The 288,358-nt window shown below is 39.9% G+C and overlaps 1 long non-coding RNA gene across 7 annotated transcripts; it reads left to right on the top strand.

The window, feature by feature from the left end:
* The first annotated feature begins 66,630 nt into the window (after positions 1–66,630).
* Positions 66,631–261,119, top strand: LOC309608144. 7 transcript variants are annotated; one of them, XR_014232688.1, is made up of 10 exons: positions 66,631–75,984; positions 203,952–204,060; positions 211,458–211,623; positions 232,678–232,759; positions 243,620–243,794; positions 244,971–245,148; positions 250,163–250,286; positions 252,733–252,800; positions 254,184–254,312; positions 260,232–261,119. It is a non-coding gene; the product is annotated as an uncharacterized lncRNA (long non-coding RNA). The 7 variants fall into 7 exon arrangements; XR_014232689.1 differs by having other exon boundaries at positions 252,733–252,804; XR_014232686.1 differs by lacking the exon at positions 252,733–252,800.
* The last annotated feature ends 27,239 nt before the right edge of the window (positions 261,120–288,358 follow it).

Raw genomic sequence — 288,358 nt, 5'->3', positions numbered from 1 at the left:
AAGGTCATGTTTACTCATCTAGCACCATAATTCCATTCTCAGGGCCTCCCAAGTGGCTGGAAGGAGGAAGGGAAGAAGTGAGGTTGTTGGAAAAGTAAGGGTTGTTCTTAATTTGTGGCCCCATTTGTGCTGTAAGGCAATGCAGGGTCTAGCAAAGAAGCAGACTGCTGAGGCCGGAGATGAAAACAAAAGCTTTTGGTTCAGATGGTAAAGGAGGCCCTCAAGAACAGCAGAATCAGTTTATCCAGGAGGCAGTGCTGGAGTCGGCCTCCTGAACTAGGGGGTTTCTTCTTGGCTTCCATGTCCTGTTTAATTTCTTCAAGTTGCTTAGCCAGGTTTGGTCATGTCATAGCTCTGAGCCAGATACGTTCCCACCACGTTGCCAAGAGTAAATCCAGGCAGGAACTGGAGCCCAGTGTCGGCAAGGAGGGCTCGAAGGGCGGCTCTCGCTCTGTGGGCCGTCAGAGCCCGCCTCCCCCGGCGCGAGGGGGTGAGCCCGCGTGGACAGCTGGTTTATATTTTGGTGGTGCTGGTGGTTACATGACTATATATGTTTGTCAAAACCATCAACTTGTACATTTGAAAAGGATGAATTTTACTTTATGAAAATTTCTCAATAAACACAACTTAAAAAAAAAATCCTGGCTGGCAAGACACCTCTTACGACATACTCAGTTGCAGCCATAATACTCCAGTATGGTCCTCCAGTATAGCATTCAGCACATCAGACTTGAATACACACGTACATCGCTTGGGGATTGTGTGAAAATGTAGATCCCGATTCCCTAGATCTGGAGCTGGGCTGCAAGTTCTGCCCTTGTAACAAGCTCTGAGATGATGCATGTGCTGCTAAGGGACAGACCAGCCTCTGAGTGGGTAGCTTTATACACCACGCACTTTCCTGTCTTCCAGTCTTAAATTCTTTTTTTTTTTAATAAACTTATTTATTTATTTGTTTATATTTTTGGCTGTGTTGGGTCTTTGTTGCTGCACATGGGCTTTCTCTAGTTGAGGCAAGTGGGGGCTAGTCTTCGTTGCAGCGCACGGGCTTCTCATTGTCGTGTCTTCACTTGTTGCACAGGATGGGCTCTAGAATGCAGGCTCAGTAGTTGCGGCACACAGGCTTAGTTGCTCCGCGGCATGTGGGATCTTCCCGGACCCGGGCTCGAACCCATGTTCCCTGAATTGGCAGGCGGATTCTTAACCACTGAGCCACCAGGGAAGCCCAATCTGCGTCGTTTTAGACCACCAAGTTTTTGGTACTTTGCTACAGCAGCCCTAGGAAACTAAGACACCCTTCTTCCTGAGGTAGCATCTACAGCCCCCTCCCCAGCCATGTTGGGGACGTCCTCTTACTGTTTTATTGTCTTCATAGCAGTTTATGAAATGCCTCATGTTCAATCATAGGTTTCTATGTTTATTCATTTCATGTTTGGTCATTGGCCTCTTCGTTTCAATTTTGTGTATTTTCCCCACTGGAATGTAAGCTCCTGGAGAGCAGGGGCCTTGTCTGTCATTCTGTATTGTGCCTGCAAAACACATTTGTCATAACAGATGGTGAGTGAGAAGTAGCAAACAGGGTGATTTATATTCATTTGGCCCTGCCATGCACCCTGGCCCTCTGATCAGATGGCTGGACACCTGCCTTCAAACTCAGAGCAATGTTATTTTGTAAGTGGTGACTGTGGATACCTGAAAAGTGGATTCTGCAAACTTTTATTCAGCACAGGGCACTGTAGAGCCTGGTGCCTTAGATCAAGGAGCTTAAGGTGTCAAGAATAGGGATTAAATTACATCCAAGGAAAGTGGTGGAAGAATCCTTTCTTATCTCTATCAACTGGATCTTCTGTGTTACAAAAATGCCAGTGATTGAGACCAACAGAGGCCCTTCTTCCCTTATTGCTGTCCTTGATTTGGATTTTACTATGGTAGGATAAATACTAAGGGAGTTTCTTTGATAACCCCATTCTCACTCGATTCCTTAATTTCGAACCAGAGAACCTCCTTGCAATCTGTGCTCGCACAAGCAGAAATGAATTACCCTCTGTAGAAACAGGAGCAGATGTGTACATGAGATATGACCATCAGACTTCTGACAAGGTGCTGGCATAAGAATGAGACAGAAACATTTTGGTGAGTTCTTTGGGCAAAGTTTTCTCTTCCTGAGCGTGATGTGATATATGGGAAGGGGAAGTAACAAGGGGGTGGGACCAAGGGTTGTGATGTTCCACAGTTAATACCCGGAAGCTGCATGGAAGTGTGGGTACATAGAACGGTCCTTCTTGAGAATCCCTGATCACCAGTGATGAGGCTGCATTTATCTAATAGGAAGTGACCCTCTTTTCTGCCCAGACTTTTCCCAGTTTCCCATCTGACTCATCCTAGAATAATCCCCTCACTGAAGCTTACCAAACTGATGGTGGCATGAAGAGAAAACTGTGTTGCTGACTTGGTGAGAGTATACACAGTTTCTTTGATAGCACCCATTGAGCTAGAAAATCAGTAGAAACCACCATTGCCATTATATTGGCTTTAACATACGCTATTTCTTTAATAAGATCTATAAAATATATCAACATGCACAAGTTAGTGTTACTTATCATCTGAGTAATAATACCTGTTTCATAGCAGGTGCTTTATAATTACTTTTTGGATGCATGAGTGGTGAAGTCCGTGATCATTCCATTCTTCGGGTTTGTTACATTCTTGGCTGCTCTAAAAAGGGCATTGATTTTGTGCTGATGTCATCCCACTTTGGAACTCATTCCCTTTGGTAATGAATGGGGCATATTTAAAGGACAGCTACCCCAGGGCAAAGAGAGGGACAAAGCCCCCTGGGCCGCCAGGAGTCAACCTGTGTTCTTTTAGTTCTATGGTCTATCAGGTGAGCCAAAGGTGAGAAACAAGGCACCTTCTTACAAACCATTCTCTACGGAGAAGTTAAAGTCAGACGTTAAGGATATGTCCGGTCATGTCCCTCACTGGATTAAACCACCCAGTTGTTTTCCAACTCACTTGAAATAAAACTAGTGTCCTTACCTTCTTCTGTAACCTATATGATCTGGCTGGTGCCTAGTTCTCCATTCTCATTTCTGACCCTTTCCTTTTCTCTGCATCAGGAACACTAGTCTTCCTCTGTTTCATGAACCATGCTCTTACTGTGCTACAGTTCTTGTACCTGCTCTTTGGTAAGCATGTTACTGGGGTGTCATTGGAAGGTTGTAAGCAAGAGAGGGCCATGATTTGTATGATGAACGGATGAATGAATTTGCAGTGACTAGAGGTGGCTGGGAGTAGTGGAGGCATAGCCCTTCCAGCCCTTGTGTTGTGATAACTTTTCACTTAAAACACCCAAAAGTCACTATTTGTTAAATCAATCCCTTCAAAGGTGACTGAGCCTTTTTTTTTTAAATTTATTTTTGGCTGCATTTGGGTCTTCGTTGCTGAGCGTGGGCTTTCTCTAGTTGCTGCGAGCAGGGGCTACTCTTCGTTGTGGTGTGCAGGTTTCTCATTGCGGTGGCTTCTCTTGTTGTAGAGCATGGGTTCTAGGCACGTGGGCTTCAGTAGTTGTGGCACATGGGCTCAGTAGTTGTGGCTCGTGGGCTCTAGAGAGCAAGCTTAGTAGTTGCGGCACACAGGCTTAGTTGCTCTATGGCATGTGGGATCTTCTCGAACCCGTGTCCCCTGCATTGGCAGGTGGATTCTTAACCACTGTGCCACCAGGAAAGTCCGATGCTTGAGTCTTATGCTCAGAGAAATCTTCCCGGGAACATTGTGCTTTAAAAAGGTACTGATCAAGGGCTTTCTGGTGGCTATTTGTCTAGGCTTGGCTCCTTGTCATTTTGAATGCAACTTCAAAAACCATGACTCAGAAAACATGCCACTGGTGAGGCAGTCCTTGTCAGGGTCTGTTCTCCTCTCAACACCTGCGTTGTATCGAGATGCCCCTCCAGGTAGATGCAGCAACATTGAAAAGTTTGACAGAGAGGAGGATTTGGCGGAGATTTGAGGATTCTCAAGGAGTACGTGTTGAGGCGTCACGCTACTGATGTGCGCTGAGGGCCGTTCCCATCCAACAGCCCATCCAGTCTTACGAAGCACAGGATTTGACAGGAATAGTCCAAACAAGCTGTGCCTAAGGAGACAATGGAAGATTTCACCATTTGACTGGGGTTTTCAAGTTGCTATGTCAGTGACTGTGGATCAGAAATGGCTGTCCATGATGACTGCATAAGGCTTTGTATTGAACTGGTAACTCCTCAGCTGTCAGAGGTAGCTTGTTGTGGAGGCAGACCTGTTAACTAACTGTAAACCGTGATTCCAGGTATTGGGAAGGGCTTTCTCTTCCTGACCCAGCAAAATACCTTGCCTGCCTGCTCAGAGGTTTAGAAAATTATTTTAAGAGAAGGCAGATTTACGATAGACTCATACAATGATACTCTGTATATTGAGAATGATCTGGATTTATATTTAATGGCATAAAAATATACCTAAGATAAGTGAAAACCAAAACATAAAGGAGATATATATATATGGTTTTATAAAAATTTTTATAAAAATTATAGATGTGTCTATTTTTTCATTTTATTAAGATAGAATTGACAGAAAACATTGTACATGTTTAAGGTGTAAAATGTGATTTTGATATGTGTATATATTAAGGTCAGTTAACACATCCTTCACCTCACATGATTACCATTTTGTTGTTGTCATGGTGAGAACATGAAAGCTCTACTCTCCTAGCAACTTTCAAGTATTCAGTATTGTATTGTTAACTATAGTCACCGTGCTGTACATTAGATGCCAGGAACGTATTCATTTTATAACTGAAAGTTTGTACCTTTTGACCAGCATCTCCCAATTTCCCCCACCCCCTAGTCCCTGGCATCCACCAGTCTACTCTCTGCTTCTATGAGTTTGTTGTTAGAAGATTCTACGCATAAGTGAGATCATACGGTGATTTTCTTTCTCTGTGTGGCGTATTTCACTTAATGTAATGCCCTCAAGGTCTATTTATATATTTTAGAAAGGATACAAAGGAAATAATCTTGACTATTATACACCCAAATGTTAGCAGAGGTCATTACTAGCTTGTAGGATTACCTCTATTTCTCTCCAAGGGGCAAGTTCTGGTGGACAGTAGTGCATACGGATAGACATTTTTTAAGGTAATGATTTTCAAATTCCAAATTTTATCAGTGGCGCCCTTTTTTCAAATCATGTGAAATGTGAAATGCCAATGTGTCAGACAGATAAGAGTGCTGCTGTCACTGAAACGGAGGAGGGACAGAGTAGATCTTTTTATTATTCCCCCCAACCCACTCCAGTTCCACTGCACTTGTTTCCAGGCACCTGCTGGAAACAGTGGATTCTAGCGAACACGGTTTAGATACCACCGCCCTGGTGTGGACGGGAGCAAGCCCTGGAGTTGGGTCTTAGAACAAGTAACTTAAACCCAGCCATCTGTGTAATGCAAATTCAACCAGCCTGGGCTGCCTTCCCTCATGTGTGCTCTGGTCACAACAGTCAAGGTGTTAAATCAAAATATTAAACCAACGCCAAAGAATGATGTATGGAATTAGCGTATCTTTATGTTCCCTCGGTGCCATGAAACTTTAATGTCAGAGTGGACAGGTTTGAAGAGGCTTACGATCACAGACCCAGCAGGATACTGTGTAGCTCTTATGTACAAGCACAAACCCTGTCGCTCAGAAAGAGCTGACGCATAATTCACTGGGGGTGGGAGAGGACCCTAGTTTGAGCTTTGGAGAAGCTATGTGGAAAGATTTTTATTTTCAGAGCTTCCATTATGGTGGCTGCTGAGTCATCTTCCGAGAGCTCAGAGGTCCCCAAGGATGTACTCGTAGGGACAGGGAATTCTGGTGGTCTCTACACTTGGGGAGCCACCCCCAGCTTTGAATAGATCCGTTATGTTTCCCTTTTATATACTGCTGTTCCATTAAATGATTAATTTGAAAGGAAATCTGCTGCAGAAAAGTACAACTTTGGAAACCACTGCTTATCATATCCATTGGTGTGCTAAAATTGGAAGTGTTTAGCCATTGGGTCAAGTGTTTATTTCTGTGAGCTCAAAATTAATAAACTTGAAACAGGAATATTTTTGTCGGGGAGAAGTAAAGGGAAAATTTTATGAATTAGCCTTTTGTCTTAGTTGTGATCATTTATTTGCTGCCTGTGAACTAAGATAAAATTGTCTACTTTTTTCTTTTTTTTTTAATTAATATTTTAAAATTAATTGTAGAAAGCTTGAAAAATGTCAATATGCATGAAGACAAAAATTACCAATCTCACAGCCAGAGAAAACTACCATGAACTTTATGGTATATTTCCTTCTGGTCTCTTTTCTCTAGACTTAGGTATGTGATTGCATATCTGGCATTGTAGTGTATGTGAAGTTTTATTTTCTGTTCCTTTTGATTTATGTTATATTGTGAACATTTTCCCTGTCATTAAAAGCTCCATTGTGTGCATGTACCATAATTTATTTTATTCCTATGTTCTTTTTGGACATTTAGGTCGTTTTAAGATTTTTACCCTTGTAAGAAATGCAGGGTACCTCTTTGTAAATGAATATTTAATAGCATCTCATATTTTCTGTCAGGTAGAGTCATACAAGTATGTTGTTGAGTAAAGGGTAGGAAGGAATATCTGTAAAGCGCCTCACACCCAGTGTCCAACTTCATGCCAACATACCCACACACCTGCAGTGTGAGTGGTTAGTATTACTGCTCCTTCCTCAGCAGTGCATGTTAGTGTTACTTTTTTTTTTTGCAGTTTGATCCACTCATTTAAGAAATATTTATTAAGCACCTACTATGTTCCAGGTTCTGTTATTAAAAAAAAAACGTGGGTATGGGAGGAATAAGACAGAGTTCTTGATCTCATCGAGTTTATATTCTAGGAGGGAGACTGACAATAAACAGATAAATAAATGTATAATTTATATTCATAATTTAATAGGTTAAGAGGAGTGTTGCAATAAGCTGCTATTGGAGTGAACATTAGCAGATGGTATGGCAGGGACCTCTGGTTGAAATCTACCACCATTTATCCCTGCGGCCCCTTTCAGACTCCTGGGCAGGAGGTACTGTTCATTTGGGCCACTTTATTCTATTTTGTAGCTAAGTTTATTTGTTCACCAGTCTATTGTTTTCTTCTACATAATCCCTTTAGGATTTGCAGTCCTTTTTCATAGGCACCCACAGGAGGGAGGCATTTTAGTTCTTCTGTCATTTCAATGATTGTAATAATTTATGTGCCACAAATGCTTTTTGTTTTCAAGAAAACAAAAAGATGCTGTAGCGGAGGGGCATGATTACTTGAGATTTTTGCATGCTTTTTTTTTTTTTTTTTTTCTATTTTTGTTGTTTCTTTCCAGTAGAGCTAAGGAACAGGAAAGGAGCAGTAGTACCTTCATGCCATCTTTAGTGTTTGTCATCGTGGGGTTAGAAAAGAAAAACGAGATTTCTGAGAACGCAGGGGCTTCATGTATTCAAAGTTTGTATTTAACGTGACAGATAGAATTAAAGAACTTCCCTCGAACTTGATGGTCAGTAATGAGAGATACTGCTGCTGATGTTAGGGGTGTGTGGGTAGGTTCTGCAGGTGCTCCAGGGCAAGGAAGAGAGGCTGGTGCGCTCCGGAGCACACAGTGTGGGGCCCGGCTGCTGGGTGCAAATCACGGCTCCAACTTGAAGAGGTCTGTGACCTTGGGCAAGTTACTTCGTCTCCCTGGGCCTCAGACTGTCCCTTCTATAGACTGTGAAGATTCAGTCAGTTAATGTATGTAAAGTGTTTAGAACTGTGCCTGGCCCATAAAAAGGCTCAATACGTTTTAGATATTATTATTATTATCATCATCATTATATTGTTTTGTCACTGTATCTCTGACAAGTGCTTTCAGACCCTTGGGCCAGATGAACTGTGTATTAAGGTCACTTTCTTTAGCTGCAAAAGTGTTTGCAGCTAAAGACCTTCATCTGATTAATCGAATAGTTTTGCTCTCAAACTTCCCAGGAGATCTGATTTTTGTCTTCTCTTTGCTTTCTTAGAATCTTCTTCACTTAATGTCCCTTGACTTCAGGCTACAGCAGTCTTTCCGTTCCCTTTCCTAAGACAGGTAAGTGTTACTCAGACACTCATAACCTTTACTCTGCTCAGCTCTCCTGGCTCAATACCCATGTGGTGACCTCTATAAGGTGACAACTATGGCCTCACTCAGTAGGCAGTGAGATCTGCTGAGATGATCTCCTCTTCTGACTGGTGTATCTCACAGGGTAAGATAATGTTTCGCGCACCCCACCAGCGTTAGTCTCCTTCCCCAGTTCTCCAGTTTCCAGTGGTTAGAAATGTTTTGAAACATGCATTGTTATTTAAGTTAATGAACTTTGGACATTTTGGGGAAACTCTCCTTCATCACATGCTTATGAATCCTTTTCCTAGGTGTTTCTGTTTATTTCTCCTTCCTCTCCCCTCTCACACACATTCCATGCTGGAGAATTGTCCTTGGACACATGGGCAGGTTGAGTTGGCCTGTGGACTGGTGCTTTTTACCCTGGGTACACGTTGGAATTCTCTTCAGAAATTTAGAAAATACTGTTGTTGGGTTTCCAGCTCCAAATATTGTGATTTAACTGGTCTGGGGGCAGTGGCTTTCAAGGTATAGTTTTCTGTGTTTTAACAAGACTTCCAGTGGATTCTGATGCATGCTAAAATTTAAGAACTACTAGCCTTGGGTGTGTGACCTGATCCTGGGGCCTTTTAACACTTCTCAAGATGGTTCTAATGTGTAGCCTGTGTTGAGAACCACTGCAGTGGTTTCCTCTGGATGGCATAATCGTAAGAGTTATGCCAGCTTTTAAAGATCAGTCAGGCTTTTGATGACAAGGGTTCTGTATAAATAGAAGTAACATTTTCATCCATTTGTGAGCTCCTACATGTGGACACACGGTAGGTTGAGTTACCAAATTGTCTCTAAATATAGCTCAGCTTTCGGTTTTCTAAGGCAGGACAGCTTTTGCTATTGATTCCTTGTGTCGTCGTCTGGAAAATTGTATATTATTGATAAAGCTTTGGCATGGGATATTGAGTTAGGCCTCTTCTCGCATTTCACTGAGTTCCTAATGAAGCCATTTTATATGAAAGACTTGACAGACGAGACTTGGAGTTAAATGTATTGATTTGCATATTGATTTTCTTTGACTCTTGAGGTTGCCACTGTATATCACCCCCGACCAGAATCTGCTCTGTTTTGATAAGAAAGATAACTCAGGCAGTTGGGTTTATTGCTGAGGCTGTTAAATTGCAAAAGAAAATAAAATTTGTCAACCATTTTCGTTTATGGCTCTTGGAAGAAAGGTTCAGATTAAAGTTAAAGTGAAAAGGCTGAATGTTGACAGGATGTATTTCTTTACCCTGGATTCAACAGTTCTGTTCATCCCTGAAACATCCTCAGTTAATTCTGTAGCGGTGGTTCTCTATTGAACGTATTTAGACTCCCCTCGTAGGTTTGTTAAAACGAAGATCACTGGGCCCCAGCCCAGAGTTTCTGCTTGAGTAGGTGGAAGGTCGGACCTGGAAGTTTGCATCTAACAAGGTCCCAGATGACACAGCTACTCCTGGTGGTGGGGGGAGGGAGGGGGGACACTTTTGAGAAACACTGTTCTAAAGCATTTTGTACTATATTTCATAGTACATTATTCTATAGAGTATATTGAGGGAAAAATGGAAACATTATCTTTATAAAGATTACCCAGGAATGCGTTTCATCATAGGGAATAGAAATATGCTAGAATAACTTCAAAATGTTTGCTCTAAATACAAATTTCATATTATCCTAATTCCATGTGTAGCTATGGGGCCCCATAGTGATACACAGAAAGCAGAGAATCTATCTGTCTCAGAGATTTGTGAAGCTTTTATGACCTCACCATGTCCACTCACATAATGGGAATATTCTCTCAAATGCCCAATTCAAAGGATAAATATTTCTGGAAAATGATGTCAGTGCCGCAATGGGTCCCCACGAAGAGTACCTTTTTCAGTCTCCTCCTATCATATCCCACATGGATTTATATTCCTTGGTGAATAGCTAAGTCTGTTTTCTGGTCCTTGGCATCTACAGCTAGAGCACCAGAAATTAAGTTGTAAACATTTCTGTTTTAACTGAATGCTTTCAACTGCTGGACGTCCAAGTATACCAGTACAAGCAAATACGTCACCTAACATGCAGCATTTGCCCATACAAAATCTAAGTTACACAACTCCTTTAAGACAGAAAAAAAGGGGATCCTTATACTCTACATCCTAAGTCCCAAGAGCCTACAAAACAATGCACTACCGAAAGGAAATACACAGTACCTCCAGAACCCCCAAGATCCTATTTTAGAGAAGGCAAATATCCTTCATAAATGTGCCTCTGATAAGCCTTAGTTAGGGAAATACAGAGCTTAGAGTGACGGTGTCTAACAAAGGCAGATTTATATGTCCTGCTTGCTGGAGGACAATTCTTTATGGCTCTCTCTTGTGTCCGCATGTTTCTACAGGTCTATGCCTTGCACTTAAGTGTTCCAGATGAACATTTCAAGGATATTTGTACAGTGAACAGCTTTGGAAGAGAGAGATTCCCCCTCTTATTTTTAATTTCTTTTTATAGTATTTTAAAATTTTTATTTATTTATTTTTGGCTGCATTGGGTCTTCATTGCTGCACATGGGCTTTCTCTAGTTGCGTCAAGCAGGGGCTACTCTTCATTGTGGTGCGTGGGCTACTCATTGCTGTGGCTTCTCTTGTCACGGAGCACGGGCTCTAGGTACGCAGGCTCAGTAGTTGTGGTGCACGGGCTTAGTTGCTCCGCGGCATGTGGGATCTTCCCGGACCAGGGATCGAACCCGTGTCCTCTGCATTGACAGGTGGATTCTTAACCACTGTGCCGCCAGGGAAGTCCCTAGATTCCCCCTCTTGAACAAAGGGCAGGTATGTGTATTGCCCACTATAAGAGATCTGGGTTCCCTAAGCTCAGCACTCTTGTCCTGAAGTGCAACCCACCGCTTAGGCAGCTGTCACCTGACCCTCTTCACATCACCCTGTTGGCAGTGGGGCTTCAGGAAACGGTGCAAATATGCTGACCCTTTGGCTCTTGCTCTTGCCGCAAATAATAAATTGTCCTTTGTCCATGACCTTGGACCAGCATCCACGAAACTATGGCAGGCTAACTTCTTAACTTAGACGTGGGGAAAAATATCAGACCCTTCATGATTCTTGGCACTGCTTTCCCTCACCTGAGTACCCAGCACAGTTTGCTCCTTGATGACCTGCTCTCTTGGAGAGTATTCTTTTCCTTCTGAGCAGTTATTTTTGTAATTGTACATTCTGTACATTCATCAGCATAAGTATTTGATGTATATTTATCTTTTCCACTAAACTTGCGGAAACCAGGGTTGTGTACTTAGTTGTAATTTATTTTGTTCACTTGTGAAACTTTGGTGTCCTGCAGAGAGCCTGGCACATGGTCAGAACTTAAAAAATTTCATTAATGAGGGAAGGAATTGAGACTTCATTGGTTAGTTTTTGTTGCAAGTTGGATTTCCCGGGAAAAAGACTCTGAGAAAGAGAGAAACACGCAGGATATTTATTGGGATCAACTCCTGTGGAAGAGAGGAGAAGAAAGCAGGACTGGGTAGAAGGATTCATTCTCAAGAAATTCCTACCCACTCCTACAGGGGTCTCCCTTTAAAGTTGTCCTGAGTTGAGACAAGGGGCCAGGAACTTTACAGCCCCTTATTGACCATCTATTGGCTGTGAGCTTCCCTGGGTAGGGGGTGTGACCATGGATGAGGCCATTTTCTTCAGTGGAGGCCATTTTCAAAGAGGGTTGACCGTCAAGGGCCATTGTCTTCTATTTTTTTGTTTGTTTCCTTTTCCTTTTTTTTTTTTTTAAATTTTTATTGGGGAATAGTTGATTTAAAATATTGTGGTAGTTTCAGGTATACAGCAAAGTGAATCTGTTATACATATATCCACTCTTTTTTAGATTCTTTTCCCATATAGGCCATTACAGAGTATTGAGTAGAGTTCCCTGTGCTATACAGTAGCTCAGTTGCTCCGTGGCCCATGGGATCCTCCCAGACCAGGGATCAAACCCATGCCCCCCTGCGTTGGCAGGTGGACTGTTAACCACTGCACCACCAGGGAAGCCCCTCATTTGTGCAATCTTTTATTTTAAGAAGCTCACCCTGTCTCCCATGGAATGTTAAATGACACATAATACTAAAATGCTTGGTGGACGTTGGTATAATAATCTGCTATTAAAAACAATGTGATTTGAGTTCCTAAAGACCACTCTCATGTGGAGGAGAGTTTTTGACGTAAAGGGAGAAGAACTTGAGCATTCATTTCTTACTGCTCCTTTGCACAAGCTCTGTGTTCTGAATGCCTTGAAAGCCACAGAGAATACCAGGCTTTTTTCATGTGTTTAAACTCTTGCATGTGCCGCCTCCTGGGACCAGAATGCCAGTGTCTCTATCTTGCTGCCTGCATTCTTTTCTCTCCACTTCTAAGAATGCTTTGGGACTCAGCTAAATGCTGCATCTTTTGCAAAACATTTTCTGAATTTCCCCCCTGACTCTCCCTTCAGGCTTGTTTGGGCTCTGGGTGTTTTGTAGAGACTACCTCTTAGCAATTTTCACTGTGCTGTGATTGCTTTATGTCTCTGCCTATTATGGGACTGAGTGTTTTCTCGTGGACAGAGACTATATTTTATTCATGTATTCCCAGACCTAATCACAAGGCCTGGCACCAGTGCCACTCAGGAGCTGGCTTCTACTGATGCGTGAGTGCCAAAGGTTAAATTTTAAGGAAGATTTTGAGTGGGTTGTAAAATACAGCCATTACTAAACATTAAATTACATAAAACTGTAATTAAATACATTACACCAAAAGACAAAGAAAATAAATACTGCAAACTCGCCACTTCCTAGTCATTTTTCTGCCTTGTGCTGTCACCCATGCTCTTCAAGTTACTGACATCTCTGTTGTCTGTAGCAGGGACCTAGTATATAGTGACGGGTACTGAGCATCTCTGAACTCCATGTTTAGTGACGTCACACTGATTGCTTGAAATTGGTCATGGTGGAGGAATTTACTATGGAAACTAGCAAATGCTACAAACCAGGGCTCCACCTCAACCAGAACTAGTTGTTGAACATTTCATAAGCACATCATTTTGTGCCTGGCACAATAGTGGTGCTTGATAAATGTCAGCTGAACTTAGGGCAAAGAGATTTTGGAAAACTTCATTTCGGGTGGGCATGAAATGGGCAGCTGTGGAAGCCCAGATAGCGATTGGATCGGGGACAGTTAAGGAGTGCTCCTAGAGCGACAAGGTCATGGTCAACCTCTTTGATAACTGTTCCTACCCTACCTGCAATATATTCTTGCAATGAGAGTGATGCACGGGACCTGGCGTGTTTTCACACACACTCTTCAGGGTTTGGCACTTGATATTTAGTCTCTTAGTTACTTGCCGAAGCTGGTGATACCTGCAATGGAATGTTCACTGAGGGAAAGAGAGATTGACTTTTATTCTATTTATTCTTGGCTGAAACCTCAAGACACACAGTCCCTGAGCGACCGCATGAAATTTTAATAGCAAATATAATTCATTTTGATTGCCATATGGCTGTATCTTGTATATTTACTCTTTCTAAACGACTGAGTGTGAAAGTCCTAGGATGGCAGATATGGTTAGTGGTGCTGTTGCTGAGGTCACTGGAGTTGGGGGCGTGCTGTCTTCTTCAAGGAGAGATCAAGGGTTGCATCTGCAGGACCAAGTGAGCTGAGAAATAGGAGGAAATATTTGTGATTCTGCCCCAAATGTCAGGGTCTGAGGAGGAAGGGTTGGTGCATGAGGCTGAAGTGACAGCTGTCTCTCTGCCTTATTTGAAGATATGGGGCTTCTCCATTCTCTCCTATACTGGACCAAAGGAGACATTTTAATGTATTTTTAACATGAAGGGAACTTTTAATTTCATTATTATAGTGTAAGTTTATAGTTCTTCTAAAATAAAATAAAAAAGGCAATACAGCAAGAAATAAAGAAGACAGTAAAATAAATACATCACCTGATGCCCTATCACTTTGAGATAAGTCTTTAAACATTTTGGTATTTATCTTTCCAGACTTTGAATATATTCTTGGCCCTACCAGTCAAAAAGATTGGATTGAATTTTATTTTCCACAGTTGACATTTAAAAACATTAAATTTCCTGCAGGTCCTACATACAGTAAATAGCGTTTTAATATTATGTTTTTTGACATGTAGCCCCATGGAAGAGGGTCTGCTGTGGTCTTTAACTCCACCGAATGTATGGTTCATGATTTGAGAGACTTGCATAGTAGCGTGGAGCTATCACTACCTTTGTTTTCACTGGAAATTAGGGGAGGAGATTGAAGAGGTAGGGAAATGTGGAGGCCTTTGGGTCTTGCATGTTGCAGTTATTCTAGAGGGAAAGGAGACTGGAAATACATGATGGGGTTTTAGTTTTTGGCTCATTCATTCAACACACATCCACACTGACTCTGTGACAGGCTCTGGTGTCCCAGAAATGAATAAGATGCAGCCGCTGCTCACATCTTAGCAGTTGTCACAGAGTGTAAAAAAAAAAAAAAAAAATTATAATAGGACATGATAATTCCAATTACGGGAGTTTTAAACAGAGATCTATGGGCCCACAGAGGATGTAGTCATTAACTCTTTCTGGGAGGAACTAGGGGAATATTATTACTTAAATCCTTTTCTCTAACAAATGAAAATTCAACATAACCTTAAGCAAAAAACAAAACCAAACTGAAAAAACAAATCCAGGATCTCAAATATTGTCACAAAGAAGATACCTCTTATTCTCCTTGTCCTGACTACTTCTTCCCTGGTGAAAGTTTTATTCTTCTGGAAGCTCTCCCCATAAGATGGCAAAAATGGTCATCTACAGCTGAAGGATGACTTTTTATCAGATTCTTTATTCATGCCTCTATTCTAGTAGCGTGGAGGAGTCCTGGGGAGATGGTACTCTGGCCCAGCTGCTGTCACATGTCCATATTTGAATCAGTCCCTGTGTCTAGGGTGATGCCATTCTCATTGGCCAGGCTTAAGTCATGTGACTTCTCCCATAGCCTGCCTTGAACTGTATATGCTGTGAGTGGGGAAAGGGTGCATACTGAACCAGAAGGAATTGCTGGTGGCAAATGTCTCGTACAGGAAGGGCTCACCTGGGAGGTGACACTTGGCTTGCACTTGGCAGGATGAGTAGTCCTTTACCAGATAAAAACTTTGAGTGTCAGGGGAGTGATGTAGGTAGCTTGAATTAGGGTATGGAAAACAGAAGGGAATTTGGGTGAGGCCAGAAACAGAGGGGATATGAGTCCAAATTGTGAAAGGCCATTTAGACTACACCAAGAAATTGGGATTTATCCTTCTAGGTTAGTCCTTCTAAGTTAGCTTTGACTTTTAGGAAGACAGCTCTGGTGAGAGAATAGAAGATGGATGTGAATGGGAAGAACCTGGTTTTGTCAGAAAGGTAGGTTGTCTGAGGTTGCCAGCTGCAGAGTGGTAGCCTGGGGCACCTGGGCTGAGGATTGTGGAAGAAAAAATGCCAATGAATTAGCAACATCTGTCATCTGAGTGGGATGGAAGTGGTGACGTACATGCTATGTATTCAATGACACTGATCAAGCTATAGCCAATAAGGAATTTTCAAATACCCCCGCTGCTACACTTTACTTTTCTTTGCAAGAAAGAGAAATTCTCAATGACTTGCATCTTCCTTATTATGTATTTATTTACTATCACCACAATTATCTAATTATTTATTGACAATAGACTAGAATAAATCATATTTTATTATGGCTTCCTTTATATATCAATGAAACAATTTAACGCTATTTGATCCAATAATAATGTAATGTAATTTTTTTAGAAGTAGGAAATTTCTGGTGGGAAGTGTCTTCCTGAGAGGGTTCTAGAAAACAAATACTCCATGGTATTCCCTGTGGTCACAGCCATCTCAGGCCCCCTGCTCTTTGGTCTCGGCTTATAAACTTTCATCTCATTTCTCTGAGCTTACGTTTTAAGGCTTAATAATAAACGGTGTTAGATTGAACTGCCTCTTTGTAGGTTTCCTATTCTTTGTATATGGGTGAATAGATTAATTTATAGTGCTATTAATCTGTCACCCTTCAGCAGCCATAAATTCAATTTCCAACATTAACGTGTGACTCCTGAGGGAACAGGGTAGATCTCAGGCCACAAGTAATGTTATTAAAGTTGGAGATGAATGTGTGAATGACTGTGAGGAACAAAATTAACTCATGGAATTTTAAAAATGACTGTTTTTAAATGGACAGCCCATGAGTACTCTCTTCACATTGATACATTTAAGAAAAGCAGTGCAACCAGATTCAAGATCGGACCCTTACCTAACTTTGGAACTTGGTCTCTTGACTTGAGCCCGCTTTTACTTTACAGTCCTGAGATCCTCAGTTCTGTTGACAGTTGCTTTGAAGGTGGCATGCTGTTTCAAAATTATGTTTCCATTCATGCTGTTGCCTCTCTCTGGCATGGTTTTCTCACCCACTTTGCACACTTAGCGTTTTGCAAAGCCCAGTTCATTTGCCATTTCTGGGAAGTGTTCCTCGATGACCCTCTTTCTTCTTTCCTTCCTCTACCTTAAACGTTCTTCCATTATTTCTCTGATCCTGCTTGATTGTCATGTTTTATTTATTTAACTGTCTTCCCTACTTGACTGTCAGCTTACTGGGATATGCGTTATATTCTATTGTGGTATTCTGCTATGTAGTGGGAGATCAATAAATGCCTGCTGCATTGATTTGAAAGCCAATGTCCCAGGTGCCTCAGAAGACTCTTATAAATCTGAGTAAACAGTGAAAACAAATTGAGATTAGCACCACCTTCCCAGCCTTCTGATGCCAGAGGCATGAAAGACCTCAATATGAAGAGGTTTTTAATTTGAGATGTTCCAGGGGAGTCCCTTTTCCTCTTAATTTATTTTTGGCTGATTGTCAAAAAGCACAGTTGCTTCTGAAGTGGGATAGTAGATCAGGGGTGTGTTACTCACTTATGGAAACGTCTTTCTCTTCCTAAGTGCCTGGGAATATGGGCGCTCTTTGCTTCTCATTGCGGTGGCAGCCCAGGGTCAGAGGCTATGATTTCTGATGCTCTTTGTGTAGCCTCCAGCGGATCACATTCTGCTTGCTCTTCCTGGCAATGTTTTATTCATTGGAGTGTTGCCAAATGGAAATTATCTTTTGACTGTTAACAAGCTGTACTAACGTGAACCTCTGTACAAAAAAATAAGAGCCCAAACTAAGGTGCAAGGATTGAGTTATTTATTTCTCCTTTCCTGACTTCAAAATGGGACTGGGGCAAAACTTATGTTTAGGGACGCTTCCCTGTAATCAGAGAGTGCTTCCCTGGTCACCCTGTATAAAGTAGCATCCCATCCCTCTCCATCCCTTTACTCTGCTTGATTTTTCTTCATAACTCTTATTACCACCTGGCATGTTTATTTGTTTATTGTCAGTCATCTTTTACCAGAATGTAAAAAAAAACAAACAACCATGAGAGCAAGGAATTTATTCACCGCTGTGTCTGAGCTCCTGGAACCATGCATGGCACAGAGTAGGTGCTTAATAAATACATGCCAATTAAATGGAGGATCGTACTTATCACCAGTATTCATAGAGCCCTTACCACGTGTGGGGCAATGTGGTGAATATTTGTGATACATTATTTCATGTCTTTCTCACACCATCCAACCAGTAGGGTATTGTGCCATTTCCACTTACCCTGGAGGAAGTGAAGCTTAGAGAGATCTAGTGAGTTACCTGAGGTTTCACTTCTTCCAGCTCTGTTGCTCCCCCTAGTTTTTGGCACAGACGTTTGCCATTTGTACCATTGCAAGAGTCTCCAGACTGGCCTTCCTTGCAGCCCCTTTTGCTCCTACAGTCTGTTCCTCATGCAGCAGCCACGGGGATCTTGTGACAGGAAATCAGTCGTGCTCCCCACCCCCCCACCCCCGTCCTGCTTAGCATCTTCCAACTGGCTTCCTGTTGCACTTCATAACTCTTATTACCAGGAACAGAATCAGAATTCCTTACCATGGCCTGCGGACCCTAGAGGATCTGCCCCTGTTGTTTTCTCTGTCACCTCCCTTCACACTCCCACTTGCTCATAGGAAGCCAGACTGGCATTCTTCTATTTCTCACAAATACCTACCTAGTTCTGGCCACCGGACCTTTGCATATGTTCTTCCACCAGGTATTTAATGGATGGCTTCTCCTTCTCACTCACATCTCTGCCTAACTGTCCCTTCCATTAGAGAGGCTATTTCTCTCTGATGCCCCTGTTCTCTCTCTCATGCTATTTTATTATCCTCAAGGCATGAACCCACTTTCTGAAATTATCCTGAGGTTATTTGTTTCTTTAAGTAAATCCCTTTCCGCTGGGGACTTTTTACTTGTGTCCTGCTATATCCTCACTCTCAAAATGATGTCTGAGTTTTGGTAGGTGCACATCAAATACTTGGGGAATGAATGAATGAATCCCTTGTAAATTATGGTTAACTTTGCCACAAGGAGTTTGTATTTATAATACGAACACAGAGGGCCATATCAGGAGAAGGAATTCCAGACCTCATACGCCCACTGCAAGGTGTACACATCAGAAACAAAACAAGTTGGTAGCTGGATTTGGTCCTTGGCCAGCCAGCTGGAGTCTCCATTTTAAAAACACTTCTCCTTCTGATTTTATAATTAAGTATTTTTTTTTAGCCAGTCAGTACTTTTTGAGCGTGTGGGTTTCCTTTATATACACAGTTGTTCAGTGTCTATTAAATTAGGATTTTTGTGCTTCACAAATCAAATCAACACATGTGTAAAGAAGTTGACTGGGATTTTTTTTAAGTGAAGAGATTCCTAATTCCTGTTTTGTTTCCTTCCTTTGCCTAAGGACTTCTATGTAATACAGTGTGGTTAATTAATCAGAGTGAAAGATAAATTGTTTGCTATTTTGTTACTTTCTCATTAGAATGTGAACGACAGCTGCAAAGTCCCAAAGTCCCTGTTTTCTTAGTATTATTTTTGGATCCCCTACACAGGTATTCTTGTAGAAGTATATTCCAATAGAATACTTGGAAGTACTACCTAGCGCTGCTTAAAAGAGGCTGTGTTGTACCTAATTATTTCTAACAATAAAATTATTTTAGGAGCATGTCTATTGAAAAGAAGACTACATTACCCATTATCCAGTGATAAATTAGAAGAGAGAACGTATATCGTAGAAATGATAATGGTAAATTTGTTCTCTGGGGGGAATTTTGGAATATATTTATTTCCCTGCTTCATGGGTACCCAGTGTAGAAATTTTTAAAAGATTGGCTACAACCGAAGTTTGTAATGACAAATCCACATCTGGCAAGATTTATAGTAGATTAACCTATCTCTGAATCCAGATGATTTGAAAGTGAAATACGGTAGTTCTTGTTGGCACAAATTAATCTCAGTTGGGGGTCACAGTGGCAGTGCAAGAGTCTTTGGTGCTGCAAATCAACACAGGTCTTAGGCCTAGGCATCGGTTCTCTAGTAAACAACTCCCAACCCCTGTGCAAATAACTGATTCTAGCAAGAGACTTCTGAGGTCCAGTGTGACTTACTGACCTTGTATAGACTTGTCTCCCAGGTACTATTTTAAATTTAGTTCAGTCTGAGAATAACTGGGTTCGAATATCTAAGGGCTGTTGAGTAGCCTATATGAAATGGCATGGGATGTCAGACCTTTAGCCCAGCGACAGGCTGTATATCAGCCAACCCTCTCTTACTGCCCCTTTTCTGCCTCAAGGTTTAGAGACTGGGACTGAAGAGATGAAATTAGACGGGCCTTTCACTCCCTGAGTTCTCTTGGCTGTAAAGTTACGGCACAGTGACAGGTGAGATAAACCTTTTGGAGTGTATATCTCTCCTCCTGGCAAGTCTTCAGTTTTACGATATGTTCCTTTTAGCATCTTTCAATATGTTAGTAAACCATTTGGTACATTCTGGCCATCCAGACTTAGCGCCAAGGAACAGAAGGGTTGAGATCTATATATATGTATCTGTTTCTATATCTGTATCTGTGTCTATCTATGTCTGTGTATCCATAGCTGTATTCTTATCTGTATCTATAAAACTGTATCTGTATCTCTGTATCTGTAGCTATATATTTTTGAATATCTAGTTCCTCATCCAAGAGTGCTGTCTGATGAGCCACTCCTCCGTTGAGCCTTGGCTTGATTGTCAGTCCTTTGCCACCTGCATTAGCATCACCTTAGGAGCATGTGAACTGGGCAGATTCTGGAGCCCTGTCTCAGACTCGCTGAGCTGGAATCTCCACGGGAGAAGGCTTGGGAGTCTGCGCGCTGGGAGCAAGTGTACATGCTGGAGTTTATCTTCCTTCCACTGAGTTCTCTTCATCTCCTTCATTGGAGACTAGCCCACATCGGGATGAGGCTCTCTTCCTCTTTACATTTTCAGTGAGTCATACAGGGCTAATGATGTTGTCGACTGAATGAATGCATGAGTGCGTTTCTAGTTCATTTGCTTCTGTCACTGACCCTGGGATATGATATATTGAGATGACGCTTCTTTGGTTTTAAGCAGCCATATAGGCTAGGGGAGGAGAGTAAAAGCAAGACTCTTTAGGAAAGACAGTTGAGATCTGAAAACATGACACATGAAATGGGCTGGCCATTTTTCCCTCTCAGCGCAGTTAGGTGAAATGACAGTGTCTGGCACATAGTAGATCTTTAATAAATATTTGCTGAATAAATAAATAACTGAATTGATAGAGGACTCCTGATATTGAGAGGTAGTTCACTGGAGTTAATGACGGGATGTTAAAGTTCTAGCACTTTCTTAGGGGACATGGCGCTAGGGCTGAATGTTTGTATCTTCCCCAAATTCTTATGTTGAAGACTTAAACTCCAATATAATGGTATTTGGAGATGGGGGTATTTGAGAGGTAATTAGGTTTAGATGAGGTCAGTGGGGAGGGGTCCCATTATGGGATTAGTGCCTTTATAGAAGGAGATAGGAGAGAGAGATTCTCTCTCTCTGCTATTTGAGGATATGGCAAGAAGACATCTACTTGCAAACCAGAAAGAGAGCCCTCATAAGCAACCAAATCTGCCAGCACCTTGATCTTGGACATGAAGCCTCCAGAGCCATGAGAAATACATATCTGTTGCTTAAGCCACACAGTCTGTGATATTTTATTATAGTACCCTGAGGTGACACATGGTCATGTGTAAGGAAGGGCTTCTGGTCAGGGTGTGGGTCTATCTGCCTCCTCACTGAATCTTCTGAGTCTAGGATAATCCCTGTGTTATACCAGGGGCTACATAAATGTTTATTGAGTGATGGAATGCCCAAAGGACAACTGCAATTGGGAGGATTTCTAGATCAGAAGAAAAACAGGGACAATCTCTAGGTCCATCCATGTCACTGCAAATGGCGTTATTTCATTCTTTTTTATGGCTGAGTAATATTCCATTGTATATATGTACCACATCTTCTTTATCCATTCATCCATCCATGGACATTTAGGTTGCTTCCATGTCCTGACTATTGTAAACAGTGCTGCAATGGACAGTGGGGTACATGTATCTTTTCTTTTTTTAAAAAACATCTTTATTGGAGTATAATCGCTTTACAATGGTGTGTTAGTTTCTGCTGTATAACAAAGTGAATCAGCTATATGTATACGTATATCCCCATATCCCCTCCCTCTTGCATCTCCCTCCCACCCTCCCTATCCCACCCCTCTAGGTGGACACAAAGCACCGAGCTGATCTCCCTGTGCTATGTGGCTGCTTCCCACTAGCTATCTGTTTTACATTTGGTAGTGTATATATGTCCATGCCACTCTCTCACTTCGTCCCAGCTTACCCTTCCCTTTCCCCGTGTCCTCAAGTCCACTCTCTATGTCTGCGTTTTTATTCCTGTCCTGCCCCAAGGTTCTTCAGAACTGGTTTTTTTTTTTAGATTCCATATATATTTGTTAGCATATGGTATTTGTTTTTCTCTTTCTGACTTACTTCACTCCGTATGACAGACTCTAGGTCCACCCACCTCACTACAAATAACTCAATTTCATTTCTTTTTATGGCTGAGTAATATTCCATTGTATATATGTGCCACATCTTCTTTATCCATTCATCTGTCGATGGACACTTAGGTTGCTTCCATGTCCTGGCTATTGTAAATAGAGCTGCAGTGAACATTGTGGTACATGACTTTTTTTGAATTATGGTTTTCTCAGGGTATATGCCCAGTAGTGGGATTGCTGGGTTGTATGGTAGTTCTATTTTTAGTTTTTTAAGGAACCTCCATACTGTTCTCCATAGTGGTTGTATCAATTTACACCTCACCAGTAGTGCAAGAGGGTTCCCTTTTCTCCATATGGGGTACCTGTATCTTTTCGAATTATGGTTTTCTCTGGATATATGCCCAGGAGTGGGATTGTTGTATCACATGGTAGCTCTATTTTTAGTTTTCTAAGGAACTTCCATACTGTCACACTGACTGAAGTAAGTCAGACAGAAAAAGGCAAATATCATATGATATCGCTTATATGTGGAATCTAAAAAAATGGTATAAATGAATGTATTTACAAAACAGAAATAGAGGGCTTCCCTGGTGGCGCAGTGGTTGAGAATCTGCCTGCCATTGCAGGGGATGCGGGTTCGAGCCCTGGTCTGGGAGGATCCCACATGCTGCGGAGCAACTAGGCCCGTGAGCCACAATTACTGAGCCTGCGCATCTGGAGCCTGTGCTCCGCAACAAGAGAGGCCGCGATAATGAGAGGCCCACGCACCGTGATGAAGAGTGGCCCCCGCTTGCCGTAACTAGAGAAAGCCCTTGCACAGAAACGAAGACCCAACACAGCCATAAATAGATAAATAAATAAATAAAACCCAAAAGTTAAAAAAAAAAAAAAAGCAACCATCTCAATAGATGCTGAACTAGCATTTAAAAAAAAAAACAAACTAAAAAACCCCAAAAACAGAAATAGAGTCACAGATGTAGAAAACAAATTTACGGTTACCAAGGGGGAAAGGGAGGGGAGGGATAAACTGGGAGATTGGGATTATTGCCATGTACACACTACTATATATAAAATAGGTAACTAATAAGAACCTACTGAATAGCTCAGGGAACTCTACTCAATACCTTGTAATGACCTATATGGGAAAAGAATCTAAAAACGAGTGGATATATGTATATGTATAACTGATTCACTTTGCTGTACAGCAGAAACTAACACAACATTGTAAATCAACTATACTCCAATAAAAATTAATTTAAAAAAATTTTTTTAAAGCAGTGAGAATAAAAATTCATAGTATTTAAAATTAAAAAAAAAGAAAAAAGATAGGGACAACTGTGAGCAGCCAGGCCACCTCTGTCCCTCAGAGCCACTCTGCCTGCTCAGAGCTCTTTAACCGGCCCTAGTCCCAGCAGGATGTCCTCTGGGTTCCCCCAGGACATATGAAAGGAAACTTGTAAGTGAGAGGGGCTGTGACGTGAACAAGAGAGAGGCCAGGTCAGGTGGGCTTTATAGCCACTCTAATAGGTGTGAGCTTTAGGGACCTGTGGCTTTTTGGTCACCTTGGCCCCACTTGGTAACCTTCCTCCTGGGGACTCGTTAGGGAGGGGCAGCGGCTGTCTCTGCCAGCACAGGGCCAGCCTTTCCAAGAAGCAGGTTAATTAAGGTGGGCTGCCCAGCCAGGGAGTGTGAACAAGGAAATCTTTCAAAGTAAAATGTTAGCAGATCTATTTGGGAGAGACACCATTGGGAAATTCTCAGGTCAGCGCAGTAAGCCAACCTTGGTCTCTTCAACTACAAAACAGGGAGGACCGTGTTGGTGACATTAGTCTTGTGGGATTGTGATAATGAATGTTGAAGCACTTTATTAACGTCCTGTACAAATGCTGGCTTATCCTGTTTACTTTCTGGCTGCGTTTGGTTCAGTTCAAGCAGGGACCTATGGTAGGAACTGTGCATGGCAAAAAGTTGGATGTCCTGGTATCTAATGACTCTCTACAGTATAAAGTAGAGAAATGAGTGTTTTAAGAAAAGAACCAGCAGAAGGTGTTGGTGGTTCAAAGGAAGGGAAAGTCGTCTTTGGGAAGAGTTAAAATGCTTCATCAAGGAAGCAGCAGTGGAGCTGGGCTTTTGAGACTCGGTGGGATTTTTATGGTCTGAAATGTGGAGGAAGAAGACGTTGCAGGAGGAGGGACCACCAGTAAACAAGGCCAGGGAGTCAAGAGACGATGGAGCATGACCTGAGAATGGGGAGAAACCCACATAGGATGTTGATATGGGTGCAGTAGGAGATGAGACTGGAAAGGCGAGCCCGAGCCAGATTGCAGAAGCCCTTGAGAGAGGTGGAGACTTGATCTGCTGGTAAAGGCAGCCCTTAAAGGCAGCTGAGGCAGGATGTCACCTGACTCATGCGGTACTCTGGGGAAACGAAACTGATTACAGTAGGGGAAGACAGGATGCTAAAATGCACATTATGGTCTTCATCAAATACAGAGGTTATTTTAAGCCACAGAAAAATGAACGGGCAAGAATGCTTAGGGATTTCAGACCTACATCTGCAAAGGGATGAGGAGCAAACTGCTTTCTGATAATGATCCAGGAACAGCTCCTATGGTAGAACAAGTTCTCTCAAGGGCCGGGCCAATTCAAATATAGTAGAATCCCAGGACAGAGCACTTCATTGTATTGCTAGTTCAGTTAATTCCCCGCCATCCCCCCCGCCGAAGATTGCATTGTTTTTGATAACTCCTTGGAAACCTGAGAAAGTAGGTAGCACACAGTGAACGTGAAACTGGCTCTTCACCAGCTGTGTTAAAATGAGGAGTTCTGTGGCTTCAATAAGACCTCAAATTGCTGATGTAAGAATAGACGATTTCACAGATCGGAAGACTTCATGTTACCTGCATATATTATATATTAAAAATGAGTATTTTCTGGTTTTGTTCCTAATTATAAGGCAACATCTCTTCAATGCAGAAAGTTTATAAAACAAAAGGCACTATTGCAAGAAAATTATTGTTAATTTTCCTATACTCTTCTAGTCTTTAAAAGGGTAGGTTTAAAATCAGTGGCAATGGGAATGAAGAGGAGATTAAAAAAAAAAAAGGGTAGGTTTAGCAGGTATATATTTATGTATTTAGCAGGTATATATTTATGTATATTTATGTATATTATGTTTAGCAGGTATATAATATGTATTTATATTTAACTATACTGCAACTGTTAAATACACATATGTTTGTGTGCATATACATCTGGATATGTGTATATTTAAATAAGATACAACTTCTATAAAATTCCATAATATAATTTTTGTGTGTATATATACTACTGTGTACAAATTTGCATGCTTCAAGATATACACAATTTTTTGTGTGCTCAGTTATTTTTGAAGTAGATTATGCACATTTTCTCTTGTCACAAAAATATTCCTTGTAGTATGTGCTTTGATGTTCAGAAAAGTGAGCCTCCCTGGCCCGAATTTTGTCCAGTCTTTACACTAATTGTGCTATGACACAATACTTAATAATTTCTTATATTTGTCTAGAATTTTTATGTGTATTATCTCTGAATATAAGGATTATCATTATTCCCATTTAAAGATTAAGAGACTGATATTTCAAAAATTTGAGGCTGTCTCCAGGTTAAATAGCCAGTAACCTTGCTGTTGACAAGATCCACTATGTCTGAGAGTGGGACTCAAATCGTAAAGCAATTTATGACACTGGTTAAGCCCATGGACTTTGGAACACACTTCCTCGGTTCAAATCCCTGTTCTGCCACTTGGTTGACCAAGGTCTTCAACCTGTCTGAGCCTCTGTTTCCTTACTTGTGAAACGAGGATACTAATAGGACCCTTCTATCACCTGGGTTGAAGTGATGATTAAATGCATTAATTTATGCTCTGCTCTTAGAATATGCCGGTTCATGGCAAACACTGTCTCTACGAAGGGTAGGTATCGTTAAAACAGAGCTTTTCTTTCCACTGTGCCAGCTGTCTCTTTTTATGTGAGTGAGCCTTAATCTCTTGAGTCAAGTTATTTCTTTTTCTCCAGCAAAGGTGATTTTATTTAAGACTCTATCTAAATGTAACAAAAGAAAGTTCTTTCAAGGAAGGAATATGTACAGCTGTTACTTCCCTTCTGAAAGCGCTCATTTTTTACCCAGAGGTAAAGGAGCATGGGACTCGAGAATACTGCAGTACTTTCTTTAGGATATTTGCTGAAGCTGGAAGCAATATTTCTTATAGTTTTGTGTGGTGAGGGATCAAACTATTTTTTGGGGGGTTGCGATGTTGGGCTTGTTTGACTTCAGGTGTTGCCGGGACTCCTGGCTGAGCTGCTGCCACTTTTAGCTGTGATTCCAAAGCGGAGGCAGCTTCTCTTCCTTGTTAATCAGGGTGTTGAATGCAGGGGCTAATGATGTGATATGTAACCATACTGCAACTGTTAAACCATATGGCACTTGCTTGCTGTTATTTATGGCGAAAACATTTATGCTTTTAGTTCTCTGAAGCACTGAGCTACATCTGAAACAATGCTCCAAAGCCCTTTCAGAGGCAGTGGGTGCTAGCTTTGTGTCCTAATCCAATATTCTTAGGTCCAGTCTGTGAACAGTGTGGGGAAAATCAGCACCAGGGACAGAGTTTGAATGAAGATGCAGAATGTATTTGTGACCACACAGAGCAGGAAAGAAACTCAGTACTCACCTAGAAACAAAACATTGTCACCAGTTTTTCAAGAGACTGCAAGGGTATCAGACAGAACTCTCATGTTAAAAAGAGAGTGAAAATCATATTTTCTTGGCTTCTCTTTATGTGGATGGATTTAGCTTAAAAAAAAAATAAAACCTTGAGAATTGAAAGTACCAGGTTAAAAAATATACAGCTGTGGGGCAAATGTTTATATTAGTAGTAAAATGAGAACTGCCATGTACACTTGCTCTGTGCTGGGCACAGCAGCTTTATGGGCATGTTATGCCCAGGTGTCAGTCCACGAGGGGCTTGGGAACATCCCTCTAAGTGAGATGATAGGAGAGTCTGTATTTACCAGACATCCTTCCACAGTGAGTGTTGTATATGCTGCATCATTTGGATCATAGACATATATTTATTCTGCCACATGCATCACTTACCCATGATGGGAGGTGATACCCCAAGGGTTTTGTTCAACTTCATAAGGCTGATACTAGAAATACTGAACAGATGGTGTGGCATGGACACAGACCCAACAGTTTAGCTGTCAGTGAATATCAGGATGATCCCTTTCATGCTTATTAGATAAATACCTTCCTTGGTTCTCTAGAGCAGTGATTCTCAAACAGAGGGGTGATTATTGCAATGCCCCACCTGCCCAGGGGACTTGTGGCGATGTCTGTCAACATTTTTGGTTGTTCCAACTGGTGGGGGAAATGCTACTGGCCTCAAGTGGGTATGGGAACATCACTGTATATTCTACAATGGACAGGACAGCCACTGCCCTCCCCTGCAACAGAGATCCTGCACCACATGTCAAGAGTGCTGAGGCGGATAAACTCAGCTCTAGAGTGAGTCTGAGGCTGAAGTTGAATTCCTCGCAAGAGGGGCGATTGGCCAGCAGGGTCCTCCTCTCTATCCTTCTCTCAATGTAGCATCTCTTTTAAATAAATGTTAAAAGAATATTTAAAGAAATTATTTGAAGGAACACTAAGTGACTAACCTATACAGGATGCCACTGTATCTTGGTCCAGATTGGCTAGGCACTATACTAAGTGCTTTAAATCTGTCATTTTATTAAATTTGTTAAATAACTCTACCAGACTGAAGGCACTATCACTATATTTCAGAAAGCAGGAGAGAAAAATCTAAACCTCTGCTTGCAAGTGAATTCCTCTCAGTGTTATTTAGAATCAAATAACATGCGCAGTTAATCCCTTACCACATGGTTGGTTTTCCAGAAGATGGAAATAGATCATATACTGTACCTGGGAAGGGACTAGAAAACTGATATTTTCTTAGTGACATTACAAAGCCATAGATTTAAAAGGCTTGGCAAACAGCATTGTTTCTAGTCTGGTTATTGTGGAGAGAATGAGTTTGTTAACCCGTGCACGGAGTGCTTCCTGCCATGCAGCTGCCCGTGGGATCATACATTGCTCTGTGCAAAGAACTATACGTTTTCCATCGTGGTGTGTAGGGATACAATACCCAGGGAACATAAATCTCCTGCACTTCAGGGCCTGATTTGTTAGCTGGGCTGCTATTTCCTTACCTATTCAGTTGATTTACTCAGGTCTGACTGTAGAGTCTGGTCTTGATCCTATGGGCCATTAGTTTTGAAATTAACTTGGAGTATGCTCTGAGTACATTACACATATTAACTCATTCATGCATTATGAATATTTCCACTTTATGGACAAGGAAACTCAGGTGGAGGGAGATAATTGCCCAGTGTCAAGTCAGGGCTGAGTGCGGATTTGAACCTAGAATCTGTTCATTATGATGTGCGCTCTCTCTGTGCCAGGATGAGGTGGGCTCGGATGGTTGAGCAAGGGTTTTGAAGTTGGCTAGAATCTAGAGTCTGCTACTTCCTTGTCATATATTCTAACCTCTTTAATCTATAATCTCCTTATTTGTAAAATAGAAATATAAAAAAATACCTCTGCTGTGGATATCATTACAGTCAGTCCTCACTATTCATGGTACTTACAGTCTACAAAGTTGCTGCAAACACTGAATTAGCGAATACTGAACCTACAGCTCCCAGGGGAAATACTGGGTTAGGTTCCTATGAGCTTCTGGTCACAACATTGTCAACCAGTAGTATGTAATCTCGTTTTATGTATGTTTCTGTTTAAAGCCACCTTATTAAATGTATATCGTTGACTCATTCACATTGAATTCATGGCCAACAGGGCCATAACTCATGCCTGAACAAAGCTTATATAACACACCTGTGTTTTCTGTAAGGTGCATCCCAGCCTTCTTGCACTTGGGAACACTAGACAGCACGTCAGCACTATACTTGGGCCATTTTAAGCAGTGAAATCAGCAAGAAAATGTGAGAAATGTGGTACTAAATAGACTGTGAACAGGGAACTTGTTGACATATGAGAGCTGAAAGAAAGAGTTTCACCTTGTTTAACCTCAGCTGGGAAAGTGTGCATCAGGTAACTCAAATTTTTCACCACTCTGTGCATGGGTGAATGACTACAAAAGTGCCATGAGTATTGATTCTAGAGTTGCAGATAAATTTTAGTGAGTAGGTGAATTCATGTATGTGAAATCTGTGAAGAATAAGGCTGGATTCTATATACCTCCAGGGTTGAGTAGGTATATATGAACTAAGGTATATATAGTACTTAGCATGTCACCACGGAGAATATTCAACAAGTGGTACCATTAGTGTTATTTTGAATAAAGGTTTGCCAAGAATCAGGTGCATTTTGGGTGTTCTGTGCTGCTCCCCTGTGCACTGGGAAAGTTCTGCTCAAAAGGAGACGATGTGGGCTTCCCTGGTGGCGCAGTGGTTGAGAGTCTGCCTGCCAATGCAGGGGACACGGGTTCGAGCCCTGGTCTGGGAGGATCCCACATGCCGCGGAGCGACTAGGCCCGTGAGCCACAACTACTGAGCCTGCGCGTCTGGAGCCTGTGCTCCGCAACAAGAGAGGCCGCGATGGTGAGAGGCCCGCGCACCGCAATGAGGAGTGGTCCCCACTTGCCACAATTAGAGAAAGCCCTCGCACAGAAACGAAGACCCAACACAGTCATAAATAAATAAATAAATAAATAAATAAATAAAAGAACGTGAATTTCTAAAAAAAAAAAGGAGACGATGTGGCTACAGAAAGCAGCCTTTAAGGAGGTTACACTGGATCTCCCTGCTCTCTTCACTTCAGGGTGTGAACTAGGCAGCCGGGGGGTGGAACATATTGGACTTGGGGGGTATATGGTAGACTGAGAGAAGAGGGGAAGGGTGCGTTCAGCTTCCTGCCTCTCCCTGCCTCATAGGGTTCCTGATTTTTATTCTGAAGTTCTAGTTAACGTTTCTCAAAATGTGATCCCCAAACCAGCACGCATTATCAAAATTGCCTAGGAAGTTTTTAGAAATAAAAATTCTCACTCAAACCTCCTGAGTCAGAAACTGTGTGTTTCAGCCCAGAATCTGGGTAGAACTGACCACCAGGTGGTTCTGAAGCCAGCTAAGGCTGAGAACCACTGTTCTGGTCTAAACCCACATTCCAGTTATCGAGTTCTTTTGATCACTACTTTGCAGACTACAAACCCCTGTGAGACAAACATTATGTACTTCTTTCATGTTGGTTAAAACTTGCCTGGATATTTCTGGGATTGTGTGGAACCTAATCCTTTTGTTAAAAAACAACTCCCTGTTTGGCTTATGATAATTTCTGAAACTTCCATATTACATTTTAGCTTCTTATTTAATGGCTGCCGGTAGAGCTTCTTTGTTATTCTGAATTCATTTTAATGCAAATACCTACAGCCTCCAGAAAGATAAAGCCTGTGAATGGATTTGTCTTCCAAGTTCTAAGGCAGATGGATTGTCAAGGTTTTCCTTTCATTTGTAAAAAGTTGAGGCCATTTCATGTTTCTTTTCTCCCTACCTGTTCTCTAATCAGAATTTCTTTATGGTTGTTATTGGATAACTCCGACTTTTCAGGCCGATGTGACTGTTTTGCAGATTTCCATTTTTGTCAAGCTGCTGATTTATTCATTTATTTCAGTAATATTTATGAGACTGTGAGCTATGCGGGGCACTCAGCTAGGTGGTAGAGATCATTGCTGAGCATAACAGAGATGGTCCTTGTCCTCATGGTGTGGAAGACTCATCATAAAAGTAATTAGAGCTTTGGGAACTGCTGTGAAGGATGTACACAGCTCTGAGGGAGTTCATGATATAAATAGAGCCTGGTCAGGAAATACATCCATATGTGCTTGACATTTGAATAGACTTTTTAAGAGATGAGTGAAAATTAACTAGGGAAAGGTAGGTATAGGTGGGGAGGGGAAGGTATGAATATGTGCGCAAGTCTTCAGGAAGGAATAAAATTGGGCAGGGATTCAGGAACTGAAGTAGAGAGTGGTGCAAGGTGAAGCTGGCCAGCAAGCAGATGAAGTTTGCATGGTTAATATACTGCAAACAAAAATGCCAGCTGATGGATCACACAAAGTACGTTAAGATGCTAATCTTATGTTCACAGAGATCATTGTGTTAGGAGGGAGGGCGGGGTGCTACTCCCCTGTGACCCTGTACAATTGATGACACAGAAATAATAGAGATGACATTGATCTTCATGATGTTGTTTGATCTTTTAAAAATATTTAGCCATGATTGAAGGTTTGTGATCACCACACATAATCTGGGTGGAGCAATTACTAGTGTGAAGTCAGAAGTTAACGATATGGCGATATATGTATATGTATAGCTGACTCACTTTGTTATAAAGCAGAAACTAACACACCATTGCAAAGCAATTATACTCCAATAAAGATGTTAAAAAAAAAGTTAATGATAATTTTACTATATATATTTTTTAGTTTATCCGATCAGATCCAGGATAGGGAAGTTTTGAGAAGCTGAGGGTTGGGGAAATCTGGACCATATGATGCTATGGGGATGGTGACTCAGGACAGGACTCCAAGAGTGTAGTGATGAGGACAGGAAGGGATAAGGGATGCTGAAGATGTGCATTTTGCATCTTGTCTGTGGCTTGATTCTAGACGGTGTGGGTTTCCTCACTTTTTCCTCATGTCCTCAAAGTAATTATCAGATTCTAAAAATTCTGGACCAGCGATTGTTTTAAATCCCAGACGACAAAAGGTCAAGCTTTAGGTGTAAGGAAAGGATGAGACTCGATCAGGTTCATAAGTATGGACACAGGCATTAGACTACACACTCTCCAGTCCTCCCTACTCCCAAGACATGAGCTCATCTAAATCTTTGATATTAGATCAGCATCTCTCTTTAGCATACTTTGGACTGGTTTGTACATAGGAGGAAGCAGACCTTGAAGGAATGGGATGTTAGCCTGCTAAATTTTGATGAGCAACCCTGACCGCTGTGAGGTTGGAGAAGGAGGGGCCTGAAGTTCTGTCATAGAGGGCTCCCCGGGGTGAGGGTGGGGAGACTCAGGGTCAGGGAGCACAGACAGCAAAGTTGGTTGACTTCTCAATGTTCCCTCCCCTCTGGTTCCTTTCCCTACGTTCTGTTTTTAAGGCAGCTTGTACCCTCTTGAGGCTTGGAAGTAATGATGGGCATAGATATATTGTGTTTTGAGATAATTTTGAGTTATGACATTGCTACTATTTTAAGATTCATTTTCATCTCTTTGAGGGAAAAATCATTATACTTTATAATTGGGAAGAATTTTTGGAGCACATCCAGTGTAAGCTTTCATCTGCCTTGAGACTACCTGTTACCAACGTCTTTGAGAAAGGCTTCCATTTGAAGTTATTTTGGAGAAGCTCTGCCTGGTAATAACGTCTTTTCTTAAGTTGAGCTGATACATGATGATATGAGGAATGTTTGATCTTCGAAGAGTTAGCAGGCAGGTCTACCTCATATACACATTAGAATTTCAGTTATTTAAAGTCTGTAATCATGAATGGTTGATGTTCAACGTCGTTCCCTCCATAGGGTACCTTTTCTCTCAGTATCTGGTCCATCTCTCAAGGTCGAAACACAGTCTATCTATATTACACTTGAAGTGAGTGAGTTCACTACTGAGAGCCTGCAGTGTTGATGAAGTAGCATTTCCAAATAACTGATTTTCATTTTTTCCTCCAGTACAAAATTTAAACAGTCATTGAATAAATGTTTAAATGGAACATAATTGTTAAAGCCTAGCAATTTTTTCTTTTTGCATTGTGCCAGTAGGAAAATTATCACAGCCATAACCTAGATTTGTATTCATTTAGTCAAGTTTTAAAGGAAAATATTTTCAGTCAGTTTGGGTCATAAAAAAATATTTGAAACATCGTATTTAATTCTATGTTTTGTTTTACTCTCTAGGGTGAATTATTTAAAGAAATGTCTTGAGTTCCATTTATTCATCTTCCGTTGTTTACTAAATAGAGGAAATGACATGAATAAATTAAGCACGTTCTTAGGAGGTCAGTTCCACTGGACTCCTTGGATGATTTTGGGTGCGTGGTATTGCTCCTTTCTGAGTTAAGTAACAAAGCAAGGGGAGAAGATATGAGTAGGAAGCAGGATGGGGAGGAAGATGGAGAGAGTAATTGTAATATTTTGGTTTTGAGGTGCTTATGGAATATTCAAGAATTTATACTCCATTGATGTTTGGATTTCTATCTGGTGTTCAGGAGAGAGATCTAGTTTGGTGATACTGATTGGGAAGATTTCATCATATGGATAATACTGAAAGAGAGGGGATGAGAACTTTGAGAAAGACTGAGTCAATGGAGGAAGATGAAGGATAGGATCGAAGGCATGTATAACACTGGCTTTTGAAGGAAAGAACAAGGAAAAGGCGACTTAGAAAGGCGACTGAGAAACAGCATCTAGAGAAGTAGAAGCAAAACAGGAGAGTGTGTGAGTTTCTTACTTCATGCTCTGCTGGTTTCCCCCTTCCTCTCTGACTAGTCCTTCTCTGTCATGTATTTTCAATTGTTTGAGGAGACAGCTGTCAAGGAAAAGAGGACAGAGCAGTGTTCATTACGTTTAGCAACAAGGAACTCATTGGTAACCTTGGCAAGAGTATTTCCAGTGGAATCTTTCTGTTTTTCTCAAATGCTTTTTATCATGGAAATTTTCACATATACACAAAAGTGATAGGATAGTATAATAAATGTCCCCACAAACCTACAATCTAGCTACAAAAATGACCATCATTTTTGCATTCTTGTGACTGCTATTATTTTATTTTTTTTTAACATGAGTGTCTAGCATGGGGCCTGGCTCATTGGAAACAGTGAGTAAATGTGGAATAAGTAAATGAATATAAATGAATTAAGTGTGTAGTGTACTCTTTAGGGATGCATAGATAAAACACGAGGTGCATTGCCACACTGAAGGAGTTTATTGTCTGGTTCATTGGAGCAGACATAAAGCCATAAGAGTTAGGTCCAAATTTACAAGGGGTGTGGTTTCCTGTGCCATTATAACTGATCCAGGGAACCTCTGCATATTCCATTCACTCCTTGTACTAATAATGAGTGTGGGGCAATGGAACCAGCACAGTCTGAGCTGGATTTCACTTCTGACTCCACCCTTTCCCTGCTGTGAGATTTTGGGTTAATCATTTAACTTTTGTGAGCTTCAGTATGAAATGCAAAAAAAAAAAAAAAAAAAAAAATTCTTTTAATTCTGAGAATTAAATAAGTGGGTATAAAGCACGGGGCACAGAGTCTCAAATATGGGAAGTCCTCATGAAACAGTGGCTATTGTCATCATCGTCGTCATCGTCATCATCGTCATCATCATCATCGTTATTATCATTGTCATTGTCAGCATCAGCACCATCTTTCACTCTACTCTCCGTTCTTCCGGTCCAGGCTGGCAGTTCCTTCCTCCCAAACATACTTTCTTTCATGTACATCCACATTACACACCTTGTACTCATGTTTCCTTGACACCTTTCCATTTTTATTCTTCCTGTCCTGGGATGCTGTTGGAATGAACACGTAAACTTAGGTCTAGTCTGCTTCAAGACTTTCCCAGCTGGATCTACCAAATGAGATATGGCTTTCAGTCCTGGCAGTCGAGGCTCTCATTAGCACCCCCCCCACCGCCATGTTGCTAGTCTGATTTCTCACTCCTTTGGAACATTTCTCCAGGCTGTATTGGTCATAGTTCTGTGAATACACACTTTAGTGGGGCTTATGTAATCATCATCCTTCCACTTGAAATCATCTTTCTGCTCATTTATAGACTTTACCATAGAAACCCGACCCATCCTTCCAGACCTGTGAGAATATTACTACTTCCATGAATATTTGCCAACATTCCTCAACTGAATATAGAAGCTCCCACCTCTGATCTGTCTGTGGCACCCTTTGCTGCTCTACTGCTTCTTGTCATATTTTCCTTTAGCATATGAAAGGCATATGTCCTTATCATCTTACATGAATGTTCTCAGGTTTAAATATTGCAAATGGTATGATGTATGTGAAAGTACTTAGAAAAACGTAAAGACTCACGCAAATGGAAGCTGTAACAACACCACAGAACATTTGTTCAGTACTAATCATGTGCCCCATCAATAAATGCTAGGCATATACCATCTCAATGAATATTTATAACAACATTATGAGATAGGTACAAGTACCACTTATTTTTTTTTATAGGCAAGAAAATACAAATCTGGAAGTGTTAAGTGATTTGTCCAACCTCAAACAACTATTAAAGAACAAAAGTAGTGCTCAAACCTGGGCCTGTCAGGCTCTAGGTTCTAAGCGTTTAGGCAATCCAAATGATACTGGCTTTAAAAATCATAGTAAATACGAGTTTGCCTCAAATTACCTAAACGACCTTTCTGTTGAAAGAAATATGTATACTCCTATAATTCCAGTAAAATTAGGCTCCTTTTTTTGTCTAAAATATCTCTTCACACACTGTAATTATCTACTTTCCACTGTTAGTGAAGGCCCAGCTAAAGGAAGACACTTGTTGCTACTGAAATTGAAATGAACCTGTGTTAAAATTATGGCAAAGCTCCTACCCCAGGGCTGGAGATGAAACCATCTTATGGTACTTCATTTCAGAGGATTTTCAACTTGAATTTCCCAGTTGGAGTACAGAAGACAGCTGATCATTGCCCCAGGCCTTAAAAGCAAACCATTGTATTATATTTGCATTTGAGCTTGCATGCTTTTTAATGTACAGCTCATTTATAACTTGTTTTTTAAGAGGGTGAAGGGTACTAATTGGGGGCATTTAGCTGCCTCAGGAAGGGACAAGGAATAGTTCTCTCAATCTTGGTTAGTGCTAAGTACAGGGGTGAAAATTTCTACCCATTTATTTATTGACACTCAGAGATACTTCCTTAGACTAGGTTCTCAGAAGTATAATGACCAGATCAAAATCTGTGGACTTAAAATCGCCTTTCTTTTTATATCATATTCTAAAATTCTCCAAAACTGTCACAGTAGTCATGATTGTAGCTCACCAGTGTGTGTTCCTACTCTCTTTATAGCCCTCTCTGTGCTTTGTGTGGGGCATTATGATAAGTTCTAGCCAATGGGTTGTGAGCAGAAATGACACATATCATTTCTGGGATGAATGATTTAATGGCCAGTGGAAGACCCTCCAGGGTACTTTATCCTCTGTATGGGGACTAGCAATGTTTCTCTATCAAACTGGGCGCTGTATGAAAAACTACGTAGAACAGAGCCTGCAGCCAATTGACCTATGATGGACGTGGAGTGTGGAGGGAAGAATAAAAGTGTTATGAGAAGCCCTGAAATTTAGGGCTAGGGACTGCAGCATAACCTAGTTTCTCGTGACCACTGTAATTGTTGTATAATTTATAATGCCACTAGCACCATTTTAAAAATGCAATTTTGTAACTAGGTATTATGTTGGTGTGATTGAAGTGTAATCTGCAGAGTTACTTTGCCTAGATTCTTCTCCAACCTTGCTTCCATCCGCTGGGTTCCCCCAAATGTCCAACACTGACATTTACTTCTTAGGTGTTCAAGAAGAAGTTTTTAAGACATTAAAAAAAAAAAGTTTATATGTATATATTTTTCTTTTTACACAGGAGATAGAATAGTCTACAAACCTCTCTGTACCTTGCTTTTTAACCTAGTTTATGTTTTGGAGATCTTATCAGTATGTCGAAAGCTTTGTCAGACCTGTACAGCTGCATGGACTGCCTTGTATAAATTACCCTAAATTAATCAGTTTATTGTTAGGCAGATTGTTCTTTTTTTTTTTTTTAAATAAATTTATTTATTTATTTATTTTTGGCTGTGTTGGGTCTTCGTTTCTGTGCGAGGGCTTTCTCTAGTTGTGGCAAGCAGGGGCCATTCTTCATCGCGGTGTGGGGGCCGCTCTTCATCGCGGTGCGTGGGCCTCTCACTATCGCGGCCTCTCTTGTTGCGAAGCACAGGCTCCAGACGCGCAGGCTCAGTAGTTGTGGCTCACGGGCCCAGCTGCTCCGCGGCATGTGGGATCTTCCCAGACCAGGGCTCGAACCCGTGTCCCCTGCATTGGCAGGCAGATTCTCAACCACTGCGCCACCAGGGAAGCCCAGGCAGATTGTTCTTGATCTTCAGCCATTGCCAACAGTGATGCAACAAATGCATTTTTCATGGGTGATTTCATACACGTGCAAGTATATCTGTAGGATAAATTTCCAGAGGTGGAATTGTTGGCTCAAAAGAGGTACGCATTTGCAATTTCGACTGGTGTCATCTAATTGCCCTCCTTATGCATGGTGTCACTTGATGCTTCTGCCAGCAGTGTATGAGAGTGCCTGCTTCCGTAGCCTCATCAACTTTTTAAAGCATTTAAAAGTTTTCTTCAAATCAGTTTGATATATTTCTTGTTGGGGTTAGTTGTGGGCATTTTATCGTTCATGTTGCTGTTGTAAATGGAGTGCTTTCTTTCATTATATTTTCTAACAAATTGTTGTGTTTATACATAAAGGCAATTGGTTTCTAAATTTTACGTGCTCTTAGCTTACAGAATTCTCTTACTGCTTGTAGTAGTTTGGATTTTCCAGGTGTGTAACTGTATTGTTTGAAAATAGCAATAGTTTACGTTATTCTAATTTTTTTCTCTTGTTGGATTTCACTGGCTAGTACAGTATCAAATCAAGGAGGGGATGGAGGCACCCTTGTTCTGTTCTGCAATTATATCAGAATGCCACTAGTATTTCACTGTTCAGCATGATATCAGCTCTGGGGCTGAGGTACATTTTATCATATTCAGAATATATACATCTTTCCCTAGATTTTCTTTTATGAATTGTTGATTTTTATCAAGTATTCTTTTAGTGTGTTGCTGGATTGTCTTTCTTAGTAGTTTATGTAGGATTTTTTAAAAAATAAACTTCTGGGTTTTCTTTTTAGAGAAGTTTTAGGTATAAAGCATAGTTAATTGGAAGATACAGAGATTTCCCATATATTCCCTGACAACATATACTAATGACCTCCCCCATTATCCACATCCTCCATTAGAGTGGTACATTTATTACAATTGATGAACCTACCTTGACACATCATTATCACCCAAAGCCTATAGTTTACATTATAGTTCACTCTTGGTGTTGTATAGCCTATGGGTTTGGACAAATGTATAATGACATATATCCATCATTATAATATCATATAGAGTAGTTTCACTCTCCTAAAAATCCTCTGTGCTCTGCCTATTCATCCATCCCTTTCCCCTAACCCTTGGAAACCAGTGATCTTTTTTACTGTCTCCATGGTTTTGCCTTTTCTAGAATGTCATATCATTGGAATCATACATTATGTAGCCTTTTCGTGTTGGTTTCTTTCACTAAGTAATATGCATTTAAGTTTCCTCTGTCTTTTCAAGGCCTGATGGCTTATTTCTTTTTAGAGCTGAATAATAGTCCTTTGTCTGGGTGTACCACAGTTTATCTATTCATGTACTGAAAGACATCTTGGTTGCTTCCAAGTTTGGGAGACTATGAATAAAGCTGCTATAAACATTTATGTGGTTTTGCGTGGACATGTTTTGAACTCCTCTGGGTAAATACCAAGGAGTGTGATTGCTTGATTGTGTGGTAAGAGTATGTTTAGTTTGTAAGAACTAAGAAACTGTCTTCCGAAGTAGCAAAATGTACCATTTTGCATTCCCACCAGCAGTGAATGAGAGTTTGTATTGCTCTGTCTCCTTGTCAGCATTTGGTGTTGTCAGTGTTCTGGAGTTTGGCCATTCTAATAGGTGTATGATAGTATCTCATTGTTGTTCTAATTTGTATTTTCCTGATTATATCTGAGGTGGAAAATGTTCTCATATACTTATTTGCCATCTTTAAAAAAAAACTTTTTTTTAAATCAATTTTTTATTGGAGTATAGTTGATTTACAATGTTGTGTTAGTTTCTACTGTACAGCAAAGTTAATCACTTATACATATATCCACTCTTTTTTAGATCCTTTTTCCATATAGGTCAATGCAGAGTATTGAGTTGAGTTCCCTGTGCTATACAGGAGGTCCTTATTAGTTAACTATTTTATATATAGTAGTGTGTATATGTCAATCCCAATCTCCCAATTTATCCTTCCCCCCTTCCCCCTTGCTTTCTACATCTGTGACTCTATTTCTGTTTTGTAAATAAGTTCATTTGTACCATTAAAAAGAAGAACTTTTGAAAAGTAGACTATTTTTAAGAACATTATTAGGTTCACAGCAAAATTGAGTGGAAGGTACAAATACTTCCCACGTACCCCCTGCCTTCAAACATGCAAAGCTTCCACCATTACCACCATCCCCCACCAGAGTGGAATATTTGTTACAGTTGATGAACCTACATTGATACATCATTATCACCCAGAGCCCATAGTTTACATTAGGGTTCAACTTTGGTATTCTGCATTGTAGGGATTTTGAAAACGTATCCACTATTGACCTGCATCCACCATTATGGTATACTGAGTATGATAAAATGAAAGTATGATTAGAGTATGATTAAATTTTATCTATCAATAATGAGCATTTTCCTATAATGTATAATATTCTATGCTATTTTTAATAACATCGTTCTTATGTATGTGCCAGTTATTTTAACTGTCCCATACTGTTCCAAATTTTCCTTATTACAGGCAACACTGTAGCAAATGCCTTGATCCAAAAATCTTTTTTGTATTTGTGATCCCTTAAGGCACTTTCTAACAGTGGTATTTATGAATCATAAACAATTTTAATGACTTTGATAATTTTAATTTCTCTCCAGAGTGTGTACTCATTCCTTCACCAGAAGAGTGTAAGAGATGTGCATTTCTGGGACCCTTCCGTAACACTGGATGTTAGCATTTTAAAAAATTGAAGTATAATTGACTTACAAAATTGTATTAATTTCAATTGTATAACATAGCAGTTTGATATTTTTATACACTAAAAAATGATTGCCACGGTAGGTCTAGTTACCATCTGTCACCATACAAAGTTATCAAAATATTATTGAGTATCTTCTCTATCCTGTATATTACATCCCTACGACTTACTTTAAAACTGGAAGTTTGTACCTAATAATCTCCCTTACCTGTTTCACTCTTCCCCCCATTCCCCTCCTCTCTACCAACCAACAGTTTGTTCTTTGTATTATGAGTATGTTTCTGTTTTGTTATTCTTGTTTGTTTTTAGATTTTACATATAAGTGAAATCATACAATATTTCTTTCTCTGATATATCTCACTTAGCATAAAACCCTTTAGGTCCATCCATGTTGTCACAAATGGCAAGATTTTACTCTTTTTTATGGCTGAATAATATTCCATTGTTTATATATGTATATATGTGTGTGTGTGTATACATATACATATATACACAAACCACATCTTCTTTATTCACTCATCCATTGATAGGTCCAGGCAAGGCTGGCCACGTGACCTGGAGGGGAGTGTCACAGGATTGGCGCTTGCCCACTGCTGGGTGAGGCCAGGTCCTAATGTGTTTGGCTGCAGGGCACAGGGAACTTGGGGCTAGTGCCAGCCCACTGGTGGGTGGGAGTGTGTCCTAGGCTGGCTGGGTGTGAGGACCAGGGGTCCTTGGACTGGTGCTGGCCCCCTGTTGGGTAGGTAAGCCCCCAGTGCTAATATGTTAGAGGGAGAAATCCAAAAAGGTGCTGGCCAGCCCCAGTGTCCTCGTGGTAGCACAAGCTACCAAAAATGGCTGCCGACTGTGACTTTGTCCCCAGGGAGTTCCAGTTGCCTTCTCTGGGACGGTGTCCAAGATCAGCAAGTGGGCTGACCCAGGATCCTTTCAAATTACTGTCTGTGTGCTAGGACTCAGAGCATGTGAGATTTTGCGCATGCCCTTCAAGAATGTAATCTCTTTCCTACAGCCATCAGGCTCTCTTGTACTTAAGTCCCGCTGGCCTTCAAAGCCAGTGGCTCTGAGGGCTCCTCTTCCTGGTGCAGGACCCCTGGGTTGGTGAGCCTGATGTGAGGCTCTGACCCCTTGCTCCTTGGGGAGAACTTCTGACGGTAATTATTCTCTGGTTTGTAGGGTTGACTATACCAAGTCTCTGCCCCTTCTACCTGTCTATATTTTTAGTTGTGGAAAATCTTTTCTGCTAGCTTTCAGGTCATTCTCATAGATAGTTTCTATGTAAGTAGTTGAAATTCTGGTGTGCCCATGGGGGGAGGCATACTCAGGGTATTTCTCTCTTGATTGACTTACTTGCCATCTTATGTAGGCTTTCTGTATTAAAAATAAAAAGATTAGTGTGTAGTTTGTGTCTGTACATTCATAACTGTTTTTGTAAAGAATTTGGAAGTTTCCCTTTAAAAAAAAATACAGTTAAAATTGACTTGGAAATGCTCATATTTTAAGGGTCTCTTAAAATTTTCCCACAAACTAATCTGGCCCTGGTGGGTTCTATTTTGGGAGGGAGGGGTGGAGTGGGGAAAGGAAGCAAGGGTTTCGATTTGACACCTTTACCTATTTCTTTAAAAAGAATATTTTTTATTGTTTTGGGGAAAATTGATCTGCTTACATTTTTCAATCTCTTTTAGTTTTGGTAACTTACTTGCCTAGAAAATTTTCGGTTTCATCTAAGTTGTCAAGCTTACTTGGATGAAATTGAGCAAAGTCGACCTTTATAATTAAAAAATTCTCCCTGTGAGGTAATATTCTCTTTATTATTACTTATTTTGTTTTACAGCATCTGCATTTTTCCTATTAGGTTAGTGAGTGGTTTGTTTTATTTTTAAAGTCTGATCTTTTGGGATGTTTTGGAATGCATTGATTAGTTCCACTAGTTTCTGTATACCTCATTCATGTGGCTTTTTATGTTTGTTGTGTCCTTCTCTTTGTCTTCACATATTAAGAGTTTTAGTCATTTGTCTAATATCTCATTTTACATTCTTTATTTCTTAAAAATAAATGTATTTAAACCTTTGAATTTTCGTCTGTGTACTGCATTAGCTGTTGTCTATTATTTTTTTAAAGAAATAGTGCAACTTTAGTTTACATCTCCTCTTTGACAAAGAGTTGTTTAAGAGCAACTTACTTAATTTTTAAGTGAAAGGGATGTTATTAATTTTAAATATTCCTATATAGTGCAGAAAAATGATTGCTTTTTAAATTTCTACCTTTTAGAATTTAATGAGATGTCCTCTCTAACTTATATGGTCAATATTAATGTTTATTTTACTAGTATTTAAAAAGAAGGTATATTTTTTATTTTCAGGATTTAGCAGTAGATATTTATCAAATATACCTACTTAATTGTTTGATTAAATTGTTCTTCATTCTATCTTATAATTTTGACCACTTGATATGTCATTGACTGATGAAGGTTAATTGCATTCTCCTATTTCTAGTATATGTTTTGTCTATAGTTTTTTGTGTCACATAATTTCTACCTTATGAACGTTGCTGCAGTGTTTTGTGGTTCACAGATATTATGATTGTTCTAATTTTATTACCAGTTATTCCTTTACATTATAAACTGCCCATGTTTATTGTATTTATACTTTTGGGTTATATTCTATTCTACCTTTTATTTCTAGGTATTTTATCCAGAAGCTTTGCTTTCTCTTTGTTGGCATTCATCTGGTATATTTTGCCCATCTTTTAATTTTTAACCTGGATCACTCTTTTCTGGGGGGGTGGGCTGGTGATTGTTTCTTGTATTAAGATTATTTTCTTTAGTTCCTGTCTAATTCCTGTCACCCAGCCCTATACTTCATTGGCAAAAATATATTTAAGGAAAGTCCCTATGGACTATTACTACTACTCCTACTACTGTTGCAACCACTATTGTTATTTTATTAATAGTATTATTTGAGATCCCTGCTCTATAAAAGCATCTTTAGTTTTTTCCTCTTAATTTCCTATTTATTTTTCTGAAATCTCCTGTATTTGTTTCGTGAGGGGATGTATAATTGGGTTCTTCTCAAAAGGCTATTGACTAATAACAAAAAAGAAAAATGTCGGAGGTATTCTAGAGCAGTTGAAACAAGTAGAAAAACCAAAATGAAAGCCTTATGTCCGTGTTGGACTTGTTAAAGTGCTTCTCTTGGGGCAAATAATGTCAGAAATTTGATTTGTAAACAAAAGAAGATACTAAGACAGATGTTTTTCTTCCTGGTTCGTTCCACTTCTGCTTGAATATCATGTCACTTTGTGATTAACGTTTAGTCTGTGTTATTAGGCTTCTACAAACTTAACTCATTAGCACTCCTCAGCAGTAGCCAGCTTGGTGATGGTTGGTAAAATTGTCCTCTGTGGACATTAATTCATCTTTTGTAAGAAACTGAGATTCTACTGGGCTAAAAACATAGCTTAGAACATTGAATCTGTTATTCAAGAGGCTGTAATCTCAAAAATTCAAAGATAGAGCTTTTATGGAAAAAAATTGCACCAAGAATATCTTCCTTGGGTCAGATTATAGACACGCTCTTCTTAGATTTGTCTTGTAAAATGCTTCACAGAAACTCTGGGGAATCCACAGCTTTTCTACTCCTGTAACTTAAAAAGATTTTCTGATTCTGCTGTGGAAAGAATGCTCTCAATGGCAAATGTTTATTCTTTGTGAGAATTCTATCAATTTAAATATTTGGGACTTCCCTGGTGGCACAGTGGTTAAGAATCCGCCTGCCAATGCAGGGGACACGGGTTTGAGCCTTGGTCCAGGAAGATCCCACATGCCGTGGAGCAGCTAAGCCCATGAGCCACAACTGCTGACCCTGCGCTCTAGAGCCCGCGTGCCACAACTACTGAAGCCCGCGCGCCTAGAGCCTGTGCTCCACAACAAGAGAAGCCCCTGCAATGAGAAACCCGTGCACCGCAACGAAGAGCAGCCCCTGCTCGCCGCAACTAGAGAAAGCCCGTGTGCAGCAATGAAGACCTAATGCAGCCAAAAATAAAAATAAATTAATTAAAAAAAATAATTAGCAACTGAAATCAGTTTAAGGTTTAATAAATAAATAAATAAATAAATATTTGTATCCGTAATCACATTCTCACTTTGACATATTAATGTTAACAGTATGTTAATTTTTGATGTTTTCATCCTTTTTGTCATTAATTTTTCCTCCCTAACTTAATTAAGTATGTATTGTCATAAGACTAATTATATCATATCTCTGAGTGATTTGATCTGTGGAATGACTTTAAAATTCGTTGCACTTGCTTCATTTTGCCTGGGGGAAAATCATGATAGGAAAAGATACATTACTATCTCAGCAAATATAAATTATACTAAGAGTTCTTGTAGTATCAGCTTAATTGTTTTGGTGGTGATTAGTTTGTGAAAGGAGGTTTCTTTTTAAAGACTTATTGAAGGAGTGGAACTTATAGACTATAAACCCTGAGTTAATAACTTGATAACTAAGCTATTTTGGATGTCTGGCACTTTGACCCTCCCCCAGGGAATGCTGGGAGAGCTGTGCTTTGTACCATTATTTCCCAGTTTTCAGTTGGCTATCAATGAAAAATGGATTCATTATTTTTTTTCCTTTGACTCTGACATTTTCACTCATATTTTAAAACACATACACAAATGCATAGAGACAGACACACACATACACATATATATATATACATACACATGGGCACATACACAGTATTAGAGCAGATTAGAAATGCAGTGACCAGCTATGGAATCATCCAGACTTCAAGTCTACTTATGGCTGTGTGTCTTGGAAGTTGCACCATTCTGGGAAATTTGCTTGACTTGTCAAACTCTTAAATTCTCAGCTATAAATGGCAATTATAATATCAATCTTATAGAATTGCTCTGAGGATTAAATTAACTAATTTATGTAAGACACAATATGGTACTTGGTACAGTGGCTAAACTATGTAGTAGTTACAGTGGAATTGTTATCATTCATAACTTTTAATAGATCACATTTTGAAGCAAAATGGAAAAATTACCCTTAATTCTATTATTTTAATAAAAACAGTATCTATTTTTTCTTATTACTTACAGGTGTGTTTTCATGAACTTACATTTTAAAACTTATAAAGCATTTTATTTTCAAAAGTATTTGAGTTGGCTTATATGGTTGGTTATTGTTAATTGAAAGCAAAAGCAAGACACAGAATTAAGCTTTTTATCAAAAGCCTTATCTTTTTTTTTAATTTATTTAACTTTTTATTTTTGGCTGCACTGGGTCTTCATTGCTGCACATGGACTTTAGCTGCGGCGAGCAGGGGCCACTCTTCGTTGCAGTGCGTGGGCCTCTCACTGCAGTGGCCTCTCTCGTTGTGGAGCACGGGCTCTAGGCACATGGGCTCAGGAGTTGTGGCATGTGGGCTCAGCAGTTGTGGCTCGCGGGCCTAGCTGCTCCACGGCATGTGGGACCCTCCCGGACCGGGGCTCGAACCCATGTCCCCTGCACTGGCAGGCAGATTCTCAACCACTGTGCCACCAGGGAAGTCCCATTATCCTTATCTTGATGATGGTCATTTTTAATGACTGCATAATATTCCTTTGAAATTGATATTTCATAATTAATGATCCTCTTTGGTTGGATATTTATCAAATCTTATTTTTATCAGAAAGGAAATATTGGAGAAGCATCTGCTTATTTTTCTTCTAATGAATCCTTTTCCTAGAGTAAGTATTCTTGCACCAGCTGCCTCGGGAAACTGCCTGCACTTCGCTGCCCGTCAGGGTTGGGTCTGATCCTCCACCTTGTGTGAGGACCGGGTCTCCACCAGTCTTGCCTGTCAGTCCTTGAAGGTCCATCTTGAATGGGCTTCATACAACCTCCCTAGATCTTAACTCAGAACGACCCCTTCCTCCTCTTGATCATGGATGTCTTTGCACCTACTTAACGGCAGCTGTTAGAGTTAAAATGGGAACTGTCCCTTTTCTTTGAGCAGAGTGGGAAGGCAGGAAGGTCACCTGTATCAACCAGGCTGTGGGAGGAAACAGAGGGCACACTTAGATTAGGATAGTTTGATGTGGGTTTATTTACAGATAAACCTAATTACAAAGGTTTAGGAAAAGCGTAAGGAAACCACAAGTGATACTGAGGGAACATTGGTCTAACAGTGGAGCTGTCTCCATCCCTGGCCTGGAGGAATGAAGGGACAGAGAGAGAGAGAGCCAGAACAGGAAAAGCAGAGTTGTATTAGCAGCAGCCTTGAGAGGTCCAGTAACCTGGGGGTGGGGGTGCATGCAGCCAACCTAGGGCAACCTCACAGGGAATGAACCAGGAGACTACATCCCTTTCCTTCTGGTCTCCTGCTGGGGCTCCCACTGGCCAAACCCAGCCAGAAACCAAAAGGCACTGAGTCCGCTGATGCAGTACAAATATGTCAGCCTCTCTCAGACAAAGCTCTGGGTTCAAGAGGGCAAGAGCTTCTGGAGGCACAAAGAGAAGACATCTGGCACAATGCTATGCTCATCTTTGTTCTTAATTTTAATTTTAATTTTTTTAAATTAATTTTCTATTGGAGTACAGTTGATTTACAATGTTGTGTTAGTTTCTGCTGTACAGCAAAGTGGATCAGCCATATATATACATATATCCACTTTCTTCTAGACTCCATTCCCATATAGGTCATTACAGAGCACCAAATAGAGTTCCCTGTGCTATACAGTACGTTCTTATTAGTTATCTTTTATATAGTAGTGTGTATATCTTTTTAAACTTTTCTACACCCCACTGAAGCCTGGCATATTTTCAACACCAGTAAATACATGGTTAAGGTACTGTATATTTGTGCTTCTTATGCTTTTTGTTTCAGGATAAGTTAAACAATTATGGGAGTTTTCTTTTTTCTCCTTCGTTTTAAAAATAATGATTTATAGTAACATCTTTCTCCCTAAAGTGGTTAATGGAAAGACATGAGTAATGTATCAATGACCAACCAAACTGTTTCTTTCAATTTTGGATGTATGAAATATGTATGTCTATACATCTCTGTCTCTCTTTATATATGTGTACATGCATCCATCTATCTGTCTATACACAGTGATTTGATCCATGGAGAAGTGGTTGATATCAAACAAGAGGAGAAGGATAATTAGTAGTCATATATATCAAGAAAACATTTAATACATGTTAAATTTAAAGAATGGTGCTAGTAGATGGCTCATTTGAAGGATTTTTACATTTATATTAAAATACATTACATACACTGTGGATTTAGAAGATTAGAAGAATTGTAATGGTCTCCTCCGAAGGAGAGGGGCAAGCTCATTTGGATTCATGAATAATTTTTAGTGTCTTTGGTACCAGAGTTCATCAAATTCTGCCAGTTACCTTAAATGTGTAAGCAGCTTCACCACCATAGCTTGTAGTTTAAATGTTGGGAGACAGAGGAATAGCAGAAATGCTTTTTGTGGAAGCCTCATGGGAATTGACTCCGAACACATTCAGGGTATCAATAGTGTGAGGCTGTGGGGATCATACAGCTTTGCAGAGATACGGCAGCTCCGGCCTCAGTTCCTCAGCTCCACCCAGCAATGAGTGTTGGGAAATGTTTGACGTCACCTCATTCAGACCCTGAGCTGAGAACCGAATCCTTCACGCCATAGTGCAAGCAGATGAGAAGCCTTAAAAAAAAATTCCTAGGGCTTGGATTTCAAATCCTAATTAGTTAAACTTAGAAAATTTGTTCCAAGTACAGATTTTGGCACTTGTAATTGTGAGCTGACATTGAACTTGCTTTATTTTAGACTTTTAAAACAGATTAGACTCATGTTAAATTAGGTTTTTCTTGTTTCCTATTGCTGTTTGAACATAAGTCTTGCAACAATTTAGCAAGACTGCCTCTCTGGCTTCTGGGAAGAGGGTCCGTTCACTTACCCCGGTGACCAACAAAAGCTTGGTTTTCTTGAGCCTCCCCGTTTCCACTGAAGAAAATTTAAGCAGCTTAAGTCTTTCCTACAAATTACCAGGTCATTTAAAAATAAAATGGGCTCATTTTAATCTAATTCCTAATGCACAACTGCCTGGGGAGTTATTTTCAGCTCCGTTTGTTGCAGTTTGCAATTACCTGCTCCTTTTAAAGAAAAGAAAAGTAACAGAACTATATTTTATGAGCATTACCACTGATCTTTCAGAGCAACTCATATTTAAGCTAAATAATGGGAGGAATGAAAGGCAGAATGGGTAATGATGCAGACTTGGGAAGGCCCAGCAAAAAATAGAAATGGGGAGGAGATGTCGTCCAGGTGCTAATATTTTACCTTTCTTGGGTCAAGAAGCTCCCAGGTCTGCAAAAAACGACAATAAGTGTTAATATTTGAAAGGACTTGATGATTTTATGAGCCTGCTGATTCGCTGAATCCATGACTCTAAAGCTGCCAGCAAAATTTTACTTTGACTGTTCCTGCTTTTGAGAGGATAGGATTTGTGTGCTTATTTTCTGAAATGAACAGTGTGATATAGCCACTGATTAAACCAGAGGGAATTGCTTTGACTCACAAGCCCCAGATTACGAATTCGGAATTGATTTCTTACTCTTCCAAGTTCTGTATATTAGAACAGTGTGGGAATTGCAGCAATCATTTTCCCAGCTCCCTTGGAAACCTCTGTTTCCAATACCCTGTGCGGCTTCGTTGGGGTCACTGGTTTCAAGGCACCTGCAAGGTGTAAGTCAAAGATGATGGGAATTCAAAGGAAGAAAAGATGCTGTTACATGTGGGAAAGAGGAGGTAGGTTCTTCTGAGAAGCTTTCATGGCATACGGTGCATTTGACGGAAAGGCTGATCAAATTTAAGAAGGTAGAGATATGGGTGCATTGGACATTTGGGTCAGCAGTGGTAGCAGAGGGAGGGTGAATGGTACGTTTGGAGATTGTCAGGAAACTGTTTCAGACAAGGGGGCTGGTGAGTGACACATTGTGCCCCAGGTCACTTGGGCCAGATGGCAGAATGCTTGACGAAGGCGTTTGGATTTTCTGCTCTTGCCAGCAAGGAGCCATTAAAACCATTGGAAAAATAAAATACTGAATCAGTTAAGACAAGATTGGGAATGACTTTTATTCCTTCAAATCTTTCTGAACACATACCATCCTGTTGTTTCGCCACTTAGGCATTTTAATGGCAACTTTTCATTTCCCTCTCCCCCTACTTTAGTGTGAACAGAAGGAGTTGTACTTCTAAAATAATATTGACATATGAGCTAGCTTTCTATAAACATCAAAGAGGATAATTAGCAAACATATGTTTGACTCCAATTTAGGTTTAAAACACTCACATGTATTTAAATGTACCAGTTAGGTGGCAAATAGCTAATAAAACATCTTACTCTATTTTGTACAGGGTCTCCTTAATCTCATATAATTCTCCCTGTATACCCGAGTTAATGACGATGACCATAATAATAATGATAGCCAACATTCCAAGCATAATCTACATGCTTTACGTGTAGTATTTCCTTAATCCTCATGACTCCACGACGCAGTTGCTACTGTTAGTCCTGTTTTACAGATGAAGAGACAAGGTTCAGAGGAGCTTAATAATGTGATGGGGGCTGCACAGCTAGTGAGTGTAGAGCTGGGGTTTGACCCAGCATGGGGGTTCCAGGGTCCATGCTCCTAACTGCTTTTCCAGGCTGCGTCTCAGAGTGTGGTAGGGATTATGATCCAGACTTCGCAGACAAAGAAACTGAGACGTGAGAAGTACAATGACTTGCATAAGGTCGCCCAACACAGTAAAATACACGGTTGCCACTTGTAGTTCTGTCTTAACCCAATAGGATCTGGATGTGAGCGACCCTTGTGAATTGCAGCAAGGGGGAGTTTCTCACGTTTAATGATCAGCGCTCACATGGAAACTTGGCTAAAGCTAGACTAAGTAGGTGTTTGGCAGGATGAGTGGGTGGGTAGAGAGTTGAATGTACGAAAATTTTGGCACATACCAAGCTGGACAGTCTCCTTTTATGATAACAGTAACAAGAGAAAGACTTCTCAGATCCCACCCAGGCCTGGAGTAGATATCCTCTTTGGGGCTCTTATCATTCCCCAGGTGAAGTTCTATCATGGATTTAAAAAAAAAAACAAAAACAAATTGCATTCATCTATTTCTCTGTCTCTTCCATTCCTTTTCCGTAGTTTCTTAAGCTTAGTGGTGTTGGCATTTGGGGCCAGATACTTCTTTGTCGGGTGCAGGGCTCTCCTCTGTAATCCAGGAAGCTTAGCTGCATCCCTGGCCTTTCCTACTTGCTGCCGATTGCATCACCCCCGTCTTAACAATCACAGATGTCTCCATACATTGCCAGATTGACCCTGGAAAGCAAATCATCCCCAGTTGAGACCTAACTTTTCTCCTTGAGGCAGTGCTGTAGACTACATATCAGAGAATTTTATCTTGATTAGACTGTGCGTACGCCCTCCCTCTGCTCTGTGTCTGTTTCTCTGTCACACACACACACACACACACACACACACACACACACACACACACACACACACACACACACACACACACACACACACACTGGAATACTACTCAGCCATAAAAAAGAATGAAATAATGCCATTTGCAGCAACATGGATGGGCCTAGAGATTGTCATACTAAGTGAAGTAAGTCAGACCAAGAAAGACAAGTACCGTGATATCGCTTATATGTGGAATCTAAAAAAAATGAAGCGAATGAACTTATTTACAAAACAGAAGTAGACTCACAGACATAGAAAACAAACTTATGGTTACCAAAGGGGAAAGGCGAAAGGAGGGATAAACTAGAAGTTTGGGATTAACAGACGCACACTTGTGTATATAAAATAGATAAGCAACAAGGACCTACTGTATAGCACAAGGAACTATATTCAGTATCTTGTAATAACCTATAATGGAGAGAAACTGAAAAAGAAATATATATATGTATAATATGTATAACTGAATCACTTTGATGTACACCTGAAACTAACACAACACTGTAAATCAACTATACGTCAATCAAAAAAAAGTTCACATTTAAGTGATCACATGTAAATATTCACATAGTCTCATATGAACTCCAGAGAAATGTGTGAGACTATAGTAGATATCCTGATTTTATAGATGAGACAAACGAGAATAAATGAGGGATAAATGTCTTAAATCCACAAGCCTAGGTAGTGCCAGAGCTGGGGCTTAAACTGAGATGTCTTGGAATTATTTTTATTTTTAACTACTACACAGCACTCCCAAATTAAATAAGAGGAGCTGACATATGTGATGGAAAATGACTGAAACAGATTTCCATCATCCAGAGAAGACAAGTGAAAAAATCTACCTGAATGATACAAGTGAGACTGGGAGTTTGAAAAGTCAGATTTATCTACTGGTGTCTCCAATTTATTTGAAACCCTCTGTGAAAAGAGCACAAAGAAGAAGCTTATTCCATATTACATTTATTCTTAAAATTAAATGAGGAGAAAGGACAGGGGAACTTGCTGTCATTTTTACCACTTTAGAAGGATTGCTTTTAATTCCATTTGGTTGAGTGGATGAGTTAAAACTCCAGGTAGGCGGCAAGCTGGGCGACTTCCAGATCAGAGTCAATTTGGGTCATAAGAAGTCCTCAGCCATGGCTGTTGATGTTTCTTCTTCCTTCCTGCTCTATAGAGGTAAGCCCCTCTATAGGAAAAATACCTGACAGGGTATTGTGTATGGATTGTAAATTTCCCGTCTTTTCTACAGAACTTTGCAACCGTAAAATTTTTGAGGACAATTTGCCAGCTTTGTTTTGTAATGGAAAAAAAAAGGCATGCACGCTGAATTGTCTGCTCTATCTGAAATAGACATACCAGGATGGTAGGTAGGCAGTTTCCTTGGCAACAGTATCCACCTGAAAGTCTGGTCCTACAGTCATTTTAATAGTCATGCACAAAGCTGTTAGGAGACCTAGAGATGCAGAGTATTTAAGCCCAGAATCAAATTGGAAACATGATTGCCTTTCCTCCAAAATAGAGGTTGAAAATCCAAAAGAATTCATAGCATTCTACTCATTAATATTTCTAACACCTTCTCATCTATTTCCCATTCTATTTCACAAAACCATGGTGTCACACTAGACTGTGAATTCATAAATAGCAAAGATTTCTATGGCAGACACATACTTTCCAATATTTTAAAACCTGTGGGTTTTATTCACAAACATTGAGCACTCTCATTTTTTTCTAGCAAAATGCATGCAGCTTGGTGTGGGGGAGTTAAAGCATCACTGAATGCGGCAGCAAAATATCATCTCCCTTTAATATTCAAGTCAGTATAAGCTGAGTCTCATCGTTCTGAACTGTTCATACCAAGGATTAAAGATCGAAACCATAATGAGCCCCCATCATCTTTTTTCTTCCAAATCTGGTGACTTTCATGGTAATCTGGGCTGCCATTTTGATATATCTAGTCCTTAAAAATGTTGGGGCTGAATCTGTATTGGAGGAATGCCTTACAAATTTGCAGGCAACTTTATTGGCCATGCCATGGCCAGGTCATGGTAGTAAGTTTCAATTCATCTGACTTACCATATTAATATCCTTGTGTACCGTGGCTAAAGATGGTATCCAAGGCCATATGCAGAACTATTTTATTCACCTTCCTTGTCAAGTCTGAGAAGAATATTCTGTATCCATGAAGGCTACCTTTGGGAGAGGGGAAGTTGGCTTTCAAGTATTTTGTGGAAAGGCTGTATTAAATGTCATTTGGGAAGACCCAGGCCACGTGCTCTAGACATTGAGGATCTAACCACAATCCTTCCTCTGTTGCTTCCTTGGTAACTGAAAAACCTAGGGCTAGAGGGAACCAGAATTCGAACAGGCAGTGTTCCTCCTCTGCCTTGTGTCTTTGATTCTGGAAAGTGATGTGGACACCAGTCTCAGGCCCTGTCTGCACATGTCTGTACCAAATGCCATTTGATTGAGTAGATGAGTGAGTAAACACCCCACATAGGAGGCAGGCTTGGCCCTTATCAGGTCACAGTCTATTGGGATCTCTTAGAAAACACCAGCTCTTGTGGTTCAGTGTTTTCTTTCTCCTTTCTTCCCACTTTACAGATACAAGCTACTCTCCAGAATTCCAAGAAAATGCCTGTCAGGGGAGGTAAAATGTCCTGTTTGGGTTGTAAAGACTCCATGTTCTCTATAGGACTTTCCCAGGATGTGATTTGGGGGGGCAACTTTTGTCTGGGTAATGACACAGTCCTTAGATTTGATCCAAAACTCTCAGGGAGGGAATGGATGAAAATCTAACTGTTCAAGGCATGGTTTTTGACATTACGAAGTAATAAAAAAAACACAATCCTTATTCTCAGTGTGCTGGTTATCAGGAGGTGGTCATAGGGCCATTCTGAGAACTGGGGAACAGTGCCAGCCAATGGTGAGCTTGATGAATATCAGTTGTAAGGAGCCAGGAGCACGTACAGGGCCTAGTGGGAAATAGGACCGGTAGGGTAGGTTGGGGCTGAGTTTCCAAAGGCCTTGAATGAAAGATAAGCAGCCAGGCATTCATTGATTTCTCTGGGAAGTGGGAAACTCAGGTGGGTTTGATATGAGGAAGTTACAATTTCCAGGTGGCATATTAGGAAGATATGTGAGTCAGAGGGACTGCCTCATTTTGTGCCCGCCTTGCATAGAGCCTGGCACTTGGTAGGAATGTGAAGATTAGGTGAATATTTGAATAAATGAATGAAAATGTACTGTAGATAAAACGGAGTGGGGAGATTGATTGAGTAGCTCTTCTAATAGTCCAGGAATGAGATGGGGGACCTGGGTTGGTGTGGAAGAAACCTGAATGGAATTGTCTGGGACACACATAAGAAACAGGGATTGGTGATTGGACATGAAGTGAAGGAGAGAACAAAGAAATGAAGGAAGGAAGGGAAAAAAAATCTAAGGTTGAAAACCAGATTAGCAGACCATATTGTTCTATTTGACAGGAATGGGGACTTTTGGAAGAAGATTGTATTTGGGCTCAGATTTGTGGTGTTTTAGTCATTGACTCTGTTGACAGGTTGACATAAAAGGATTGGTGGTCAGCAGCGAGGTTGTCTGAAAACTGGGTGCCATGAAGCGCGGCGTTGGTTGAAGTCAGGAGGTTGTAGTCTATCCTGTGGACTTAAACTGATGCTTCTTGTGGCAGCACTCAGTCCTGGTAGCAACAAGATGAAGGTGGAAAAGTAATAAGTCTCGTGGTGGTCCAAATGTGTATTGACTGGAGAGAACATGCATCAAAGCCCCTTTCCTTCCATGGGCTGCATAGGTATTATTTTTTCAGGGCAGATTTGGGGTGGCAGGAATTTGGAATCCTATACATCTGAATTTAAATCCCAATGCTGCCATTTTCTGTGTTTTCTGGGAAGCAGTATAGCTTAGTGGTTAAATGCATGGACTCCAGAACTGGAACATCTGTGTACGAATCCTGGCTCTATCACTTTCTGGCTGTGTGACTTTGGACAAGTTACTTAAACTCTCTGTTTCTCCCTTTTATAATCCATTAAATTGGGAAAACAGTAGAACCCACCACATGGGGTAGTTTGAAGGATCCGTTGAGTTAATGTAAGTAAAACACTAGAGTTTTGTAAGTTCTACTCAGTAATAGTATTCATCTCTATTTTGGAGAATCAGTAGTTTAAAGGGTGTTTAATATCTAGGGGGCTGAGTATCCTGATCTGTAAAGTTGGAGTTGATGAACCTAAAACAAATCCATTTCCTTCCTTTTCAAGAGTGATAGACGTTGCATTCTAAGTAGGCTCTGGCCTTTGCTTTATACGATTCCTTGGGGTTCTTCATGGCTTATCATACTTCACCATTTAATAATCCATTTCTTTTCCCCAGACTCACGCTGATAAAGCAGTACCCAGATGAAATAGATCTTCTGAGACCTCTGATATGAACCCTCGCCCCTAGCATGTTTGTCAGGTTTGTTCAGTTGCAACTGACAGGAAAACAATTAAGCAAACATTAAAAAGAGAATTTGGGGCTCATGCAGCTGAGAAATCTGGGGGTCATTTTAGTTCCTGGCATGGCTGGATCTAGAAGCTCAAATGCTGTCATTGGGGCTCCATCTCTTTCTCTGTTTCTTGCCTCTCTCCCCTGTGTGTAGGCTTCAAGATAAAATATACCTCCTATAAAGCGTGTTGACCGGTTCAAGGAAGGAATCCGTACTGTCTCTGCTTTGGTCCTTGATCAGTCATTTTATCCAGAGTAATGGTGTGCTGTGATTGGCCAGACAGGGGTCAAATGCCACTTTGGTGGCCAGGGGCCAGGTCTTAAGCAAAAGAAGTCAAGTGAGGGCTTCTGGACAGCCGAAAGGATGCCTGCTACGATGCGTCACACCCACTCAGCCATCTACAAATGCAGGCTGGGAATGTTTCAGAAACCATAGCAACATTGTTCTTTGTATTCTTCCAGGTTTGGTTTCTCGTCAGTTAAGAAAAAAAAATGATGCAATATCTTCTAAAATTCATTACACCTAGAGTAGTGAAAGGAGCACCAGATTGTATTTTGAGCTGAGCCCTGGGGCTTGGATGAAAGCGCTCGCAATGCTCCAAATGCAGGAAGATTTGGAGAACTGGGGCTGGTTGTTCGTGCTCGGAGGCCACTTTGACTTTCCTCTGTTCTTCCCCCATATGCTGGCTGTGCATTGCCTTCTCAAACCGTTCCAGGCCCCATGATGATCAACAAATTAATGTTCACAGCTCCTTTAATATCTTTACATCTAAGGGATTAAATACTCCCCGACAGTGCTTTCCTTTGCATTATTTCACACATAATTCCAAAACAGAGGGTGTTCCTATTCTAATTGTAAGAAACGAAAGCTGTTCCCTCCACTACCCCCTTTTCCTTTTTCTTCTATTTCTTCTTTATTTTTATAAATAAACTATGTACTTAGGCAATGTTAATGTCAGTAATATTGCATTGCTTTGAGCGCGTGGCTTTGGTCACCTGAAATTCTCCCCAGTCTCATTCTTTGTTTTGGATTTCAGATCCTCTGTGTCTGATGTATTATTCACTGTATGATTCTCACAGAACAAAATGCATTATTTACAAGGTTGTAGGATTTCTGAAATTCCACAAGCTTTTTGTAAATTTGTGAATAGCATCCGGGGTTAGACTGGATTGCGGAGTATGGCTTGCACTAACGTCATGATACATGGACTTCTTTATTCTCCGAATGATACTTTGTTTCCAGTCCTTGCATATTCTGGAAAGAGAAATATTGATGCTTCGTATATTAATATGGCCTATCAATTCTATTCCTCTATAATTTCCAAAATTTGTAGAATCAATGATATTCAGCTGTAGGCATCATAAACTAAACCTAAGACAATGTGCTGTGCCTGGTATTGGTTGGGTTGAATCCTATGTCCAAAAAAGTAGCAAGAGTTTATTTACCACTGGAGGGCAGTAGGGCAATGCATCCCAGAGCTAGTGTCTGTGGGCACTTTTATTTTTACCTTGTGAAAAGATTGGTTCTCGAACTTTTTTTTTTTTTTTTGAAGACTTGCATTCTTTGTCACTGGGTTATGGTGGGGCTAAGACAGGCTGAGCTGCTATAAATGTGCTTATGTTAATTCCAGTAATACTTGAGGTTTCTGTAGCTGGTGGTGCGCTGGTAAATGATTAACAACCAGCTTTCTGGGTAAAAGCCCTGATATGTAGCATGTGCCGATTTCTGTGGTATAAATATTCCCACCATGGTTAATTTCAAGCTACGGATTGGATGTCACTGAATGTGGGCTTGGGAAGAGATGTGTATGGTTGGCTTATATAAGCCAGCTCCAGTACACCACTATGAGCTCTGGTTTATACTGTTAACTTTGTTTCCACATGTACATGTCTAAACTCTTCCCTAACCATCTCAAAACCAGAGAACGCATGCCTGATTATTTTTGTCTCCCCACGCTGCACCATTACCATGTTTGGACATTTTAACATTTTAAATGAAAACTTCTCATTGAAGAATAATGTACGTACCAAGAAATGGACACATTTTCAGTGAATTATCAGTTGAATTATAATGAATTCTCCAAATATAGTGTAGCCAGCCCCTAGATCAAGAAACCATATATTACCAGCATCTCCGAAGCCTCCCATGTACTTACTTTCTCTAGTAATTAACTTCCTGCTGTCCTGAGTTCTAACTCCATGAATTAGTCTTACCTGTTTTTGAAATGTCATATAGATGAACCATATAATATGGCTTTTTTGTCTGGCTTCTTTCACTCTGCCTCATGTTTGTGTGATTCATTCATTTTGTTGCAGGTAGTTGTACTTTAGTCTCATTGCTGTGTATAGTATTCCATTGTAGGAATATGCTACAATTTATGACTCTGCTCTTGAGGGACATTTGAATTGTGTCCAGTTTTAGGCTATTAAGAATAGGGCTACTATGTTCACTCTAGTGTGTGTCTTTGGTGAATAAAAATATGTGGTTCTGTTGGGAATATGCATAGGAGGTGAACTCGTAGGTAATTTGGTACGCATCTATCATAGAGTTTTAGATCTTAAAGACATCCTGACTTGGGGACAGGCAGGGATAAATTACTGCAGATCAAAGTCAGACTGAGGTGATGGAAGATGCATTTGTGTGACAGTAGAAATACTTATCCAACTGTAAACTTTGGGGGAAAAATAAATCACTAGGTAGGCTGAACATGGCTGGGGATGGCAACGATTAATTCTGATCGTCCAAGGCAGCAGCTCATAATAAGAGAACCCTAGATAGTGAATGGAAGATGGTGAAGCATGGCTTTGGCAGATCTAGGAAGTGTCAATATCCAGACATTTAGGCATACAACTCAACAGAACCAGGGAAGACATTCATGAATTCAAGTAAACATTTATTGAATACCTACTTGTCATGAGCCCTTGTACTAGCTGCTGTTGATACTGTAGTGATTAAAACATAACTGTGCCTTCAAGAAGTTTATACTCTAGTTACAGAGAGAGACAAGCAGTCAGAAGATTACTGGTTATACAGGTGGTCAGTACTTTGGTAAGGGCATCACAGATGCCCTGGGAGACCAGAGGAAGGACATGTCATCACCCAGCCTAGGCTGGAAGGTAGGAAATGGGCACAGGAAGTGTTGGGATGGAAGGAAGAGGTATGAAGGCAACTTCCTGGAGGAGATTGTACCCAAGCTCAGATCTAGAGAATGGGTGGGACAGAAAGGGTTTTCCCCGCTGAGGGAATAGCACGTACAGTGGACCAGAGGTGGACATGGCACAGTGAAGTACGGGATGGGAGATAATTTACAGTATGGTTGGAGCCCGGTGTAGACAGGGTAGGCAGCAGAGGGTGATTAGAGATGACACTGGAGTGGAAGTTAAGCGTCAGACCATGGAGGGATTTTGTGCTCTACTCTAAAAACCTTGGTAAGCTAATGATATTTTTAAGCAACTAGGCTGTGTATTCTCCAATTTCTGGTGAATGGAGCAGGTGGGGGCAACTGGCATAATCAAGGCAGGATCGATTCCTCCTAAGGTAGAACCTTGACCTCAGGAATATGGCTGCAGCCCACTTAATGAGAGCTGAGATCAGCGATCAGAGTTTTCTTGTAGCTGTGTGCTAGTAAACTAGCGCTTTGGCAGGGGGAGAGAGGAGAGGTGGGGAGCTCTGAATTATATAGCGTGTGCAGATGTCCATGGTGTAAATATTCCCAACTGTCTTGTAAAAATCCTGAAAATTTAACAGTTGGTTTTTGCAGTCCCATATCAGCCTGCTTCAGCATTATTAGCTGTGCCACCAAGTTTACTCAGTGATAGAGCTCTTGATCATGGCATTCGGGATCCTTAGCCAGTAGCTCTCAAACTTGGCCCTATATCAGTATCACTCGGGTGGTTTGTTCAAGCACAGATTGCTGGCTCCCAGTTGTAGATTTTCTGATTTAGTAGGTCTAGGGTGAGCCCTGAGAGTTTGCATTTCTAATGAGTTCCCAGGTGATGAAATGCTTCTGGTCTGGGGACCACACTCTGAGGACCACTGCCTTTAAATCACTCCTGGATGAGATGAGTCTCAGATTGACGGAGAGGGATAGAACCTGTAGGAAATTGTTCCCCTTGTGTGAGAAGATGGAAATGAGGCAGAGATCCCCATCAGTCATGAAAGGGAAGACATTAAAGGCAGCATCTTTATGTCAAGAATCAGAATTTGGACTCAGAAGATCTGAGGTTGAATATTGTTTTCGCTGGATAAATGTAGGCATGTTGTCTAACCTGTATTGAGAATGATTCTTCCATCTATAAAATAAGAACTCGTATCATTTAACTTACAGGGTTGTTGTGACGATCATGTGAAGCAAATTGCCAGCTATTTATATTACTTCAAACTAGCGTCTATAACCGCAAACGATGGTAACAAATGTTAGCTGCTGTTTTTAGAGAAGATCAAGTGAAAAGCTGCAGCTCAGAGAGGGTAAATGATTACAGAGCTGGAAGCAGGTCCTGCTGATTTTCACTTTAGTGCCCTTTCTCTTATATTAGTGCTTTTCAAATATTTCTTTTAGCCTAGAGACCCTTTCTTCAAATGAAACATTTAGGAGGGAGAACAATATAGGAAATGATGAAAGAGGAGCTGATCTTATTAAAGTGGGAAAATGTAGCAAGCGCCGGAGCCCTGAGGCAGTGCCCCTGAAATCCTGAGGTATCAGAGTCCAGTGTGAAGCCTGTGTGCTCGCCCACTGTTTCCCGGGAGCACTTTCTGTATGAGGCAGCGCTGAGCAGGTTCATAGGACAGATACACGGACAGCATTAGAGTCAGTCAGCGCCAGGGGGGTCTCCTATGGGCAGCACATGAACATCACCTGAGGCGGCTTTGAAAAATCCCAAAGTCTAGGCTACACCTCACACCAATGACATCAAAATATAGGGGTGTAAACAGTCATCTGTTCTTTTAAAGTCCCTTGATGATTCCAGTGTGCGGCCCAGGTTGGTAATCAGGCATAAAGTCATGGCTCTCAAAGTGTGGTCCCCAGCCCAGCAGCATCAGGACCACTGGAACCTGTTAGAGATGCAAATTCCAGACCCCACCCCAGACTCTCTGCATCGAATCTCTGGGGTTTGGGCTCAGAAATCTGGGTCTTGAGAAGCTTTGCTGGCAGTCCTGATGCACGAGAACTTGAGAACCACGGTGCAAGGGCAGAGATTCTAAGGGTATATAGACATCTCCATAAATGCTGAATATGATTCAGTCACTAGAGGAGCTGTTCCAGACTACCCTCCCGCCCTGAGATTCTGAAGTGCTCATCCTTAGAATGTCCTCTCTCCCTAGGGACAGTTATTGGCCTGGGGATCCATGGGACTCATTGGGTAGTGCCTTGTCTGTCATTTTCTTGAGGAAAGAAAAAAGGTAGGGGTGATCCTTTGAGAGCATCACGAGGACTTGTGCTTCTGCCTTTCCATTTTGTTTAAGAGGGTTCTTCACTATAAGACTGAGACGTTAGCAGCTGCATGCCTGGCAGAATCGCCTGCCACGTGTCTTTGCAGCCAGAGGTCAGTTCTGTTATCTGACTTAAATGAGAGATACAGGGGGCTGGTTCTTAGTGTTCTCAATACGGTCTAGTGTAATATGTAGTTGTCGTTCTGTGTTTTTTACTTTTCCAGGTGGGGAGATTGAAGTGACACATACATTCTACATGTATTGATTGTTTTTTATTTTGTTTCTCAGTTTAACTATAATTGCCATGAGGAAATTAGAAAATGAGGGAGATTGTGCCTGTTAGCTAGAGGAAAGATGGGAATAGGTCTAGAGTAGGGAGAGACAAAGGAAACAGGTAGAAGAAGTAGAATGCTGGAAGCAGGAGGAAAAAGAGGATTCTGAGGATTACCCTGCTCCTTGCCACTGGAAATGTAGCAAAGGAAAATTCCAGGTGGAAACACGGTTTGTGTATAAGAACTAAACTTGACCAGCGCCAAGGGTTCCTAGTCAAATGCTCTTAACTCACCTTGTGACTGATATGTGTCGTTCCCCATCTCTACTGCCAAATTCAATCAGATCCTTTCCTGAGATGACCTAATGGTTCTGTGGGTTTCCTTTCCAGTACCGACTACAGGTTATAATTATTCCTTTGGTGTGTATGATTGTTATTATTTGTAGAAACGGTAAGCTCGGTGTCATAGCCAATCTCCAGGATGGCTCCCAGAGATCCTTCCCTTCTTGGAATCATATCCGTATATATTCCCCTCCCACAGGGACTAAGGCTAACCTCTGTGACCAGTAGGATACTGTGGAAATGACAGATTGTGACTTCTGAGGCTACATTATGGCTTTGACGTTGCTCTTTTGTGGATCCCTCGCTCTGGGGGAAGCCAGCTGCCATGTCATGAGGATGCTCAAGCAGTGCCAGAGAGAAGCCCATGTTGTAAGACCACTTGACAACATCCAGAGTAAACTTATCTGCTATGTTAATGAGCCATCCTGGAATCAGGTCTTCTAGCTCCAAACTAGCCTTCTGATGACTGCAGCCATAGCTGACATCTTGACTGGAAACTCATGAGAAACCGAAACCAGAACTTCCTAGCTAAATCAATCTGGAATAATTGACCCCCAAAAGGAGTGTAAGAATGAACAAAAATTCAGTGTTGTTTTAAGCTGCTGAGTCTTGGGATAATTTGTTACACAACAGTAGGTAACTAATACACCCGAGGAAGATATAGACAGTGTGTTTTGCTCATCACTGCTTCCCCAGTACCTAGCACAGTGTTTGGCTTATAGTATGAGCTCACTAAATACTGTTTGGATATTTTTCTCCTTTCTCTTGCCTCACATGCACATACACATACACCCACCATTCTCCTTGAAATCAGCTTGGCCCACCATACCCTCAGTAGGCTGTGTGCTTCTCCATCATTGTACCTTGTCTTGATTTTGAATTCTTGTCCATGCCTAATGTAATCACTAACCCTTGGACAAGCCCTATAACCAGAATAATGTTGAACTTCTACTCATATGTCAAGACCCTGCTCCAATCTGTAAATCTTTCCCTGATAACTACAACACACCGAGCAGATCCTTCTTTCTCCATGGGATCAGTCAGGGTTCCAGCGAATGGCAAACTCAAATTGAGTGATTTGAAGATCATTTAATGAATGGACTATTTACAAAGGTGGGACCAGGCTTAAGGAAAATCAAGAAGGGATGGCAAATCTCCCTGAGGCTAGTGATAGCTGAAAACCATTACCATTCGTAGGCTGAAGGGGAAAGCAGAGCAGTAGTGACCAGACCTTTGAGAGGGGCTCTAGAGAGATGGACACCCAATGGGAGTCTGCAGTGAATGCACAAGGCAGGGACCAGAGGAATAAACACCCTCACCTCACTCTTACCCCACCCTCTTGATCTGCTGGGCTTCCCACTGACTGAATCTACTCAGAATTTGGAAACAAGAGCAACTCTTGATGTACCCATATGGCTCAGCCTCATGTCCATATGATGGACTTGATAGATAGAGACAGGAGAGAGCTGGGGTCTGGCGGGGACATATGGAAGATACCCAGTAAACTCCCCTCCTCCCCACAGTCTTTACTGCCCATACATCGAATTTGGAAATTAGACATACTCTTATTCATGGTCTATTTCATATTATTACTGTGTATTACTACTGAAGTGTATGTTATTTAACTTTTCACGTATTAATGACTCCTCTTCCCAGCAATATTGTAAACTTCCAAAGGGTGATGAACATGTCTTATATTTTTCTGTCTCCCTAACTGAGCTTAGCCCCATAGTTACCATAAAGTTGGCATTCCGATACAAATTTGTTGCTTGCCCAAAATTTTTTATTTGTTGAGGGTTTTTCTGTGAGTCATCAATCCAAAAAGTGTAGGAACTCTATTTATTTAATGTTAGGTATGGCCAGGTGTACTTTAATGAAAAACAGACTTTAAGTTAGGTTTAGGGTCTCTCAGAGGTGGAATTGGACTATTTAGAGGGCATCTATCCAAACTCTAAAGCACGAATTCCTCATGTAACATCTCTGATATATTATTACCTACCTGGGGTTTTTAATAATTCTAATGACAGGGATCTTATTATCACATGAAGCAGTGGAGTACATCCAGTAGCTCTGATGAGTAGACACATCTTTCTCATAAGAGCCTCTGAGTAAGTCATTTACCTCCAGCCTCTGGCAATCACTGACGTGTTCTCTGTCATTATATTTTTGTCTTTTCCAGAATGCTGTATAAATGGAATCCAATATAACATGCAAACCTTTTGAGATGGGCTTCTTTCACTCATCATGCATTTGAGATTCATCCAAGTTGTTGAGTCTGTCAATAGTTTGTTCTTTTTTATTGCTGTATACTTTTCTATCATTGGATATGACACAATTTGTGTTATCTATTCACCATCCAAGGACACTTGGCTTGTTTCTAGTTTTGGCAATTATGATGCATGTCTGGGGCCAAGCAGTGGAAGGACAGAGAGAAAAACAAGAGTAACGGGTTCACCCTATTCCCTGGGATCACAGATTCTCTGATTGGAGAGGAAGGTTCTCCTTTTTCAGAGTTTTGGGCCTCTGAGGGAGCCTTTGGGTGCTGTTATTGTAGCTGCCTCCATGGCTGTGAATTATTTTTTTTTTTTTGGCTGAGGTGCAAGAAAAGAGGAAAAAAACAGGGGATTCACCGTACTGTCTCCCCTTCTCCTGGAGGGCTCTCTGTCAGTGCCGATGCCTGACTCTGGGTTTTGGGTTGCATTGATTCCAGGCCAGAAGATACCAGTGAGAAAAATGGTTAAACTCCTGCTGATTTGGTAGAGTTTCAAATTCTGGCCCTCTTCCCCAATTTGCATGCTACTGTTTACTTTTCAGAGTCCTCAGGTAGCTGTTCCATGAATTCTGTCCAGGTTTTAAAGCTTCATGCAGTGGGAGAGATAAGGTAGAGTGTGCTTACTTATTCCTCCTTACCTGAAAGCATGTCATTCTTTGAGTTTTTCATATCAAGTATTAGATTTTTAAAATTTCTAGTTCATTTCTTTAAAAAACCAGCTTGGAGATTTTTAAAAAATGGTTTCTTCCTCTTTATATTTGCAATTCCTTCTTTCTTTATATGGATATGAATGCATATTTTATTTTAGTGTCTGATAACGTCAGTATCTGAAATCATTGTGAGTCTGTTTCTGCTTATTTCTTTGTATGTTTTTTAAATGAATCCCTAATATGAGAATATATTTCTTGGAATATTACCATTGGGAATTCTTCAAAGCCTGGGATGAGGGTGGATTATCCCAAACAAACTTTATTTGCTTCTGCTAAGTGCTTGGGGTGCTATCAGACTGGGGTTGATTTAAACTAAATTCTTAGTTTGAGGTTTTGTGAGCTACCCATGTAGCGTGAGTTTAGGCAGTGAGCTTACTTGAAGGCTAGCCTGTGGGTTACAAATTCTGGGAATTTGTCTCACTGTCAAGATTCCAGCAAGGCAAACTTCTTTGCAGTCCTGTGATAGAATGCACATTTTTTCCTAATTCATCCATTTTCCAAAAGCATAACTCTTTGGGTTCCAGCTTTATGGGGTGGGTCCAGCATTAGACCTTGGGTGCCTCTTAATTTGGTCTTTTTGTCTTTTGAGCCTGGTAAGAACATGAAAAGCAATGGTTAATTTCAACAAATTTCATTATTGCCCTAAAGATGAAAGCTGACTTCAGTGTTCTCCCTCTATTCACTTAGTTTTGGGCTCAGTGTTCCTTATTTTCTTGCTGAATCATTGTTGCATTTATGAAGATTTAAAAGTACTTACCACATTTTGGTTGTTTTTGGTGGGAGAGTCTTTATTTGTCCACCATGTTTGTAGAAATGGAATATTCTCTCCATTAGATCGTGTACTGAAATTCAATTAGATCTCAGTTGAAATAAGGTATATTGAATACATATGGTATAATAGGAAGGGTTGTGATCTAGTATTTTTACTACATTGCCAGTTGGGCATGAAGAAACCACATCTCTTTCTGGACCTATATCCTTATTTGTTATGTGACAGAATTGGCTTCAATCACCGCTGAGACTTTGAAACTCTGGTGATTGCTTTTTAAGCCGTGTTTTGGAGGTGATTATCAAAGTTTCTTCCAATCTCATTTCTGTTATCATGACCACCTTCTAAAAAGTCCATGTTTAGGGTATTTTGACATCTTAGCTAGTGTAATCAGAGACATGCTGAACAGCATCTTGTTAAATTTTTGTCTCTCTGGAGTTCTGATTGTTAAGAATGAAATGATTCAGTATAACTTGATAGCATTATTCACACAGTAGAGAGTACAGTCATCACAAGGGTTTGTTACTAGCATATCTAAGTGGTATCCCCAGCACTGCAAGTGTAATTCACTGCACACAGATTCAGGAGGCTAACAGCAGTCATGGTGTGTTCGTTGACTGTGGAGTGTGTGTGTTTACAAGTGTCTTGGCATCCGTGGGTGATACAGGATGGTGCCATTGTTTTGCAAAATAAAAAAAAAAATTCTACTTCTCTGGGCAAGCAATCTGCGTGTTTAAAAAGCAGCAATTGCCTACTCAAGTAGTAAACAACATCCCTGTTGAAATTATACAGGATGTTGTGTGACTTTCTTTGAATCATAAGTGTTTGGAATTCTCTGAGGCATATACAGACACCTTTAGATCCAGAATCAGAAGATGCTTTGAGATAATCCAATCAAGTTCAAGTTGTAGTTTAACTTTTACACTGCAGAAACTTTTTTTTTTTTGGAAAAAATACTTGGAATTTGGAGTCCCAATATATAAAATATACTAAATTAACATTTTTAATAGCATAAATTTACAAACTCAAGTTTTATCATGTTTATTATAATATTAATAATGGGGTCATTTTGATGATTTGGTGAAACAAATTTCAAACTTAAAAATTTCAGTGTAGGACTTCATTTAATCAACAAATATTTACTGACTTTCTATTTGGTGTGAGCCATTGTGGTAAGGTACTATTTTCCATAGAGATTCTAAGGGTTATTGATGATAATAGTAGTCTTATTTCACTTAGAACATCTACACAATTAAAATAAAATGTGCAGAACCCCCATGGGACATCCCAAAGAACACAGTTTGAATTGTACTGGTCTAATTCCACTTTTTCCAGTGGAGATAATGTTGGCCCTGAAAGAGATAATATTTTTCCCAAAGAGGAAGGTAAAATAACATTTCTTGTGTATCTACTAAGTGCAGGTCGTGAGACGTATTCCAAATACAGAGCCGATATATTTTTTTGAAATTTACCTTATCTTTGAGATGTTACTGATATTGATATTATTAGACCCATATTATAGAGGAGGAAATTGGGCTGAAGAGGTAGACAGCAGCCAAATACAGACCTTTTTAGATGCATTGATTACTTTGGCTATCAGTTTAAATAGGAGTGGTTTGACCAGATGTGTGTTGTTTTTTTGTTTTTATTGATCTTTGCTATTGTTTTCTTTGTTTCTATTTCATTTATTTCTGCTCTGATCTTTATGATTTCTTTCCTTCTGCTAACTTTGGGTTTTGTTTGTTCTTCTTTCTCTAGTTTCTTTAAGTGTAAGGTTAGATTGTTTACTTGAGCTTTTTCTTGTTTCTTTAGGTAGGCTTGTATAGCTATAAACTTCCCTCTTAGAACCGCTTTTGCTGCATCCCATAGGTTTTGGGTCGTCGTGTGTTCATTGTCATTTGTCTCTAGGTATTTTTTTATTTCCTGTTTGACTTCTTCAGTGATCTCTTGGTTATTTAGTAACGTATTGTTTAGCCTCCATGTGTTTGTCTTTTTTACGTTTTTTTCCCTGTAATTCATTTCTAATCTCATAGCGTTGTGGTCAGAAAAGATGCTTGATATGATTTCAATTTTCTTAAATTTACTGAGGCTTAATTTGTGACCCAAGATGTGATCTATCCTGGAGAATGTTCCGTGCGCACTTGAGAAGAACGTGTAATCTGCTGTTTTTGGATGGAATGTCCTATATATATCAATTAAATCTATCTGGTCTATTGTGTCATTTAAAGCTTCTGTTTCCTTATTTATTTTCATTTTGGATGATCTGTCCATTGGTGTAAGTGAAGTGTTAAAGTCCCCCACTAGTATTGTGTTACTGTCGATTTCCTCTTTTATAGCTGTTAGCAGTTGCCTTATGTATTGAGGTGCTCCTATGTTGGGTGCATATATATTTATAATTGTTATATCTTCTTCTTGGATTGATCCCTGGATCATTATGTAGTGTCCTTCCTTGTCTCTTGTAACATTCTTTATTTTAAAGTCTATTTTATCTGATATGAGTATAGCTACTCCAGCTTTCTTTTGATTTCCATTTGCATGGAATATCTTTTTCCATCCCCTCACTTTCAGTCTGTATGTGTCCCTAGGTCTAAAGTGGGTCTCTTGTAGACAGCATATATATGGGTCTTGTTTTTGTATCCATTCAGCCAGTCTATGTCTTTTGGTTGGGGCATTTAATCCATTCACGTTTAAGGTAATTATCGATATGTGTGTTCCTATGACCATTTTCTTAATTGTTTTGGGTTTGTTTTTGTAGGTCCTTTTCTTCTCTTGTGTTTCCCACTTAGAGAAGTTCCTTTAGCATTTGTTGTAGAGCTGGTTTGGTGGTGCTGAATTCTCTTAGCTTTTGCTTGTCTGTAAAGCTTTTGATTTCTCCATCAAATCTAAATGAGATCCTTGCCGGGTAGAGTAATCTTGGTTGTAGGTTCTTCCCTTTCATCACTTTAAGTATATCATGCCACTCCCTTCTGGCTTGCAGAGTTTCTGCTGAGAAATCAGCTGTTAACCTTATGGGAGTTCCCTTGTATGTTATTTGTCGTTTTTCCCTTGCTGCTTTCAATAATTTTTCTTTGTCTTTAATTTTTGCCACTTTGATTACTATGTGTCTCGGCGTGTTTCTCCTTGGGTTTATTCTGTATGGGACTCTCTGCGCTTCCTGGACTTGGGTGGCTATTTCCTTTCCCAGGTTAGGGAAGTTTTCGACTATAATCTCTTCAAATATTTTCTCTGGTCCTTTCTCTCTCTCTTCACCTTCTGGGACCCCTATAATGCGAATGTTGTTGCGTTTAATGTTGTCCCAGAGGTCTCTTAGGCTGTCTTCATTTCTTTTCATTCTTTTTTCTTTAGTCTGTTTCGCAGCAGTGAATTCCACCATTCTGTCTTCCAGGTCACTTATCCGTTCTTCTGCCTCAGTTATTCTGCTATTGATTCCTTCTAGTGTAGTTTTCATTTCAGTTATTGTATTGGTCATCTCTGTTTGTTTGTTCTTTAATTCTTCTAGGTCTTTGTTAATCATTTCTTGCATCTTCTCAATCTTTGCCTCCATTCTTATTCCGAGGTCCTGGATCATCTTCACTATCATTATTCTGAATTCTTTTTCTGGAAGGTTGCCTATCTCCACTTCATTTAGTTGTTTTTCTGGGGTTTTTTCTTGTTCCTTCATCTGGTACATAGCCCTCTGCCTTTTCATCTTCTCTATCTTTCTGTAACTGTGGTTTTTGGTCCACAGGCTGCAGGATTGTAGTTTTTCTTGCTTCTGCTGTCTGCCCTCTGGTTGTTGAGGCTATCTAAGAGGCTTGATGGGAGGCTCTGGTGGTGGGTAGACCAGATGTGTGTTTTTAATAATGTGTTCTATGGACTTTACGTGTATTACCTATAATTCTCAGAAAAATTGAAGGAAGTAGCATGATTACATTTTCCCTATGTTACAAACTAGCATATTGAGACACAGCAAAGTTGGGTCACTTGGCCTGGGTAGTGTGTAAGGGGGAGTGAGTGGCAGAGCTGGAATTGGAACCCAGGTGGTCTGGCTGAAGAGCTCTATGCTTTTTGAGCTACGCAGTGGTCAGTGCTCTGCAGCCAGAGGCCACCAGAACTCACCTGTGGTTCCAAAAGCTGGTTTAGTGGTCACAGCCACAGGGGCAAATACTCATGGAAAACCAGAGATGCCTTTGTAAGAGGGAGTTAGAAAGGACTTATAGAATTGGGGCTGCATTAGGTGATTTGAAGAGGCTTCAAGGATGTGACACTTTGTTCTGGATTGCATGCTGTCATAGAATGGCGTAATTCTATGATTGGGACTCTTAAGAAATCTAATCGTATAAGAGGGGAAAAGAGTGAGGCTAGAGCTGTAATTAGTAAAGAAGCAGCAGTATCGTTATCCCGAGTGGGGATGGGGATAGGGGAGATTTGGCCATTTCTGTGCTTCGGGCAGTGTTCATGTTTTGTCTGTTTTGGCAGGATGACAGAGAGGGCTAACATCCATCAGATGTTGTCTGATGCTGATGATCTGTGAAATTATTTATAGTCAACCGGAAACTACTCAGGCTTAATTGTTAGAGGTTAAGGGCAGCTTCTAGCAACTCTAATATGTAGTGATAGTGCCAGGACAGCTCCTCGCTATTTGAGGATGCTTTCCTCTCCTTCACAGTATACAGCCTTTCAGGAAACGTGCCCTCTCAGATGGCTGTGTAGAGATGGAGCTGCCAGGGAGCAGGAGAGGATGCCAGGGTACCACTTAGCAGGCCATTGCTGAGGCCAGGAAAGAGGCGTTGCAAGCTTGGCTGTATGAATAGAGAGAGCAGGGCGGCCTGGTGGATTTGAATGTCAGCGGGGATCACATATTCTATAAGAACTCCAGTTTGATGTATTGGGATTGAGACACAAAAGCACCTGAGAAAACACAAAATACTCATGGAGCCCCAGTTGTCATGGGATAATGAGGAAGGGAACAATCTTACAAATACTACCTCAGCTTCATCTCCCCCAAATATTCTCAGGCCACTGAATCTCTGATTTCCAGAGAGGCCGAGATTTATAGAGACCTCTTTTTCCTCCAGAATATTTGGATTGTTTTCACAAACTTCTTGAGACCAGTACTTTCACTGGCTGAAACCCCTCTTTCATATTGACACGGTCCTCCCAGGAGGCACGTGGGAGTTAGATCTGTGTTTGGGGATTTGCCTTATATATGATATGACCGGGAACGGAGAGAAATGCTTTTGGTTATGAGTGTAGGGGCCATAGAAGTGAGGATTAGAGAGATTTGCATGTTGTGTGGAAAGCAAATCATCCTAGAACAACATGCCTGTGTAACCAGTGAGCCTGTTTATCTCCATGAATCCTTTGGGATTTAAAATAGAGCTACCATATGATCCAGCAATCCCACGTCTGGGCATATATCCAGAGAAAACCATAATTTGAAAGGATACATCCACCCCAATGTTCATTGCAGCACTATTTACAACAGTGAAGACATTGAAGCAACCTAAATGTCCATCGGTGGAGGAATGGATAAAGAAGGTGTGGCACATATATACAGTGGAATATTACTCAGCCATAAAAAAGAACAAAATAATGCCATTTGCAGTGACATGGATGGACCTAGAGATTGTCAAAATGAGTGAAGTAAGTCAGACAGAGAAAGACAAATATATGATATCACTTATATGTGGAATCTAAAGAAATGATACAAATGAGCCTGTTTACAAAACAGAAGTTGAGTCACAGATGTAGAAAACAAACTTGTGGTTACCAAAGGGGAAAGGGGGAGAGAGGGATAAATTGGGAGATTGGGATTGACATATACACACTGCTATATATAAAATAGATATCTAATAAGAACCTACTGAATAGCACAGGGAACCCTACGCAATACTCTGTAATGACCTATATGGGAATAGAATCTAAAAAAGAGTGGATATATGTATATGTATAACTGATTCACTTCGCTGTACCGGAGAAACTAACAGAACATTGTAAATCAGCTATACTCCAAAAAAAATTAGTAAACAAAAAAAAAAATTCCGTTTTAACTGAAGAGTAATTTCAATAGTGTTTTTTCTCAACTGCCTCCTGTACCTTGCCCTTTACTCCAAAAACCCCATGAGGCATTGGTTCTACAGAGGATCACCAAGCAGAATAGTTAGTACTAAACTGGGTCCTACCTCCCTATTTATGACACCTGAACCTCCACAGATTTGCCAAGCCAGTATTGTCATGTTATAACCTCATTAGAAATGCAGCGTGATAGCCTCAATTGGATTCTAGTGCCATAACCTTGCCAGAATTCTCATCTCAGAATCGTACTAGGATTTTAATGTTATACCTATAAGGGTTTAAGACATCCAAGTTAAGATATAAGACAAAGTAATAAGGCAGACAGAACCCAAAGTATCACTTTACTACTGTTAAGGTCAGGGGGTGGAGGATATGCTCAATATCTTTATGCAAGTGGGTTTTCTAATAGTCAACCTCAGAATTAGGCAGCCTCACCTCCCTGGCATGGCATTGTGACTTCCTTTGTCCAGGAGGGTGGGAGAGAGGCTGGGAACATCATGGTCTCTGAAGCTCATTCCTGTGGCGGGAAAGGTCAGGTAGAGGGAATTGCCCACTAATAATTCAGTTAAACAAAATTCTGTCTCATAGAATTTGTGTATTCTAATATAACCACCTAGCTTGAAACACAGTATCATAAGTGACCCTGAATTCAAGTGTTAAAACCCAGCTGGGATTCTCTAGTTAAAACTCCACTGATTCTAGACTTTTCGTGTTAAATGCAATCTAGAAGGAAAAAACGTTCAGAGCTCAGAGCAGATTAAAGAGTTTACATGATAATTAAATAATTTTAGGCAAATAAGAGTGAGAGCTCTTCCTTCGTGTGCCATTTGGGACCCATGATTTTATTGGTCAGAAGCCAATGAACTTTCATTATTTGGAGAAATAGCTAGTCCACAATGAAATTGCTACTGAGGCCCCTCCACCTATCTTAAGGGGAGCCCTGGGGCTGGGATGTCCATTCAGAGTTACTACAAGGTAAAGCCAAGGGTGGGACTTTTATTTTTAATTGAAGTATAGTTGATTTACAATTTTATGTTGGCTTCACATATAAAGCATAGTGATTCAGTATTTTTGCAGATTATACTCCTTTATAGGTTATCACAAGATAATGGCCATAATTCCCTGTGCTACAGAGTATATCCTTGCTGTTTATCTATTTTTTACGTAGTGGTTTGTACCTGTTAATTCTGTACCGCTAATTTGTCCCTCTCCCCTTCTTTCTTCCCTTTGGTAACCACACATTTGTTTTCTGTATCTGTGAGTCTCTTTCTGTTTTGCACATACACTCATTTGTGTTATGTTTTAGATTAGAGGGTGGAGCTTTTGTACCAGCCCTTGTGACCCTGAGCAAGGTAGTTCCCTGCAGCGGGGTGGGGGGGCAGCTGGCAGCAAGGGTGGCAGCTGTGAGCTGACACGACTGTCATTCTCAGAAGCTGCAGGTTAGCGGTGTGAGACCAGGGAGGGGATCTTGGTGAGCCTCACAGGACCCCACTGCCTCTAATTGTCCTTTTCCAGATGAAACAGAGAGCCATGTAGCTCATTACACGTAAGTAGACCGTCCACGATCTCCAGACTCCCATACTGGTGGTCTTTCCACTCTGAGTGGCTCAAAGACGTATTTTACTCACTGTGCATCTCTAATCATGTTAGATACCTAATGTGTCCTTAAATCGTCAGGAGAAGGGAGGTTCAGGATCCCTGACTTGTGGGTTCCTGTCAGAGTGTCATTCAAGGCTGAATAGGTTGGAGCTGTGGATTTAGAAAGCATCAGGCAGTGCTTCTATAGCATTTACTGCTCTAACTTCCCTGCATGAGTTAATTCATTTACTGTCCGTCGGCATTATGTGGCAGGTATATTCTCATTTTTACAGTTGATGAAACAGAAGCACCGATATTTAAGTAATTCACCCAGCGGTGCCAGAACCAGTAGGTGATAGGACCGGAATTCGGGCTCAGAGAGTCTAGATCAAGAGTTTATGCTCTTAACCTTATAGGAAAAAAATTGTCTCTCCCTTGATTTCTGATGTACTTACTCTGGGTCAGGCACGGGGCTTAGCGTTTTACTCCACAGGTCTTTGAGGTTGATTCAGATATTATCCTCATTTTGAGGACGGGGACACCATTGGCCGAGAGGTTTGTAACCTGCCCCAGTTCACGTGGCGAGAAGGTGGTGGGACTCGGATTTAAATATGGATCCGTCTGATTTCACAGTCTCTATTTTTAGCTGACACCTCCAGTGTTTAGTTTTTATGTTTTGATAAGAAAGCCAGTAAAGCCTCGTGACATGTTTTTCAAGTTCTTGTAAAGCAAAATGAAGCTATTTCTGGGGCAGGTTGGGACCCTGCAGGAGTGGCTTTATGTTTCCACAGATTTCATCCTTAGCGAATTTCTGTTAGAAGAAAAAAAATTCGAAGAAGAAAATAAACAAGTATCAGACATTTAATAGGTGCCTGATAACGTCACATACATTCTCTATAATGAGAAATAACAGACATGAATTGTGACCATGTGAAAACACAGTGTCCACTCCCTACCCCTCACTTTTCAGGGGAGCACGAGAGTATTGTGCCCTGAGGAATGGAGCTTCTCTCTGGCAGGTGGTTAACAGCGCCACAGGGGGATTGAACCCCAGACCACAACCTTGGTAACACTAGACCCCAAGCAACTGAGCTCTTCACTGGTTTGGGGGAAAATAAATAAAGAATCTAAGGATCAAAACAAGTCCTTTCTTAGATCCTGATCAGACACCTTATAAATATTTTCATTTTCTTGCTTCTGAAGTTCAGGAGCCTAGATTTGAGTGTAGGTTAAAGAAAGTCTTGTCCCGTTCAGGTGTTCCCTTAAAAGAGAGCTAGAGCGTTTCTCTTAGGCTCTGAGACCAGCTGAGCACCTGCCCGCTGCCTTTGCCCAAAGCTTTCAAAATGAATGACCAGGCACGTTATTGCCACCCATGTGGAAAGAGAGGCTGACAAGGGTTTGTTGATGGAGCCTGGCGTGGTTCAGTGGTGGGACGGACTTTGTGCTAACATCAAATAGCAGTGATTTCAGGTTTATGACTGTTATCAAATATAATGATGTGGAATGAGACTGAATTGTACCATAATAGCAATAAAAATCAACCTGGAAGGAGAGATGCTTCCATCTGTTTTGCTGTTGCTCTGGGACCTTGATTGTGTGCATTTGAGGTGGGGCTATGAGTGTGAAAGATGAGATGTTGTGATTCCCCCTGAGTGGAAGATAGGGCAACCCGGGCTGCTGTGGTCACAGAGAACTCAGACTAGGATAGGTATTTCCGGGCCAGGCATCAGCTGTCACTTCAATAATCAACGCCGATGGTTGTCTTCTTGGGAGTTCAACTAAGGGAGGGGAGAGAAGGCTTGAGCCGGCTGGGTGAGACTTGGTGTTATTGAAATAGAACAGCTCTTGTGCAAACTGCAGGCGACTGTAGTTCTACATTTTTGTACACTGGGAGGTTTCCTTGCTTGGATAGTTGGAGAATGATCCCTTACATTTCTTACGGGTCTTCTGTGCAATACTTTCAGACATGTCTTATGCATCCCAAACAAACAAGCTAACAAAATCCCTTGGTTAAATGAATTCCAAAAATATTATATATGATGTCTTCCCTTTTTCAGTTAGCTTTGCACTTGCCTGTCTTCCAGACTCAAGAAGTCCTGTCCCTACCTCTGTTTATCTGAAAACTGTAAATGCTTATTTGACCATGGAGAATTTTTACCTCTTAGTATCTGATGGAGCTGGTGTTTTAAGAAAACATTTTTTGAAACACGTTTAGAGAACTGTGCCTCGTTAGCTGTCCGTGTTTGGGTCGAGGTGATTTCTTTGTACTTGAAGGACACAGACAGTGCTGAGCTTGAAATCTGGCCCCTCGTCAGGGCTGGGAAGATGCGACCGCATGCTCAAATGCAGCCACTAGTCTGGGGGAAGGATTGCCCATGTTGAAATGCCTAGAGGCTGACTGAGCTGAGAATAGTATTCTCAGTGCAGAGGACCTCTGTTGAAACCAATTTTTAAAGTCTTATTTTATGTTTAGGAAAAGAGAGCTGTGTGGGCTAAATAAAGGAATTCATTTGTGGTCCATCTTTAGGGATGGATAAGGGGAGACCCAAGGACATGAAAGGGACAATGTCTAGGAGGATTCACCGCAACTCTGGAGTCTTCACTGTGGTTTTGTTACTCAAGGTCCCTTGAGGTCCTGGGGTGAGTTAAGAGAAGACAGAGACCTCCCTGGCTGTCCATAACCCAGGAGACCTTGTCATACTCTCACAGACCAAGAGCCTGTGGCATCATCAGTAGCACGATGTCTCCACTATATCTCAAAGCTTTGGACCAAGTCTTTCATAGTTCTCAGGAGGGTTTAATTGCAGAGTTTTATTGCACAGTCTTATCCCCTAGTTACACCGCACCTGTACCAATGGAGCTTTTAGTTTCAAGTAACCAAACTCCAGCTTAAACTGCTGCAAGCCTGAAAAAAGAATTTAGTGGATTATATACCAGGAAAGTACAGGAATCCTGTTCAGATACAGCTCAATTCAAGGCTCAAGCAATTTGTTCATGCCTTCTCCCCTCTCACCCCTTCTCCCCACCCCCAGGATTCAGTTCTGCATCCCTCAGAGCTGGCTTCTGTCTCAGGCAATATTTCTCTGTAAGATGGAAAAAGAGCATCTGGAAACCCAAGATTCACATTTTCAGAGGTTAACGGAATTGAAAAATACTTTCCCTTTCCCAAGACCTCTAGCAAAATCTTTGAATCAGGTTTTCTTGGGCCAGTTTGAGTCAGAGCCTGTTCCTGGACCCATCGCTGTGGCCAAGCTGGTGGAACATGCTGACTGGCATGGCCGGGGTCACAGCCTCAAGTCTGGTGCTGGGAGTAGAGAGTCAGCTGTACCACATCAGCAGGGAGGTCTTTCCCCAAAGTTGAGATGCTATGACCAGAAAAAGGGTGAGTGCACTGGAAAGAGAAAAATAACAGGTGTTCTTTTTAGTGGTGTAACTACTCTCATCATGCTATGGGGGGATGCAGGGAGGGGAAGCAGTAGAGGATGCTTTACCAAGAGAGAAAGGCTAAATTCGGCGCCTTTGTGAACATTGCATGGTAAGTCCTGTAGGAGAAAACCAGGGAGATGCTTATATTTTGTTTATGTGAATCATGGTTAAGTTGTGTCTTAGGTTGGTTGTTCTCTGTTTGTCTCCTCTCTCCCCTCATTCCCTGCTCCTTTCTGCCCTGTCCTTGGCCCAGGACTCTGGCCCCTCTGAACTGTATCACCTGGGCTTCCTTGAGCTCTGACTTCCACATGGGTTTGGGCAAGAGAGGCATCAGCAGGAGACTGAAGGGCGGGAGGAAAGGAGTTGGGGTATTTACTCCCTGCTCCTTTCCTGTACCTGAGCTGCGGCTCAGCAGTGGCTGCAGTTCACTCAGCTGAGAGTCCTGCCTGGACATCCTTCTTTGGTTCCAGTGACACCCCTTCCTCTCCCCGCCCCTGCAGCCTTGAGAGTTGGAACGGCAGGCATTCTGGTTTCCTGCTGTTGCTAGTACTCAGGTTACTAACCATTCCTCTTAGATTCCCTTAATCCTGCCCCTATCTCTGTAGGAATACTTTCCTTAAATTCTTTTTAGAATCCCATCTGAATGTGCCTTCTCTTTCTTCCCAGGTCCATGAACTTCATTTATAAACTTTGCAGGATTTTTGAGAGACCTGGAGACTTTTCTCTGTCCCCTTTTCAGTATGAATAGGTATAAATATCCAGGCCAATATGGCTCTGACATGTTCACTAGGGAAAAGGGGAGAAAAGACTTTTGGAAGGTGCAGAGGAATGAAGGTTATCATAAGGTGGTAAATAAGGAGAGAGGGGGGGCTGTAAAGATAGCTCATTCCAAAATGACTGGAGATGACAGTGCTTAACCCTGGAGCATCTAGGATCCTAGGTGCTTGGTGCTTAGTGAGAAGCTGATGATGTTTTCTCAGTTCCAGCTGAGACCATCCCATAGTCACTCGTGTATGGCTGTCATTTTTGTTACCTGTTGTTTACTATCCCCGTGTGGTTAGCCTCTGCATTTTTGGAGGAAGGAGCAAAGGTGGGAGATGGTGCTGAAAAGACTCCATTGTGGGGATAGAATAAGAGGTATCAGCTCTGGGAAGGAAGGGCAGGAAAGGAGTCTCAATGCTAGGAGCTGTAGAAAGAAAAAAAGGGTGCATAGGAGGCTGGCCAAGGAGAGGGAAGTGAGCCTGAGATCACTGGTAGCAGTTCCTTGTGGGTTCCTGTAAAAACCTGTGATTTGGTTTCAGCAGTAGATTTCTGACCCTACTGTGTATAGACGGGCCATTGGGGGAGCATTTGAGCCTGGGTCTCTCATTATAGGGTAAAATCAAATTTGGAAATGAAAGACTTTATTTTAATGCATTTAAGAAAACGAACAGACAGAATGTAGTTTCTCTTCTCTCACAGTCATTGTTTTGAGGGAAATATATATTTATGTACATATTAACAGCGACGTGGTAAGTGAGGAATGAACACATCTGTAGGAGACTTCATCAAGGAATGAGTAAGTGTCTAGGAGAATCCGAAGGCAAACCCCTTAACTTTTGTGAGTAGGATAAAAAGGAAGGCACATCAGGGGAGGGACAACCATTCTAGACAGAAGACACAGCAAACCCAAGGGCACAGAAGATCCCAGAAGAGCTACAGTTGTACCAGATGAACAGTTGTACCCAGTGAGGCTGGTTGGGAGCTGGACCATGGAGGACCTTGTACGCCAAGCTAAGGAATTTACATGGATGAGCATTTTCCAACGTATGTCCCTTAGAACAGTAATCCTGGGAGACAAATATTGAGAACAGGAACTCACTTAAAATCGGGAAATTACCTCCCTTTGTCAACTTCTTGGAGATTTACAATGCACATTAGTGTATTAAATGTTCTGATAAGTACTGCGGTAAAAACAATTGTCTGTTTAATTTTGCTGTATCCAGTTTTGTCTACTCTTTTTTTTGTTTGTTTTTTGTTCCTACTTAATTCTCAAAATAATGATCTTTATAAAAGATTTTGGTTATAGCAACAGTTCTTTTCTTTTTTTAAATGAGCTTGGGTTGGGCAAAGATTTCTTTTTTTTCCTTCTTTTTTTTCTTCCAGTTTTACTGAGATGTGATTGACATGTAGCACCGTATAAGTTTCTGGTATATAGCATAATGATTTGACTAACATACATCATTAAATGATTACCACAGTAAGTTCAGGGAACATCTATCATCTCATATAGATACAAAATAAAGGAAAAAGAAAACAATTTCCTTGTGACGAGAACTCTTAGGATTTACCTTCTTAACAATTTTCATATATAACATACAACAGTGTTAATTATATTAATAATTTGTACACTACATCCCTAGTACTCATTTATCTTAAAACTGGAAGTTTGTACCTTTTGACCACCTTCATACAATTCTCTCTCCCCCATGCTTTGTCTACTCTTATTTAAATGTGTAACTTTTTAAAAAAAAAAAAAAAGCAAATGTGTTTTTACAATTTTTAAAATTAATGATCCACAGAACTCATTTTGGGGAAATAGTGAAAGGAGACTGTCATAGAGGAATGACATCATTACATCTGGGTTTTAGAATGATCACTCTAATGACCAACGTGGACAGGACGGGGGGAAGGGGAAAGTGAAGGCAGAGGGACCCATGAAAAGGCTTCTGTGGTAGCCCTGGAGAGTAATGACAAGATGCTGAGCTAAGGCATTAGCAAGGGGAGTGATGAAAGGGAGTTAGATGTCTGAGAGACAGAATCGACCATTCAGCACTTGAGTGATCAAATATGGGGCGATAACACACTATGAACTCAAATATATTTTAAAAAATCTTTTATTAGGAAATAAAGTATAACAGCAGTTATAACAACACTGATCGAGCACATGCCATTGCGCCATGTAACGTTCTAAGTGCTTGTAATGAATTAACTAATACAATTTTTGCAAAAAGCCTCTGAGGGGGATGCTATCACTTTACAGGTGATAAAACCAAGTCACATAGAGATGTATTACCTGCCCAAGGTCACGTGCTTGATGAACGTAGAAGTCTTCAAAGTATGGCCCTTCACCTGTGTTTGTATAGCTTGAGAACTAAGAATGGTTGTTTTTTTTTTTATTTTAATATTTTCAAATGGTTGGGAAAACAATCCAGAAAGGAATAACATTTCTGGACATAAGGCTTTGCGACAGAGGCCTGATAGCCTGCAAAGCTGAAAATATTTACTGTCTGGCTTTTTGCAGAGTTTGCAGATGCCTGAATAAGTGGCACAGCCAGGATTCAAATCTGAGATTCACAGCCAGATCCAGGGGTGAGGGGTGGAATGAATTGGGAGATTGGGATTGACATCTATACGCTACTATGTGTAAAATAGATAACTAATGAGAACCTACTGTATAGCTCAGGGAACTCGACTCAGTGCTCTGTGGTGACCTAAATGGGAAGGAAATGCAAAAAAAGAGGGGATATATGTATACATATAGCTGATGCACTTTGCTGTACAGTAGAAACTAACACACACTGTAAAGCAACTCTACTCCGATAAAAATTAATTATTTAAAAAAAAAAATAAAGCCGGATCTGGCCGTCCTCTGCAGGCAAGACCACCCAGGTTCTGGAAAGGCAGGCTTGAGACCAGGTGTGCCTTCACAGAGCTCACAGACTGGTGAGAGATGGGTAAGTGAACAGTCCCCTGGGATCCAATGTGGCAGCTGTCACAGTGGGTGCACGATGCAGCAGGGTCTTAGGGGCTGAGAAACACTGCCTAATTTGGGCTGGGGGAGTGGGCAGCTATGTCAAAGAAATTCAGTCAAGAACGGAGATGAGACATGACACTTGTGGAAAGATAAAGTGGGGTGACACATGATATCATAGCAGAAAGCTTCCTGATCCCTGGCTAAAGAAGGAGCCCGAGATTTGAGAACAACACCCGGTATAAAGAAACGGAATAAATTGCACTCAGGGGTTGAGTATCATGTTCTTGGGGAAAGCAGAGGCTCTTGTGTTAAAATGGAAGTTGAAAGTGGTCACTGGGTGCTTCACAATCTTTACTTAGTAGTAGGAAGCTGGTGATAGAATCGACAATAAAACAGTTTCTTCTATTCAGGGCAATTGTGAGCAGCTTTAGTACAGAAGCACTTCTCATCCCAATACTTTGATCGGATCACCATGTTACTTCCAGCTGGGAAGAGGCTGAAGTTGAAGTGCACCTGCCCCATGTGCTCTGGTGATTGTACACGTGGTCTGTCTCCCCTGCGTATTCTCTTTGCCTTGTCTGAAGGGCTCTTAGGAACCTCTCCCCATCAATGGCAGGTAATAAACATGTGGAACCAGATGTTTTCCTTACTTTCTGTGCGGTGTGTCCCAGCATTCCTTGGACATCCTGACTTGCTTTTTCTGCTAGGGTGATACTTGCTCGTCTAAGAAATTAAGCTCAAAGTGAAAGGAGATAGATAAGACACGAAGCTGGCACGCAGCACTGACTTGAGCTTTTTGTGTCCACGGCACTGGGAAACCTCATGAGTGTTGTGGTCTGCATGGCCAAGTTTGTTTATAAAGAGCATCTGTAGGGCTGGAAATGGCCTCTGGGAGTCAGCTTTGTGCACGTTGGCTGCCGTCACGGGAACTGAACCTTTTATTCTCCTATTTGATAAATATGTATTGGGTGTATGCCTCACCTGTCCAGGCAGTGGGGATGCAGTCGTTTTACAAATGCAAATGGTCCCCGCCACCAGGAGGGAGAGTATGGTTTCGTGGGGGCAGAGATGTCAATCACATAGTCACACAATCAAATGTAAACCTTGACCGTGGTAAGTTGTATGGAGGAGAGATTCCTGTGCTACATACGAAAGCATATAGTGGGAATTTGATCTAGTCAAGGAGGGTAGGACCTTGAGGAAGTGGGATCTATCTGAGATTTTCAGATGAGCTTGAGTTGCCCAGATGAAGAGGGGACAGAAGAAAGTTCCACACAGAAGGAAACCCACCCTGGCTTTATGGCTGCTAAGCTTGTCTTGGCTTCAGTACCTCATCTGTCACTGGTTTATAAATGCCGAGGTTGCTCCCCTTATTCCGTGGTTTACCTTCGCTCTGTCCCGTGCCTGGTGTGAACTCACTTATGGTTTAATTGACTTCTTGGGCTCACTGAGTCAGCGGTCTTTATTGAGAGCTGTGTGCCATGCTGGAATACTGGAATCATCATTGTGATCAGCATTCCAAAGCTACCGTTTATTGAGCTCTTGGGACACAGATCTGCGGGTAGATTCCACATGTGCCTTTTATAAGGCCTGGCAAGGGACTTAGTCTGTCTGAGACTTGGGTCCTAATCTGTTTAAAGATAAAAAGGCTTGTGATGTTCATTTAACCCTATCTTTGGGAGGATTAAGTGAGGTACTGCAACATGTAGCACGGTTCCTAGAACAAAGTAGCAACTCAGCCAGTGTTTGTTGATTGAATGATGGAGTTTGTCTTGGGCCAGTTCTGGGCTTTGGAGTCCAGCCCGCTCCATCTCACTCTACGCACAGATTATAACATTCTTCTTCAACTGTCTGCCTGCAAATTCTCCTTCCTTATTATGTGCAGAAATAGCTTTATCCTCTTACCAAACTCTACCCATTCCTTCTCTGGTCGAAGGATGAATGCATTATTAAAGAATCATTTATTTATATATTTCTAGCATTTGCCTGATGGTTGGGAAGAAACAAAGATTTTCATACTGTTACAACCCAAGAGTATTAAGATAGATTGATGATTAGGGAACTCTCAAAGTTTGCTCATTATTTTTTTTTATGCTGACACCTAACAAAATAAATGTGTGAATAGCTCTGCCATCTTTCAATCAGGTATGCTATTTTGACTCAAATTCTACCCAAATAATATTCTTTCTTTCAGTGTCTATAGTGACATCAGCATTGCCCACAGGAAGCCCAGCAGGCTTCATTTTATCAGGAAATGTGTTTATGTCAGTAATGGAACTGTGCATTTTGTTGTTTCATGCCTCCTAAACCTGAAATTACACTCTCCAGGTGCTTGCCTACAGAGTGTAACATGTCCCTGTATTGTGTTGCAGAGAACTGAGGAAAATGAAAAGATACAGGTGGGTCTAATGACCTTGAGAGTGAAGTGTTCAGGGAAACAGAACACAGAGAAATTTCTGGCGCTCGAAGGCCCATATGTTTGATATCAGATTCCGTGAGATTGATCATGATGCTGCCAGAAAGTGAACCAGTGAACAGAAAGTCTCCTACGAGGACGTCCCATCCTCCCTCCACCCCCGCCCCGCCCATTTCTCATCATAATTGGCAATTGATGACTAGCAATCCGTTATTATTTTTTTCTTAAATTTTCAGAGACTGTGATCCAAGAGAGGAAAGTAATCTGGTGTGCTCTCTTTATTTATTTATTTATCCCCCCCCCACCCTTTTTGTAACATCTTTATTGGAGTATAATTGCTTTACAATGGTGTGTTAGTTGCTGCTGTATAACAAAGTGAATCAGCTATACATAAACATATATCCCCATATCTCCTCCCTCTTGCATATGCCTCCCACCCTGCCTATCCCACCCCCCTAGGTGGTCACAAGGCACCAACCGAGCTGATCTCCCTGTGCTATGCAGCTGTTTCCCACTAGCTATCTATTTTACATTTGGTAGTGTATATATGTCCATGCCACTCTCTCACTTCGTCCCAGCTTACACTTACCCCTCCCCATGTCCTCAAGTCCATTCTCTACATCTGCGTCTTTATTCCTGTCCTGCCCCTAGGTTCTTCAGAACCTTTTTTTTTTTTTAAGATTCCATATACATGTGTTAGCATATGGTATTTGTTTTTCTCTTTCCGACTTACTTCGCTCTGTATGACAGACTCTAGGTCCATCCCTGGTGTGCTCCCTTTAAACCCAAATAGCCAGGGATTTTTTTTTTCCTATGATTACTCTAAAATCCTATTTTCTGTGTATTAAGCCCTTTCTTTCTTATTTCTTTTTTTTTAAAGAAATTCGCGTTCTTTTTTATTTATTTATTTATGACTGTGTTGAGTCTTCGTTTCTGTGCGAGGGCTTTCTCTAGTTGCGGCAAGTGGGGACCACTCTTCATCGCGGTGCGCGGGCCTCTCACCATCGCGGCCTCTCTTGTTGCGGAGCACAGGCTCCAGACGCGCAGGCTCAGTAATTGTGGCTCACGGGCCCGGTTGCTCCGCGGCATGTGGGATCTTCCCAGACCAGGGCTCGAACCCGTGTGCCCTGCATTGGCAGGCAGATTCTCAACCACTGCGCCACCAGGGAAGCCCTCTTTCTTATTTCTTGATTCTATGCAAACAAAGAAAAGGAAACAAGCGACACTCACGTTTCTTGCTTCTGAGTTGTTGTTGACAAACAATTTGGGGAGTGGTTGACTCATCAATCTGCTTGGGCTCAAATTCTGCCCAACTTGACTTAGTAGCTGTGCAACTTTGTTCAAGTCACTTGATCTCTCTGTGCCTATTTTTCCCATCTTTGAATTGGGGGAAATAATAGTACCATGAGGCAGGTGTTATTATGAAATCTAATGCATTCATATGAGTAAAGTGCCTAGAACTTCATGGAACATATTGATGCTAAATAAGGGTTAGGTTAAACATAAAAATAAGGCAATTAACTTTCTCCTACCCGGAATAAAGTAAAAATTGCACTTGCCCTTATTTGTAAAATATCTTAGAAAATTTCAAATTTTAGGAAATAAGACATAGAAGAAAGTAAGTAAATATGCCCAAACAGCACTGTTTATAGACTTCCTTTAAATGGAAGATGTGTTCATTTAATTCATGTCCTCTCAAAGAGAGGATTGGAATGGTCTTTTTGCTGGCACAGGCTTTGTGGAGCATCGTCTAGTTTTGGGGCTCAGAGGAAAGATGAGCCTTACTCCTGCTCCTAATCAACATATTCTGTAATTAAATGTTAGTAATTTATCCTGGAGCAAAGATAACTTTCTTGGGATAATCCGTTGCTGCTTCACCACCTGTGCTTCTCAGCCTCCCTTTCACTCAGTAAGTCCATGATTTTTAATGGCTCACTTAAGGGCATGTTATTAGAATTCATTTTCCTTCAGACCTCTTCGTTGACTAAACAGGTTTTTAATAAAACTGATCCCGTTTCATAGATAAAGAAACAAAATAGATGAGGAAAATGTGTATACAAGTGTGCATTAAATCCCAGATTCCTTATTTGCTCATTACTTCATTCTTGACCCTGTGAAGGTACCGTCTACAATCATCACCCGCAGGAAACCATTGTGTCTCAAATCTTGGTGCGCTCAGCTCTCTCATTTTCTGAGATGGTATGTTTTCTCTCTTCTGCAGAGAGCCAAGGCATTAGCTGATGACACAGACAGGAAGGCAGATCTCTTGGAGGCAGGCTGTGGCAAGCCCAGTTGCATGGCTCGGGCTGGCAGCGTGGGTTCAGAGGCTGAGGATGGACAGAGGCACAGAGCACTCGGTGTTCCCTGCTTCCTTGAGACAGACGAAGTCTCTAGCTTTGTCAGCCTAAAATTTGGTCCATGGGAATTGGACATGGAACCCTGCCGTATGCCAGGCAACAAGCATCTCTGAGGTCGTGAGGCCTGAAGTAGCACTAGCGGGGCTGACTTAGCTCTGGTTAATTTTCCTTCCTTGCTGTAGATGTAATTCTCCCGCTTGCTCCACCTACCTGGCCTCTGTCTTTTTCTCTAGCACAGTGATTCTCAACCGTGGGAGATGTTTACCCACGCCCCGGGGGACATTTGGCGATGTCTAGAAACATTTGGGCTGTCACAGCTTCAGGGGAGTGGGGTACTGCTGGTGTCTAGTGGGTAGAGATCAGGGATAATCCTAAACCTCCTATGGTACACATCCTACCGTGCACATCACAACACCCAATGACTAATAATTATCCAGCCCCAGATATTACTCATGTCAAGGCTAAGAAATTATGCCCGATGTGACACAGTTTTTCTCCCCTGGGTCTTTGTGCCGTGTGTTGCCTCTGTCCGAATCTTTCTTCGCCCACACCTCCTCCTGGCAGATCTTGGTGCAGATTTCAACTCCAACGCCATCTCCTTGCAGGGCCTTCTCTGACTTGGTGTAGGCCACTGCCTTCCACCTTCAGTTACTGTTTATCAACACCCTCCTTTTTATTTTGTTCACAGCACTTAGCCCTGTGGGTTATGAGTTGCTCAGTAAAGATACTCACTTTTATGAATCATGCATTTTGCTTTTCACAAAACAAAGAACCTACCAGTGCATTTGAATTTTTGATATGTCTTTTGTGGATTGCGTTCTCCGTGCAGAAGAGCTTTCAAACGCCAGCAAAACCCTTTTCACTTGTTGAAATATGCAGAATCATTGTGCCGCAGTGATTATTATTATCTATTTTGGCTTTCGCCTAATTAAATGTGTGCAAAGAATGAGGCAAGGGCTTTTATCATCCACAGGAGAAACAAGTTTCTCACACTTGACTTCAATCACTCTGAGTCACTACTTCATTAAGACAGAGGCAAGCCTAGTGACAGATCATTAATTTTCATGGATATAATCTGGGAAGGCAAATGTTTCTAGAAGGGGAGTCTGGCAAGAAAGGCATAAATGTATTAGGACTTATTAAAAATAAGCTGTAAGTCTGTTTGTGAGCTGCTTCTGTCATGTTATGAATTAATCGCTTCAATGTAACCACCATAAAATATATATAGTGCGATGTGTCAAGGAAGGAAAAGTAGGTACTATCTTCATCCTCTAACAGTCTGGGTCATTCACATTCTCAATTTTACCCCCCCCCTTTTTTTTTGAAACTAATGGAAAGAAATCAAATGGAACCAGAGCCAGGAACATCTGTATTCTTTCTTGCCTTCATTTGACTCTCTATGCTGTTTTGATTTTTGCTGCTTTGAACAGGAGGAAAGTGAAGGCAGTAGGTCCCTGAAATACACTGTCTTTTCATCCATTTCCGTCTGATAATTTTTAAATATCACTGTCTCACTACTTCACAGGGAGTCTTAAAAATCAGAAAAAAAGTAGCATTAGTGAAAATTCTGCCTGTCTCCAAATGAACCAGTTTTGAGGGAGGGATCTTGCAGTCTCTGAATGTTTCTCTTCTTTGTGAGGAATTGAAATCTGGGGACTGTTGCATCAAATGAGATAATCTTGCCAGCTATAAAGTACTTCACCTGTATATTAGCTCAAACTAAGAGAGAGGAAGCTCCCCTTCTTCAAGGCTGAAGTTGTTCTGTTCCTTTTCCTCTCTGAGGCTGGTATCTGCCAATGCAGGATCCATACTTTGTTACAGAGGCCTTGCTTTGTAACCTACGTGCAGTCTGGTTATAAAAGTCGGATTAGGATGTGTGCTAATTTAAAGTCAATTCAGTGGAAAGACAACAGCTTTTAGCATCAAAACTACATCCAGATATTGGCTCTGCCACTTACTAGCCATGTTAGCAATTTACTTTGCTTCTTTAAGCATCAGTTTGTTTCCTGGGGTGGGGGGGGGAAAGGGAAACAATGATTAAATGAGAGTTTATGTAATGTGTTGTCACAAAGCGGCAGTGGTTGCTTTTCTTATAACAAATATCGTACTAGATTTTGAGGTTTACCTTGCAGACAATCTCATTTGTCCTTGGTTTTTGTTTGGTTTTGGATTGGATTATCAAAGTTGTCATCATTATGTTTATGGTTATTTGAAGGGAGCTTTCTGGTCATTCCTTGAGGGTGTTTATCTTTTTGTTCAAGCTTTTTTGATTTTTTCCCAGAGACTGGAGGTCTGGGTGCCATAGTTTACCTAATATACTGCTGGATCCCGTCTATCTTTGAGGGTAACTTCATTTTCTGCACTCTAAGTAGTAATAAGTGACCTAAATATTTAAAATTAAGACTATCCTCTGAAAAATCTTGGATGTATGGTGACCTTAGATAAATTTATGTAGCAGAGATTATTTTTTCCTTGTCTTTTTAATTATAGTAATATCAGTGCTTACTGCTCTCTCTATACAAATTTGCTGAGTAAGTGAAAGAAAGAAGAAATAACCCCCAGCACCAGAGATGATGGCTTCCTGTTTCACCTTTACATCTCAAACAATTATGTTATGGTAAATAAGGATGGAAACTGGGCAGTAGGAAAAGAGACAGTGTAAATTAGAAGGAGGACTCACAGAATATTTGGGAGTCAGAAAACAGAGGTTCAAATATTGACCCTCTGGTTTAATAGCTGAATGAGCTTGGGCAAGTTTCTTGACCTATTTTAGTCCTCGCTGCTTGATCTATAAAACAGCAATTATAATAATTCCTGTCTGTAGAAGTGCAATAAGTATTGGATGGGTCTTCATGATAATTTCATAAGATAGTGTAGGAAAGGTACTCAGTACATTGTAAGTAGGCAGCAAATGTTAAGAGTAACAATTGTAAGGATTATTTTTGGATTCAAGAAAATTTGCATTCACGAGAGCTGTTTGGGGGTAGAACTCTACTTCAGTCACATCCTCAGAGTCTCCATTTCCTGTTGAAGCCAGCGTCAATTTCCTTTGAGGCGGAGATGCATGAATAACTTGTGGGAGTGGATCTGAAAGCTGCCCATGAGATGTGTCAGTCTGGTGTTGGAAAGCTCTAAGATCATCCCCTATTAGCTAAATTCAGTAGCTTTTGAACTAAAGAGGCTGCGTCCATGAGAGTTAAGCTCTTCCAGTATGCTAATTTTACATTTTTTATTGGCTGTGGTTCATGAACATCCTGCTAGAATATATTTATCTGAAAATACTTCATGCACATAGCGTGGTGCTGAGAAATGAGCTAACGCAGTGAGATAACGTTTTAAAATGAATGAGGTAACCTCATCGGATGGTGTTCAATCCCAGAGTAAATTGCATTTGTGCCTTCTTCACTCTAAACACATTGTTAGCCTGAGTCTCAAGTAAAAAAAAAAAATCATATCAAGGTTAATAATACTCTCCTTCACTCTAATTTTCCTCCAGACGCCCTCCCTAGAGATGTGACTCCAAACCCAGACACTGTCAGTTTCCTCACTCAGTTCAACTATTCATTCTCCACTTTGCTGGGATCTTCCATCCAAGTGTCTCTCCTCCCCTGTGTAAGCATTGAATCTTTGCTTTTCTTCCAAAGAATAGCTGCTGGAGCAATGTGTGACCTGCTTTTGCATCAACACAGCATTGGCAAAGGGGAAACTTTCCATTATATTCTCTTTGTATTAATCAGTTCAAAAATTTTTTTGAATTGAGCATCTTCTCTTCCAGGCGCTGGGCCAAGCATTCAGAGGTAAATGAGACCACTCATATTCTAACAGAAGATTATTAATAGGTGTCTCTCATGGTCTCATATTCTTGCCCCTTGTATTCATTTCCTAGGAGATGCTGTAACAAAGCACCATAAACTGCGTGGCTTGAAAAATAGATATTTATTGCCTGTCACTTCTGGAGGCTAGAAGTCTGGCATCAAGGTGTCTGCTGGGCCATGATCCTTCTTAAAGTGCTAGGGAAGGGTCTGTTCCAGGCCTCTCTCCCAGCTCTTGGTAGTTTCTTGACTTGTGATAATGTGTAACTCCAGTCTTCCCACGGCCTTCTCCCTGTATGTGTCTCTGTCTCTGTGTCCAAATTTCTCCTCTTTTAATAGGACACCAGTCATATTGGATGAGGATCTACCCTAATGACTTCATTTTAACTTGATAACCTCTGTAAATATCCTATCTCCAAAATATGTTCACATTCTGAGGTAATGGGGTTAGGACTCCAACATCTTTTTGCGAGGGGACACAAATCAATCCATAACACCTTGGTACCTTGGAGGCATTGCTAATCCATTCTGTAACTCTGTCTTCCTACCACATTTAAGTGCTCTCAGAACACATGTTTGCAGTTGCTAGACATGACATTTCTGGTCAGAGAAAAGGTTTCCTTTCTTGGAATTATATCTCCCTGAGGTTTAGCAGGGTCCCATCAGTCCTGTGTTGTGTCCTTCCATTCAAGGGAGACAGCTATTTAGCAGACGTGGATTCAACTCTGTTCTCTGTATAAATACATGGCTTAATTTCACTGAGCCTGTTTCCATTGTTGAGAAAGTGGGTATTAAAAATCATTTAAGAAACTTTTTGCACAGATTAGTTGAAACACCCCATATGAAAGTGTTGGCATTTAGCAGGCAGTCACATAATAAAAAACTCCCTCCCTCCTTCTATATTCAGTAGTTTTTACCTGGGATGGGAGAGGTAAAATGTGGAAATGAGAGTCTCTCGTCCCTGCTTTACAGATAGGGAAATCGAGAACCACGGGCCCATAAATAACTTGCCCAGAAAAAATGTCTAAACTCCTTCTCTGCTATAGTTTTGTGGTTGAATATCTTGAGAGAAATAATCCTTTTCCTTTTGTTTTGCCACTTAATAGAGCAAAGTTCTAAGCACCTAAAAACGGGAGGATGATAAAAGAGGTTATTATAGGATTTGTTTATAAAAGCTTAGCTTTTTGTAAGGTGTGGGCAGAGTGGTGCCCCAAATCCATCTTTGGGTTTACTGTTGCTTTCACATGACAGTGATTTTTTTTTCTTTTCTTTTTTTTTACTTTAAATCTAATAGTAATGTTATTTCTGGCAGGAGCCATCTACCACCTGGTACTATTAACACTATGTTTTATTCGTGACAGCTTCATAATTGTACATAAAATTTACGTACTTTAAAAAGTTCACTCAGGGCTTCCCTGGTGGCGCAGTGGTTGAGAATCTGCCTGCCAATGCAGGGGACACGGGTTCGAGCCCTGGTCTGGGAAGATCCCACATGCCGCGGAGCAACTGGGCCCTTGAGCTACAATTACTGAGCCTGCGCGTCTGGAGCCTGTGCTCCGCAACAAGAGAGGCCGTGACAGTGAGAGGCCCGCGCACCGCGATGAAGAGTGGCCCCCGCTTGCCACAACTAGAGAAAGCCCTCGCACAGAAACGAAGACCCAACACAGCCATTAATAAATAAACAAACAACAACAACAAAAAGTTCATTCAAATAATAAGCATTTGTTATGAAAACAGTGGTAGTTTTGTTATCGTTTTCATCTCTCATGTACGATCTGACTAGAGAGCTACTTTGGGTGGCATGAATTGGATGTGTTGGCTGACTTATGAAACATAGGAACATGCACACACATTTGGGCTATAATATTTTTTATGGATCCATGTTTTCTTACTTCTAACCAGAGGCTAAATATATCTGTGCCCTCAATTACAGAATTAGGAAAATGGTGTTTATTTTTAAAGAAGAAATAAGCCAGTAAGAAAGCTGTACCGTTTCATCAGCAAGAATCAGATATGTCTTCCTTTGCTACTCTGACCTGCAAAAGCCAATAAATATAACAGCCCCTTTCCTCTCCCCATCTCCCCATCCAAATTGAGATTTGCAGCCAAATACGAATTCAACTCTTACTGAGTCTCCAGATGGGCTCTGACTAAAATCGAGAAGAAAAGAATTCTCCCTTAGATCTTTATTTTTAAAATGTCTTTCGAGCTATGCTTTTGGAGAAATCGATGGCAATTTGAAAGAAGAACGCACAGCTGTTTGGCCAACTGTGTTGTTGATGTGGAATCCGAATGCCCCCTCAGGTTCCATCTGGGACTGACATTTAACTCGACCTTCTCAGGACAAGAGGTTAATTTCTGAAGTATTAGAATTATGAAGATTAATTTGTGAAGCTGCTTATAATTAAGATGCCTCTGGCTCTTGCATCTGGGCTGGAAACAGCAGACATTAATGATGATAATCCATTTTCTCCCAAGATAACTGACGTCTGCAGTTTCAAGCTCTACCAATTCCTTTGCGGATTGTTCTCATTTTTCACTCTCCTCGTCACTCTCCTCGAGAAAAGACTGGTGACCTCTATAAATACAATGTTCCCTCTCACCTGAGATGGGAAAGTCACCCGAAGATCTTACTGAAGTGTCTCATGAATCCACTCCTTCCTCTCAGGTTAGTTGTTATAATGATGACAAGAACTCATTGTTGAGCCAGGCTCTGTGCTAAGCTTGTGACATAAGTTGTTTCATTTAATCTCCCCAGCAACTATATAATAACCATATTATTATCTCCATTTTATGGATAACCAGGAGGATTGGATAACTTTTGTAGGCTCACACTGTACATTGGCAGAACTAGGACCTGAAAATGAATTCATTTTTCTCTAAAGTCTGTGTTTTCAGCCATTACATTCAATACTATCCTGTCTCCAGGAGACGTTTGGAAATAATAATAGTGCTTCCTTTGTAACAGGCACTGTTGTAAGTGATTGAATCTCACAGTAATCATATGTTGCAAGTAAAAGGATTATCCTCCTTTTACTGATGAGGGAAGTGAACACAGGGAGGTAGAGTGACTTAACCTGGTTACTCAGCAAGTTAATAAATGGTAAGCTGGGGGATTTGAACCTAGGTAATTTGATGCCAGAGTCTATGTTTTAATCCATCTACAATTCTTCCTATCTGAGTGGAAATAATTATTGAGTTCCTCTATAGAAACTATACCTTGATGTTGCATGGAGAAGAGAAATAGAACCGGCCATTGTTTAACTCTTATGGAGAGGTTTGTAGAAAAGTCTTCCTCAAGACAGGCTGCATGTCAGAATCATCTGGAGGAGGCCCCAGTTACAGAAATTTTCCTTTAATTGGTTTGGGTTCGGACTTGGGCCTCTATTATTTTCTAAAACTCCCCAGATATTCTCATGGGAAGCTGGAGTTGAGATTCATGGTTCGAGATAAGCAATTCAGCCATAAAAAAGAAAGGGTCCAATAGGAGAAGAAAGATAAAAATATTATGTACTTTCTGTTAATGGTTGCTATTCTTTTAAGCCACTTAGAGTCAAGTCTCAATCAATGCTCATGAGCCATTCTCCTCTTTAAAAAAAAATCAGAACTAAAATTCAGAGTTGTTTAGAAGGTGTTGATGTTGATTTAATCAGTCCGCTTCCTAGAACCCTATTAATCCGGTCTAGTGCTTCTAACATGTAGTTACAAAGTTCCATCATTCCCATGACTTGTGATTTATTGCTTAGCTAGACCACAAGGGACCATGAAAAGCCCCAATTAATAGCCTGTCGTTGGACTGGCCTCAGAGTCTTTTTAGTTCTTAGGACTTGGCCAGCCTCACTGAGTTCTCTTGGGTTTATCAGGGTCTGATGGTCTGAGAAGCAGCTTTGTCTTCCTCTCTCTACATTTCTTCTCCTTTCCCTTCCTCTGCTGCCTCTTTCTTCAAGGGTTGTTTCTTCTAAGAGGTTCAGCTGAAGGGGAAGGAGTTAGAAAATGGAATGGAATAAACAACTGCTCCCTTTAACATCTTTGTTTTGTAAAATGCACCAACAATGCCACCAAGTTAGAAGAACACAGATCTTTTGTCTGCCTATTCCTACAAAAGTTACAGGTTTTAGAATTGGAATTCTTGGGTTTTCCATCTTAAGACACATCCATATTAGGTACTACTAAAGTCTCTTATCTGCTCTGCTTAGGGTGTTCTTAGTAGTTTTGTCATGTATGAAAAATTCCCTTGATATTTCATTTTAAATGTTAACATTATTTCGTAAAGTGGCTTTATTTTAACTTACATGTCTGGCAATCAAATGAATTTAGCACTTTGGAAAAATCAAGGGAGTTAGAAAAAACAAAAGCAATAGGTTGAAGTGAAAAGTGCTATAGCAAGTTATACTGATGGGAGTAAAGGGCATGTAATTTCCCTGAGGTTTTTATTTCTTATGTTCCAAGACTTCTGTCATGGCTTGTGCACTTTACTGTGTCCACAAAATGTACCATGTAGCATCGTGATCCAGAGAAACACATTAACAACATACTTTTGAGATAGGTCTCTAAATGTTACAGAAAGCCTGGGGCAGTGTAGGAGATTATGCAGAAATGGTGCAAAGGGTTGATGACCGGAAGACCTGACTCTGGAACTTACTATGTGATGTTGGACAGATGAGCTTACTTCTCTACACGTCTTAATCTCTGCAATGCTGGAGAAGAGGAAAGCAATAGGATGGGCTAACTAAGTGGTTTTTCAAGTGTGATGGTAGGACTAGCCGCATCAGTACCACCTGGGAATCTGTTGGAAATTTCGATTCTCAGGACTCACCCCAGACCTACTGGGGCTAGGACCCAGTGATCTGTGTTTTAAGAAGCTCACCAGGGGATTCTGATGCATGCTGTATTTTGAGACCCACTGGGAAAAAATATCTTTTGTCCTATCTATAACTAACATTCTAGAAGGCTTTCACTGACTTTCAAATAAGTAGAAGCTGCTGATTATTTCATTTATATAGAAAATATTGTATCTTATTTTTATTAAGATGACTTTATACCATTTTGAACCTGGGTGATGATTGTACTGGTGAGGACGAACATGCTAATTAATAGGTATTCCTAGCTGATACAATGCCAGCTAAATGCAATTAAAAGTAGAATTCTAAAATGTCAGAAATAGAAGGAATCTTAAAGTTCCCTAGGCTAATTATCTCCAGCTGCCATTGTATAGTTGCAGAAACTGAGGCCCAGAAGGCTATATGACCTTGACATAATCTCATAGATGAGGCACAAAGGCTTTGAAAAGCTTGAGCCACAGGCTAGGAATTGTCATTACATTTTACTACTTGGTGATGGATAGACAGTGCTAGTGAACTACCCGAGCCACTAAATTGATTTTACACCTGTGTGCACACACAAAACAGCAATTAGGAAACAGTGTGTTGCAGATTTTGACATGTATGAAATTATAGAACCAATTACTTTTTTTTTTTGTTAGATAGTTTTATTAAAGTATCACATGCATACAGGAAAGTACAGAAATAATGGAACCTGGAAGAATCAATTACTTTTTACAAGTCAACTGATGACAGTCACTTCAAACAAAGCCGACAGTGGAATCTGTTCCTTAAGGACATGGTTGACAGAATGTCAGTGCATTTAAACCTCATTTCATTTTCTGGAGATCAGATCTGAGAGGGCGAACTGGAGGAGTAGATTGAAGATGCTAATTTCAATTAAGGATTTTTTATTTTAAGGATTGCTTTCTTGGAAAAAGTAAAGTAAAACCAGTTAAATAACTGGTGCTCTCCAGTAGGCTGTAATGGGAAAAGTAAAGTACAACCAGTTAAATAACCAGTGCTCTCCAGTAGGCTGTAACGGAAGGAATGCTGTTGTAGACCTTCAGAGATATAAGTGCTTATTAATTCTCTGCTTATTAATTCTCCCTCTTATTAATTCTATGTTTCCCCTTAGTGCTTACTATTTGTAGGATCTTGAGAAAATCACAGAGCCCTCTGACCCTCAGTTGACCTATCTATTAAGTGAGCGTATTAATATATAGCATTTCTCAAAGCAGAGAGTAAGGCCAAGTGATAGCTTTAAAAAAATAGGACATTAAATGGAGAAATTTAGTTCCAGGAGACTCATCCCTATAAACATGAAGTCCCTATAACATGACACTGCTTGTTGAGTAGAAGGAGTACTGAACTAAGAGGCCGGAGGACCTGGGTGCATGTCAGTCAGTTACTACCCATACTGCTTTTGCACCCTCAGTGTTTGGGAAGAATAATGGCCTCACACGTCAGTTAAAGTTAACTGATTTACCACAGTAAAGTACCCAGGACAGCATCCAGCACATCTAGCACTTTCTAGGTCATCAGTAAATATTGTAGAGGCAGACAGTCCCAACAGAAGGCTGCATAGAGAATTCCATCCATGTCCATAAAAGAGTATTTATTATAGGACTTACCCTCTTGGCAGAAACATGTAGAAAGTACACAGAACAATGGTTTTTGAATAGTGGACGACAAGCAAAATAGGATCATGATTCAGCAGAGAAGGCAAACCCACAAGGCGAACACTATGTGTACCACAGCTTTCTTCCTAGAAGCACCTTCTCCACTGTGGTCCAGGAAGGAAGAACCCAACAAAGCTTGGCGATACAGCTTAGTTGAAGAGACAGAGATCCAAGCTCAGGGATGTTGAGGCAGCTAGAATTTGAGGTGCAAAGGACTCGACAGAAGGTAGTCGCACAGACAGAAAAAGAAAACACATTCTGGAGACATCTGCAGAAGAGTCCTCTTAAATCTTCGAATATCAGTACATATACATGTGGGGTGAAATTCCATGAGATTTGACAAAGAATAGCTGGTGTGGAAGGAATAATTACAGGGGAGCTGTAGGCAGGAGTTCATACAGAGCAGGAGGCTTTTGAATTCCCACCAGCTAGAGTGGAGAGATATCACTGAATAAACATAGACTATAGTAGAGACTCCAGGATGAGAACACTTTCACAGTGGGGCTAAATTAGCCCTAGAGTTAAGGCTGCAATAGATGTTCCCTTAAAAGCTTATAAACAAATCTTGAAAAGATCAGCCGTATCTATAATAACTGTTGAACTGCCTAACAGAATAAAGTCCAGTTCCCTTTCAGGGATTTCAATAAAATTCAGTACTCAACAACTTAATATCTGGCATCCATCCACAATAAAAACAAGGGAAATATGAACAATATATAGGAGGAAAATACTTAATTGAAAAAGTTCCAGGAATGAGAAAAAGATGACAGAAACAGTAGATAAGAACTTTGAAACTGCTATTATAAGCATAAGCTATACAACTAAGGACAAGATTTAAAGGGAATTTAAATGAAAACACAAAATACATAAGTTTGCAGGATGCATCCGAATCAGTGCTTAGAGGTATATTTATAGCTTTATATTGGAACAGAAGAAATATCTCAAATAATAATTTAAGTTTCCAACATAAGAAGCTAAAAAAAGGGGCTTCCCTGGTGGCGCAGTGGTTGAGAATCTGCCTGCTAATGCAGGGGACATGGGTTCGAGCCCTGGTCTGGGAAGATCCCACATGCCACGGAGCAACTAGGCCCGTGAGCCACAACTACTGAGCCTGCGCGTCTGGAGCCTGTGCTCCGCAACAAGAGAGGCCATGATAGTGAGTAGCCCGCGCACCGCGATGAAGAGTGGCCCCCACTTGCCGCAACTAGAGAAAGCCCTAGCACAGAAACGAAGACCCAACATAGCAATCAATCAATCAATCAATAAATCTTAAAAAAAAAAAGCTAAAAAAAGACCAAATTGATTCCAAAAGTGGAAAAAAGAAAATAGTAAAGCTAAAAAGGAAAAATTACTAATATAGAAAATAGATCAATGGAGAAAATAAGTGAAACTAAAAGCTTGTTGCTTGAAAAGATCAATAAAATAGACAACAAACAAACTTCTAGCCAGAGTGATCAATAAACAATAGAGAGGGTATAAATTACCAGTATCAGGAATGAATATAGGAATATTATCACACATTCTACAGACAATAAAAGAATAATAAGAAGAATCATGACCAACCAATTGTATGTCAATAAAATTAACAACTTATTTCAAATAAAGTCTGTGAGAGCCATACTTTTTATCCAAAGTGACCCCAGAAGAGAAGGGCTGAATAGCCCTATATAAAGTTAAAGAAATTTGGTTTTAAAATATTTCCCTTACTAAATGTAATATAATACCTTGGATTGGATCTTCAGACAGAAAAAGGATGCTAACAGAAAAATTGGTGAAATCCGGTCTGTAGTTTGCTTTATCTGATTTGTAGTAATGCTCCAGTGTTAATTTTTAATTTTTGCAAATGTACCATGGTTGTGTAAGATATTAACATTACAGCAGTAGTTCTCCACCAGGGATAATCTTTTCCCACAGGGAACATTAGGAATATTAAGACCTTGAAACATTTTTGATTGTCCCAGCTTGGTGCTATCAGCATCTAGTGGGTAGAAGCTAAGCATGCTAGTAAACATCTTACAATGCACGGGACAGCTCCACAACAAAGAATTATCTGGACATAAATATCAGTTGTGCTCAGGTGGAAAAAGCCCACATATGGTAAAATTAGCTGAAGGATAGATGAGGACTTGCTACTATCTTGGCAACTTTTCTATAAATCTAAATTTTAAAATAAAAGTTTATTTAAAAAATGCTTCCCATAAAGAAAATTCCAGGTTCACCTTGCTTTATTGGTTAATTCTATCAAACATTTAAGGAATAAATAATACCAATTCTATTCAAGCTCTTTCAAACAATATAGGCAGAGGGAATATTCCTACTCATTTTCTGAGGCCAGCATAATCCTATCTTGCTTCCTCTCCACTTCCTATTTTTCTCTCACCCCCCAATTTCTTTTTTTTTTGTCTTCCTCTAAGTATGTGGCCATTTTGTGTCACAGCAAGAAATATCCTAATATAATCACAGAAAAGCAAAGACAGTCAGTGGGTTTCCAATCAACCACGTCTTTCCCATTCGTTTTGTCTCTGAGTTTACCTACCTAGATATCTCTGCCTCACTAATGGGATCTTGGCCCTGGCATGTGGGGTGTGGGTTGGTGTCTAGTGGTATGGTGATTTTATGTGTAGACATCTCTGGCCGTACATGTCCAGGCAAGTTCACAGAGGCACACACAATCAGTGTTCAAGGAATTCATTGACCCTGAGCAGGATATGCATAACCAAGCTTTTTTTTTTTTTTTTTTTGCTTGGCTTCCTCAGCAACCAGGTATATAGAACTTATGTTAGTAGAGAAATAAAATTACTTATTATACATCTTTGTAAACAACATAATTATAGAGATGTCAGTGTCTCTGTTGCCCCTGGAAATTTTTCTGAATTTCTGTCATGAATTATTGGTAGCCTCCTACACCTACTCACCTAAGCACCAGAAAAGCCTGTGCTGTACAATAAGCAATTGCATGTGAACCTTTCTCTCCTCTGTATCAACTCACCCATCAGGAACACAGAGCAGTGAAATGTTTGGCATCTTCACTAACCTGGAAGCTAGCAGTTTTCTCTGGGGACTTTTAGGGAGCATGTGTTAATGGGAGCATTTCATTATCTGGTGAAATCTTGGCATGCTTGGGGACCAATTAGGGAACTCTTGAAGTCATCTCTCTTGAAATCTAACAATAACTTCAATTACAGTAATTTAGAAAATTGCATACTTTAGATATCAGCTCTCTAACTTTTCATGAAATGTTTTGCTCCATTTCATTAAAAGCATGCATTTCACTGAAACATACACATAATAAGAATGTGTTGTAAACACATTCAAAAAGTGTGGCTCAGTGTCATAGCTTAACCTGATCCCTGTGATTTTCTGCTATTCTCATTACACTTATTCTTGGTTGTTGGCTTAAGTCTCTGAAGGAAGTATTCTAGGTCTACCCCAACTGACTCCATGCTTTCTTCTTATAGGACCTTGAGAAGTTAAAGTTTTGTTTTAAAGAATGGGGATGTTCGCAAACCATTCAAAGCAGCACTCTTTGCCCCAACCCTAGAGAAAAAGTAGGCTTATTCTTGTGGTGGGAAATAGTTGTGGGTCTGTCAAAATATTAGATATATTACATAAGATATTTGGGAAGACAGGCAAAAAGTACAGTAATGAAAATGTACGAAAGGAGGGATTGTAATATGGGAAATTATAAAAGCATTATTCAAAGTAGGAACTTAGGAAGATCGTAAAAATCTTGATTGAGTAGATGTACTCAATCATTTTTGGTCCATATTTTTGATGTTTAAAAGATGTAATAAAACAGTCTCCATTCACAAAGAGTGTCTGTGCTTTGCAGGGACATGAAAAAAGTATATATGAAAACAAAATATGCTAGTGCCCAGTTGTACAGAACATAAAAGGTGAGAGCACTATTTCACTTGCTAAGTGAAAAAGTTTTTTGGAGTCAATAGGTGGATGACTTCTCCAGTTCAGCCAAGGAGCCACCAAATAAATGGTAGGTTGGGCCCCACCTGGTCATTCTTAAAGGAATATTGCAGCTGTCAGAGAGGAGGCAAGTAGTTTTTCAGGATTTGTAGAGGTGGGGTTGGTGAGGGCTGAGAAAGTCTGCATATAAATATTTATGAGTTTTCAGAAAGGTCAGCTCTCGCACTTTAAATTCCTGCTGATGAGTTACTCTCTCGTGAATGAAACTACTTGTCTACAGATCAAGAGGCCACCTAAGGTCATTGATTCATTACCTGCAGGAAATGCATTTTGAATTGTGTACCAAGTAGAGGAAGGTTCTGCACATTCGCTTCAGACATCTTCCCCTCCATTGGTGGGGAACTGGGATCAACTTGAATCACTGTGTTATCAGTGAAAAGCATGTTAATCCCTTTGCTTTAATCCACTAACCTCATTGTTATTGGGGGGGGGAATTTTAAGACATAACTGATAAACATACTCAATGACTTGGTGAAAATGGCAAAGAGAAATAACTTCAAGGAATGAAGAAAAGCTTTACCATTGGGCAAACCATATTCTTATGATATAAACACTTTTCTAAAATTATTTTCAGATTTAAGAATTAGACACACCCACCTGCGTCTTCTTGAATCACTTTTCCAGTCTCTGTATGTTTTGGTGCTAAAAGCAAACAATTATGAACTTCTGAGGAGGGTTCTTGGGTCCTGAAGCCCCCATGTCCCTTAGGGAGAATCAGAGATGTTTGATCATTGACCTGTCTCCTCCCTCAGGTTACACTTTCTGATATATTAGCACAAAAGCCCAGCCCCATGGACTCAAGAGAGAGACTCTGAGGTGTCAGTTTACAGTCCAGCAGGATCAAGATGAGTCTACACTTTCACCCGAAGGGCACCCTTCTTACCTGCCGCTCCCTTTCTACCCCCTTTCCCCACTCCGTTACTGGTTTCTTCTGAGAGTATTTCCTTAACAGATCATTCTACTCAAATCATTGGCTCAGGTACTACTTCTGGAAGAACTTCTTCCTAAGATGTCCATACAATTATAAAGGGGAGTTGTGGCGAACTCACGTCGGGATTCTTCTTGTGCAACAGTGAACAGCGGGGTTTGTAAACAGGTTGGAACTATCTTCTGCTACCATATTCTGCAGCCACCTGCCCTATTTTTTGGCTTGTAAAGCCCAGCAGTGAATTTGCATAATGGACTTCAGTAGATTCCCTATCATCTTGTTTACCTGTCAGGAAGATATTGTAGTGTCTGTTTTTAAAAGGTTCAAATGGAAATTTTCTCCACTAAAGCACTGCCTTCAAGTCAATCACATACATTTTTAAAAATTTTTATTTATTTATTTACTTATTTTTGGCTGCACTGGGTCTTCGTTGCTGCGCGTGGGCTTCCTCTAGCTGTGGTGAGCGGGGGCTACTCTTCATTGAGGTGCACGGGCTTCTCATTGCGGTGGCTTCTCTTGTTGTGGAGCGCAGGCTCTAGGCACATGGACTTCAGTAGTTGTGGCCCGCAGGCTCAGTAGTTGTGGTGCACGGGCTTAGTTGCTCCATGGCCTGTGGGATCTTCCCAGACCAGGGCCCGAACCTGAGTCCCCTGCATTGGCAGGCAGACTCCTAACGACGGGGCCACCAGGGGAGCCCACATGCATTTTTAAGAATTCCGTAATATATGTACATCATACCCAACTCTGATGAATTCAGTAAGTATCTCATACAATACTGTGTCTACTCACCCTAGGGAGTTCTTAATATGCTCTTTATGGGGATTTTAATCATTTCTCTTCTTAATAAAAGTGAAAGAAACAGTAATAATGCTTATAAAATGTGTACAGTGAAATGATGCCTGGATTTTATACAAACACAGGTTGAAAAATGTGAGGCTTGGCATCTCATAGGAAAATTCACTTTGATCAGGGCTGTCCTGAAGCATAAATTTGCTTATGAGGCTTTAAGTTATTTATCTTGTTCTGTGTTCAAGGTAATTAAACAGAGTTACAGAAGCATCATATTTAGGGCCCTTATAATTTAGAATAAGTTCTAAGCTAGTTTAAGCCAGTGAAATATAAAGGCAAAGTTTACTTTTGCTTTCAATAAGAGATATACAAAATTATTGAGGTGGATACAATACAAGTTTTTGATCCTTTGACTGTAGGAAGAGCTTCTGATTCAACCAACATCAATTGAGATTAATTTCCAGGACCCATAGTAATCACTTTGGTGTACATTATCTTACTTATCCTTAATTACAACCTATGAGATAGGTATGATTTCCCCCATTTTGCAGTGAAGGAAAAAGATTTGAATAGGTTAATTGCCCCAAATCACACAGCAATAGCTAGCAGAGATGGCATTCTAATCTAGCTCTGTGAGAGAGTTTCTGTACTGTTTTTAGTCTTTCCAGTTGCTTAAAAAATGGTAAACATGGTCTCCTACACATCTGGTTTGAGACAGTGTTTCTAAACAGTTGAATTGGCCATGATCATTTTAAGCTGAATGGGTTCCTGGATTCTTGGGCAATTTATATTGATATTTAGTTTATTTTATCTTTTGGCATTTTTATGCCAGGATGCTGAGGAAAAACTTCAGCTCCAGTTTTCCTGTCTGAGTAATACTTGGTAGAGAAAATAAACCACAGGATAGAAGGTATTCATGTGCAACATTCTACTACTTATTTGTAGGAGGAGTGAAAAATACTTATCAGCCATTGACAAGCATCAGATTTCTCTTTCCATGTTTATGCTGGTTTCATATCACTCAGGGAGGGAAAGTGCTTGCCTTTTGATTTATGTTCACTGACAATGAAATGTCCATGGTGATTAATATTGCTGCTCTGCAATTTTGCTGTGGTGCTTACTTCTGTAGCCCCAAATCTGAAGCAAATAAATGTCTTATGTCTTACCATAGAACAACAGTTAAACTTTGTTTTAACCATGTGATACACAGCTTGTATTGGGTGGAGTAAAGGTTAATTTGTAATCTAGATTGTTTTTTAAGGTGATAATGGTTCTTAATTTTAAGATAAGCATATATAACTTTAAATTTTTTTTAGGCACCTCTCATATACTACAGATAAAAATTGAAAGGAATTTAGAGATGTGTATTGCAAGCTTCAAATACATTCATACTTTGTAGTTACACTTCTGCGGGTCATTCTAAAAAATAAGAGGTATGTAAAAAATTTACATACAAGGATGATAATTTAAGCCTTACATTATAGGGATAGAGTGGAATAGCAAATACCCAACTAGAAGAGATGAATAGTTGACTCTTGAAGTGACTATATGATAGAAATGTACACATTTATTACAAATCATCCTGTTTAGAAAAGTTTGAATTGTATAAGAATTATTTATAATACTATGTTGAGTGTAAAAATTAGTATGTACAATTGTTAATAGAGTATTGTCTAAAGAACAATATATATAAAAGGACAGAAATATGTTAATTTTAAGTATTTTCTATTTTTGGATAGCAGAACTTGATGAAATAAAAATTGAAATTTTAAGGCAAAACAAGAAAGTTTAAACATAAAATGTTTTCTCTGCCCTTTGGCCTCCTCCCTTCCCTAAAGTGTGCATTGTACATCTGCATTATGCATTAACCAGACCTCGCCAATGGCAGAAATACCTGCTCAACCCTAAAGATCAATTTTTCTTCTTCCGATGCCAGCCACGTTAACTCCTTAGAAGATAACAATGTGCACATATTTAAACAAGAAACATCTATCACAAAACGTACACAAAAGGTTAAAATGTTTTTTAAAAATATTTTTAAATGTTTCTTTTTTTTCTGGCATGATATGCACAAAGTTGAGGTCTGGAGGAAGGATTCACCAACTCCTGCCCATGGGCTACAACCTGCCCGCTGCCCGTTTTTGTGTATGAAGTTCTACTGTAACACAGCTACCACACTTGTTCCTTTTCTTAACGTCTATGGCTGTTTTTGCACTGCAATAGCAGAGCTGAGTAGTTGTGACTATAAAGACCAAAATGCTCACTTCCTGGCCCTGTTCTAGAGTAATAAATCAAAGCTATGCTAATAAATGAATTTGAATTTATATGATATCAATTTAATTTCCTTGATAGTATGTCCAATTTCGCATGCATACCCTGGAAGCAAATGCTTTAACTCAAAAACAATGGGGCGGGGTAGAGATAACCCTCAATTTGTACCGTGTACCCATTTATATTCAGAGCCAGACCTTGGCACTTGGTAAGCCAATGATTCATTTATTCCTGAAAGATCTTTTAAGACCAAGAACTTAGGAAAAACACTAAATGGTTGAAATTAATGCCAAAATTCCCTTTTATACATTGTGCCCTGAAAAGAAATGAGGGCACCTTTCAGTCTTCCTTCCCCAAACTCCTCCTTTTTATTGTATACAGTTTTTACATTTTCCAAGGATAGAATGTTAACGTTCTTTTATGAAACCACCACTCCCACCGTTTCCTTTTTGCTTGTGGAAAATTGTGAAGCTAGGCTGTGTTTCTCTCCCAGCCCATTATTTACTTTTTTTTCCCTTGGATAATAAGAATTGAATTCATTTTCTGAGCTGGGAATATAATATGTTAATCTAAGAGAGAATTCAATGTTGAATATTCTGTGTCCATTTCCATGGAATGGACTGTGTTTTTTTTGTTCTAAAGAGTCAGGTTTTCTTTAAATTCCCACTTAAGGAAAGTGCTCCTTTGTTGTATTACACTTCTAGGGCTGTAGGTAGTGATTAGCTTACTTTGGAACCAACGGTAATTAAGTTGGATTCTTTGTCTTCATCTCTTAGCTTTTCTTTAACCACTTTTATCTCTTTTCTTTTTATGTTTACATTTGTTATGTTTGTCGCTAATCTTACCTATTAGTCAAAAATATCAGTACACTTTTTAGTTGTATCTTTCATCATCCTTTTTGTTTCTAATTTATTGATTGGCCCTGTTAATGATAATACTTTTTGTCTTCAATTTGTTTCTTTCATCTGTATTTTCTTCTCATTTTCTCTTCCATCGTATCCTTTTAGAAGTCTTGTTTTTATTGAGTTGGTGTTCTTATTATAGTGTTCCAGAGAGTAAAGCACTTGTGGGGACATTCTCTTCTTTGGATTATGTTCTTTAGTGGGTTGGGTTCCATGTTATTTGTTCACATACCTACACCTATGCCTATAGATGCATGTGTGCACACATACACAACTTTTTTCATCTTTAGCATGATGGATTTTTCCGTTGATATGTTAAGCTTTTTATTTCTTTTTGCATCTTGTTTATCTTTCTTTTCTCTTGGATAGTGTTGTTGATCTGTTTACCTTGCAGTCCCACGGTTCCATGGCTGTTGTTCTAGTACATTAGTTACATTGTTCTACTCCTGTTCTGTACGTGAAAGAATGGTAATGAAGGAGATGGTGTGTGGTGTGGTGGGGGTTCTCTCAGCTTGGGCGCCACTCTGTATTCTGAGATCATGTTAAATGCCCTAGACTGGAAGTTAGTACACCTCTTCAGGGAATATGCCCCATGGTGAAGGGAATACTCTCTGCTGTCACATCATTTTTCCAATTAAGAGTTAAGGTTTTTCTTTTTCTCAGAGTGTATCAGCCCCAGCGTCCATTTCTACCACTACTTAGACAGAACTGGGAAAGGATAATGAAACCCACATAGTAGTTAGTTTCTCCCCTAATTTCCAGGTACAAGTGAAAGTTGTAGAGATTATTTTCAAATCATGTTTTGGCATCTCAGGGGTGACAATTAGAACAGGGGCTGGCTCTGCCTCCTTAACTCTGTTATTTAATTTTACAGTGATTTGTTTGGATGCCAATTTATTTTAAGTTCATGATATTAAATTCCTCCTTCCCTCTTGATTATTCGTTATTGGGGTCGTTTTTGGAGGACGATACTATTTTTTTGTTCATTTGATTGTATTTTTGAGGGAGAAGATTGTGTTACCAGTCATCACTCCATTTCTTTTACCCAGAGGTCCTATATCTTTATTCCAATTGAGTTGAGACTTTTTTTTCTCATTTAAGTCTTTGCTCTAGTGTCATTCTTCAAATAGTATATTTTTTATTATTTAGTTTCTTTCAAAAAATAAAGTTTATTTTTTAGGATGGTTTTAGATTTATAGAAAAAAATGTAAAGGTAGTACAGTTTCTATATATCTTGCAACCAGTTTCCTCTGTATGATTAACATCTTGTATTACATTGTTACAATTAATGAACAATTATTGATACATTATTATTGAATAAAGTCCATACTTTATTCAGATTTCCTTAGTTTATAACTAATTTCCTTTTTGTCTTCTACGATCCCATCCAGAATACTGAATTATATTTAATCCTTATGACTCCTCAGGCTCTTCTTGGTAGCGACAGTTTCTCAGACTGTCCTTGTTTATGATGACCTTGACAGTTTGAGGACTACTGGTCAGATATTTTGTAGAATGTCCTCTAGAGGGATTTGCATGATGTTTTTTCTCATGATTAGACTGAAGTTATACGTGCTTTGGAGAAGGAGACTGCATCATATCATATCAAGGGTGCATATTATCAGGATGACTCATCACTGCTGATGTTGGCTTTGATCATCTGGGTGAGGTGGTGCTTGTCAGATTTCTCCACTGTAAATTACTTTTTTTTTTTTTCCTCTTTCCGTACTGTACATTTTGGAAGGAAGACACTATCCACAGTTCACATTTGAGATATTCCTTGAGGGTGGAGTATCTACATAAATTATATGAAATTCCTCTGCATGGGAAATTTTTATATTCTACCCTATTTATTTATCCCATCATTTACTTATATCAGTAAGGACCTATGGATATTTATTTTATACTTTGGGTTATACTTCAATACTGTTTTATTTTGTTCTTCACATTGTTCCAGCTTTGGCCATCTGGAACTCTTTTGGTTGGCTCTTGTGTCCCTTTGACGTACCCTCATCATTGTGTTTGTTTGCCCCAGTACTTCTTTCTTATATATTTCTCACTCCAGTTACAGAATTGGCCATTTCTCCAAGGATGCTCAATTCCTTTTATTGGACCAGAGTATTAGGAACAAAGAACTGGGTGCTGGTTGTTATCATTGTTGCTGGGGTCATTGCTTCTAAGCCCTCTCAGCTGACAGAGCAAGGAAATAAATAGGTATACACTAATAAATAAATAAATAAATACACACACACACACACACACACACACACACACACACACACACACATATACATACACAAATCTATAAATATTTCTATAGCGGTATCCATATTAAGCTAAATGTGAATTTTATTTTTATATAGCAGGTTCTTATTAGTTATCTATTTTATACATATTAGCGTATATATGTCAATCCCAATCTCCCAATTCATCCCACCATAAAGTTTATGGACAGAGTCTAAATTGAACATGTCCGAAGTTTCAGTCCACTAGAGTAAGACAGGAGTCCAAGTCTGCAGGCCTCAGTCTTCAGCAAGGAGCCTTCATCTGAGAAGACCCAGGAGGACTATCTCCTATTGGCTCTTGGCCCTGAAGGCTGAAGGGCTTTTTTTTTTATACAGCAGGTTCATATTAGTTATCTATTATATACATATTAGTGTATATATGTCAATCCCAGTCTCCCAATTCATCCTATCCCCCCGACTTTCCCCCCTTGTTGTCCATACATTTGTTCTCTATGTCTCTGTCTCTATTTCTGCCCTGCAAACCAGTTCATCTGTAGCATTTTTCTAGATTCCACATACATGTGTTAATATACAATATTTGTTTTTCTCTTTCTGACTTACTTCACTCTGTATGACAGTCTCTAGGTCTGTCCACATCTCTCCAAATGACCCAATTTTGTTCCTTTCTATGGCTGAGTAATATTCCATTGTATATATGTGCCACATCTTCTTTATCTATTCATCTTTCGATGGGCATTTAGGTTGTTTCCATGACCTGGCTATTGTAAATAGTGCTGCAATGAACATTGGGGTGTATGTGTCTTTTTGAATTGTGGTTTTCTCTGGGTATATGCCCAGTAGTGGGATTGCTGGATCATATGGTAATTCTATTTTTAGTTTTTTAAGGAACTTCCGCACTGTTCTCCATAGTGGCTGTATCAATTTACACTCCCACCAACAGTGCAAGAGGGTTCCCTTTTCTCCACACCCTCTCCAGCATTTGTTGTTTGTAGATTTTCTGATGATGCCCATTCTAACTGGTGTGAGGTGATACCACATTGTAGTTTTGATTTGCATTTCTCTAATGATTAGTGATGTTGAGCATCCTTTGATGTGTTTGTTGGCAATCTGTATATCTTCTTTGGAGAAATGTCTATTTAGGTCTTCTGCCCATTTTTGGATTGGGTTGTTTGTTTTTTTGATATTGAACTACATGAGCTGTTTATAAATTTTGGAGATTAACCCTTTGTCCGTTCATTCGTTTGCAAATATTTTCTCCCATTCTGAGGGTTATCTTTTTGTCTTGTTTATGGTTTCCTTTGCAGTGCAAAAGCTTTTAAGTTACATTAGGTCCCATTTGTTTGTTTTTGTTTTTATTTCCCTTACTCTAGGAGGTGGGTCAAAAAAGATCTTGCTGTGATTTATGTCAAAGAGTGTTCTTCCTATGTTTTCCTGTAAGAGTTTTACAGTCACTGGTCTTACATTTAGGTCTTTAATCCATTTTGAGTTTATTTTTGTGTATGGTGTTAGGGAGTGTTCTAATTTCATTCTTTTACATGTAGCTGTCCAGTTTTCCCAGTGCCACTTATTGAAGAGACCGTCTCTTCTCCATTGTATGTTCTTGCCTCCTTTGTCATAGATTAGTTGACCATATGTATGTGGGTTTCTCTCTGGGCTTTCTATCCTGTTCCATTGATCTATATTTCTCTTTTTGTGCAATTACCATATTGTCTTGATTACTGTAGCTTTGTAGTATAGTCTGAAGTCAGGGAGTCTGATTCCTCCAGCTCCGTTTTCTCCCCTCAAGACGGCTTTGGCTATTCGGGGTCTTTTGTGTCTCCATACAAATTTTAAGATTTTTGGTTTTGGTTCTGTAAAAATTGCCATTGGTAATTTGATAGGGATTGCATTGAATCTGTAGATTACTTTGGGTAGTATAGTCATTTTCACAATGTTGATTCTTCCCATCCAAGAACATGGTATATCTCTCCATCTGTTTGTGTCATCTTTGATTTCTTTCATCGGTGTCTTATAGTTTTCTGAGTACAGGTCTTTTACCTCCTTAGGTAGGTTTATTCCTAGGTATTTTATTCTTTTTGTTGCAATGGTGAATGGGATTGTTTCCTTAATTTCTCTTTTTGCTCTTTCATTGTTAGTGTATAGGAATGCAAGTGATTTCTGTGCATTAATTTTGTATCCTGCAACTTTACCGAATTCCTTGATTAAGCTAAATGTGAATTTATACTGCTCTCTCCAACTATAATCCATCAAAAATGGATTGTTCTACCTTCCTCCCTTGCTAATCTGTAAACTCACATCCCAACAGTGAGAAACCTGGCTCTCACTGTTGGGTGTTCATTTGCTTAATTATTCAATTTCATTTTACAAGTCTGGCAATAGGATAATTTTTTTAACCCATATTCCCCCGGGGAAGAACTTTACCAGCTAGAGTATAGTACTTATGCATACATAGTTTCTTTTGTGTTTGCTTTTATGGACCCCGCTCATTTCCAAAGGTACTTAGGTCATTAACTTATTTCTTGCTCCACTTCAGTGGGGTTGTTTCATAGAAATGTAATACAATTAGATTGTTTTGTCACATTTTACATTCCATACTGAAATTGCCTCTGATCTCCTAAATAATTTCATAAACATTTGTGTACATTAAGGTTCATTCTCTGTGTCGTAAAGGTCCATGGGTTTTGAAAAAATCATAGTATCATGTGTCCATAATTACAGAATCATACAGAATTGTTTCACTGCTCCCCCCACTCACCGCAACTAGAGAAAGCCCACACACAGCAACGAAGACCCAACACAGCCAAAACAAACACACAAACAAACAAATAAATAAATAATTCCCTGTGCCTCACCATTTTAATGCTCCTCCCATCCCTCTTTACCCTGGCAACCAATGACCTTTTACTGTCTCTATAATTTTGCCTTGTCCAGAACATCACATTATTGGAATCATACAAGATTCAGCCTTTTCAGATAGGCTCCTTTCACTTAGCAATATGAGTTTAAGATTCTTCTACTATATCTTTTTTTTTTAACATCTTTATTGGAGTATAATTGCTTTACAATGTTGTGTTAGTTTCTGCTTTATAACAGAGTGAATCAGGTATACATATACATATACCCCCATATCTCCTCCCTGTTGTGTCTCCCTCCCACCCTCCCTATCCCACCCCTCTAGGTGGTCACAAAGCACCGAGCTGATCTCCCTGTGATAGGCGGCTGCTTCCCACTAGCTATCTGTTTTACATTTGGTAGTATATATAAGTCCATGCCACTCTCTCACTTCGTCCCAGCTTTCCCTTCCCCCTCCCCATGTCCTCAAGTCCATTCTCTACATCTGCGTCTTTATTCCTGTCCTGCCCCTAGGTTCTGTACATCAGAAATACATCTTCTATTATATCTTTTCTTATTTAGTTATTGCTTTTGATTACTGATTCATACTCCATTGTATGGATATACAACAGTTTGTTTTTTCACCTATCAAAGGACATCTTAGTTGCTTCCAGTTTTGGATGATTATGAATAAAGGTGCTATAAACATTTACATGCAGGTTTTTGTATGGACATAAGTTTTCAGATCAGTTGGGTAGTTACCTAGAAGCATGATTGCTGGATTATGTGAGAAGACCACATTTAGCTTTGTAAGAAATGCCGGGAGTTTTTTGGTTGATTCTTTGGGGTTTTCTACATAGACAGTTATGTCATCTGTGAAAACAGGTACTCGTATATCTTCCTTTCCTTGTATTTTATATCTTTCATTTCCTTTTCTTGTCTTACTTCACTATCTATATCTTCCAATATTATATTGAATAGGAGTTGTTAGCACATCCTTGTCTTGTTCCTGCCGTTAGGAACAAAGTGTTCAGTTACTCACTATTATTTATGATGTTAGATGTCCAATTTTTGTAGATGTTCTTTATCAAATTGAGGAAGTTCCCCTCTGTTTATACTTTTCTGAGAGTTTTTAATAATAAATGGGTGTTGAATTATGTCAAATGCTTTCTCTGCATCAATCAATGTGATTAAATGACTTTTCTTCTTTAGTCTGTTAATGTAGTGGTTACATTGATTGATTTTTAAATCTTGACCCAGTCTGGCATACCTGGAATAAATCCCATGACTTGGCCATGGCATATAATTCTTTTTATATGTTGTTTCATTCAATTTGATGATACTTTGTTGAGGATTTTTACATCTCTATTCATGAGAGACATTGATCGTTAATTTTCTTTTCTTGTGATGTCTTCATCTTGTTTTGGTATTAGAATAATTCTCTTCTTATAGAATGAGTTAGGAAGTGTTCCTTCTGCTTCTGTTTTCTGGAAGAGATTGTGAAGAATTGGCATCATCTCTTCCTGAAATATTCGGTGGAGTTCACTAGTGAAACTCTCTGGGCCTGATGCTTTCTTTTTGTGAAGAGTATTGATTAGTGATTTAGTTTGTTTCATAGATTTAGGCTTTGTTTCATAGATTTATCTGTTTCTCACTGTGAGTTTTGGTAGTTTGTAACTTTAAAGTAATTGGTCAACTTAATCTGAGTTATTAAATTTGTAACCACTGACTTGTTTATGGTATTCGTTTATTACCATTTTAGTGTCCATGGAACTGGTAGTGATAATTCCTCTTTCATTTTTGTTATTTGTAATTTGTTCTCTCTCTCTGGTGATCTTGGCTAAAGGTTTGTTAATTTTTTTTTAAGTGAATTTATTATTTATTTATTTTAAATTGATTTATTTATTTTTGGCTGTGTTGGGTCTTTGTTGCTGTGCATGGGCTTTCTCTAGCTGTGGTGAGCAGGCTTCTCATTGCAGTGGCTTCTCCTGTTGTGGAGCACGGGCTCTAGGCACGCGGACTTCAGCAGTTTTGGCACATGGGCTTCAGTAGTTGTGACTCATGGGCTCTAGAGCGCAGGCTCAGTAGTTGTGGCACACAGGCTTAGTTGCTCCATGGCATGAGAGATCTTCCTGGACCAGGGCTCGAACCCATGTCTCTTGTGTTGGCAGGTGGATTCATTTAACCACTGCACCACCAGGGAAGCCCAGGTTTGTTAATTTTATTGATTTCTTTTTCAAAGAACTGGCTTTTTTATATATATATATAAGTTTGTTATGGATTTCTACTTTAATTATTGATTGAAAATAGACTTTGTATAATTTATTTCCTTTTAACTTTGTTAAGATGTGTATTATAGCTCAGAATGTGGTCTGTCTTTGAGAATATTTCATGTGAGTCTGGTTATTCTGTTGTTGGATGCAGCATTTTATAAATGGCAGTTAGATCAAGTTAAATGACAGTATTGTTCAGGTCATTTCTATTATAACTGATTTTCTGTCTACTTGATCTATCAGTTACATAAAGAGAGGTGTTTGATACCTCCACCTATAAGAGTGGACTTGCTTATTTCAGTTCTATCAGTTCTTGACCCATGCATTTTAATGCTCTGTTGTTAGGTGCATACATGTTAAAGATTATTTTACCTTCTTGGAGTATTGACCACTCTGTCCTTATGTAATTCCCTTCTTTAGCACTGATAATTTTTCTTAGTCTGAGTTCTGTTTTGTCTGAAATTAATATAGTTACTCCAGCTTTCTTTTGATTAGCCTAGATAAAATGTCTTTTTCTCTCCTAGTATTTTAGCTGTTGCATATAAAATCTTTTAATATTATTTATAAAAACTATATATGTATTTAGTATAGAAAGTCAGAAAAATGAAGAAAAAATAAAATGATCTATAATCCTACTACATAGAAATAACTATAGTTAACATTTTGTTGTTTTTCTTTTTTTTTTTCTTCTGACTTTTTTCCTCTTTGAGTACACAGAAATGGAGTCTATACTGGGATTCAGAGTATCTAAGGATGTCCTGGTAACAAAGTAGGATGAGCTCATAAGAAGTTTCCATAAATTAGGGGATGAAGAGATTTCAAATGTTGTATGCTTATTTTTCTGAGTAGGTAACACATTTACATAGCACCACATTCATAAAGGTATTCTTTCCTCAGATTCTCCAAACCTTGATTCTGAATTTATTTCTCTCCCTTAGAAATAACAACTTTAACACTTTGCTGAATATTTGTATTTAGAGTATATTCTGTGCATATTCAAGAATAGGTACTTTTTTTTAAATACAGCTATATATGTTATAAACACTGTCCTGCCCTAGTCCTTGATACTTAATTGTGTATCTCAGAGAATTTTCTATTTCAGCAGCTACAGAGTTTCTTCCTTTGACCATTTGACAATTACTCTTTTGTATGTATGTAATATAATTTATTTGACTGCTCTCCCATTGATGTACATTTAGGTTATGTCACGGGTTTTGCTAATATAAATACTGCTACAATGAATATCTTCTGTACATGACTTCACATATAAATGTGTGTGTGTGTGTGTGTGTGTGTTTGTAGCACATCCCTAAACTTGAGATTCCTTGGCGAATGGGTATATGCTTTACAATTTGACAGATAATGATGTCATTAAATTTCTAGTCATTAAGGGTTTACCACATTATATTTCCAAGAATCACATATAAACATACAGTTTTCACAGTCTTGCCAATGTGATGTTTACCAAATTATCTCTATTAGGGCTCCATCTAACAGTTTTGATATCTCATTATGGTTTTATTTCTCTAAAAGAAAGTTTTAAGAACCATTTTATGTATGTAACAGCTGTATTTTTCTCTGAACCAGCTGTTCATATTGTTTACCCATGTTTCAATTCTATTGTTAGTTTTAACCTTGTCACCTGTAGGAATTCTTTGTGTAAATTAGTCCTCTGTGATATGAATTAAAGATTTTTTTGTTTTTGTTTTTTGCTATGTAGACCTTAAAGATTTTTGTGTAATTGAACCCAGATCCTTTCTTGTATGTCTCTGGGCTCCATGTCGTACTTAAGAATACATTTTCCATTCTGGTGTTATCAAAGAAAATTTCCTTTGGTTTCTTCTGGTACATTTATGATTTCTTTTTTGTTTAATCATTTTATCCATTAGGTTTTTACCTTGCTGTAAGGTATGAAGGAGGGATCCAGCCTTATTTCTTATGAGACTGCTATTTTTTTTGACATCATTAAAAATTTTTCCTTCTTGATTTGAAATGTGACCTTTACTATATATTAAATTCCCATATGTGATTGAATCTACTTCTGGATATATGATCTTATTCTCTTGGTATATACAAATACCACAGAATTATATATATATATAAGAAAAATATATATCATGTGCTTAATATGTGTTTGGGGGTGCTTCTCCGGTTAGTCTTTATGTTGAAACACAAACCTAGTACTCTTTTTTAGATACCTCAGGCTTTCTGTCTCTGTTTCTGTTTTCTCCTTTGGTTGTTGTCTCACGTGGTTGGTTTTTCTCTACTTTTGGACATGAATGAAACACCGTAGTGGGGGACCCAGATTTTACTTCCTTAGTGGTCCTGAGGCACTGGATACAGCAACCTAGAAGTACAGGAAAGATAGTTCCCTGTAACCAATATAAGATGGAAAGAGGCAGACAGACAAATGCCCCCTCCTTGCCAGCTGTCTGGAGAAGCCCTCCATGTGGATTTTGAGGTCTGGGGTGAAGTGCAGCCAGCATGACAAAGGACCAGGTTGATGGCCAAATACATTGAATTTGTCCCACAAAGGTTATAAGGCCCCAACCTTTTAATTTTTTGGTATCATTGCGACATTCCTTACTTTATTGGTTTTGTGATGATGTTGGCAATAAGCAATAAAGTCTGAATCTTCATATTTGCCTAAAAAAGGTTTTGTCAAAAAAAAAAAAAAAAAAAAGGGTTGGATAGTCTTGTACTCATTACCTGAATTTCTGGTTGTATTTCATGGCAGGAGTATTTTGCTTGCATAGTAACGGATTTTCTGGTGCCTTAGCATAAATATTCGCTCTTCCTTAAGTCTTAAAAATCATGAGTAAGATATTCTCAATCCCCCATTCAGTAGAAGGATCTGCGGAGTAGTTGTTGCTCAGAGTTTGGGGCATATTCATTGATATTTTCCTATGGGTTTGACATCTTGCAGGACCCTGAGGAAGAGAAGATGTGGATTTAAATAGGGAGTATAAGATACTGTCTCTTTCTTTCAAGAGCATCAGAAATGTGCTAAGGAAGCTGACTGAAATGGAAGTGATAGGAAATTTTAATACGGCAGTATTTAATTTTAATTTTAATATGGCAGTGGCTTCTGTCTCATAAACTCACTTGCTACCTGTAGCCACTTGGGGTATTTTGGCCTGTACTCTGCTAAACAGTACTGCTGAGTTTTGGAACAGACAACACTGGCTTTATCAATAAGCACTTTCCTTTCAAAATGAAAAAATTGACGTTTTACTATCATGGTTGACTGGATACATCCCATAACATAAGACAAGTGATTTTTTTTTTTTTTTAATTTTTATTTATTTATAACTGTGTTGGGTCTTCGTTTCTGTGCGAGGGCCTTCCCCAGTTGTGGCAAGCGGGGGCCACTCCTCATCGCGGTACACGGGCCTCTCACTATCGCGGCCTCTCTTGTTGCGGAGCACAGGCTCCAGACGCACAGGCTCAGCAGGTGTGGCGCACGGGCCTAGCCGCTCCGCGGCACGTGGGATCCTCCCAGACCAGGGCCCGAACCCGTGTCCCCTGCATTGGCAGGCAGACTCCCAACCACTGCACCACCAGGGAAGCCCCAAGTGATTTTTTTTTATGTTTCCTGTTTTTATGTTTAACCCTGTGAATTTGAACCTTGGGAGAAAAACTTGTTAAAAACATACTCAAGTGTTTATTTTTTGAGAGAAAACCCATAGATCTCCTGTGACATGCTTGAGAAGGTACATGTTACAAGATGAATTAGCTTAGCCATGCATGCGGTTTTGTGGCAGTGACAAGAAGGAAAATTAAACTTCCTGTTCTGAGGCAGCTGAGAAATTGTGAGATGAGCAAGGCCACTGTAGACTTGTATTTATTATCTCCATTGGCTGTGCAAGTGAGCTGAAAAAGGCAACTTCCCCAGAAGTTTGACCTTAGAGTTTAGAATGATGGTGGCCGTAGGTGATATCTATAGGCATTGGGTGTATTAATTTGCTGGGGCTGCCGTAATAAAGTACCACAGACCAGTGTCTTAAACAACAGAAATGTATTTCCTCAAAATTCTGGAGACTGGAGTCCAAGACCAAGGTGTCAGCAAGGTTGGTGTCTTCTGAGGGTCTCTCTCTTTGGCTTATAAATGACCACCTTCTCGCTGTGTCTTTGTCACATGGTCTTCCTTCTGTGTGTGTCTGTGTTATAATCTCCTCTTCTTATAAGGACACCAGTCATATTTTATTAGAGCTCACCTCAATGACCTCGTTTAATCGTTATTACCTCTTTAAAGACCTTATCTCCAAATACATTCTGATGTACTGATAGTTAGGAATTCAACATACAAATTTTGTGGGGACACAATTCAACCTATAACATTGATGGTGAGGTTTGAGGTGGACTCTTTTGCCGGCTAAAATTTCTACATTGTGGTGACAGCTGTAAGGTTTGGGATGATATGAATTAACGTGAAATGCATTCCACTCCATTCCATCCCATGCTGAGTTGAGTAAACCCCCATCATCTGGTATTTAGAACCACATTATCAACTCCCTCTTCAATATTACTTCTGTAGTTTATATCAACCTTGAGCATTACTGATATATATTTGCTATAATACTTCAAGTGGCAAATGGGATTGGCAGGCTCACTCTGTAACCACTAAGAACCTGTTCTTGTTTGCAGCTGAATGCCAATATGCCTGAAATTCAGCATATGCATATTTCTTTCCCCTTTCCTAAGTCATTTTTCAGTCACTGTCAAAGCTGTTTTCCTTGGGTATCTGGAAGCCCCTCTCCTTTGATCTCTATTGCTCCCAGCTTCATCTTGCCCCTTCCCATGTGTTTAAGTCTGCATTACTCCTTTCTTGGTGTTGTCCCTCGTCTAAGTAAGAGGGGTCCCGTTTGACCCATGAGTACTCAGTGCTTATTCCCCTTCATAGCATAACGTTGCTCACCAGGGGCAAAGATGAAAAAGGACAAAGGAGTAAAGGGACCACAAGACCCTATCCTTCTACTCACATATATCATTTAAATTATTTATTTTTCAAATTTCTGGATTTGAATCCAGAAGTGAAGGACTGTGTCTCACCTTTGAGTTACCAGCATGTGGCCTAGTTCATCACACATAGTAAACGCTTATTCAGTGTTTCATTGAACTCCACACAATCTTTATATTTTAGTGTTGAAGGAAGTCTTGCTATGCTTATGCTTCACAACAACTTGCATGTTTTCTTGGACAACATATTTAATAAGAAAGGGGCGAATAGTTGACAAATTTGGGGCTATGGATCTAAGCCAAGATCTTAGATCATTTAGGTTCCTAATATTTCTTATTTTGGTCATTTATTGTCTTATCAAAATCAGGAAGCGTAAAAATAGAACTACCATATGACCCAGCAATCCCACTACTGGGCATATACCCTGAGAAAACCATAATTCAAAAAGAGTCATGTACCACAATGTTCACTGCAGCTCTATATACAATGGCCAGGACATGGAAGCAACCTAAGTGTCCATCAACAGATGAATGGATAAAGAAGATGTGGCACATATATACAATGGAATATTACTCAGCCATAAAAAGAAACGAAATGGAGTTATTTGTAGTGAGGTGGATGGATCTAGAGTCTGTCATACAGAGTGAAGTAAGTCAGAAAGAGAAAAACAAATACAGTATGCTAACACATATATATGGAATCTAAAAAATAAATAAATAAAGTGGTCATGAAGAACCTAGGGGCAAGATGGGAATAAAGACGCAGACCTACTAGAGAATGGACTTGAGGACATGGGGAGGGGGAAGGGTAAGCTGGGACAAAGTGAGAGAGTGGCATGGACATATATACACTACCAAATGTAAAATAGATAGCTAGTGGGAAGCAGCCGCATAGCACAGGGAGATCAGCTCAGTGCTTTGTGACCACCCAGAGTGGTGGGATAGGGAAGGTGGGAGGGGGGGAGACGCAAGAGGGAAGAGATATGGGAACATATGTATATGTATAATTGATTCACTTTGTTATAAAGCAGAAACTAACACACCATTGTAAAGCAATTATACTCCAATAAAGATGTTAAAAAAAAAAAATCAGGAAGCGTTTGGGTATTAGGAGGCCCAGGGAAAACATAAGTAGTCTAACATGTTATCCCTCTTCTCAAGGAGCTTACTCTGCTTGGGAAGGGAAGAGAGGAAAGAACAGTGCATTGTGGCCGCAGGCTGGGGAGCGAAGAAAAGTTGTTTGTTTGATCCAAGGGCTGTATGAAGATCTGATTAGATCTCTGGGATTTGGGGGAAATCACAGCATTGATTGAGGGCACTGGGCTAGGAAATCAGGGGCTTTATGAGGTGATTATTCTCAGTATTTTTCCCTAAAACAAAAATAGGAAAACATATCAGCTGGTGAAAAATGATGTTCTTTATGAAATATTATACATATTTATAGTTTTCCTTAGTTACATATAATATTATAAAATTACAATATAATTTACAAATATTATAAATAATCTCATTAAGAAAAGAAACAAGTAGAGAGTCTGAGAAAATGCTTGAGACAGGACGACACTGTGATATTTGCAGGTTGGTTCATGTTATTCTTTTTGTTGGCCTACAGAGTAATTTGAAATGGTACCAACTTCCTAACTGAGGGAAGGGAAGTTGTTCAAAAGAGTCTGATCTTTGAGATGAACAATTTTCATGTATTTTATTAAAGGCAAGAATAATTCCAGGGTTGCTGGGAACATTGTGCTATGCAGTGGAATGTATTACGTTTCTACGTAGATTCTATGCTTCAATTTCCTCATCTCTAAATGAGCGTAATAAAAGTACCTCCTTCAAAGTTTTGTGTAAGGATCAAAGTGTATTCATACAGAGAGAGCCCTTAGTGCAAGGTCTGCTATAGAGTAAGCTCCCATTAGATATTACGTATTAACGCTATTGGTTTCAATCCTAAAGCCAGTTTATCATATATCCTTTGATGCCTGTCAAGTTCCAACAAGTGACAGCAAATTCAAGGTGGATATTCATAGGTACTGGTAAAGAAATTTGAAACTTAAAATTTGCAAAAATAGTCCTCTAAAGAAGTAGTAATGTTCCTCAGAAAGATGAAGAAGGAAAGAAAGGGAATACACACCTTAAATAATAGAACATGCAGCTCAGATGAAGCAACTACCTATAAAAAGTGGCAAAATGCAAGATGGTAAGATCTCTCCCAGGTTATTAATAATTTAAACATCGTTATAATTCTGACATCTCAGAAAATCTACTTTCTCTTTTTAGTTCTGACAATAACTCTTTAAGTAAAAATAGTGACGAATACTTTTTATTCAGCATGTACCATGGCTAGGCGTTGTGTTAGGTGTTTTCACATATGCCATCTCCTTATAAACTCAGACCTAGGTAGAAGCAGTTAGTCACATCTTACAGGTGAGCAAACTGTGGAGTTTAAGTATATTGCTTGCTGTTTCAGAGAAAAAGACAAAGTAGTATATAACCACTCTGGGTCTCAGTTTCCTCATCTGTAAAATGATGAGACCACATTTCAAATTGTCCTTCTAGCAGCCCCCAGAATTGCTAGAATTTTAGCCATACTTTTCCGACTACTGCCAGATTGCCTCTTCTGCCACCTAGTGGACATTGCAGTAATAATCAGATTTCTAGAAGGGTTGTCAGCTTTGAATTATGGAACAATTGAGGTGGCCGAGTCCAATCCCCTTGATGAACAGAAGAGAAAACTGCAAGGTAGAAAAGGGAAGTTATTTTCCAGAATATTGAAAACTCAATATATAAATCGTGGACCTGAGTATGCTTACATTTACTATTTCATTTATGATAACATCTCTGTCATAGGGTTCATTGCCAAGAGATGTCAGAAAGGATTTGTAGAGTGTTCTGTTTGCAATGACAGTTTTTTATTTGTACTAGAATTGCCTGTGTAGATTGAGATAAGATAATTTCTTAAAAGTAAATTATAAAAACTGAAAAAACTCTGAGAAACCACTTTTTATTGAGTATGGTAAATGAGCTTAGAGCTTGATAATAAGCATTTTATATTTATAAGGAAATAATAGCAATGCATTGAACTTCTTTTGCTCAGGAATCTACATGAAAAGTTGCCTTCAGACTGCTGCTCTAGCTAGAGATGCTGAGAATTAAGTTTCTTCAATGAGACTCGACTCATCCCTTTTTCTTAGCATGAGAAATCTAAATACCCCATTGTAAAAAAAAGGGGGCAAGAAAGAAAGAAATGAGGGTGTGAGGCTTGGAACAACTGTAGGATATTTTAATGCCCTTTGGATCATAACCTCCTATCAAGACAGATGTCGTGAGTTATAGCAGATGGAAGAAATGTTCTATGGATACAAGATGCCTAGTTTAGACTCAGACGCAGATTTAGTGTGTGGCCTCAGACAAGCTATTTAACCTCTTTAAGCCTCACTTTCCTCAGGTGTGTTTGAAATAGTACTCATTCTGCCTTATTTTATAGGGTTGTGGTGAAGCTGATGTCAGATGATTGATGGGAACGTGCTATAAAATAGGATGTGAGTCTCAGAAATTACATAGCAGACTGAAAAGCAGTGAGTTGGGATGTCTTCTTTTACAAAAGAAGAATAGTAGAAAAGAAGGTATCCTATCACTAATTGACTTGTTTCTGCTCATTAACACTCAAAATTATGGGTAAGCTAGAGAGTGGTGAGATGTTGGTGGCCCTGGGAAAGGTAGTAGAAGTTGGATCTGAAATCTAGAGGTTTGATATATAAGGCTTTGTAAGGTACGCATCTCACCTTGGGCCCAAGTTGAAATTCAGACGTAGCTGGTGAACTGTTGGACAGGTTTTGAGAAGTGGTTTTGCATTGGGGTTTTGTTTTTTTCTTGAAAAAGCAAAGGAAAACCCTGGCTGAACCTTGAGGACATTACACAAAGTGTAATAAGCGAGTAACAAAGACAAATATTGTATGATTCCACTTACATGAGATACATAAAGCAGTCAAAGTCATGGAGACAGAAGGTAGAATGGTGGTTGCCAGCGGCTAGGGGGAGGGCATTGGGGAGTTGGTGTTTCATGGGTCCAGAGTTCCAGTTTTGCAAGGTGAAAAGGTTTCTGGAGATGGATGGTGGTGATACATGCACAAAAATATGAATGTGCTTAATACCGCTGAACTGTACCTTTAAAAAAGGTTGCAGTGGTAAATTTTATGTGCATTTTATCCCAGTAAAAAAGAACAAGAAATATAGGAACTTGCGTGAGCAAATAAAAGATTTTTTTAAAAGCTTGATAGAGGTTTGAGGGCCTGGTTTGGAGGGAGGTCTGTGGTATGAAAAGTGTAGCATCTGTCTGTGCCAGCTTGGCCCAGCAGGGAGATTTTTAGGGAGAATGTAAAGAAGCTGTTATCATAAGGGGCTTAGAGCTGGTGGACAAACAGCTGCTTGGGTGACATGGTGGGAGTCAGCGCGGCGTGAGGAGGGTGGAGAATGGTATCTGGTACCTTGAGGGCTGGTGGCTTAGGGGGCCGTGGATGGATACCTGGGGTCGGTCACTCGTGGTGGGTCTCAGCAGCGGTGGTAGTGATGCGATGGTCTCTAGGGTCTTCATGGGCAGAGGACACGGCTGGATCAGGGGAGGAGATGAGTGGGCACCTTATAGTGACAGTAGCTGAGAGTCTGGACCCCGAACGCTTGTGAGATAACTCGGGTGGAGGCTTCGGACTCCCCAGGTGAAGCATTACAGCTGATCAGAGATCCTGTATGAGCAGGTGAGGGCAAGAGCCAGTAAAATATGAATTATTATTGGTAAAATCGCTCCATCAACACCCTCTTGCCAGTGAGACTCGGGAAGTGTGTCTTTCTCAAGAATAAACAGAGGGTCACATTCCCGAACTGATGGGGCAGAGAACAGTTACTCACTCAAATCTGAAATCTGTTAATGGGTCCAATCACTGCAAGGGGATTTGATTTATCATCATGGCGTCAAGGACCTATTCCTTTAAGCTAAAACATGAGGAGAAGGCCCTTGAATGGCAGTCTTTCCTGAGTGATTTATTGGAGCTCCTGTTTTATGAATGGCAAAAGAGAAGCACTGCCCCCTTTCCAGTCTATGGATAAATCGTCTGGAATTATGATGGATTAAGTATTCGTTCTCCTCATGACAGTAATAAGTGTTATGAGCAGCTTTTACTAGAGAGACAGAGGAGATAAGTATCAATTACTATTAGAGGGAGCGTTTTTTGTTTTTTTTTTTTTAACCAGCTTTCCCGCTTTATCCCATGATGAGGTTAATTATTTATGGCAGAGACACATTAATAATTTCACTTTATCTCTTTATCCAAGCAATAAATGAATAGTAACACAGGGAGATTTCGTAAGTAGTCCAAGAGTGTATCCTATGTTTTTAAAAGTTTTATATTCTCCTCAAGACTCACCTTGTCTCAGCCCCAAACAGCGCTTCTATTAATAATACGTATTTAAAATTTTCACTTGGGGACCTTTGTCTTATTTTTCTTTTAACATGTTTCCTTCTTGATGGGCAAGCTGTGTGGAAACGGCAGCCTGCCTGGGAAAGGCCGCAGGGACGAGGCTGCTGAATGTAGGACGTTACATGAAGGGAGCAGTCGAGCGCATTTCTAGCTCGATGAAATGAAAATTTATTAACTTATATGCATAGAGTAAAAACGCGCTTCTTGGTGTATAGTTTTTTGAGTTTTGATAAATGCGTGGAGTCCTGTATCCACAGCCACAAATAAGACAGAGGACGGTTCCATTCCACGTCCCCACCGAAAAGCCCCCTAATGTCAACACCTGTGCCAACGCGTCTCCCACCCCCTACCCTTGGCAACAGCTGATCTGTTCTCCACCCTATAGTTTGTTTGTTTGTTTGTTTGTTTTTTAAATTTTTATTTTCCATTGGAGCCTAGTTGATTAACAATGTTGTTAGTTTCAGGTGTACAGCAAAGTGATTCAGTTATACATATACATGCATGTATTCTTTTTTAAATTCTTTTCCCATTTTGGTTCTTACAGAATATTGAGCAGAGTTCAGGACCTACTGTATAGCACAGGGAACTGTGTCCCCTGTAGGTTTGCCTTTTCCCACAGAGAGGGTTTCCTCCATGCTCTTGGCCATGGGCCGGTGTTACTTGCTAGATGGCTAGGCTAGTTGTGTTTGGACGTGGGGTTTCTGTGGTTGTGATAGTGTCCCTGCATCTCCAACGTGACCCTGAACTCCTGCTGAGCCCTCAGCTGTAGATCTGTCCTTCTCTGAGGAGTCAGGTGCTTTTTTCTCTTCCCTTCCCCCAGCTGCAGTGGCTGTTTCCCGTTGCCCGAAGGTGACAACCCCGCTGACTTTTCCACTAGTCGCAGTATGCAGTGTCTAGAACACATCATACTTTTAGGGCTCTCCACCAATGCTTTCATTTATTCCAAATCATAAGAGAACATGAATATGATAATAATAAATATAGAATAATGTATCCAGCTTGGATTATATTCATTTTTATACCAACACAGTGGGAAAATGTAATTTTCAATATTTTTTTAAATGAAGGAAGAGGCCCACGAAGGACGAGGCGCCTTAGTGCATGTGGCAGTCACAATGTGGCCCTGGAGACAGTGTTTGTCGCCCTTCCCCCAGCGCTGGAAGATTTGGATGCCTTGAGAAGGATGTTGTGGGCAGGGACTCGAGGCCTCCTGCCTTTCTCTGAGGCTGCTCTCCCCTACCCAGGACCTCAGGGGATGCTTTCTCAGGCCCCTTGCCAATCTTTCTTTCCAGGAGAAAAGCCCACAGGTGGGTGGGAATTCCTCTTGTACCTGCTGCCCCCGGGATTCCCCTCTCCCTAGCCCGCATTAGGCCTTTAATAATTTGTGAAACATTTTAGGTGTCCTCCCTGGAAAGCAAGTGCTGGTATCTCGTCTCTGTTTGCAAGCCCCGCTCTTTTTTAAAGGTTTGGGTTAGTTGGTTGCCCTCTGACCTCGGTCCTCTGAATTTCTGAAGAAAGTTAGGAAATTGCCGGTTGTCCTGTTTTCCTTTTCCTGTATTGGAGAGAGCAGTGCTGGTTCAGCTGACTGCATCCCTAGAGGAAACCAGAGTCAGAATTTACTTTCAAAAAAAAAAAAAAAAAAAAGAATTTACTTTTAACCCCTGTTACCTCTGCTGAAGTTCTGGGCTAGTTTCTTGCTGTTTTGCTTAGAGTTTTTTTTTTTTTTTTGGAGATTTATTCCTCTTTGCTTTCTTCTCTATCAGTGGCTCATACCCAGGATAGCCATTCTTCCCTTAGCCTCGTAAACAAAACCATGTCTGAGTGTGAAAAAGGCAGGTGGTGATGCGCTGCCCCCTTGCATCTGGTCTTAGGGAGGGAGGTGGTGGTGCACTGAGCTTCTCCTTCACGTCTCCTTGAGGTGGAGGATTAAGAAGTGTTTGGGTCAAGGTCATGGACACTGACCCCCCTTCTCTAATATTCTCAGCAACCACCGACCACAGTGCATCCCAAGAGATGGGGGGAAAACAACATTTTTGGAACTCTCCATCGTGTGTGGTTTTCTGCAAAGCCTCTTTGCTCATGACCATGAAGGAGGGAAGCAAAAAAGGAGGCATTGCAGGACTCTAGGAATTTTTGCAGTGATCTCTCTAGTTGCTCTCTATCATTCAGTCTGTAGCGCTGGTTGGTTCCCTGTCACTGTCAACTTTACAGTCATTTGGAGAAAGCAGAGAGACATCGACTTCAGCGCTCTCCTGAAATTCTGCTCCCTCATTTTCCTGTGTTGTTTTGCAGGGGGCCAGGGTGAGGTGGGTGCGAAGCGGGAGGCTTGGAGTAAGCTTGGGAAGCTGCGGACTGGCTTCACAGGTCACTCTGAATGAGGAGAGAAACGGTGCCCTTAATGTTCAAGGGAACCTTGGAGCCCCACTGAGTCATGTGATCAGGCTACTGGCACGAACCCCTTTTCTCCAGCTGTTGGGCTGTAGCACTTCCCAGTGGGAAGAAGTGGACCAGAGTCTCATTTTTCTGGCATTATTCTCTGGGGATCTGCCAGCTGCCTCTCCTATATTAGGAAGAAAAAAGCAATGTGTGTTCCTCCTTTCATTTCATATCCAACTAGAGTCTACAAGACCTGTCAGGGAGGAAGGGACACCCCAGTCCAACACTGGGTGTCTTAAGCTTGTTCCTACAAAGAAGGATTATTTTATAGCGCTATCTACCCACCTATCCATCCATTCAACTCTCCGTTCATTTTTAAAATAAATATATATTGAATGCCTTCTGTGCACTGAAATGACGATAATAAAATCATGAATAAACACCTAGCACAGAACCTGGCACATAGCAGGTGCTTTAAAGATATTTGTTAAGGGAATGAATGAGTGAGTGAATGCGTGAATGAAGGCATGACTCTTGTTCTCATGACATATAGTCTGTTGACAGTGGGGAGGGGTAGATACACTGAAGAATATGCTTTGATAACAGTGAACACAGGATATATTGGAAAGAAGGGGTAGGAGCCTTTGAATGTGACTTTGCTAATTAGGGAAGGGCAGAGCTTGAGTTGAGTTACAAAGAAGTAGTAGTTGATGGAGGGGGGATAGTATGTAATGGTTAGTAGCACGGAGTCTGTATTTCAGCACATCTGGGTTTGAGCTCGCGTTCTGCCACATCCTGAGGTAGTTGCCTCAGAAACCTCCCAGAATCACATATAGATAAAGCAAAGCCAGGTTTATCAGACCTCATGCAGGAAAGGGAACATCACCTTATAGGAGTCGTCACAGCCCCTCAGAAGACAGAGGTCAGAGGAAGATATTTAAAGTATTTTAGCCCTGGGGCTGTGTGACTTTTAAGGTTGGTCTTGCAAGGTGAGGAGTTGGTCGGGATAGGGCAGAGTTTGTCACATAATAATGTGGTGAGGGTCTTGAAGAGAGTCCAGTCAAGTAAGCCAGTAGTTTTAAAAACATACTACTTTAGTTGATTCATCACCTTATCGTCTAGAAGGAAGCAGATGACAGGGATTTTTTGGTTTGTTTTCTTTTCTTTTCTTTTTTTTTTTTTTTGCTCACTCTTAGAATTGTTAATATGGGGAGAGAATGGTCTGCTGATTTCAGTACTTATTAGCTATGTGCCTTTGGGCAAGTTTTTTCTTTCCTACTTGCTTTAATTGAAGCTAGTATGTGAATGAAACTAATAGAAGATGTAATGACATCAAATGTGTGGAACGCGTAGCACACAGGGCTCGACCCTCAGGGAGCGTTCATTATGGGACACAGAGCTATCGGCAGCTGCACCGTCAATCAGCATCGCCACCTCATCCTCACGTTCCCTGGGCTCTGAGGGTGATGATGATGTTATAATCTGGGAGGCTAGAAACCTGTGCTAGCTAGTTCCAGTTCCTTTACCAACTTGCTGTGTGACCTTGAGCAGGTGACTCACCCTCTCTGGAAATCCGTATCCTCCTCTCTAAAATTAAGGCTTTCCCTTTCCTCATTTAACAAAGGATCTCTAAAGTTCTCTCCAGGTCTGTGAATAAATTTGGCCTGGAGCAACTCGTCCTGAAACCTTTTTTGTGTCTGAGCTCACCAGGCTGGTGCTAGTGTTTTTCTCCTGGGATTGGGAAATTTAATTCGTGATTGTGAAGCATCTGTGTTCTCAGCTGAGGCCAGTTTTGTGCTGCTGAAAAGAACGAGAATGCTGGGTTGATGATGATGGATGTTCTGCATCATTTGGGTCCTGGGCCTTGCGTGACCCACTGGAGTAGGTTGTTTTTCACAAAAAGGTAGAAATTATACTGGAACTCGTTCCCCCCAGGGTCAAGGCAACAGAGTAAGTTCTCTGCCCGAGTGGCTGGTACCAGAGTGTATGACAGCATGATCAAGAGCAGAGATCACTGATGTGGGATCTGAAGACTGAACATCCTTCTTCTCTGTGCTTTTCTTGGACAAGTCACATGACCTTCCTGAGTTTTGGCTTCCCCACATAACAAAAGGAGAAAATAATAACGAGACTGTGACGCTGCTCAAGTGAAACAGTGAACGCTAATGTTCTTTTTAAACTAAGTCGACCAACATTAGCTGATATTCCTGTTCAACATTCTGCAAGTTTTAGTGAGTGCTAAGGATTGTTCTAAGACCTGGGAATGCAATGGTGCATGAGATGGGCAACATTTTCAACCCCCAGGGAGGTTACACTATGGTGGAGTGCGGGGGCCCTGTGTTAGAACAAAGCAGACAGTGGATTCATGGGAGGCTTTGTTTTAAAAAACAAAAAATTTGAACAAAGCGCTGACCCTTATTGAGCACCAGCTGTACGCCGGGTCCTGAAGATGTTTTCTCATTCATTCCTTGCAAAGACCCTGTGCAGAAGGTCTTCTGGGTTCCATTTCACAAGTGAGGGGTTTGAGCTGCAGAAAAATAAAATTTATACTAGGGATTCAATATCAAGGTTGTCTGAAAACAAAGCTTTGATTCTTTCTAAGACACTGATTGCCATGTCCTCTGGAGCCTCTGAATGTGCACCTTTGCTTGGATTTTTTCCACTGTGTGAGGTTTATCTAAATCTTCAATAGTGAAGCATTAAAATGTTGCCATGCCACTTTGTAATTTCTTCCAACTCTGCCTCATTTTATTTGTAGAGACATAGTGACTGTTTGAGGTGTATGCATTTGAACTGACTAATGAAGAATAAATAAGTACTCCAAGGAAAAAAGCTCCTCCAGTTTATTACTAAATGTTGTACAAGAAGTGTCCCAGAACTGTTGGTTATTACTATTATTTTTATAGCTACTTTATTTATTTATTTTATTTTTGGCTGTGTTGGGTCTTCGGTTCATGCGAGGGCTTTCTCTAGTTGAGGCAAGTGGGGGCCACTCTTCATCGCGGTGCGGGGACCGCTCTTCATCGCGGTGCGCGGGCCTTTCACTATCGCGGCCCCTCCCGTCGCGGGGCACAGGCTCCAGACGCGCAGGCTCAGTAGTTGTGGCTCACGGGCCCAGCTGCTCCGTGGCATGTGGGATCTTCCCAGACCAGGGCTCGAACCCGTGTCCCCTGCATTAGCAGGCAGATTCTCAACCACTGCGCCACCAGGGAAGCCCCTATTATTTTTAATAATATTATTTTTACCTCTCCTGTGTCAAGAAGCTACCAGGGTAGCCAGAATGAGGGACTGAAAGGTGAGAAATAAGCTTCAAGCTCTAGATCTGGAAGGAGGTAGCCCTGTCACCTAGACTTAGGGTTTGGGGCTCAGTTGGTAGAACCCTCAGAATGGGGGACCGTGTCCTCAGGACGGCTCTTGGGAGAGCTCCCTGGCCTTCCTGTTTGTGGAAGGGTTGCATCATTATTATGTAAGTGGGCTGAGATGGCTTTATTACTGAAGCAGGAAGGTTGTGACTTCATAGCTGAGAAAACCAGAGGAGAGAGTTTTGCTCCTGCTGCATTTCCCTGGGACTAGTGGTAAGCTGGTACACTGCCTGCCTATGGGCAGAGCTGGTTCTGAGAAAATAAAACATGTTCACTGGGACTTTGCAGCCAGAGAGAGGGAGAGTAAGCAAAACAGGAGGAAAAATGACCTCTTGCTAAAGAGCACTGTTTAAAGAGACATTACATTGTGAACAAGCAAATGATAGAGAACTTACATAAAGTTCACAATGGCAGAGTCACATATACATCCACACTTACTTTTATGGCTTTGGAACTGAAATCTTAATTGAAAGAGATGAAGAACATTTATAGAGACTTCAGTTAGCATCCTTGAGGATGAAGTGAAAGAAACATTGTAAAATATAGATTGAAATTATTACAATCATATGGAAATTACGAGAGAAAAGAGAATATACTTGGAAGTTAGATCCAGGAGGTGTAACAAGTGAATAACAACGCTTTCAGAGGGAACAGGAAATGACAGGAGAGGCAGATTAAATAAATAATAGGGGACATTTTCCTCCAGCTAAAGACAGACTTGAGTCAGAGATTGGAAAGGCTCTCAGAGTTCTAGGCAGGATTAAAAAAAAAAAGATACATACCTAGGAAAATGCTTCAGCTTTAAGTGTAAAGAAGAAATCTTAGAATCTTGCAGACAGAAAGACTGCGTTATTTTCAAAGGGGAGAGATTTATACTGGCCTCTGACTTCTCATTTGCTCCACTGGATGTTAGAAGAAGAAAGAGTAGTGCCTATAATTTACCAAAGAAAACAACTCCTCTGTGCTGTCAAAATATCATTTGCTTTCAAGTGAAAGAAAGATATTTTTAGTTAAGAAAGGATTTAGATCTATCTCAGGTAACTAATATAGGTAACATGTTCAAAGAAATACTGTAACCAAACAAGGCATCACAGCACAGAAACCTTGAGGTAGAGGAAATGGAGGGAAAACAGATGAAAAATAAACCTCGCAGTGTGTGTGTGTGTGTGTGTGTGTGTGTGTGTGTGTGTGTTTAAGTGTAATTGGATAATAGTAAATGATGTAACAGGTGTAATGCAGGTGCTAAACATGGAGTCTCAAACTTGTAATTGCTACACTAGGCATCGTCTAGACATTCAGGTACGAAACTCCATAAAATCAGGTTGGTATAGTTTTGAGCCTAATTTAGCGGAAGAAATACTTGTCTGAAAAGCAGAAACCTGCTTGATACTTCTTCTTCCATCTTGTCTTTTAGCCCAATGCTTCTAAACAGAATTTAATAGATCTTGTCTTAAAGGAGGAAGGTAAAAATATGATTTGGTGGAGAAATATGATGTCCAAAATTCCAAGAAAAAATTCTAGGCCAACAGGTTATTTCCTGAGGCATTCAATATCTATCTAAAGCTCCATTTTAATACGTTTTCAAATAACAGACATGGAGTCCCGAAATTAAAAGTTCTCACAGGGAAATTGGAATCCTCCTCATACACTGCTGGTAGGAATGTAAAATGGTGCAGCCATTTTGGAAAACAGTCTGGCAGTTCCACATATGATAAGCCGAGTTACATATGACTGCATTTTCACTCCTAGGTATATAACTAAGAGACTACACATACAGATTGTACAAAGGTATTCATAGAAGCATTATTCATAATGGCTCCAAAGTAGGAACAACTCAAATGTCCAACAGTTGATGAATAAACAAATGAAATACTATTTGGCAACAGAAAGGAATTAAGTATCAATACTAATACACGCTACAATATGGATAAACCCTGTACACATGCTAAGTGAAAGAAGCCAATCAGAAAGGACCACATATTGTATGATTCTCTTTACAGAATAGGAAATCTTTAAAAACAGAGAGATTAGTGATTTCCAGGGGCCAGGGGAAATAGGGACTTGGGGGTTCTGGGTTTCTTTCTGGAGTGATGAAAATGTCCTAAAATTGATTGTGGTGAAGATTGTGTAACTCTATGAGTATACAAAAAAACCATTGACTTTTACCCTTTAATTAGGTAAATTGTATAGTATGTGACTTATATCTCAGTAAAGCTGTTAAAATACCCCAAACCTCTCATTTGCTTCTTAGGACCTGTCTTTCCACTAATCGCTAAGTCTTTCAAACATTTTATTTTATTAAAAATCTATGGTCAAGATTGGCAGAAAACTTTGACCCAGACTGGCTAACTTTGTGAATGGATTGGTTAGCATTTTATGTGCAAATATATTTTTGGAAAGCCACCTATCAAAATGAAAGGTAATTAAGAGTGACATTGTGGTAGGTCTTCAGTTTATCATATTAACAGACCAAGACATCAAAGTCATCTGCTACTGAAACTATATTAGACATTTTCATTGGGACGCTTGGGTACCATGGAAAACTGAAATACAAAAAGATTTTTGTAGCTTACAGAGGTCTCTGCTATGGGGAATTCCAAAGTAAAGTGTTATCCTGGGTTGGACGCTGAGCCTCATGATTCTTTTCAGAACACAAGGGCCTTGGGCCACCCTGTCTTTAACACCCCATTGGTGATAGCTGTTTGAAGTCATGATGACATCTTTCTGGTCCAAGCGTTTTGTTTTGTTTTTTTTCCTTCCATTTTAATTTCCTTGTAATCTCATTTATCTTTCACTTTCTGCCTTATCTTTATGCCTATAGAATGCTTAAAAATGTATTTCTAAAGAATTTGTTTGGTATAGGAAAATAAGCTTTGTTCACTGATGGAGAAAAAACCTAGATAAACAAAAATTTTACCTTAAATAGGATGTTCTCATTAACCAAACATTTCAGTTACCTTACACTAAACCAGAAACCCTTTTTGTCTGCTTTTTAAATCTTGTTGGAAATCTTTCTGAAAAGTGTCAGTTCTTCTCCCGGTCCATGAAAGTAAAATATGCATTTAGATTATCAGTGATAGCTGAAAGACGCTTTGAAAATAACTCCTCTTGTGTATTAATAAAGAAAAAAGTCTTCATGACACAGTTAAAGAATGGAAAGGCAGACTCTATTCAGGGGGAATATTGTGATAGGTATGCAGACCACTGCAATGGGGTTTTGAGTCAGGGGAGAGAAATTGGGCTCCACTCAATACAACAAGGAAAAGTGGGAATTTATAGCCAAGGAGCATGATGGAGGTCAGTGGATGGGAAATTACTAAGAGGAAATACCAGTAGGAGAGGGGATTCTGGCTAAACTGACCTAATAGGATTCTTGGTAAAGGCAGGTCAGGGTGATCAGATACTGAGGGTGGGGCATCTGGTTAAGCCCATTTAGGATTCTTGCTAATATTGGGCTCTTAAGGGACATGCCCAAGGATGGGGTCCAGTTGGGCTCAAAAGAGCCTGCTTTGAATTTGGTCATGGAGAGAATCTTTATCTGTACATGCGTGGGACTAATGAGATGGTGGAAAGGAAGCATCTTTGTCAGCAGCAGAAGAGAAAAGACCACAGGGAGGATTATCAGCAAGGTGAAGTTTCCCAGAGAGAGTACAAAATCATGGGTTCAGTACTGACTTGGTATCTCAAGATGGAAAATTGTTTTATAGAGACCAAGGCTTTGGGAATCTGTGATTACTGTATACTGGATTTTTTTCCAGTATGAAAAAACAATTCAGCCTCCTCTCTCCCCTTTTAGAGGATTTTTACAAGTAAACAGCTTATCCATTAGTTAGCTAAGCTGTGTTTATTTAGGTAGTCACTGAGGAGGTCAGAGGTTAAGACTTGGGAGATTGCCCTCATGGAACTTCCGGTCGAGGTGGGACGACCCTCAGAAAAAAGTGCATCCATCATTTTTTGGTATGAGCTTCATCAAGGAGGGATGGCACCACGTGCACAAGGCCCTTGACTCAAAGGCGTCCTCTCCTCTCAGCCAGTCATCTGTGAAGCTGGCCAAGTGGACCATGTTACTGCCCTACTTTAAACCCTTCAATGGTTTCTCGCCAATCTGCAATCAAGAACAACATTGTTTCGCATGGCCTTCAGGGTTCTCAGTGACTTGTGCTCTGTCAATCTCTCCAGGCTATGTTTTATTTTCTCACTTAATTCATTTTTCCATGAGAACATTTATTGAGTGTTTCTGGCTTTTTGTATGGATTTGTACCAAGCTGTCTCTCTGAGTGAGCTTGTTAACATTGTGGCGGTTTACAGGGATGACAAACGGTACCTGAGGTTTAAGATGTGCTTGGGTTTTGATGAAGATGGGGCCTGTGATTGCAGCTGTCCTTAATGATGGTATCCCTTTCAGTTTGTGATGCAGTGGGTGATACACAAACATTCATGCGTTTATGTATCACGCCAATGCTAGGTTACCAGGTGAGTTGATAAAATCAAGGTGGTAGGACCCGGCTGCAAACTTATTGAGAGGCTTGATGACATTTGCCTTTTTATCAGCCCTTGGTGATCCTTATCAACAAGCAGCCCTCTGATTTCAGTGAATAAAGATGCTCAGAGATCTGCCCCAACTGTGTAACTTGGGAGTCTGTGTTGTAGAGGACATCTCAACATAGAGTGAAGAAGGTCTTTATTTCTCATTAGATGGCCCACCTTGGTGACTTTCTCTGATCATTGCTATCCATGACTATCCCACCATGTCTTTCAAATTACTCATTGAGATACATTGATTCCATATGTCTGTGTCTCAGTGGCTGTATTGTGTCTTCCTAAGAAACATCTTTGTGGATATGTATGGCTTTTGGTGTGAGGCTTATCCTGTCCCATGATTTGCAGTCTGTATATGAGCCTTGTTAAACTATTTAAACAGATAAACATTTAATATGGACACATCCTTGCTACCCAAGGGATCCTCTCTGTGGAGAGAACTTGCTTCTTTGAGAAACATTTTCCATATATAACTATTGTGTACCTGTCAGGGATGAGAGCAGGCATTTATTTGGGGGGGCAGACAGAGCACTCAGCCTGTATCTTGGCAAATGCCTGGGGTCCCCAAGGGAACGGTGGTTGGTGATAATAACACTGAATCACAAATCTCGACTTAACTGCATAATTTCTTAGGGAATTCGGTTCTCAGCTGTCATTACACGGCCTTCCTCTCTCTTTCCTCCTTTTGATACCCTTTATTCTCTCTTCCTCCATGAAGTCAGCAGTTTCAGGTAGTTTTTGAGGTAAGTTGTGATTGTATTTCTTGTGCATATGAGTTTTCGCCCCTGGAGAGAAAGAGAAGAAAACAAGTTTTTGGAGCAAAATCCAAATGGCTATTCTTTATCTGGGTCAGTGAGCTGCATAGTTATGAAACCTCAGAGCTGTGTCTGCAAGCATCATTTACCTTGTTGACTACTTTATACTGTGTAATGTCTTAGAGTGTTTAAGATGACCATATTTAGGGGCACATAGTACACAAAAGGCTTTTTATTTTTCAGTACATGGGTATGTTTACCTAAAAAGCACAACAGAAACAACAAAATGACATGTAATTTTAACTTAATCAATTAGCTTTCTGGAAAAGAATAAGATTATGTCATATTGGAGCCAGCCTATGAAACCAGCATGAATTAGTGCCTTTTGGGTAATATATGTAATTCTTTGGAAATTAGAAGAAGCTACGTGTTGCTTATTATAGGCAGAAGATATTTGGAAGCAGCCTAGATGTAACTAAACCAAATCTCGGAGAATTTTATTGATGAAGCTTTAACAATTATCACGAATTATAATGCATTACACATAGAAAACCACATTTCTTTGGTGGCACATACATTAAATATTGCATTGTACTCTTTTTTTTTTAATTATTAGCACCTTTAATTATTATTTATTTATTTATTTATGGCTGTGTTGGGTCTTCATTTCTGTGCGAGGGCTTTCTCTAGTTGCGGCAAGCGGGGGCCACTCTTCATCGCAGTGCGCGGGCCTCTCACTATCATGGCCTGTCTTGTTGCGGAGCACAGGCTCCAGACGCGCAGACTCAGCAATTGTGGCTCACGGGCCTAGTTGCTCCGCGGCATGTGGGATCTTCCCAGACCAGGGCTCGAACCCGTGTCCCCTGCATTGGCAGGCAGACTCTCAACCACTGCGCCACCAGGGAAGCCCTGCATTGTACTCTTTATTCACATTCTTAATCTTGCCAGATCTCTTAGCCTAGGCTTAGAGATGTAGCAAAATGCTAACACACAATTTAAAAAAATAGTAAGAACCAGTTAACCAGGTGACTTGTGGCTGTCAGGTCTCCAGTCTTACCAAATTCTCCGGAATGTGCCTAATGGTTGGAAAAGTCTCCATTTTGGCTACAGGAGGCTCTATCTCTGATCTTTTAAACTTACCTATCAGTCCCTTGTCATTACATCTGTGCTGATTCCTGGACCAGGGCTCGAACCCGTGTCCCCTGCATTGGCAGGAGGATTCTTAACCACTGCGCCACGAGGGAAGCCCTGTATGGTAGATACTTTTCAATTTGTATGAGCACATTGGGGTAGATGTTTTCCTGTCTTCCCAGGTTTGTACAAGATGTAGGGGAGGGACAGAATTTAAACCCAGGTCCACTGGCTTGAGGTCTGGTGCTTTTCCTACGTTGCCACAGCACCCTTTAACGTAGGAAGCGAAACCAGCTCTTCTGGATGAGGGCTCTTCCTCTGCACAGTTGCTGAGGACAAATTCTTCATTGTCACTAAACCCTGTTTGAACCCATTTCAACTCTGTTTTATTACTCCCTTCTGTTACTCCTAGAACATCTTAATTTTCTGCTTTAAAACCGTAGCCTAGAACCACTCATATTCATATGCGTACAATTAAAAAGAGCATAAAGGACAATCTTCTTTGGGTAATCACCCTCTAAAAGGAAGTCACTGCTCACATTTGAGAACTGATGTGCTATGGAAAAAAATGCAGTTAATGAGCAGATGAGGAACCTATAGTCAGTGCCAAGAGCTCTCACAGTGATGGAGAACACAGGATTTACAGTAAAAATATCTAGGTTTGAGTTAGTACTTCTGTCTTTCCTGAGGTCAGTTTACCCATCTGTACAATGGGGATAACAGTAGTAGCTTCCTCTTAAGGCGATGGTGAGCAGTAATTGATAGAATGCATACCACGCCTTGTACCTGGCACAGGAAGTGTCGTCATTGATCGCTGTTACTATCACCACTGTTGTTACTCTGTTCTTGCTGTACTCATCAATCATCCCAGCAGATCCTCTTGAAATGCCAGCCCTCGAAATGTACCTCCGGGTCTTTAAGACCACGCAACACTGATTAGCAAATATACCGTAGCTTAAACTGATATGGTAGGATTTTGTGTTCTGGAACATGGGTTTTTCTCCTTCTGCTTTCACAGAGTGCTTTATATGAATCTTGATCCTTATCCCTCTAGATCACAGAGTGACAACTAAATGGAGCAGAAAAGACTGTTTTCTTAAGGTCTTAACTTTGATGGAAGAGAATACAAGTTAAAAAGCACTTCTTTATCACCATTTGCTTTGGGAAAGAAGACAACTTCATGCAGGTTCCAATTACTTTACATGACTCAGAACTCACAGTAAATGGTGTAATGCAGTCAGGGATCAAGCCTGGGAATCGCTCTTTGAGATTATCATTAAAAAATACCAAACAATGAAACGTTACGGGAGCATTTTTCCTTTAGTTAACAGTTGAGAGCTCTAAGACCCATTTGCAGTATGACTTAATATAACAACTAAAAGCAGATGTATTTTCACTCCTACCTAATTACATAATCAATGTTATGTTTCTATAATGGCTTTGTAGTCTGATGCACCCAGCGTACAGTGGTGGGCAAGGTCAAAGTGATCCTTGACTGCATGGAAGTTACATCTTAGGGACAGAGAAAGGGGGCAAACACTGACTGGTAAGCAGTAGCTTATGACATGTGATATGTACAATGACTGTGGAAGAACAGAATACTATAAAGCTACACAACAGGTGTACCTCACCCCTTCAGGACTTGAAAGGCTTCTCAGAGGAATTTGGGTTTAGGTCAAGTTGTGAAGAATGAGTAGGAGTAACGAGGCAAAGATGAGAAGGAGGAGAATTCCACCTGGAGGAGATGGCTGATAGAAGACCAGGTAGTAGGAGGCTAGCTGGGTTGAGGAGAAAGAATTTCATTGTGCTTGGAGAGCAGAGGGTGTGTATATATGGGAGGAATAAGGGGAGTTGGATGGCATAGTGGAAACAGGTAGCAAGAGGCTTGTAGTGAGGAATCCCTAAATATCTCAGAGGAAGATTGATGGACTTGGGGAGAGGTAGACCTGCATTCAATCTGTATTTGAATTGTGGTTTTGGACACAATTGATCTGCCTGACCCTAAGTTTGTTCCTTTGTAAGTTGCAGAGAGTAATATTTACCCCACAGGGCTGTCATGGATATAAAGAGAAATATGTGAAAGAATATACCTAAAGGGCTAAGTATAATCCTGGCATAAAGTCGGTGCTCTGGAAATGTCCGTATATGCGTATAAAGGCAAATATACACACACACATGCACTCACAACACTGAGTTATCAGAAGGATATGAATATTGAACCTGTTATGTCTTCACAAGAGAACCGCATTTGTTAGAGGGCATGCATATGTGTATGTGTATTTCTCTGTACATAAATGGGCATTGGCTCAGTCTGGGGGAGGGTATCCATCTTTGATATGGAAGACAGGTATTTTCTCTCTCCCTAGAGGGAGAGAACATCAGGTAATTATGTTTCTGAAGAATGGGTCTGTATTACTTTTGCTGCTGTAAGAAATGAGCACAAATTTAATGGCTTAAACAAAACAAATTTATTATCTTATGGATCTGGAGGTCAGCAGTCTGAAATTAGTTTCCCGTGGCTAACGTTAAGATGTCAGCGGGACTGTGTTCCTTCTGGAGGGTCTAGGGGAGAAATCATTTTCTCACCTCTGCCACCTTCTAGACACTTCGCCTGCATTTCTGAACTCACGGTCCCTTCCTCCATCTTCCAAGCCAGCAATGCAGCATCTTCCAAGCCAGCAATGCAGCATCTTCCAATTTTTCTCTGATCCTACCTTCCTTCTACAAAGATCCTGTCTATACTCCCGCCCAGATAATCTGAAATAATCTCCCATCTCAAAACCCTTAACTTAGTTACATGTGCAGAGTCTCTTTGCCATATAAAGTAACATTTTCACAGGCTCCAGGGATTAGGACGTAGACATCCTGGCAAGACATTATTCTACTTACCATGGGGTCTTTGCTTTCCTAGAGGAATGAGGAACCAGCATTCTTGTTGCTAAGAATTTGGGCTCTAGTCTTCATGCAGATCAAGGCTTTTGCTGATTGGCTGTCAAAGGCTGTTACGGGAGAAGAGAAAAGAACACTGGTTCCTCCTCTCCTTCCATCCCGCTGCCTCTTTCTCCTGTGCCTCATCCACCCAGGCTTTCTTCCAAGCTTCCTGGTGGCACAGACCTGGGCCTTCGGCCTGAAATGTGCTACTGTCTTTACCCGGTTAACTCCTCAGTCTTCAGATCTCTTTATCCCTCCTTCGGAGGTTTAACTTCCTCTCTTCTTGGGGATCAAGCTGGGGACCCCCCACTGGAACTGGTGGGGCCACTCTTTTTTTTTTTTTTTAACAATTTATTTCTCACAGTTCTGGAGGCTGGGAGGTCCAAGTTCAAGGTGCTAGCAGATCCAGTGTCTGGTGAGCGCCCGCTTCCTGGTTTGCCAATGGTTGTCTTATTGTACCCTCACATGATAGGGAGCAAAGAGAGGGAGCAAGCTCTACTGTGCCATCTTTATTTACTTTTATTTCTTGGCCACACTGCGTGGCGTGTGGGATCTTAGTTCCCCGGCCAGGGATCAAACCTGTGCCCCCTGCAGTGGAAGCGCAGAGTCTTAACCACTGGACCGCCAGGGAAGTCCTGGTGGGCCACTCTTGATACAGGATTCATTTGTATATTTACTCAATTAACAAGTATTTATTGAGTGCTGTTACACGTTGAAGTCTCTGGAAGCAGACACTGAGACACAACTGTGGTGCAGTGTGTTTATTAGAGGGCATCTGTGGAAGGTTTGGGCAGAGTGAGGAGTCGAATGGTGATAGAGGCCCTGACACTTCTAGCCACCGCACGGAGCGGGGCCTGTGGTGCACATTGCCTGTCACAGTGAGCTGTGTCAGGGCCCACCGGGCAGAGCCTGGGGGTGGTGGCCTCAGGGGGAGGGTGACAGCTGGAGGCCTTCCGCTGCTCACACCTCCTGCAGGTGCGCAGCAAATCTGCCCTTGACAGGGGTTCCAAGAGGCACATCTCTGTGTCCACCACAGGCACATGCTCTAGACCAAGATCTCTTCTAGGTGTGAGCACAAAACAGATCAAAGTCCCTGCCCTCGTGCACTTTCCATTATAGTGGGGGAGATAATAAACAAATGAATAAATGAAATATGTAATAAATACCCGCTGAGGAGTACCAGGGAGAAAAATAAAGCAAATAAGGAAGCCATAGAGAGTGTTGCAGGGAGAATTGCAATTTTAGAATGGAGTCAAAGAAGGCCTCACTGAGGAGGTGATAATTGAGTAAAGACACAAAGGCGGTGAGGGAGGGAGCCGTGTGGATATCTGGGAAGAGTCTTTTTTATTTTTTAATTTATTAAAGTATAGTTGATTTACAATGTTGTATTTCTGCTGCACGGAAAAGTGATTCAGTTATACACATATACATCCCTTTTCATATTCTTTTCCATTATGGTTATCACCGAATATTGAATATATTGAATACAGTTCCCTGTGCTGTACAGTAGGACGTTGTTGTCTATCCATCCTATATGGAATAGTTTGCATCTGCTAATGGGAAGAGTTTTTAAGCAGAGGGAATGACAAGGTTCAGAGTTCCTCAAGTGGGAACAGTGAGAGACCACCGTGGCTGGGGCAGAGGGTTTAAGGGAGAGAGTTGGAGTAGTTGAATTCAGAGGAGCAATGTGTGGCAGTGGGGCAAGATGATCTAGGGCCTCGGGAACTCTTCTAATGATTTTGGGCTTTATGTGGAGTAAGGCGAGAAGCCACCGGATGGTTCTGAACAGAAGGATGATATCATATGATTTACAACTGTTTTTAAAAACATGTACCAGTGCTGCTCCAAGTGGTGATGTTATTAGGAAGGAAAAAAATATGAACAAAATTGCAGTCATCCTGATGCAGCCTGAAGAGGTTAGCTGGAGACACCTGGGGAGTTAGAGGGACCGCCCCCCTCCCCCACCCCCCGAGAAGGACCACGGAGTTGTGAGCAGTTATGATCAAAACCAAGGGACTGATCAGGCAAATTCAAGGTTGAGACTCTTAGTAAAGACAGTTACAAGTTTATTCAGGTTAATTATTGCACCTTTGACTCCTTTTCTGGGGAAAAGAATGTGGTTGTGTCAGAAGCCTTAGGTACTTCTAAATTCCTCTAATTTGGTTCTTTGCTTGATTTACTTTTGTGCGATGTGTCTATTCATATTTGCAAGAGACAACCGTAAAAAGTGAGTTGATAATGTACCCATCAGAAACGGCTTTTAAGGACTTCCCTGGTGGTGCAATGGTTAAGAATCTGCCTGCCAATGCCGGGGATACTGGTTCGATCCCTGGTGCAGGAAGATCCCACATGCCATGGAGCAACTAAGCCCGTGTGCCACAACTACTGAGCCTGCGCTCTAGAGCCCGTGAGCCACAACTACTGAGCCCGCAAGCCACAACTACTGGGCCCGTGTGCAACAACTGCTGAAGACCACATGCCTAGAGCCCATGCTCAGCAACAAGAGAAGCCACCGCAAGGAGAAGCCCCCACACCGCAACCAAGAGTAGCCCCTGCTCGCCGCAACTGCACGCAGCAACGAAGACCCAGTGCAGCCAAAAATAAATAAATTAATTAATTTTTTAAAAAAGAACTACTATATAAAGCTGAACAGACAATATACTACTTAAAAAAAAAAAAAGAGAGGGCTTTTAGCTCCTTTTCACCTGTTGCATAGTTCTATTAGATGGCTACCATTTTTGAGGAACTGTGTTTGTGTTACTCCAATTTCTTTATTGTGTGAGGTGATAAATGCTAGCTAGTTCTTCTCAGTTTTGTTGAACTAACCTTCATTCATTGAGCACTTACAGAAGCAGGTAAGTGCTAGGCATTTGGACATATGCTGGTGACACAAGGATGCACACAGAATTTGGTGCTTGCAGGCACAGGGCTGGCTGGTTGTCTAGAGAAGTGGTTCTCATGGTGCTGTCCTGGTCCTGGACCAGCTGCATCAGTATCACCAGGGACTTGTTAGAAATGCACAATTTTAGGCCCCACCTAAAATATACTCCATTATTCTAGAAGTAGCAACCAGCAATCCAGGTGATCCTCAGGAATGCTAAAATTTAAGAACACTGGTCTAGAGATGAGAAAATTAAAGGGTATAACACAGTCGTGTGACAGAAGGAATCCCCAGGTGTTGGGTGAGCCCAGAGGAGCTAGGCCTAACTTAATGCAAAGTTGGACCACCTCCAAGAGGATGGGCTGCCTGAGATGAGCCTTAACAACAATACGTGTTAACAAGATGTAGAAGAGGTAGAAAAGAGCCTCCAGGCGCAGGGACCAGGTCATCCGTGGAGGCCAAAGACCACACTGAGTGCAGCTCCCTGTGGCTGCAGGGTTGGGTGCCTGGTGGGCTTTCAGGATGAAGATGGAGAGGTAGGTAGATAGTAAGACCTTTAAATACTACCCTTAAACAATTCTTCTGGCTTTATACCCTCAAACAAGAATATTGCTCAGCTCTCAGTGATCACAGCTGGAGGAATTTCATGCAGGAAGAGGATCAGAATCACCCTCTGGGTTCTGTTCTCAAATCTCAGACTCCTGCCATCACTGTCATGGCTCTTGTTCAAGCAGAGGGATGTTTGGTTCAAGATACTGCCTCAAGGATTCCTCCTGAGATGCAATAAAGAGGAGGTCTTGTCTTTCTGGCTTCTTGACATGATGCTCACATTGTATTTCTCCAGAATTGATTGCTAGGGGATGGTGTTGTTTCTGGGCCTCTCACGGAAGTGCCTATGCATCAGACATTTATATGGTACCAATTCTTTCTCAGCCCCTTGTTCCTCAGGGCTGCTTTCTCAGCAGTAGCCCTTGAAGCATCTCCCTGTGTTTTTGGTCTGCCATACCTCTATTTCTCTAATTCTTTGTTTTTGCTATTCCTTGCTGTTCTTCTGCCATTCGTTAGGTATTCCGTAGCTAAATTACAGTACTTGGAGAGAGAAGCTTTTCCAATATTTTGCCCCTCTGCTGTGATAACTTCCGTAACTTGTGGTAAAGTATAAAATTGATTTTTGAGATTTCAATATTAAATAAATTATAAACTTCCAAATGGCCTAACCTTGCATTTTCTGCTTGACATTTGTTACTTGCTTACCTTTTTTTTTTTCCTAAAAGATTTTTACTTCTTTTCTCTATAGGCCTTTTACTGTTGTCTTGAAGGGCTTCCACTAAAGGTACATTTTTACATGTGATTTTTCACTTGTGAGATTTCAAAGTGGATTTGTTAGACTTTTAGTCTCTGGGGTTATAGGACTTAGATTCCATATATTTAAGTGTAATTGTTAGCTTTATTCTCTGTAGCCTCTAACAGGTGCTTGTAAACAAAGTGGCTTAATCCTGTAGTTAGGTATTGGGAGTTTCATTTCCAAAACAGGGGAGAATTCTGAGCTGCATTTCAATGACATTCTTTTTGCTGGTGCACTAGGTTTATGCGAGAGAGAGCAGTGGAGTATGCCACCAATATAAAAAGCTGTCAACAATGTGACTTTCCCATTAAGCGTATTCTCCCTTCATCTGGACAGTCCACAGTCATGCGCTGTGAGTTTTTCAGGGTGCTATTGGCTTCAAGGTAGCCATGACTTTTCTTTTCTTTTCTTTTCTTATGAAACTCAATTGGCTTGACTTCTGGAAGGATGGTGTGAGGAGCCTAATGGACCCTCTCTCTAGCAAAGCTAACATGTAACTGATGAAAATTATACGTGATAAATATATGTGTGCTTATATATATGGCAAATGTATATATATAATTGTAAATATATAAATATTTAAATATATTTTATATAATTATATAAAGTTATATATATGTCTGTGTGTATATATATATTTAGCAATTACATGGTTGACATTATAAATCTCTGGAAATTGTCCTCAGGACCTATAGAAAATAGAGAAACATTAAAAAAATCTACTAAACCTTGGTAAGAAGAGAGAGGATCTGTTGCATTTAAGCCCTGACTTTCTGCCTCTCCCCTCTCCCCAGCTCAGTGTGATAGAAACTTTAATCCAGGCATATGTAGCCAAGAAGATGGGCCTTTCTCTTCCACAGCTACCATTTTCCCCCACGAGGGGCTTGCCCCTGGCATCTCTTATCCCCCATCCACCAGCTTCTTGCTATAGGTGCTGCTGAGAAAACTGGTCTCCCTTCTCTTATCCAGTCACACTCCTAGGGCAGAAGTTTTACCCCAGGCATAGCAGGCCAAGAATACTGGCCCTGAAACACCCACCTCACTTTGCTTATAAGGTGGGGATCATCAGCGAGCCCTCCTTCCACATCAGGAGGGGAAAGCTGAGAAGACCAGGGGTTACCATCCTTTCCCAGGGCCCTGCTCATAGAGCAGTGTGTCATTCTGGGAGAAGCAGGCCGTTATCCACCCCCTCCCCACCCCCGCCATTGCATTTATACAAAGATACTGCCTGGGGGATAGTCAGGTCAAAAAAAAAACAGAGAGCTCCACAGAACTCCCTAAGGGGACTGACTTATTTGGGAACAAAGAGTGGTGAAATTCATGCCTAGGAGTGTTGTTGAAAACAGTGAAGATGTTGGTGATACCCAGTTAGTAGTGGTGTCCTTTGGCTGGTACCTCAGTGATAGCAATAAGCAAAATGGTAGGCCAGCTTAGAAGTGTAACAGAGAGTACTAGGGAAAGAGACAATTAAGAAGAGCCCTTCTAAGGTCTGAGTAGCCTCAAAGACTGGCAGAGTTCTGTAGTTAGGAACACTGAAAATGGGCTCTAACTTAATCAAGTAAGACTGTGAAGCAATTTATGCCTCAGGACATTGTCAAAAACAGTAGTGGAATCAGATCGTAACTAATGGAAACTAACAGCTGGGTGTAATACCAATAAGGGCAGATCAGCTCAGATGCCCAGGGAAACTGTGTTTATACCTAAGACTTCACCCTGTGAGGAGTGATTTCAGCAGTTGCACACTGTAGAGGAAACATTTCAATTAAATAGTCTACCTAGAACAGTAAACAGATAAAAAGCAGCTAAGAAAACAGTAACAAGCCCTGGAAGAGGCAGTGGTGGTGCTGGTTCAGTATGCAGAGTTACTATTATATACTATTAAAAATGTCTAGTTTTACATGAGATATGACTGAAAACTTATCAAATCTGATGGAAAATATTCATCTCTACTTCTAAGAAACTTGGAGAACTCCAGGTAGGATAAAATACATGGCGATCCATAGCCAGACACAACACAGTCAAATGTTAAAAGCCAAAATCAAAAAGAAAATTAGAAAGCAGGAAAAAAAAGTCTCATTATTGGCCAGGGAGCTCCAATAACATTAACAGGTGACTTAGCATCAGAAGCAGTGCAGGGCTGGGATGGCTTAGTCAAGGTGCTGAAAGAAAACAGCAGTCAACCAGTAATCCTATATCCAGTAGAACTATTTTTCAAAAGTGAAGGTGAAATAATGACAGTCCCAGATAAACAAAAATTGAGGGAATTTGTTGCTGGCCCGCGTATCTCAGAAGAAATGCTAAAGAAAGTTCTATATGCTGAAAGCAGCTGATACTGGATTCAAATTCAAATCCACATAAAAAAGCAAAGAGCACTGCTAAAGGTAATTATTATGTAGGCAATTTAAAAACACAGTATAATTGAATATCTTTTTTTTTCTTAACTGACTTAAAAAGCACTTGTTAGGTCTATAATGTCTAGAAATATAATATTTGACAGTAACAGCACAGAGGCAGTGGGTGGAAACAAATATCTTTTGGGGTAAGGGAATGATACCCAATGGTAGCTCAAATACACAGGAAGAAATGAAAACAACCAGAAATGGCAAATAATAAGTTCACTACAACAAACTCTATAAATATATACTTACCTCTTTAAAAGACCCCAGATTACATAAATACTTATATTTTGGATTGTAACATATATCGATGTGCTACATATGACAATAATAGCACTAAAAATGGAACAAGGGATAGACTTATATAAGAGTAAAGTTTCTATGTCTAACTAAAATTAAGTTAGCATGTAAGTTATGATGCATTTTATAAGCCTCAGAGCAGCTACTAGGAAAATAGCTGAAAAATATATAGTTAAAAATTACTAAAGGGAAATGGAGCTCTCCTACATTGCTAGTAGTATTGTTAAAATGATTCATCCACTTTGGAAAACAGTTTACCTACTGATACCATACAGTTCATTTTGAAGGTGTCAAATTCGATGTTTTTTAGTACGTTGACAAAGTCGTGAAACCATCAACGCAGCAGAATTGTAAAATTCCATGCCCGTTAGCCATCATTCCCCATTCTCTACTCTCCTTAGCCCTTGGAACCCATTCATCTCTTTTCTAACTATAAATTTGCCTCTTGTGGAAATTTCATTGAATTAAGTAAATGAAACTCGCTGGGAATACCCATCTTCTTACTCCAGAAAATCTGTTTTTCCTAATGTGTCACACATTTCTCTCACAAAAGCCTGTGGTCTCTTGGCTGCCTTTCTTGCCTTGACCCCCAAACAACACCACCACTGAAAGACACCAAAACATTAGTTTTTATAAAGTTTTTGGGAAATACAGAAAACTATAAAGAAGAAAATGAGTGAATCACACCACCCAGGAAACAAACTCTGAACATTTTTATATAATTGTCTCCAGTTTTTCCTCTGAGTATCTATGAGTACACATTCACTTTTAACATAATTCAGATCACAGTATGTATATAATAATTTAGCTAGTTTTAAAAAATTGATATTATCTCCTGGGTAATTCCCCTTGGCATAATTCTTCAGAAACATAATTTAATAACTGCCTAGTAGTTACTCTATGTATGCATCATAATTTATTTAATGTTTTCACTCTTGGACATTCAAATTGATTCAAGTTTTTTTACGCTATGAAAAGTGCTATGTACATAGACCTTCACCTGAATTTGTTTACTTAGAAGAAACCCATAGAATGTATAAACTTTTAAAAGGTTCTTAATGTGTGTGGCTAAATTGTTATCCCAAAAGTTTACATAATTTTGTTGTATCAACAAAGCATTTATAGGGAAGCTGTAAATGTTAGTGGCGATGTGTAAGACTCAGGAAACTTGGACTTAAAACTTAGCTCCACCACATACTAAGTGCATGAATCAGAGTTCTGTGAAGAAACAGAACCAGGATGATTGTGTGTATGTGTGTGCATTTATATATTGAGAGAGTGAGCCCACGCGTGTGAGAGAGAGCAAGCCAAAAAGAGATTTATTTTAAGGAACTGCGTCAAGCAATAGTGGAGGGTTGGTGAAACCAAAATTTGATGGTGTGGGTTGGCAGGCTAGGGCTCAGGGAAGAGTGGCAGTTTAAGTCCAAAGGCATCTTTGTTCTAGTAAGGGCTTCAACTGATTAGATGATACCCACCCACGTTAGGGAGAGTAATCTGCTTTACTTGAAGCCCACTTATTTAAATGTTAATCCCATCCCAAAACACCCTCCCAGAAACACCCAGAATGATGTTTGATCACATATCTGAGCACCGTGGTCCAGTCAATTTGACACATAAAATGACCCATCACACTAAATGTATGTCTTGTGTGTGTTCTCAACCTCTGTTTCCTCATCAGAAAGTGGAGAATTATTTAGCTACCTTAAAGAATTTGGGGAAAAATAAAAGAGTAAAATACATGAAACAAGTCTGGCACAGAGTTAGCGCACACTAAACGTCAGCCACTATATTATTATATCACCTTGCTGTCACAGTTCTTATCACTGAGAAATTGTGCTAACGTTAAAATTAAAATATATCTCACTATTTATTAGCCTCTTGGATTTTCTCCTCAAGTTGACTTTTCACAAATGTCTTCTGCTAACTTTTGGTTGAGGCTTTTGTGTTTATTTTTTGTTGCTATACATAAAAAATTGAAATATGAAATCATTAAATATCTATGTGATTACTTTCTACCAAAGCTATTAAATATATGCATAAATTATTTTATATATTTATATTATATATAAATATTATATTTTAAAGATTTATATATGTTTTGGTTCTTTTAGCTTGCAAGATCCTTGTGAGCATGGACTATGTCTTATGTTGTTTTGTGCTCTACTAAGCAACGTAAAAATAGATGCTTGTAAAAGTTTTGATTAGGAGAATTGAGTTCAGCATGAAAATATACCAATGGCATTGAAAACATCCCCTTACTAAAGGCTTTCCAGAGATAAAGCAACCTTTTCTCTGTCCTTGTTTGTTTCTCACCTCTCTCTATGATTTTTGTTTCTTCATGTCCTGCTGCTGTCATCTTGTAGTCTTCCTTCAGAGCTGAGTCCCAGGGGGAGAGCTGGCTGAATGCCTTGATCTTGGGGCCTCTGGAGAAACCTTTGATTACAGAATGATGATGTCATGATGATGATGATAATGATAATGATGATGAGTATCTTCTATTGAACGCTTACCGTATGCCAGGCACCATTCTAAGAACTTTCGTTAGTCCATCTGATTCTCACAATAGCTTTATGAAGTAGAGGCTCTTATTATCACCACTTTTTAAATGAGGAAACAAAGACACAGGGAGATCTCAGAGCTCACAAGGAGTTCCTGGGTACCCACCCAGGCATGCTAACTCCAGAGTTCATGCTCTTAATGACTGTACAATTCTGCTTCCCTAGAAATTATGATGAAATCCTAGAAAGCGTGGTGGAGTAAATGCTAAATAGAAGCAGGGCGTTTTTGGACCAGGTCTTAATGGGGATAAAGAGTCACAGGCTCAGGGAAAGGGGAAGAGAGGGAGGAAAATACACCTTTGTTTTACATAAGCCAGATTCTCAACTAGTGAAAATACTGTAGGCCTTGATCTGAGGGCAAGATATATCAAATAGGAGTGAAGACGAAGCGCTACTGTTACGTGGTCTCTCACCTGTGACCAGTGAAGACAAGATTGCTGGCCATCTGTGGGAAGCCATTGATCCGGGTCATATTTCATTTGATACTAGTAATTGGAGATCTTGTAACAATATACTCCTTATTCCAGATCTCAGGTTCAAGTCTGTACCTCTCACAAGCCAGGAGGTGGGTATGTCAACCAGTAATCTCAGTGCATCAAGAAAATAATCTCCTATGATAGTTACAAAATGTTCTGGGGGTATCAACCACTAAGTCTGGGATCAAAGAATCATAAGGGATTCATGGAGGGGGAGATGTGTGAACTGAGTTAGATGAATAGAAGTTTACCTGACAGTTAAGTACAGACAGTCTAGGTTGTTGGAATGGCCAGTGCAAAAGAAAGATGAGGACATATTTAGGGAATTGTGGTTCAACATGACCTAGAACAGGGAATGGAAGGTATCACCTCTAATGCCAACTATTTTAAATGGCAGGAGTTTCTTGGGATATTATAGTGAGAAGGAATCTAAGGTTATGCTGCATTCAGTTGGAAAGGGGGCCTTGACTGATCGATTGGTGATGTCTGCCATGAGTACACGTGTGGGGAGGGTAGTGCTCTTGCTAAGATTTTCTCATTGCTTCGGTTTGACAGATAGGCACAGGACAGATTGTGAAGGAACTTTCTTTCCTTGTTATGAAGTTTTAACATTATCTGGGAGGTAAAAACATCACTGAAAGACTTTAAAGCAGATGTGACATGGTTGGAGTTACCCTTTGGAAAATAACTGTGGAAGTAGTTTGGAACATGCCTACCATTCTCCCCTGTACACACAACACCCTCTCCTCTCCTCCCCTTGTACACCTATCCCTCCTCACTTGTCGGAGAAGTAATATGTAACAAGGCAATAAGGATTAATCGGGTCCTTCCTAGTGCATGGTGAAATTACCTGAGTTGCCGCTTGGGACACCTTATAAATAAGGTTGCTATTCAGCTATTAGGCACTAATCACACTAGTTCAACCTTGCTGGTTGTTCAGTATTCTTCTACACTAGGTAGTAATTACCAGTCTCCCAAGCAGCCCTGGGTGAGCCCTGCTAATCTGGCCACTCCAGTTTCTCCCTCCAGGACCTATCCAAGGTCAAACCAGGAGATGCCTCAAAGTTAATGAGGGACCTTGATCCCTGCTCCAGAGGGTTTTGGTCTGAATCCTTTCTGATTCATAAGTATCTTTTCTACATCAGTGGTGCGATATCTTGAATATAATTCTGTTTAAGGATAACTTCAAAGCACCGTAGTTGTCAAGCTTCAGAAAATTTGTATGATTTTTTAAAAAACCAAACCAAATCAATCCAAACAATACTGAAGTAAACCCCTTCATTCTGGCAGCTTTGGGGTCAAGTTTGGAACCTCACTTATAATTCCATATTCTTAAAAAGAGAGTATTTGTGCTCGTCTTGGCAGCATATATACTAAGAGTTGAGTATTTATGGTTCCAAGGAGAGGCTCCTTTGGTGGGAATGGAACACTGGAATAATGACGCTTACCTCTGCAGTGTTTACAAACATGACCTGCAAGGGGCAGAGTTTCATTAAAGGCATGGATTCTGGAATCCACCATCAGAAATCTGAATCTCTTAGTCTCTGATGATGTCTCAGAAGGTGGTGGTGGTGGTGTTATTTTTAAAATTAACACAGACTCTCTGTATATCTTCTTTGGAGAAATGTCTATTTAGGTCTTCTGCCCATTTTTGGATTGGGTTGTTTGTTTTTTTGTTATTGAGCTGCATGAGCTGCTTGTAAATCTTGGAGATTAATCCTTTGTCAGTTGCTTCATTTGCAAATATTTTCTCCCATTCTGAGGGTTATCTTTTGGTCTTATTTATGGTTTCCTTTGCTGTGCAAAAGCTTTTAAGTTTCATTAGGTCCCATTTGTTTATTTTTGTTGTTATTTCCATTTCTCTAGGAGGTGGGTCAGAAAGGATCTTGCTGTGATTTATGTCATAGAGTGTTCTGCCTATGTTTTCCTCTAAGAGTTTGATAGTGTCTGGCCTTACATTTAGGCCTTTAATCCATTTGGAGTTTATTTTTGTGTATGGTGTTAGGGAGTGTTCTAATTTCATACTTTTACATATACCTGTCCAATTTTCCCAGCACCACTTATTGAAGAGGCTGTCTTTTCTCCACTGTATATGCTTGCCTCCTTTATCAAAGATAAGGTGACCATATGTGCGTGGAGATATACAGATTGCCAACAAACACATGAAAGAATGCTCAACATCATTAATCATTAGAGAAATGCAAATCAAAACTACAATGAGATATCATCTCACACCGGTCAGAATGGCCATCATCAAAAAATCTAGAAACAATAAATGCTGGAGAGGGTGTGGAGAAAAGGGAACCCTCTTGCACTGTTGGTGGGAATGTAAATTGATACAGCCACTATGGAGAAGAGTATGGAGGTTCCTTAAAAAACTAAAAATAGAACTACCATATGACCCAGCAATCCCACTACTGGACATATACCCTGAGAAAACCATAATTCAAAAAGAGTCATGTACCAAAATGTTCATTGCAGCTCTGTTTACAATAGCCAGGACATGGAAGCAACCTAAGTGTCCATCATCGGATGAATGGATAAAGAAGATGATACAATGGAATATTACTCAGCCATAAAAAGAAACGAAATGGAGTTATTTGTAGTGAGGTGGATGGAGTTAGAGTCTGTCATACAGAGTGAAGTAAGTCAGAAAGAGAAAAACAAATACAGTATGCTAACACATATATATGGAATCTAAGGAAAAAAAAAAAAGGCCATGAAGAACCTAGTGGCAAGACGGGAATAAAGACACAGACCTACTAGAGAATGGACTTGAGGATATGGGGAGGGGGAAGGGTAAGATGTGACAAAGAGAGAGAGTGGCATGGACATATATACACTACCAAACGTAAAATAGATAGCTAGTGGGAAGCAGCCGCATAGCACAGGGAGATCAACTCAGTGCTTTGTGACCACCTAGAGGGGCGGGATAGGGAGGGTGGGAGGGAGGGAGATGCAAGAGGGAAGAGATATGGGAACATATGTATATGTATAACTGATTTACTTTGTTATAAAGCAGAAACACACCATTGTAAAGCTATTATACTCCAATAAAGATGTTAAAAAAAAAAAATTAACACAGGTTCCAAATGATGCTGTGGCAGGTGGTCTGTTAGTCACATTTAAAACATGCTCTTAACTCTGGAGTATGCGAAGAGCCAAAGTGTTGTGAGCCTTCCACAAATATGTAAAATATGCAAATGTTTTCTTCTGGGAGAGCAGAGGTAGGATTGGGTTAGTTAGGAAATGTCGTCTTTGACTTTACAAAGGTGTTATTTACTTCATCAAGGATTTGCTTCTGTATTTCTACGTTATTTAAAAATGATCACAACGATATGCACACTATTAAAAAATCAAACAGTCCTAAGTCCTAATGGAATGGAAGAGTTCCCCACGTCCCCATCCTCACTTCATCCTTTCTCTCTTCCCCACCTCCCTCCTCCCAGCATCTGTCAGCTGCGCTAGTAATTGTAATGTTGAGGCTGATGACATTTACATTCCACAGTGTAACCTTAATTAAGTCTTCTGCACATTTTCTATAGATTGATTCGAAACCAACAGCATTTTCATTATTATGACTAGGAAAATACTGTTGTTGGCAGAGCCAGGGAGAGTGTTTTGATGACATTTCGTTCTCTACAGCCCCCAAAACATAACCCCTGTGCCACTCAAGGTGAAACATCCAGATGGGGACTATTTTCTCGGGGGGATCAATTACCCTGAAGTTGTAAATCACTGTGCAAATGCCTATAAAAAGAGGTTGACAAATTAAAACCATATACTTCAGGGATGATCCCAAAGAAGACCCACTTGATCTTGCAACCTGAAAGTTCTCCTGCATTGAAATGGCCAAGTTCACTCTGACCACCCCCAAGAAGTACAAAGAGCTTTTATTGTCTTGACATTTATAGTAAGGTTATATTGAGAACTTGTATATTGATATGTTGAGCTTTATATAGATATATTGAATTTATAGATAGATAGATATAGAACTATATTCTCTATTCTCTATATACTATATATTCAATATTTCATATGTGTGTGTGTGTGTATATATATATATATATATATATATATATATATATATATATATATATATATATATGTATAACTTATATGTGTTGATTCTTAGTGGGCTGCAGTTTCCTTCCGTGGTCATCACTGGTTCATTGGCTGAAAATAAAGGCAAATTGTCATTTTTCTTATATTCTGAACAGGATGTGGTCACATCTCAATTTATCTGAGACTCATTTACAAAAATTAATATATTACGTTTCACAAATAGGGAGATACTGGGGCTGGGACTTACGGGTTGACGGATGGCGCAGTAGAATCTTTGGTATCTGTGGGGAAAATGGCCACACCTGCTAATCTCCATAAGGTTCTCCTGAACCGAAACATCCTGCATTCACCTGCCTGTCAGTGGTTCCCAATTTTACCTGTTCTTCCAGACCCAACCCAAATCTCACCTCTTCTGGGAACTTTGCTTGATTGCTTCTGTCCATGGTAGATGCCAGTCTTACACTGGAATAACACTTTCCACTGTACATTATATCAACACCTTGAGTATAGCAGCAATATGCCCATTTTAAGATGAGGAGACCAAGGCTTAGGGAACTTTAAAGAATTGCTCGAGCTCACACAGCCAGTAAGGAGCTAAGAACGAAACTCATGTCTACTGAACCTTATGCATGCTGTTCCTCGCACTGTGACCCTGTGGCCTCCCAGCCATCTCTCCCTCAGGTTTTTTCTAAAGTCATTCATTTAGCACTGAATATATTCTACGTTATTTTTAATATATGTATGTTCTCTGAGAACTGTTGCTATATATTCAGCTCCTCAGCATTTCTATCCTTTATGACATCTTGTCCACAGAAGGTATTGGACAGATGTGGCCCCAGTAGGCTCGTTTTGCTGAAGACATGCTGGGAGATTCCCATAGACCTCGGTCATTTCATAGAAGGAGGCTCTCCCATCTTAACCACTCCGTGCCCTTCAGATTGATTTATTCAACTATAATGTTGTCACTTCTGCGGGGATATCTCTTAGGCATCTCTAAATTAATACGTCCCAAGCTAGTTTCATGATTTTCTCCCTCAGCTCTGCCTGTCTCCTTATTTTCCAGTTGTGCAAGCCAAAGATCCTTGATTCTTTGCTTTCCTCCTTTCCCTGCGTCCCGTTGATTTGCAGATCCTCTTACTACTCCCTCCAGAACGTAGCTGAAATCCATCTGCTTCTGTCATCCCCTGCATTGCTCAAGCCCAAGCCTCCACCCTCTCACATCCGAATTGCTACAGTAATTTCCAAAGTGTGCCACCTGCTGTTTCCCCAGTGCCCTCCGCCCAGTTTCTCCTCCACAGATTAACCAGGGGGATCTGTTTAAAAGCACCAATCCCACCTTGTCATCCCCCACTTTAAAATCTTCTCTTGGCCTCCATGACTCTTAGAATACCATCCACCTTCTTTGCCAAGTCACAGGATTCCATGAGCTCTGTTTCCTGTTAAATTCTCCCACCTGACCTCGTACCCACTCTCTGTCCTGCTCACTATGCTTCAGACATGTCATTCTCTTCTCTGGTTCTTGAACTTATGAAGCCATTTCCGCCTCAAAATTCTTCTACGAGTTACATCTTCTCAAATATTCTATTTTCAGTTCTCTGTGTGGTGGCCTGTTTCTTCTTTCGTGTCTCAGACAAAATGCTGTTGCTTTAGAAATACCTTCCCTGACCACCCTCTAGAAAAGTGGTCACCCTTCCTTCTAGTTTCCTTTCTATCATACTGCCTTGTTTATTTGCCTTTTATCCTTAAACTCGGTAGTTATTCCCCACCCCTTTTAGAACATAAACTCCGTGAGGGCAGCAGCCTTCTTAGGCTTGTTCAGCTCTGCCCCAGGAGTCAGCAGGCTGGTGGTCCTTGCCATTTGGAGAACCATTGTAAGTTTCTTGGATGGGTAGATAGATGGAGTGCTGGATGGAGGAAGGAAGAGGGAAGGAGAGGGAAAAAAGGACGGAAATAATAGCTACTGAGAGATCCCCATAATTAGACACATGTGGGGAGGGATGCTCAGATAGAAGGAGAAAACTTCATACTGAAGGGTATGGGCTCTCCCAGAAGTGGCCCAAAGCACGGGTACCATACACCAGCTCAGTTTCCTGGAGAAGATCCTGGGACTAAATGGATCCATTGTATGATAATGTTAATTCCACTTGGAGCTGCTCCTTTCTAAGCTCATCCTCCTTCCCCAGCCTCTGAAAAACATTCTAAACACAAGCCTTCTCTTAATGAGATTGGAGAGGCATTCATTCATCCATGTAGCGGGTTTTTGGAATGCCAGCGAATGCTTCACACACCCCCACCCCCCAGCAACTAATTTTGCCAGAAGTCCTGAATGTATTTTAGAATGCAGACGTAACTCTGGATAGACAACGGCATCTTGATCCGTTAAAAGTCCCTTTCTTTGTGCACATTTGATCACTTTCTTGTAAGAGTAAAATACGAAATGTGTATCTTGAGCAAGAAGGGAGCTAGAGAGTTCTTGGTCACCGAGGAGGAAACATGAAGGTCTTTGCCACTTGGGGGATGTCTTGTTGGAGAGGGGTGGTCGTTCCAGGGAGGGCCACTAAAGGAAACTTCTTGCTGCTGTTCAGCAGAACTTCAGCGGCAGGTTTGCATACGCATGGTCAGATGGCGGCTTTAGAGGTTCACCGTCCGTTATCATCTGCCTCAAATGGCTTTTAACACTGCTCTCTCCTTGATCACAAAACAGCATTAATGCCAACAGTGTGGGTGGAATCTGACGCACACATACCACGGCTCTGTTCCCTCAGATATGCCCCATCACGCAAAAGACACTGGTACCCAGAGAATGGCCAAGAGTTAGGGATCAAACAGAAAAACACTCTAGTTCATCCTGTAGCTAAAGGTTCTCCTAAATGTTAATGCTATCCAGTCACCCCCAAGCACTGCGATTATGGGCGGAAGTACTGTGCTCTCCTGAGGATAATCAGGATTTAATAATACCTGTTCAGCTATTTATAATTCACTTTCAACTTTACATCTGAAAACCTTACCTCCTGTTCCTATTTTTGTCAGGTTTATAATGATCATTTTTTGCCCAGTGGCTAACCTCCTGCCCCCTTCCTGGCTCTTTCTGGCTCATTTGTAGACTATGTTTTCTCTCTCATGGCCTCATTTCTGTTTTCCTTCCCCGCCCCCCCTCCCCCATTTCTCTATTCCTCTCATTTCCTGTACTTCTTAGCACTCGGTGTGTAAAATGTGTCCGGCAGAGGGATTGAACTTTACCTGTAAGAGGTCAACATGAACTGGAAATAGTGTTAAATTAAGGAAAATCATGGGAAATCCATGAAAAGAATGAATTCTTTCCACTTTAATAAAATATTTGCAAACTGGCTTGTATCAAAGTTAATTTTTACATATTCTTAATTATTTCAGAAATAATTATGCCAGTTAATTGTGTGTTTTTGTATTTTCCCAGCTCCCTCCAGCTCTCACACTTTTTCTTGCCCTTCTACCAAAGGGGATGTGCTGAAAATTAGATTAACATACCGGTTAATATTGACAGACCCTACCAAAATATTGCATCAGATTACTTTTTAAAATTCATACATGATCTGTTCTGATTTTTACTTATTTAATTGAAATATAATTGATGCATAACATTATCTTGGTTTCAGGTATAAAATACAATAATTTGATATTTGTATATATTGGGAAATGATCACCACAATAAGTCTAGTTAATAGCCATCACCCCACATAGTTAGAAATTGTTTTTCCATGTAGTATTTTCTTTAAGCACATTTCAAATATACAATGCTATATTCATAATTATAGTTACCATGCTATACATTACATCTCCAGGACTTATTTATTTATAACTGAAAGTTTGCATGTTTTAACCCCTTTCATCCATTTCACCAACCTCCCACCCCGTGTCTGATAACCGTCAATCTGTTCTGTTTCTTTGAGTTTGTTTTTTTGTTTGTTTTTGGTTTTGGGTTGATTGTTGTTTTTAGATTCCACATATAAATGAGATCATATAGTACTTGCCTTGGCCTGTTTGTCTGACTTGTTTCACTTATTATTATGACCTCAAGTTCTATCCATGATTTTTCAAAGGGCAATATTTCCTTCTTTTTTATGGCTGAATAATATTGTGTGTGTGTGTGTGTGTGTACACTATGTATATATCACATTTTCTTAATCCATTCATCCATCAGTGGACATTTAGGTTGTTTCCATGTCTTGACTCTTGTAAATAATGCTGCAGTGAACATGGATTTGAATATATCTTTTGGAGTTAATATTTTCATTTCCTGTGGATAAGTTTTAAATTTTTCTGGATATATACCCAGGAGTGGGATTGCTGGATCATACGGTAGTTCTCTTTTTAACTGTTTGAGGAACCTCCATACTGCTTTCCATAGTGACTGCACCAATTTACGTTTCCACCAACAGTGCACAAGAGTCTCCTTTTCTCCGCACCCTCACCAACACTTGTTATCTCCTGTCTTTTTGATAATAGCAATTCTAAAATGTGTGATATGATATATCATTTTGGTTTTGATTTGCATTTCCCTGACGATTAGCGATGTTGAACATCTTTTCATGTATCTCTTGGCCATCTGTATGTCTTCTTTGGAAAAAAGTGTGTTCAGATCCTCTGCCTGTTTGCCTGTTTTTTAATTGTTTTTTCTGTGTGTTTGTTTTTGTTTTTGTTTTTTTGCTATTGAGTTGTATGGGTTCTTTATATTTTTATAATTTTTGGATATTAGTCCCTTACCTGGAATAAGATTTGCCAATATTTTCTCCTATTCTGTGGGTTGCTTTTTCATCTTGTTGATGGTTTTCTTTGCTGTGCAGAAGGTTTTTAGTTTCATGTATTCCCATTTGTTTATTTTTAGTTTTGTTGCCTTTGTTTTTGGTGTCAAATCCAAACAATCTTTGTCAACTCTAATGTCAAGGAGTTTACCACCTGTATTTTCTTCCAGGACTTTTATAGTTTCAGGACTTTATATTCAAGTCTTTAATCCATTTTGAGTTATTTTTGTATGGTATAAGACAGTGGTACAGTTTTACTCTTTTGCATGTGGCTGTCTAATTTTCCCATCATTTATTGAAGAGACTGTCTTTTCCCCATTGTATATTCTTGGCTCCTTTGCCATAAATTGACTTTATATGCTGTGGGCTTATTTCTGGGATTTCTGTTCTGTTCCACTGACTTATGTGTCTGTTTTTATGCCAGTACCACACTGTTTAGATTTGTTCTGATTTTTAAAAGTAAAATTGACCTTAGGGGAAAACCCCAAATTCTCCTTTTATTCCATTAAATTGTGTCATTTGGAAGGCTTGGTTATCAGAACAAGGCGGTATGACCACATTGCTTTGGTTTTTCTTTATCTTGTCTCTTCATCCTGGTGTCATTTTTATGGTCCATTCTCTGGTGCAGTAGGCAGTAAACTAGGGAAGTGACTTTATACCAGATCCCCGGGGAACTTCCCAGGGAATTCCATGCCTTTTTCTTCTCCTTTAGCTCCATTTCTTATAGATGTGTGCTCTTGAGGTCCAGCTTGAAGGGCAGGCTTTCTCAGATGTGCCCTTGCCATTATATGTATATTTTATTCATATCGGTGAGCTAGAACTGAATGCTGATGCCAGAGTGCATATGTAAATCATAACTGGGATATTATAATAGTGTGTAGTTGAGAGATGGGAAGAATAAGAAGAGCCACTTATTAGTGGTGCATTTTAAAAAGATCTATCTGTGTCAGCCATCACCAGCTTAATTAAGGTGACATCAAACTTAGGACACAGTGTAGTGAAAGTTTGTTGTAAATCTGACCTGCTTGATGATGTGGGGATGGAGCAGTGATGATAGAGGAAGTAAGTAAGAGCAGTGTAGTTCACATAGCACATTCTTTTCTTTATCATGGGTATTTTCTGGACTATTTTTGTCCTAAATGAGTTTTTTTAAATGATGAAATTTCTTCTCTTATAGAAGTATGTGTTTCTTCTTTTAATGAGGTCTTGAACCCATGAAAAACTTACAAACTTAAGGAGACATACAAGGATATATGTGGTTTGAAGGGTGGGGAAGATAGGCTTTTTAATCCCATGTCTCACTTTCTGCCTGCCCATAGTGTGTCTGTGCATACCCCTTATATATAAGTAGAGCCCTTATGGTCCATTCTCTGTGTGGTGTTACTTTCAAAGAAACATATTCCACTAACAGTAATGAAGAACCCTTCAGTCTTAGTGCTGTCTATCACAAAACCTATCGATGGGAGGAAAATACATCCATCCAAACATATCAAAAATCTTCTCTCCCTATCACTGCCACATTCAATGACATTCACTTGGAAACAGCTGCCCCACCAAAATCTCTCTACTTCACTGACTCAGAAGTGAAAAAAACAAACAGTTCTAAAACCAAGTCCTTGCCACTCTTTTTCTTCCTACTTCCATCCCTCTATTCTTCCTCTTTTCTTCCAAGAAAACCTCATCGCTTTCTGATCTGACTAATACCCTCATCCCTACTTCTCCAAGGTCTGTCTCTCATTTCACATCTTTTCAGCTCCACATTGTCAAAGTCATAAAACTGAAATGGAAAATTCAAAATTCTTGTCTGAGGGTAGTGGGGGCAGTCCCATACAATACTGGGAACATACATACATTAAAAAATTAGTTGTTTATCTGAAATTCAAATTTAACTGGGTATCTCCTATTTTACCTTACTACGTTATTTCTAAGAAGATGATAATGTTGAAGGAACAGATTGTTTTTAAACTTTATTGAGGATTAACTGACAAAATAATTGTGTATGTTTGAAATATACATTTTGATGATTTCATATACATATACATTGTGGAAAGGTTACCAAGATTAAGATAATTAGTACATCCATCCCCTCACGTAGTTAATTTTTTGTATGTATGTGTGTGGTGAGAAAGCTTAAGATCTACTCTGAGCAACTTTCAAGTATCAATACCATTTATTAACTATCGTCACCATGATGTACATTACACATTCAGAACTTATTCTTCTAATAACTGAAAATTTGTACTCTTTGACCTACATCACCCCATTTCTCCGTTCCCCCCAGCCCCTGGCAACCACCATTCTATTCTCTGTTTTTTATAAAATCAGATTTGTTTTGTTCTTAGATTCCATGTATAACTGATATCATACAGTACCGTGCTGCATTTGTCTTTCTATTCCTGGCTTATTTCATAGTATAGTACTCTCCAGGTTCATCCATGTTATCAGAAATGTCAGGATTTCCTTCTTTTTTATGGCAGAATAATATTCCAATTATACACACACACACACACACACACACACACGACACATTATTTTCTGTATCCAGTCACCTGTCGAAGGACATGTAGGTTGTTCCCAGATCTTGGCTATTGTGAGAAATGCTGCAGCGAATGTGGGTGTGCAGATATCTCCTTGGGGTACTGATTTCAATTCCTTCGGATATATACCCAGGAGTGGGATTGCTGGATTATAGGGTTTTACGGGTTGTATTTAATGGACAAGATAAAAGCAGCAAATAAAGATATTTTTGAACTAGCACCTAACATGTTCTGAACCAGGAGGAAACCCAGAAACTGGATATATGCAGCTCTGAGGATGGTGAGAGGCTAGCAGCATGGGATGTTGAGGCCAAATAGTAAACAGGCTTCCCTGCGATTTATTCAGCCTGGACTCCAGTTATTATGGTTCATATTTTTTTCCGTGATGGAGATAATATAAATATTTTTAAATTAAAAAATAAAGCAGAAATATATGGGCTAGAGAAAATGGAATCTGGAACACAAAAGTATGTAGGAAGAGAACCAAGCAGTTGCTTATGGGGAACAGCAACTTATGCTCATTTTTATGGCTCCTTGCTTGTCCTTTCTATCACCACCTCCTGTTCTTTTTCTCTACTTCTAAGAGTCCTTTTACTTTTCTGTCTGTGATTCATCCTTATTTCAAAAACGTCATATTTATCTTCATAGGAATGTACAGGAAAGTGTCTTCAAGTCCACCTAAACCATCAATATCCACTTAAAAAATTATATATTTATTTATTTGGCTGCACCGGGTTTTTAGTTGCGACATTCAAAGTCTTAGCGGCAGCATGCATGCAGGATCTAGTTCTCCGACCAGGGATCGAACCCAGGCCCCCTGCATTGGGAGCACGGAGTCTTAGCCACTGGACCACCAGGGAGATCCCTCAATATCCACTTTTTTTGTTTGTTTTTAATTATTTATTTATTTATATTTATTTTTGGCTGTGTTGGGTCTTCGTTTCTGTGCGAGGGCTTTCTCCAGTTGCGGCAAGCGGGGACCACTCTTCATCATGGTGCGCGGGCCTCTCACTATCGCGGCCTCTCTTGTTGCGGGAGCACAGGCTCCAGACGCGCAGGCTCAGTAGTTGTGGCTCACGGGCCTAGTTGCTCCGCGGCATGTGGGATATTCCCAGACCAGGGCTCGAACCCGTGTCCCCTGCATTGGCAGGCAATTCTCAACCACTGCGCCACCAGGGAAGCCCCCCTCAATATCCACTTTTAAGTAATATGTGTGCGTGTGTTTGTTACTATGTCCCTCCCACCTGCATTTATGGGGCATAAGCACTGTTGTGTTAGATACTGGGCAGTAAGTAGGCTAAGGGCAGAAGACCAAGTCTTTTCATAATCGTGGTATGAAGATGATTAACACAGATGTTTCTGAGAATGCATTCCTGTTTTCCACTTGCAGTAACTGTGAGTTCAGTCTGTCCTTAATTGCCATGATTAGTTCAATACATGACCACTCAGAGTTCTCTGAAATAGAGCTGTTAACCGGGACGTTAGTCGTGTGTCCCTTGGGGAGCACTTCTCACTACTGTTTGGCTAACCTGCTTTTGCTTCCCATGGTCCCCAGAACTTAGGGAGACACAATGTAAATACAAAAAGTAATAGGAATTCTTTAGCTTCAGCATGATACTTGCTCAAAGATTAACACCCGCTCCTTGTCTCTTTGGGGAAATCACGGAGATCTTCTCTCCTGTGATTTGACATAGACAACATTCTCTTGAGAAATGTGCTCATCAGAAGTGAACAGAAAGGGACTTCCCTGGTGGCACAGTGATTAAGAATCCACCTGCTAATTCAGGGGATGCAGGTTCGAGCCCTGGTCCGGGAAGATCCCACGTGACGCGGAGCAACTAAGCCCGTGCACCACAGCTGCTGAGCCTGCGCTCTAGAGCCCACGAGCCACAACTACTGAGCCCGTGTGCCACAACTACTGAAGTCCACATGCCTAGAGCCTGTGCTCCGCAACAAGAGAAGCTACAGCAATGAGAAGCCTGCGCACCGCACTGAAGAGTAGCCCCGCTTGCGGCAACTAGAGAAAGCCCGCGTGCAGCAATGAAGACCCAATGCAGCCAAAAAAAAAAAAAAAAAAAAGTGAACAGAAAGGTAGTCTTTAATATAGAGCCTCAGTAGCGGAAATTTAAACCAGTTTTTCTGAACTTGCCTTCTGTTTCACTGAAGAATTTGAGAGCTGATGGGGGCCAGTCACTGATATTTTTTAGATTTAATTCTGTCCAGGAATAACTAGACTATGTCTCTAAATGAATTTATAGTGGTTTTTATTTTTTCCCCTACCCATGGGACCTGATTCTGCAGCAGAGGATTCATCATTCCTTCTCATTCTAGTGAGCACTTTTCTGGTTCCTGAGCCAGGGTGGTCTGGATGATTTTGGTGAGATGTAAGCCTTGGGTTTTATTCCTTCCTGAGTCCATTCATTTCGTACAATGAGACAATCATAACCTTGACCACGTGGCTCTTAAATGCAGGACGTGCTCTAGTCGGGGTTTCCTTTACCGTTTTGAGGACTCCTAACATCGTCACCCTTGTAGCCTTTCTATTTGTTTGATGTAACATACACTTAATAGTGCCTACTATGTGCCAGACACTCTTATAAGCCCTTCATAAATAAAAACCCTCAGAATAACCCCATGAGAAGGAACTATTATTACTCCGTTGGCAGATGAAATCCATGCTCTGCCCAGATCCACGCAGCTCCCTTTAGTTTTTTCATGTAGACTAGCCCCAGTGTGCTTTCACCCCCAATGACCAGCACTTGCTTCTCTGTCATAGACCTGCCCCCAGGCTACTGGCGCCTGCTTGGGGATTTGTCTCCTTGGCACGGCCCTGAACCAGTGACGGAGAGGTGCAGGAGTATAGATGCCCCAGCTCTCTTGACCTCGATTAAGATGACATCCAAGTAAGATCTGCACTATTTCCAAAGCTCTGCTATGGGACTGATCCAAGGTTTCCCTCTCTGGGATTCTGCTTGATGTCACATGTTCCTTTCTCATCCCTGCCCCCCTTCCCCACTCCCCTACTAGTTTTCCTGGGAATGTTTCCTAGGAAGTCCAAATTTTCACATAGAGGATTATTTCAGAGTTTACTTCCAGGGAGCTCTACCTAAGTTAATCCCAGTTTTATAGTTAGGGAGACTGGAGCCCAGAGAGGTTAAGTAATTTGCCGCAGGTCACTCAGCTGGTAACTGACAGACCTGTGATTCTACCTCCTGCAATTTGGCTTCCTTTTAACCTTGAAGAGTAGGAGGAACAGATTTTGAGCCATCTGGGGCAGTAGAGGGAGCCTTCTTTATGGAAGATAGTGTGAGGACGGGGGTTTTCTAGGAGTGCTATGGGTGGGCTTAGATGAATTGGGAAAGATTGTCTAGAATCAAGTTGAAAGCTGTCATTAGAAAACAGGAGAATTTGAGAGTAAAACAGTGGTTGCCAGGGGCTGGAGGGATGGGGAAATGGAGAGGTGTTCATTGGGCATAAAGTTTCAGGTAAGCAAGATGAAGAATTTCTAAAGATCTACTGTAAAACTTTGTACCTATACTTAATATTGAGAATCATAGCATTGTGGTCAAGGGCATAGGCTTCAGGGTTAGACAGACCTGGGGTGAATTCTGTCCCAGCCACCATCTAGTTGTGTGCCGTTGTTCAAATCACAACATCTGAGTTTATGATTTTTAACCTGGGAAACAACGTTAATAATTTACACCTCAAAGGGTTGCACGAAGTACAGTTGTCCCTCGGTACCCACAGAGGATTGGTCCCAGGACCCCCGTGGATACCAAAATAAGTAGATGCTGAAGTCCCTTATATACTATGGTGTGGTACAGTCGGCCCTCTGCCTCCACGGGCCCTGAATTCAAGGGCTCTGCATCTGCATTTATGGAGGGTCACGTATACAACACTATGCCTGGCCCATAGGCAGCATAATAATACATAAATACATAATAGCCATTATAAGTCCCAAATCTTTCCAGAAGGTAGTTTGCTTATTTTAGGGACCAAAAGGTAGAAAGAAGTGGAAAAATCTGACACAGGGTTGGGAACAGAACAGGTTATTTCTAACAGCGAGTTACCTCTCCCTAACACCATGACTCCAAATCTTTAGCTCCATTTGTCTTAAGATAGTATTTGTGGGCTAACCTGGAAATCCCACCATAAATGAGTGTTGGAAGCATTGGCCAGATGTAAACTGAGGAAAGCCGGTTTATACTTTAGAAAGTCAAGATCCACAATTATGTATCAAGCCATTTAACCATCCAGTTTTCAAGTTTATTAAACATAAAAGAAAAAATTGTGGCATAATGGATGCTGAGAAGTATGGCAATGTACATTTCCCAGATGAGTTCTGTATCTGAGGCAACCTGAACTTGAATTGTATTCTTACTTGCCTTGATGATGCAACGAGAGCGTATGTTTACAAAGCTCTGGGCACAGTGCCTGTTAGAATACTGTTCAGTGGGTGTTAATTGGCTTCCTTTATTATTGCTCTAAAGATATGGGATTCCTGGAGTGGGTATTTCCCTGGATTTCAGGGTCCCTAGTGGTTGTGGTATTGACATGTATTGTAGGATGTCTAAGGTGGATTCTGTACAGACTTCAAAGTGTGTCTTGTACTAGATCTATTTTAAAAGCCTGGTACAGAAACGCTTTAAAAAAAAAAAAGACAGAATGGTAATCCTTTTGAAATGTCAAAAAAGTATTTGAAAATAAGATATGTCATCTCCATGTCAATCTAAAACCTCTCTTAGCAGCTAACACCATCCTACAGTAATCGGAAAGACACCACGAGGTTGCTGTTTCTGTGGATAAGCAGAATTATGTGCTTGGACTATTTCTGTCTGCTTCTTAAAACTCTTAAAAAGAATAAAAGCTTATGGAAATGATGCATAATTAAAATGACCTCTCAGTGTCATTAATTATCCATAGAATGGAATTTCCGCAGAACAGTAAATCAGAGGATTTAGACTGTTAATTTATCTTTTGTAAACTCAGAGTCTGATTTAACAGAGTTGATAGTAATTCCCTTCATTTCTTTCTGCATCAACATATTTAGCAAGGGAAGAAATGCAGCAATGAATATTCCATATTTTATTTAAAGTAATGGAGAAAATTCTGAGTTAAGTCTCTTCAGAAAACAACACATACACTGTTTTATCTGACAGGCAAAGAGCAAGCCATAGAAATGGTTACGTTTTTCATGCAAATGCTATTTCATTATCTGAACCTTCCGAGTTTCTTTTATCGACACTTCTTTTCTGGGACTTTCCAAAGAAGATAGAATGCAACAGGTTGAAAATTTATCCCAGATGAGATGGAAATTTAACCAGAAGGAGATGACAATTTAGGAAGGACAGTTGTTAATTAAATAAGGTCTATGCCTAGGGGTCAGCAAACTGCAGCTTTATAGGCCAATCAGGCCCTTTTTCATGCAAGAAGTGTTATGGGAACATAGCCACACCCATTTGTTTCCATGCTGTCTCTGGCTGCTTTCACGCTGCAATAGCAGATTTGAATAGTTGTGACAGAGACCATATGGCCTCGAAGCCTAAAATGTTCATTTCATCTTTTGAAGAAAAAATCTGCTGGTCCCTGGCCATGTTGATGGTCTCTAAAGAATCCTTGGATGGATTAACATGGAAAGGTGGTGTATGTCAGTCTCCAAGTTCAGGCTGTTACTGACACAAGGAATGGGGTAAGGGATGGAAAGGGGCCGCTTTAATCCAGGAGTTTGTGTTGTTAGGAACTTCTCACCAGTCTAAAGGAATGGTAGATAAGATAGCTTATATGTGGAATCTAAAATATGGCACAAATGAACCTATGTACAAAACAGACTCACTGACGGAGATCAGACTTGTGGTTGCCAAGGGGGAGGTGGGGGAGGAGGGATGGGCTGGGAGTTTGGGGGTGGTAGATGCAAACTATTACATTTAGAATGGATAAACAACAAGGTCCTACTGTACAGCACAGAACACTATATCCAATCTCTTGGGATAAACCATAATGGAAAAGAATATTAAAAAAAAGAATGTCTATATGTGTAAAACTGAGTCACTTTGCTGTCCAGCAGAGACTGGCACCACATTGTAAATCAGCTGTACTTCAATTAAAAAAAATTCTACAATCCCCTCCCCCAAAATAAAGAGATGGTACAATTCCTGCTCTTCAATCCAGTGCCCTCATTGGTATAAAAGCTTTTTAGGATGTCCCATGGACGTTCTGGTAGGGATTTGTGGGGCCCTGTGTGGCCCTGGTTGCTCTGGGGGGTAAATATATAAAGGCCGCATTACAACCTCCTTCCCTATGCAACACCGGCAAGGACCTACACAGAGCGTCCCCCAGGTCTGGGCAGGGCTGGCCACTGATAGGAAAGAGTACCAGATTCACAGACTCCTGGGACTTCAATTTTTATCTAGTCTAGTGTTTCTACATTGGAAAAAAAAAAAAAAATGTGTTCCGTGAGTTAAAACAAAATGTTCCCCTGTTAAAAGTGAACAATGAACAGTTTTAATTTAATAGGAAAAAATTAATGGATACAGCTAATCAATTTCAAGTTTTTCCCTTTTGGAATACTCAGAACTTTTTGATGCCTGCTACATCTGCCTAATGTATGTGCTCATTTATTCAACAACTGTTTCTAGTGGGCCTATTGCAAACATGTACCAGGTACTGTGTAAGAGGCCTAGAATACAGTGATGAAGAAACAAGGCATAGTCCCTGTTCTCATGTAACCTAGTCTAGTGTGGGGACCATTAAACAAGTTGTTAGTATCTTTGGAGTGAGGTTGCCAGGGTTCAAATCCCAACACCTCCACTGACTGCCTAGGTGACCTTCACCAAATTTCAAAACCTCCTTATGCTTCTGCTTCCCTGTATATAAAACATATCAAAAAAACTTGTAGGGTTAGTGTGAGACTAAAGATACCAGACTCAAAGCATTTGGAATATTGTCTGCACATAGTAGGTGTAAATAGATGCTAGTGCTTTTTATTTTGGGAAAATGTACAAATACATCATTTTGGGCTGGAGTAAATGCTATAAAGGAAAAGAACAGATTTCCAAGAGAAAGCAAAAAGGAGAGACCAACGTTAGACATGGAATTGGTGCTGTGAGAAAGGACCAAGATTTGGAAAAGGAGAAGCATGCAGGCAGAGTTGGGGGAGAACATACTAGCAAAGGGAACAGCATGGGCAGTGTCCCCAAGGCAGAAAGTGAGCTCGAATGTTCCAGGGTCTGGAAGAAACCTGTTGTGTCTACAACCTAGTGAAGGCTTCCTGTGGCTTCCATTTGGGGATATGATTTCTACTCTTAGCTTAAACATAGTAAGTGAGGTAATACATGTAGAAGCACATAGAATAGTGTCAGGCATATAATCACGAAATAAATATCAGCCATTATTATTACCGTTGATATTATTTTTGTTGTTGCAGGTTTCTCATCCCTTCTCTTGGATGTCTTTGGTTGTTAGTGTTAATCATCTGGTTTTTCTAGGATTTAAATTATGTATTGAGAAAAAGTATTTTCCCTGTTGACAGCAGTGATTTATGAACATTGTAAGGTCATAGAAAAAGTGTTCTGATGAGAATTGGTCTGATGAAACCATTTCTCCTAAGAAACTTCTTCCAAATTTCTCCATGGAAGCATTCACAAATATTAAACACACAGCAGTTTGCATTCAATTTTAGGCATTTCATTGTCTCCTGAGTAGATAGTCCTGGTTAATTATTTAAAGTTTCTTGAAGACCTTCCCTGAAGACCCACAGGGGTTACTCGGGGATGGCATTCCTGTGGGTCCAGCCAGCACAGGCTACCGGAAACATGTCCCCTCCCTTCCTAGCAGCTCCCCAGGTCACAGTTCTCAAAAAACACATATAGAAAACAAACAAACAAAAAATTAAGTAAATTTTCTTAAAGACCAGAATCATATCCTGTACTTTGGTATAACCATTGCCTGTGTAACTTAGAAGACACTTTATTTTCATTGATAGTTACTTTCTAGCTTTCTTTGAAAAGTGTATCTTATCCGTTGTAAGATGCATATTTTTCCTACTCTAGCATCTGATACTGGGTTACATGTTGTAATTGGTATTATGCCACAGTCCAATTGGCAACATTTTTTCACTTAGGGCCACAATAGAGAGTTTTTATTTTATTTTTTTACAGTTTTTTTTTTTTTTTAATTTATTTTTGGCTGTGTTGGGTCTTCGTTTCTGTGCGAGGGCTTTCTCTAGTTGCGGTGAGCGGGGGCCACTCACTATTGCGGCCTCTCTTGTTGCGGAGCACAGGCTCCAGATGCACAGGCTCAGTAGTTGTGGCTCACAGGCCCAGTTGCTCTGTGGCATGTGGGATCTTCCCAGACCAGGGCTCGAACCCGTGTCCCATGCATTGGCAGGCAGATTCTCAACCACTGTGCCACCAGGGAAGCCCAAAAGAGAGTTTTATGATCAATGGTACACTGGATTTGACAAAATCTGGTGCATACCTTCATTAAATGAATAGCAGGCCCCGAGATGCCCGAATATCAGGTCTCAGTGCAATGCTTTAATTTCTTCAAAAGCCTCCTTTCCTTAAGGTGTGAAAAGCCATGTTTCTTCCCAATCCAGTAACAATTCCTTTTCCTCTAGAGAGAGATTCCTAACAGGGCCACTCATTCTGATTGTCAGTTTGTATGCTGCACAAGGGTGTCTGGCCAAGGGGGTGCTGCAATCAGGCCAGCACTCTTCAACCAGCCCTGGTCCTGCCCGGCTGAACCCGCCCCCAGAAAGGAGAGCCTGTTAGTAATGCATCTGCTCAGAAGGGTTGCTCGTTTTAATTTGTCCACCCAGGGCAGTCGCCTTCTTATAATTCATACAAGGAGGGCATAGTTTGTGCCAGCAGCAGATCTGATTCCTGATACCGTGGTCATAATCTGTTCTCTTTTGTTTTCTATCCAATCATCCCTCGGTCTTCATTGTCTCTAGGGTTTGTCTTACCATCTTTCAAGGAGTCTAAGTTTAAAGTACTCCTAATTTAGTTTCCTCACTTACATGCAGATAAACACTGTCTCTGGAACACTTGATTTTTTTTTTTTTTTTTTTTTTTTGCCTCTCAGCATCCTTTTCCCTTTTTTTTTAGTAACTGTTCTGATTTTTCTACGGACAGTCCCTCCCGCCGATATGTTCAACCCAGGAGTGTGGGAAGGGGCTCAGCAGGCGTGGAAGCATCTGACCTAGATGTAGGCCAGTCAGCATATCATGCTTCCCTGACCGCAGGGGACCCTGACCGACCAGGGTTAAGAAGATACAGTGGGATTTCTCTAATGAAAAAGTTTCTCCACTTTGTATCACTGCCAAAGGTCCTAGTTGAACAAGATGAACAAGATTTTTTTTTTCATTTGCACTTGATTTAATTATTGATCTAGTTAGGTTTAAGTCCGTCATTTTGGTCTTTGTGCCTTATTTTGTTTCTTATCTTTTCAAGAGAATTAGTATAAAACTATATTTCCATCTAAGGTCAGGAAATCTTGACTATCGTGGGGACTATTTCACTGTACATGTTGAGTCTGTCTTTTATTTGTCCTCCATCCGAATTTAAGCAACAATCTGTATATGATAAAATGACTTTTCTGCTTGATCAAGAAGAAAAAAAAAGATACAGTGGGATTTTTTCCTGGGAATCCTGGCCAGGAGTTTCTTGTTGTTCAGCTGGGCTTCAACAAAAGAGGGTGTGAGGGCTGGAGCTGCTGTGGTGGCCTTGAGACCGCAGTGGGGCATACTCTCCAAGAATGCAGCCAACAGCCTGGATGGCTGAACTGGGAGGACGAAAGAAACTGAGTCTAGATTCCGTCATTTGGGAATTTGAAAACAGTTCTGTCTGAAACCAATATTCCTGAACGTTTTATTACATGAACAGATAAGTTCCCAGTTTTGCTTAAGTCCATTTGGGTAGGGTAGTTTGTAATTTGCAGTTGAAGAGTCCTGATATACCCCCTTTGATACCCACTGGTCTGAAACTAGATCCGATTCCCTCATGGCTATAAATAGGATGACTTTGGTTTGTTCTGTCTCTGTCTGTCTTGGTCTCTCTGTCTCTCTGTGTCTCTCTTCTCCTGTTTCTGTCTTTCTATTTCTTGTTCCATTTCTCTATCTCTGTTTTTACTGTCTTCCTTTGGGAAGCTTTAACAAGCTCGCGCTGAGACTTTTTATTGTGATGAGTTAGGAAAAAGGGTATCATCTATTAGCCCAAAAGAGAAAGCTTTCTGTGCTGACTTGAGAGATTTTGTTGTTACATCTGTTCTATTTTTACTGGTCCCTCTTCTTGTTCTAGTTTTTACGGATAGAAGACTTCTGGGTCTGAGGAGGGAATGTTTTTGTTAGCTTTGTTTGTAAAATATGAACGCACTCAGAAGACAGTAGAAGGATTAGTGATCAGTTGCTGTTTCTGAACAGATATTCTTAGATTTCGGGAATGTTGTATTCTTTGGCAATCAGATGTCCATTATTGTTACCAAGTAAAGTTCTGAAAATAAGGAACATTTACGATTCAAGTTCAGATGGAGTAATTGTGGTTCATCTAGGAGGAGTAAGATGATGAAATGTGAGCTCCATAAGGGCAGGGATTTTTATCTTATTCGTTACTATCCAAGTGCTAAATACATAGACGGTACTCAATGAATATTGGTTGAAGGAATGAAAGAATGACTTAATGAATGAATGAATGAGTTAGGATTCATGTGTTTTGGTTGAGTACACTTAGTACTTGTATTACTATATATCATGTTCATTATCAATTTTAAGGAGTTAAATATATATATTATATTATAGTTATTTTTTAATTAAGTGTGGAAATTTTTCACTTGAGGAGGTGGTTTTATAATAAGATCTAAGCAAAACTTTCTAGTTTTTCTATTTTTCCCCAGACCCTGTTATTTCAGAGTTGCCTGCCATTGGACTTAAAATTTGGCAGCTCCTATGGTCACATGACCTCTCACTATTACAGACCACTCCCCAACTTCTTTCCCATGATAATGTCCTAGCTGGAAGAATCAGATAGCTTACCCCAGATTCTGGATTTTTGTGTACCTGAATTATCCTTCAGGCCAATTTCATTCATAGTTGAAGGGATAACTCACAACTTGCACATAGAAATAGAACATTTACTCTGTTGCCCTATGAGATGCCCCTGCATTCCTGATATGATTGGTTATATCAACCCTTTCCAGACCAAGCCCCTATTACGTCATACTACTCTCCATCATAGATGGCACCAGCATCCTTCATTTTCTAGATCATTAGCCAGTGGGTACCTCTCCAAAGTCATGCTAAATCACTAAACCACTGTGTCCCCATTTGAATTCTAAAATCGCTTGACCCATATGGGTAAATACACCTAGAATCTCAAAAAAATTTTGTGCTAGGTAATGACATTTCTTCACCTGATTATTCCTGTATTTCTATTTGCATTCAGGGAAGTCTCCGGCTAGCTGATGATTTGCTTACACAGCTAATGCTTCTTAGGGCTCAAAACAGGACAAATATTTGTACAGTTTTCTTTCAGTGAAAGCTATTCTTTACAAAGAAGGTTCAGGTAGCACTTATACAGGGTGCATTTTTCATCTGCTTGAATGACGTGTTGTATAAAGTCTTCAGAGGGAGTCTTCGCATTGCAGATAAACAATAAAACAGTTATTCCCCACGGGGGACTTAAAGTCACAGCCCATTACACTTATTGACAAAGGACAAATTATTCTTCTCATTGTATCCAGTACAAGGAGACAAGTGATCCAGACTCCTAACTCATATACTTTATCCCCATTCCTCTCCAAAATTACTTACTGGAAATATAAACGATAATGACTGTATGTTGGGTGATGATGTAATTTTTCATCTTAGTGAATTCTTCCTTTTTTCATTTAAGGCTGAATTCTTAATAAAGGAGATTTCTCACTTTCTCAGAAAGTATTTGATCTTGCTTGGAGTGACTTAAACCTTAAATGTTTAATATGGTTTACATTGTATTGCATTGGTAATAGAATCAGGTGCCGCAGTCCATTTGCTCCATCTTTTTATTTTTTGAAACCCTACTCTTCCCTGGACAATTGAAAAGCTACATTTAATGAAGTTAAGGGCTCACACTTTGAAGTGTTAAGTTTTGTGTGCAGTATAAATTAATCATGGCAATCCATTTACAGAAGACTCATCCTAACTCTTTCCTTGGGCGTCGACATAGGCAAATGGAAGAGGGTAGTAAATAGAATTGTCTTAATGATTGAAGCCAAAACAAACAAAATTTTTGTGGTGATGGTAAGCAGTGTTATACCCAATCAGGATAAATGCATCTTTTGATGGATTTCTCTGGGCAGTAGTATATTTCTCTCTGAAATGCAGCCCAAGATTTTAACAGAGTCAAGGGGCTCATAGATTTCAGATTGCCATCATTTATTCCTCTCTAATGTGACAAAACATTACAGGTGTTGTGATTGATTTTTCACTGGATTCACAAAACTTGAAGGTAGCATCACCTGGGGACAGAGAGTTAGCTGAAAATCAGAGAACTTGAATTTCATGAGCTAATGCTTGGCAAGTTACTTAACTCTCCTCGTGTTAAAGATCTGTTATAACTGTTTTGTTGTTTGGTAAATAGATAACATGAACACAAGCTCGGTCACCTCAAGTGAACAGGAGGAGAGAAACCTCCCATCGATAGGCTAACCAGATGAGGCATAAAATTAAACAACATTTAGCACCAGATAGGTAGGCATAGACTCAAATCTGTCTTGCCCTGTGATCCAATGTTGGGAAGTTACTTAACCTCTTTGGGCCATGTTTTCTCACTTTTTAATGGAAATACTTTTTTGAAAACAAAAAGTAATTTTAAAAAGGGTATCTTTTTATTGTAAAATTGTTGTATCCAGTTTTTGTGCATGTATGCAGAAATCTAAATGTACAGATAAACCCATATTTGTTCTCAGTACTTGCAACATAGGAAATATTTAAATGCAAGTTTTGGTGCCTTTCCTTTCCCATGTTCTTTCTTATAATTGCCCTATGCCCAGGTAAATATGTAAGAAGCATTTGCAAGCTTCATGGAGAAACAACCCTTGCTATAAGTTTTATAAAATTCTGTCTAATGGGGAAGCCTAGACAGAGCCATGTAGTGTCTGAAACTGGTTACAATTGCAGAGGTAAGAGAAAGTGGTAAAGGATGGTAGAAATAGAAGTGGGGTGAATCATGGGGAGTTCTGAAGGTCAACACTTAGCACTGAGGCTTTGGCCAGTAGAAAATAGGAAACACTGAAGAGGTCTGAACAGGAAAGTGAAATAGACATTACGTTCACCAGGCTGGAATCCTGAAAAATAGTTAGGAGGGGGTCTAGAAAAGTTAATGCTAATAAAACATTACATGGTTTATGGCACCTGGAATGGACTGGTCGTGTGAAGGAAGAATAATCAGGACTTGACAGCTAATTGGGAAAACTGGGCAAATAAAGATGACTGTAGCTTTCAGCCTCAAAAGTTGGGAATATGTTGTCGCCACTAAGAGAGAGAGTAGAGGAAAAGGTTTTCAGTAAAGATGAAAAGTATATAGAGTTTAGAATTGATTACAATGGTTTCGAAATCAAATTGGACCCCAACACATAAAAAATATTGTTTCCTCCAACAATTGGCAATAGGTATTGCTATTAGAATTTCACATGTATGTTAGAGAGAGGTTCTGAAAATTTTAGATTATTCCCCCAAAATAGTATTAGAAGAGTAGAATCTTTAGAAGAATCCCTGTAGTGAACTCTTTTGTAAAGAAAAAAAATTCTTAACGTTTACTTCCAAATTCCCTGTTTTGTGCCTTGGCATTTTTACTTTATTGGGTTAAAATAACAGCAGCCACAAAACATGTCAGCCTTGACATTTGATTTCTGTCTGCCAGGTTCTTACCCTAGTACTGAGTGATAGGTTGAATGTCTCTTTGAAACAGGTACCTAGTGACCTGTAGGAGAACCAATGACCCATTTTTATAGCTTTTCAAAATAGCTGTCAAGGCCCAGGGCGTCCTGTACCTCTTGATTTCTTGGGTAGTATTGAGCCTCTGTCTGTCCCCATAAGAGAGTGGGAGGAACCGTGAAAGTATGGTCCATTAATCTGCAAGTTTGTGCCATGTAGGAAATGGATGGCGTGGACAGAGATTGAGAGGCCTTTGCGAAAACCTGATTAATGCATATGTTCCCACCAAGTTGCTTCTCATCTCTTTTTTGGGTTAGAAAACTTTTGTATCCTGCTGCCAACCCTATACAATGCATTAACACCCCCTCCTTTTCTGAGTTCTGAGCAGTCCCTATTTTATTTCTGCAAGCACAGTTCCTATTGCATGACCAGAGACTGGACTTCAGATTGTCTGTTATTTGAGAGATTTGCCTAGGAAATGGTGAGTGGAGATGATCACTTGCTGAGTCTAGGCAAATAATCACTGTTACGTTACGGAGGCAACAGTTTTCTTTTTCTTGGGTGTTGGGCAGAGGGTGTGGGCAGTGTATGAAAAAGGATAAAATAATATGGTTAAGATTTGAGAATTGTACTCAAACAACCAGCCTATAAGTTTCTTATAATTGTATAATAAGACCGTGTGTCTCTCCCTTTTCTTATATTCTTGATGTTCATTTTAAATCTGTGGCACCCATTCTATGTACATACAGAGATTCAGGACTTGAGGAGGGTAAGAGGCATTTTATTAGACCTGTTGTGTTTCAAAATGGAGTTTCTCTCATGGTTTGAGTCTCTTTTCTAGATATTTAATGTTTTTCTAAAACAAAATTCTGATTCTTTTCAAGTTTAACCCCAAATAATTTCAACACTACAGAAATGCTTAGAAAGAATGAGAAAAAAAGGTGGACATCTGATAGGAAAAAGACTCCTTAACTGAGTATTTCCCCTTCTCATTCTGCAAACCATCCCAAAACATCAAGAAAAATGTGAAACAAGCTCCAGTTTTTAAAATCAAATCTGGAAATGATCCAAAATATTTGAAAAGGCTTAAAAAAAAAACCCAAAAACCTGAGTTCCTGCAGAGACCACGTGAAATAACCAGAGAAAAGCAGAAGAGGAAGAGCCCAGTCTTGGCAGAGCCCAGAAACTGTCAACAGTTCCTGAAGGTGAAGAACACAATGTGAAAGGCAAAAAGTGATGTTTCTGTTTGCAGCATTCAGTGTAGAAACAGGGGTAAAGTAGGTGGCAGCAGAGCCATCTGGCCGCAGCATGGTTCTGAAAACCAATGGGAATGAGGCTCCATAAAGAATCGTACAAAACGTCCATTTTCCTACAAGTCGTTTTGTGTATGTGTGTGCGTGGCAATTGACCACAATTAAAATGGACATTTTGATAGAGAAACTAATTTTCCAAAAGCGTCCACAGGAAAAAATGTGTAATAAAAGCAGAATGATTTCTGTAGAAGAAACAGAAAAATGTCAAGGTGATACCCACAAAAAAAACATCAGGATAGTTTTACCTTGGGGTTCTACCAAACTGTTAAGGAATAGAAAATTATAATACTATTTAAACTGGTCTGGAGCATAGAAAAAGAGTGATGAAAAATTTCCATTTTTTAAAAGAGTACAGAACTGTTATTAAAATTGGACACAGATTGTTGAGAAGGGAAAAAATATACTATAGATCACTAACTCCAATGCCAACACCTATGCCTAAATAATTAATATTCATAAATAAATAGTCACTATTAAGAGATTTTGTTATGTTGGATGAGATCAGTCATTATATAAAGAGAAAAATCATGATTTTCTTCATGTATGCTGAGAAAGCGTTTGATAAAATTCAACTTCCACTCAGAATAAGTACAAATAATAAACTTACATGAATTATTTCTTAAGTTGATAAAATATCATCTTAAGGAACAACCCATCCCATAAGCCAGCATGATATTAAATGAAAAAAACACTAGAAGATTATTTCCCACTGAAGTCAGCAGCAGTTGGTGTTAGGTATGTGCTATACTGTGTTTTATATTACATTAGACGTATTAGCTAACATAATTGGATCAAGAACAATGTTAGAGATATAAAAATGTATAATGAGGAGGTAAAATATCTTTATTATCAGATGATATGATTGTATACCTGGAAAATATAACAGAATTAACTCCTAGAAATAATAATTCAGTAAGTTATTGGGTTGAAAGTATACACATTATCAGTAGTTTTCACATATTCAAATAAACTAGTTAGAAATACATTTTTTTAAAAAAGAGACTCTACTTCCAATTGTAACACAAAAGGTAAATTACCAAGGAATTAACCAGAAATGGACAAGATCTTTATGTAGAAAACATAAACAAATTAAAAGGCAATCAGTACGCTTGTGTAGAAGGACTCACTGTGGTAAAGATCTCAGCCCTCTCTCAGTTATTCTATAAATTAGACATGATCCCGTTGTAAAAGGCCAATAGGTGGGTTTTCTCTTTGCGATCTGGACAAGGTGATATAAAGTTTATATTAAAAGATAAATAGCGTTGCCAGATATTAGAATGTATGATAAAGTTTCATAATAAAAAGTGTAATACACGTGAGTTGAAATATCAGTGAGATAGAATTTGATGTCTTGAAGTAGATGCATTTAAGTATGGGACTAATATTTGAGGATAGCAACTTCTCAAATCATTCAGAAAAGCTGGACCATTAAGATGTGATCTCAGGACTACTGAGCAGACATCTAGGGGGAAAAAAAAAAACTTGGATCCATGCTTCATACACTGTGAAAAATTCCAATGGATCAAGGTTTTAAGTAGAAAAAAATTTTATAAAATTCTAGACAAAAAACATGGGAGAATGTTTTTAAACCTCAGGATGAGATGGCTTTCCTAACATGAACTCAAAATCCAGAAGCCATACAATAAAAGAATGATAAAATTAGCTATATAAAAATAAAAATTAAATTAAATGAACTTAAGTTTCTCCTTTTTCTTTCTAAAAGATAATAACCAAAGTGAAAAGATGATAAACATAGAGTATTTTCAGCACATGTTGTAGACAAAGGGCTAGTATTACCAATATATAAAGGAAGTTCAAAAATTTATAATGAAAAGACAATTCAATTAAAAAGAGCCAAAGTTTACTCATTTTTTACAGAACTAGAACAAAAAATCTTAAAATTTGTGTGGAGACACAAAAGACCCCGAATAGCCAAAGCAGTCTTGAGGGGAAAAAACGGAGCTGGAGGAGTCAAAGTCCCTGACTTCAGACTATACTACAAAGCTACAGTAATCAAGACAATATGGTACTGGCACAAAAACAGAAATATAGATCAATGGAGCAGGATAGAAAGCCCAGAGATAAACCCACGCACCTATGGTCAACTAATCTATGACAAAGGAGGCAAGAGCATACAGTGGAGAAAAGACAGTCTCTTCAATAAGTGGTGCTGGGAAAACTGGACAGCCACATGTAAAAGAATGAAATTAGAACACTCCCTAACACCATACACAAAAATAAACTCAAAATAGATTAGCGACCTAAATGTAAGACCAGACACTATAAAATTCTGAGAGGAAAACATAGGAAGAAAACTCTATGACATAAATCACAGCAAGATCTTTTTTGATCCACCTCCTAGAGTAATGGAAATAAAAACAAAAATAAACAAATGGAACCTAATGAAACTTAAAAGCTTTTACAAAGCAAAGGAAACTACAAACAAGATGAAAAGACAACCCTCAGAATGGGAGAAAATATTTGCAAACGAATCAACGGACAAAGGGTTAATCTCCAAAACATATAAACAGCTCATGCAGCTCAATATGAAAAAAAAAAAAACAACCCAATCAAAAAATGGGCAGAAGACCTAAATAGATACTTCTCCAAAGAAGACATACTAATGGCCAAGAGGCACATGAAAAGTTGCTCAACATCACTAATTGTTAGAAAAATGCAAATCAAAACTACAATGAGGTATCACCTCACACCAATTAGAATGGGCATCATCAGAAAATCTACAAACAACAAATGCTGGAGAGGGTGTGGAGAAAAGGGAACCCTCTTGCACTGTTGGTGGGAATGTAAATTGATACAGTCACTATGGAGAACAGTATGGAGGTTCCTTAAAAAACTAGAAATAGAACTACCATATGACCCAGCAATCCCACTACTGGGCATGTACCCAGAGAAAACCATAATTCAAAAAGACACATGCACCCCAATGTTCATTGCAGCACTATTTACAATAGCCAGGTCATGGAAGCAACCTAAATGCCCATCGACAGACAAATGGATAAGAAGATGTGGTACACATATACAATGGAATATTACTCAGCTCTAAAAAGGAACGAAATTGGGTCATTTGTAGAGACGTGGATGGATCTAGAGACTATCATACAGAGTGAAGTAAGTCAGCAAGAGAAAAACAAATATCATTTATTGATGCATATATGTGAAACCTAGAAAAATGGTACAGATGAACTGGTTTGCAGGGCAGAAATAGAGACACAGATGTAGAGAACAAACGTATGGACACAAAGTGGGGAAAGTGGCGGGGGAGCGGTGGTGTTGTGATGAATTGGGAGTTTGGGATTGAGATATATACATTTTATACACTAATATGTATAAAATGGATAACTAATAAGAACCTGCTGTATAAAAAAATAAAATAAAATTCAAAAATTCAAAATAAAATAAAAAGAGCCAAAGTTTACAAATATACAAGTCTGAGATAAGAAAATAAAAATTACTCTTAAACATTTGAAAAGATGCTAAACCTCACTCATAGAAAAATGTAAATGAATTCACAGTGAGATATAATTCCTCACCTATCAAATCGCAAAAATCTAGAAACTTCATATATTTTGTTGGTGAGTTTCTGACACATTATTGTTTAGAGTGTAAATGGTTTAACCCTATAGAGGGCTGTGGTACATGTGAAAATTTATAATGCGTATATATATTCTCTGACCCAGCAAGTCTACTTCAAGACATTTGTCCTACGATTGTACTCAAATAAAACTGAAATGATCTATGTTAAATGATTTGCATCATTGTAATAAAGATTAGAGTTAGCTTAAATGTCCATCATAGTACATTGACTAAATAAGTTATGGTATATCCCTACCATGGGAGAATATCCAGTTGTAAAAAAGCATAAGGAAGCTCAATGTGCATTCATGTGGCAAAATATTAAAAATAAATTTAAATGAATGAGAAGTGAAGTATAGAACAGCAGGTATAGTAAGCTACTGTTTGTATAAAAAGAAGAAAAACTTGTCTGTGTTGGCCAGTATGTGAATAAAAATCTCTGGATGATAAGACGTGAACAACAGTGACTACCTAGGGTGGGAGGGAGAGTTTTCATTGCAAGCACTTTGATATTTAAGCCTTATTGAATGGGCTACTTAAAAACTAAACAAATAATTAAAAGGAAAACCCCACCCACATAGAAAAAAAGAGGAAGGCGTAAAACATTAGAGAGAAATGAACAGGAAACGAAACCACTTTAAACCTAGAAATCCTCCCGTAAATGAGTTTTATATGATGCAAAATGCAGTGTTGTGTATATTATACAGAAAAAAAACAATAAGTGAAAGAAACTCGAAATAAAAAATGTTAAAGATGGTATGAGCCCTCTGCTTGCAGAAAGGGTGCATGATTAATAGGATTGGTGTCTGGATAGATGCTTAAGGAGCATGGTTACATGGTTTAGAGTTAATGGTGCCAAAGCTAATAGATCAGACAGTAGTTCTCACATGAAATGGACCAGTTTTATATCAAAGATTAGTTTTGGTGACTGCTCAGAAAGAAGCACCTACAAATGGGCCCCAAGCTGCAGAAATGAAATTTGGAGATCCCCAGAGACTGGGAACGAGTTTGCTAATGGTGATGGTGCTTGCCAGAAGCCTCAGTCTCCAGACTTGCTCAGATCTGGGAATTAGGATGCGATTAAAAGGAAAAATACAGAAAAGCAATTAGAAGCAAAAATAGTTATTTGATTTTAGTGAACAGTACGAATTTCAGCTACCAGCGTCTTTAATGACCACTTGTTTTTAACTGACCCAGTCCAGTCACTTACAGGATACTGCATGCCAAGAAAGATGCAATAAAGTAAAGACTGTGGAGTGAAAGCAATTTTCTTTTTATTCTGGTATTGGGGAAAAATGTATAACTTAAATAGGTACAGTCTCTTTTGGTTAATGAAGAGTAATTATAGTTACAATTTAGTCTACGTTTCTTATATTGCCAGGTATTGTGCTAGACGCAGAGGTTTTCTTATGTAATCTTACCAACAACTTAGTGACCTGAGTATATTATTATCTGAAAGTTTGAAGAACTACCTAGGGTTACAAAGGGGCAAGTCAGGCTTTAGAGCTCATTCTCTCTGAATTCAGTGAACTGTACTAAGAATTACCATTCTATATTTGTGAGTTTCTCTCTTTTCCTTCCTTGAAATGCTCCTAAATATGTGTGATGAATCCATATGCTATCTTATTCTTACCTTTGGACAGGGGGTTCTGGTGCGACATTCTGGTGGCAGAACTGGGATTAGGATGGTAAGCAGGCACTCAACAATGCCTTACATGCAGATGAGGACAAAGGAAAGGTTTTGGAGCTACAGGGCCAGAATAACAGAGATCTAGACTCTAAGACCAAAACAGCTGGCAGGATTGGACTAAAAAGACTATGGCAATTTATCAGACCCATGGGTGAATCAGAGGCTCAACAACCAGATTCATTAATGTTCAAAGATTTTGAGGTTAAGAACTTAAATCTGCCCTAGCTCAGAAGGGAATTTATCTCAGTGCCTAAAATGGGGACAGAACCTACTAGTGGAAGCTAAAGCAGGAAGGAAGCTAAAAGAAGGTAGCAAGCAAATACGAGGTCAACAAAGGTCACACAGATCATTATTGAGTCACTGAGTCTGTCTCGACTTTTATGAGACTCATACCTTTAGTTAGCTACTTAATTATGGGGAAAAGCTGGAGAGTTGAATAGCTTTTTCTCTGCCATATCATGGAAATATCCTGGTCACACCAGATGCACGTGCATTAAAGGAACCCATTTATTCATTCAACACATATTTATTGATAGCTACTAAGTACAAGGCATTATACTAGAGAAACAAGGGTGAGCAAAAGAGCACAGTCTGATTTCATGGAATTTATCTTCTTGTGAGAGGGGGTGGTGTTATTGAAATAATTAGTCAAAAATATGAAATTATAACTAAGATTGGAGCTGTGGAGAAGCAATGGTTGGGATCACATGAGCCTATCATAGAAGGAATTTACCTTGTTAGGGGAGACTGGTCTTGGAAATGATGAATGAAACTAGCTTTTGAAGCAAGGGTGGGCATTATTGGCAAAGAGGCATGGAGAAGAGGCTTCCAGGCAGAGGAGACAGAGTATGTTAGGTTGAACCATATGAAATTGCTGCTTTGAAAGGTCAAAGATGGTCGAATATCAGGTATGTCACGTGGCTCAACTTATTTACAGGCATGTTATGCTCACAGCAATATTCAAAGCACTATGGCTAATAGTAAGATTGCTAATATGCTTCTTGCATTCATGTTTTTTATAATCCAGATAGAGACCCAAGTGCAGATAAATAAAATGTCACATGGCAGTGGAATAAGAGAAGTCCAAAGGGAGTGAAGGATTCTTCAGAGAGAACAAGTTCTAGAGAAACTAAGTGTTCCAGTTTCAGAACCTGTTCCATGTATATGGTTTCATCAGGAAGAAACTTCAGTGAGGTGCCTCCCCCCACCCTTAACACTGCTCTCCATACACTGAAGCTGCTGATGGTGTCCCATCAAGGGGACGGGCAGACACTTGGGTGGGATATGTAATAGCTAGTCCTCACCCTTCCTTTTTCCTTGTTAAAGGAAGTGACAGTGTTAAAATAAGCCTGATAAGCTTGTCTCTTTGGCTGTGTCCACATCGTGGCCCACTGACAGCGAGATCTGTGTAGACCATCACGTGACATGATGACACAAGGGCTTGTTGGATAGTTCACTGTTTTCTTCTAAAGGAAATTTGTTGGGCCTGATTATTTGGGAAAATGCTCCAGAAATCAGCTCACACAGGTAAGGAAGATTTTTCTTTTTGAAAATGAGGAAAGGAAGTGTCAAAGAGAGTCACATGTGCTAGCAGCAGATTTCTAAGGCACTAGTTTCCTTAGTAAGGTGCGAGATTTACATCGTGACTGTCCATTTAGTCATCCTGACGTGCCATTAAATATACGTATAGAGGACATCGTCTGATGAAGGAATGGGGAAAAGAAAGAACACTGGGTTTTTTGTAGGGAGGGAGTTGTTAGTACACATTGGTCCACTGGAAGAAGGCAGAAGAATTTTTTGGTCTAATAACATTTCAAGAAAATAAGTTAAAATTATTAAAGAGCTACCAAAAAAATCCCGTAATCCATATTTTTCTTAAAGCCGTTGCCTGTGAAATAGAATGCCTTTTATATTCTTAAATTTGGTTCTTCGGCAGGTAATCAAGAAATGTGACACATCATTCAAAATGTCAAAACCTTCTATTTTCCAAAGAGTTCCTTTCAAATGTAAAGAATTTGAGAGTCATCTCTTACATTTACTTTGTGTTTCACATGTCAGTACAGCTTATTCACTGCCATTATCACTCCCTGCAGCTCCGTGAACACCCCAAAGGGTTCACTACGCCTGTTCTCTTACCACTTCCATTATTCCCACCCTCAGCTGACCTGGCCGTGAGCTGAGACTCAGCTGATTGTCTCCTTTTCTCTGACGCCCCCTCATTAGCTATTTTGTTAAGTCCTCCACCCACATAATGGGGGGGGCAATATTTTAAAATTCAATTTCATTTTTTTTGGAAACTTATTACAAGGAGCCAATAGGTTATAAGTCAGATACCTCAGATGGGAATTATCAGAAGAAAGAGGCACAGACATATCTTCTTCCTTCTTTTCTGATCCATGTAATTTAGATGATGGTGATTGTCATCATTATCAGCATGGAAATAGTGGCTAAGATTTTGTATTTAATGAGTGATTGTGCTGTGCGAAGCGCTGTGCATGGACTACCTTCTTTAGGTTTTACCAACAAGTCTGTGATATAGGTACTTTAGTTTATCCCAAGATTACAAAGTAGGAATCAGAGGTACGAAGAGGTGAATAACTTACCCAAGGCAATGGATGCCGTAGAGGTGGAGCTAGAACTTGGACCCAGGCTTGTCCAGCTCCTGAGCCTGCATCTTTGACCACTTAGTGTTATTATTCAGTGTGGTCTCTGGAACAGATGCTCGAGAAGCACCAGGGGAACTTAGTAAATATGCAGATTCCCCCGGCCCTACCCCGGCCTATGAAATCAGTCCTGGAAGTGAGGCCTGGGGGGTCTGCATTTTAACAAGCACCTGAGAGGGTTCTCGCGTACTCTGAAGTGTTAGAAGCATTTCACATTCGTGACAAATGGTAGAAAAAGCACAGTTTTGAAGTGATTATTTAATCCACAGGAGTCTGTCAATTACTGGGAACCTAAAAATGGAAGCGCCACTCAGAATGATCGTGTTTGTGTGCAAAGTGGCGTGTCCTGGTTTAGCCTCAGGGAGCAGAGAACAGTTGTTCCAGAGCTGTGACAGAACACAAAGCTTGTAGGGAAGAGGATTGGGGATGCTTATGGCTCACTCCCCTTTTTCCTCTCTTCAGCATCTATGACCGGTTGTCTCGTGAATTAGGCCACTTGAGGTTAACTGCAAAATAGGGCATCAGCCAGCACCACGGTAGCATGTGTCACCTGCTTGTCTGGATACAAAGTCTGGTGACTTCTCCTTTCACAGGTGGATGGAGCACACTGTCATATGTTAGGCTGAGGGGTCTTCCTGGGTATGGCTGCCAGTGCTAAGGAGGTTGAGAGATGTGACTCTTGAGGGTTTAGACTTTTTCTTCGATATCAAAGATAGAGCATCTATTGCAGGGGTTGTCAAACTTGAGCATATGTCAGAATCGCTTGCAGGGAATGTTAAATATGAATGCTGGGCCTCATCCCAGAGCTTCTGAGTCAGTAGATTGGGAGTTGGCAGTGAGTATATCACACGTAACAGAACACCAGTGTGCCACGTTGATGCTGCAGGTGTGGGTACCAGACTCTGGGTATCACTGATCTACAGCTTAGGTGATCTGGGGGCAATTTCCCAATGCACTCTTAATTCTGGACTAAACTAGACCATCCATATATCACATCTCTTACACATCAAAGACTAGGAATAGAGATTCTATCCTATTACTGCGTTTGGCCATTCAAGTCCATCTTGATTAATGGTGTAGTTTGATAGATGAGTGCTGGGGCTCTGGAGTCAAAACTGGTTTCATATTTGCTCTTCAGGGGAGTGAGCTAACATCTTTGAGCCTGTGTTTCTACATTTGTAAACCAGGAACAACGAAAATGCCTGTCATGTAGGGGTTGTGCTGGAGATCTTTTGTTTGTCTCTCCAATTCCATTTTCTTCACTTCTCCATTCTGCACTGTGCCCCAGGAAGCTGACCTGTCCTCTTGTCCTCTGGTTTCCAACTGGGTTCAGCCGATGGGGAATACCAGTGGGAGATCTAAGTGCTGACGGAGAGTGAAATAAGGAGCTTGTATTCTCCGGCTCACTCCCTGTGGGGTCACTGCAGGCTCACTGTGGTCCTCCCAGAAGGAACACATCTTGCTGGCTAGCCCTTTCTTATACTCAGACCTGCTCTCTCTGGGTTCTTGGAATATCACTCGACCATTGGCCCCCCTGATTAGGGATGGTGAAGGTTTACACTACTCCTTGTTCATTTCCTTTAAACTTGCTGCCTCTTTTGTAAATAGAGCCTACACGAAAGCCCCTTTGACTGTGCCGTATGTTTCATGCTGAGCTCCTGGCTGATAAAATTCTTATAGGATGAATGAAGAAATGCAGAAAGCACTTGGCAGGGTGCTACCAACTAGGGAGTGCCCAGTGACTTTAACATTATTGCTGCTTTGTAATATTTGGCCTGTATTGTCCTGATTGGTCATCTGTACCTATGGTGCCTACCCAGACGGGAATAACTCATTGATACCTTTTGTCTTTTTCACGTACCACTAACATCATCCAGACTGTCTTCCTCATTTTCCTCAATCCTAGATAAAGAAGTACCTTTTTTCAGTTTTTGACATCTGTATCATTAATGTTATGCTTTCATATAGTTCTTTTCTGTTTCTTATAGGTAGATATTAACTAGGATATGACTCCTATTTTTACCTTTGTTAGTCAGACATATTGCTGGATACCACCTTCTCTTGTAGAAATCCCACTATGGAAGGTAACAAGTTCATGGAAAGATGGAAAGGCAGAGGGAACCTGAGTCTCTTACAGCATTCTGAACTAACTACTGCCTAATTATTATTATTATTATTATTATTATTATTATTATTATTATTATTATTATTATTATTATTTGGTGAGAAAAATAAACCCCAAATGGGTAAACCACAGTATTTGGGCTTTTTGCTGCATTCAGGCAAATGAAGTCCTAACTGATATACCTCTCATTCAGGAACTGGACTAGTTTACTCAGGGTCATCAAGAAACAAATATTCAACAGAGTCACAAAAATATCGCTCCAAGAAATAGATGCAAGTTTGAAAAATGTTATAGGTTTCTACATTTGATCTGTAGGCTGTGCTGGTGAATTTCCTTGTAAGCAAGGGCTGTCTCTCTCCTTGATATGTCCATGGTACTCGACACAGGGGGTTGGTTCTCAGTAAAAAAAAAAAAAAAAAAAAAAAATTTACTGAATAAAATGCATAGTGTATGTTTAATAGAGATTGTAGCTGATTAAATTTATGATCAGTGGCATAAGGATGAACTCACAAGGCTTATTCCCTTGACTATTGTCGGTCTCCAGATCTCCTGCCCTGGAGGGAAAGTAACAGGAGGAGACTGGGGACATCTTTGTATTCATAGGACCTAGGACAATATCCCAGAAGTGGTAGATCTCAGAAACTACACGTGAAGTAAGGAAATGAAGAAATGAAAGTGAATAGAAAGTGTTTGCTGTCTATCTTGAAAAGTATTGACTTAAAAACTTTTCACAACTTTAAATATATTGTATCTTTTTTGTAGTTAAACTGCTTCTTGGTTGTTTTTGCACATTTTTTCAAATTTAGAAAAATGAGAATGCAGAAAAGTCTCCAGAAGAAGATAAAATTATCTGCCATCTAGACTTAAAGAAAACAAAAACACAGAAAACTTTCTGGGTGCCTTTGATGGATATTTTTTTTCCCATCAGCAGTAACTTCTTTGTGGAGACTGATTCTGCTGGTGTTTTTCTGCAGCTTAGCTTGGTAATTATGACTGACTTTCCAAATCTCCTCCGCTAAACCAGGATAATGAACAATACTTAAAGTTCTCATTTTTGCTTTAATTTACAAACCTTTAGAGCATTCAGTTCCTTTTACTGCATCCTTGATATTGTAATTTGCAACAACAGGTCCTTATTCTGAAAGCAGTTTATTTAAAGATACCTCATCTCCTATGCTTCTCAGTATGCTATTACCGAACAATGCTTTTGAACTTTTTTATCCTTGTCATCCTTTGACATACGTGTGCAATAGCTGATATTTTTAGTGTGCTATTAATATTACTTAATTGTATTGTGTGTTTTATATGGTTGATGTGTTATTACACAGTTACCTTTCAGATTTATATCTTTAATCCCCAAAATTAGTGAACATTCATATTTTTTAAAAAGGTAACAAAATGCCAGCAAGGTATTCAAAAGTATAAATAAACCAAAGCCTGGTGATTTTGAAGGACTTTATGACCTAATATTGGTGTGAGGAAAAGGGAAGAGACAGGAAGGCAGTCATTCTAGGAGTCTTATTCTACCATAATGTAGGAACACAGTTAGCTGATCTTTGGAACTCCTCTTTGCCTTCTTTTGGTGATAGAATATTACTGATAAATGAGAAAGTAACCCTACTTATATAGTTTTGATATCTATTTGCTTATTTTATTGAGGTATAATTGACATATAACATTGTTTAAGGTGTACAACGTGTTGCTTTGATTATATGTTGCAATATGATTGCCACCTTAGCATTAGTTACCTCTGTCTTGTCACATAATTAGCATTTCTTTTCTATAGCAAGAACGTCTAAGACCTAATCTCTTGTCAACTTTGAAATATTATGGTCTATACAGTATAGTTGACTATAATCACTGTGTTGTGCATTAGATCCCCAGATCTTATTCATTTTCTAGTTGCAAGTTTGTATCCTTTGACCAACATCGTCTCAATTTTCCTCCTCCTCAGCCCCTGGAAACCACCATTCTAGTCTCTATTTCTATGAGTTTGGTTATTCAGATTCCCTTTTTAGTGAGGTCGTATAGTATTTGTCTTTCTCTGTTAGAGTTACTTCACTTAGCTTAATGTCCTCAAGATCCATCCATGTTGTCATAATATATATATGTACATATAACATATATGTAATGTGTATATATATAATATATATGTAGATATAATATATGTAATGTATATGTAATATTTATGTAATATATATACACACATCATACTTTATTCATCCTTTGATGAGTACTTAATTCGTTTTCATATCTTAGCTCTTGTGAATGACGCTGCAGTAAACATGGGGGTTCAGATAGCTTTCTGATATCCTATTTTCAATTCCTTTGGATATTTACCCAGAAGTGGGATTGCGGGATTATATGGCAGTTCTATTTTAAATTTTTTGAGGAACTTCGCTCCATGTTTTTCTAGTAATTCTTCTTGCTTTCTCCTTCCTTTTTCTTTCATTCTGAGTAGCTATGAAAACCTATGAAACATTTTGCCTTTTGTTTCTGGAGTTTATTCATTCATCTGTTCAACCAACATGTATTTACTGGGTGCCTGCTTTTCTGGGGACAAAATGGTGAGCTGGGCACTCGAGCTACAATGGTAGGAGGATCCTAGTCCTCGTGGCACTTTTGATCTAGTGCAGGGAAGCAGGAAGTCATCAACTAATTACAGTAATAAATCTATAATTATAAGTCGGTGTCAGTGCAACAAAGAAAAAGACCACAGTTAATGAAAAGGTAAAATAAACTAGCCTGACTTAGACTGTAGCCTTGGACTCAGTGTCAGAGAAGATTCTTTGAGAAAATAAAGTTTGAGCTGAGAGTGTAGGATGAGTAGGAGGTGAGAGGTAAAAGGATGTGGGGAGGTGGGGAGGAAGGATTTAAGCCCCACGAATGGAGAGGACATGGAATGATTGAGGCGTCAAAACAAAGGCAGTAGCTTGAGCTCTGAAAGCAAGGGATAGAGTTGCCGTAGACATGACTTGACAGGGAACTGGGCCCCAGATGATGCAAAGCTTTAAAGGTCCTATTAAGAATTTGGTCCATATCCTAAAAGCAATGGGAGGAAGTCATAAAGAGTTTGTTCTGTTCATTGGCCCTTAACACCTTCTCCCCTGCTTTACTGTCTTCCGTGTACATGACTCATGGCTCTAATTAGGGTATTGTGATGGTTAACTTTATGTGTCAACTTGGTTGGGCCACAGTGCTCAGATATTTGGTCAAGTATTCTGGACGTTTCTGTGAGGGTGTTTTCGGATGAGAATAACATTTAAATAAGTGGATTTGGAGTAAGGCATATTGCCCTCCCCGATCTGTGTGGGTTTCGTCCAGTCAGTGGAGAACCTGAATAGAACAAAACTCTGACCTTCCCTGGGCAAAGGGGATTCTAGCAAACAGCTTGCAGACTTGAACTGCAACATTAGGTCTTCCCTGGGTCTTCAGACTGACAGCCCACCCTGCAGATTTTGGACTTAGCCTCCACAATCACATGAGCCAATTCCTTAAAATGAATCTCATTGTCTCTCTTTTTCTCTATATCTCTGTCTCTCTTTATACATACATACACACACACAGACACAGACATAGATGTACATATACATGTCTATATATATATATATATGCACACACTTATCCTATTGGTTCGGGTTCTCTTAAGACCTCCTTGAACATAGAGAGTACGTTTCATTATCTTTGCATGCTCCTAGTAGCTAGTACTTTGTGAATGGCAACTGTTCAGAAAGGTGGCATTTTGCTAAGGATGTTTGTACTATGCTATATGTACTATATGTACATACAGCACCATACTGTACTATATGTACATTGCTCTACTGTACTGTATGTACATTACTATACTGTACTATATGTATGTACAGTACTGTGCTGTACTGTATGTACTAGGCATTAGCATTGTGGGATTGGGTTCTCAGAGCTTGCTTTGGATAGCCTTAGAGAAAACGTTTATTGAATCAGAGGGTAGATCATTCCCCTTTACTTACCCTGGGATCTACATACTTATGAATCTGGTAAATTCACTAGGGAGAAAAATGTTTTGTTTTCTTTTTTTGTATGTTTGTTTTTTTTATTGTTAAAGTTGAGGAGACCTGATAAAGCATTCTTTGACTAAAACTTCAGTGACATGGTCTTTGTTTTCAAGAGGTTTCCCTATAGTTAGAGTTTTAAGGCATATTCAGGAGATTTAATAACTGTGTAGGAAGTTGCCAAAATGTTTGTTGTAGGTTGTAGAGAAGAGTAGAAGAAATGATCTGTGTTATCTAGAAGAGAGCCACTCAAGATGCGCTTGACGAATTGGTCCTGGTCCACAAACTGTGTTTGCCTAGTCTGCACAGAGATAAGCACAGATATTGAGAATAAGCATGAAGAAGCTTTTGCAGCAATCGAACAGAGTAATTTTTTGTCTGTTGATGTAATTTTAAAAAATTGAACATGCACTTTATATGCCTTTTTTTAATATAATTTTTCTAGTAGTTAATTTTAACTGGGTATTACAAAAATATTGGTCTGTGATGAATTGGAGATTAAAATAATGAAACAAAGAATCACAGATCTGGACAGTCACTGTAGGTAGTTTTTGAAGCAGTGTCTAGACTGGTTGAGAAAAGGTTCTTGGGGAAGAGCAACCGATCAGAAGAGATCGGTTGGGACACCAGGGCTGGGAGCCAGAAATGGTGTTTTTAAAGGAAGAAACACCATGAACAAAGGTAATTGACCTTTTCAATGACAGTTTCTTGCCAGATGACAAAGGGCTGTGGAGGAGCCGTAGTAGGAAAATTGGTCATATTTCTGTTACCCCTCTCGGGAGGGCATTCCAGCTGGGTCCCAATTTTTCTATGATTTGTACTGATCCATTTCTAAACAGGAGTGTTAGTCTGAAGGTTGATCCTCAAATGATGATGTGGGTCTATCAGTTGGCAGAGAGAACTCTCTTCTGTGTCTACAGTAAGCCAAAGCTAATTCATTGTTGCCAGTTATCACTTCTTTGACAGAAAATACTCCATTGCTCTCCCTTCTCATCCCTCCCCTCAAGTACCAGAGGAACTTAAACTTACTATTTGATTAAATCTCATCTAGGAAATGCAGGACATTTGTCAAGTTCAAAGAACTCCTGCCGGATTTGTATTCTTTACAATATGTCCATCATAATGAGTTATTATAATGATTTTTCTGGAAGGTATATTGCTTAGTCTCCCAAGAGATTTATGAGGTAATGTTATAATCTCAAAAGCTAAAATTTCCATCCCAGTGAAGAAGATGCTTATAAAACCAATACTTTATGACTTGGAACAAGCGGCAGGAATACCAAGTGGGACAAATGTTTTCATGAAAATGGCAGATAGATATTAGTGATGTGATATTGCTTTTCCTTAAGTTATTGAGGTGACCATTTACCTAAACTGAGTAGTATTGTTTTCTGCTTCCTGGTGAGTTGTGAATGCATAACGTTTTAGAAAGACTTGAATCAGGTGAATTCTATTTTGCAAAGTATAGATGATAATGCAAAACTGAAGGCTTATTCTAGTTGGTCTATTTTGCTTGTTGTTGCTGTTGTTTATATCTTAAAACACTTTATCTTTCCTTCTTTATGATTTGATGTCCTGGGCAATATTTTTGTTTCTTTGTTTATTTCATTTAATAATATGTCTGTAACAAAGTATTATTCTCTTGGAAGACTATTGAACTGTTAGTTATTTTAGTAAAGGGTTGGTTGGTGATCTCTACTGTGAACATGTAAGAATAGTTCTCCAATCTGCTTGCTCATTAGAATGACCCAGGGCTGGGTAGATAGATGGATCTGCCTGTCTGCCTGTCTGTCTGTCTGCCTGCCTATCTATGTGCCTATGTAACTATCTATCTATCTATCTACACAGTAATAACTATACCTTGGCCCTACCTGATCCTATTAAATCAGATTCTTTTGTGGGATGGGACTTGGGCATAGATACTTTAAAAAAATGTTCAAGGTGATTATATCATGCAACTAAGATTGAAAGCCATTGCCTGAAAAGATTCACTTGCAGAGCTTGGTACATTGTAGATTGCTGTCCTCCCCTGCTGCTCCCCTGTTTCCTGCCCCCCCCGACTCCCCGCCCAGAGTTTCTAATTTAGTCAGGCAGGGATTGAGGTCCTAGATTTTGCATTTCTGACAATGTCCCAGGTAATGATGATGGTGGTCCTAAGACTCCAGTTTGAGGACCATGGTCTTAAAGGATCTGAACAGTCTATGACCTTAGTCATAGTTCCAATTAGAAGGCTTTGGGAAGGATGAAGGCTGGAGTTGGTCTTGAAGAATAAGTAGAACTTGGATGGAGGGAGGGACAAGGCATTTCAGCTGGAAGCAAAGATGAATAGAGGCATAGAGCTAATCCTCCCTGGCCCCCGCCAAATTCACAGATTTATGCTTTACAATTAATAAACATGGTGTGTTCATTCAGAGATGGTACCAGTCAGCAATGCTTCGGTTTAAAACAGTTCTTTATACAATCAACACTCCTTCAACAAATTATGCTCTGCACATAGGATGTGTTCAAAATGAAAACATTTTAATTATTTTATTTGTTATTTACTCATCTGTCTATCTTATCTATTTTTTATTCTGTGATAAGCACTGTGCCAGATGCTGGATACATAGGAATCTAAAAGAGCCATAGGGTCTAGTGCAGGGTCAACGAACTTTTTACTGTAAGGGACCGGATAGTAAATATGTTAGACTTTGTAATCCAAGAGGAAAGTCGAGGGTATTATGTAGGTACTTACAGAACTAGTCTTAGCTCCTGTGCCGTTCAAAAGCAGGCTTTAGGACAGATTTGGCTGCAGGCTGAAGTTTGTCAACCCTTGGTCTAGTGAGAGAGACAAGCGTTAATTAAACACAGATATAAGTACATGACAAAAGTACTTTTGGTTCAGTAAAATAAAGAACAGTTGTGAGTTCTGTGAGGTAAGGCAAGAGGGGCTTTTAGCGAGTTTGGCAAGGCAGGTCAGGGAAGGCAGTTTTGAAGAAGTGTTATTGCCATTGAGGCCTGAAGGGTGAGTTTGGGAGTCAAGGCGGTGAACCCTGCGGAAGGAGCAGAGTGTCAAGTGTAAGTTGGAGGAGCCGAGGGAAGGCGGATGCAGCAGAGTGAAGGGGTCAAGGTGGGCGGTGGTAGGAGGTGGGGTCGGAGAGAAGGCAGGTGCTGTAGTTCTTGTTAAAACACTTTGTGTTTTTAGAGAACAGAGGTATTACCACCATTCATAACTGAGTGGACAGCGCAGGCTGTAAACTGGTGAAGCTTAGCAGAGAGATAGTTCATGTTTTGGTAAAGATGTGAGGGAGAAATTCATTAAGTTAATAACCAGATTGCCAGGGGAACTTCCTGATGGGAAGGAAAAAATTCCTGTTCTGCTACTTTGTGCAGTTGCTAGGGAGCATGTGATGGAGTTCAGGGGGGTATAGCTGCATTTACTTCATGGGTGTAAAGCCAGATGCTACAGCTTGAATGCTTCATACCCAAAGAATAGGCTGTTTTTGCTCCCATTTAGAGAAGAAAAAATTGAGGCATAGAGAAATTCAGTAGATTGCCCAAGATAACACTACCGTACATAGAAGAATTTAACCCTATGTATAGTGATTCCAGAACTGATATTATTTGCCAGGGGGGTAATAAGGAACAAGGGATATGACTGAGTGGAAGTGTGATTTGGTTCTTGCCTGAGATGAGCTAGCCTTTTAGAAGATGTGCATCCAAGATGGCAAGTATTTAGCAGTTGTGCTAGTGTTCTTCATTTTTTCTTCTTTCTATATCCCTGGCAGATATAATTAAGCATTTCTTTCTGAATGCTTATGAATCTCTGAATCCTTCTCCACACAGAGATGTAAGGTATCCCCCAAGATGATAAATGTTCATTACCCCTGGCCTGAATATTGTCCTGAAGAAGTAAAAAGTGAGCAGTTCGTGGCTGATATAGTTAACAAACCCAGGAAATGCCACGTGAGCAGAGTCCAGGCTTTTCCCGCCTTCCTTCCCCTCTATCTCCTGGTAAACTTGTTCTTTACATTAGTGGTTGGCAAACTTTTTCTGTAATGGGCCAGATAGTAAATATGTTCAGCTTTGCAAGCCAGTGTCTGTTGCAACTCCCCACCTCTGCTGCAGTAGTGCAAAACCAACATAGATAATGTATCAATGAAGGAAAGTGTCTGTGTGCCAATAAGTCTTTATTAAAAACAACAACAAAGGGCAACAGGGCAGATTTGGCCTATGGGCTGTAGTTTGCTGATGCCTGTCCTAGACCCAGAGGAAATGTTACAACCTAAGGCTATATTGGGAGCACTTTTTTGTAGTCCCCTCATGTTTTGTTTTTGGGTCATATCTCAGTAATATCATATAGTATAATATTATCTTTGTGGATCTCTCTCTTTGCAAAGCTACATTTTTTACCCTGTTGTGGCCTCTTCCAAGGTACATACCGACTTTTATTTACCAACTGTCCAGTGTGGGACTTGGCAGGTATCTCATGAAGATTTACTGACGTGTTGAATGAGACAGTGGAAGATCGTATTTCCTGAAAATGGCCAGAACAGTATTTCCAGTCCCACATGCCCTTCTCAAAACCTGTCAACCCCATCCAGAGGAGTGTCTGTTATTTCCCTCCTCCTTGAAACTGGGTTGGACTTGGTGAGTGCCTCAACTAAAATAGTGGGGTAGAAATCGTGCCTCGGGATGTCTGAGACATGGCTTCCATGTGGTGCTTGCCCTTCCGCCTCTCTTTTCTCCTCTCACCTGTCCTTCTCCCCACACCCCTCCGTCTCCCTCTCTTTCTCTCAGGACTCCTGTTCTTGGACCTCAGCCCCCATGCTGAGAGGAAACACAAATTACCCAAATGGAGGAAAGTGCATGCAGTGATCCACATGCAGAACTGAGACCCCCAATGGGCAGCTCTTGTCAGCATCCTGACATGCAAGCCAGGGAGCCTTCAGGGGTCCCAGGAGCCAAATCCAGCAGCTGCCTGTTTGTATAAAGAAACTTTTATTGGGCCACATCCACGTGCATTCATTTATGCATTGTTAACTTCTGCTTTTACTCTACACCAGCAGGACTGAAGGAGTCCTGACAGAGACAGTATTTATGGCTCCCAGAGCTGAAAAGAGTAGCTGGCTCGCTACAGAAAAATTTGCTGGTCCTGCCTCCCAGCCTCAAAGTCTTGCGTTGGACGCCCCGCACATCTGGAGCAGGGTCCGTCACCCCTCCTGTGCCTTGTCTGAATTCCTAATCTGCAGAACTCATGAGTATAGTAAGTGCCTGCTCTGTAACATGGTGGGGTTGGAGAGCACTTTATCATATGATCAGAGTACCTGGAACACGGATGCATGCAGGTCCTGGAAAAGTGCAAGCTTATGTTCGTTAAAATACCAGAAGGTCTAAACCTCCCCTCCTTCCTCCCTGTTCCTCATACCCTAACACACACACACACCCTTTTAGACCTTTGTAGTTTTCCGATTGTATCTAAGATTAAGGAACATGACCACGTATATCCCCCTTAGTGTTTTGGAAATCAGGTTATCTTTTCCTTCTGGAAAGCAAATATCCGTTAGCAAGGTCCTGATTCGACTTAAGATATCGACAGGTTTTGTTCATGTAGGAGAAGTTGAGTTTCAACAAATGTTTCCAGATCTCTCAAACCATGGAGTCTCATTTCATATTTATTCCTTGTCTCTTAATCCCCATCCGACTCTCAAATGGATGAGCAACCACTTCCAACCACGTAGCACTGGCAATTGTGGCTCGTGGTTCATGCCGTCAGCGGTGTCATTAAAATACCCAGAATCATGTTGTATATTTTCTCCCTTTGCCACTCATCCAGATGAAAGGTTTTCATGAAAAGAGTTAAAGGCCATAAAATAAAATATATTGTAGTGCTCCCTTTGAAATGTTTTAAACATTCTTAAAAATAGTACAGTTTGAAGTAAAAGGGCAGCCAGTAATAGTCAATTTCTTTAACACTGATGTGATTTTTATTAAACATTCATCATTGGGGTGTCATTTCAGAAGGCTCTGGACAGGATTTTTCATTTTTTACATATCCTCTTGCAGCTCTCAGTTGCCCAGTAGCCACAAACATTCCATCTCAATTCTTCTGTGCTTTTTTAATATATATGAACTTATTTTTCTGAAATCCTGTGTGCTGAAAATTTGCACAGTGGACTAATACTCATAGTGTGCAGAAGCGCTCACATAGTTTTCTAGAGCTGTAAAGACAGAGTAAATTCTTCTTTGATTCAGATTTTAATGAAATAGGGAGGAGTTACATATCATTTTCTCATTTTCTTCAGTTTCTCTTAGTCAACTTAGAGGACTAGGGGCTTAAGAAATGGTCTTAGGAGGCTTCTTTTGAACCTACCTCTCCTATTCTAGTTCATCTGGTATTTCTATGAGATGAGGGTGAAGAGTACGGGTGTGTGTGTGCATGTGTGTATGTGTGTGAGAGAGAGAGAGAGAAAGAGAGAGAGAGAGGGAGAGAGGGAAAGGGGGAAAGAAGGAGAGAGGATGGGCCTTGCACAACACAGATGCACATTTATATTGGATTAAAAAGCTGAAATTTGAGTTGTCCATTAGAGTTTCCATGAACACAGTGCCAATCTTCTGCTTCTTTCATTACCCCTTATATCAGGCTATTGATTCGTTCTGTGGTTTTGAGAGTTGTGTAAGTTATCTGTTGGGGGCAAGGTGGCACTGTGGCAAATAAGAGCTCTGCTTTCACACTTGTTGAGGTTCCAACACAAAGTCTGCAACTTTTTAGTTCTTACTGTTTGGCAAGTTCTTTTAACTTTCTAAGCCACCGTTTTCCTCAATATTGAGAAAATGGGGACAGCAATACTTATAGGGTCGTTGTGAGCATGAAATGAGATACAGTGATCTTAGCATCATGCTTGCTTGACATTTAGTGAGCCATGAGAAATGGCTGTTACTAATTTTTCTGCCTCTACTAATGTATTAGCTATGGGTGGAAAGGACTCGATCGTTTCAAAGAAACCATCAGAAAAGTCTGCCTATTTTTCACTGTGTTGTGTGTCACTTGACACCATTTTGGTGTGTCATTTCCTTAGAATACAATTTCTAGAATAGGCATTAATCAAAGTATGAATATTACCTGCATAGTATCACACGCTGATGTTCAGGTACATGGAGATGAAGATCAGATTAGGACACGTCAAGATACTGAGGTCATGTGACATTGGGTGGGTAAATTTTTCTAAAGGAGGAAGTGTTGGCGTGCAAAACAGGGCAGGTCTGGGTACTCTGGCACCTGGGAACGTGTATGGTAGTGTGTTGAAAACATGGAGGAAAAAGATGCTCCCCAAAATTTCAACTGCTTAAAAGTCTCCGCTGAAGCAGGGTGCCTTGGGCAATGTGGGTGTTCCACTTAGATCCCACTGGATTCCTTTTTGACACTTTTGTGCAGTGCTTTCCTACGTAGTTTTGATTCTAACAACCAATACCCACAGCTTATGTGTGGAAGGCTCGCCTCGGGTTGCTTGAGCCACTCTGCTCTCACAAATGCCCAGGAGGTGCCTGGGCTCTTCGCCAGCGACTCACGGCTGCTCCCTGGTGAGCACAGCTCCGAGGCACAGCTTAGGCTCCAGAGTTCCCCGTGGGATTAGGTTGAACATGGCCCATCACAGATTTTGCATGAGGTCTCACTTTTGCTTGGCCGCTGCTGCTGCTTTGTCATGCTTACCAGTTTCCCCTGGAAACTCTTTCTTAATAAATGACTTGCACACAAATGTTGATTAAGCGTCTGCTTCTGGGGAACCTGATCAAAGACCATGTGAAAATAAACACAGTTTTCTGCTATTTAAACAGTTGACACTAGGAGGGAACTTCAGTGGTTTAGAGAGAGAGAAAAGATACACCGCTGAGTTGCTTCAGTGGGACCTTGAAAGTCTAGCACATGTTCTGTAAGGAGGTCTTGAAACAAAGAAGAAATTCAACTATCTTGCATAATAAAGTTATGGGAGCTTGCACGATGGGGCATACAGCGAGAGAGAAGAAATCAGGAAGATGGAGAAAAGAGAGATGGAACCAAACGGCACTGAGGATCAAACCAAATTCCTGCTCAAGTTTTGTCCCGTGTGACTCCAAACAGGGATGTCTCTCATTCAGTTCTAAGTTATTAGCTGTGACGTGAACTTCTTCTTATTCCTCCTGCTGCCTTACCCACCCGACTCCCCTTTGTCTGGTACAACAGAGCTGTGTGCCAGTGGAATTGGGGGCAGTAAAGAAAATAGGGGGTGCTATCCATTATGGACAGTCCTGGAGTAAAAATACTGCAAACTGAGATTTATAAACTGGACTAATTCGTTAGAATCCAAAATGTGCAACCAGAGGTGATTAGGAGAAATAAACACACCACCTCCCAACTTCCCAGAGGATTCTGGCCAGTAGACAGGTGTCGAATTATTTATTAGATGGAGCGCTAAGCAGTTTTAATGGTAGAGGACCGGGTGAACTCAGCTGATATCTGGGCTCTGCTTGCTTCTCTGCTATATTGAATGGTCTGCAGTTAGCTCTGCAGGAAGCAAATATTTCTAGTCCTTTAACCTCAAAGTCTTTCTTTCCACCTGTTTTTCATTGGTACAACCTTGGGAAGGGGCTAAAAATAGGGTGAAAAAGAAAATTCATTTATTGATAGTCCGTGCAGGGCAGGGGAGGAGCGTGCCTGGAAATATTCCTTTTCACATGAAGGGGAGAAAAATGAGTGAATTTAATTACCATGATTAGAGCCAAGTAAGTAGCTAATTATGCTCTTGAGAACACAAGGCCATTTGTAGGGGTTCTAACTCCAAACATTTACAAACCAAGGTGAAAAGGATAAGTTCTCAGAGGCAGTCATTATCTGCTACTCTGTAGAGAGGCTACAGTAGGAGTGTTGGTGGGATCTAGTGGAGAGAGGTCATCAACGCTCTGACAATTAGGATTACTAATCACTTTCCCGTACCACAGGGTCTTTCTCTGGCCCATTCATCTGGCACATTTTTCTCTCCAGTCTCCGACTTAACTTTATAAAGTTGTCATGAGATTCAAATGAAAGAATTTAAAAATTGCCCGAAGACAGTGGTCAGAGGCTAGTTTCCAGGGGTAATGCTGATCCTTGCTAGCATAGAAACTTGGCCATAGAACTTTCTTGAGCTTCTTTTTTCTCCCCAAATTGTGTTCTCCTCTGTGTCCTAAATCAGTTTACCCTCCTTCTGGAGAAGCTATATCTACACCTATATATCTATCTTTATCTAAATCTACACCTACACCTACATCTCCATCCATATGGATATGTCAACATTTGCATATTCTTCACATTCTTAAAACATAGAACATAGAAATCAATGCATAGACCACTAATTGCTGTGTATATGCCTGAAATTTATTCGGTGAGGACTACATTCTTTGAGTTATTTAAGAAACATTCGATAAACTATGAGTCCTGTTTAACAGGGAACGTGTAGCTCATGTGCTATGCACACACTTGTGCACCACGGGACAACATGCTAATTCATCATAACATTCCTTCCCCCTGAGTCCACAGGCAGCCTCAGAGCATTCCTCCACACTGGAAACGACAAGATAATAGAGTTGGTATCTGAATAGAAGATTGCTTGCACTTCCTACTCTAAACTTGTCAGCAGTTAGCACGAAAGCATGAATGGGTTTTTAAACCCTTGTGGACGAGAGCTAACTAGGAGGATTTTACAGCAGGAGGGAGAAAGGCAAGATAATTTTTGACTTGAGATGGGGTGTGCAGTTAGACAGGGTGCCATGATGAGATGATGATCTAAGGGCAGAAGGGCATTGTAAGAGGAAAAGAAGAAGGTCAGGGAAACAGACTTCCACTACTTCTTGCTTTAGAGAGGCATTATTTAGAGAATATTTAATATTTAGAGAACATTGTAGACACTAGGCATATGTGGTTACTGAGCACTTGAAATGTGGCTGGTCTGAACTGATATATGCTGTAAGTGTCAAATACACACTAGAACTTGAAGACTCAGAATGAAAGAGTAATGTAAAAATAGCTTATTTTTAGTTGATTGCATATTGAAATCATAAGAGTTTGGATAGGTTGGGCTCAATAAAAGACAATATTACACTTAATTTCGTGTTTCTTTTTTGCTTCTTTAGAATGTGACTACTAGAAAATTAAGATTATATGAATGTAAAATAGATAGCTAGTGGGAAGCGGCAGCACAGCACAGGGAAGTCAACTCGGTGTTTGGCGATGACCTAGAGGGGTGGGATAGGGAGGGTGGGAGGGAGGCTCAAGAGGGAAGGGTATGGGGACACATGTATACATATGGCTGATTCACTTTGGTGTACAAACAGAAACTAACACAGTATTGAGAAGCAATTATACTCCAATAAAGATCTATTAAAAAAAAAGATTACATGTGTGTCTTGCGTTATATTTCCATTGGATAACCCTGGTCTAGAACGTGGATTTTTGCCTGGTTCTAGAGGCTCTAAAGGAATTCTTACATAGGGTTTTCAGAGACTGGGAGATGCCTGAAATTTCATGCACTGTGTTATATGCAGCTGCATATGTGGGTTTTTCTGAAAGAATATCATTAGATTTTGATCGGTTTGTGATAGCAAACAAGGTTTAGAGTCTCTCATGGAATTTTAAAGTGGAATTTTAGCAGGCGAAAATGCAGGACCTTTCCCCATTTCTGATACCCTCAGAGTAGAAATCTGAGATTCATTCTCATGGAGTTGAGACTGTAATCTCAATGAAGGCAGTGGCTGGGTACCCTGTTGACCATTTTACTCCCAGGACTTGGCATGCATTGTTGGCATCCAAGATTTTGCCATTTATTGCCTGCGGTGTCATCATTTGTGAAAATTTAAAGGCCCTTATTTTTCGCGCAGACACTAAGCATAGTTTGGGAGTAGCAATGACACCTTGGAACTTATTTAGAACATGTCTTTGCCTCAGGCGGATTCCCCAGAATCTAAGGATTGGAAACAATAATATAAAAGTAAACAGTTTAATTGTGAGGTAACCCAGGTAGCACCAGTAGGGGATTGAGGAAGTGGGGGAGGGATGGGGAAGAAACCAGTTCAAGGTTAATGAGCCGGTTATTGCTGTGTAGATCATGTCTCAGAATTGTCCCATGTGAAGGGCAAGGACACCATCAACTCCCATGTGTCAGTGGTTGAAGGTCTTTCCTGGGGTCATGGACTTCCCAGATCTTCTGTTGGTCCCATGTGAGGGATGAGCATCCTTCTATGGTCAAGGAAAGTCCTCAGGCTTAGAGTTACGGCCACATGCATTTAGAAGCTGTCCACAAGTTGGGGAAGAGTAAGAGCCAAGGGGATGGGAGCTAGATACCAACAACTTCAGCTAAGTGTTACATGGGGGTAGAGTGGCTGGGAGAAGGTGCTTTAAAATTATATGACAGTGGACATGGAGGACACATTTATTAGAGGATAATGATCCCAATCCAGAAGACTTGGAAAATTGTGCATATGAGAATTTCATGATGATGGTTGTCTGCCTTTTGGGGATTAGAGAAAATTAATGCTATTTCTATTCCACAGGTTTGTTTGTGTTTAGAGCCATCCAAACTAACATTGTTTTTCAACTCTTGCAATATGAATGCTCATAGGAAAATGAATCTTTGAGTGCTGTTGAAAAACTATTTGAAAAGGTGCAATTATTGTAAAACGATTTGGCAAAGGTAACATTTGTTGGTGGAAATGAAAAGCAGTTTTGAGGCCAAGAGTTTGCTATTTTCTCACTAACAAGCTTAATGGAAAATAAGATTATTTCCTCTCTCTGACCAACTTAAAATGTTTAAATGTTCTCTGTCAACAATTAGTCCAAATTTTGTCCCATTAATATAGATAAAGGAAGTTCATTCCTAATACTGACAACTTCAAACTTTTAAAGTATTTTTAGAAGGACTAAAAAATATATTCAACTGAAGGGGAAAAAACGTTGCCTGGTAGCTTGCAGTGTTTACTCTTCCAAAATCTATTCTCCATTAGAAAAACCTAATTGTTAGGATGAAAATTGTATGCATATAACTAGAGTCATTTTCACTTTGTCTGGTAGAATTTGAAGGGAAGCACTTCTCAACGTTTTTTTTAAACCTAGAAGAAGACATAGCTGTTCTTTATCAAGCTATTTATTCATTTTCAGGAACGTTCTGGTCCTAGTCTTTCAAAGGCACAAACATGATATAGATGAACTTGTGGTCTTTGCTGCCAACAGGGCTGTTCAAACTTTTGAGTTGATTTCCAGCCCTGCATTTGTAGGAGGCAATGGGGCAGGACAACAGAAAGAAAATGACCAGTAGCATCTAATTTAATTTCTAATTTATTTTTCCATAAGCAAATTATAAAATGTAATTGCTCTAATAGTATAGGTTTAATTTACTCCAATTAGAATGTCTCAAATGTTCCCTTTTACTTTTTGTTTTTAATGAACTTTTACTGGAGACCAGCTAGAAATATTGAAATAGTATTTCGAAATTACGTAAGCTGTTTGTTAGCTTTCCTTTCCTCTCCTGACAAAAGTTTTAAATCTTTAGCTTTCTCTGCAAGGCTTATACTCTAGCTCCTACCTTTCTCTGTAGCTTTGCATAATGACTGTCCTCATCTCGATGACTGTACTGCACCTTCTGGACCTTCTCCCTCTTCAAACTCTTTCTCTTGTCAGGGTCTCTGTGTGTGTTTTGTCTTCTGTTCTTCTCCATCCTCCTTTTCCTACTCGTCCTCGTGTTTGCCTGCCCTTCCCATCCAGCTGACTCCTGCATCCTGTTGGAGACCCCTGCACTGTTCCCTCATGGGGCTTAACACCACTGTAGTCATATAGTTATTTAAGGGATGATTTATTTAAATGTTTGACCTTTTTTCCCCCCACGATGACTGTTCTGTTCTAAACCCACCCTGGTGCGTTATATAGTGGTTGGCATCTAATAGGTATTATTAATAAGTTTTCAGGAAATAAATGAACAAGTGGGTGACTCAGGAGATGTTGATCAATGTACCTTTGTATTATCTGTGTGTCATCATAACTTTTCTGTTGACTTAAACATGGGGCCTCCCCTGTAAGGGGGAGGGTTGATCAATTACACCAAATCATAAGGTGCCAGATTTGCCCTTCAGGAAAAGTCCCGCAGATTTATCCACAAGGGATTTACATCTATGGCTGCATTCCTCATTTTGCCATGGTTCAAATACCTCGCTTCACTTTGTGTCCCTGTGGGCCCCGCCTCGTCACGCTTGTCTGGGCACATTGTCCATCTCATCTGACCATTTGTTGGATGAACGTTCAAGAAAAGGAGCCAGAAGCTTTCTTCTCAAAATTCATACATCATTTACTGGTTGGGCTATCTTTGGAGAAATTTGAAAGTTTTAGGTTTGACCATATTTGGTCAAATGAATCATTCATTTACTTTGATGTCTTCTTGAGGCAAAGAGTTAGTGAGGGGATTTTGCTTCAGGGGCTTGTACCCAACCAGGGTGCCTCTAGGACCATCACCTGGGGATGAAACACAAGGGCAGGGTGACAATGTGTTGCTATTGGCTTCATGGAGGAGAAGATTCAGGACACGTAGAAGTCACCACACTACGCCTATGTACATGTCTATCACTATGACTGTTTACCTGTAACATGTTGTCCCCTCCCTTTTTAACGTGAGACCCATGTAAATCTTTCTGCTCTTGGCTCTGTACCTTGCTCACTTAGTAAATGCAGGAAAGAATTCCTTTAATGCAGACTCCCCAGCCTTCTGATAATTTTTCATTAAGAATTTTAACTCATTCGGCAAAGAGTTTTCAAAAATTGATTTATTTTTTCTGACAAAGCAGTTTTGGGGTTGCCCTGAAATATTTGGATAATGCAATCATTTGCACTTCACTTGAGCCAGGAATACAATCTGCCCCATAGTAATATCTGAATATCTCTGTATCTGTCATCTGTCTGTCCATCTATCCATCCATTAACTTATTACATGTAGGTGTCCAGACAGTATTCAAAAGGATATTTTTTGACTTTAATAATGAGCTATTGAGAAAAACATTTAACGTCATGCTTAGTTTTCTCCTCTGACATTCTTCCTTTCTGGTGAGAAGACCTGTTCGTCGTTCATTCTATTTTACAATTTTACGTTCGTTGCTACCTCCTTAGTCCAAACCACTGTCGTTCCTCACCAGAACTACCCTAACAACCACCCGATTGCTCTCATCCATCTGTGCCTCGAAGCTGTTCTCAGCACTAAATCCAGAGGGACACTTTGAACATTCAGAATATCTCTTGTTGTTTCCTTTGCTTAAAATATTGTCAAGTCTTCCCACATCACTTAGCCTAAAGTTCCAAAATCATTTTCTTCAGCCACATCAGTCACTGGGCTTCTTACAGTCCGTGTTTTAGCAATACGAGCTTCTCTCCTACCTCTGGGCCTTTGCACATGCTGTTCCTCTTGCCTAGAATGCTCTTTCCTCCCATCTTTACCTAGTTTACTCCTATTTACCTTTAGATCTTAGCCATCAATTGCCTGATTAGAATCCTCCCTCCCACCCACACACATACATTTATCCACTCTCCTACAGGAGCACTTTATAGGATACATGTTCTTGAAATTTTACATTTGTGGGATTATTTAATTAAATCTCTCTGCTCACTGTAATAAGTGCTCCAAGAGAGCAGGGACAGAGACTTCTCTGGCATTCTAACGGAGAAAAGCATATAGCACTGTGCCCGGCACATACATATTTGGTAAAGCAATGGCGTTTACCCCCATAGAGAAACCTAGGCCATCATGGGAGGTAGGACTCAGCTTTTCCTAAAAAAGCATTTCAAGGGATAACAGTTCATGTGGGTCACGTCAACTTTCTCTTTGTCCTGATTCGATTTTCCAATTCAGGCAAGTGAGGGTTATGCCTGGTTTGTAATTAGTTTCTATCTGTAACCTTTCTTTGCTGTCCTAGAGTCCCTGCTTTGGTAATTTCCCCTGGATCTCGTATACTCAGCATGGAGAAGCAATCAAGAGTCCACACGTGTCCTGACACCTCAGCCCAGTGATGGAATCCTTGCTCTCTGTTGTAGGAACGTCTTTTCTTTGACCAGCCTGTCTGTTACCCCTTGCTAGACTTTCTTCTCACTAACCCCAGCAGGAATTCTCCCCTGCCACTCTCTCAGGATATCCTTCCAGTCCCATTAGCTAGCTTTCCTCTACTTTTCATTGCCAAAGCTAAGGCTTCCAAACACATGCCGAGTCTGGAAAATAAATCTCTTCTCCAAGTCCTGGGACTGTCAAGAATGGCCTGGTTTTCTGTCAGCTGAGCTCCATGTCTGTCAAAACGTGCTTCACATTCTTTACCTGTATCACGTTTCAACAGTTTCTCTGCAGGTCAACATGAGACTCATTTGGACTCATCTGAAAAGAACGGCATGTTCTCTTTGATGTTTGCGTTTTCCAGAATAAATGACTTTCTCTCCTTTAATTTCTACTTTTGGAATCTTAACAAGCATCGAGTTTTAGAGACAGTGACCTTGTTTTCAAGTGTGGGAATTAATTGCTTTAAAATGTCATTGTTAAAAGGATATCAGCACTCTGCTCTTATTCACGAATTACCATGAACTAAAATCTCACAAGAATTATATCAGTTTCTTCTAACAACATGTCCTCCTTTTTTCTGTGTGGTGGATGTTTCAGGCTGATCCTGGGACAATGACATCAAAATCACTTGTGTTGGGGGAGGTGATTCTTAAAAACCCATATTCCAGGGCCCCACTGCAGACCCAGTGAACCAGACCTTGGGATCTACATTTTAAACAAGGTATTCCAATGAATCTTAGATACGTTAAAGTTAAAAAGACACAATTTTTTTTCATTAAGCCCTGCTATCTGGGAAAAAAGAGCTGGCACCCCTTACATATGTATGTATTTTGTTTATTATATGTACTATAATGATATAACTGCATTATAAATGTTACCTTAAAAGTAGACATGTTAAAAGGATAAAAGATCAGTATAAACAGAAGGTGTATTTGCTCGCCGCATTTCACAGTGCATTGTTCTGCACATCCTGCAGGATGCAACTACTCTACTTGGGAAACTATTGTTTTACAGTTTGCAGAACATTAAATTTATCTCCAGGATCGCCCTGTGTCCTATTCTAGCGGAGAGTAGGGCCTAGCTTAGATGGGCAACAGGAACGATTTTGTTGAGATTGTAAGGGGAGATCCAGGTGTAGGGGACTTTGAGGAAGAAGTTCTGGGTGTGCAACAAAGTTTACAGGGCCAGGTGAGGTGGTCAAGGTGTCAAGGAAGCCTTGCTGACAGAGGAATTGTGATTGAAGGGCAAGGGGGGGACATCAAACCACTTCCTGAAAAACTGAACCTGGGTCAGAACTGTATGCTGTTACGTGCACCCCTTCTGTCTTTTCTCTGCCCCGTGATGTGCTGCTCAAAGTGTATTTGGTCAGACCCTGAACCACAAACTGTTACTGGCCCATGGCAAGATCAGTGTAGAAACTGAGAGTACATTTAGAAATGTTTAGAGCAGTTTGATGTTACTGCGGCATCTAGTAATTAATATTTATTGTATTTTACAGGAGTATTGGTCTGCAGTGGATTAGAAATGAAAGAAAATACACTGATCCCTTCCTCTAGATAGTTTGAGAAGCTCTACCCGGGCTGATGCACGAGGCTGAATTCTCCATCTTCTTGCCTCCCTTTTAGCCACCGAAGACCACGGGGCTGGCCTCTGCCTTTCTCGGCTGAAGGAGTTGCCTGTCTTGGCTTGTTAGAGGTGACCGGTACAAAGAGAATAATCGCGACCTTGGCCATGGTATGTGACCTCTCCGGAACCTCTTTGTCTTCTTTGAGTTGAGATAATGGAACCAGATATTCAACACAGTGTCTTGGGTTCTAATTTTCTATCATCATGTGAAGGAATGAGTCCTTCCTTTCCTTGGAGCTGCATCTCTCCCAGGAAACTTAGGATTGCAAGCAGTGAAGCCCATATACTGACTGTAAAGCCCAGGAAATGTTTGAAGAAACTTAGTAGCCACATTTTTGTTGCATCACAGGCCCAGCTCCGGGTAACATAAAGGCAGATGTCTCTCCTTGTATTTCTCCATAATTACAGCCTACCTACCTGACCACAGGGGAGAAAGGGCCAGGATGGTATAGCTCTTGAGGGTAGTCAATATGGAATCAGATAGCATTGTGTCAAACCCCAGCTGGGCGACCTAACTGCTAAAGCTACAACTTCCCTGAGCCTCAGTTTCTTTATCTGTTCAGTAGCCGCCATGATTCCTATCTAGTAGGGTTTCAATGAGGATTAAATGATATTATTTTTGTAAAGCACTTGTGAAGGCTTATAGAACATTTTAAAGACGTTGTATTGTTATTATTACACTTATTTATTCAATAAATAGTTGAGCACTTGCCATGTGCTGGGAATTGTACCAGTTGCTGAGGGAGCTGTAATGGTAAATTGAGCACGATCCTCGTCTCCAAGGAGCTTATGACCTAGTTGACCAAAACACAGCTCACTTTCCTTGTGCTTCCTATTTCCAACCAGACTGTAAACTCCATATAGTCAGGGAATGCCTTTCATTCATCTTTGAATCCGCAGTGGGTAGCCTAGTGCAGGCACAAAGAAAGTGCTTAAGAAATCTGTGCTGAACTGAACTGAACGCCATCATTCTCCCAGTCTGGGTATGACTTGATGCAAGGGTTCAAGTGCAAGTAAGCTTACTTCGGAAATGATTGCAAGTAACAATGGTAAGGAAGTCGAGAAGTGAGACAGAGCAGGGAAGGAAGCCAATAAAGGGTGTTTTATTCTACAGCACGCTTACCACTGTGGGCAACTAGAACTCAATCCTGCTGGGGCCATCTTGGGAGGTAGAGGCACAAGGGAGCTGGGTTATTGATTCATTAGCTCTGATAGGTTGAGAGCTACTTGCAGGTGAGAATTAATCTTCCAACCCTTGTGCCTGCACTAATGGTCAGAGAAATTCCCAGGCTCAGAATCACAGGGGCTGGCAGGTGAAAGTCAACCTGCTGACATGGAAATGGTAAGTGCTATGAGGATGTGGGTGGGATGCCCATCTTCACCCAATTTCTCAGCTAGTGTCCCAGAAATTTGCCACGGTCAGTCTTAGCCCTCTTCTGCACACTGAGAATGTCTGCAGTATATTCTTGGCTAAATTCATGTCTGCCATCTTCCCTAAGTCTTCTCCACGCCCTCATGCTCACACTGATGCAGTCTTCCTCTCAGCTCCTTGCTCACTTATTATTATTACTTTAATAGCGCTCCCTTTGGTGCCGACACACACAAAGTTATTTCAGTTCTCTGTGGGCATCTCACCTTCCCACTGCAGTATGAACTCCTGAGGACAGACCTCAGGGTTTATTTATGTTCTCTTCTTGCCACATTGCCCAGAGCAAATGAGGCTGCAAAAGTTGAATTTGGGGCTGAGTTTAACTTTTAGGGAAGGGACTGGTGATTTGAGCTACTCAACTTCCACTTTTTTTAGCTGTGTCTTCTGTTCCGACTTAACTAATTTGCAATTTTGTTGATTCTAATGTCTTTTGATAGGAATAATAACTACAGTTATCAGAGTGGGTAGCTACCATTTATTAATAAGCACTTATGTGCCTGGCACAGTGCATTTAATGTATTCTCTCATGTAATCCTCACAGCAAAAGTCGTGTCACCATTTTACAGAGTAGGAAAGAGTCTGAATAATTAAGTGACTTACCTAAGATCATATAATCAGTTTAAACTCAGGACTAACCCAGAATTTTAGACTTAGAACCACTGTACTATTGAGTCTCCCAAGTATAAGAAACAGAAGGGAATACTGAAAAGAACTAACACATTGATTTATTCACCTATCAGTCCAACTGTCCAACCAAGGAAACACGCATTCACTGAGTTGTTGTCATCTTTAGACTGGGCTAGTGAAAGACAGATGAGACTACTTCTTGGGAGATAAAGGGCAGGAACTATCTTGGGGACCCTTTGATGTCTAAGTCACCTTTTTCTTTTCTCTCTCTCTCTCCTACTTCTTCATAGCCGGGGACACTCTATCTAGTGTGAGGGCTACAAAAAATTGCCTCTGACATCACATATTCTGCAAGATGTTCTGTTTATGCTTAGGTGTAGGTTTTCATAAACACGCTAAATGTTTTGTTGCAACGTATATAAAATATTCCCTTGTACATGTTGGGAGTATCTCCCCGCCACCGTCCCTGTGGGTCAGCCTGGATGACACAGATCCCCTTTGGCTGTCAGCTTTCTTCTCTTCCTTATACCATCTCTCCCAGCCCCTCCACCCACAGGATCATCATTTACCTGTGGGAGGCTGAGAGCCTTGCTCTGACTCATTACGTGTGTTCCTAAATCCATATTCTCTGCCAGGACTTTTCTCTTTCCCTGCAAGACCTAAACTCTTGGAAAGCAAAGCTAGCAAGAGAGATTTCCTGATCTGGCTAAATGGGAGAAGGGCTCCTGGGTGCAAGATAACACAAGATAAAAACTACACCTGTTAATAATTCAGAAAAAAACTCCCACGTTTATGTGCTTAGAAATATGTTTATATTTATATATGGGTGTGTATCTATAATCTTTGGTCATTTATTATTATTTTTTTTGTTTGGCCACGCTGACAAACCAGATTATTGGTTCTGCTTATACTGGACGGAGGATAAAAGACAAAAGTGATGCAACAAAGCCATAAACTGTTTAATTTCAGTTTTGTGCGGCTTGTTGTAGAGCCAGCTGCTTTATCCCACAGGACTTATTTTTGTACTGTTCTACCAGTATTCAACTTCATTGACCCCAAACGTTTTCTAAGTATGGAATTTGGAGTTCAGTCTTGTCTGAAATTTTATTAGAAGATTGTCTCATTAGCCTGAATCAGAAACTGCCTTCCAAATAGTGTATTGGAAAACATTAGTGAATTGTCTAGAATTTGCTAAGAGGAAAACACGATTTATTGATTGTCTTCTGAGCATTTTTCTTGTTGCGATAGAGAATTATCATAGCCTTGTTTGAAAAATTATAATTAAGATTGTTTTGTTGTTTCAGGGATAGACCCCTGTTTACTAGATTTTTGAATGGAAAATAAATTCTGCCTTCACAGACTTTTAAGTATGAGGCATTAGAGGGAGAAATGCCAAGATGATGGGAAAAAAAAAGTAATACATAGTTTGTTGAACTTTTTTTTTAGCACTCAGTATATGGAGAAATTCCAGTTTCAGATACTAAGCTAGTATTTTCTGCATATAAGTCAAATATTTGCATTGGGCATTTTTCAGCCCATTAATATGTAATGCCGTGTTGGGAATGAATTGAAAATGGGCTTCCCTCGTGGCACAGTGGTTAAGAATCCGCCTGCCAACGCAGCGGACACAGGTTTGAGCCCTGGTCCGGGAAGATCCCACATGCCTTGGAGCAACTAAGCCCGTGCACCACAACTACTGAACCCGTGCGCCTAGAGCCCATGCTCCGCAACAAGAGAAGCCACCGCAATGAGAAGCCCACGCACCACAACGAAGAGTAGCCCCCGCTCACGACAGCTAGAGGAAGCCCACACGCAGCAATGAAGACCCAATGCAGCCAAAAATAAAATACATTAAAAAAAGAAAAAGATAAAAAGAAACTGACTGTTAGTTTAGTTTGCACCTCACTGTGTTGTCCTCAAGGATTAACAAGAAAGGCTGGTCACCACCCACCCCTCACTCCCCCCACCACCCATATATCCACACATGTGAGCACACAGCACACACACACACACACTCTCTCTCTCTCTCTCTGTCTCTCTCCCCTCTTCCAGGATTGCTTCAGCATGGTCTCCCACTTGAGCATTTCCTCTGAGATGATAGTCGCTTCTACCTCCAGATTATCCATTACAGGCTATCACAGGCATATCTTTGCCCTGAGGTTTTCTCGACCCAGAGCTAATGGCTGTTTTCAGAACTATTGACATTTATGTAGTTAGAGGCACATTAAGTGAATGTTTGCCAGGGTGTCAGACACAGTGCTTAGCGTGGTATGTTCATTCAGTGGTCACATGTATCTTGTGCTGGCAGCTAGTCCTGTGACATCTGCTTTGCAGGTGAGAAAACTGATGATCTGAGAACTCACAGGACTTGTTCAGGGCTAGACGACTGATGAGAAGCGGAGCTGGGAAGCCTGTGCTCTCGCACCCACTGCCATTTTGCTTCAGTTTAATTACCTAAAGTGTGAAGACTGGCACCCAAGTCCCTTGATAGTCTGTCTCTAACCCATCTTCCCTACCTTAACTCTCATAGCATCCTTACACACTATTCCTGCTGTAATTTGTGAGATAGCTGACCTTTGGATGCGTATGGGCTTACTCTGATTCAGGCATGTTAGCGTAGAACAAGTGTATCTGGAACTGAATTAACTTTAGTAAGATAATTTTTCAGTAAAGGAAGAGTTCAGGACGTGGTGGTTACTATGGATTATGATCCCTATAACCATTGATACCCCACCTCTTTTCTACTGGAACTTTCATTTTGTTTACCTGTCTCTCATTGGATAGGTGCTTCAGAGAATCTGACCTCTGTTCTAGCTTCTGGGGTGAACCTTGTCAGTAACTGGTTAGGTAAGGGGAAGGTGTTCAAATACTGGATAATGAGATATGAAAATAGATGGGTGGTTTTCCCTTACTCTTAAAAGAAATTTGTTATATTGTATGGATGATAAGGTGCTTTAAAATGCATCAATATGAAAACAGTGTTAATGGGTTTGTGTGCATGTGTAAGATAACTTTAAACTATACCTTGACATCCTGTAAAAGAAACAATGCTATGGAGGGAGCTATGAAATTATTTCACATATTCTTACTGAAATGTGTACAAGAAGGTTTGCTACTTAACTGAAGAAATGTTGGACATAACTTTCATTGGTGATTGGTGCATGTAGTTCACTAGAAATGTTATACAGTTTCCCTCACTATTGTATGAATAAGGCAAGGAATCTAGTTAGTCCAGATGTCTAATAACCTTGTAATTGCACTCAAGATCTAGATCTTGGTTTGTTCTATATTCCATCACCAACATCACAGAAAACTGTGTCATCTGATTTGACTACATGGTTGGTTGGTCATACCTTCAAAATATTGTAGCATCTAACACCTTGGAGAGAAATATTCACATAAAGTTCTTATTAGATGTCTGAAAACAGAACATAGGGACATAAAAGTTTTTATAACGGTTTTTGTGCCTGGTTGGTGATATCGTTGAGTTATGGCAGTCCTGGGCTAAACGAATTTGTGATTTCTCGTTATTTGCAATACGGTTTTCTCATGGGTTAAGCCAATTTTGATTGGGTTTATTTGCAGCCAAAAGCATTCTGATATAAGGTTTGTATGAGCAGAATTGACTACGTAATTTGTGGGGCTCAGTGCAAATGAAATCAGGACTTCTTATTAAAAAGTTATTAACAATTTCAAGACAGTGACAGTAGAATGTTAAACTAAGTGAGGGATCCTCCTGAGCACAGAGCCATGTGCATGTCCAGGAAGCTGCCTTACCTGTGAAGACCTTGAATAGAATGCTTCCCAGCTAACCCAGGGGAGAAATCTAAATCTGCAGGAAAACTCTTTCCTTGGGGATTAGGATTTGTTACTCCCTCTTGGTCAGGATGATTTCTGAACTAGGCTTACTTGGAGAAATTGAGCCAAATGAGAAGTTACTAAAAGAGCTATTTCCAATTTCTTAAAATATTATGATCCTTCTTTCAGAATCAGTCATTTTCCTAGGTTGACCAGATGGAGCAAACATAAACTATCTTAAAGCCTACTATGCTCAGCCTCATGGTTAAAATCTATTGTGTTCAGTGTCATGGAAACCTGAGCAACTTATACGTTTTTGTCTCATAAAGACCTACCATTCTTCTACTAATAAAGTGTGAAAAGTGGGATCTAAAAGATTAATTTTATGCATATCATTTGGGGTGACCAGCTATCGATGGAGATGGTAAGGGGCTTTTCTTACAGGAAACTTTTATTGCTTATAGCAGACTTTCAGCCAGAGCATCTTCTGCTAGAGGGATAAAGCAATAAGATTATTCATGTAGGTAAGCTTAAAGAAGGCAAAAAAAGCAATGCAAGGCTCAATATCATTCTAGACTTTAATGTTTGTCAGGTTTAAGTACATATATTCAAAGGTATGGGCTGCCCATGGGTTGGCATTTTTACTTGAGGCCATTGATCCTCAGGATCTGAGGAAGTTTGTTCAATGATTTTTGAATAAATTGAGTGTGGCGTTTTTCCCAAGAAGGAAGGCAAATGTAACTATTTCTAAATCCAGAGAGATTGCAATGACTCCTCTGTAGATCATGAAACCAACAGCTATCAGTTGTGGTGACAGAGCAATTAACACACTCCCAATTTAGGAGGGTCCCTCAACATCCCAACACTGCCATTCTAGTAAGAGTTCTCTTGGCATCAGTTGGCTGAGAAAAAGTAATAATGACAAAGGATCCTATGAATTCCATGGGTTAAACGTAAAGTATTTGCACACATCTGAAATAATGTGCATGTAAGTATTCATTAGATCTACAGGAAGTTTGTGATGTCCATATGGCTTGAAGTAGCCCGTATGGTTAAGGCAAAGGCCTTCAAGTTGAGGGAGGAAAATTTGTTCACGGGGAAGAGTTCACCTGTGGATAGGGTGGGAAGAGGACAGCAGGTATCCAAGGGGAGGGGGCAAGATTCAAGAGTTTGCTTTCTAGCCAACATTACTAAGTTAGGAAAGATTTCCCTACTCAGATTTGAATAATTTTATCCACTCCCCCCCCAACCCCAGAACATAGCTCTGTCCCTTTTAGAGACAAATTCATCCATTTATTATTCCCAGATAGTATCTTAGGCTTTTCTACTTCCCCATTTATTTTTCTCATACTATTCTTCTCCCCAGAAATTCCTGACATATTGGGAATTCCCTGGTGGTCCAGTGGTTAGAACTCTGCGTTCTCACTGCCGAGGGCCTGGATTCAATTCCTGGTTGGGGAACTAAGATCCCACAAGCAACATGGTGTGGCAAAAAAAAAAAAAAATTTTTTTTTAAAAGAAAAAGATTTAAGGGGAAAAAATTCCTTACATATCCATTCCTGGCTAGCCCTGTTCTAACCATTATGAAGATCAAGGTCATATGCCACCCTCTCTGGGAAACCTTCTCTGAAGTAGCATTTATTTTGCACAGGACCTGCATTTTCTCGCTTGGATGTGACTGTCCCTCTGTCTTCCTGTGTTCCATTCTGAGGATGCTCATCTTATGCTCCAAAGTAGACTCTAACTCCTTGAAAAAAGAGACTCCATCTTATACTTTATTGTATGACCAAGAGCTCTTAGATTGATGCTGCTTTGTGGTAAGTATGCCGTAATGTTACCAAACTCAAGTCCAGGGCTGCTTTCCACCTGAAAATCAATAACTAAGAGAGAGGCAAATGTTGGTAGAAGGAAAATTGCTTTAATCATAATGCCGGCAATCTGGGGAGATGGTGGACTCAGTGTCCGCAGAAACCAACTCCAAAGATTCCGCTTGGCCGTGAAAGTTTTTAAAGGGAAAAGGGGAAGTAATCTCAGTTAATCTTTGAGATAGGGGGTCAGAGTCTTTGCCATCCCCTACTGTGTGCAGGTTTGTCAACTTCCTGTGACATTTCTTTAGTTGCTATCTTGTTCACACAGTCTGTTCATGAGATTACTGAAGGGCAAGAGATCTGGTCATTTGTTAATTACTTATTCTTCATTTCTACTTCTTTGATCTACAGAAAGAACCAACAGCAAGGTATTGTGTGATCAAAAGATTTGAAAGGTGTGCTGGGCCAGAGATGAATAGAGAATGGGGGCGCCTGATTTAAAAGTTAGTTACAATGTAGCTTTGCTAAATTGACAAAACAAAAGGGGTTTCCTGTGGAGGGCGGTTTCCTGCAAAGAGCTGCTTACAGTAATATATTTGTTGATTTTTCTTTGACGCTTAGACATTAATGTGCATTATTTGGCTGTTTATATCAGGTTATGAAAATTACAAAAACACAAAGTTCTAGGTGGGAGAATCTTAATTGTGACCCCCCTAGGAGGAGAATGTTTGAAGAAGTATAGTTAGATATATAAACAACTCAGTGGAGAAATAGGTAATTACAGGCATGTTAAAAAGAAAATTGGGAAACCAGAAGACTGATTTCTAGTCCAAAATAATTTTACGACACCATACTTTGTTATGACTAAATCCCCCGTGGCTAAACCTGTGCTTGGCAAATGCTCATTCAATATTTGTTGGGTGAATGAATGATGAATGAATGAAAGCGTGGGAATGATCGGAGCTGTAGGTAAAACCACTAGCTCCCTTATTGCTGATTCATCTGAACATCTTCCAGCCTATGTTTTCCCAGCAGCAAAATTAAAGGGGTTGGATCAGAATACCTCTTCATTGTCTTTGAGATCTTTTCCATGACCAATATGATTTCTTAACTTAAAGCATCATGATTACATGATGCGATTTGTAGAGTGTTCTAAAATTTCTCCTCCTGTATGTCAGAGGGGCTGAGGTTTCACAGCTGGAAAGGAACACTCCTTTGCATTTTACAGCCTTTGTGTTCCTTGGAATTTTTCTATTAAATAGTCATTTTAAGTTTTTATTAGTTCACACCTTACTGAGACCATTTATGGCAGTTGTGTGGTCAGGCGTTAGGAAAGTGTCCCTGAGACGGAGTAGCAGAGGATGCAGCAAGTGTAGAAGGTGTTGCAGAGCCCAGGGGAAGAACAATTGACAGGCGGCCTCCAGGCCTGGAGGGTCAGAGGTTGCCGTGAGTCCATTTGAAAGGATACCTCCAGGTCAAGATTCACTCTTAGAAGCTGGTGAAACTCTCAGCTGTATCTCTATTTAATTGTGACTAGCAGGAATAATTGAATTTTTGTTCAAACTCAAGTTCATTGTTGAGGATTTCTGCGAAAAGGCAGAAAAGGTTGTAAGGCAAAAATTTGTTCAACAGTTATCCCTTAATGTTCTTTAGCAAGATGCCCCGTCAGAGAACAATGGAAGCGATCATAGCGTAGAACAGCCAGCTTTCCCATAGGTATTGGAATGAACCATATTTTCCTTAACTGGCTGTAGCTGATGGAGCTGGCTTGTACCCGAGGGCCAATTTTTTCCCTGAAAAATGTTTCATTAAATGCTAGGATCCTACTTGGTATTCAAGGTAACAACATGCTCATACTCTGCATAGGACTTGAGACTAACTGAGAGCTTCAGATTCAGGCTCCCTCTGGGATTTGCACTCACTGAGTGGAATGGTGGTGTCCCAAAATCACGACATTTGCAGAAGTTGTTCTTTCTTTCTGTCTCTGTCTCATCTTTCTCCCTCAATCTCTCTTCTCTCCTCTCTCTCTCCCCACCCCCAACCCCCATACTTGTATAATGACATAACTAAATTGGCAAAAGGAAATGGGCAGAGGATGTAACCCCACTGCTCATGCCTACCTTTTCATTGTGATACTTTTCTAAACTGCACAGAGTGCCTTCTATCCAAGAATCTGCCTCTTATGTACCAGGGGTTAGTTTTCTCCTTCTTCCATGACAAATTACTACAAATTTAGTGGCTTAAAGAAGCACAGATTTCTTATATTACAGTTCTGTAGGTTAGAAGTTCAACACGGGTCTCACTGGGTTAAAATTAAGGTGTCCCCCAGGAATCTTTGTGTCTGGAGACTCTAGAGTAGAAGTTGTTTTCTACTCATTCAAGTTGTTGGCAGAATTTGGTTCCTTGTGGTTATGGAACCGAGGTCTGTGTTTCTTTGCTGTCAGTCAGCTGTGAGTTGATCCCAACTTCTTTTTTAAATATTTTTACTTTTTAATACTATTTATCTATCTATCTATCTATCTATCTATCTATGGCTGTGCCGGGTCTTAGTTGTGGCATGCGGACTCTTAGTTGCGCCATACCTGTGGGATATAGTTCCCTGACCAGGGATCGAACCCAAGCCCCCTGCATTGGAAGTGCGGAGTCTTGCCCACTGGACCACCGGGGAAGTCCCCAATCCCAACTTTTAGAGGCTGCCTGATGCATTGGCTCCTGGACCCCTTCCTCCATCCTCAAGGCCCCAGCAATGCAGGCTGAGTGCCTCTTATGTTTCCAGTCTCTCTTGCCTTTTCCATCATTTCTCTCACTGACTTTTCTGCCTTTGTCTTTTACTTTAAAGGGCCTATGTGATTACATTGGATCCACCTGGATAATTAGCATAATCTCCCTAATCCAAAGTCCATAACCTTAGTTCCATCTACAAAGGCCCTTTTGCTTTGTACTATAACATATTCTCAGCTTCTAGGGATTGGGATGTGGAAATCTTAGGGGTGGGTTGGAGAGGTAGAAGATGGGTATTATTCTGTCTACCGTGGACCACCTGAAAGGAGCTGGTCTTTCTGTTTTCTCCTAAAATCCAGGGAAGCTCCATACTGTCAGCTTCTCCAAGGAATGATTTTTATGAATAGCTAATTACAGGAGATGGGGACCAGGAGAGGGAGGGCCTGGAAATGGCTCTGTGTCCCTCAGTGACCATACTTATCAAAGATAATGGATAGTTTCACTGCTTTCCTAGCTGGTGAGCAGCTGTGATACAGTTCCATGGGAAGCATTATTATTGTTGCTTAGGGAGGGGATAAGAGGAAAAACAGAGGTAAGCCACATGAAAAAATGCTCAGGTTTTGTTGTGTTTTCGGGTACAAAAAGGACTGCACACTAGTCAGATCTCTTCTTTTTGGAGCTCAAAGATTTAAACATTGAATAAAAATGCAGTCCATCGTACTTCTGGAGCAATGAGCTTCCCGAAATAGCTCATTAAGATGTCATAACTCCTTTGATGGGCTGATATTTTGACATTTCTAAGCTCACAATTTGCCTTCTGTGTATTGTACAGTATCTCATGAAGGGACCAACAAAACCCTGTTACAATAAAGCTGATGTATTAGCACCATCAAAAGTACATTCCCTCAGTTATTCAGTCACTTCATATAAGTAATTAACTCCACTTTTCTAGATGGCAGGCTAGTTTTCAAAGCCAGAGATGCCCACTGTTGGTTTCAAATGCAGTTCGTGGTAACAGAGCAAATAGAAATGAGATGCAGGACTAGTGTTACTGGGAAAGGCAGAGAATTCAGTGCAGGTGACATTTGGATGCTAGGGATTTGAGCTGGTTCAATTATTTTCCAGTTTTTAACAAGACTTGTCTGTGCACCGGCAAGCAAGGCTTTGAAATATGACACCTTGCTCAGGTACTGTGCCCCATGAGTAGAGAGGCAGTGTCTCCAGTTAATGTGAGATTCTAGGAAGCTATGGTGATGGCATGGAGACCCCTTTTCTTTGCATCTCAGGAAACCCACATCCTTGACGTAAAATGAAATTTTTAAGAGATAAGTTAGATCATGTCACTCTCTGACCCAAACCCTGCAATAACTTTGTAAAACCCATGAAGTTTACTTGGATTTCCAATGCCAGAAGTCAGTGCTATTTAAAGGGTGGTCAGTGTCAGTTCATAAACTCTTGCTGGTCCTGTACCTGCCCCAGAATAAAATCAGCAATGTCACTAAACACTGTTTAATTCAGCTGACATGGATATATATGTTTATATATGTATGCGTATATATAATATTTAGTAGCAACATATTCTCAATGAAGGAGGGGATGCATTGACATATATAGGTATATACATGGTACATATATACATACTTACATATATGTATACTCATACGTATATGTTTGTGTATGCATATACATTTGTATACACACACACACACACGTGTCTGAATATTTTTCACTTGCCTCTTTTACTCCCTTTAGTCTTTGATTTTAACTCACCTCAGAGATCACCTTTTCTTTTTTTTTTTTTAAGAGATCACCTTTTCAATTGAGGATTCTGTGGCCATCTATCTGAACTTTTACCACCTTCAGCCTATCCACCATTTGCTATTCCACATCCTTGTTTCTTTTTTTTCTCCTAAGCACTAATTAGTAATTATTTGCTATATATTTTACATATTTTTGTTGTTACTGTTTTTTATTGGCTTTCCCTGTAGAGGTATGCTCCATGAAAGCAGAGATAATATTCTGTTTTGTTTAATTCTGTATCCCAACTTCTAGAAATGTACCTGGCACATAGTAAGGATTCAGTAAATATTTTTTGACTGAAATATTGAATCAGTGATTAGAGAAATTAATAGATTAATGAATAAATAGGTAAATGTATGAATAGATGAATGGATGAATGAAAAAATACATGGATATGTAAAAGTAGATCAATAAATGAGTGGATGGTGGGTAGGTGAATGAGTGAATGAATGAATATATGGTATTATAAAACCTCATGTTGTTTCTCTATTTGTATAAACCTGAAGGTGGAGCATCTAATCTCCGGTTTAAGCTGATTGACTCTTCCAGCACTGTGGTAGTGAGATGTTTTCCTATCGATTAATTACCATGCATGTGGGCTGGTGATCTCCTATGGAGCACAGGTCTATCACTTATAGAAGAGTAATCTATGATCTGAATGATGACAATTCAAGAATGTAGTTTTAGAGACTAGCTGCTACCCAGAACTCTGACTCACTGTGAGTGAACAGAATCGAAAGAACTTGAGGTTTCATACTATATGAAGGAATGCATCAGGGTGACTAATATCTTGAGCACTGAAGTTAAATGAACAAACAGATCAAATTCTACTTCTGCGTACCATCTATGTGGCTTCAGGGACCTCACCTACCTTTTCTAAGCCTCAGATTTCATGCCTGTGATATGAAGATAATTACTTTGTAGGAATGCTGTGAGCATGAAATGAATAATGTTTGTAAAGTTAATGTTTATAAAATTAACATAGAGCCGACACAGTGCAGTCACTTAATAAATCCTGGCCAACTCTGCATGCTGTTCCTTGCTCTGCACCCTTTAATTCTGCTGTCCGCACTTTTTGAGGAATGTGACATCTGTCATTTCCAAACCTGCTTTCCTTTTACTCACACCATTAAGAGATTTGGTTTGGTTTGGTTTATTTATTTATTTGTTAGTTTCTTACCAGGACACAAATAATCAAGTTTCCCAAAGGATTACGCATACATTGCTAGAGTTTGTGAGATGTGTGTAGATACATTGAATGTTTTTAGTTTTAAGTGTTGTACATTTTAATTTGTATAAGGATAAAACTATAGCACATATCGGAAAGAGCAAAGTGTTAAAAATACAAATTAAAGAAAAGTAATAGGAAATTAATAGTACATACGCTATGTGGACAAGGCAAAAAAAAAAAAAAAATGCAGTGGTCCTATAGTTTTAGAAATGTCCATTTTGTTACTGGCAGCTCTAAATGCTGCCGCAGCACGCTGACAACAGAGGTTGTTGCTATCTGGTGTTGCCAGGTCATCCGTCTCTGTTGCAGCTCAAGTTGAAGTTCATCCTCGGTCGTTGCATTGCTCGTGGTCCATTGCTCACTCCCGTTTCATTTCCCATCTCTCAGCAACCTACTCAGTTAAGTCAGGGCAGTGTTAGAAAAGGCAATGTCTTGTGCTCTTCAACTATCTAATTTCATAATGATAACAGCTCTATGCTATTGGTAGTATTATTCATAGTTTATAGACCTGGAAACTAAGGCTTAGTGAAATAAATAACTCGATAGATGTCACAGAAGGTGGATGACAGAGAAAACTTGAGTCTCTCTGACCTTAATAGACCCTCTCTTTGTCCTATATTAGTGGTTCTCAACCCATGCTGCATATTAGAAGCCGTTGAAAATACCATTGCCTGTGGTCCCGTAACAGGCCAGTTGACCTGGAATTCTGGGGTGGGGTCTGCATATGATATTTTAATCTTATTTTTCCCTAATATTTTACTTTGAAAATTTGAAACCCACAGTCATTTTGAAATAATAGCACAATAAACACCCTTCCCTTCACCTAAAGCTATCAGTTATTAATATTTTGCCCTATTTACTTAATCTCCAATCCTCATTCCCTTCCATCATGTCTTTTGTATGCATACACGTACACACTTTTTTACCTCTTTTATTTCCCTAGTCCATTTGCATGTAAGCGATAAACATGGTGATACTTTGCTCTTAAATCTGCAACATGTGCGGACCTGGAAAAACATTCTCCCCCATCACCACAGTATCATTTTTATGCCCAAGATATCTAATACTGATGAAATAACATACTTATTTTGTGTATTACATATTGTTCACATACAAATTTCCCCAATTGTTTCAAAAATATACTTCATTGCTTTTATAAAAATCAGGGCTCAGTTAAGGATTCCACACTGCATTTGAGTTTCACGACTCTTCAGTCTCCATTAATCAAGAATGCAGGTTGGCCGACTATAACCCAGAGTCCAAATCTGGTTTACTACTTGGTTGTCTATGACCTGCAAGGTAAGAATGGATTTTACATTTTTACATGGTAGAAAAAAAATCGAAAAAAAAATAACACTCCGTGAATTATTTAAAATCAAATTTCAGTGTCTATAAATAAAGTTGTAATGATATGGCCACATTCATATGTTCATGTATTGTCCATGAATGCTTTTAGGGCTACAAGAGCAAAATTGAGTAGCTGTAACAGAGGTCATATGGCAAAGCCTAAAATATTTACTATTTGTGCTTCTACAGAAGAAGTTTTTGACCCTGATGTAGAACATTCCACTGACTTAAAGGAAATATTTTCATGACTTAGATATTTTAAAGAATCCAAGCTAGCTTTGTAGTTGAATCTCCCACAACCTGGAACTGTTTTCTCATTTTTAGATTCAGATCAAACATTTTGGCAACAGTTGAAATTGGTGATGTTATACATGTTTCCCTGCATCATGTCAGGGGTCACACAATGTTGGTGTGTTTCTCTGTTCTTTTGTTTAGACGTTTTCTATTGGCATTACTACAGTCTGTAGATCATTTCCTCTGCAATATCTAAATGTGCGGCTACGTCTATCTATTGAAATATTAATTTTCAATATATTTTTTAATTCTAGAATTTTATTTAATTCTAGAATTTTATTTTCTTAAATTCCATTCCCCTGGTTTAATTTTCTATCACTTTACTTAATTTGCCACAGTTTTATTTTTTAAAATATTTTGGCATGCATAGTAATTTTTGATTAAATGCTTTTCATTTTATCAAAAACAATTGTAGAGGCTCCAGATGAAAAATTATTTCAGAAAAGAATTATCTATACTGGTCAGATAGAGTAGAAGACACTAATTCTATCAGGAACTGAGTTGAGTTGAGGCTTGATGGTAGTTTTTGTAAACATGTGTGAGGTGATAGTCTGCCTGTATAGGTGATAATGTACAGTTGCTTGGATAGACAAACAGGGGTTTTGTTGTAGGGTCAATTCTGAAGCCTGCCCTTAAATCTGCTCTCTTTCAAGATGCATAAAGGGCTCACGGTGATGACTGGACATGTGCTATACACATTTTAATTTTAGCTGGGCTACTTGGAATATTTATAAACTTCTTAAGGCTATCTAGAGGGGTTAATTTATCTTCTGTTATTTTCCAGAAAAGTGTTATTATAGACATTTTTGCCCCCAAGATTGAGTAATTTAAAATGGGCTCATTTCAGGATTAGGCCAGATAACCAGGTAGCACTGGTAGATCATTTGCATGTATAGTGGTTGTTCAAATAGATATATGGAAACTGATCATATTTGTGCTTTGTTTTCAATTCTAGATTATCGATTTTTTTCCCCAACATGAGATTTTATACAAGTATCACTTGTTTTGTGTTTGGTTATTTTATTTTTTTTTAATAAACTTTAGTGTTTAGAAAAGTTATAGATTTATAGAAAAAAATGTGAAAATAGTTCAGAGTATTCCTGTAAATCCCACACCCAGCTTCCCCTGTTATTAACACTTTACATTAGTTAGGTATGTTGTTTTTATAATTAATGGATGAATATTGATATATTAAGTAAAGCCCATGTTGGATTCATATTTTTTGTTGGAGAATGGTATTAGAAACAAAAATCTGGGCATTTGGTGTGCTTCTTGCTCCTGGAGTGTTGTTGCTTCTTGGTCCTCACAGATGACAGAGCAAGGAATATATGGTATATCCTAACTCACTCTGTCTGTCTGTCTGTCTGTCTATCTACTTATCTACCTACCTACATACCTACACACATATATAAATATTTCTACATGTAACCATCTCTATCTCTATTAAGCAAACATGAATTCATACTGATGGCTCCAATTCTAATCTATTACCACATGCATCATTCTTGTCACCTCCCCTACTTAACTTTTTTTTTCTTGTGCACTGATATAAAGTCACGCTTATTGACATATATTTTACATTCAGTAAAATTCACCCTTTTAGTGAACCCTTTGAGTTTTGACAAATGCATGCAGTAAAATAAATACCATCATAATCAGGATATAGAACATTTTCATCATCCCAAGAAGTCCCCTCCTACCTCTGTAGTCAATCCCTTGTCCCACCCCCAGACTCTGAAAGTATTCATTTATTTTATGTCCTTGTAGTTTTGCCATTTCCAAAATGTCATATAAATGGAATCATACAGTATTTTTTCATTTGAGTCTGGCTTCTTTCACTTAGGATAATATATTTGAGACTCAACCATGTTGTTGCCTGTATGAAGTAGTTTGTTCCTTTGTATCGCTCAGTAGCATTTCATTGAATGGATGTACCACAGTTTGTTTATTCATTTCAAGGACATTTGTGTTGTTTCCAGTTTTGGGGAGCTACGAATAAAGCTACTATAAACACATACAGGTGTTTGTGAGAACAGTTTTCATTTCTTTAGGAGTTGTGATTGCTGGGTCCGATGGTAAGAGTGGTGTATTCTAATTTTTATTTATTTATTTTTAATGTATTTATTTGTTTATTTATTGGCTGCGTTGGGGCTTCGTTGCTGCACGCAGGCTTTCTCTACTTGTGGCATGTGGGGGCAGTAGTGGGATTGCTGGGTCATATGGTAGTTCTATTTTTAGATTATTAAGGAACCTCCATACTCTTCTCCATAGTGGCTGTATCAATTTACATTCTCACCAACAGTGCAAGAGGGTTCCCTTTTCTCCACACCCTCTCCAGCATTTATTGTTTGTAGATTTTGTTTGTTTGTTTGTTAAAGGTTTCCCATGAGTTCTTTGTTTTATTTTTATTTTTTTTAACATCTTTATTGGAGTATAATTGCTTTACAGTGGTTTGTTAGTTTTTGCTTTATAACGAAGTGAATCAGCTATACATATACATACATCCCCATATCTCCTCCCTCTTGTGTCTCCCTCCCACCCTCCCTATCCCACCCCTCTAGGTGGTCACAAAACACCGAGCTGATCTCCCTGTGCTATGCAGCTGCTTCCCACTAGCTATCTATTTTATATTTGGTAGTGTATATATGTCCATGCCACTCTCTCACTTCGTCCCAACTTACACTTCCCCCTCCCCATGTCCTCAACTCCATTCTCTATGTCTGTGTCTTTATTCCTGTCCTGACCCTAGGTTCACCAGGACCTTTTTTTTTTTTTTTTTAAGATTCCATATATATGTGTTAGCATACAGTATTTGTTTTTCTCTTTCTGACTTACTTCACTCTGTATGACAGACCCTAGGTCCACCCACCTCACTACAAATAACTCAATTTTATTTCTTTTTATGGCTGAATAATATTCCATTGTATATATGTGCCACATCTTCTTTATCCGTTCATCTGTCAATGGACACTTAGATTGCTTCCATGTCCTGGCTATTGTAAATAGAGCTGCAGTGAACATTGTGGTACCTGACTCTTTTGGAATTATGGTTTTCTCTGGGTATATGCCCAGTGGTGGGATTGCTGGGTCGTATGGTAATTCTATTTTTAGTTTTTTAAGGAACCTCCATACTGTTCTCCATAGTGGCTGTATCAATTTATATTCCCACCAACAGTGCAAGAGGGTTCCCTTTTCTCCACACCCTCTCCAGCATTTACTGTTTGTAGATTTTTTGATGATGGCCATTCTGACTGGTGTGAGATGATATCTCATTGTAGTTTTGATTTGCATTTCTCTAATGATTAGTGATGTTGAGCATCCTTTCATGTGTTTGTTGGCAATCTGTATATCTTCTTTGGAGAAATGTCTATTTAGGTCTTCTGCCCATTGTTGGATTGGGTTGTTTGTTTTTTTGATACTGAGCTGCATGAGTTGCTTGTATATTTTGGAGATTACTCCTTTGTCAGTTGCTTCTTTTGCAAATATTTTCTCCCATTCTGAGGGTTGTCTTTTCGTCTTGGATATGGTTTCCTTTGCTGTGCAAAAGCTTTCAAGTTTCATTAGGTCCCATTTGTTTATTTTTGTTTTTATTTCCATTTCTCTTGGAGGTGGGTCAAAAAGGATCTTGCTGTGATTTATGTCATAGAGGGTTCTGCTTATATTTTCCTCTAAGAGTTTTACAGTGTCTGGCCTTACCTTTAGGTCTTTAATTCATTTTGAGTTTATTTTTGTGTATGGTATTAGAGAGTGTTCTGATTTCATTGTTTTACATGTAGCTGTCCAGTTTTCCCAGCACCACTTATTGAAGAGGCTGTCTTGTCTCCATTGTATATTCTTGCCTTCTTTATCAGAGATGAGCTGACCATATGTGCGTGGGTTTATCTCTGGGCTTTCTATCCTATTCCATTGATCTATATCTTTTGGTGCCAGGACCATATTGTCGTCATTACTGTAACTTTGTAGTATAGTCTGAAGTCAGGGATCCTGATTCCTCCAGCTCTGTTTTTCTTTCTCAAGATTGCTTTGGCTATTTGGGGTCTTTTGTGTTTCCATACAAATTGTAAATATTTTTCTTCTAGTTCTGTGAAAAATGCCATTGGTAGCTTGTTAGGGATTTCATTGAATCTGTTGGTATTGTCTTTAATTTCTTTCACTAGTGTCTTATAGTTTTCTGCATATAGGTCTTTTGTCTCCTTAGGTAGGTTTATTCCTAGGTATTTTATTCTTTTTGTTGCATTGGTAAATGGGAGTGTTTCCTTAATTTCTCCTCCAGATTTTTCATCATTAGTGTATAGAAATGCAAGAGATTTCTGTGCATTAATTTTGTATCCTGCTACTTTACCAAATTCATTGATCAGCTCTAGCAGTTTTCTGGTAGCATCTTTAAGATTCTCTATGTATAGTATCATGTCGTCTGCACATAGTGACACTTTTACTTCTTCTTTTCCAATTTGTATTCCTTTTATTTCTTTTTCTTCTCTGATTGCCATGGCTAAAACTTCCAAAACTATGTTGAATAATAGTGGTGAGTTAGGGCAACCTTGTCTTGTTCATGATTTTAGAGGAAATGCTTTCAGTTTTTCACCATTGAGAATGATGTTTGCTGTGGGTTTGTCATATATGGTCTTTATTATGTTGTGGTGGGTTCCCTCTATGCCCACTTTCTGGAGAGCTTTTATCATAAATGGGTGTTGAACTTTGTTGGAAGCTTTTTCTCCATCTGTTGAGATGGTCATATGGTTTTATCCTTCAATTTGTTAATATAGGTTATCACATTGATTGATTTGCATATATTGAAGAATCCTTGTTTTCCTGAGATAAACCCCACTTGATCATGGTGTATGATCCTTTTAACGTGCTGTTGGATTCTGTTTGCTAGTATTTTGTTGAGGATTTTTGCATCTATGTTCATCAGTGATATTGGTCTGTAGTTTTCTTTCTTTGTGACATCTTTGACTGGTTTTGGTATCAGGGTACTGGTGGCCTTGTAGAATGAGTTTGGGAGTGTTCCTCCCTCTGCTATATTTTGTACGAGTTTGAGAAGGACAAGTGTTATCTCTTCTCTAAATGTTTGATAGAATTCACCTATGAAGCCATTTGGTCCTGGGCTTTTGTTTGTTGGAAGATTTTTAATCACAGTCTGAATTTCAGTGCTTGTGATTGGTCTGTTTATATTTTCTATTTCTTCCTGGTTCAGTCTCAGAAGGTTGTGGTTTTCTAAGAATTTGTCCATTTCTTCCAGGTTGTCCATTTTATTGGCATATAGTTGCTTGTGTAATCTCTCATGATCCTTTGTATTTCTGCAGTGTCAGTTGTTACTTCTCCTTTTTCATTTCTAATTCTACTGATTTGAGTCTTCTCCCTTTTTTTCCTTGATGAATCTGGCTAATGGTTTATCAGTTTTGTTTATCTTCTCAAAGAGCCAGCTTTTAGTTTTATTGATCTTTGCTATTGTTTCCTTCATTTCTTTTTCATTTATTTCTGATCTGATCTGATCTTTCTTTCCTTCTGCGAACTTTGGGGGTTTTTTGTTCTTCTTTTTCTCCTTGCTTTAGGTGTAATGTTAGGTTGTTTATTTGAGACGTTTCTTGTTTCTTGAGGTAGGATTGTATTGCTACAAACTTCCCTCTTACAACTGCTTTTGCTGCATCCCATAAGTCTTGGGTTATCGTGTTTTCATTGACATTTGTTTCTAAGTATTTTTTGATTTCCTCTTTGATTTCTTCAGTGATCTCTTAGTTATTTAGTAGCATATTGTTTAGCCTCTATGTGTTTGTATTTTTTACAGACTTTTTCCTGTAATTGATAGTAACTGATATCTCGTCTCATAGCATTGTGGTCGGAAAAGGTACTTGATATGATTTCAATTTTCGTAAATTTACCAAGGCTTGATTTGTGACCCAAGACATGATCTATCCTGGAGAATGTTCCATGAGCACTTGAGAAGAAAGTGTATTCTGTTGTTTTTGGACGGAATGTCCTATAAATATCAGTTAAGTCCATCTGATCTAATGTGTCATTTAAAGCTTGTGTTTCCTTATATATTTTCATTTTAGATGATCTGTCCATTGGTGAAAGTGGGATGTTAAAGTCCCCTACTATGATTGTGTTACTGTCGATTTCCCCTTTTATGGCTGTTAGCATTTGCCTTATGTACTGAGGTGCTCCTATGTTGGGTGCATAAATATTTACAATTGTTATATCTTCTTCTTGGATTGATCCCTTGATCATTATGTAGTGTCTTTCTTTGTCTCTTGTAATAGTCTTTATTTTAAAGTCTATTTTGTCTGATATTTGAATTGCTACTCCAGCTTTCTTTTGATTTCCATTTGCATGGAATATCTTTTTCCATCCCCTCACTTTTAGTCTGTATGTGGCCCTAGGTCTGAAGTGGGTCTCTTGTAGACAGCCTATATATGGGTCTTGTTTTTGTATCCATTCAGCCAGTCTGTATCTTTTGGTTGGAGCATTTAATACATTTACATTTAAGGCAGTTATTGAAGTGTATTTTCCTATTCCCATTTTTTAATTGATTTGGGTTTGTTATTGTAGGTTTTTTCCTTCTCTTGTGTTTCCTGCCTAGAGAAGTTCCTTTAGCATTTGTTGTAAAGCTGGTTTGGTGGTGCTGAATTCCCTTAACTTTTGCGTGTCTATAAAGGTTTTAATTTCTCCGATGAATCTGAGTGAAATCCTTGCTGGGTAGAGTAATCTTGGTTGTAGGTTTTTCCCTTTCATCATTTTAAATATGTCCTGCCACTCCCTTCTGGCTTGCAGAGTTTCTGCTGAAAGATCAGCTGTTAACCTTATGGGGATTCCCTTGTATGTTATTTGTTGCTTTTCTCTTGCTGCTTTTAATATTTTTCTTTGTATTTAGTTTTTGATAGTTTGCGTCTTGGTGTGTTTCTCCTTGGATTTATCCTGTATGGGACTCTCTGTGCTTCCTGGAATTGATTGACTCTTTCCTTTCCCATGTTAGGGAAGTTTTCGACTATAATCTCTTCAAATATTTTCTCAGACCCTTTCTTTTGCTCTTCTTCTGGGACCCCTATAATTTGAATGTTGGTTCATTTAATATTGTCCCAGCAGTCTCTGAGAGTGTCCTCAATTTTCATTCTTTTTTCTTTATTTTGCTCTGCAGCAGTTATTTCCACTATTTCATCTTCCAGGTCACTTATCCCTTCTTCTGCCTCAGTTATTCTGCTATTGATTCCTTCTAGAGTATTTTTAATTTCATTTATTATGGTGTTCATCATTGTTTGTTTGCTCTTTAGCTCTTCTAGGTCCTTGTTAAACGTTTCTTGTATTTTCTCCATTCTATATCTGAGATTTTGGATCATCTTTACTATCATTACTCTGAATTCTTTTTCAGGTAGACTGCCTATGTCCTCTTCATTTGTTTGGTCTGGTTGGACCTTGCTCCTTCATCTGATGCATATTTCTCTGTCTTCTCATTTTGTTTAACTTACTGTGTTTGGGGTCTCCTTTTCATAGGCTGCATGTTCGTAGTTCCCGTTGTTTTCTGTGTCTGCCTCCAGCAGCTAAGGTTGGTTCAGTGGGTTGTGTAGGCTTCCTGGTGGAGGGGATTGGTGCCTGTGTTCTGGTGCATGGGGCTGGATCTTGTCCTTCTGGTGGGCAGAGCCACGTCTGGTGGTGTGTTTTGGGGTGTCTGTGAACTTAGTATGACTTTAGGCAGCCTCTCTGCTAATGGGTGGGGTTGTGTTCCTGTCTTGCTAGTTGTTTGGCATGGGGCATCCAGCACTGGAGCTTGCTTGCTGTTGGCTGGATTTGGGTCTTAGTGTTGAGATGGAGATCTCTGAGAGACCTCTTGCTGATTGATATTATGTGGGGCCGGGAGGTCTCTGGTGGTCCAATGTCCTGGACTTGGCTTTCCCACCTCGGAGTCTCAGGTCCAACACCCGGCCAGAGCACCAAGACCCTGTTAGCCACACGGCTCAGAAGAAAAGGAAGGAAAAAAAAAAAGGAACAGATAGAACCCCAAATCAAATGGTAAAAGCAAAATGAAACAGATAAAATGACACAAAGAAACATACACACACACTCATAAAGAGAAAAAACAAACAAACAACAAAAACAGAAAAAAAACATGAATAGAGAGAACCCTAGGACAAATGGTAAAAGCAAACCTAAACAGACAGAATCACACAAAGGAACATACACAGACACACTCACAAAAAGAGAAAAAAGGAATAAATAAATAAATAAATAAATAAATAATTGTTTTTAAAAAAGGAAGAGAGCAACCAAACCAATAAATAAATCCACCAATGATAATAAACACTAAAAACTAAACTAAGATAAACATAAAACCAAAAACAAATCAGACTCAGAGAGCAAACCCCAAGTCTCCAGTTGCTCCCGATATCCACCACCTCAATTTTGGGAATATTCTGGTCTATTCAGATATTCCACAGATGCAGGGTTTATCAAGTTGATTGTGGGGATTTAATCTGTTGCTCCTGAGGCTGCATGGAGAACTTTCCCTTTTTCTTCTTTGTTTGCACAGCTCCTGGAGTTCAGCTTTGGTTTTGGCCCTACCTCTGCATGTAGGCTGCCCTCAGGTGTCTGTTCCCCATCCAGACAGGAGGGTGTTAAAGCAGCAGCTGATTAGAGCTCACTCAGGCTGGGGAGAGGGAGGGATACTGTAGACATAATTGGAATGTGGGGCAAGCCTGTGGCGGCAGAGGCTGGCATGATGTTGCAACACCCTGAGGAGCGCCATGTGTTCTCCTGCAGAAGTTGTCCCTGGATCACGGAACTCTGGCAGCAGCATTCTGCACAGGCTCTGGGGTGGAGGTGTGGATAGTGACCTGTGCTTGCACACAGGCCTCTTGGTGGCAGCGGCGGCAGCATTAGTGGTTCATGCCCGTCTCTGGGGTCCAAGCTGATAGCTGCAGCTCATGCCCGTCTCTGGAGCTCGTTTAGGCAGTGTTCTGAATCCCCCCTCCTCACACACCCAGAAACAATGTTCTCTTGCCTCTCTGGCAAGTCCAGACTTTTTCCCGGACTCCCTCCTGGCTAGCTGTGGCGCACTAGCCCCCTTCTGGCTGTGTTCACGCAGCCAACCCCAGTCCTCTCCCTGGGATCTGACTGAAGCCCAAGCCTCAGCTCCCAGCCCTCACCTGCCCTGGTGGGTGAGCAGAAAAACCTCTCAGGCTGGTGAGTGCTGGTTGGCACTGCTCCTCTGTGCAGGAAGCTCTCTGCTTTGCCCTCTGCACCCCTGTTGCTGTGCTCTCCTCCGTGGCTCTGAAGCTTCCCCCCCGCCCACCCCCCATCCCTGCCAGTGAAGGGGCTCCCTAGTGTGTGGAAACCTTTCCTCCTTCACAGCTCCCTCCCAGAGGTGTAGGTCCCGTCCCTATTCTTTTGTCTCTGTTTTTTCTTTTGCCCTACCCAGGTATGTGGGGATTTTCTTGTCTTTTGGGAAGTCTGAGGTCTTCTGCCAGCATTCAGTAGGTGTTCTGTAGGAGTTGTTCCACATGTAGATGTATTTTTGATGTATTTGTGGGGAGGAAGGTAATCTCCACATCTTACTCCTCTGCCATCTTGAAGGTCTCTCCCCTACTTAAGTTTAAATCCCCATCCCAAGAGTGAGAAACCTGGCTCTCACCATCTGCCATACATTTACTTAATTGTTCAATTCCAGTTGACATATATGGAAGTTTCAGAATTGTAAAACCATACCCACATGTGATATCACTTTATCAACTAGAGTATAGTGCTTTTGAACAGTTTCTTTTGCATTTAGTCTTAACAGAGTTTACTCACTTCCAAAGTTAATTAGGCCATCATTTTTTCTTCCACTTCCTTCATCAAACTTGTTTTTTATTTTTGGAATACAATCAGTTTGTTTTGTTATATTCTGCGTTCCACCTTAGGATTCCCCCCAGTCTCCTAAATGACTTCTAAAAATTTGCATATATTAAAGGTCACACTTTGTGTTGTAAAGTTCTATGGGTTTTTGACAAATGTATGATGTTATGTATACAAAATTAGAGTATCAAAAAATCTCCACTGCTCTAAAAGATTAAGTGTGCTTCACCTATTTCACCTTTCCTTTCCTCTATCCAATGTCTTGGCAGCCATTGATCTCTATATTATCTCTATGGTTTTGCCTTTTCCAGAATATCATATAATGGAAATCATACAGCCTTTTCAGACTGCTTTCTTTCACTTAGCAATATGCATTTGAGATTCATCTTGTTTTCATGGCTTGATAGCTCATTCCTTTTTATTGCAGAATAATATTACATTGTATTGATGTACCTGAGTTTGCTTATCCATTTACCTGTTTAAGGACATCTTGCTTGTTCACAGTTTGTGGTGATTGTGAATAAGGTTTTTATAAATGATTGTGTGCAGGATCTTTGTGGACTTAAGTTTTCACATCATTTGGGCAAATAGCATCACTTGTTTTTCTTTCATATATCCAATATCCACCTTCTGCCAAAGCTTGCTAATTTTCCTTTTTATTGACTGAGTGTTGTATTATGAGAGGGTACTGTTATTAGTTCTGGCATACAATGGTAAGCCCAAGTAGCTATTGTACCTGACTTATGGAGCACAGTCTAGTGGGGGACACATATTTTAGCAGATTAATCATACAAAGAAATTAAAAATTGCAATTATACCATCTTAACCGAACAATCAATGTTAATATCACCAATAATTGGACAAATCAATTTCATGTGTCTCCTGATACAGTATACTGGGAAGGGAAAACACTGGTTCTTTGGGATTTTGGCAAAAATTAAATAACTGAAATGTGACCATAACGGACATTAGAGAAACTCAAACTGAGGGTCATTTTACAAAATAACTGGTTTGTATTCTTAAAAAACATCAAGGTCACAATAGACAAAGACAGACTGAGGAATTATTCCAGATCAAAGGAGACAAAAACATTTGACAACTAAGTGTGATATGTGATCCTGGGTTGGACTTCGAATCAGAATTTTTTTTTTCTATAAAAAGGAAATTATCAGGAAATTGGATTGGTGAGGTATGAATAAAGTCTATAGATAATGGTATTACATTCATGTCAATTTCATAACTAACTTTTAACTGTGGTATGTAAGAAAAGATCTCAGGAAGCACACAAGTATTTAGGAGTAAAGTGGCATCATGTTTGCAAATTAAATGCGTTATAAAAAGAAAAAATAACATGCATATATGCATAGAGAGAAAATGATAAGAGGTGTGGAAAGCTTTAACATATAAAAGTCTACACAAATGAATAAAAATCACAAATGCAGTTACATTCTGAGAATGAGACAAACGTGATGCTTTGATAGAAAAATAGAAGGATTAGGTGAAAGAGGGGAAGGGAGAACATTTAAATCAGTATCAGTCAACAAATAATTATTGAACACTCACCATGTCCCAGGGACTGGCTCTGGGTGATGGGAGGATGATAGAGATGAAGAAAAACAGAGTTTCTGTCCTCTAGGAGTTTTCATGGTAGAGGGACATTAAACAATCTCAAATAAATTATGACGATAATTTCAGGAAGAACTGTTAGGGGTCTATTTGGTTCATTCAGGCTAGAAATGATTTTTCACCTGGACCACAGTACTGGTGGTGGGTTTTGAAGGAAATGAATTAATTCAGGAGAGATACTTAGTAAGTAAAAGAGTGAGAGAACATATTTGCAGGTTGAGGTAGGAGGATGGTGTCTAGATTTCCTGTCAGGATTCTGGATTTCCACCTTTCTGTGCCTCTCAAGTAGTCCATCATTAAAATGCAAACATGTTAATGCACAGAATTCAAGTTGAACTCTTTTTCTTTTGTTTGTTACATGTTCCACACAATTTTCAGGTAATTTAGATTGACATTTCTTAAGCACAATATTGGCTTAGTTGCTGTTGCATTAAACAGTCTGTGATGATGTTCTCCTATTTGTTAATTCAATTCCGTCTTCTTTTTCTTAATGTCTTTGAATAAATAATCTACCCAAGTTTCGAAGTTGACATCATGCCCCTCATCACGTTCTCTCCCATTACCTACTTTAATCTGTTGGACTTCCTTGATCATTACTCCAGCTGCATCCTCCTTCATATCACTTCTTTTCTCTCCTTTCTACTATCAAACATTTCTCTTTAAATACCTATTTCAGGAGCTCTGCCTTAACTTTTCTCATCTTGCAAATGAAAGACGCTTAGAAAGTCTATATCTATCTTTGGAAATGCTTTCTTCTTTCAGAATTAATATAATCAAATTAAGATGACAAAAGGTTAGAAGAACCTAACTTTTGAATGGTTATTCTAGTACAAGCATAGGGTTGCAAGAGATCTTAAAATCATAGGAAATTTAAAACTCTTTAATTCAGCCCTCCATATGATAAGGAGATGCCCATCTCAAAGACTGTTATGTATATTTCCCAATTAAATGTCTCCAGGGGTGGGAAACTCACTACTCCCTGTGCCATTTTTTATATATCTCTGACTGTTTTAGAGACCTATTCCATATCAAGCTAAAATATACCTCATTATCAGTAAGGACAAGCTAAGCCATATTGAGCTAATGGGGAACCCCCAAATCTCCATGGCATAACACATGAAATTTCCTTTCTTGCTTATTCAAAAGCTGCACATCTGGGTGATTTTTTAGGGCAGCCCTCCTCCGCGTAGTGACTCAGGAATTTATTCTACATCCCTTCCTCCACAACAGCCTTGCTCAGGGAAGGAAGAGCATAGGGATCACATACCAGTTGTCAAATGCTTCAACAAGAAGTGACACAGCTCATATCTACTCCCAGAACCATTTATGTAGTTCTACTTAATTACAAGGCAGCTGGGAAATGGGGAGAGCACGTGAATATTCAGAGAGCAGTAAATATTCTCACCGCAGCTGGACTCTCTGATCACCAAGTATCCCTTTGTTCCCTTTAACCACTCAGCACAGTTGCTCCATCCTCATGGAGGCTACATAAAATTCCATCCAGTCACTGCACTGAGCTCAACATCCAGAATCTCTGGGGGATATGGCGTCGTATCCTCCTTCTCATATCCAATCATGGGTCCTTTTGTTAACCAAGAATTTAAAACAAGAGAAGCACACCCTTCTTGAAGAATGCAAATCTTATTCATTTTATTTCCTGCCTGTGTGGAATGGTGAGGGCCCATGGTGGCTTTAATTCTTGAAAAGTCCTAAGTTTAGACCAGGAACATATTGTTTGGCTAATACATCTTTTCTAATGCCTTTTAGGTTTCTTACCCTTCTGCTTCCAGTCATTTAAATGTGGCAATAGCCATGCCCACCTTTCAATATTTCTCTCAATCCTTATTTCATTTTATTCTCACTCCAAAGGTTTATTTTCTTAATGGCATTCTCTTGAGGATGTCAGGCTTTGGGTGAGGAAGTGTCATTTCTATTGGTATTTTTAGAGGATACCTGTGACTGTAGTCAGTACGCAGTTTAATGATTGTCTGGTAGGAGTAAATGTGAGATCTAGTTAACTTTTGAAGTGGTTTACTCCATGTGAATGACACCCAGGATGCTCCTAGCCCCTACCTACCCCAGACAGAGGATGGTGCCTTGTTTCACTTATATTTGGGTGACACTAAATAATACAAGGTCCAAATCTCTAAGCTTAGAGGGTGGTAAACATTCCCCATGTTCCCATACCATTGAAGAATTTTGTTTTAACTTTCTAGGGGAAAAATTGAACTATGAAGATAGCAGAGGTGTGGGGAAGAGAGGATGGATTTCAGAGGCATTTAAAAGGTACACTCAACAGTAAGTAATGACTGAGGCGTGTTATGGTAGTATGGACAAACAAGGAAAATTTGAGACTTTCCATGTTAAGATGGCATATTGAACATATATATCTAATTCCACTTGCTCCCTGAAATACGTTAAAAGGTATTGTAAAGATATTTTAAAAATAGATTGTAAGTTCGTAATATTTTGGAAACTGGAAGGCAGATAGACTGGAAAGAGGTAATTGTCTAAATGGACTTGAGAAAGTAAGATTCTAAGATCATGAAGGAAGAACTGAGAACACTGTGGTATGCGTAGCAGAATCCCTATTTAATGAAAATTGAAATATCACCATAATTAGAATTTGGGGGAGGAGAAGCAGAAGGGTGAAGCAAGAGAGCTACAGTCTCAACTACCAAATAGCACATCAAGAGATGATCCCTAAAATATATTTTAAAGATATTAATTTATATAGAAAGAAAAAGATCTGTAAGTTTCAGAAGAGCTAAGAAAATCTAAAGTCATTGCATCTGGGGAGGGATATTTTTTATGTCTATTTATACCATCTGACTTTTAAAATTCAAACATATATTATTTTGAGAAACAATTATGATAAGTTTTCCTGATTTGAATCTTTTAAAGGTAAAAAGAACTATTAGAAGTAGAAGGCATTCAGGAGGATAACAGAGGCCAAATCTGTCCATTGACGGATGAGAAAATTGAGGCCTAAGATAATTGTGTCTAATCTTGCAGTTCTCCAAACACAGACACTGTCAGGAATGCAGTCTTTGTATGTCTAAATTAGTTTCTACTCCACATAAAAGTCCCAACCATTCTAGTAGGAAGGCAAGGATGTGGTCATGGCAATTCCACACCAGTGCAATGCTGACTTCTTGGCTTTGTGTCAAAATGGTAGATTAAACGTATTAAAAAAGCAAGGGAGACAGCGTTGTCTCAATGATTAGCCATGGTAACTGTCAGGAATTAAACTGAAATCTGGATGCAGGAAAGGAGAATTATTTATGTATTTCAGTGAGAGGGAAAATGGAACACACTGTGGATAGGCCGAGGTGAAAGCATACTAATGGGAGTGACAGTAATGAGATTATATGTATTATGAGCACTGACAATTATACTCTTGTTACTAAAATACACAAAGGGAATGAACACAATTATGCAGCAGACACTATGGGACAATGAACTTATTATACCATTTGCACTGTAGTCTATAAAAGTTTGCTGGTTGATTTTATGTGTTGATGAGAACAAAATGAAGCGTTTCCCCTCATGCCCTATAAAATTTGGGGAAACTAATATTTGAAGAAATTGGACTAGAAATGGGCCTTCAGTGGTCTTCCACTTCAGGGTTTTTGTTTTTTTTTTTTTTACTGTGCTGCTTGGGGATTTTGAGTGAGGGGTGTAGGGGAAGGTGAAGAGTATTCCAGGCCCCTTTCAGCCTTCTTCAACCAGAGCAATGCTACCTTTATCTCTTTCGTAAGTAGGTTGTCCCTATAATATTTTATATAACAACGTGATTCTATTGAAACAACAAAGTTTGGAATTCAGAAGTCTTTTTCAATTTGCTTGCTTTTGAGATGAGGCATCTGAGGCCTTAAGAATTTAAGTGGCTTGCCTAAGATCACACCAAGCTAGAATGAGAACTGAGTCCCTGACTCCTTGGTTCCCCCCGTGGCATTCCACTGCCACTTGTTCCATCACAAATGGGTGTGCCGAGAGCACGCTTTGTTTGTGATGACAAACACTTGGAAGGACTTCGTCCAACATGGTGGACTTCTCCAGCACTGCAGAAACTGGCACTGCAGTTTAATTCCAAGACAGCAGACCAGCACTGATGACCTCCCAGAGATGATGCCCAGATGGGTTGAAAAGGGCCCTACAGACCAGACTGTGTTAATTCATTTTGATTGAAATGATTTACTTCAAGAACAATGGCTTGCAGTAAAAGCCAAAGTACAAAAGCACTTAAGAACTTACTATAATATATGCCAATTACTGTATACGCACCTTACATATAGTACTTATGGTTAATACATTCAGACCTAGAGAAATGGATCATTTATTTGGAACTGCACCCACCAGTCAAAAGAATATTTTCAGTTCATACACGATATGGCTTAATGTACGTAAGGAGATAAAAACAGAACAGTTAAATTCATGGACATTTGATCTCTGCAAACTGAAGTGAGTATGGTTTTTGGAAGCAGCAGTAATTTGAGATGGTAGAAAAGGTGGATAATCAACTCATTTTGACTCAGAAATGATGAACCTCGCAGTTACATTGCTGAAGCCAATATCTCTGCCTTGATGAGGGCCCCTGTGGATGGGGTCACGGCTTCCCTGCCAGCTGCCTTCCAGTGGGAGGTGCTGGCAGAAGACCAGATAGAGGGCAGGAAGAGAGAGAGGCCGGGGTATGCTGCTTTAGCAGGACACCTCTGTCAGGAGACAAGACCTTCCAAGACTACAGTTTCCCTGAGGTACAAGTCTCCCTGGTGGTCTCCCCCCCCTGGACTTTAGGAACATGCTTTCCTCCCCTGTACTGTCACCTGGTGGTTTCCCAGTCTCTGCATTGGGAACTTCTCTAGTTCCCGGGAACCTCATGGTCCTGAAGCCTGCCCTCACATAAGTTATCTCATCCTTAAAATCTTTTCGTTTGAGCCATCTGGGTTGAATTCTTTTCTAGATCATGCTCGATCTAGAGTGAAACTTCCAAAATGTGGTGAATTATAGCCACTCTACTGGCTTTCTAGAAGGACCACTTAAAGAGTGAGCCTCTTTGGATATATAAGATATGTAAATTCTTGTACATCTGATAAAGTTTTTTTAAAAAAAAAAACTTTGGCACAGTTTTTCACATACAGCAAGCATGGTTAAAGAACATCTAGGGGTTTTGTATGATTTTTGATTTAGAGTTATGCCTTTCTGTGTCTGAGTATGGAGTGGCATGCCTTACTGTGTAATGGAAACCATATTAGACTAAGGACAGAGACCTGAGTTTCATTTCTTGCTGCCTGACTTCAGCACAGCCAGATGAACTCTCGGATCCACTTTGGTTTCTTTTTTTTTTTTTTAAATCAGTGATAGGAGTCATTGGGCTGTCTATATCAGCTATACAGTTTCTGTGATACTGCACTTGTCTCTAAGTGCAAAAAATGTTCCTGTTCACATGTTTGCATGTTATTTGGCTTTGCTTTATATTTACAAACTGATTTCTAGGTGTAGACAGCAAGTCTCTCATGCAGGGAGAAAAGGAAAAGCTGACCAGCCTAGCATGGTATCGCATGCTATGAATGCTCTTGGAAAATAGTGGCAGGGAGAGCATGGCACATATGCACATTCCCTTATTTTGCAAGTCTTTGGGGGCAGTGTTTAAATCACATAGCATTCAGTGCCTCTGGTAGCTGCAGATGAGATACCAAAACGGGTTCCCCTGGAAGCCCTTGGTTCATTGTCAGTCGTGCTCAGTGATGACGACAATCTGTTTCCCTTCCCTGCCCCCCCCCAACTCCCCCCCCCCCCCCCCCCCGCCCAGGCTCTGTGCTCCCCTCCTTCCCTCTGCAGTTATTTCCCAGGCACAGCTAGAGGGAGCTGCAGACTAAACTGCTTTCTCCTCTTGCATCTTTGCACGTGTCTGATGAGATCAGATTCAAACCAGGTTCTCTTCTCTGCAGAGCAAACTCAAATCACATCACAATAACTGTTACATGGGACAAGATTGGAAGTGTATTTACTGCGTCCCTTCGTGGACTTGCCACGCAGTCCCTGAGGCAGGAATACAAGAGAGCTGATGCACCAGAATTGCTTTCCAGGAGGAATCTTTCCCCTTTGGCTCTGTTTCCAGGCTGGTCTCTAGGAAGATCTCAGACATTAAGAGGGGGAACGTGGGACTCATCCAGAACTCTGACCTTTGCCAACCTTTTGCTTTCAAATTGTATAAACCTGTAGGATTCCCATTTTTCCACACAGTAAGAGAAACCAGTCCCTGAGGAATTTCTGCTGTACACTACAAAGCTCTAGATTTTTGTTCATCTGTGCTGGTCACTTTAACTTCTTCTTTATCTATCTTTGTGCTTTACATTGCTACCGGCTACCTAAGCAGTAATATTTTTTCCTTATAGCATATTAAAGCAAACTGAGCTATGCTGGGCTCTCTCTGAAATCCACACGGTGTCTCTCTTTCTCTGAAAGAAAAAAAAAAACAAAAGGTTTACCTAAACCTTTTTCTTTCCCCTTTATTCTCTTTTCACACAAACACTTTTTATTTAATCTTTTTTTATAATAAACATCTTTGTAGGTACTAAGGAAGCTTTGTTGTGAAATTCTCTTCTATAATAGTCTGTCCGAGGCAAAGTTTCAGCTTCCTCTCCTGATCTCTTGAGATCACTTTCCAAACAAGGGCTGCAAAGACACGGTGATGGGACATGTTGGTGAATGTGTTTGGGGGCTTTGGGGATCTGTCATACTAAGACTATGGAAATGTTGTGGCCTGTGTTTGAGAACTTGTGTCTCTCCTCTCACCCACTCTTCCATGAATGAGGGCAAGCTGCATTTGGCATTTTCCTTGGTCTCTACTACAAAGCAACTAGTTCTTGGAGAGAACAGGATCAAGCGACAACTCTGCAGTCTCTGCTTTCTTATTATCAGGCAGGCTCATTCCTAACAGGATGGAACGTACAACTGTATCACATCCCACTACTTGGAGGAGATAAGGAAGAAGGCCAAGTGGCAACTGAGAGCACTCAACATCCTGCCTGATTGCACCTGAGAGGTGGACCTGGATGTATATCTCTTGACCGTTCATGTGAGTGTAATCTAAGCATACGAAGTGGGGATTAGGGAGCACATAGGTTCCTTTCCTGCCACCAGTGCCGAGGATAGTCCTTCTCATCCAAATGTGCATCAAAGCTGCTCTTGACTTTAGACAATAGGAAGTGTGTTGGGCAGTAACCCTGGGCTTGATCTGATCTGTACCCTAGTCATTTCTCATTCCCTTGGGGCTGAGTTAGGACAGTAGTTGCCTTGCTGGACCTCCATAGTGTTTGTCTGCCCAATATCCTTTTTAATTTAAAAAGGAGTATTTAATCTTCTTTATAAAGTGAGGGGGAAACACTTCAAGTCTTGAAGAGACTGCATGTCAGGACGCTTTCTGTCTCCTGGGCAAGGTGTCAACGCACAAACCAAGCTGTCATGGGAGCTGGATCCCTGAAAAGTGACTCAAAAAAAAAGAGTATAATTGATCCTGATTCTTCCCACTGGCCTGGCCAGAAAGAAAATACCTGTGAATTCCCACTCACCTGAATTTCCAGAGCTGCTCTGGACCAGGGCCTTTCCAAAATTTGGTCCTTCAACTTGCTCTTGGGTTCTTTGACCTACCAAACATCCTTCTGATGCGTTACCTCCCTCCTTTTTTTAAAGTTTCTGCAAGTCAATTTTTTTTGCTTACCATCCCCCTCCAACTCTAGCTGTTCTAATCTACCTTTTTTTCTATTTTTTAAAAGTCTGCCTTGTATACTGCTTTCAGAATAATCTCCCTACCCCATAGCTGATAGATCCCTGCTCACACCCTCAGTGCTTCTAGGTCTTCGCTGGTCTGTGTCTTAATTCCTCAGCCTGGCTTTTAACATTTTCCACACACTGTCTACACCTTCCTTCAAAGGAAGACATGCTCAAAGAGTCAAATGATAAGGGAAGTAATCAGAATAGGGGCTAGAGAAATAACACAGGAGAACTGGTGATTTACATGAATGTAAAAATAATAAGATGTAAAGTCCTTTCCTTCTCTAACCTTCTATGCTTCAAATCTTGTCCCAACTTGATTTTTCTTACTGGCATGCATTGGGAATATAGCAGCTAGGGGGAGAGGTGTGTGTGTGTGTGTGTGTGTGTGTGTGTGTGTGTGTGTGTGTGTGTGTGTATGCATACCAATCTTTGGGCCTCCCCACAGTAAAGATGTTTCTCTATGAAAATCTAAGCTTTATGTGTACTACACATCTATGAAAAAGTACACCATGAAAATTAGTGTGTAAATAGAGGGGGTACAAATATATTTACCGTGAGCCCCATTAATTCTGCCATTTGACAATTCTTTGGTATCTTCAAGCTTCCTGTCCCAATCCTGCTTTCATTATATCTCAGGGATTTTGCTTGGCTGTTTCGAATCTCAAGTTTTATGCTCCTTTCTCTCTTTTTTCTTTATCTATGTAATCTATGCTTTCACATTCCGTTGATCCAAGACATGTTCAGGGAGTGAGTTGGTCTGATGGAGGAGGCCAGGAGAGATCCATTGTTTGCTTGGATGAAAAGCCGGTTTAAGTGTTTCTGGCATGTGCTGTTGAGCTGGTAATATCATTCTTCAAGGAAAATAGATGCTTGGAAATTTTGGTGTCTAAATCTGGCTTCTTTTTATAATGGCTCAATGGTAAGATTCACGCTAAAGCAGTTGCTTTCCAGGTTTTATTTAATTTGATCACCTTTTCACCCCCTCTTTTCCCATTTAACTATCATTCCTGGATCTGGAAAATCATTAAAAAGGTTACCTTTACATTAAGGGAGTAAAATGCATTAGTTGAATTTGAGGTGTTTTCATAAGAAAACTGTCATTCGCAATGATGGACAGAAAGTGTATTTCTCTTAAATCAGTTTCTGCCTCACTTTCACCTTGTCCTTTTCATTTTCTTCAACCCTCTCATGCCTGGCAGGGCCTTCAATTTCTGTAAAGGAATGTCTCTGCATTGTTTGCAATGGTACCTTTTAAACATTCTCTACCGCATGTAAAAAACATCTAAATTTACTTTTTTTTTTTTTTTTCAAGTTGTCAAGTTGCATGGTCTATTAACTAAAGATGTTAGTACCGATTTGTCTTCCCTGGGTGCTTGCACATGAAGTCTGGCTTACATTCAAAGCCATGTCAACAGATCTTTGTGCTGAATGACCATGCTATCCAATGCCATGTAAGGCATGTAAAATTTCTATTTCCTTTTAGTAGACGTGTGAAGTCATTGGGGTTTACTCATTCATTCATTCACTCATTAAACAAATATCTGTTAAATGTCTACTGTATGTCAAATACTGTGATAGATATTGGGTATATAATTGGTGAGCACAGTAAGGAACAGTTTTTGCCCTCCTTGAACTTGATGGGAGAATATTAGTCAAATAATCATGTATTAGTCATCTATTTCTGTATAAAAATTATCCCCAAATCCACCAGTTTAAAACAACAAACGTGTATCTTCTTGGTCAGTTTCTAAGGATCATGGGATTGGGGGTAGCAGGAAACTTAGCCTGGTGGTTCTGGCTCAGAGTCTCTTATGAGGTTGTGGTCAAGCTGTTGGTCAGGGCTGCAGTCTCTGAAGATTTGACAGAGACTGGAGCAGGCACGTCCAAGCTCGCTCACCTGGCTCTGAGCAGGAGACTTCAGTTCCTCACCACGGTACCCTTTCCATAGGGCTGCTTGTGATAGGGCTTCCCCCAGAGCAAGCGATGAGAGAAAGAGAGAGAAGCCAAAATGGAATTGACAGTCTTTGAAAAGCAAATCTCAGCAGTGACTTCCGCCACTGTCACACAAATCAACCCTGGAACAGTGTGAGAGGGGACCATACAACTCCAAGGAGGCAGGGATCATTGGGTGCCATCTTGGAAGCTGGCTCCAAAAAAACACATACACATGAAAATAAATCTAAAATATAGTAAGTGTTGTAAAGGAGAACTTGTGTGTGTCTGTGCATGAGCAGGATAGGAGGATTTGACCTGTTAGATCAGAAAGCCTTCTCTAAAAATGTAAGAAATAAGCTGAAATTTGAAGGGTGAGTAGGTGTTAACTAGGAGAAGATGATAGGGAAGAGGACCTCGCTTGTTCAAGGGCACTGTGAAGAGAGGGCGCATAATGCTTTCAAAGGACCGAGAAAAAGCCAGAGTGTAAGGAGTGAAGAGGAGAAAGAGGAGCGGTCCCGCTGAGGCTGGGGAGATGGAGGAGCCATCCTCTGCGGGACCCTCAGGCCGTGTATCCTGGTGGCCTTCATTCTAATTACTGCAGTGGACGGGGCTTAAGCAGAGGAATCACCTAGTAAGACTGATAACTTTTTTTTTCCTTTGGGTGTTTAATTAATTGGTTTTTTATTGTGGTAAAATGTATATAATGAAAGCTACCTTTTCAACCATTTCACGTGTACAATTCAGAGGCATTAATTATACTCCCAGTGTTGTGCCACCATTACCACTCTCTATTTCCAAAAATTTTTATCACCCCAAGCATTAAGCAATAGCTCCCCACTTTCCACACCCCCAGTCCCTATAACCTCTAATTTACTTTCTGTCTTTTAGAATCTTCCTATTCTAGATATTTCATATAAGTGAAACCACACAGTATTTGTGCTTTGGTGTCTATCTTATGTCACTTAGTACAATGTTTTCAATGTTCATACATATTGTATCATGTATCAGAATTTCATTCCTTTTTATGGCACAATAATATTTCATTGTATGGATAGACCACATTTTGTCTATTCATTCATGTGCTGATAGACACTTGTGTTGGCTATTGTGAATGACGCTGCACTGAACTTTGGTGTATGAGGATTTGTTTGAGTCCCTGCTTTCAGTTTTTTAGGGTATATACCTAGGAGTGGGATTGCTGGACCACATGGCAGTTCTATGATGAGCTTTTTGAGGAAAAGCTGGTTTCCACAGCAGTCAGGCTGGTTGTTTGAAAAGATTACTCTGGCTACAGGGTGGAGACCTGCTGAATGCAGTTAGTAGATGCCAGTGGATACATGAGGAGGGTCAGATGGTTTGGTGGGATGGAATTCACCTTTTTGAAATATGAAATATGTATCACGAAGCATTAAAGGATGTACAACCAAGAACCATGTATCATGGTCAAAAGACCCCTGAGTATGACATGTATAAATATGCATTTGAGTCTTGGCTGAATCACGCAATAACTAGGTAACTGACTGACAGCCTGAGCTGCTATTCTAGGCCTTGGCTTTCCTGTAAGCAAGCCTAATGGCTTATATTAATTCACCGTAGTCATTAGGAGCCTGTGATAGAAATGTAAATGGCTGGGGGAAATTTAATCCTTTTAGAAAAAGAATCTGTACTCTGAAGGATCCTTAAGTTCAAAGGTTTTATGTGACCACATGCAGACCACAAGTTTTGCTTTGTTACTGCATATTTCAATGTGATAGATGACTTTGAACTTAAAGGAAAATTCAAGAATGTCTTTTGGGGGAAAAAACATGTTTATGTGGTCTGCACCATTACCTTTGTTTCTGCCTGTCTGTCTTAATATGGCAGGTAGTTGTAGCCATTTTGAAAATCTCTTCTTTAAAGGGTGAGGTAATTGTCATATATGTCTTTGTATCTTAATTCACTGTCTCATGCTTAGAAAGCATTTGGTAAATATTTGTTGAATATATGAGTAGATATGATAATGTTGAAAAAGGCCAAATATTCTACCGCTAACTTAAGAAGCTTCAGCTTTCCTTTGTAAATTTGGTATGGGAATAAGGGTAATGCTGCAATAAAAATCTTGCATTTTTGGAGACTATTAGTCAGAGTATTCTAGGAATTGCCTAGAGTGCAGACAGGTCTTCTGTCTTTTCTCCTCCCTAGAAGATATCAGCAATAATGTGCTGACTTAGCTGTCATGAAATTGTCTTACCATAAAGGAGCTGTATTTTTATTTAATGAGGTTGACGCCATAGACCATCTTACATTTCTTTATTTCTCTTTCTTCTTTGGAAAAACACGGAAATAAAGTTAGCATTTTATGAATTATAGTCTTTCTGTATGAGAAGGGTTACACTTGTTCACAAGTATGAATGTATGCTTGCTTGGGCCCTCTATAACCAGGAATATATATTTTCAAACATTTTGCTCTGCATTTGGTCACTGAGCCAACTGCGAATCCGAAGTCATGCTCTTGGCTTCACTTGCTCTGTTTTCAAATCAGTCCCTCAGCATGGGGTAGGGGGAGGGAATGACAAGTACTGGAGAAACTCTACCATGTAAGACTAGGAACCCATTCGTGTCTCTCAGAGAGAGGATCAGCTACAGGAGTTTTTACCTCCTTCAGGCCGAGATATATTTATCACAGGGATTTTTGGATAATAGGCTACAATTACACTGTTTTAAACCCTGGACCACCCTAGCTCTATCTCCTTCTACTTTCTTTTGTAAGCTGGAGGCAGAAAAGGACTTCTACCTTAGCGAAGAAATCATATTGTGAAATGAAGCCACCTTATCAGAAGATTTGTGTATTTCTGAAGAAGTAGAACCTCTCACTCAGGGGCATTTTACGGGGATGTTGTTGGCACAGATGCTGATGCGGGCCCCTTGCTAAGTCTTTTTGTCATAAAGTTTCACAAGGCAGGCTGGCCTTGTTTAGGCTGTACCTTTGTGTGGTTTCAGGGTTAGATCTCATACAAGTTCAGAGCTGTTGACAGGAATGCCAGCACTTCTTCAGAGTTGATGAAAAATGTAATGAAGTCTTATTAAAATGTGTAATCTATACATACATACAAAATTAATATAGTAACTCTGTACATATATATTTGCAGGGGAGATATTACTTAATGGTTATGTGCTTTGTTTATGAATTACTAAAAGCCTGTCATTTTTATAATTAAAATGTCATGATACACTAAGTATATGTGCATGTGGCTATACTTTTTGAAACAAAACTTGGCATGCACTTTGTGACTGCTCAGAATATATTAGTAGATATGGGATCCAGTGAACAAATATTTGAAGTCACTCTGAAGTATTCAGGACTTTTGAGCCCTGCCAATTATGTATGTGAATGTTTTGTTAGTCTCAGTTTAAGTTTCAGGGATAAAGGATGATTTCTTTCTTCTTCTTTTTTCTTTCCTCCAGTGGTTAAATTGTGTGTTGGGAGAAAAGTTGTTACCTTTTCTATTTGTTGGAATGAAAACCCTTGAAGCTTAAAGGGGGTCTTTAAAGACTGAAAGTTGCTGACGGGCTTTGCAAACTCTGATCTAGTCACAGAGCAGCCCTTCCACATTCTACTTGTTCCCGACTGCATGTTAAGGTAGGTTGTATGATGGTACCAATAACAGGGTTCCTAACTAGCAGAGGACGAACTAGCTTTACACAGGAGGCAAGTCGAGGCAGATCCTGGAGGCCCATCATGCATTCTGCGGCTCAGGAGAATGGGAGCTGATGAGATTCACAAGGAATAAAATTGTGTGGCTGAACAGCCAAGCTCCCTGTCAAGCACAATGTAAAGCAAAGCACCAAATCTGTCACCAAAGGCATCAGTGAGTTTCCAGTGAAGTGAGTGCAAACTAGTAAATACTCAGGGGTCTGATGACTCCAAGTGCCATGTGAAGCCCATTCAGGAGTCATGGTTTATAGGAGCAAAACCTCCTTCTCCCTCCAGGATAATGACCCTCAGAAGCCGTGATGAGAATTAAATTTCAATTTGTTTCATTTTGCAACTAACAGTCCAGTGCTGTTTGTGGCATGAATGTGATATCTGTTGCCCCAGTAAATTCAAGTTTACCATATTAGAAACCTTACCCAGATGAAGAAAAGCTTTTCTATATTGAACCACATTACCTGTGTAGATAGATTACTGATGGTACAAGCAAGCTGATTTTTATCATATTGGAACACATGTACATGTAAATAAAAAATCAGTACAGATTTCTATACTTTGGAACTCAGAAACTGGTATCATTTTACTCAAAATCCAAAATTATTTTTCAAAGAAAATTCTCATCAGCAAACAGAAATTAGCCAACATGTTGGAAGTACACATTCTTTAAGGAGGAGGAAAGAAAAGACTTTCATATATGCACTAACATTTCATTTGAAATAGTAGGTATTTTTCTCTTTTGTTAGTTTTACCTTCTTTATGACTAGAGTTGGGCTTGGGGCTTAATTTTCCTCCTCACTCAGCCTGGTGAGTGTATTTGTGAGTGAGTGAGTTGGGGTGGGCTGAAGATGACCTTCAGAGTTGAGAATTATGAAGAAAAAGAGGGATCCTGGGAGAGTGAAAAGAGCCTGTGCTTTGCAGTGGCTGTTCCAGGTATCTGTTGCTATGTAACAAATCCCTTCAAAGCTGAGTGGCTAAAACATACAACAGTCAATTAGTTTGCTGACAAATCTGCAGTTTGGACAGGGCTCAGAGAGAACAACTTACTTCTGCTCAGATGGGGTGACTTGACTTGCTAGAAGTATCTCTCTCTCCATGTTGTTTCAGGCCTTCTCTGCATCATCTCTCTGTGTGGTGCCTCGGCCTGGTGGCTCAGGTCTCCAAGGGTGAGTGTTCTGGAGAGAAGGTGGAAGCTGCAGGGCCTTCCATGACCCAGCCTTGGATGCTACTCTGCGTCTCTTCTGCTGAATCCAACAGGCTTCTGTCACAGCCACTGACTAACGTGGTAAGGATAGATTTCAATCAGCAGTAACTATTTCAGTAGGGAAACGAGCCCAGTGTGGACTGAACTCAACTTCAATTTGTACAGAGGTGAGTGGTTGTTGTAAAGGGAGAGCAAAGGAATAAAGGGGGGGATGAGCTGGGTCTAAATAGCGTCAGGGAAGTGAAACATTATATACAGCGGAAAGCAGCGCTTGGTTCATGTGACACCCATCTGGGTTTGCTAACTAAAGCTTATGGAAATTAGACTCCTCCCCTTTTATAGAGGCTGGGATTCAGAGACCCTGTCTTCAGGCGCTGGCTGGAACAGCCAATTTTTTTTGGCAACCTTGAGTTTTCTCAGGCAGGAACTTTAAGGCGGATGAGAATCATCCTAGGATGTGGCCTGGAGCTGTTAGAAACTGTGTCAGCGTTCTGCTCAAGGCTTTAGTAGGTCAGGGTTGAGGCCTAGTCGAGAAGGGGCTCAGAGGAGCCCTGCGTGAGACTGATGATGGAGAGCATCTTTCTCATTAGACAGGACCAACTTTTAGAAGAGAAGCACGGAAGGCTGTGACTACCAGGGGTGCAGATTCCTGGGGGGCCACATACAAGTTTACCACAGGAGTTAAAACAAGACTTCTGGATTCAAAGCTGGCTCAGGTCTTTTAGGCCATGTGAACTTAGATGAATTACTTCCTGCTGAAGCTTGGTTTCCTTGTTGGCAAGATGGGAGATAACAGTCCTAGCTACGTCATAGAAAGTTATGAGGATTAAATGAGATAGATAGTGCTTGGTACGTAGTAAGCAAAGTGCTCAAAGTTAATTCTCATTATTGTCACTGTCATAATATCAGTGACTTGGTAATTTACATGATAATATGAATTCTTAGGGACAAAAGGTTTTCTTTGTCATGAAGACCACTGAAAATTGTAAGCATCCTTGTCTTCTCTGAATAGAATCCAGGTTCAAATAGCTATATATATAGTCTCCATTTCTGCCCTCTCATACTTAGCATACAGGAGAATATTGAGAGAATATTTCTGCCATAAGGTAAACTAGAGTGAGGTCATCCACTGTGTCCAGAACTCAGGTTAGATCACAACTGGACTCGTTCCTGGTTGTACGGTTGAACATTAAAGGGATTATTTCAAGCGAAGGCAAAATTCACACCTGTGCCCTTTGCCTAAACACTACAGCATCCATGGGCACATATTTTTCTGCTCTTCTTAGAGACTGATATTGTGTTTTGGACATTTCATAAGGAGGATCCACTGTTTACAACAGGACAATTATTGTGTATCATGTAACATATCGAACAGAGTCAATGTGACTTCACAGCAAGAGAGCTCAGTGTGGTCTGGACTGTTGTGAACACATACTTGATGTTGAGAACAATCAGATCTTAAGTGGTTCACTAATCAGAATTCAGCAATGCTCTGGCCATAAACAAGTGTTCCTTGATTGCATCAGCTCTGAGGACCCAGCAACTAAACCAAAGTGACTGTGGATGGAAAGTTTTTAGGCAACATATATCAATTTAAACGTGAATTACTCGTCTATGGTCAATAACATAATATACACTCACTGCAAAATCACCTCTGTGGAAGAAAGTTCAACTAATAATCAAGTTAAGGAAAAAGGGAATTTTATTCGAGCCAAACTGAGGATTATGATCCAGGAGACAGACTCTCAGAAAGTTCTGAGAACTGTTCCACGTGTTAGAAGTCAAAGGCACAGTCATAAACATTTTTGAGACAAAGGACTGTACATCAAAATGACACACTGATATTTTACAAAAAGTCCACCAAGGATACATATAATCCAGGTAAGCAGGTACAAAGTGAGTAGCAACTCACCACGATCCCTTACAGAGTTGGGAAACAATGCTATTCTTTTAAGAAGTTACATTGCTTGCCTCAGAAGGAAGGAAAAAAAGAAATATATCTTTACGGTCCAGCAGGCAATCCCATCTTTGAGAAGGTCTGGTTAATGTGTGATGCAGATGTACACTGAACACTAGGGAGAGAGGGAGGGAGGTGGCTGAAATGGACACAGAAAGAGAATTTTACGTTTAAATTTTCTTGTCCTGCCTTAAAATAAAAATTTTATTTCATCACCTCCAAGCAAGGAAGAATATGTCAAGAGCAGAAAATATGAACACATTTATGTTAAAGGTAGATGACTTCTGTAAAACTGACTTGCGTCATGGATGACTTTCACCTAGAACCTTGCTGATTCTAGGTCACTTCTGAAAATGAGAATTTAGGAAATGCTACTTTCGATATCAAAAACTATTGGTAAATATTTCTTATATTCTCCTCCTCTCACCTGCTAAATACCCATTTTGTAAAGCATTTCAAGATTTTGCATTTACCCAAGAACATAGGATAAAACTAAAACAAACTGAGCTCCTAAAGTATTGTCTTATAAGATAGTTGATCGCAATATTTGTGTTGACTTTACTGAGATACCTCCTTTTCTTTTACAGAAAATATAAACTCGGTTTGGCATTAATACCAATTATCTTTATTTAAGTCCACATTTTTCCCACAGCTGAGGTGCCGAAGGCCTATGGAAGTTGTAAATGAAGTGCCTAAGTCCCAGAGGCACCCTGAGTTATAAAGACTTTGAAATAAGAAGTCTGTGAATAACTCAAAGGTGTGGGTCCTCTAGTGGGGGGATTATTTCCCTTCGCACTACACAATAAAAAATGTAGTGTGCTTTATCTTGAAGGTAGGCGGACTAATAGACTGGAACCAAATGTGGGCCATTGGGTTTGTTCTAAGGCTTTTATCAGTTCAAATGGAGAAAGATGAAGAGGTTGTGCTTCATATTTTTGATAAATCACACACAAGTAAGTCTGCTTGGAATATGCAGTAATGCTGCTACTATCATTTTGTTTTTAAAATTAGGAAATAATTTTAAAAACAAAATGTGCTGGTTGTAATTAAAGATGAAATCTTTCCTTATACGCAAACAAAATGATTGACAGTTCACTCATCTGGGGGGGAGTCCGAATAATTGCTCTGCTGTGAACAGTAGGAGTTTATGGCCTTTGTCATACATGGTGATGCAATTTCCATAGGTCATCATTCGTTCTTTGAGTATTTTTCTTGCAACTGTTTATTGGGACTGTTCCCAGGGGTCGGTCGGCTGGTTCCCACATAAGTAAATACAGGTTTGACTGACTTGCGAAACAAGTGTCAGAGTCCTTCCTCAAGGCACAGGTTGGAAGTAGTTTCCGATTTGGCACAGGGAGTCTTGCTCCAGGACAGATTCTCTTTAACTTGCCAGAAACGTAAGTAAGCTTTTTTATTTGTTTTGAGCTGGATAGTTGCACTGAGATCACAAGGCCCTGGAGACACACTGAAGCAGAGCTTTGCAAGGGGATAAGTGTGATTATTGTTTTTGGACCTGGGAGCTGAGATCAGCTTTTGATTATTATTATTATTTTTTAGCATGACACAAGTATAATCCCAATTTACTGGCCTGTGACATCAAAAAAGATTACATGTCCTATGTTTTAAAAACAATGGTAACAAAATAATGGTTCCATTCATGTGATTGTTGGCAATTAATGCTTCTTAGACTGCCCCCCACCCCAAATATTTCTGGGAGGCCCCAAAGGGGTATTCCATGTATGATCACAAACCAAGTTGTTAGCAGAGCACTTAGCTATGTCCGCTTTGCTCTTCCTCTTTTGGTCTAGTGCCCACATAGCTGATCTTTTGCCCAAGATTTAATATGACAGGTGTCAGTGCTTATAATCAGACTTCTACTATCAAAGTCAAGGGTCATGTCTACAGACCTCAAGATATTCATTTTTTAAAATTAAAAATTGTATTGAAGTATAGCTGATTTACAATGTTGCGTTAATTTCTGCTGTACAGCAAAGTGATTCACTTATACATATATTCTTTTTTTATATTCTTTTCCATAATGGGGTGTCACAGGATGTTGAATACAGTTCCCTCTTCTCTACAGTATAGGACCTTGTTGTTTATCCATCCTGTATATATACTAGTTGGCCTCTGCTAATCCCAAACTCCCAATACTTCTCTCCTCCACTCCTTCCTCCCCCTTGGCAACCACAAGCCTGTTCTCTATGTCTGAGTCTGTTTGTTTCTGTTTTGCAGGTACTGTATGTTTGTGTTGTGTTTTAGATTCCACATATAAGTGATACCATAGAGTATTTAAGACATTTATTCTTGAGTTGTGTATTAGTTCTGATAGCAACAAATACACCTCTAAGTCTCAAAAGTTAAACACAACAAATGTTTCTCCTTCACAACAGTCTGATTTGTGCTAAGTGGCTTTCCTGGGCAGCTTTCCTCTAAACGGTGACTCAGGGATCCAGGAGTTTTCCATAGAGTGAGGCTGCCATCCGAACCAAGTGGCCTCAGAGGTTCCTACGGAAGGAAAGGGAAGCTGTATGGCCAGGCGTTGATGTGGTCTACATTATGTCCTCCCAGATTCCTTGACTCAGAACCCAGTTACATTTGTTCCAATCTAACTGCAAGGGACGCTGTAGAAATGCAGTCTTTCTGTGTGTCTTGGAGGAGAAACATGAAACATGATTAGGTAAATATGCAACACAGGGTCTACCATCGGGAACCAGTACATTTCTGAGTTTTAGGCAGAAGATGGGCGAATACAGACCCCATGCCTCCCATCCCCATGACGCTGGCCATACTGTGTCTCTACCCGGATCATGAAACAGCTTGCTTGAGCTCAGAGTCTCACTGCTGTTTCGCTTATTATTTCTGGCTCTTACATCTTTTACTCTAGAAGCTCAAACTGATTGTAGGAGTTCGATAGCATGTTCTTTTCCTAATCCTCTTCCATTCTGTCCCTAGAATTCACATTCCTAAGCTAAACTTTCTTCCTTCTTTAGTTATAAAGCCCAGATTCTTGTTAATGTTAATCTAGGCAAATACAGGAGGAAACAGTTATGGGGCAGGCTGCTTACACTAACATCATCTGAGCCAAAGCCCTGTCACCAGCAGGGCTCTGGAACACGGGGTTTACCTCGCTTACAGCTTCTTCAGAAGAGTGTGGGACTGTTGCTGTCAAGATGGAACTGCTTAGATACGGAGAGTTTGATCCGTGAAGATTGCATTCGGCATCAGTCAACCAGCTCTTGAGCAACAGTGGCTTGACGTGGTAAGAGTTCATCTTTCTTCCTGCCTACTTTTATTTATTTATTTATTTTTTAGTAAGTCTGAAGGTAGGTATTTGCTGGCATTGGCTCCAGTCCTTAATGATGCTGAGTCCATAATCTCTGGAGTTTCCTTGTCCTTCTAGCTTTTTCATCTGTGGTTGCAGAAGCCATGTGATACGGGCTATTACATCAGATTGAATGCAGAAGCAGATATGAATTATCACAGTTAGTGAAATACAAAATAGTGCCATTCTATATTTATATATTTTTGCTTTGGAAAGACATTGTTAATGCAAACATTATTTCTGTTAATAGTTAATGACTTTATTGCTATTTTTAAATAAATGAAAAATAAAAATTTTAAATGTTTCAGATTTAACTTCCAAAATAGTAAATATTTAATCCCCAAAAGGAAAAAGTTTTTGGGGAATCCTCAAGAATTATTAAAGTGGTTGAGGGTTTCTGAGACCAACACACTTGAGGAAAAGCTGCTGTATGTAATAAGCAGCTTTTGTGCTCATTGTGTATCACACCTGCTTTTCTCAGTTTATCATTTGGCTACTGTTTATTGTGTTTTTAGTTACGGGAGTTTTAGGATTTTTATGGAGTTAAATTTGTCAGTTTATTCCCTATATAATCTCCTCTGTCTTTCTACTATTCTCATGTGTTTTTTTTTTTTTTTTTGCTTAAACATTATCTTATATTTATATCTTTAGTGCTTAGACATATTAATATATGGATATCACTCTTTCCTCCCCACAGCCAGTTCAACGTATATGTCTGAACATCATATTGAATGTCATCCTTTTGTACTCTTTTCATTTGATAAATTCCAGTGTATAATCAGTATTTTAAATAACCTCTGATTTTTCCCTTAGCCTGTGGGTATTTCTCTGCTAGAACCAAACAGACAGCTCTCATTACCATAGCTTTAAAATAAGACTTTGACACCCACCTGTTCTCAAAAGCGCTCTTTCTTCATTTTCCTTTCCCCTAATTGTCCTGATTATTCTCATCTACTTATTTTTCCACATAAAATTTAGAATAACTCTGAAGTTACAAAAGATATACAGTAATACGGTGATGGGAATTGCATTGAAGAATCAACGTCTTTATATTTCTGAGTAGTCTAGTAATCCTAGCCATTAGTTTGTCTTCTTATATGTAGTCAGTAAGTTTATATATTCTTATAGGTCTTGCATTTTTGTGCTAGATTTATTTTTAGGATCTCACTGTGTTCTAACTTTCTAAGACTATATGGTTAGACACTTAAAAATCTCCATTACTGCAATGCCACAACCAACCTATTTTTAGTGTCCCTGCCATCATTCCCAGTTTTAGGAACTTTTTGGTCAGTTTCTCCTATGGGCTTTCAATTCTTCTGTCTACACTTAACATAATGTTAATCTTTCATCATCATCATCGTCATCATTTTTTTGCTATTCATCTTTTTACATTTTCTGTCATGCATTAGAAAATCTGAGAGTGAATAATATTCATCTTTCTAACATAAATTTTCAGAAAATATTTTCAAAATGAACTACTATTTCCCTATATCCCAAGGTATCTCTATTTCTGGGATCTGACTTTTTTTCCTTCCCCCAGCTTCCCAATAGAGTTTTGAGGCAGTTCTTTTCCTTTTCATTCTAGAGTTCCTTAAGGTTGGATTGCTCCAAAGGGAACTGAGCAGCTATACTGGGTGCAATGGATGATGTGAACTTTATGGACTTTCCTGGAGTGAAAGGGAAGTAGATGATATAGCAAAACTGGTACAGAACTTCAAAAATTATTTTCTTAGTTGTCACACATCATGCAAAATTGTCTGGCCTATACTACTGGATTATCCAGCCCTTTTGGAGAATATGTAAATTTAGATACTTTACCAAAAACTTCAGATGTTATTTGAGCTTTATAAGTTGCCCTGAAAGAAATACTTAATTTTTAAGGTTAGTTCTCTTGCTTATGGGACAAAGAAAGCAGCATATATTTTTGAACCCTTTATCATTATTATAATGTTCATAGCAAGCAACATGAGGTCTTTCATTTAACTATTTTACTCGATTAATGTTAAAAACAAAACAACAGCCCAAACTGGAGTCACTTATGCTAAAAGCCCCACATCACCAAAGTGGGACTTGACTTAAAATGATAGTTTCAGCTTTCTCAGAAATACACTCTTAAGGCAATCAATCAGGGTAATCTGTATGATAGAGGCCTGCCATCCCATAAAGGAAAGAAACTTTGCAATAACCAACTCCAGCTCCTTTTTTTTTGCCTAGTACAACTTCCTTGTTCCTGCTCCCTTCTGTCTGTAAAATTCTTTCATTTTGTACGGTTCCCCAGAGCTTTTCTCTAGTTGCTAGATTGGATGCTGCCCAATATATGAATCATTTAGTACAGCCTGTAAGGTCTTTAAATTTTACTCGGTTGGATTTTTTTGGTTAACAGTTTGAAGGTGCTGATGGGATCCAAAGAAGACTTCTCTGACAGCTTTGGCGACAACAAGAAACACAGCTGTTGGTCCCCACAAACTCTTTCAGTTCTCTTTTTCATGATTCTCAAGGGCCAGGGTCCAGTTCCTCTCAAATCCAAGTTCTGCCCTCGTTGCATTGAGCTCCCAATCTAACTGGCCTTACAGTCCGGGGTTAATCGGTTAGCCTAGACTGCTGGGAGGCTCTGACAGAGCACTCCTCCTTAGCCCTTGGTTAGTGCATGGTCCCAGGCCAGAGTTTAATGGATCACCTTGAGCGGGCCGATGGTTCTAACTGGACCCTGAGTCTTTAGCCCTTGGTTAGTTGGAGTCTGCATTTGTTGGGGTCTGTTGGTTTAGTCTGTAGTTCCATTTTGGAAATGGCTGGCGTTGTGCACCTAAGGCCTTTTCTTGGCCAGTCTGCAGTAACATCTCTTGGATTAATGCTGATGTCCACAGTTCTATTTCCTTGATTACTGCTGTTTTCTGCTAACGTGCACATGAGGTAAAGGAATAACATATCTATCTATCAATATAATAACGGGACTCTTGGAAGCCAAAGCTGCACAATTGGTAGTCATGGATCGAGCTCTTAAAAGCTCTTAGGGTACTTACCTAACTTTAAGACTCCCGTACTAGGATAAGTTGGTCCCGGAATGGGTTAGGTTGACACGAGGTCACTCGCCAACCTCAAGAAAATTTCCACGCAGTGAGGTACACTGTAAAATACCACAGGGCACATCCCTCTTAGGTATTAAATATCCTCATGTTTCGAATTGAGCACACCACCTTCTTGCACAACTGCTCATTTTAGTGAACTGTGGCCCTTAAACTGTAAATCTCTTCAGAAACGGCAAAATCTTACAAAGACAACCTAGAATTACAATGGCCATTTGGGAGAATGTTCCAATTAGATAAGATTTTTCATTAAAGAAGTACATATGAAAGCAGGGGCTCCCAGGTCAAACAAACAGAAGGCGATACTTATTTTACTTGGTGTGCAGAAGCCTCTGAAAGTCTTCAAGATTCCAAAGTAGCTTCATTGATTCATTATAAAAGCCTGATGAAAAATTAAAGACACAAGAGGTACCTAAAAGAAAAGACTGTAAGACTGACGTGACTTCTCCTACTCCCCTCTAGCCTCCTTTACCTGAGAACTCACAGTCTACTAATCCTGTGCCTGAATTGCCTTTCCACTCTGAAGAGACTGTAAGCAAAAGATGGCCACGTTGGTAGCCTTACAAAAACCCGCATATCTACCCTTGAACGAGGACCTCCATATGGACTCCTCCTAGGGTTGATGGGAATCTGAGAAATTCTCTGGTAAACTGCTAGCAATTATTCCTGTAAACGACTAAGAGGAAACTAAAATGAAAATTAATGGAAAACCTTGGGAAATTCTGGTAGCTATCTGTGTTCCACGCCATAGTTTAAAGCCCACTCGCTCTGGAGCCTGCAGATGGGGACCTGGGAAAACTGGCAGAAGCCTGTGACGGGTGAGAACCCTTACCAGAGTCAGCGCTCCTGAATCTCGGTAGTACGCAGTCATGAGATGAAGGTAAATTTTCATGTCGTCTCCCCTTTAACAAATCCAGCTCTATTTGTTATTGACACTTTCTCACCCAGGGACATCTACTGCCATCTTATTTGTCTCATTTTATGTCCTGAGGGGAACTGGTCTAAGTCCGTCTGTCTTTCTTTGGCTGTCTTTGGGAGTAGCTCTGGATCTTGGGAGGGTAGTATCTTCTGCACCCTCTATGGGGACACCTCCTGCATCCATGGAGTTGTTCAGTATTGCCAGGAATATTTACTATTTGTCCCAGCTGAAACCTGACAAGACATCTGAAATGATTTTTTTTTTTTTTTTTTAAGTAGCTCTGTGGTTAAAAGCATGTTAGGAACTTTTTTTTAGGGCTTCTCCCCTAAACTAAAATGAACCTATGTATCCAGAGGGAAAGAAAAACATTGCAAAGATGAGCAGTTTTAAATCTAGAACATAGGAATCTTTTGATTTCCATCCTTAGTTGAAGATCTTATCCCTGACATAAAGAAGCAAGTTGGAGATAATGTAGTTGGATGGCTGGGTGAGCCTTTGAGGTCATTCAGGTTGCAACCCGAGTCTATGAGGAATTAAAAACAACCGTGTTGGTTTTGTAAAATGAGTCTTGACAAGACTCCATGCATCTCCCGAAGCAATTCAAAACCCACCTATCCTTTTTTACCAATCCACAAGCCTCCCCTCAAGAGGCTTGTAGATGTAAAAGATCTGGACATAGGGAACAAAAGTCCTTGGTGAAACTCGCAGTCTTTCTCTGTGCCTTTTGGGATGTAACTATTCTACCTAGGCTTCTATAGGAACCAAGCTAATTCTTATTAAAAGCAAAAAACCTAGCTATTTTAAAACTAGGCCCCTGAAAAACCTCTACCACAAATATTAGTGAGAAGTTTCAGCCATCTGAGCAGGTAACCTTATTACATATGTCAGAAACACAATTTAGATCCAACTGTTCTTTTATAAACTAGTTCTTTTATAAGCATTATCATACTCATCTCCTATCTAAAATTTTAAAACAAAAGCTATATAAGACCTCTGTGCCTGGCTGTAGGTCTATGTATATGTTACAGATGTGCGATCTTTATCTACTTCTAGATAGTATTGCCAAAATTAATTTGTAAAGAGCTTTATTTACTTGACTTAAAGACAAAGACTGTATAAATTAAATATACTTTCAGAAATAAAAACTAATAAAATGTTTTTCAAGTTCACATGACCTAGGATAATCTTCAGTAAGCAAAGTAAACAAAAGCTAGTTTAAGTTTGTTGGTTTAAAAAAAGCAGGCATTTTTTTACAGTTATCAGCATTAAATATTAAATGAAGACTTTCATTCTACCTAGGTTTACTAAAAGTAAAATAAGCTCATGTCATCTCACTATAGAACCTGTCAGCAAGAGAGGTAACTTAAGATGATAGTTAGTGGCTTAATGTCTCATGAAATTTTCAAGAGTAATCTAAACGTAATTGTTAACAAGTAAATTAAATAGATGTAAGAAAGATAGAAGTTTATAAATAACTTTTCAACAATAATTATGCTTTATGATATATCTACTTAAAAATAATTTCCAAAATCTTTTTGGTAACTTGAAACTTTACAGTTACAGTTACACTGAGATAAAGTAAATGATAGGTATTTACTGAATATCTTGATCATTTCCAAATAAGATAAACTACTGAAACATTAACTACTTAGCATAAGTTTATTTACTTTTGGATTCATTTTAGTGGAACTAAAGATATTTGGGTCTTTTAGTAAACTGTTTTTTTTTTCTGTCACACTGAAAAATTTACTATGAGAAATATACTTCTAGAAATTATGATATCTATTAATAAATTTTCTGATCCAGAATGCTAGTATAACAGTTCACAATTGCTTTTTAGTTTTCACTAGGGATTAAGGATTCTAAGGTTTAAGAATTCTAATCAATAGGGAGGAGACAAGATGGCAGAGTGGAAGGACTTGAGCTCACCTTCCCTCATGAAAACACCAAAATCACAACTAACTGCTGAACAACCCTCAACAAAAAAGACTAAAACCTACCAGAAAAGATCCCCTACATCCAAAGACAAAGCAGCAGCCACAACAAGAAGGTAGGAGGTGCATTTCCACTATATAATCAAATTCCATACACGCCAGGTGGGCGACACACAAACTGGAAAACAATGATATCACAGTGGTTCTCTCACAGGAGTGAGAGTTCTGAGCCCCACATCGGACTCCCCAGCCTGAGGGTCTGCCATCGAGAGGAGGAGCCCCCAGAGCATTTGGCTTAGAAGGCCAGTGGGGCTTGAATGCAGGAACGCCACAGGACTCAGGGGAAAATAGAGACTCCACTCTTGGAGGGTGCACACAAGTTTTCATGTGCGCTGGGACCCAGTGCAAAGCAGTGACTACATAAGAGCCGGGCCAGACCTACCTGTGGGTCTTGGAGGGTCTCCTGGGGAGGCAGGGGTCGGCTGTGGCTCACTGTGGAGGCAAAGACACTGGTGGCACAGGCGCCAGGGATTGAGCTCTCCCAGAAGTTGCCATTTTGGCACAGAGACCTAGAAGAAACGAACAAATTCTTAGAAAGGTACAATCTCCCAAGACTGAACCAGGAAGAAATAGAAAATATGAACAGATCAATCACAAGTACTGAAATTGAAACTGTGATTTAAAAACTTACAGCAAACAGAAAGTACAGGATCAGGTGGCTTCACAGGCAAATTCTATCAACCATTTACAGAAGAGTTAACACCTATCCTTCTGAAATTAGTCCAAGTAACTGCAGAGGAAGGAACACTCCCAAACTCATTCTACGAGGCCACCATGATCCTGATACCAAAACCAGACAAAGATACTGCAAAAAAAGAAAACTACAGGCCAGTATCACTAATGAACATAGATGCAAAAATCCACAACTAAATACTAGCAAACGGAATCCAACAACACATTAAAAGGATCATACACCATGATCAAGTGGGATTTATCCCAGGGATGCAAGGATTTTTCAATATCCGCAAATCAATCAGTGTGATAACACCACATCAACAAATTGAAGAATAAAAACCACATGGTCATCTCGATAGGTGCAGAAAAAGCTTTTGACAAAATTCAACACCCATTTATGATAAAAACTCTCTAGCAAGTGGCCACAGAGGGAAGCTACCTCAACATAATAAAGGCCATATACGACAGACCCACAGCAAACATCATTCTCAATGGTGAAAAACTGAAAGCATTTCCTCTAAAACCAGGGACAAGACAAGGTCCCTGACACTCTCACCACTATTATTCAACATAGTTTTGGAAGTTTTAGCCACAACAATCAGAGAAGAAGAAGAACTAGAAGGAATCCAAATCAGAAAAGAAGAAGCAAAACTGTCACTGTTTGCAGATGACATGATACTATATACATAGAGAATCCTAAAGATGCCACCAGAAAACTACTAGAGCTCATCAATGAATTTGGTAAAAGTTAGGATACAAAATTAATACACAGAAACCTCTTGCATTTCTATACACTCACAATGAAAGATATATGTGGAATGTAAGAAAAACGATACAGATGGACCAATTTACAAAACAGAAACAAACTCACAAACTTAGAAAATCAACTTATGCTTACCACAGGGGAAAAGGTGGTGAGAGGAGGGATAAATTAGGAGTTTGGGATTAACATATATACACTACTCTATATAAAATAGATAATCAACAAGGACCTACTGTATAGCACAGGGAACTCTACACAATACTGTGTAATAACCTATGGGAAAAGAGTCTGAAAAAGAATGGATCTATGTGTACCACTAAATCACTTTGCTGTACACCTGAAACTAACGCAATATTGTAAAATCAACTATACTCCCATATAAAATAAAAAGTAAATTTAAAAATAAAGGTATAACTCATCAAAAATAAATAGTTTACTGTGAAAAAAACTACTTAGAAATAATAAGGGTGAAAGGAAACAACTGTGTATGTTAAGTGGGCAAGGAAAGTAAAATAAGTGGTGGCTGCAAAATGAGAAAATAACAAAAGGCACAGGACAAAATCTGAATGGAGATAAAAATAGTGTAGAAAGTTTGTGCAAAAGCCAGCCTGGGAAAGGAATTTTATGTGTGGTCAAGCTGGCTAAGATCGGGATCGATTTATTTTTTAAAAATGAGTTTTAATATCAAAAGCACATCAATACCAAATTAGAATTTGGTTTTCTGTTAAAAAGAAAAAGTTTTCTTAGACTTCTGACCTGCTTTCAATAACAGATTGTAAAACTTTCCTTACCTTTAAGTAATCTGCCTGGACTTTGTATCTTACCCAGATTTACTGTGCTTTGTGTTGTCTTTATCAGGTCTTTGATTACTTAAGAAAACTGGATCTTCTCAATATTACAACAGGTGAAGTTTAATTCACAACTGTGTTCACAACTTCTATTGTCACTCTGGTTAAATATATAATGAAGTATTATTTCATAATGATCAGTAATCCTATCTAATCAAATATTCAAACCTTTTGACGTTCCCGAAATTTTAAACATGAGATAGGTATGATAATACAAAACTTAGTAGTTTATAAAAGAACAGTTGGATCTAAATTATCTTTCTGAGAGATGGAATAAGTTAAGATTACCCGCTCAGATGGCTTAAAATTTTTCACTAGTGTTTGCGGTAAAGCAAATTCTAAATTTTTGACTTCAAACTAATTTTGAGATTTCCCAGTGCACCCCTGGAAAATCTCAAAGGGTTTGTCTCTGGTAAAATATTAAAATAATTAAGTTTATTTATTAAATTATATGGGAAGTATTATCAAATAAAATGATGCTAAAACGTCTTAGGTTTTATTTGTATGGATGCATGTTATTAATAAAAGTGTTCTAGAAACTGTACAAGATTCCTAGAAATCTGAAATATCCTGATATACTATCAGTCATAACTGAAGTTGTTATCTTAAAATGTATATCACAGAAATAACCAAATTTTCTTGTCAATTCTGTAACCATGAGCCTTTTAAGTCTTTTGTTATTGACATGCAGTTACTGTTTTACTTTGATGCTTTTGCAAAACTGAAATTCACGAAACGGACCCTACTAAGTACTCCTGACACCACTGCCAAATTACAAGGTGTTAAACCTTAGATGCATATTGAACAACTGATGAAGGCTCCACCTGACATCTGATTTTGAGGTCTCCAGACTTTGCACAGAATCAGATAACTGACAGGGAAGAGAAATAGCTAACATAGAGGAAGACTGCTTCCTCCCAAGACTGTGGCTCACGAATATTTCTTTTCATTCCTCCTCCTTTCTCTGACCGTTCTTTTCCTAATGCTTACACTAGGAAGGTTTCATGATTATTTTGTTTACCTTTTGCCTTGCTCTGATCTGAAAAGATAATTTCATTGTTCATATATCTCAGGCCATTGCGAAGGTGGGTAAACCAACCTCCGGACGACTGTTGGATTTGCCACAATGCCGGTGACGGTAGTCTTGCCCGTCACAAAGTTCTCCTTGATTTCCAGTGCCTCGGTTTCCCCGAAATAAACAGCCTCCTCTCTTTTGTATCAGACTCCCTGACTCTGGGCATCCATTTCCCTGTCTCTGCTTAGCAGCCCCAAACCCTGGGAACCTTGTGTCTAGGCTTTCTACAAACCTCCCGTGTGGTCTACAGAACCTCAAATTTTACTGGCCTCCATGGCTGTCATCTTTCCAGTCCTGAGCCACAGACTCGAAAGCAGAGTACCAGGGGACATTCATAATTCAAACTTTGCTTCCTTTGGCAGATCCCTATTCCCCTGGCTAGGAGTAAGTGAAAATAAGGCTGTGATCAGGAATCTCTCCTTAACTCTTGGGGATACTGCAGAATCTACGGCTAAAGCAAAAGCCCTAGACTCTGTGGCCAAAGTCGTTCTTAATAGTAAGATAACCTTTGATTATCTTTTTCAGCTGAGCCAGGAGGTGTTTGTGCCATGGCCATCTACCACTTGCTGCACTTGGATTGACACCTCTAGGGAAGATGACACTCAGCTACAATAAGATCACTGAATAAGCCAGTTGGCTTGAAAAAGTGACTCCTTCATTTGGGTCTTTCTTTGACATATTTGATTCTGAGTGGTTTGGGTCTTGGGGACCCATACCCGAAGTACAGTCCAGACATTGGGAATTATCCTGCTTAGAATGATCAAAGCAGTCTCCCTGGTGCACTGTATTCTCTCAAAAGCTTTAAATGCATGTTCACAGCTGATAATCACCAAATAAATAATCACCGTAAGACCAGAACTTCAGAAAAGGAATGAGAATGACTAACTTAAAGACTGTGAACCTGACCCTGTGACCTGTGAATGCCACTCAGAGACTCAGCAAGAAACTGTGAGAACTCCAGAGCAGTAGCTGGTCATAGTGCTGATGCCTTAAATTTTGATCACATCTCTCAGTTAATCTGAGAGTCTGGTCAAAAGTGGGCAGCGGGGCGGGGGTTGAGGGGGAGGATTGTTACAAACAACAGAATCAAAATGGAGTCACTGACGCTAAGCCCCATGTCACCACACTGAGACAATCACAGCTCTGGCTTTCTCAGAAATAAATCTTAAACCAGTGCCTCAAAAATCTCCTGATTGGCACTAGTAGGTAATCTGCTGGATAGACCCCCTACCATCCCCTAAAGCACTGTAACCTTACAATGACCAGCCTGATATTCTGCCTAGTGTAACTGCCTCCTTCCTGTTTCCTGTGCTTGTAAAAGTTTTTCATTTAGCACAGCTCCTCAGAGCTCCTTTTCATCTGTTAGACTGGATGCTGTTTGATCATGAATCATTAAAGCCACTAAGATTTAAACATTGACTCAGTTTTGTTTTTTTAACATTAAGAATCCATGATGGAGGAAGTACTACTCAGTAATAAGGGGTCATGTTAGGAACAAAGAATTTAAGTAAAAGTATTTTTAAAATAGACATATGGCTGCAGAAAATAATCTTGTCCCTTCTAAATCACTGTGACTTGGAGAAACATCCAAAGGATACTCCAAAAGAAGGAACTTCTCATTATGATGGGTAAAAGTAATAAAGAATATTAAATTTTATTTGGGATTCTCTACTTTCAAAAGTAGGGACTGGCATACTTTTAAAGTTTCTATCAAACAGGCCACTTTTAAAGTTAGAGCTTAAAGACAAACAATTATTTTTAAAGTTCACTCATTTTCTAAATAAATGACATTACACATTATATAAAGATATATATACTAGTACAATGAGAAATTTACCATTCTCAGGAAAGTTAAGAGGTTTAGGTACATTAGTTCCTTGGAAACAGAATATTCAACTTCCATAATTAAAAAGAAATCCAACTCTGAGGTCTATTTATTATAGAAAAATTGATTCATAACTGTAAGTGAAATTTGTATTTCATTAAACAGATTTTCCAAAGAATTGATTATTGTTCTAATGGCCCTGTTTACTTAAACAATTAAATTAGCATTTAATGAGAAAGAAAAGTTGTAGCCAATTAAAGACCAAAGTAATACAAACACTACATTTTCTAGCAATTAATTGATAACTTGCTTGCTATGGGCTATCTAACAATTAACCAGGGGAACATTTCTAGGAAATAGAAAGCGTTAATGCAAATGTGTTCTGGATTTGTTTCAAATCCATTTACCATATTATCTAATGTGGCATAAGCAGAAAACCCCCAAGAAAGATTAATATTCAAAAACACCTCTAAAGCCTCCTGGTGTTGGGAGCCCTAATTGTTTTGGCAACATAAATTGTTAAAGGAAGGAATTTCTAAGGGCATCCATCACAGGCATCTGAATAAAAACAGGAGGATAAAGAGTTTTCCAGATGTTTCCCTGTATGTTATGGACTGGCAGCTCTCAACCCATGTGACTATTGATGTACTCAAGCTCACATTCCCATGGCAGTGGCCGGGGCCATGCGTGGTTACAGATGTCTTATCTAAACACCATCTCTATCACCAAGAAAGCATATTGCAAGTGACTGTGAGAGGCATCATTAACCTTGACTCCTCCCTATTTCATGTTTTAAACGTCATTAAATTTTTTTTACCTTGACCTTTTAACACTTATTAATTCAAAATTGAATGTGGCCCACAGTGGCTCCCTGTGCTGAGTCATTACACGACTATTAAGAATTGTTAAAATAGAACTTACCTTTTCAACTCCTGAGTGGGATCCAAGACGTTTACCTCTTCAGGTAACATGTTGAATGCTCATCCAACTGTCCAGCTGTTCAATTAGTTAATGTGACATTTGACTATTTAGAAGGAGAAAAAAAAAACACTGGCATGGTGTAAATGAAATATCACATCAGGGTTTCCTAAGCTCAGCACTACTGATATTACGGACAGGATAACTCTTTCTGTAGAGGGCTCTCTTGTGCACTGCAGGATGTTTAGCAATATTCTTGGTTTCTACCCACTCGATGCCAGTAGCAGCCCCCAGGATGACACCTAAAATGTCTCCAGACATTGCCAAATGGCCCCTGGGGGGGCAAAATCACCCCCAGTTGAGAACTGCTGTCTAGACTGCCAACCAAGTGTGCGCTGCTCATGTGCGCCTTGGGTGGCTGTGTTGGCAAAGCCCTGGGAACCAGTTATTCAGAGTGACATGGCATGTACTTATGTAATCAGTTCTGACCCTACTCAAGTTCTTTTCTGAAAGAAAAGGAAAATCTTCATGTAGTTTGAAAACCAAAGGCAATGGGCCATGATAAAATCACCTACCGCAGTCATGTTTTCTCTCCTTTCCAGGGAGAGCCAAATGAGGTATTTGACAAAAGAAATTTATAGGTTGCTAAAAGTTTTCGGTTCATTTTTTAGAGGCAAATTGAATCTATTTTCCTGAACGGTGTGGCATTAATCACCAGGAAAATGTTCGTACATGCAGGAGCTATCCCTATCCTGGGCTTTTGAAATACAACAATCTCAAGTGTTCTGCGGGAAAACAAGTCTTGTGTTGACTCATAGTTCATCTACTGATGATATCATCTTCATCTGCGCAGACGGTAGAGAGAAATTACATGAGTTCTATTAAGGCTTGAACACCACCCATCTATCCCAATAGAACAGTCACAAAAAAGGTAATTTTTCTCAGTATCACCATTACCTTCAGTCTGTGTGAAATTATTACCTCCATACACAGAAAAGCAATGGACCTTCAACTATTTATTCCATTCAAGTTGTCAAACTGAAACAGAGTGAAAATGCCAATAATTTATAGCTAGGCCTTATTACACTTCTAGTATATCATATATGGAAACCTAAGCACATTATAGACAGCTTCCATCAATAAAAGAAATACAGCTGGCCAGGCTAGGGTGAACCAAAATCTATGTGCACAAGCCTTCACCAAAAGGAATGCACATTTAAGTTTTCATTAAATATACTTTTTCCATCACTTTTCATGCTCTTTTGACTTGACAATATGGATCTTTTATTTCTGCACCCCGAAGAGTCTAGCACTGGGCCTGGCACTGAGAAAGCATGAGACAAAAAATGTTACTTGAATAAATGAGTCAATAACAGCTAATTCTTTTTGTATCAGGTTAAGATGGTAACATTATAATTACACAGCAATGTGACTCATACGTAGTGAAACAAGGAAAAACAAGTACATCTGTCATTTCTTTGAGTCTAAAAATTGAGCAAAATAAATTGACATTGATCAAAATAAGAATCTGTTTTATAGAATTTCGTAAGGTATATACAGATGTTTTGGTAAGCAGAAATCCAGGTGAGATTGAAACTAGAAAACTGTTCAATGATGCAGTGTGTTTTTAAAAATATACTTTAAAATATCATTTTATAAAAACAATTTAATGTAACACATAATTGTAGAATACTTGGAAAATATAAAAACAGGTATTATGTAATTCTTGTAATTCTCCGAATTCCATTTCCTAGATATAATAGAGTTAATTTATTGGTTCATTTTATGTAGAAATTGTTACAATTATTTCACCTAATCCAATAAACATATCTGATTCTTTAACAATATACTGCAAATGTCTTAAATAAACACATTCTTTTTAAGGGTTGTGTAAGATTTCACTAGAATGTGTACTGAGAATGATAATCATATACCTATTACTGGCTATTTAGAATATTTCCATATTTCTCAGTTAAGAAAATATCATTGCTAACTATTACTCATGTATTTTGTGTACCTTGTACTTGGAATTACTATCTGCAGCTATGTCTATTTTTAAGCATCTTGTTATATCTCACCAACTGTTATGGGTTGAATTCTGTCGCCCTCAAATTCACATGTTGAAACTCTAACCCCTAGTACCTTGGGACGAGTCCTTATTTAGAAATAGGGTCATTGCTGATGTATTATGTTAAGATGAGGTCATACTGGAGTAGGATGGTTCTTCATGCCTGTATGACTGGAACCTTATTAAAAGGGGAAATCTGGACACAGACAGGCATGGAGGAGAGACAAGGTAAAGAGACGCGAGAACATGGCATCTACAAGGAGATGAGGAGAGAGGCCTGGAACACATCTTTCCTCCCAGCCTCAGAAGGAACCAGCCCTACTGACACCTTGATTTTGTACTTGTAGCCTCCAGAACTGTGAGACAATAAACTATAGCAGTTTAAGCCACTCAGTTCATGGAACTTTGTTACTGCAGCCCTATCAAACTAATACCCCAACCAACACTGCAGAAGATTTCTTAGTTAAAACTTCTTTCTCCCTAGCCAGTCCCACACCTTCACTAGCACTTAAAATAGTTTCGTGAAGACTTTTCTTTTTAAGCTTCACTATGTTTTATTTCCAGGTCAGTGTACATCTACTCTATTTCCCTTCTTCCAGACCAGTCTTTATAGCGGGCATTTTCTCAACTTACTATTCCAATCGTCTTGAAATAATTAAAAACCAATAATAACAGTAGCTAATATTGAATACTTTCTATGTTCAGGCTTCACGCTAAATTAAACTCTTTATGTTAATGATCTCCTTAATTGCCATGATGATGAACTCACGGAAATGAAGTGTCATCTCCATCCTTGTTTTGGTTGGTCATATAAGTCATGTCCTGTGCATTTCAGACATTCATTATATGTTGACAGCTTTGCTACTCTGGCCTAAGTCTTTAAAAATGATTATGCCCTGATGCGGAGTTTTAACTGGCTAAATTCTAACCACAATGGTCCTCAGAAAAGTAGATTAGAATTGGCATTGGGGTGGCATTTATTCCAGGCAGGAGGGAGGAGAACAGCAGTCACAAAAGGACTGTTCAGATGGCTGCAAAGCCAGAGAGGATGCAAATGTTGCTAAGTGAGTGATGGCAAGTGGCAAGGATAATTACGCTGGAATCTGAGGGCAGAGCAAGACACAGCTGTTGGGGTTTGGGGAGCAGAGAGCGGTGGAGGCCAGGGCAGTCATGAGTGAGGTGGCTGGGTGGTGAGTGCAGTGAACAGGGCTGGACTGGGCAGACCAGGGCAGACCTGAGGGGTGGGCTGACTGGGCAGGGTCTGGGAACAGGGGACTGGAGGAGTTTGTGGCAAGGCAAGGTGGGCTGCGTGTGGCAAGAACAGACAGAAAGGGAAGTTAATGAGGGGAGGATGGGCCGACAGCAGTTCTGGATTTTTGTCACCTAGGTTGCAGCTGCTCGTTAATGCCGGGCTTGCTTGCGGGAGACAGCTTGTCAAAGCCTGATGTTAGCAAACGCCTCACATAAGCGCCATGCAAACACAGCCAGGGTGGAGTTTAAGGGAGAATGAAGTTTTTTTGTGTTTTGGTTTGTTTGCTGATAACAATCTGTTTCTTACTATCAGTGAAGGGACTTGGATTTTACCCTTTGACTCTAATTGTACTTCACCCTGAACTTTTTGAACTGTAAGGGACGGACCATCTAGGAACTGTGTGATCTCAGATTTACTGGGTGGGACGTCTGAAGAGGCCTAAAGAACTCTGGTATTTTAAATAGAGTGAAGCTCTGAAGCAGGGGGGGACATGCATTTATGAATTCATGCCAACACCACCTTCTCCAACAGGAGTGTCTGACCTCAGTTCAGTTAATGCTCTTTAAGATTCTGCACCCAATTCTGATGCAGAGGGTTTTCCCACACCACCAAGCAATTCTCGAACATCAGTTGAACATCCTACAAGTGTCCACCTGGAGACGGCATCAGATTCCAAAGGTTAAGGTCTCAGTCCCACAACATTGCCTCCACTTCAGATGCCAATCACAAGTCCAAGTTGTCACCTGTGCTTCTGAATGACTGGCTATAAATCAGAGGTTCTGACCACCCCCTCCTTGGGGTCAGTTAATTTGCTAGAGCAGCTCACAGAACTCACGGAACCAGTTTACTCACTAGACTACCAGTTTATTACAAAGGATGTTAAAGGATTCACGTCAATAGCCAGATGAAGAGAGAAATAGGGAGACGTTTCCAACAAAGAAGCTTCTGTCCTCAAGGAGCTCGGAGCCTGGCACAGTGGCATGTGGAAGGGTTCTGGTTCACCAGCCTGGAAGCTCCCCCCTCTCCCTCCTTCATGAGTTTTTTGAGGAGGTTACATTACATAAACATGATTGATTAAATCACTGTCAACTGGTGATTGATTCAATCTCCAGCCCCACTCCTTAGAAATCAAGGGATGGGATTAAAAATGACAACCCTCTAATCACGCGGTTGGCTCCTCTGGTGACCAGCCCCCATCCTTAGGTGCTTTCCAGAAGTCACCTCATTAGCATAACAAAAGACATTTACGACTCTCATCATTTAGGACATTCTACAGCTTTTAGGAGCTCTGTGCCAGAAATGAAGACTAAATATATATTTCTTATTATAAATCACAATATCATACTCTCCCTACCCGTAAGAGTTAATGCGGATCCCTGGCTTCATCTTTCCTGCCAGCACAGCTACTAATGTATTTTTCCAAGGGTGTGACATGGATATTTGATGCCTTCACTGAGACCTCGCCTGTCTACTGCAAAAGGCTGTGTCCAGTTATGTGCAACAAAATGCCTATTTACGCACAAGGCTAAATATCAATTTGGCTAAACTGCAGCTGAAGCAACAGCCATAAACCTGTGTGTGTTTCTTCTGGCAGTTCATTAATTATGTTTAGAACTGTCTAGCAGTAAAAGATTATGTGCTTGGATTTCTCTGGTTTGAAGTTCATTCATCTCAGATTCTGGCAGCCCTCTTTGTGCTGCCCGCTACTGCTATTCACTACTCATTCCTTCTCTAATCACACCCACTCACAAACCAGACATTTTCAAAACATTAGCCAAATTTCTTTTCCTATTGGATATTTATTTTCTGTCCCTTTTCTTCATTCAGCAAGGATGTTCTACTAACCCAGGAATGTAAAGAAAATGATTTTATGAAGCTTTTTCTGGCTGATCATTCATCTGTTCATTTTATCTTTCAATCAAAATGCACTGAGTGATTTTTGGGGGGGCTAGGTTCCGGGAATGTGGCAGTGAACAAAAACAGCCTTTTTCTGAGGTGGTACTTGCCAGGATGGCACTATAGTCTAGTGATAACAGCTGTAGACTTGAGGGTCCCCCAGGATTCCTGTCACCTCTATCTCCTGCATCATCGCCCCAAGGCAAGATTTCCAAAGTCATTCAAGATTTATAAACAGTTCTCTGGGGAACTTGGCAATTGCCAAGAGAAATGGTGGCACTGGTATAAAAAAGGCCTGGGACTGGGAGTTCCCAGGCAGTGGCTTGTGTTTGCAATACAGTCTGCTGGCATCTTACATGCAGCTGATTCTATCCCTTTTCATTTTCTCTGCTCTACACCCTGAGAATTGATCCACAGCAACGGAATCCTTTCCAAATCAGAAAAGGAATGTTTCACAAAGGCTTCTTTTCCCCAAGAGCATGTGCAGGATCAAGGTCGCAGTTCTTAAGTTCTACTTTGGTTTAACACTTGATAATGTCATTGTCTCCATAGGAAAGCTTTCGTGGTCTTAACACACAGCAGGCATGACATTTGACTATAACATCCTGTAATCTTGGATGCATTTTGCAGGAGCCTGTGCTCATTTGACCATTTAACTTCTACGTAACTGTAAGGCTCGTGTTTCACCAAGGATTGACAGACTCTTTCTTCTCATCAGTCCCACTGGGGTGTCAGGGGCCTGGATCAAGGCCAAGGGAAGAGCAGTCTCACCTTCTCCCCTAGCCCTCTCTTCCTCTCACAAAGTTCCTTTGGTGTGCAAGGCACTGGGGATAAAAAATGGATGAGACACAGCTCTGCCTAGTCTAGTGGGAGGACCCACCAGAACGTATCTCATTTTAACATAACGTAACAATTAAGAAAATTACAAATAATAGCAAAGACTAGAGTTTGGACTAGGACTTCAGGATAGGATGAGATTTAGTGATAGGAGAAGACCTGGGATAGGGAATTGTCTCTACCTATTATTTGAAAATAAAAGCAGGTTTTTATACTTCCTGCAAATAAAAGCCATGTTCTGAAATAGATACTGCAACAAATAAATACAGTGAAGGAATAGAGGGCCCATGAAGGAAATCTGTGCAGATTTTGGTGTTGTGATAAGCACAGTGGTGGGAGTGATCAATTCTTCCCTGAGATCCCTCCCTCTTTGGGACACTGACAGGTCTTGGCACACCCTCAAATACAAGGAGCTATTAAAAATAAAATAGGCTGCTTGGACAATCATAAAGGTTTGAGAGACAACCAACAGCTATGGCAGGGTGGAACAATAAGGTTCATCTCCTGCACAAGGCTACTCCCTCAAGACTGGTAGAGTTGGTGGTTTTATTTCATGCATAGAAATCAACAAAGTGAGTCTAGCAAAGTGAATAAATGGAGAAATATGTTTCAAGTGAAAGAACAAGAAAACATCTCAGTGGGGGGGCATACTTAGAGTTCAAAGTAATGGTCATACAGATGATCAAAGAACTCAGGAAAAGAATAGATGAACATAGTGATAACTTCCACAAAGAAGTAGAAAATATGGGAAAGCACCAACTAGAAGTTATGAGTTGAAGAATAATATTACTGAACTGAAAAATGTACTAGAGGAGTTCAACAGCACACTAGCTGAAGAAGAAGACAGAATCAGTGAACACAGAGGGTAGTAGAACTCACCCAATTAGAGCAGCAAAAAGAAAAAGGAAGGAGAAAAAGTTATGATAGCTTAAAATACAGGTGCCAAAATCAAGCAGACCAACATTTGCATTACAGGGGTCCCAGAAGGAGAAGAGAGAGTGAAAGGAGCAGAAAACTTATTTAAATAAATAATGTCTGAAAACCTCCCTAAATTGTGTGAGGAAACAGACATTCAGATCAAGGAAGCTCAGAAAATTCCAAGTAGGATGAACCCAAAGATGTCCACACCAAGACACATTATAATTAAAATGTCAAAAGTTAAAGATAAGGAAAGAATCTTACATGCAGCAAGAGAAAAATAACTTGTTATGTACAAGGGAACCCTTATAAGATTATGAGAAGATTTTCCAGCAGAAACTTTGCAAGCCAGAAGGGAGTGGCATAATATATTTAAAGTGCTGAAAGAACAAAAACATTTCCAATGAAGAATACACTATCTGGCAAAGTAATAATTCAGAGCTTAAGGAGAGACAAACAGTTTTCCAGACAAGCTAAAGCTAAAGGAGTTTATCACTACTAAACTACTCTTACAAAAAATATTAAAGGGACTTCTTTAAACTAAAAGACCACTAATTACTAACAAAAAACATATAAAAGTATAAATTTCACTGGTAAAGGTAAATACATAGTAAAGGTAGTGGGTTAATCACTTCTAAAGCTAATATGGAGTTTAAAAGACAAAAGTATTAAAAATAAATCTAAAGATAATAATTAGTTAAGGGACATACAGGATAAAAAGATCAGAGATGTGACATCAAAAATATAAAACGTGGGGGGAAGTAAAAATGTAAAGCTTTAAAATGTGTTCAAATTTATGTTGTTATCAATTTAAAATAGACTGTTATAAGTTATATGTAAGCTTCATGGTAACCACTATGCAAAAAACTATAGTACATATACAAAAAATAAAGAGGAAGAAATATAAACATATCACTAAACAAATTTATTAAACCACAAATGAACAGAATAAAAGAAGGAGCAGAGAACTACTAAATAGCCAAAATAAATAAATAAATAATGAATAAAATGGCAATAAGCATATACCTATCAATAACTACTTTAAATGTTAATAGTCTAAATGATCCAATCAAAAGACAGAGTGGCTGAATGGATTAAGAAAAGATCCACTGATGTGCTGCCTACAAGATACTTCAGATGTAAGGGCACATACAGACTGGAAGTGAAGGGCTAGAAGAAGATACTCCCTGCAAATGGAAACCAAAAGAAAGCTGAGGTAGCAATAATTATATGAGACTTTAAAACAATGACTAATAAGGGACAAGAAAGGATATTACATGATGAAAAGGGATCAGTCCCACAAGAGGATGTAAAATTTGTAAATATTTATGCACCCAACATAGGAGCACCTAAGTATATAAAGCAAGTATTAACAGACTTAAAGGGAGAAGTAGACAGCAATACTATAATGATAGGGGTCTTTAATACCCTGCTTACCTCAATGGATAGATCATCCAGAAAATCAATAAGGAGACAATGGCCTTAAACAACATGTCAGACCAGACTAACTTAACAGATACATATAGAACATTCCATCCAAAAGCAACAGAATACACATCCTTCTCAAGTGCACACTGAACATTCTCCAGGATAGATCATATGTTAGGCTACAAAATAAATTTTAGTAATTTGAGAAGACAGAGATCATATCAAGCATCTCTTCTAATCACAGTAGTTTAAACCTAGAACTTAATTATAAAAATAAAACTGGAAAATTCACAAATATATGGAAGTACTAATGGATCAATGAAGAAGTAAAAAAATACTGAGGCACACGAAAATGGAAATAGAAAATACCAAAATTTATGGGATGCATAAAAAGCAGTCTAAGAGGGAAGTTCATAGTGATAAATACCTACATTAAGAGATGAAAAATCTCAAATGCCCTAACTTTACTCTCAAGGAACTAGAATAAGAACACGCAAAGCCCACAGTTAGCAGAAAAAAGGAAAAAACAATGATCAGAGCAAAAGTAAATGAATTAGAGACTAAAAAGATGATATATAAGATCAATAAAACTAAGAGCTATATCTCTGAAAAGATAAACCAATTGTCAAACCTTTAGCTAGCCTGACCAAGGAAAAGAGAGAGTACTCAAATAAAATCAGAAACGAAAGAGGAGATGTTACACCTGAAACCACAGACATACAAAGGATCATAGGGGACTAATAAACAATAACACACCAATAAGTTGGACAACTTAGAAGAAATGAATACATTCCTAGAAACATGCAGTCTACACTGAGACTGAATCATGAAGAAATGTAAAATTTGAATAGACCAATTATTAGTATAGAGATTGAATTGGTAATTTAAAAAATCCCTCCCAACAAAAAAGTTCATGACCAGACAGCTTCACTGGTGAACTCTACCAAATATTTAAAAAAAAAAAAAAAGAATTAAGAGGGAGGAGGGGCAAGATGGCGGAAGAGTAAGACGCGGAGATCACCTTCCTTCCCACAGATACAGTAGAAATACATCTACACGTGGAACTGCTCCTACAGAACACCCACTGAACGCTGGCAGAAGACGTCAGACCTCCCAAAAGGCAAGAAACTCCCCACGTACTTGGGTAGGGCAAAAGAAAAAAAAAATAACAGAGACAAAAGAATAGGGACAGGACCTGCACCAGTGGGAGGGAGCTGTGAAGGAGGAAAGGTTTCCACACACTAGGAAGCCCCTTCGCGGACAGAGACTGCGGGTGGCAGAGGGGGGAAGCTTCGGAGCCACGGAGGAGAGCGCAGCCACAGGGGTGCGGAGGGCAAAGCGGAGAGATTCCGGCACGGAGGATCGGTGCTGAGTAGCACTCACCAACCCGAGAGGCTGGTCTGCTCAGCCGCCGGGGCAGGCGGGGGCTGGGAGCTGAGGCTCGGGATTCGGTGCTAGCCGGGAGGGAGTCCGGGAAAAAGTCTGCAGCTGCCGAAGAGGCAAGAGACTTTTTTTTGCCTCTTTGTTTCGCGACGCGCAAGGAGAGGGGATTCAGAGCGCTGCCTAAACGAACTCCAGAGACGGGCGCGAGCCGCGGCTATCAGCGCGGATCCCACAGCAACAGGGACGCAGAGGGAAAAACGGAGAGATTCCCGCACAGAGGCTCGGCGCCGAGCAGCGCTCACCAGCCCGAGAGGCTTGTCTGCTCACCTGCCGGGGCGGGCGGGGGCTGGGAGCTGAGGCTCCGGCTTCGGTGCTAGCCGGGAGGGAGTCCGGGAAAAAGTCTGCAGCTGCCGAAGAGGCAAGAGACTTTTTCTTGCCTATTTGTTTCGAGACGCGCAAGGAGAGGGGATTCAGAGCGCCGCCTAAACGAACTCCAGAGATGGGCGCGAGCCGCGGCTATCAGCACAGACCCCAGAGACGGGCGCGAGCCATGGCTAACAGCGCAGACCCCAGAGACGGGCGCGAGCCGCAGTTATCAGCGCGGACCCCAGAGACGGGCAGGAGACGCTAAGGCTGCTGCTGCCGCCACCAAGAAGCCTGTGTGCGAGCACAGGTCACTCTCCACACAGGTCACTCTCCACACCGCCCCTCCCGGGAGCCTGTGCAGCCCACCACTGCCAGGGTCCCGTGATCCAGGGACAACTTCCCCGGGAGAACCCACTGCGTGCCTCAGGCTGCTGCAACGTCACGCCGGCCTCTGCCGCCGCAGGCTTGCCCCGCCTCCTCTGTACCCCTCCCTCCCCCCGGCCTGAGTGAGCCAGAGCCCCTGAAGCAGCTACTCCTTTAACCCCGGTCTATCTGGGTGGGGAACAGACGCCCTCAGGCGACCTACAAGCAGAGGCAGGTCCAAATCCAAAGTTGAATCCCGGGAGCTGTACAAACAAAGAAGAGAAAGGGAAATCTCTCCCAGCAGCCTCAGAAGCAGCGGATTAAAGCTCCACAAACAACTTGATGTGCCTACATCTGTTGAATACCTGAATAGACAACGAATCATCCCAAATTCAAGAGGTGGACTTTGGGAGCAGGATATATTAATTTTTCCCCTTTCCCTTTTTTTGTGAGTGTATATGTGTATGCTTCTGGGTGAGATTTTGTCTGTATAGCTTTGCTTTCACCATTAGTCCTAGGGTTAGGTCTGTCCATGTTTTTTTTTTTTTTTTAACTTAAAAAAATTTTTTTTCCTAATAAATGTTTTCTTAATAATTTTTTCCTTATTTTCTATTTTTAGAAATTTACAAAATTTTTTAATAAGTTTTTTCATATTTTTTATTTAAAAAAATTTTTTTTCTTAATAAATTTCTTCTTAATAATTTTTTTCTTATTTTTTACTATAAAAATTAATAAATCTATTTTTAAAAATTAAAAATTTTTTTTTCTGAATACATTTATTCTTAAAATTTTTTTTCCTATTTTTTATTATAATAGCTTTATTTAATTTTATTTTATCCTCTTTCTTTCTTTCTTTCTATTTGTTTCTCCCTTTTATTCTGAGCCGTGTAGATGAAAGGCTCTTGGTGCTCCAGCCAGGCATGAGGGCTGTGCCTCTGAGGTGGGAGAGCCAACTTCAGGACACTGGTCCACAAGAGACCTCCCAGCTCCATGTAATAACAAATGGCGAAAATCTCTCAGAGATCTCCATCTCAACACTAAGACCCAGCTTCACTCAACGACCAGCAAGCTACAGTGCTGGACACCCTATGCCAAACAACTAGCAAGACAGGAACACAGCCCCATCCATTAGCAGAGAAACTGCCTAAAAACATAATAAGGCCACAGACACCCCAAAACACACCACCAGACATGGAGGTGCCCACCAGAAAGACAAGATCCAACCTCATCCACCAGAACACAGGCACTAGTTCCCTCCACCAGGAAGCCTACACAACCCACTGAACCAACCTTAGCCACTGGGGACAGATACCAAAAACAACGGGAACTACGAACCTGCAGCCTGTGAAAAGGAGACCCCAAACACAGTAAGATAAGCAAAATGAGAAGACAAAAAACCATAAAGCAGGTGAAGGAGCAGGGTCAAAACACACCAGACCTAACAAATGAAGAGGAAATAGGCAGTCTACCTGAAAAAGAATTCAGAATAATGATAGTAAAGATGATCCAAAATCTTGGAAATAGAATAGACAAAATGCAAGAAACATTTAACAAGGATGTAGAAGAACTAAAGAGGAACCAAGCAATGATGAAAAATACAATAAATGAAATTAAAAATACTCTAGACGGGATCAATAGCAGAATAACTGAGGCAGAAGAACGGATAAGTGACCTGGAAGACAGAATGGTGGAATTCACTGCTGCGGAACAGAATAAAGAAAAAAGAATGAAAAGAACTGAGGACAGTCTCAGAGACCTCTGGGACAACATTAAAGGCACCAACATTCGAATTATAGGGGTCCCAGAAGAAGAAGAGGAAAAGAAAGGGACTGAGAAAATATTTGATGAGATTATAGTTGAAAACTTCCCTAATATGGGAAAGGAAATAGTTAATCAAGTCCTGGAAGCACAGAGAGTCCCATACAGGATAAACCCAAGGAGAAACACGCCAAGACACATATTAATCAAACTATCAAAAATTAAATATAAAGAAAACATATTAAAAGCAGCAAGGGAAAAACAACAAATAACACACAAGGGAATCCCCATAAGGTTAACAGCTGATCTTTCAGCAGAAACTCTGCAAGCCAGAAGGGAGTGGCAGGATATACTTAAAGTCATGAAGGAGAAAAACCTACAACCAAGGTTACTCTACCCAGCAAGGATCTCATTCAGATTTGATGGAGAATTTAAAACCTTTACAGACAAGCAAAAGCTGACAGAATTCAGCACCACCAAACCAGCTTTACAACAAATGCTAAAGGAACTTCTCTAGGCAAGAAACACAAGAGAAGGAAAACACCTACAATAACAAACCCAAAATATTTAAGAAAATGGGAATAGGAACATACATATCAATAATTACCTTAAATGTAAATGGATTAAATGCTCCCACCAAAAGACACAGGCTGGCTGAATGGATACAAAAACAAGACCCATATATATGCTGTCTACAAGAGACCCACTTCAGACCTAGAGACACTTACAGACTGAAAGTGAGGGGATGGAAAAAGATATTCCATGCAAATGGAAATCAAAAGAAAGAAGGAGTAGCAATTCTCATACCAGAGAAAATAGACTTTAAAGTAAAGACTATTACAAGAGACAAAGAAGGACACTATATAATGATCAAGGGAATGATCCAAGAGGAAGATATAACAATTGTAAATATTTATGGACCCAACATAGGAGCACCTCAATACATAAGGCAAATACTAACAGCCATAAAAGGGGAACTCGACAGTAACACAATCATAGTAGGGGACTTTAACACCCCACTTTCACCAATGGACAGATCATCCAAAATGAAAATAAATAAAGAAACACAAGCTTTAAGTGATACATTAAACAAGATGGACTTAATTGATATTTATAGGACATTCCACCCAAAAACAACAGAATACACATTTTTCTCAAGTGCTCATGGAATATTCTCCAGGATAGATCATATCTTGAGTCACAAATCAAGCCTTGGTAAATTTAAGAAAATTGAAATCGTATCAAGTATCTTTTCCGACCACAACGCTATGAGACTAGATATCAATTACAGGAAAAGATCTGTAAAAAATACAAACACATGGAGGCTACACAATACACTACTTAATAACGAAGTGATCACTGAAGAAATCAAAGGGGAAATCAAAAAATACCTAGAAACAAATGACAATGGAGACACGACGACCCAAAACCTATGGGATGCAGCAAAAGCAGTGCTAAGAGGGAAGTTTATAGCAATACAAGCCTACATCAAGAAACAGGAAACATCTCGAATAAACAACCTAACCTTGCACCTAAAGCAATTAGAGAAAGAAGAGCAAAAAAACCCCAAAGCTAGCAGAAGGAAAGAAATCATAAAGATCAGATCAGAAGTAAATGAAAAAGAAATGAAGGAAACAATAGCAAAAATCAATGAAACTAAAAGCTGGTTCTTCGAGAAGATAAACAAAATTGATAAACCATTAGCCAGACTCATCAAGAGAAAAAGGGAGAAGACTCAAATCAATAGAATTAGAAATGAAAAAGGAGAAGTAACCACTGACACTGCAGAAATACAAACGACCTTGAGAGATTACTACAAGCAACTCTATGCCAATAAAATGGACAACCTGGAAGAAATGGACAGATTCTTAGAAATGCACAACCTACCGAGACTGAACCAGGAAGAAATAGAAAATATGAACAGACCAATCACAAGCACTGAAATTGAAACTGTGATTAAAAATCTTCCAACAAACAAAAGCCCAGGACCAGATGGCTTCACAGGTGAATTCTATCAAACATTTAGAGAAGAGCTAACACCTATCCTTCTCAAACTCATCCACAATATTGCAGAGGGAGGAACACTCCCAAACTCATTCTACGAGGCCACCATCACCCTGATACCAAAACCAGACAAAGATGTCACAAAGAAAGAAAACTACAGGCCAATATCACTGATGAACATAGATGCAAAAATCCTCAACAAAATACTAGCAAACAGAATCCAACAGCACATTAAAAAGATCATACACCATGATCAAGTGGGGTTTATCCCAGGAATGCAAGGATTCTTCAATATACGCAAATCACTCAACGTGATACATCATATTAACAAATTGAAGGAGAAAAACCATATGATCATATCAATAGATGCAGAGAAAGCTTTCGACAAAATTCAACACCCATTTATGATAAAAGCCCTGCAGAAAGTAGGCATAGAGGGAACTTTCCTCAACATAATAAAGGCCATATATGACAAACCCACAGCCAACATTGTCCTCAATGGTGAAAAACTGAAACCATTTCCACTAAGATCAGGAACAAGACAAGGTTGCCCACTCTAACCACTAGTATTCAACATAGTTTTGGAAGTGTTAGCCACAGCAATCAGAAGAAAAAGAAATAAAAGGAATCCAAATCGGAAAAGAAGAAATAAAGCTGTCACTGTTTGCAGATGACATGATACTATACATAGAAAATCCTAAAACTGCTACCAGAAAACTACTAGAGCTAATCAATGAATTTGGTAAAGTAGCAGGATACAAAATTAATGCACAGAAATCTCTTGCATTCCTATATACTAATGATGAAAAATTTGAAAGTGAAATTAAGAAAACACTCCCATTTACCATTGCAACAAAAATAATAAAATATCTAGGAATAAACCTACCTAAGGAGACAAAAGACCTGTATGCAGAAAATTATAGGACACTGATGAAAGAAATTAAAGATGATACAAATAGATGGAGAGATATACCATGTTCTTGGATTGGAAGAATCAACATTGTGAAAATGACTCTACTACCCAAAGCAATCTACAGATTCAATGCAATCCCAATCAAACTACCACTGGCATTTTTCACAGAAGTAGAACAAAAAATTTCACAATTTGTATGGAAACACAAAAGACCCCCAATAGCCAAAGCAATCTTGAGAACGAAAAATGGAGCTGGAGGAATCAGGCTCCCTGAGTTCAGACTATATTACAGTGCTACAGTAATCAAGACAGTTTGGTACTGGCACAAAAACAGAAATCTAGATCAATGGAACAGGATAGAAAGCCCAGAGATAAACCCACACACATATGGTCACCTTATCTTTGATAAAGGAGGCAAGCATATACAGTGGAGAAAAGACAGCCTCTTCAATAAGTGGTGCTGGGAAAACTGGACAGCTACATGTAAAAGTATGAAATTAGAACACTCCCTGACACCATACACAAAAATAAACTCAAAATGGATTAAAGACCTAAGTGTAAAGCCAGACACTATCAAACTCTTAGAGGAAAACATAGGCAGAACACTCTATGACATACATCACAGCAAGATCCTTTTTGACCCACCTCCTAGAGAAATGGAAATAAAAACACAAATAAACAAATGGGACTGAATGAAACTTAAAAGCTTTTGCACAGCAAAGGAAACCATAAACAAGACAAAAAGACAACCCTCAGAGTGGGAGAAAATATTTGCAAATGAAGCAACTGACAAAGGATTAATCTCCAAGATTTACAAGCAGCTCATGCAGCTCAATAACAAAAAAACAAACAACCCAATCCAAAAATGGGCAGAAGAGCCAAACAGACATTTCTCCAAAGAAGATATACAGATGGCCAACAGACACATGAAAGAATGCTCAACATCATTAATCATTAGAGAAATGCAAATCAAAACTACAATGAGCTATCCTCTCACAACGGTCAGAATGGCCATCATCAAAAAATCTACAAACAATAAATGCTGGAGGGGGTGTGGAGAAAAGGGAACACTCTTGCACTGTTGGTGGGAATGTAAATTGATACAGCCACTATGGAGAACAGTATGGAGGTTCCTTAAAAAACTAAAAATAGAACTACCATACGACCCAGCAATCCCACTACTGGGCCTATACCCTGAGAAAACCATAATTCAAAAAGAGTCATGTACCAAAATGCTCATTGCAGCTCTATTTACAATAGCCAGGACATGGAAGCAACCTAAGTGTCCATCATCGGATGAATGGATAAAGAGGATGTGGCACATATATACAATGGAATATTACTCAGCCATTAAAAGAAGTGAAATGGAGGTATTTGTAATGAGCTGGATGGAGTTAGAGTCTGTCATACAGAGTGAAGTAAGTCAGGAAGAGAAAAACAAATACAGTATGCTAACACATATATATGGAATCTAAGGGAAAAAAAAAAGGTCATGAAGAACCTAGTGGCAAGATGGGAATAAAGACACAGACCTACTAAAGAATGGACTTGAGGATATGGGGAGGGGGAGAGTTGACATGTGACAGGGTGAGAGAGTGTCATGGACGTATATACACTACCAAATGTAAAATAGAGAGCTAGTGCAAAGCAGCCACATAGCACAGGGAGATCAGCTCAGTGCTTTTTGACCGCCTGGGGGGGTGGGATGGGGAGGGTGGGAGGGAGGGAGATGCGGGAGGGAGGAGATATGGGGATATATGTATATGTATAGCTGATTCACTTTGTTATAAAGCAGAAACTAACACACCATTGTGAAGCAATTATACTTCAATAAAGATGTTTAAAAAAAAAAAAAAAGAATTAATACCAATCCTTCCCAAACTTTTCCAATAATAGAACAAGAGGCAACAATTCCAAACTCATCTCATAAGGCTAGCATTACTTTGATACCAAAACCAGCGAAGCATGACACAAGAAAGAAAATTACTGGTCAATATTCCTGATGAACACAGATGTAAAAATCCTCAACAAAATATTAGTAAACCAAATTCAACAATACAGTAAAAGGCTCATATACCATGATCAAGTGGGATTTACCCCAGGGATGCAAGAATGGTTCAACACCTGCAAATCAATCAGTGTGATACACCACATTCAGAAAATGAATAAAAATCATACAATCATTGCAATAGATGCAGAAAAACTATTTGAGAATATTTCAATCCATTTACGATAAAAATCTCAACAAAGTGGGTATAGAACAAACATACTTCACCATAATAAAGCCCATTTATGACAGGCCCACAGCTAACATCATACTTAGTGGTAAAAATATTTCTCTCTAAGATCAGGAGCAAGACAAGGATGCCCACTCTCACCACTTCTATTCAACAAAGTATTGGAAGTCTTAGCCAGAGCAATTAGGCAGAAAAAAAAGAAAAAAAGAAAAAGAAAAGAGATAAAAGGCATCCGAATAAGAACAGAAGTAGTAAAACTGTCACGATTTGTAGTTGACATATTATATATAGAAAATACTAAAGACTCCACCAAAAAACTGTTAGAACTAGTAAACAAATTCAGTTAAGTTGCAGGATACAAAATCGATATACAAAAATCTGTTGTGTTTCTATAAATTAATACCAAACTAGCAGAAAGAGATTTTAAGAAAACAAACCCATTTATAATTGCCTTGAAAAGAATGAAGTACCTAGGAATAAATTTAACCAAGGAGGTGAAACATCTATACACTGTAAACTATAAGATACTGATGAAAGAAACTGAAGAAGAAACAAATAAATAGAAGATATTCCATACTCATGGGTTGAAAAAGTTAATATTGTTAAAATGTCCATACTACCCAAAGCAATCTACAGATTCAATGCAATCCCTATCAAAATCCCTATGGCATTTTTCACAGAAAGAGAGCAAACAATCCTAAAATTTGTATAGAGACACAAAATATCTGAATAGCCAAAGCAGTCTTGAGAAAAAAGAACAAAGCTGGAGGCGTTACACTCCCTGATTTCAAACTATATTACAAAGCTATAATAATTTTAAAAGTATGGTATTAGCATAAAAACAAACACATAGATCAGTGTAACAGAATAGAGATCCCAGAAATAAACTCGTAAGTATATGGTCAATTAATTAATTACAAAGGAGCCAAGAACATACAATAGGGAAAAGTCAGTCTCTTCAATCAATGGTGTTAAGAAAACTGGATAGCCACATGCAAAAGAAAGCAGCTGGACTACTATCTTATACCATACATAAAAATGAACTCCGAATGCATCTGGGACAAATATAAGACCTGAAACCATAAAACTCCTAAAAGAAAACACAGGCAGTAAGCCCCTTGACAGTGCTCTCAGTGACGTTATTTTGGATTTGACACCAAAAACAAAGGTAACAAAAGCAAAAATAAACAAGTGGGAACACATCATACTAAAGAACTTCTGCATAAGAAAGAAAAACCATCAACAAAAAGAAAAGGTAACCTACTGAATGGGAGAAAATATTTTCAAATCATATCTCTGATATATATGCAAAATATATAAAGAACTCATAAAACTCAATAGCAAAGAAACAAACAATGTGATTTAAAAATGGGCAGAGGATCTGAATAGACATTTGTTTCCAAAGAAGACATACAGATAGACAACAGGTTTGTGAAAAAATACTCAATATCACTAATCATTAGGGAAGTGCAAATAAAAACCACAGTGAGATAATTATTTTATATCTGTTAAAACGGCTATTATCAAAAAGACAAGAGATAACAAGTGTTGGCAAGGATGTAGAGAAAAGGCAATCCTTTGCGCACTGTTGGTGAGAATGTAAATCAAAAGATCTATGTACTACCACACTCATGGCTACATTATTTACAATAGCCAAGACATGGAAACAACCTAAGTGTGTGGGTGTATATATATACACACACCCACACAAAGACATATAAACATATATGTGCATATATATTATATTAAATTATTGTTATTAATTATTAATAAGTTATTATTAATGCATACATATAATTTAACCATAAAAAAGAAAAAACATCTTGCCATTTGCCACAGCATGGATCAACCTGGTGGGCATTATGCTAAGTGAAGTAAGTCAGGCAGAGAGAGACAAATACTGTATGTTCTTACTTAATGTGGAATTAAAGAAAACAAAAAACAAATAAAGCCCCCAACAAGCTCATAGATACAGAGAACAGATTGGTGGTTGCCAAAGACAGGGGGTGTATGGTGGATGAAGTAAAGCAGGTAAAGGGGATCAAAATGTACAAACTTCCAGTTATAAAATAAATAAGTCACGGGGACGTAATGTACGGCATGGTGACTATAGTTAATAACACTGTATTGCATATTCAAAAGTTGCTAAGAGAGAAGATCTTACCAGTTCTCATTTCAAGAAAAAATAATTTGGTAACTGTATATGGTGACAGATGTTAACTAGACTTATCATGCTGAACATGTGCAATACATACAAATAACAAATCATTATTTTGTATACCTGAAACTAATGTAATGCTGTAAGTCAATTATACCTCAATAAGAAAAATAAAGAAGCTCACAAGATAATTCTTATGCAAGCTACTGTTTCAGATTTCAGCAATAAATATTAGAGATATCTGAAATGAGTTTTAATGTTTGAACTTGGAGGAATTCTGAGATCTCCAGTAGCTTAACCTCAATGAAAGAAAGCTGGTACTGAAGACCTAGAGATCAATCTGGGAGATAGGGAAAAAAATGTCCAGGGCATGGTACCTGCTTCAGACTACTGGAGTGAAAAGGTTGCATTCTTTCTTATTCTAGTTAGAGCTCTGACAATGCCATTGGCTTTGAGAATATTAACTTTTCAGGGGGAATGGAACACTCATTTATCACTAGCATTCTGTGGTTGGTTATTCTTCATGACTAATTGAAATGTGGTATGGCATGTAACTCTATTCTTTTATCCCAATAAAACAACTGAAATGTGCTTGATACACAGTTTTAAAGCTAAAATCCAACTATTCTAGAGTAGACAGAAATAATCCAACAAGGAGATTTTATAACTAACTATATTTAGAGAAAAACCCTTTTGGCGGGGGGCTGGGGAATGAGGGAGTACAAAAGTGTTGCTTTAGTGAAACAGACATTAGGCCCTAATACGTAGTCCATCATTTGCTTTAGACTAGTGGTACTGAGAGAAATTAAAACAGCAGTAATGATCAAAGTATATTTTTATCTACAATGTATTCTGGCAGACAAATTCATGGGCTTTGTAGCTAGTCAGCCACAGATCAAATTCCATATCCACCATATTCTCATTTTATGACATTATGCAATTTAACCTTTCTGAGCATCAGTTTCCACCTATGTAAATTGGGTTAGTATGAAAACCCATCTTTCAATGTTGAGAGGTTCAAATGAGAGCGTCCTTGTAAAGTAGAGAAACCAGATTAGTATTAAGCATATAGTAAGTGTTCAGCTTTAAGGGTAGCTACTGTTATTAGGATCATCATATATGTACATGCAGGACATATAGTTTTAACCTCAATAATTTCTTTCTTGTAGTGGACAACATGATCATTTTGTTAATGCACTACTCCTTCCCTCGTTCCATGTAGAGCTGTCAATCATGTTACCTCTTCTTCTCTGGCTAAGAAGTGGATGCTTGACCCATACAAATTTACTCATAGTCTCCCTACCAGTAACTGAATCTTTAAGAATAGAAAATGTTTGGAAAAGAACCATTTTAAGATAGTCCTTGAAGAACTTGTCCATAATTTCTCTTACCCCATTCCTTGATAATGGCTATATTTCTATCCTTTCTTAGGTTTGATGAGCTACCCAGTTTTCTTTAACACATTCATTTGCATTTACATGAGAATTGGTTTCTAATGCTTATAACCAAAGGACCCTCAATGATTTATCAATATTGTTTCTTTGTGTATCAGTTGACTCTATACTCTCTGTTAAAGACCTCAATATAAGACCAGATACTATAAAACTCCTAGAGGAAAACATAGGCAGGACACACTTTGACATAAATCACAGCAATATATTTTTTTGGATCCGCCTCCTAAAGCAAAGGAAACAAAAGCAAAAAGAAACAAATGGGACCTAATTAAGCCTAAAAGCTTTTGCACAGCAAAGTAAACCATCTAGAAAAGGAAAAAACCTACTGAAGGGGGGAAGATATTTGCAAATGATATGACCAATAAGGGGTTAATGTCCAACATATATAAAGAATTTGTACATCTCAACATCAATAAAACAAACAACCCAATTAAAAAATGGGCAGAAGTGAGTAGACGTTTTTCCAAAGAGGAAATGCAGATGGCCAACAGGCACATGAAAAGATACTCAACGTCACTAATCATCAGGGAAATGCAAATTAAAACCACAGTGAGATATCACCTCACACCAGTCAGAATGATTATCATCAAAAAGAACATGAATAACAAATGTTGGTGAGGATGTAGAGAAAAGGGAACCCTGTACACTGTTGGTGGAAATGTAAATCGGTGCAGCCACTATGGAAAACAATATGGAGGTTTCTCAAGAAACTAAAAATAGAACTACAATATGACCCAGCAATTCCACTCCTGGGTATATATCCAAAAAAACCCCCAAACACTAATCGTATAGCTTTTATAAATTTTAGATTTTCATCTGTGCTGTTTTCTTCCTACTCTTTCATTTAATGTTATGACATAAATTTATTCTAACAGTATTAAAATATTTTACAAGCAACATTTTTATCAGCTACATAGTATTCTACCATAGAGTCCTATCACAGTTTACTTATTTCCCTATGTCAGACATTTCAGATGTTACCAGTTTTGCTATTATAAATAAAGTATAGGGATATTTGATGACTAATTTCAGCACTGCATCAACCTAGTCAACCATAAATCTTTTGTTTTAAACACAGACCAAAGTAGGCCAAAGTGAGTACAACTGAGCCTCATGCTAAACAGTGGCACATGCACTGAACATCACTCCCTTTCTCAGACCCCCCCCTTCAATTTGCCCCAGTAAGCTACCAACTACATGTTCCATTTATTTGGGGTCTGACTATATCAATAATATAGACAAATATTTGAAAATGTTTTTACAATTCACAATGATATATACACTTCAATAGACAAGTGTTAAATGCTGAAATGTCCTAATGCATATTGGAAATAATCTCTAATTTTGCATTTTTTATACTAAGATAGACCAACACAGAAAGTAGTTCAGGTGATGCTCTTTAGTTGTACCAACTCTGTGTATACTCTTGAAGCTAGTTTTGTACCATGGAATCCAACTACAGAACTATAGAAGCCAAGAAAGTAAGGCTCATGAAGAGGTTGCACTAAGATATAGTTCAGGAAACAATGATCACAAACAAAAGTAATCTTGTAATCATCCACATAGATCTATGGCCATGTCTTCTTTATGCTTCAGAATTATGTTTTATCCTTTGGAATCTTCAGGTCTTTCTGAAACCTGAATCCAGAGAGATGATTATTTTTTCCTCAGAGATGTAGACCTTCAGGGTTCTAGGTGGCTTATTGTGCATATGAAATCACGGAAACCTGTTAGAGTTCATATAGTATATCATTTTTGGAAAAAGCACAGGGTAAATTTCTATGTTCAGTGAGAGAAAGTGACATGAGTTTGCTATTGTTTGAAGTTTCTTAAAAAGTTCTAGAAATGTTAATATTACAATCTATTAACACAATGAAAGTGGTCTCTTGTAATACAATTCTGGTAATTAGTATATTTCCTGGGCATCATAAATTCATTTCAGTATTAACTCAAATTCAAATTAACTTCATTATCTTCCATTTTAAAAACAATAACACTAAGGTCCCATTCCTGAGAGAGGCTGAAACTGCAATTAGGTTAGCTATTAAGTCTTGGTTTGCTGACGTGGGACTTAGCACAAGTGACTCCATTTGGGGTTTGTTGTTTCTTTACTAACAACTGTATCTCCTTCCTAGCTCTTAACCCCAGTACCTAGATACTTGCTGGTGAATGGATGACCAGACCAGTGAATTCAGAATTTCAGAGAAGTTCTTTATAATGAGAGACAGGCAGAGAAATGGCAGTTCTACCACCCAGTAAGTTTTGAACTCTTGCAGGTCTGATGCCCAAATCAAGCGTGGGAACGTGAACAGTGAGACTGAGTGAAAACACAGCAGTTCTTTGTGTTTCTGTTAGAGAAACACTGGTGGGAGACAGAGGACAAAGGAAGGAGACACAGGACTGGAGTGACCTCAGCTGGGGGCGGGGTTTCACAGTGTTGGGTGCTGCAGAGAGGTAGTCAGCAGGAGCAGGGGCTGTGTACGTCATCAGAGGCATTTTTTATTTTATTTTATTGTTTTTATTGACGTATAGTTGATTTACAATCTTGTGCCAATCTGCTGTATGGAAAAGTGACTCAGTTATACACATATAGACATTCTTTTTTTATATTCTTTTCCATTACAGTTTATCACAGGATATTGACTCTAGTTCCCTGTGCTGTAGAGTAGGACCTTGTTGTTTATCCCTCCTATACATAATAGTTTACATCTGCTAATGCCACACTCCCAGCCCTTCCCTCTCCCACCCCCCTCCTCCTTGGCAACCACAAGTCTGTTCTCTATGTCTGTGAGTCTGTTGCTGTTTCATAGATAGGTTCATTTGTGCCATACTTTAGATTCCACATGTAAGTGGTATCACATGGTATTTGTCTTTCTCTTTCTGACTTACTTCACTTAATAATCTCTAGTTGCATCCATGTTGCTGCAATCATCAAAGGCATTTTAGAAGAGGCTCTGCTTGCCATAGCTTCTGGCAGCGTTGCTTCCTACAGTGGAAAGAAGAATGTTGTTGATGGGAATTCCCAAAGTTAGTCTAAAGTGGGGGTGAAGTAACTTTTCTAGGTGAAGAGGTGATCTTTTTTTTTTTTGATTTGTATGTGTGTGTTTTATTATATATTAGTCTCTTAAATCAAATAGAAGACAAAAAGTGGAGCTACAAACCAAAGTTACAACAGTACTAGCTTTTCTTGTTGCCCGACTGTCTACTTTTACCAGAGGTCTTTATTTCTTCATAAGGCTTTGAGCTACTGTCCAGGGTCCTTGACGCCAACCTGAAGAACTCCCTGTGGCAGACGGGTCTGGTGGTTAAGAACTCTCTCAACTCTTGATTAACTGGGAATGTCTTGATTTCTCCCTCATTTTCGAAGGAAAGTTTTGCTAGATATAGGATTCTTGGTTGACGGTTTCTTTCCTTCAACACTTCAAGTACATTGAGTCATGCCATCTGGCCTCCGAGGCTCCTGATGAGAAATCTGCTCAATGACCTTCCTGGCAAACCTTCTCTCAGCTTCATAGACTTTCATAATGTACCGTATCATGTCTTATGCAACAGAACATTTTGTATAGTATCGTGAAGTCAGTTAAGTTGTAACGTTATTTTGAGACCAGAATTTAAGGAAAAGGAATTGAACATTTCAAGTGTAGACATTATGAGGTCTCTAAAATTATTACACATTTTCAAACTAGAAATAAAAAGGCCACTGAAGTATCCTGCAGATTTTTATTTATAACAAAGTGAATACCAATATCTAATAACACACGTAAAGAAAAATTTCTTTGGGATCCTTTTTCCTAAGTGTAAAGGGGCCTTGAACTCAAAAAGTGAGAAAACCACTGTGGTGTATCCCCAGCGGTGATGGGTCCATTTCTTGCTCTGACCTCAGAGTGCACCATTGTGATGTACTTCACAAAGCCCTATGAAAGAGAAAGGTGGGCCCAGGTTTTTGGTCCTTAGAGCCCAGGAAGCTGCTTTTGGTGACCTGACGGCCTTGGACCTACAGTTAGCTTGTGTTTTCCTTGTTTCTGCCATTTTGTTGATTTTCGTTTCTCCTTTCTCTACTCTTTTTTATTTGTGTCATTGTTCTTTCTACAGTTAGCATAGTGAGTATTGTTGGTATAGTTAATACTTGATTAGCATAGTTAGTGTAGTTAGTACTAGTTAGCGCTGTTGGTACAGTTAGCGTAGTTAGCGTTGTTAGTAGAGACAGCATACTTAGCCCTGTTAGTACAGTTAGCATTGTTAGTTAGCGTAGTTAGCGTTGCTAGGTAGTGCTGTCAGTCAGTGTAGTTAGCAGATCACCAGGATGCAGGGCCTCACAGCCAAATCTGCTGGCAAGGAGGCTCATATTGATGACTTCGAGATCCTCCACACCATTGGTGAAGGCACCTTCGGTAAAGTGAAGTTGGCCCGGCACATTCTGACTGGGACACAGGTGGCTGTGAAGGTCATAAAGAAAAGGCGTCAGAGCTTCTCAAGTGTCCAGGCACTTTTCCGGGAAGTGTGCAGTCTGAAGGCTCTGAATCACCCCAATATTGTAAAACTGCTGGGGGTGATTGACACAGAGGAGACATTTTTCGTGGTGATGGAGTACCTCAGTGGGGGGGACATGTCCCGCTATTTGAAGACCCATGGCCGTATGACAGAGGCGGAGGCCCGAGGCCCGTTCCAGCAGCTGGTCTCCGCCCTGCAGCACTGCCACCGGAGGGGCATCGTGCACCGAGACCTGAAGCCACTGAGCCTCCTCTTTGATTCCAACATGAATATCAAACTTACAGACTTTGGCCTCAGCAACAAGTGTGATGACATTGTCCAACTGGACACGATCTGCGGCACACACCCTTATGCTGCCCCGGAACTCTTCTTGGGGCAGAGCT

Source organism: Balaenoptera borealis (genome assembly GCF_965194805.1).
Source record: "Balaenoptera borealis genome assembly, chromosome: 12".
NCBI lineage: Eukaryota > Metazoa > Chordata > Mammalia > Artiodactyla > Balaenopteridae > Balaenoptera > Balaenoptera borealis.
The sequence above is the reverse complement of the archived record's forward strand: the minus strand, read 5'-3'. Positions and strand labels throughout refer to the sequence as shown.